Raw genomic sequence first — 279,774 nt, 5'->3', positions numbered from 1 at the left:
GAAACATAATTCCCCATATTGGGGCATCTAAGATGTCATCAAATGACAGTTCTCTCATCCTCGTGTGCTGATGTAGTTCGATAGCAAGCAATGGTTCCCTTCTCTTCCCTCCCTACAAATGCAGGAGAAATAAAAAGAAACATTAGTTCCACTTTCCTGTCTTCATATCTCTACCCTTCCAAATTAATTAGAGGCACACATAAACCTCATCTATGTAAATAATGTTAAAATAAAATAGGGCCCAGCGCGGTAGCCTAGAGGCTAAAGGCCTCGTCTTGCTTGCGCCAGGATCCCATATGAGGCCAGTTCATGTCCTGGCATCCCAGCTTCTCTTCCTGATCCCTGCTTGTGCCCTGGGAAAGCAGTTGAGGACGGCCCAAAGCCTTGGGACCCTGCACCTGCATGGAAGACCCGGAAAAGGCTCCAGGCTCCTAGCTTTGGATCGGCGCAGCTCTGGCTGTTGCAGTCGCTTGGGGAGTGAATCACAGGATGGAAGATCTTCCTCTCTGTCTTTCCTCCTCTCTGTATGTCTGACTTTCCAATAAAATAAAAAAAAATTAAGTAAGGGGCAGGAGTGGTGGTGCGGTGTGTTAAACTACCACTAGTAACTGCACCGCATATTGGAGTGCTTGGTCCAAGTACCAGTGCCCTTGCAGTTCCCATCTAGCTTCCTGCTAATGAACCTAGAAGGCAATTGGTGATAACTCAGCTACTTGGGTCTTTCCCATGTGTGGGGAAATTTCAGACAGACTTCCTGGCTCTTGGCTGCAAGCTGGCTCAGACTGGCTGTTGTGGTCAATTAAGAAAGAGAATTAGCAGATGGAAGATCTTGCTCTCTGTTTCTCCCTCTCTCTTTGTCACTTTGCCTTTCAAATAAATTTTAAAAATCTTTAAATTATTTTTAGTTAGATTTATTGAATATACTGCAGGAGAGCAGCAAGCAAATAGAATAGTTAGAAGCTTAATAGTGCTTCTAAAAAGCTTTTTTAAAAGATTTTTTAATTTATTCTTAAGATTTATTTATTTTTATTGGAAAGACATAGAGAAGGACACACAGAGAGAAAGATCTTCCATCAACTGGTTCACTCCCCGAGTGACTACAAATGGCCATCCGAAGCCGGGAAGCAGCAGCCTCTTCCAGGTCTTCCACACCGGCTCAGGTCCCAAGGCTTTGGGCCATCCTTGACGCTTTCCCAGGCCACAAGCAGGGAGCTGGATGGGAAGTGGGGCAGTCAGGATACAGACTGGTGCCTATATGGGATCCCAGTACATTCAAAGCAAGGATTTAGCAACTAGGCTATCACAATGATTAGTTTTTATTTTTAAGGCCCCTTTATAGAGAGATCTTCCATTCATTTTGCAAATGGCTGTAATGGCCAGAGCTGGGTCAGTCCTGAAGCCAGGAGCCTCATTCATATCTCCAACATGAGTGCTGGGGCCCAAGTACTTGGGTTATCGTCCTCTGTTATTCCCAGACAGATTAGCAGGGAGCTGGATGGGAAGTGGAGCAGTCAGAGCTTTTATGCAGAGCCCATATGGCATGCATCTTAAGCACCTACCATACCATGGCACGGTCCCAAAAGTTTTAAAAATGAATAAACTAGAAATCAAATGAGAGCAGATGTTGTGAAGCAACAGGTTGAGCCACTGCTTCAATGCTGCATCCCGTAGCAGAGTGCTGTGTGAGTCCTGGTCTTCTGCTTCCCAGGCAGCTGCCTGTTCGTGCATCCTGACAGGCAGAGATGACTCAGGTACCTGGGCCCCTGTCACCCACAAGAGAGAACGAATGGGGCTCCCGGTTCCTGACTTCAGCCTGGTTCAGCCCTGGCTCCTGAGAGCATTTGGGAATGTATTTCCTGCCCCTGGGCCTTTGCACTGGCTGTATCAGCCTGGAATCTTCCCCAGGCCCCAACTCAGTATCATTACTGCTCTTCCTTGAAGTCTCAATCAAAAACCATTTTGGTCATGAGTTCTTTCTGATCACCATTTTATTTTCAGAAGCTTCAAAAAGTTCAGTCATTCATTTTTATTTACTTCAAAGAGCAACAGGGCAGGAAGAAGGGAGACAGAGAAAGAGAGGAACAGTAGAGATGGAAAGAAAATGAGCACAAGGAGAACCAAGAGAGAAAGGACAGAGAGCTCTTCCATTTTCTGGTTTACTTCCCAACTTACCCTAACAGCAAGGGCTGAGTCAAGCCACAGACAGGAGCCAGGAGCTCCACCCAGGTCTTCCCCATGGGTGTCAGAGATCCAGTACCCGATCTAGCACCTGCTGCCACTCAAAGCACATGAGCAGTAGGCTGGGGTAGAAGCAGAGGCAGGACTTGACCTCGGGTACTCTAAGCCATGTGGAATGGGGGTATCCCCAGCGGTGATTTTTTAAAAAGATGTATTTAGGATCTGGTGTGATAGCCTAGTGGCTAAAGTCCTTGCCTTGAATGTGCCAGGATCCCATATTGGTGCTGGTTCGTGTCGCGGAAGTCCTGCTTTCCATCCAGCTCCCTGCCTGTGGCTTGGGAAAGCAGTCGAGGACGGCCCAAAGCCTTGGGACCCTGCACCCACGTGGGAGACCTGGAGGAGGTTCCTGGCTCCTGGCTTTGGATCGGTGCAGCTCTGGCCGTTGCAGCCACTTGGGGAGTGAGTCAGAGGACAGAAGATCTTCGTTTCTGTCTTTCCTCCTCTTTGTATATCTGACTTTTCAATAAAAACAAATAATAAAATTAATACATCTTTTAAGAAAAGATATATTTAATCTTCTTAGAAAAGCAGATCTATAGAGACAAGGAGAGAAAAAGATCTTCTATCCACTGAGCTGAAGCCAGGAGCCAGGAGCTCCTGGTCTTCCCACGTGGGTTCAGAGTCCCAAGGACTTGAGCCATCATCTGCTTCTTTTCCAGGCCACAAGGAGGGAGCTGGATGGGAAGTGGAACAGTTGGAACTCAGACCAGTACCCATATGGGTTGCCAGTGCTTGAAGGTGGAGGATTAGCCTGTTGAGCCACAGTGCCAGTTCCCCCAATAGATGATTTAAGCCATTGAGCCATTATAGCCACTCCAATCACCCTTCTAAACAAAAGACTCTTCCCAGATTGTAATCTCCATCCTTCTCAACCCTGCTTTAGGCTTCTCCATGAGTCTTAATACCATTTAATATACAATGTTTCTTGCATATTATTGTATATTGCTTGTTTATTTTCTTCCCCATTCAATAGAATATTAATTCCACGAGAACAGGAACTGTTCCTAGAACAGTTTCAGCTCCTCTGATACTGCGTGGCACTCAATAGAGCTCAGTGAGCAAGAGACAGGTAGCTAGAGAACAGGACCCGATTACTCAGTGACTGTAGGGACCTAAAGGCCAGTTCCTCCTTTGAGAACAAGAAAGGACTTCGCGCACTAACAAGTGCTATTACGTGACTGCATTAAGATCTACTTCTGTGGGGCTGGCCTGTGACGTAGCAAATTAAGCTGCCACCTGCAATGCAGGCATCCCACGTGGGACCGATTTGAGTACTGGCTATTCCACTTTTTAAAAAATATATATTTATTTAATTTTATTACAAAGTCAGATATACACAGAGGAGGAGAGACAGAGAGGAAGATCTTCCGTCTTATGATCCACTCCCCAAGGGACTGCAACGGCTGGCGCTGAGCTGATCTGAAGCCGGGAGCCAGGAAATTCTTCCAGGTCTCCCACGCGGGTGCAGGGTCCCAAGGCTTTGGACCATCCTCGACTGCTTTCCCAGGCCACAGGCAGGGAGCTGGATGGGAAGTGGAGCTGCCGGGATTAGAACCGGTGCCCATATGGGATCCCGGGGAGTTCAAGACGAGGCCTTTAGCCGCTAGGTCACCGTGCTGGGCCCAAAATAAATACATATTAAACACACACACACATGCATCCTCCCCTTTAGAATCAAGAATCCACTTTTGAACCCAATGAGCTTAATAGGCCACCAACTACGTAACGAGCTATTGTCAGGGAACTCAGTCTGGCTGTCTTTCTTTCTTTCTTTTTCTCTCTTTCTTTCTTTCTTTCTTTCTTTCTTTTTCTTTCTTTCTTTTTCTTCCTTCCTTCCTTTCTCCCTCCCTTCCTTCCTTCCTTCCTTCCTTCCTTCCTTCCTTCCTTCCTTCCTTTTTTCACAAAGATTTAACTTTATTTTATTTGGAAGATAGGGAGAGGACCAGAGAGAGCCCCTCCATTAGCTGGACCAAATGCCCACAACAGCCAGGGCAGAGCTAGGCTGAAGCCAGGAGCCTGGAACTCCACCTAGGTCTCTCACCCGGCTGGCAGGAACCCAAGTAAGTTGCTTGAACTATCATTTGCTGCCTCTCAGGATGCTCCCAGGCAGAAAGCTGTATGCAAAATGGAATAACTGGGACTTGAACTCTGCAGTCTGAGGTGGGATGCAACTTGGCTGCTTGTGCCAAATACCAGCCCCTTGCCTTCCTTTCTCTCTCAAGGTTCACTGGCAAGACCTGTGAGGGAGCCTTGCTCTTTTCCAAGTCATCTTTGCATGTCTTGGGCTTTTACAGTTTGTATTCTGACAATGGGAGTGACAGCTGATGCTCCGTCTGTGGTGAGGTGTCCAAACAGAGAAAGTCATTCAATTACTTTGAGCCGTATTGAATTCTTAATTGACACAAATGAGGCAGACAGACAGCTGGAGCTGTGGGGGAGGGACAGGGTGCAGGGGCCCAGCAGAAAGAGAAAGAATAGAATCTAAATTCCAAATGATATTGAAGAGGCTCCCTCGTGAGTCTAGAGTCTTCTAACACCAGAAGGTGAGTTTGACCATAACCTTCTTAGAGCAGGGAGGATCCAGGATGTCTTCGTCAAGAACGAGGCCATAGGTTTCAGCCACTAGTGCCAATGTGGCTGTCCCCATGGCCAACTCTGCCCTTCTCAGCTACTGTCAGGACTCTTCCTTGGTAAAGTCATGGGTTTAAAAACAAGGATATACATTTTTATTTTACTTAAAAGGGAGAATGAGAGATGACAGATGAGACCTCTCACCTATTGGTTTATTCCCCGCAGAAGCTTCCAACACCTGGGACTGGGCCAGGCCAAGGTTGGGAGCCTGGAGCTCCATTGTGGTCCCCCCTGCGAGTGGCCGGGTACTTAGGCCATTGTCTGCAGTGCTCCAGGGTGGGCACTGGCAGAAAGCTAGAATGCGAAGTTGCGTCCCAGCAGCATCTGCCCCTCCTTCTGGGTTTTTCCAGATAACGTTGAAGAAGGAGAAGAAGAACTTTCAAAATTCTTTCTCCTATGAAGGGTTTCTTTTATATACATACATATATAATTTTTGAATTATGTGGTACGATTTCGTATAGACTGGGATTCCTCCCCAAACTCCCACCCCGGACAGATTTTACTAATGGTATAGTCCTTCATAAGGAATCACAATTCCATCTGTCCCTTATTTAAGTGTGCCCTGACATTGCAGGTACAGACAATGTCACGCAGCCCACAGCCCGGCTTATGAAGGACTTCTTTTTTTTTTTTTTTTTAAAGATTTATTCATTTTATTACAGCCAGATATACACAGAGGAGGAGAGACAGAGAGGAAGATCGTCCATCCGATGATTCACTCCCCAAGTGAGCCGCAACGGGCCGATGCGCGCCGATCCGATGCCGGGAACCAGGAACCTCTTCCGGGTCTCCCACGCGGGTGCAGGGTCCCAATGCACTGGGCCGTCCTGGACTGCTCTCCCAGGCCACAAGCAGGGAGCTGGATGGGAAGTGGAGCTGCCGGGATTAGAACCGGCGCCCATATGGGATCCTGGATGTGTGCAAGGCGAGGACTTTAGTCACTAGGCTACCGAGCTGGTGCAAGAAATCTCTTGACAGGGCCCGGTGGCGTGGCCTAGCGGCTAAAAGTCCTCGCCTTGAAAGCCCCGGGATCCCATATGGGCGCCGGTTCTAATCCCGGCAGCTCCACTTCCCATCCAGCTCCCTGCTTGTGGCCTGGGAAAGCAGTTGAGGAAGGCCCAATGCATTGGGACACTGCACCCGCGTGGGAGACCCGGAAGAGGTTCCAGGTTCCCAGCTTCGGATCGGCGCGCACCGGCCCGTTGCAGCTCACTTGGGGAGTGAATCATCGGATGGACGATCTTCCTCTCTGTCTCTCCTCCTCTGTGTATATCTGGCTGTAATAAAATGAATAAATCTTTAAAAAAAAAAAAAAAAAAAAAAGAAATCTCTTGACAACTCTGGAAATTTCTCCTGCCAGTGCTGGGGGGCATTCTGCCTCTCCAGCCCCCTCTGATGGGAGTCTCTGCTCCAGACTCCCCTACTGCCCGGACTCCCCGACTCACACAATGCTTCTCTGTAGCCATGGGAATCGCTCCCATAATTAGCAGTGGCTCCTGCCTGGAACCCAGACAAGCAAATGTTCAAACCTGGCAGCTGAGCCTGGGAAGGAGAGCTGATTAAATCTCTCCCATTGAGAGGCACCTTTGTGATTTGAACCCGACACCTCCAGCTCAGGTCTGTCTGAGAAAAGCTGCCTCACTCCCGCCCTCACAATTGAAGACCCCGATGTCTCAAAGACAACACCTCATCTTACAGGAGCTCCTGGCTTCCTAAGCCAAGCCACTCAGGAAAAGCCTGGGTTCCTTCCCTCTCTCCTGGCCCCTCACCCCTAAACACCACTCTGAATTGGCTCTGATGAAAGCGCTTGCTGGTGCAGGGAGCTGGTTGGTGCAGGGAGGAGTGGTTCGAGAATGAAGATTTCCGAGCACCCCTAAGTACCTGTGCATGTGTATGAGGTCGAAATGGAAGAGCGCAGGAGTGGGCAAGCGATGTCTTTAGAAGTTGTAGTAAAACTGGCTGGAACCCTCAGGCCCAGGAGTGAATGCCCTGGGTAGTATTGCATTCCCGGAAAGCTTGCTCCGGGCGGGGCTGTGCTCTTATCTGGATGTAGCTAGGATTCAGTACCACCTTTCAAACACATGTGGGAGAGACAATATCCATTTTCCTACTGACACGCAGGCAGCCTTTAAAGTTTATCCAGACTTGTTTTAGTTAGCACCATTAAAAAAAAAAAAAAAAAAAAGCCAGACTGGAGAATTATGTCTAACAAAAATAAGGCCATTGTGCGTTTCTAGGTACCTGCGGAAAGGCATTCTCACAGCAGACTGCCCCAGCCCAGGCCCCTCCACAAGCCTTGTGTGCAGGCAGGTTGGCTGTGAACAAAGCAGGTCTGCTTGCCACTGCCTTCACAGCCCCGAACCTCTGCTCTCAGGACAAAAGTCTTCCTTTGCAGTAGTTTCCACACTGCTCTGGGTAAGGGCCATTCACTTCCCTCCAACCTCTTTCTCCTGGGAGACAAAGGCACCTTTGGGCTGAAGTGACACGGGAGAGTCAGAATCACATTTGTTATCGACTTTGCAGCCTTCAGTTTCAGTGAGAGGCTAAATCTGTTCCAAAGACAGGAAGGTAGTCTTTATAACCCCTGGAGCACTTGGCCAATTATGCACCTGCAAATATACCGTGCAAGACATTTCAGGTTCCTAAGCACTTTGAAAACCGATACTTAAACAGTCTCAAGGGATCCTATCACCCACCTCGAATAATAGCTGCTTTGGAATCTGTTATTGGCATCCAAAAGAGTCTTCTGAAGTCATTCTAAAGCCATTTTTATTGTGCATTTTCAAACAAAGACCCTCACCAAAAGAACTTCTGTTACAAAATCGGGGTAGAGAGTCAAACTCATCTCATTGAAGAGTCAATTACCCCGGCAATCTGGTGAAGGGATGGGAAATGAGCGGTGGAGGAGAGGGTTGTGGGAAGGCAGAGAGGCGTGGGGACCGGCTTTTAAAATCCCCTGGGTGGGAAGGGTGTTCCCGCCAACTCCAAGCCCTAACAATGACAACAGAAGGGCCTCTGTGACTTGCTGGCTGTAAACTTTTTATGATTATTAACCAGGGGAAATCTAGAATATGAGGAATTTTAACAATTGGCCTTCAACCACCATGGGTTCTTTCAGAGACACTTGTTTTGGCAGTGTCCCTTCTAAGACTCAGAATTTACCCTGGCTACCTTAGTAGCCTTGGCTGAAAAGCCATGTTTTTACATCTCTCACTTCCAATAAACAGGCAGATGCCCGAAGTGCTGTTTAACTCACCAAAGAAATACATAGGGGAAAAGAAGCAGTTTTCGTCTCATTTTGCCTTGAAGTCATGGCCACCTGTTATGGGATGAGCCTGCCATCTGCTGGTCAAAAGAGAAACAACATCAGAGAAAGAGGTTAAAATGTTTCATGAAGATATATTTATAAGTTGATGGAGGGTTTTTGTAGTTAAAAATCTTTTTTTTTTTTTTTTTAAGATTTACTCATTATGTGAGGAATTACAAAGAGAAGTGAGGGACACACACACACACACACACACACACACACACACACAGATCTTTTGTGTGATTGATCATTCTCCAAATGAACACAGCAACCAGGGCTGGGCCAGGTTGAAGCCAGAAGCCTGCAGCTTCATTTAAGTCTCCCACGTGGGTGGCAGAGGCCCAAGGATATGGGCCACCTTCAGCTTCTTTCACAAGTGCTTCAACAGGGAACTGGACAAAAAGTGAAGCAACCAGGACTCCAATTGGTGCCCATATAAGATGCCAGTGTCTTGGAGAGCAGCTGAATTTGCTGAGCCATTTTGCCAGCCCCCCAAATCTTCATTTTAAAAATATCTTGATATTTGTTTTTTTAAATTTATTCATTTATTAAGTAAAAAGAGAGAAAAGCCTCCACCTGCTGGTTTGCAATCCAGGCCTCCCCCATGGTGGCAGGGACTTAGCTGCTCGGGCCTGCACTGCTGCGTCCCAGGGTGACTATAGGCAAGAAGCTAGGGACATGCGTTGAACTCAGGCATGCTGGCAAGAGTTGTGAGGATCCGGGCATGGCACAGTAGCCTAGTGGCTAAAGTTCTCACCGTACCGGTTCGTGTCCCGGGGGCCCCACTTCCCATCCAGCTCCCTCCCTGCTTGTGGCCTGGGAAAGCAGTCAAGGATGGCTCAAAGCCTTGGGACCCTGTACCTGTGTGAGAGACCCAGAGAGGGCTCCTGGCTTCTGGCTTCAGATCAGCTCAGCTCTGGCTATTGTGGCCACTTGGGAGTGAATCAGTGGATGGAAGATCTTCCTCTCTGTCTCTTTTCTCTGTATATCTGACTTCCCAATAAAAATAAATAAATCTTTTTGAAAAAGAAAGAGATGGGAGGATCCCTCCTGCCAGACCAAACACCCACCCCATCTCCATCCTTATTGCAGTGAAGGAAAGGAAAGTTGGTTAATAGCAGAAGTGACAATAGAAAGTCCCAAGAAATAGGGGCATAATCCTTTTTTGAAAACAGCTAGCAATGTTCTATCTAGGAAGTTCTTTCCCATTCACTCCTGGAAAACAGTTCTTTTTCCTTCTATTCTAATCTTTTCTTTCTTTCTTAAAAAATTTGTTTATTTTTATTTGAAAGGCAGATGTATGGAGAGAAGGAGAAAAGAGGAAGATCTGTCTGTTGGTTCACTCCCCAAGTGCCCACAATAGCTGGAGCTGAGCTCATCTGAAGCCAGAAGCCAAGAGCTTCTTCCAGGTCTCCCACGCGGGTGCAGGGTCCCAAGGCTTTGGGCCGTCCTCGACTGCTTTCCCAGGCCACAAGCAGGGAGCTGGATGGGAAGGGGAGCAGCCAGGATATGAACGGTGCCCTATGGGATCCCGGCGTTTACAAGGTAAGGATTTAGCCACTAGGCTATCACACAGGGCCTGGAAACCAATTCTAATAAAGCAATTCAAATTCAGAGGCCAGTGTGATGGCTCAACTCGCTAATCATCTACCTGTAGGCACAGGATCCCTAATAGGTGCCGGTTCGTGTCCCAGCTGCTGCACTTCCTATCCAGTTCCCTACTTGTGGCCTGGGAAAGTAATGGAGGATGGTTCAAAACCTTGGGATCCTGCACCCCCATGGGAGGCCCTGAGGGAGCCCCTGGTGTGGATTGCCTCAGGTCCAGCTGTTTCAGCCACTTGGGGAGTGAACGCCTCAGAAGGCAAAAGAAGACAGCCCAGCTGCTTGAGCCCCTGCCACTCGTGGGAGACCACGTTCAAGTTCTCCACTCAGCTTTGACTTGTCCCAGCCCTAGCTATTGTAGATGTTCGTTTTCCCCTTTTCTGTCACTTTATCTTAAAAAAAAAAAAAAAAAAGAAAAGAAAAAGTGGGGGCTGGTGCCATTACTTAGTAGGTTAAGCTTCTGCTTACAGGGGCTCGGCGCGTGGCCTAGCAGCGAAAGTCCTCGCCTTGAACGTGCCAGGATACCATACGTGCACTGCTTCAAATCCCAGCAGCCCCACTTCCCATCCAGCTCCCTGCCTGTGGCCTGGGAAAGCAGTTGAGGATGGCACAATGCATTGGGACACTGCACCCGCGTGGGAGACCCGGAAGAGGTTCCAGGTTCCTGGCTTCGGATCGGCGCGCATCGGCCCATTGCGGCTCACTTGGGGAGTGAACCAACAGACGGAAGATCTTCCTCTCTGTCTCTCCTCTCTGTATATCTGACTTTGTAATGAAATAAATAAATATTTAAAAAAAAAAATAAAGCCTCTACTTATGGTGTTGGCATCCCTGTGGGTGCCAGTTTATGTCCAGGCTGCTCCACTTCCGATCCAACTGCTGTTGTGCCTCAAGCAGGCAGTGGAGGGTGGCCCCTGGGCTCCTGCACCCGCATGGGAGGCCTTGGGGAAGCTCCTGGCCAGCCCAGCCCTGTCTGTTGTAACCATTTAGAGATTGACCCATCAGATTAAAAATTTCTTTCTGTCTCTCCTCTCTCTGCAAATTTGCCTTTCTAAATAAATAAATAAATCTTTTTTTAAAATGTAAGATATGAACTTAAGTTCTGCAATACCAAGTTCATTGCTAGCTTGAGCCATCCTCTACTGCCTCGTCTGCGCTCAGAATGGTCATTAGCAGAGAGCTCGAGTCGGGAGTTGGGTGGAGACGTGAGTGTCCCAGTGGGCCATTTCACTGCCAGGCCAAATGCTCACTTCAGAATATTAAAAAAAAAAAAAAAGATAAATAGTTTAGCTGAGCTGATAATTAAATGAGCCAAAGCGTGTGAAGTTCTTATAAAGCACTTTGCATGTGGTAAATCGGAGGAAGAGACAGATTGTTTCTGACAAATACCAAAACCAAATCACAAGTTTTTGCTCCAAAACATGATGTGTTGGGTGAGTGCTCAAGTAGTGTTTGTTGACTGACAAATGAGCAGGTGCCACCACCACTACCATGCGCGGTGTGAGAGATAAATTTGTTCTTCCCGGAACACACAGCTCTACAGACGACCACCAAGAGCAGCACTGTCTCTACTTAGGCTTTCCAGCCTCCTGCATGGTGGGTCAGTGCCCCTGCAAAAGGTACAGGGGGTTAGCTAAGCTCCTCTGTGGGACCCCAAAGTGATTCTGTATGGCTGTGGTCAAGGTCATAGCCAGCAATTGCGTGGACACATGCTTAGGCGGACTAAGGTTCTAAAAGCACACAAATATGCCCATTGTTTTAAAATACCTTTTAAAATATTTAATTGTATCTATTTGAAAGGCAGAGAGTCAGACAGAACTCTTCCCCTGGCTGGTTTACTCCCCAGGTGCCCACAACAGAGCCCCAGCCCAAGGCAGGTCTCCTATGTGGGTGGAAAGGACACAGGACTTTTTGCTTTTTTAAAAATTATTTACTGGGCCCAGCATGATAGCCTAGCAGCTAAATGCTCACCTTGCATGCACCAGCATCCCATATAGGTGCTGGTTCATGTCCTGGCAGCCCCATTCCCCATACAGTTCCCTGCTTGTGCCCTGAGCACGGCCCAATGTCTTGGAACCCTGCACCTGTGTGGGAGACCCAGGGAAGACTTCTGACTTCGTATCAGCGCAGCTCTGGCCATTGTAGCCACCTGGGGAGTGAATCAGCAGATGGAAGATCTTCCTCTCTGACTCTCCTCCTCCTCCCTGTATATCTGACTTTCCAATAAAATAAATAAATCTTAAAAAAAAAAAAGAGTGTGCAGGGCTATGGTAGCCTAATGGCTAAAGTCCTTGCCTTGCACACACTGGGATCCCATGTGGATACCATGTGACTTAATAAAAAAAAAAAATAAGCATTTTTAAAAAGTATCCAATAGCATCTCTACTCTTTTCTCAAATGCACTGAAAGAAAACTGGATTAAAAGCAAAGTGGTTAGAACCCAAATTCTCTGCCATGGGATGTCAGTATGAGAAGCAACAGCTTAACTCATTGTGCCAGAGTACTGGCCCTGGACTCCAATGTTTGGGCCATCACCCGCTTCCTCCCAAGGTGTGCACTGGCTGGAAAGGCAGTGGTAGAGAGAGAGAAAAAAAAGATCTTTCATCCATCCACTGTTCACTCCTGACTTGGCCACAACGGTCAGGGCTAGACCAGGCCAAAACCAAGAGTCTGGAATTCTATGTGGTTTCGCACACGAGTGGCAGAGGTCCAAAAGCTCGGGCCTTCTCCTGCTGCTTTTCCAGGCACTTCAGCAGGGAGCAGGATCGAAAGTGGAGCAGCCGGACTCAAGCAGCACCGCTGTGGGATGCTGGCACTGCAGGCAGCAGCTTCACCAGCTGTGTCACAGTGCTGGCTGCGAGTTGACAACTTTACACCTTGACTCTGTAGCTTCATCTTAGACAACTTGTCAAATATTGAAAGGCGCCAAGAGTCATTGTTGACACTTTGTTGTCAGTTATTTTTAAATAAAAAAAAAATGCCGATAGCATTTATTGACTTACGGATAGATCATCTGAGGAAAACAGAGAGACGCAGAGTTACGCAGACATCTCCCCTGGCTTTGTCTTCCCTGGGCAGTGCTGGAAGGCTCTGGGAACTAAACCCAGGCAGTGACCCAGCCACTTGAGCCATCCCCTGCTGCCTCACTGCACTCAGGATGGTCATTAGCAGAGAGCTCGAGTCGGAAGTCAGGAGTTGGGGTGGGGGGACCCAAACAGGACGTGATGAGTGTCCCAGTTGGCCGTTTCACTTGCGGGCCAAATGCTCACCTCAAAATATTTTTTTTTTTAGTTTTTTTTTTATTCTTTTTTTTTTTTTTTTTTTTTTATTACAGCAAGCTATACACAGAGGAGGAGAGACAGAGAGGAAGACCCTCCATCAGATGACCCACTCCCCAAGTGAGCCGCAACGAGCCGATGCGCGCCGATCTTTTAAAAACTAAATATTTGGGGGCCCGGCGGCATGGCCTAGTGGCTAAAGTCCTCGGCTTGAATGCCCCGGGATCCCATATGGGCGCCGGTTCTAATCCCGACAGCTCCACTTCCCATCCAGCTCCCTGCTTGTGGTCTGGGAAAGCAATCGAGGACGGCCCAATGCATTGGGACCCTGCACCCGCGTGGGAGACCCAGAAAGGTTCCAGGTTCCTGGCTTCGGAACTGCGTGCACCGGCCTGTTGCGGCTCACTTGGGGAGTGAATCATTGGACGGAAGATCTTCCTCTCTGTCTCTCCTCTCTGTATATCTGACTTTGTAATAAAAAATAAATAAATAAATCTTTTAAAAAAATGACTAAATGTTTGAAAAAAAATATTTACTGGAGAAAATGAATAGCTCTTCTCCTTCATTGAATCGTGACTATTTCCCCATGTTCTGAGTAATTTTTCCCAAATAAGAAAGTTTTCGTGTCTTTGTAGTATCACACAGCTGTACTCTGAGAACCTAATTGGTACACATTCAGGGTGGCCAGGGGCAGGGGTTTGACACGTTGCTATGCATATTTTCCCATATTGCAAAACCTGGACTTGAAGCCCAGCTCTGTTTCTGACTCCAGCTTCCTGCTGATTGGCACCCTGGGAAGTACTTGCGGGCGTCTGGGGAGTGAACCAGCAGAAGAAATTTTTTTTTCTCTATATTTTGAAAATTTTCTCTGCCTTTCAAATAAATAAACAAACAAAAAAACCATGATGCTTGGTCAGGTTCTTGCCAAATAAACAACACTGTGGAGGACACCCTGTATCTATTGTGAATTTTCTAACATGGCTTCAGTGACGTGCTGGAGCCAGACAATGCTGGCTTACAGCAGCCAGTCACATGCTGCTCTTCCCAATACAGGTTCATGTTGACACTTTAAAACGGATCATTGTGGGGGTATTTACAGCATCAAATCAGCAAAAGTCTCTCTCTCTGCCTTGACAATTTTTTTTTTAAAGATTTATTCATTTTATTACAGCCAGATATACAGAGAGGAAGAGAGACAGAGAGGAAGATCTTCCGCAATGGGCCGGTGCGCACGGATCCGAAGCCAGGAACCTGGAACCTCTTCCGGGTCTCCCACACGGGTGCAGGGTCCCAATGCATTGGGCCGTCCTCGACTGCTTTCCCAGGCCACAAGCAGGGAGCTGGATGGGAAGTGGAGCTGCCGGGATTAGAACCGGCACCCATATGGGATCCCGGCGTGTTGAAGGCGAGGACTTTAGCCGCTAGGCCACACCACCGGGCCCTGCCTTGACAATTGTTAAACATTTTCCAGCCCCCCACTGGTAAGTTCGTCCAAGTGGCATTTCAGAATCAAAGAGCATGTGCAATTTACACACACTTTCAAGGCTTGTTCCTGCTACTATTGTTACTGCCCTTCAGAAATGTCAAATGCTTCCACCAGCAACTAGCCGAGCAAGGCCTGGCAGAGTGAACTCTCCAACCTGCTTCTAGGGACAGGCCTTGTGGGGCAGTGGGTTGAGTTGCCATGTGTGGTACAAGTATCCTATGTCAGGATAAATTGTGGTTGTTCCATTTCCAATCCTTGCTGACATAACTGGGAAGTTATGTCTAAGTGTTTGGGTCCCTGCCACCCAACTGGGAGACCGACAGAATTTCAGGTTTCTGGGCTTGGTTTGGCCTAGCTCTGATCATTGTAGTCATTTGGGGAGTGAACCAGCAGTCGGAAGAGCAATCTCTCTCCTTCTCCTTTGTCTCTCCCTCTCTCCGTAAACTTTGCCTTTCAAATAAATAAAAGAAAAAAAATTAAGATTTTATTTTTATTGGAAAGGTAGATTTACAGAGAAAAGGAGAGACAGAGGGATCTTCTGCCTGCTGGTTCAGGAAGCTGCCATGCCCAGAGCTGAGTCAATCCAAAGCCAGGAGCCAGGAGTTTCTTCCAGGTTCTCCCATGTGGGTACAGGTCCCAAGGCTTTGGGCCATCCTTGACTGCTTTGCCAGGCCACAGGCAGGGAGCTGTATAATAAGTGGAGAAGGCAGAACATGAACTAGTGCCCATAAGGGATCCTGGCGCTTGGAGAGAGAGGATTAGCTGGTAGAGCCATCACACCAGCCTCCTCATTGATTTCAGTTCTAAAAATCTACAATTTTTATCTGCTGAGGCTCTGGAGGTAGGAAGTGGGTGGGGTGGGCAGGTGACGGTGCCAGGTCCTGGGTTCCTATCACTACATGGGAGACCTGGATGGAGTGCCTGGCTCCTGGCTGCTGCTGAATTCAACCTCTGCTAGTGTAGGTATTTGAGGGATGAGCCAGCAAATGGGGCTCTTTCTCTCTGCATCTCACTGAGTACTGCTCAAATAGAACAACTTTTGAAAAAAAAAAATCAGAAAACAAATATTCATCAATAGGCAAATGGATTCAGCAAATTATGGCCTGGGGCCAGCATTGCAATAGAGCAAGTTAAGCCTCTGTGATGCTGGCATCCCACATCGGAGGGTTGATTTTTCTGACTATCCTGCTTTTGAGCCAGTTAACACAACCAGGAAAGCAGTGGGTGATGAGTGAGGGAGCTCCTGCCACCCATGTGGAAGACCCCCGTCCTGGTTCCTGGCTTCAGCTTGGCATGATCCCAGCGGCTGTAGCCATCTGGGGAATGGAAGATTCTCTCTCCTAAGCTATTCCTCGGTTCTGTAGGGCCTGGCTTAGCTCCAAAAGTTCTAGCTAGTGTTCCTGAAACTCACCTTGCTGAGTTCTTGCGCTCAGCCAGAGCCTACACTTCATTAATTCTTTTATACAAAGACAGTTTGCAGATAAGGGAAATAAAACTTAGAGCGGCTGGGTGACTTGCCGTGGTGTTGAGATTTGACCTCACTCATGTCTTCTGACTGCAGCCCCCTCCCAACCCCCCAGGTGGGACCCTCAACCCCATGCAAAGCTCCTTGACGACAGCAGGACCGGCTTTGCCTAGTTCTGGCCCTGCTGAGTAGATTCTGCAACGCATGGGTAACTTCAGGCCTGTCCAGGTGCAGGCCTCGGGTCCAGCTCAAATATATGTCATCTGCCCCTGGATTTCTCAACTCAACCCACACCCTGGGGGTTTGCCTGTGCAACGGAAGCAGGAAACAGAAACAGAGGAAATTACTTATAAAAAGAAATCTCAGGTTGAGTCACAGGCATGAGTTGGAACTGGAAATCTCCAGGGTCGGGGAAGAGAGAGATCTTAGCAGGAGGGCTCTCTGGGCTCCCCGCAGGGCAAGCCCGTGCCAATGAGGGGACTTCTCTCTAGGCTCTGGATGGGGCTCCCTCTACTACCAACAGGGGTGGAGGGGCAGGACAATGAGAGGGCTGGGCTCTGTGCTCTGGGGGAGAAGGAAGAGGGGCAGCCAACAAGTTTCTATCACTTACCTCCGCGCCGTGCCATGTGCTATGCCACAGCAACCTGCTCCAAAACACCAGAAAGGCAGCACTGCCGTTAACTCCCCTGGGACTGAGGTAGACAGGTTCCATGGCCTGCACAAGACCCACCGGCAAGTGTCCGAATTTAGACTGCACATCACATGTAGTTACGCTTAGCCACTGTCCTGGCAGTGTGTCCTACGTCACACATGCTCTTTGCATGTCACTGGGCAGCTCTGACAGTTGAGGAGAGTGGCAGAGCAGGGGAAGGACTTGCCCAGGGTCATGCGACAGGTTGCCCTTGGGGCTAGGGTGTGAGCCCTGGCTGTTCTCGTTGCCTGCTGCTGCCTTCACATGGGGTAGGAGCCAAGGCACTGCAAAGACTCTGAGGCTGGTGGCCCACGAGGTCCTCCTGCTGGCCCCTCTGGGTCTTTTCTCTCTGTTTGCCTGCCACCTGCAGCTACTGGGGGGTATGGGGGAAAGCGCTCCTTTCAGTTTCTCTCCTGCTACTGTTGAGTCATTTCTTCGAGTTCTCTGAAGTTGGTGGGGACTCCCCCGAGGCATGGAAGCTCCTCTGAAGACCTCAGCTCACAGCAGAGGAACTTTCCAGCAAGGAGGGGGCTGCCGCGTGATGCGGTGGATTCTCCAGGGCTGATGGTGGCCACGCAGAAACTGGAGAACCGTCGGCGGGGCCTTCCTGGCGTGGGCGGAGGTCGGTGTAGACCTTTAAGGTATCCTGACTGTGAGACTGTGAGTCATTGTGAGACGAAACTCAGCCTGGGCTTCCAGGGCTGAGTTGTCGGACATGTGTGAACTTTGGGGCTGCACAGACCTGTGTTCAAACTCTGGCTCAGCCAGCTGCCTGCTGGGAGATTAGAAAAGCTACTTCTGCCTCAGTTTCCTTGTCATAAAATGGAAGTGGCAGCACCTATCTCATGGCATTGCTTTGCATGCTAGTAGTGCCCACACTGCAGCTGGCACCTCCCATTTGAACCAAATGTCCAGGTCAAGGATTTGGCAGGTCCTCTGATGGCCCGGTTTGAGGTAGAGATGGAAATCTACACGTTAGGAGGCTGGCAGTGTTGTTCAGCGGGCTGACCTTCAGCCCTGTGCTACTAGCATCCTACATCCTACATGGGCACATATTCATGTCCTGACCACTCCACTTCTGATTCAGCTGTCTGCTGATGGCCAGGGAAGACAATGGAGGATGGCTCAAGTCCTTGAACTCCTGTACCCATAGGAGAGATCTAGGAAGAAGCTCCGTGCTCCGGCTTCAGATCAGCTCAGATATGGCTGTTGTGCCCAATTACGGAGTGAACCAACAGATGGAAGACCTCTGTCTATCTCTCCTTCTCTCTGTAAAAATCTGCCCTTCACATAAAAAACAATAATAAATACATTTTACAAAAAGACAGAGAAAGAAATCCACATGTTAATCAAGCACTAAATGTTTGGATTCCTAGGTACTTAGGAATCCAGTGTCTTTTCTGTTTTTTCTGAAAGTGCTTGGCTCTGAAATCACCATGGAAAATGATACCCGAGAGGGCAAAAATGCAAGAAACACGGCAGGATTTTGGTGTCTGCCCACCACGGGGAATCTGAGTCTCTGATCCAAAAGAGACACGCAAGGCCACCTAAGCGGGTCCCCACGGGAGCAGGGGAGTCTTCCAAGGCCGTGGTAGGCCACCCACAGGGCCCTGTGCCTGGAGCCTGCTGCCTCTGCCACCATCTGTGGGAGGCTCCCCACCCCATCCCATCCTGCCCAGGCTCCGCCACTGGTTTTCCATGTTGGCCACTGGAGAACAGGATTTTCTGGTAGCAGGATCCTCTATGGAGAACATACCCCCATAGTATAAGCACTTGAGGACCACCTGGCCGGCTGGGGCCGGGGGCTTCCCAGATAGATCCAGCGCATGCGCAGGTCTGGGGTCTTCTCAGCAGCACACGGTGAGGTTTCATGATCCCAGATCTCAAGTTCTGTGCTGCCTCTTAGCTGTGCCCTTGGGCCAGCCACCTCTGCGAGCCTGTTTTGTGGGTGAAATGGGATGAATGGAATCCTGCTCTCGGGAGGATGGAAGGAAATAAAGCCCACGTCAAGACCCCACTGGCGGGAATGGCCGTGGGGCAGCTCCCTGGGAGCAACGTATGAGCCTTAAAGGCCAGAGTGACTGCAAAATGGGGCTGTCTGGGCTGACAGTTTGCACCCCTAGATGGGGTTGCCACTCAAGCAGGAGGGCTGTGCCCAAGCAGGAGGACTCAAAGAGGGCCGTTTCCATCAGACATGCTGGTGACTGGAAAGTATGTTTGGATCCAAGTGAGGTTTTGGCAGGGGTAGCAGGGAGCTAGGTTGATTTGTGAAAGCTAGAGTGAGTTTAATCCATAGCACCCTTAGCCCAAGGGGACCCAAAGGAGCCCTCCCACTCCCACAGGGAAGCTGCTAGTCTTTCTGGCCTACACACCTGGGCCAGCCCTGCAGTGGAGCCACTGCTAGACTCTCAATCCATTATAGCAAGACTGGTTCAACTCTGGCCCTTTCATCTGTCAAGCAGGGCAGGGTGGGCAGAGATGTAGCAGAAGCAGACACTGGTGCATGAGGCTGGGAATCTTCCCGCACTGGCAGGTCCTCGCTCCCTGGGGTCATGCTTGCTCCCACCCGCCTCCCCGGGCTCCCTCCTTGGCCCCATCTCGCTGTGCTGTGCGCACTGGGCCTCCTTCTCAACTCCCGCGCAAGTCTTGTCAAAATGCACATTCCTGGGCTGGGCGCCGCAGCACTGCGGGCTAAGCTGATTCTCAGGAAGCCTGCATCTCCGTCAGTGCCTGGACTTGAGACCCAATCCGTGTCCTATCCAGCTTTCTTGCATGGATAGGCAAAGGATGATGGCCCATGTCCTTGGGTTCCTGTCACCCAGTTGGCAGACTAAGATGGAGTTCCAGGCTTCTGCTCTCAGCCTGGCTCAGCCCTGGCTGTTGTAGGCATTTGGGAAATAAATCAGAAGATCTCTATTTCTCAATCTATTACTAGAAATGGATGAATAAGGGGCCTTGTGCGGTAGCCTAGTGGCTGAATTCCTTGCCTTGTATGTGCCAGGATCCCATATGCACTGTTTCTAATCTCGGCTTCCCTGTTTCCCATCTAGCTCTCTGCTTGTGGCCTGGGAAGGCAGTTGAGGATGGCCCAAGGGTCTTGGGACCCTGCACCCACAAGGGAGACCTGGAAGAAGCTCCAGGCTCCCGGCTTCGGAGTGGTGTTGCTCTGGCTGTTGCGGTCACTTGGGGAGTGATTCAACAGATGAAAGGTCTTCCTTTCTGTCTCTCCTCCTCTCTGTATGTCTGACTTTCCAATAAAGACAAAATAAATCATTTTTTAAAAGAAATGGATGAATGAATAAATCTTTTTTTTAAAAAATGTAGGTTCCTGACACTGGCATGGACACTTAGCACATAAAGCCACCACCTGCAACTTATATGGGTGCTGATTTGTGTCCCCATTGTTCCACTTCCAATCCAGCTCCCTGCTAATGGCATGAGAAAAACACTGGGCATCTGAGTCCCCACCATAGACCCAGCTGTGGACATTTCAGCCATTTGGGGAGTGAACCAGTGAATGAAAATTCTCTCTGTGTTTCTCCCTCCCTTTGTAACTCTTTCAAGTAAATAAATAAATCCTTAACAATAATAAAAAAAATTGCCAATTCCTATGAATCAGTACCCAGGGGTCCCGGAAGCACACATAGAAAGTCGGTCTTCTCACTTCATCAACTTTCTCCTAGCCAATGACCCCAGCACCCCGCCGCACTGCCTGACCAGAGCCACCCCTTCTCCACCTCCACCCAGAGGCCAAACCGCCTCTCCTCTGGTCCAGCCGCTTCCAGTAGCCACCGCCCTGGGCCAGCCTGCTGCCCTCACCACCATGCCTCTACACAGTGGTCACTGATCTTTTAAGTATCTTTTATTTCATTTTATTTGTTTTTTAGAGTATCTGTGAATTTTTAGAAATATTTATTTTTATTCCAAAGTCAGATATACAGAGAGGAGAGACAAGAAGATCTTCTGTCTGATGATTCACTCCCCAAGTGGCTGCAACGACCTGAGCTGAGCTGAGCTGATCTGAAACTAGGAGCCCGGAGCCTCTTCCAGGTCTCCCACATGGGTGCAGGATCCCAAGATATTAGGCCATCCTTGACTGCTTTCCCAGGCCACAAGCAGAGAGCTGGATGGGAAGTAGGGCTGTTGGGATTAGAAACGGCAGCCATATGGGACCCGGGTGTGTTCAAGGAGAGGATTTTAGCTGCTAGGCTACTGTGATAGGTCCTATTTTATTTGTTTTTTTTTAAAAGTTTATCTTCCATCCATTGGTTCACTCCCCAAATGGCCAAAATGGCTGGAGCTGAGCCAATTCAAAGCCAGGAGCCAGGAGATTCTTCTGAGCTTCTCATGTGGGTACAGGGTCCCAAAGCTTTGGGCCGTCCTTGACTGCTTTCCTAGGCCACAAGCAGGGATCTGGATGAGAGGTTTCATCTGCTGGCTCATTTCCCAGAGGGCTGCGATAGCCAGGAGGGGCCAGGCCGAAACCAGGAGCCACGGGCTTCCTCTGGCTCTTCCACATGGTGCAGGCGCCCAAATGCTTTGTGCTATCCTCTGCATCTTTCCCAGGCCATTACAGGAAGTGGATCAGAAGTGGAGCAGCCAGGACTTGGATCCATGGCCAGAGATCCTCGCTTCTGGGCCACCTCCATGGACAGCCTTCGCTAGTCACACAGTCTCACGGACTCGGCATGTCTTACCAGGAGCTGGCCTTGGCGTGTGCATTTTCCATTTCTCCTACTAGGAAGTCTGACCCATGAAAACAATGATCTTGCTCCCTGCCTGGCTCTCCAGGACCTGGGGCAAGGCTGGATAGGGACCAGAAAATACTGGAAGAGGAAAACATCCTTTTTTCTGAGCCTGCCTGCCTGTCTGTAAGACGGGGAACGCAGCACGGGAGCAGCTGCGTCACAGGGTTATCAGGACTGAGACAGGGCCAGTGAAGATGCCATGTGGAATGCCTGCTGCCATCACGGGAGCGCCAGGTTCGAGTCCCCATTTTGCTCCTGATTGGATTCCTGCTAATGCATGTCCTGGCTCAAGTGCTTGGGTCCCTGCCGCCATGTGGGAGATGCGGATGGAGCCCCAGGCCCCTGGTTTCAGTCTGATCCAGTTCTGGATAGTATGGGAATATGAGGAGTGAGTCAGCAGATGGATAATCACGTGTTCTCTCTCTGCCTTTAAAATAAAAGTGAAAGTAAAGAAAAGCTGAAAGAAGAGGAAATGAGATCCACATAACAACTGCAGGCACAGTGCCGGACACTTGGTCACCAGTGTGGTCACTGATACAGCAGGTGACCACAGCTCACATCCGGGATATACTCTTTGAAGATCCGGAAAGGAAGAGCTGGCAGGCTCAAAACACTCAGAGAGGTGGGCATGGGAACCAAGTCCTAGTATCACCACAGTGGACCCCTCTGGCAGGTACATGTGGGTCGGGCCCCTTGCATCCCCACCAATGAAAGTGGCTGGGCTAACTGCCTCTGGCCCATTTCCTATCACTGCCCAAGTCTCTGGCATGCCACAGCAAAGAGAGGGCAAATCCAGCAATGACAAGGGGAGGAAGACAGCTGCTTCGATTCGATTGTTAAGTTTATTAGAAAGGCCATGGACAGATGAACCCTGAGTTACCAGCTGAGGAAGAAATGAGAGAAGCCCCTGGCGCTGGTGGCCTGCCCCTGGCCTCCCGTGAACTCTGTCCCATGGCGAGCAAGACAGACGTCTGCCCTGCAGTGCTGTCCATGTCCTCCCCGGGGCTGCCCCACTTCACGGGCAGCCTGGCAGATGCTGGTGCCTGTGGGTGGGAGCCAGCCAGGCAGAGGGGGCCTCCCTACTAGGGCACCCCCAGGAGAACAGAATGGACCAGGGGCTGACTGGGGCCACAGTGGGCTCTACTGAGCGGTCAGCGGTTGCTGTGTGCAGATGGCTTCTGATGGCCAACTGTGGGGATCCCCCCAAAGTGGCTCTAAGGAGTCCTAGCCACAGAGTGCCCCAGCGTGACTCAGTGCCCCTCACAGGGCTGTGCTGGCTACTGCTGCTGCTCCCAGAAAGGCAAACGGGTCTCGCAGAAACCCATGGTGGCTAACATCGCTGTTTCCTTCCAGGAAGCTCAGAGACTGCGCGGGGAATCTGGTGCAGCCAGCAGTGCCGGGCCCGAGGAGGGTCTGTCCCGGGGAACGAGAAGGCACTTCTCCCACCCTCGCCGGGGTGGCCTGAACTGGCTGCTTCTGGGCCTCTCGGGGGCTCCCCATTGCTCTGGCCCGTTCGCTCGGACCTGCTTCCTCAGGCAAGGAAGCCACTTCCTTGGAGCTAGCACCAGCCTGTGGCTTGGACGCGCTGGGTCCTCACAGGGTGGTGGATGGCAGCTTCCTCACCCGCCGCTGGGCCAGGATGGAGGACTCGATGGGCTTCAGCTGCGGGGTGGGCTTGGAGCTGTTGAGTGCGGAGTACGTGGCTGCCATGGCTGCCTAGGAGGGGAGAGGCGAGAGGTGAGCTCACGAGGCTGGGCGGTCTGGCAGGGAGTGAGGCGAAGTGCAGCCGAGGGCCAGGACAGAGCCTCTCTCCTGCTGTTCCACAGCTTGCCCAGCTGACTGTCGAGCCAAGCATGCTGACACTTGATGGCTGCTGGTCCTGCCTCCGCCGTCAGACTGGAGACTTAACAGGTCAGCAGCTGTATTCTGCAGAGGATGGGGGCCGGTGGGTGCAGCAGTATGCCAGCCCTCACACCTGGAGCGCAGGGCTATCTTCTCTCTGTGGTCCCACCGCACACCTGGCACCTCCCCACCCCACCCTGCCTTGCCCTCCAGTCTGGAGGTGGGGCTATACCTTCACAAGCTGCAGGTCCTGGTGGGACAGCTGGCTTTGGGGGAGCTTGTCTTTCTGTGTGATCCACGGGTGCTGTAGCACCTGCTTGGCTGTGAGGCGCTGGTGGGGGTCCACGTGCAGCATCTTGGACACTAGGTCCTAGGGGTACAGGGGGACAGGGCATGGCATGAGGGCAGCAGGGCCGTTATGTCCCACTTGCCGAACAGCCCCCTGCCTGGCAGTGGCTCTGTGCTGTGCCTCTCTGACCCCAGGCGCCCTGGCCAGGAGCAGCCTGGTGTCTCCCACCACACCAAGTCTGCACAGGGCCGTGGCCAGGATTATGTGGTTCACTGTCTCCCACAGGGCTCAGGTTGGCTACAAGCCACCCAGCTGTGTGAACAGGAGGGTTTCAAAAAGCTTTCAAAAAGCCTGTGGGAAGCACGTGTTAGGAAAAAACTGTGCAAGGAGTTCAGATCTTTAACCCAAAATAAACATGTTTTCATTGCATTTTCCCATGAACTTGCTAAATTTCCCTGGTACAGCAATGACCTGTGGAACATTCTACATGGGGAAACCCTGGGACCAATCCCATCTGCCTCCTGCAGGTGGCGCTTTACCTTGGCGGTATCAGACACAGTGTTCCAGTTACCCCCGCTGAGTGTGAACTTGCCACTGCCAATGCGGCTCAGGATTTCTTCTGGAGTGTCACTGGGTCCATTGGCAAAGGGAGTGTACCTGGAAAAGAACCCACAGGGGCTGTCTGCCCCTTCTGCTTGGGCACCCTTGGTGGATGATTCGGGAGGTACGGCTATGTTTTCCATCTGCAGACCCTCCCAAGGAGGGGCTGGGGCTATGGGCAGGGTGGCCAGGTACTCACCCTGCCAGCATGGTGTACAACAAGATGCCCAGGCTCCAGATGTCGCAGCCTTCATCATAGCCCTGGCGCTTTAGCACCTGGTAGGGAAGCAGGGGAGAGGAACCCGGCTTAGCAGTGGCACCAAAGGGCTGTATTCTCCTCCAAAGCAGCTGGACATGGACCTCAGGTATGGGCTGTATCTTCCCTGTGCACCTGGGTCAAGCCCACCCTTGCACAGGACAGGGGGTGCGAGGCGGTCTTGTACCCCTGGCTTTCACAGTCAAGCAGGCCACACCACTCACCTCAGGCGCCACAAAGTTGGCTGTGTAGCAGGGCGTCATGAGAAGCCCATTTTCAGCCCGCAGCTGCTTGGCAAAGCCGAAATCACAGATGCGTAGGCACTCGGGGTTGCCTGACTCATCCACGTATAGGATGTTGCTGGGCTTGAGGTCCCTGTGCACCACCTAGGAGCGAGGGCCTGGGGTCAGCTCTTAGCACAGCAAGGCCACATGTGCTCCAGGCTGACTGTTGGGAAGGAGGAAGCTCAAAGACAGACCCGCAGCAAGAGGCCAAGATGGGGCCAAGCAGCCTTACATCTGCTGCTGCCACCACCCAATGGAACCCCACGTGGAGGTGTGCAAAAGGCAGCTCAGACTTAGCCCCGCTAAAATCTCGGCATCACAGTCTGACCCAGGCAGTGACTCCATCCTCCCTGTTGCTCAGGGACTGCATCTCGAGGTTCATGCTCAAGTCCCCCGTGCTCACAGTCCTCCATCAATACCCTTGGAATCTCTGTGGCCTTGATGGCTAAACTGTGTGCTGAGAGCCAGGTAAGACGCTGCCGAAGAAGCACACATTTTACACTGAGCACCTGTATGCAGCACCCAGCCCTGGCTCCAAGCTCCTGCCTCCTGCTAATGCAGACCCTGGTGGGCAGGTGGGCACAAGTGACTGCGTTAGGAATTGGGTTCCCAGCACCTATGCGGGACACCTGGATTGAGCTCCCAGTTTCCGGCTACAGTGCTGGCCGAGTCCTGGCTGTCCTCAGCATTTGGGGAGTGAACCAGTAGAGCACAGGGATCTCTGATCTCTGCCTCTCACATAAACCTTCTCTCAGCCCCTTACTGGGCCTTCTGCATTGGCCTCCCTGGTCAGGGTCAACAGAGAACCAGAGCTGTCATCCCAGGAGACTTTCCAAGGCTTCCCTTCCCAAGAGCAATGGTCCTTATGTGACACCCCCACCCCCTTATGATGCTTCCGGGCACACAGCAGGTGTTCAGTCACTCTCTATTGGACAAATGAGTGCACGCTACCACTGAGGCCACGGCAAATGACTTTTCCAGTCCCCATCTCCTTCCTGAGGGGGTTGAGCCACCCCACTTTTCTTTTTCTTAAGATTTATTTACTTTTATTGGAAACTCAGAATCACATAAAGAAGGAAAGACAGAGAGAAAGGTCTTCCATCGGCTGGTTCACTCTCCAAGTGGCCAAAATAAACATGTAATGGCCAGAGCTGAGCCAATCCGAAGCTAGGAGCCAGGAGCTTCTTTCAGGTCTCCCATACAGGTGCAGGGTCCCAAGGCTTTTGGATGTCCTCTACTGCTTTCCCAGGCCACAAGCAGGGAGCTGGAAGGGAAGTGGAGCAGGTGGGACATGAACTGCAACCCACATGGGATCCTAGGCATGTATGGCGAGGACTTTAGGCACTAGGCTATCACGCTGGGTCCCACTCCACTTTTCACTTTTCTCACCTTCCTCCCTATGCGGATCCACTGGCAGTCAGTCCTGTAACCACCAGCTCAATGACACCAACAACTCTCAGGATGCTGAGCTGAGCCCGGAATTTCCCAGAGTTGAGGCTCACACATCTGGTCCCCTAGCTCAGGGCAGCCAGTGGATGTTCCTGAATCTCAAACTTAGCACATCCTAAACTCGTCACGCTCTCGCCCTCCTGCTCCTCTCCCTGAGCTGAGCTAACAGAATCCCCCAGGTCATGTCAAAGACTGTCAAGGGCCGCCTCCCTGTGGGGTAAAGCCTGGGTCCCAGCTCTGTGCAGGCGGCTCAGCCTCCCGTTCCAGCCCATCGCCCCCCACATCCTTACCAGGTGCCAAATGCAGGCTGCTGCATTGTTAGCCCCCTAACCACACTGGCCTTCAGCCTGCCAGTCTGCCTCCAGCCGCTGCACGTGACCTAGCCCAGGGTGTGGCTAAGGGATGTGTGAAGGAGTGAGCACAGTGGAGACACAGGCCTTGCAGCTTGACCTGCTTCCTGAAGCAGCCCTTCCGAGCCAAGCCCAAGCCCTCCAGCAGGTGGTGCTGGTAAAGTGGGCAGCCTGAACCGGCAGTAGGAAGTGAGGTGGAAAAAGGATGACCCTGGGGACCCACCAAGAACCGTGCCCAGCCCTGGAGAAGTCCCTGGTCTCTCCTTCCTAAGGATCCCAGAGCCCAACCCAGGCCCCAGGCAAATGATACTCTTCTCCCTGCAGTGTCCTGGCCATGCTTCCCAGCCCTCAGGGACACTCAGCTTGGGGCTAGAGCTGTGGTATAGCCAGTAAAGCTGCTGCCTGCAATGCTGGCATCCCATATGGGCACTGGTTTGTGTCCTGGCTGATCCACTTCCAATCCAGTTCTTTGCTAATGTAATTGGGAAAGCAGCAGAGGATGGCTTAAGTCCTTGGGCCCCTGAACCCATGTGCAAGACCTGGAAGAAGCTCCTGGATTTAGCCTACCCCAGACCCTGCCCTTGTGGCCATTTGGGGAGTGAACCACCAGGTGCAAGGCCTGTCTCTCTATATATAGCTGTAAATTTCAAATAAATCTTGGGAAAAAAAGACAGAGTGGGGGGAGGACGCTAAGCTTGGGTGAAGACACCCACTCCCCTGCATAGGTGGTTGAGTCCTGGTTTTCATAGTCTACCCAGTTGTGACCTCACTGTGTCTCAACTGGGCTGCCCACTGCACTTGGGTAAGTGGACAGGGAGTCCTGGCCCCACTTGACAGAAGAGGAAGTTGAGGCTCTGAGAAAATGGCTGGCTGGCTCCCAGGGCACCCAGATGGTCACTCCACAGTCCTCCCAGTCTATACCTTGTGGTCTTACCCTGCCCTACTACAACCCAGAGCAGTTCCTGCAGGGAGTCGCACCTCACCCATGCCAGCAGCACAAGAGCGGGACGGGCAGGGGCGGGGAGAGGCACAGCTCAGAAAGGCCCACAGGTGATGCTGAGACCCTACTCGGGTGTGTGTGTCAGGGTGTGCAGAGCACCTCAGTGCCCCCAGCTCTGCAGGCTACAGCAGGTGTGACAGACAAGCAAGGGGCAAAGCCAGGCTCAGCAGGAACAGCTGCACCTGGACTCCAGCTGGCAGCCACCTGGCCCAGTTTGTCCAAAACAGCCAAATCACCAGACCTGGGCAGACCAAGCCCCAAACAGAAACAAAAACCACCCCAGGCCAAATGCAGCCACCGTGTCAAGAAGCTGCTGTCCAGTGGTAACAGGCAGGCAGGTCTGAGTGGGACTCCTGACTTCTGTGTTCCACAGTCACGTGGCCTCAGCTCTACCGTCTGTAACATCAGGCTGACAATAGCACTCCAGTGCCAAGGCTGTAGGGAAGAAGGGGAGCTGTTCCCACAGGACGTAGGAAATGGCCAACCAAAGCCCACCAACAGCTGGATGTTGAGACGCAGTGAATGCTTTGACAGAAGCGCTTAAAAGTAGAAGCTAAGAAGAAAAAGAAAGGCGGGAGTCGGAGTTCAGGGCATGGCCCCTGAGGCATATCAGAAGGAGACTTTGGATAAGTTCCTGAAGCTTCCAGCACCTCAATTCCCTCATTAATGCATGGAGCTGATGGGACCTTCTTCATGGGTTTGCTGGATCAATTAAGTGAGTGAACAGGCATAACAGACAGAGCTGCCAGCAGCAGCAGCAGCCGCCACCGAGGGTGTGTGCTTAGGGCCCTGTGATTAGACCAAAAAAGGTAAGGTTGCTCTGTGTGAATCAAGTGGTTCCAGAGAGAAGATGGAGCCTGGGGCTGCCTCTCCACTGAGCCTTGATTCAGGCCCCTCCTGCCAGCAGAGAGGGAGGCTCGCACCTGGAAAGGCCCCTGTGATAAACAACTCCTGCAAGAGAAGACGAAAAGGGGCAGACAACCCAATTTGTAAAGAGAACAATGGACAAGAGATCTGGGGCGTTTCATAGCAGAGGCTATCCAAACGGCAATAAACATTAGTCATTAGGGAGATGCAAATGAGGAACACAACGAGGGAGCAGGCATTCAGATCAGTGGTTGTGATGTCAGTGTCACACATCCGAGGGCCTGGGTTCGATTCCCTGCTCCACGTCCTGACCTGCATTAGCTTCCTGCTAATGCAGACCCTAGAGGCAGTGGTGATGGTCCAAGGAACTGGGTTTGGGTTCCTAACGTAAGGCTTTGGCTTGGTCCTACGCTGGCTGCCGTAGGCATCTGGGTTATGGACCAGCAGATGGGAACTCTGTTGGTCTTTTTCAGTCTCTCAAAACGAACAAAAACTCACAATAAGATCCTCTCCTGCTCTTCAAGATGGCTATCCTTACAAACCCGTACACCATAAAGTGCTGACCAGCGCTGGAACTCCCCTACGCTTGGGCTAGTAGACGTCATGGTGGAACTGCTCTGGAAAAAACCTGGCAAAATCAGCTGAAAGTGAATGTCTGCATATATGGCAATCCAGCCATTTCACTGCCCAGTGTGCAAGCAACAGGGAAATGAACTTATTGTCACCAAAACACAAAAACTAGAGTGCCACAATTTCTAACAGTAAAACATTGATAACAACCCAATGTCTACAGACAGTAGAATCAACAGGCGCACACACTGTGGTCTGTGCTCGCGGCAGATCCTACAAAGACCATGCCTGAACAGCAACCACGCAACAACCTGAATGGAGTTCAAGGACAACACTGAGCAGCAGAAGCCTAGAAACAAGACAGAATGCTGATATAAAACTCAGAAATGGGCAAAACTTGACCATTACTGGCTTAGGAGGGTCTTGAGGTAACTGGAGGCAGGTTGCTATTGATCTGGAAGCTGGTTTCATGGGGTACTCACTTCTGAAAACTTACTGGCTTGACCACTATGACTTGTACATATCATGCTTACCTGTGACCATTCAATCAAAATGTAACACTGAAGCAATAAGGGGCAGCAAGCATTTGGCCTAGTGGTTGGAATGGCGATAATCCAGGGATGCCCTGGATTTAAAATTCCTCCCTTCAGCTTCTGACTGAAACTTCCCGCTAATGCTGACGATGGTAGGCAGTGGATGATGGTTCAAACAGTTGGGTTCCTGCCATCCACATGGGGGACCTGGACTGAGTTCTGGCTTCAGCCCCAGCCCAGCACTGGCTGTTGCTAGCATTTAGGGACTGAACCAGACAATGGGAATTCTCCCTCCCTCTCTTTTTCTCTCTGACACTCAAAATAGCAACTAAAAGAACAAGAGAACAATAGGACCTGTTTCCAGTATCCCCGGCTTATAGCCTACGGTCTTGGTAGGTGCCAAATCAACCCAGAGAATTCTCTCCAAATATCTCCAAAGTTACTTCTTCGAGGTAAGTGTGGCACACCGAGTGCAGCTGCTGCTGGGAGCACCTGCTTCCCATCTCAGGGTCCCAGCTCTGCTTGTAATCCAGCTCCCTGCTAATGAGCACCCTGGGAGGGTCGAGTGCTTGGACTTGTGCCACCCCCGTGTCAGACCTGGATAGAAAACCTGTCCCACTGTCACTCTACTTTTCAAATAAATACAAAGTAGGGCTGGTATTGTGGTACAGCACATTAAGCTTGTGATACCAGCGCCCCATATCAGAGCATTGCTTTGTGTCCTGGCTGTTCCACTTCCAACCTGGTCCCTGCTAATAAACTTGGGAAAGCAGCAAAACATGTATCAAGTATATGGGTTCCTGCTGCAGGCTTTGGCCTGGCCCAGCTTTGGTTGTTGCAACCATTTCATAAGATCTCTTTGTGTTCCCTCTGTCTCTGTCACTCCACCGCCTTTTTTTTTTTTTTTTTGGAAAGACAATTACAGAAAGAGAGGAGAGACAGATTTTGATCTTCCATCCACTGGTTCACTCCCTAAAAGACTGAAAAAAAAAGGCCAGAGCTGGGCTTATTCAAAGTTTGGAGCTAGGAGCTTTTTCCAGGTCTCCCTTGTGGCCCAAACACCTGGGCCATCCTCTGCAGCTTTCCCAGGCACGTTAGCAGAGAGCTGGATTGGAAGCAGAGCAGCTGGGACTCGAATCAGTACCCATATGTCATGCCAGCTATGCAGGTGGCAGCTTAACCAGCATTTCCACAATATCAGCCCCTGACTCTGCTTTTTAAAAAAAAAAAAAAAGTGCTCCCCATTTCCTCTCAGTAGCCCCTGATATCTGGAAGGAGCTGGGAACACTGCAGGTATAGCTCCCCAACTTTAGGAAGGAGACCGTTTTCTCCAACAACCGTAACAAATGGGTGCCTGTGTTCTAACTGAATGGGTGCACTTCCTGTGAAGGCAGCTCATTGCCCTAGAAGGTTCTTCCTTGCTTGGAGCCTCAGATGATGCGCTGGCAACTCTGGTTCAGCTCTGTTTTCTAAACCCCCTTGGAGTGACTTTAGTTTGCATTCACTTGGGAATAAAGCAGGAAAAGGAAACACACTCACCCTCTGACCTGACAAGCCTGAACATGAGTCTGTCTGTGCTGGCTATTTCCAAAGCCAAAGCCACTTCACACATGACCACTGGTACCCAAACCGAAGCTCTGATTACAAGGTGAAGTTCTTTCTCTCACAATAATGGATCCAGGCAGAGATCCTGGAAGTGCCGAGATGCCTAATGGAGTAAAAGGTGACACCACGTGTGTTAAATACGCTGCCTCAGGAGCTCCACATTTCCGTCCAGGAACAGGGGCTCTGGCCTCATCACTTTCCTTGCTAAGGTGCCTGAGAAAAGAAGCAAAAAATGGCCCAAGTTCTTGGGCTTCTGGTCCCCACATGGGAGATATGGAAGAGGTTCCTGGCTCCAGACTGGCCCAGCTCTGGCTGTTGTAGTCATTTGGAGAGTGAATCAATAAATGGAAGATCTCTCTCTCTCTCTCTGCCTCTCCTTCTCTCTGTAAAATCTGCCTTTCAGATAAAAATCAATAAATCTTCAAAACATAAATAAATAAAATCTCTTTTAAAAAGAGAGAGTGAGAGAGTCAGAGATATAGCAACCTGGGGTGGTACCATGTCTGGTCAGAGATGTTAACGGGTCACGTCCCATCTCTGCCACTTCCTTTCCAATGCATCCAAGATGGTCACTCCGGCACCTCCCCATGGCTCACTGGCCTGCCGGCATTGTGAGCCTGGCACCCCTAACATGGACTCACCCCCTGAGAGTGCAGGTACTCCACAGTCTTGCTGATGGTGTGCAGGACGAAGCTGGCCTCCCGCTCCGAGAAGAACTTCTGTCGCAGGATCTTGTCCAACAGCTCCCCACCCCGCATCAGTTCTGTCACCAGGTACACGTGTTTGCCATCATCATACACCTGTGAACACCTTGCTGTCAGGCCCCTCGGACACCAGCTCTCCCGGCCATGAGCTGAGGTGCGTATGCGGCTCCCTCACCTGTCTGGGCTCCCGTGCTCACAGGACAGGAGGTCGCAGGCACAGTGGCCAGGACAGCTCCCCAGGGATACCTGAGTCTGTGCTCTCATCCTTGGGGTGTGGCCTGACCGAGGGACAAGACCTCCCCTCACCCCAGGAGCACTGAGGGGCGGGTCAGAGGTCAAAGGCCTGGCAGTCTGGAGACATTTCTGGGGAGGCCAGCACCCCAGCACACCCCTAGCCTGGAGCTACTCACATCTTTCAACGTGATGATGTTGGGGTGCTGCCCATACCGCAGAAGGATCTCAATCTCTTCTGAGGGGTCCCGCTTACTCTTGTCAATGACCTGAAGCAAGAGGGGCATGTGAGTGGCAAGGGGGATAGATTCTGTGGGTCCCACCGTGCTAGGCCTACAGGAGGCCTCAGCCACACACTGCTCCCCAGCGTCCCAAGGGTCAGAACGCAACATCCTCCACCCCAGCCCAGCAGCACTGTTGGCTGCGGGCTTACCTTGACGGCATATTCCATGTTGGTGGCCTTGTGGACGCAGCGCTTGCACACGGAGTAGGAACCCACACCAATTGTCTCCTTCACCACATATCCATCGCTAAAAACGAGGTTCTTCCCATGGAGTTGCTGCAAGAGACCAAAGGAGAGGTGAGCCCAGGCTCTAGCCTGACAGGGTTCGTCCCAATATCTGGGGTCTCGGGCCAGTAGAGACGGCCCCGAGGAAGAGCAGGGAGCGTTAGAATAGCGTTGGCCGTGCAACCTTAGACACGAACCTGCCCTACTCTGGGCTCAGTTTTCTACCCTATACAATGAGCACACCTGTCGCCCCTAGTCTGCCTGGGCTACAGTGTGCAGTCAGAGGGCAGAGAGGAGTCAAGGCAGGGATTACAAGACACATACTGAGAGGGGTGTGTTTCTGAGAAGCCTGGGCAGGCCTGAGAGGGACAGAGAAGCCCGAGTGGGCCCCCAGCTCTGCCACCCACTGTGATCTCCCCTCTCTGGGTACCTATCTCATGGGTGCTTGAGACTCTGAGACACATGCAGTGTCCAGGACTACAGGGGCCAGGCATTACTGGTAGCCCCTTCAGCAGGTGTCCCACAGCCCAGGACAGCCCTGGCTCATGGTTTGTTCTCACATCCGCTCAGGTGTGACATTTGTCCTTGGTAGGTGTTTGCTGCCGCTTGGGACACCCACATCTCACAAAGGAGAGCTTGGTGTGTGTCTTGGTTGCTCTGTTTCTGACCCAGCCTCCTGTTGCTGTGCACCCTGGCAGGCAGCAGGTAATGGCTCCAGGACTTGGCTCCCTGCCATTGACATGGCAGACCAGGTGAAGTTCAGCCTGGCCTAGCCCTGGCTGTGGCGGGCATTTGGGGAGTACATGAAGACATCAGTCTGTCTCTCTGACTTTCAACTAAAATAACAACAAATAAATAAAAACAATCAAATGCTGTGAAGTACACAAAAACAAATCAGACATTTCTCCCAGACAAAGGCATCACTGTGTGGATAATACATTCCTTTGTCACTGTCACTTCACACATGAACTCACATAGCCCTCACCATGATGCCACAGAGGTAGGATCTGTCACTGCCTGTCCAAGCCAAGACAGCAGAGCCATGGGGAAAGTCAAGATCTCCCCCACAGCCCCTCGCCCATAAGCTCCAGTCTCCAGGTCCACGCCCCCACCTCTGCACCCTCAATTTGCCATGGAGCAGGGTGAGTGTCAAAACAGGCACCAGTATGAGGACACACAATAGTCTGACCACCTCTTTCTCATCATTAGACAGCCCACTTCTACTCCTGCCCCTGCTCCCTTCCCCCTGGGCACCTGTGGCATGTGCCTAGATCCTGGCTCTGTGCCAGGGCATTCAAATCCTCTTTGTTATCCAATCATCAGGGTCTCCTTGTAAGGCAGGCATTCTGGTCCCCATGGGACAAATAAGGAAAGCAAGAGGTGTGGAGACCTCATGGCTTCCACACTGGCATTGGGGTGTAAGTCAGGCCTGGGCAGCACCAGAGCCCATGTACCCAGCTGGGCTGCTCTGGTTTCTGGACAGAGCAGGACCTTGGGCAGTAGCACCTGCCCCGCTCACCTGTACCACTGAGTGCAGTGGCGCCTGCGTGGCCCGGGACTTGCTGTCATCTTCCATCAGGCCAGTGGCCACAAAGCTGAAGCCACGGAACAGCTGATGAGCACCAGCGCTCGGGGGAATGCCTGGGGAATCTGTAGGGGCAGGAGGGTGGATGTGAGCCTGAGGCCAGGCTCTTGAGCTCACAGCAGCCCAGGAAGCAGGGACTCCGGGGCACCCAGGCCTGTCTCAGTAGCTGCCTAGTCCTGCCCACCCTTGCCAGGGTCCACCTGTGTACTGTGCATTTAAATCAGCCTGGTCCTGCCACGCGAGGAACATGGGACTGCCACCTCCGCCTCCAGCCGCAGCCCAGGTGTGTCCCTGGGCATCCCCCTTCTGCACAACAGCCAGAGGGACAGCTGTGACCAGGATCACATGCTCCCTGCCTTTGCACGCTCCCCTCTGCCCTGGGAAGAAGCCTACTGCTGTCATCTGGCAATCAAGGGCCTCATGATCAGCCTCCTCCCTCCCAGTTCAGGGCTCAGCCAGCCTTGACTCCTAAAAGGGGTTCCTCAAGCCAGTGCCCCTCCTGGTCCCTTCCTGTGCCCTTTCAGCTCTGCCCTTCGCCTTGCCTGACTGCTCCAAGCCCCCAGTCCCACCAGTCTCTGCCACCAACAGCCTGAGCTCCAAGACGCTCTGTCTCATTCCCCATCAGTCCTCCTGGGAGGGACACATGACGGGCCTGGTGCCCATCTGTCAGCTACCTGAACAGAGACTAGGTGGACTGGAGAAGGGCTGAGCTCCCTGTCAACAGAGGTGTGCAAGGTGCAGTGTGAAAATCAGCCCTTCTGCTAAGCACCTCAACCGAAGCCTCCCCAGCATTCTACTCTTCACTCGCCACCCACCTCCTGCCAGAAGTTGGGCCTCACCAAGCTCTCCCCCAGAAGTCTCCTCTCTGCCTTTCTGGGGCAAGCTTAGGGTCTGAGTGGTTCTGTGGCTGTGCCCATGCTCCAGATGAGTACGCTGAGGCCCAGCAGTCAAAATAGCCAAAGTCAGTTCCCACACTTGCCCCTGACCCGTGGGCGCTGTCACCTCTGCCAGGCTGTTCCACCACACGCTACCGCAGGTCACATTCCTTAGCTCTGATGTGACTATAAGCTGGAGCTGCTAGGTCTTCCCAGTGAGCCAGAAGATGCCTGGGGCAGGGGTCCTGACTTGCATTGTAGCCTTCACCACCCACACTGTCCACACCTCACCCAGACACAAAGAGGCTTGCAAAGCTCCTCGGTGGGAGCAAGACAAGGACATGGGCAGACACTCTGCCCTGCCTCCCCACCTGCCCAGGTGCCCCTGGCTCTGTGCTTCCCTCCTGCACCAGCCCCAGACAGACCACTCAGATGTGGGACGCACCCTTGGGCGTGCGGGACGTGAACTCTGTGTCAAAGTAGAAGGTGTCGTCGGGCTGCGCCACGGCCGGCTTGAAGGGCGGTTTGATCTCCCGGCGGTACAGCTTCTGTAGGCGGGTGGGCACTTGCTCAGCATGGCAGGCCACGATCCTCAGTAGCCAGGGCCATGAGAACCTACAGGAGGCCAGCCCCGGGCCTCTCAAGGCCTCTGCTCCCCTTGGCTCCTGCCCCTGAGGCCCCAGCACCCCCAGCCCGAAGCTCTGCATGGCCTGACACTCACGTTCCAGTCAATGGTGGAGTAGAAGACATGCCGTTTGATCTCCTCAGCCCCGTCAGGACCGGAGCCTGAAAGAGACCATGGGAAAAGCCCACGCTGGATGGTCCGACTTCTAGACACCTGGTCTCCCCACTAAGCCGTGCCCTGGGAGTGACCGCAGGGGCCGAAGGGAGGATGGGCTGCACCTGCCAGCCCCGCCCCCTCCCCCGCCCCCGCGAGGCCCGCTTGCCCACTCAGCAGTTTCTACTTTGATGGAACTCCAATGTTGTCATGGAAGAAGGGAGGCCCAGAGAGGCTGGACAACCTGTCCCAAGCTACATGGTGAGGATAAGTACCAGACTGGCTGTGAGATGTACGGAGGCACCTGCCCGCTCCTGACGAGAGCTTCAATTTTGCTCCATGTCTCCTACAGTCCTTTGCAACCACAAGTCAAGTCTGCACTCCACTAGTCCCAAGAACCCTGAATTGGGCTGTACGGGGCTGGTCATGATCCAGGCGACGCCAGGGGCCAAAGCAGCAAACATATTCTAACCACCTAGTGTGTGCCAGGCTGAGCACAGAGGCTCTGGGAATTAACAGGGCCCTGTTGAGATGGGAGGGAGCCTGGATCGTCGCTTCCCACAGAGCTGGGGCTCTAACAGATGCCGTGGTCCCAGTCCCTCCATTCCTAAACAGCATCCAGCATCATGCACTCAACACCCACAGGACTGAAGGGCTGGCTGCAGGGACATGAAACAGAACCAGCTGGACCTGAGCAGGCTGGCTCCCGAACTCAAGCTCTTCCTCTTGTGCCTGAAGCCTTGGCGGGGGTGGGGGTGGGGCTGTGCAGGGGGCCTCTGTCCTTGTACTCAGAGGGAGTGAGGATGACTCAGTTCCTGCCTCCCTTCCTCCTCCCACACACAGGTCAACCCTCACCCCTCCAGCACTCCCTCATGGAGTCAGAGGCACGGTGGCCGGCAGCATTGTCTGCCCACACAAAGGACAAGAGCCCTTTTCAATCCAGATGTGGCCCCGTGGCAGGGCTGCAGCTGCCCCCAGCTCCCCACCTCCCCGCCACCATGGCCCCGCCCCAGCATCCCAGCATACCGAGCCGGTTGGCAGGATTTCGTTTGAACAGGGCTCGCAGGAGGCTCTGCGCTTCTGCGCTCAGAAACTGGGGCATGCCAAGCTTCGCCCTGAAATAGCCCAGAGCACTAACGAGTGTGTGCCCCGCCCCGCAAGCCCATCTCCCCTCCCCAGCTCTGTCCAAGACTCGCTCCAGGCTCAGTCCAGCCACTAACTCACCTCCCAGGGGCATCGGGGCCCCCACCCACAGGCCTCCGGAGATGGGCAGGGACGCCCAGAGAAGGGTCTCATACTTGGGCCCCCAAACCAGGACTTGGGGTTTGGAGGGGGACTCTGAGTGAGTACGGCAGGGGCAGAGCTTACTTGAGAATCAGGGTCATGGTCTCCTTTCGGTCCTTCCCCTGGAAGGGCAGGGAGCCTGTCAGCATCTCGAACTGCAGGGGAAGAGAATCGGCTTAAGTACGGAGTCCTGACTCCCACACCTCGTTGCTCCCTGCCAGCCCAGACCACCAGGAGCAGCACTAGGGAGACGACCCAGAGTGGAGCTCCAGGCACCCCAGCTGGGGCCACACCTGGAAGGAACCTGCAGCAAGATGCAGGCTGAAGCTAGCCAGCATGGCCAGGAAAGCAGAGATATGGAGGGCCGGGGGTCCTGGCTCAGGCTGGGGCCTGGGTGCTCACCATCAGTACCCCATAGGACCACCAGTCGGCGCTGTGGGTATGGCCCTGGCGGTTGACGACCTCAGGAGCCATGTACTCCACCGTCCCACAGAAGGAGTAGGCTTTCTTCTCGTGGTCGATGGCCTCCTTGCTCAGGCCAAAGTCTGCAGCCGGTAAGACAGGGGAAGAAACACCTTTAGAACCCTTGCCCATCACTGTGGCCACCCTAGGCACACACAGGAGGAAGCTGAGGCCCTAGGAAGCGAGGTGACGCACCCCTGGACCTGAGCAGGGTGCGAGGTTCCAGGTATGGGGCCCAGGCTCAGACCCTTGCTGCATACCTGGCACAGCCTCTGTGGGGGAACACGCAGCCCTCACATTGACGAGAGCCGTCAGAAACCCACTCTGTCCTTCCTTGGGAGCCTCCACTCACCTGTGAGTTTGATGTGGCCCTCCTCATCCAGAAGGATGCTGTAACAGAGACGAGGGTCAGGGCCTCAGCTGGGGCCAGCAGGTGGCTTCCAGTGGGTCCAGAGGGCTGTGTGGCAGAGGCCCCAGCCCACAAGAGGTGCTTCCCCAGATCTATTTGATGAACAGGCAGGTAAATGAGTGGGAGAGGGGGAAGATTTGTGTGTGTGATCCTGGCAGTGTCATGCAGGTATGTGGCTTTATTTATTTACTTATTTATTTTTAAGGCAGAGAGAAAGAGAAACAGAGACAGAGGGAGACAGAGACTCGGACACCAAAAGAGGGAGAATGATCTGCGCACTGCGGCATTCCTCAAATGGCCACAACAGCCAAGGTTGGGCCAGGTCAAAGCCAAGAACCAGGAATACTATCTGGGTCTCCCACGTGGCGGCAGGGATCCAACCACCTGAGCCCTCATCTGCTGCCTCTCTCATTAGCAGCAAGCTGGAATCGGGAGAAAAGCCGGGACTCAGACCAGGCACTCCGATTTGAGATTCAGGTCTCCCAAGTGGTGTGCGCCAATGTTCACTTCCACCTCTTTTTCTAATCCTTGAACCACCTGTGTGAGGCAGGTACCACTATGGCTCTGTCTGACCAAAGAGAAACGAGCACTCAGGGAAACTGGGGGATTCCTCAGAGCTACTGAGCAGGAGCAGCCAGGATTCGAATTCAGGTCACCTAACTCTATAGCCAGATGTCATTCCACCTTGCCACCTGCCCAGTAAGGTGGGGATATTAAGAAAAGTTCTTGGGAGGTTGTAGTAAGGAACCACCTTTCACAGTGGCAGCCCAGATGGCATACCATATTGGTGGAAAGGTAGACAGCGCACCTGCATGGAGGGTCCAATGCCAGGGATTAGGCGGCCCCCAAGGAGAGCTGGCTGTGCACCCTGCAACTCCACCCCACCCAATCCTCACGCAGCCCAAGATGGTAGATGCCTCCATGGAGGTGGCCCTGGCAGCTGGCTGTGTACCTCCTAGGGAGATGGGGGGTGGCTGGGAGAAGGGGTCACTCACTTCTCAGGCTTGAGGTCTCTATAAATGATGCCCAGGCTGTGGAGGTGGTCCAGACCCAGTGCGAGCTCAGCCAGGTAAAACTTCACATCCTCCTCCGTGAACATGACCTATGGTATGCATGAGGGGTTTCAGTTGGGCCCTGGGCAGCCAGCAGCCTCCTGGTACCCAGAATCTACCCTTGAAGAGCTCAGGGTCCCATGCCCTCTCCTCCACCCTGCCCCCTGGGCATCAGGGTTTGAAGTAGGACATGACAGATGCCTAAGCCACTCCTGGTCATCAGCCCAAGACTCCAGGGGCTGGGGCCTGCACAGCCATGAACCAAAACAGCAGTCAGTCATGGTCTAAAGGGAATGCGTTCTGGGATAGGCAAGGTACAGAACAGGGAGGCCAGCGTGAGAGAGAGAGGCTGACGCGGACAGGGAGTCCCAGGCGGGACAGGAAGGCCCAGGTAGGGCAATGGAGGCCCTTGTGGGACAGGGAGACCCAGGCAGGGCAGGGAGGCTGGTGTGGGACAGGGAGGCTAGTATGGGACAGGGAGGCTAGTGTAGGACAGGGAGGCCCAGGTGCTACTAGGAGGCCAACACGGGACAGGGAGTGTTCAGGCAGGGAAATGGCGGCAGGGATAGAGAACACACGTGGGGTCTGTTTGCAGAATCATCCTGGGAAGGTTCAACGAGAAACCGCTTAAAGTGCTGACTATGAGAGGCTCAGGATGCTGCGGGGAGGAGGAAGACTTCCCCACGAATATTTTTCTTTTGAATCACATAAAGGTTTTACCTACACAAACACTACAGTAATGTTTAAAAAATGTATTTTTAAAGCTTGTTTCTCTTTGAAATTGGAATTACATTAATGGTCCCATTGTTATGTCATGCTCAAATCCTTATACATCAGTTCAGTATCTGTCAGCTAACAAGTAAAACAGGAAGGCTCCAGTCTCACTTCTTGGTGCATTTGGGGTTCTCCCTGTTGCTCTCAGCCCTGCCCAGGGCAGCCTGGCAGAATGGTGGCACATGGAGGCATATGAGTGATAGGCACCCCTAGTTCCCCCACATCAGGGAGCACTGGATGCAGGGCCTGGTCCCCTTGGTCCACATCAAGAGGATGTGCCAGGGTAGACAATGAGTCCTGGACCACACGCACCCAGCAAGACCTGAGTGGCCCCCCAGCTAGGCCAGTCTGGGCTTGGGGATGGGAAGGCTTGTCATGCCCCCATCCGCTCCATCCCAGGATCCCTGCCCACAGGGGACTGTCATGTCAGCTCACCTCTTTGGAGAGCCGAGTGAAGAGGTCCCCGCCGCGCAGGAAATCCAGAATAAGATAGAGCTTGCCCTCTGTCTGGAAGGCTAGGGAGAGAGGCAGGAGTCACAGGCTACGGGACCTGGCTCTCAGGTCCTGGCTCCTGGGTCTGCAGGTGGGGGCCAGGACCACACAGCGGAGAGGCAGAGCACGAGGCGGGGTGGGTGGGAGTTCAGGGAAGTGCTGCTCTCACCATAGTGCAGCTTCACCACAAACGGATGGTTCACGTCAGCCAGGATGTCCCGCTCCATCTTGGTCCGAACGCGGTCCCGCACTGGCCAGAGCAGAGGGAGTCAGCCAGAGGGTGGACACACGGCACAACAGGCTGAAGCTCCCTGGAGACACTCGGCCTCCACACCCAACCTCCCCTTCTGCTCTGTGCCTGGCTGCTGGGCCTGTTCTCAGCCCCCAGCCCTCAGGGCAGTGCCCACTCTTCTGACCCTGGCCTCCAGTACACCCTGCTGAGGACCATTTAATTCAGCCAGATTAAACACCCTTGTGGCCCTCTGTGCTTCAGTTTTGCAGACCCCCCAACCTCTGCCTCCACATCTTCCCCAGCATCCTCCGTCATCCCCCTCCTCATTTAGCACAAAAAGCCCAGGTCCTAGTGTGGTAACCAATGCGAATGGTTCTTTGGAGAGTTGATGAGGAAGGCAAATTCCCTGAGCCTAAGATTCGGCTCCACAGGTGGCTGGGGACAGGGCGGGGACATCCCCCATATACTTTCAATTTAAAGAAGAGAAGTTGCCAAGGTAATTCTGACCATCAGTTCAAACCACAACTCCTCCAGGAAGTATTCCTTGCCTCCCAAGCCGATGGGAGCCTTCTAGATACTTTAGACTAAGACAAGATTAACTTCAGGCTAACAGTGCTGGGTTTCTCCTTCACACAATGGTTTTGTTTGTTTTCCTTGGCCCTCAGTTAAGAGGCAGAGGGATGAGAGAGAAGCAGAAAGAGAACAACTCCCATTAGCTGGATCCCTCCGCAGTGTCTGTACCAGGAGAGGACTAAGGGGAATTCAGTTCAGGCCGACCATTTGAGTGGCATGAGCCCCACCACACAGCCGCCACCTGCTGCCTCCCAGGATCTGCGTTAGCACAAAGCTGGAGTCGGGAGTGGAGCTGAGCAAGTGCTCCAGTGTGGGGTGTGGGCCTCCTACCTGCTGGGCCCGATGCCCACCCTCTTCAGAACACTTTAGCTTCTATTTTAGTTTAAAAGGGTTTTTTGTTTGTTTGGTTTTTAAGATTTATTTATTTTGGAAAGCCAGATTTACAGAGAGAAGCAGAGACAGAGAGGAAGATCTTCTGTTCATTGCTTCACTCCCCAAGTGACCGCAAAGGCCAGAGCTAAGCTGATACAAAGCCAGGAGTTTCTTCTGGGGTCTGTCTTGTGGATGCAGGGTCCCAAAATTTTGGGCCATCTTCTACTGCTTTCCCAGGCCACAATCAGAGAGCTGGGTGGGAAGTGGAGCAGCTGGGACTTGAACTGGCATCTATATGGGATCCCAAGGCATACAAGGCGAGGATTTAGCTATCACGCTATCGCGTCAGGCCTAGTTTACAAGTTTTTAATGGGGCTTGGCACGATAGCATAGTAGTTAAAGTCCTCGCCTTGCACATGCCAGGGTCCCATACGGCCGCCAGTTCTAATTCCAGTGACTCCGCTTCCCATCCAGCTCCCTGCTTGTGGCCTGGGAAAGCAGTTGAGGACGGCCTAAAGCTTTGGCACCCTGCCCCTGCATGGGAGACCTGGAAGAGCTCCTGGCTTCTGGCTTCGGATTGGCTCAGCTCCAGCCATTGTGGCCGCTTGGGGGGGTGAGCCATCGGACAGGAGATCTTTCTCTCTGTCTCTCCTCCTCTCTGTATATCCGCCTTTCCAATAAAATTAAATAAATCTTTGTTGTTGTTGTTGTTTGGGTTTTTTTAAGATTTATTTTTTTTATTTTGTTACAAAGTCAGATATAGAGAGAGGAGCAGAGACAGAGAGGAAGATCTTCCATCCGATGATTCACTCCCCAAGTGACCACAACGGCCGGTGCTGCGCCGATCCGAAGCTGGGAACCAGGAACCTCTTCCGGGTCTCCCACGCAGGTGCAGGGTCCCAATGCATTAGGCCATCCTCGATTGCTTTCCCAGGCCACAAGTACAGGAAGTGGACCCGCCGGGATTAGAACTGGCGTCCATATGGGATCCTGGGGTGTTCAAGGTGAGGACTTCAGCTGCTAGGCCATGCCGCCAGGCCCAAAAATAAATAAATCTTTAAAAAAAATTTTTAATGTATTTTTAAAAATCTATTTGAAAGGCAGGCCTGGCTCCTGGCTGTAGATCAGCCCAGTTCCAGCAGCCACTTGGACAGTGAGTCAGCGGACAAAAGATCTTCCTCTCTGTCTTTCCTTCTCTCTGTAGATCTGACTTTCCAATAAAAATAAATAAATCCTTTAAAAGAAAAATTTATTTGAAAGGCAGAAAGATACAGACTGATTATCCATCCACTTGTTTATTTTCCAATGCCCGTAACGGCCAAGGCTGGGCCAAGCCAGAACCACAATCCAGGAGCTCCATCCAGGTCTCCTTTCCCACATGGGTACCAGGGACCCACGTACGTGAGCCATCACCTGCTGCCTGCCACGAAGGCAGAATACAAAGCAGGTCCAGGGACGGAATTCAGCCACTTCTACAAGGGATGTGGCTGTCCCGAGCAGCATCTTCAACGCTGCACCAAGTGTCAGTAGCTTCTACTTTGATTGCTGCATTTCCCTCATTAGGCATGGCAGGGAACCCACTGCAGTTAACTGCTCTGGGTCAGTATTTCCTGATCACAACTTGTCCCCAACCCCTCCCCACTTCCTCCTTCCTGCGGTGCTCTTCCTCTACCATTTTTGGTCTAGAGAACTCCTAATTTGCCCTTCATGGCCCAGCTTGCCATGTTCCCTGGTCTCTGAGCCTGTGTCCCCTATAAGGCTGCATTGCCTTCCCAGTCTCCCAGGCTCCTGGGACAGCCACGGCTACATGCCTATTTGTCTTCTCCCACAGAGCCCAAGAGCCTTTCCCAGCAGGAACCTGTCTTTTTATCTTTGTCCTCCTGCTGTGGCTCCGTCACCCGGTCCATGAGGAGACCCAGCTGACACTGACCCGCCAAAGCCAACCTTATCACCCTGCAGAGAACCCTCAAAGACACTCTTGTGGATGACACCTCTTGCAGCCCCGCCACACACCCAGCTTCGGCTCTGATTCTGTCTGGTCAGTTGCTTCACTGGTTCCCAGGCCAAAGGGTCTACAACAACCACCACTAACAGCCCAAGTCCCTGGAATCTTCCTGAGCTGCTGCCACCCATCCCTAGGCCTTGCCTCCAACACCCTCTCTCATCCACCCAGCCACTGCCCAGGCTTCCCCAAGCCCTGCTCTACCCTGAGCTAGGAGGCCAGAACAGTGTCCCTCAGACTTCTGGAAGAACCTGAAGCAGCCTGGTAAACAGTGCACCTGTCTGCCCAGTGTGACTGCCCACAGTCCCAAGTGTCCTGCACTTGACTTACTGTCTTTCTACTGCACCCTCAACCCAGCCATGATCCTTGGCTACAGGTAGGTGGGGGTAGGGTGCCTTTGCCTCCGCTGTCCTAGCAGGTGCTCCTGAACATGGTCCCCACCTGCCATCAGGTTTTCTGCCCAGGGGCTACCCCCACTCACCTTTCAGTGTTGCCTTCTTCAGCACCTTCATGGCATACAGGTGCCCATTGTCAGGCCGGGTGACCTTACGCACCAAGAAGACCTGAAAAGGCAGAGCAGGAGATACAGGGGAGGAGGCTGGGCTCATGGTTCCCCCACTCCAGGTCCCAGGCTGCCTTCAAGTCTCCCTGAGCCCCAGGCTACCTTCTGCTCTCCTGGGATACCAAGGTGAGCTCTCACTTGCCCTCTATCCTCCACTGCCCCCCTCTGCCCACAGAAACGATTAGGGCTGCCCTCTCGGCCTTCGCCTCATGACTCACTTTGCCAAAAGATCCCTGTCCCAAAACCTTGAGGAGCTCGAAGTGGGACGGGTCAGCCTTCTCGGAGCCAGCCTTGACATGGTGCGTGATGGCGATCTCCTTGACGTCACCCTCATCCTAGCGGAGGCAGAGAGCAGGTGAGTGTGGTGGCCCTCCGGCCGTGTGCACTCCCACCACATGGCGCTCCTGACAGTTCCACTCTCCAGGCACATGGACACCCAGCCACGAAGGAGTCAGGCTGGGGAGAACTACTCCTTGGACTTTTTTTTTTAAAGATCTATTTATTTTTATTGGAAACTCAGATTAACAGAGAGGAGAGAAGAAGAGACAGGAAGATCTTCTATGTTCCGGTTTAATCTCAAAATGACCACAATAGCTAGAGCTCAGATGATCCGAAGCCAGGAGCCAGGAGTTTCTTCCTAGTTTCCCACATGAGTGCAGGGTCCCAAGGCTTTGGGCCGTCCTCAACTACTTTCCCAGGCCACAAGCAGGAAGCTGGAAGGAAAGTGGGACAGCTGGGATATGAACCAGCATGGATTTGGGATCCTGGTGCACGCAAGGTGAGGACTTAGCCACCAGGCTGCCACACTGGGCACATTCCTCCGACTTTTGCTGCTCTGATCCAGTCAGGCCCAAAAGGATGCCCAGGCTCTCCTGGCTGAGCTCACCCCAGGCTCTGGCTCAGATGCACAGATCCGCTCTCAGGGGTCATCTCCTCCCGCCCTGCTGTTTTGGTTTGGCCACAGTAGGAAGCAGAGCATGTTCTAATGGGCAGGCTGAGACACACCTTTACTCCTTGTCTAGATGGGACGAGGGGACTGCTGCTTGGACATACCCTTCAACCTGGTCTGCAGCAACAGGAAGTTAAGGCTGGCGACTCCATGCCTCATCTGCCCAACTCTCCATCATAGAAGCCTACTAGAAGTCCCTTGCCAGGTCACTGCTGTTCTAGACCCTTCTCCCCTCCCTAGAATATGTCAGTACTATGCCCAGAGCCCAGAAGTGCCTCTTCACTTCCCCCAGAAGCAGGCCTGGACAGCATCTAGTGACCCAGCAAGACCAGGCCTGGATTAGAGATCCCAAAGCCACCTTAGGTCAACCTGGCTGCCCAGGGATCTTTTCCCAGGACCACAGTCAGGCCACGGCCAGACAGCCAGGCACACTCACCGAGTCCTGTTGGGGGCCGGGGCCAGGGACAGGTGGAGGGGGCTGGCCAATCCTCGGCCGCTGCTTCCTGGGCAGCCAGGGGAGCAGGGCCCAGAGCCGCAGACGGGGCGGCTTGGGATCCTGCTCCATCCGCCCAGCGGGGCCGTGGCACCATGGCAGGAGTAGACAGCGTCTGGGGCTGCCACGGAGGTGGCCGGGCCCAAGGCGGATGTGCAGGGTAAGGGTGTGGGGGCTGGGCCCAGCCCAGCCTGTGGCAGCCAATCACTCAGGGCCTGTGGTTTCCCAGCTACAGGCCTACACCCTCACCACCTTCCCTTCCTCTCTCTTCCCGCCTCCCCAGTGCTGGTGCTGGGAGGGCTACCCTCTGGCCCTATCCTTGCCCTATCCTCCCTGTGGGTCTACAAAGGCAGAGCCCAGAGCCAGCGCAGCTAGTGAGCAGATAGGTGCCCACCAGGCTGAGCAGGTGTCCACCAGGCAGCAGCAGATAAGAGCCAGGCACCAGGCTGAGGCAGGCACCCAAGAGGTGGAGACTGATAAGGATGGGCCGGCAGCAGGCAGGGCAGGCAGGAATCAGCCATGTCCAAGAGGCAGGGATGCCAAATGACGTATACCCAGTGGGCTGAGATGGACGGGGGTGAGGCCCCAACACAGGCGGAGGCAAGAGGGGCAGGCAGAAGTGGACAGAGATGGGGGGTGGGAGGAGTGTGAAAGTGGATGGGGTTGGAAATTCAACAGGCAGGAACAGCCGGAGAGCAGGCGGGAGAGGCAGATGGGGACGGGAACCCAACACGGGGAGGCAGAAGGCCACACGACTCCAGCAGGCGGACAGATGGAAATCCCAACCTGAGAGGCAAAGACAGAGGGAGGCAGAAACCCAACAAGTACCCAACACATGGCATGTCTCCAGCCACGGGAAACAAGTGTTCCTCATGGAGGAGACAGAGCTGGGAGCCTGACAGCAGTGGAGAGAGAGCAGGACAGCCAGAGCCAGCCAGCGAGGCCTCTACTGACCCCCAGCCACCACGGCACAGGTGAGAGCCTAGCACCCACAGCAATTCCTGAAAATGAAGGGGCACAACCCGAGAAGCTGGGGGTGGGTGGGAGAAGGCAGCAGAGCCAGCCCTGACGGTGGTCACTGCCCTGGGGTGTTCTCCCCCTGTCAGGGCCTGAGGAAGGGGTGGGGGCAGGAGGGCAGGACCAAGGGAGCAGCGGAGAGGGCCAACTCCTGAGTAGGCCCGGCAGCGCTGTGGCAGCATTAGCTCTACACCAGACATCCCAGAGGCCATGCTCCCCATTGGGGAACAGGAAACTGAGACCCAGAACAGTGACTCATACCAGTGCAAAGCAAACCAGTGACAGCACCAGCTTGAACCCACGTCCCTCCCCTGGTTACTGCCTTGTTTGGGGTCAGCAGGCCTCAAGTGCCAGGAAGGGGAGAGGGCAGGTAAGTCGGCCAGAGTCACTTCCTGCCCACCCAAGCCCGGTCCCGGGACTTCCCACTCCAGGTCCTGACCCTTGCGGGTAGTCCTCTCTTTAGGAGAGCTTCCCTGACAGGCGGCAACCCCACAGAGCTTCAGGCTCATCCAGCAGCTGAGGCAGGCCAAGGCCTTGAAGCAGTCCCTGCCCACCCCACCCTGAGAGCTGTGCCCCCCCATTCACCCCGCCCACCTGACTGACAATGCTCCCTGGGGACGCAGGCAGTGGCTCAGAAAACCCCAGGGGACAGGGCCACCGCACACCCACTCCACGCCCACAGGGACACGCCGCCCTCTGCTCACCTTTCCGGGACAGGGGCCCAAGTCTCTGTCAGGCCTGGGGAAATCTGCCGGAGTCTGCATGGTGAGGCTCGCACCAGTGGCCACAGGCCCTGTCACTTCTTACTTCTGCTTTTCTTAGCCTTCCTCGCCCAGAAGGCAGGGTCCCTGGCCCCCCTCCTTCTCACTTCCCTCTCCGCAGGGAGGAGCGACAGAAGTTGGGTCAGACTCCCAGGCTGGGGGCAGAGTGGGGAGGGGAGGGGGCCATGGCAGACTCCAAGTCTACTAGCCTAGAGAGGACCCCAGCGACACATCTCCCTGTCTCCTAAGCAAGGGAGACTCAAGACAGAAGTCACAGGGCAGCAAGGTATCCACAAACCCTGGCCTGGCGGTCACTGAGAGAACCTGGGACAGAAGGCAGCTAGAACTCCAGCTCTTCCCCCTGTGGCAATCTTCCATGGCTAGGTCCACCCACAGTGGCAGCTGGGTCCTGCCCCTGCCCAGGCACCCAGGGGAAACCAGCGAGCCTAGGGCTCAGAGACTGAAGGAGAGGAGCAGGTGGCAAGGGTCCAGGGCAGGTGGTGGGCTGGGCCGGCCCCTTCTCATGTCGCCTCACCTCGCCGTGTCAGGTGGATGATGGAAGGCCTTTCCACAGGCATCCCCCGTGTGGAAACAAACGCCCCCACAGACTTCCTTGCCATCACAAGACCTGACAATAATCTGGGGGGCCTGCCTGCCACTGGGGATGGGGAGCCTTGCTGGTGGAGGTGCAGATGCAGAGGCAACCTAGGGAACCCCCAAGTCCCCAGCCCAGAGTGGATTCTTCTCTAAGCCCAGAAAAGTCTTGAAACAATACAGGGATATAACAAGGCAGAAAACAACCCCAGAGCTGCCTCTGCCAGGTGGGGGGACAGCCACCAGCGCACATCCCTTGGTCCCCGCCCTCTCCCCAACCCTCTCCCCCTCCAGTCCGCACCTCCAGATACTTCCTCTTCATTTGCTTCCTCCCATGGGGCAGCTGAGAGAGAAGCCTGGAGCCCCCAGTCCTATCTCTGGGCCAAGCCCAGCTGTCCATCACTGGCCTGTCCCCTTCCCAGTCGGCAGCATCTGCAGAGCCTCCCCCAATCCCTGCTGTTCTGATGTTCCCAAGCACACCTCCCAGAAGTCCCAAGGCAGGTGAGAAGGGGCCTGCAGTATCTGGCATCCCTGGAGGTGGGGGAACGGAGCTGGCCCCAGGTACCGGCCAACACTAGTGAGGAGGGACCCCAAGGCCAGTACCTGCTGTTGGCTGCTATTGCTGGCGCACAGCGTGCCTTCCTTCAGCCTCCGCTCACGTGGGTCCTGCCTGGCTTGGGTTTGGTATGGGGGCCAGGATCCTGTGCTTTGGCTCCAAGGGGAGGTGTCACTCTCTGCTCCCCTTTAGAGTAACAATGGTGGATTCAGAAAGTGACCTGCCCAAAGTCACATGGTTGGAGAGATGGAGCACCGAGAACAACAGCGAGGGCCCCTTGCTTCCAAAGCCTGCACTTGGGAGCACTTCAGACCCACCCTCTCTGCAAGGGCGGCCAGCTGGCCTCCCCTCCACCACCAGCAGGGGCTCCTGCTCTGTCCCAGGCCAAGAACCAGACAGCAGAAGGCACAGACACTAAGGCACACCCTGGCCTTGTCTTCAGTCCACTTTGAAAAAAAAAAAATCATGGTAATAAAATACAGCCTCCTCTGGGCACAGCAGTAGGCATGGCAGAGGCAGCCCCAGCTGGACCAAGGTCTGGGTCAAGGTGGGGATGGTCCCAGGCTGAGGTCGAGAAGGCCTGCCAGAGAGGGGAAACCGACTGCGCCCTGAGCATGAACAGGTGTGGGCAGGTCAAAAGACACCCCAGGTAAAGAAGGACCAGCTGGAGCAAGGCAGCATGCAGCCAGGAATGCAGGCTCAGGATTGAGAGAGGCCTTCTCACCAGCCAATCCCGCCTCTGAGCGTCTGTCTCAGTTTCTCTCTCGGTAAAATAAGGGCTAAATGACACACTCCACCCTCAGCTGGCCACGCCAATGGGTCATGGCGACAAAACGGTATTGCAAACAGAACTGCTCCGGCATTTAGCGAGCAGTCCCCCTGTGAGGTCAGCCCGGTGCAGGCTGAAGAAACAGAACCCAGCGACACGGGAGGGGGGCCCCAGGTACTGGGAGGGAAGGGCTGGCAGCTCCAGGATGTGCCTCCCAACACCTGAGGCTACCCAGGGCTACCCAAAGTCCCCAGTCACATCCTGCCTCAGTTCCGGCCAGGGAAGCGGGAGAGATCCGGGAGGGATCAGGGTTTCATAAACAGGAAGAGAGGAGGGGAGGGGGGGATGCTCGGGTCTCAAAATAGACTTTCAGGCGCTTCAAAGGGGTCGGGCTCCGGAGACAGCGGGGAGGGGCTGGGGGCACCCAGTCCACTCCCAGGAAGGGAGGGGCAGATGGAGCCCCACTGCACCTCAGGGTGCCTGCCAGGTGTGCCCAGGTGCTGAAGGGCTCTGGGACAGTTACCCTAGACTGGCTGGCACATCCCGCTCCCAAAACCCCAGTAGTTCTCTCTGCCTGAAATCAGTAAACAAGCATGAATCACTCACACTGTGCCACGCCTTTGTGCTGCACACACAGGGGCCCTGGGGGGTGGGGGGAGCTCGACTCTGAGGAAAAGAGCTCAAGTTGCTGAGGGCATGACACCTGCTGGAGCTCACAAGGCAAACGAGAAATGGGGCCAGGACTCTGCCCTCGCAACACCTTCCCAACCTTCCTCCACCTGGAAGGTCATTTCTTCCACTCCTTGCCTGGATTCTGCTGCCTAAAGCCCAGCCATATGCCAGCTCCACAGGGAAGGTGGCCCAGGCCCCATGAGACCCCCAGCTGGTCTTCCTCTGGCACACATAGCAGTGACCATCTGTCTGGTCCACACTCAGCCCTGAACTCAAATGCTACCAGCCAAGTTCCTTGGGGGTATGCTTGTCTCCTGCCAATGCTACAAGGGACTGGGCACCAAGAAGGAAGTACAAGGTCTGGCACAGGCTGCAGATGCCCCATGCAGCCTTCCCCCAAAGAGGGGATTTGAGGGCATAAGGTGCCAAGTTCACCTGGGGATCGCCCAGTGCCACCATGGCACACACCAAAAACCTAATTAAGGATAATCTGACCAGCAGCCAGCCCCTTCCACTGCACAACGGTGAGGGCCTGATTGCAGGTTGAGCGCCCCCTGGTGCACTAAGGTCAGAAGTGGACACTGGGGGTCACCAAAACCCACTGCTCCTGGGCAAGCTAGGCTGGCAGGTGTGCTGACTTTGGTTCATCACCCGCCAACCAGGGACCATGGCGCTTAATTATCCTCTCTCTAAAATGCAGACAGTAATCATCTCTACCTCTAAGGGCATAGAGAACTAAACAGAAAGCTCCTGGTGTGGTGCGCGGCACAGGTTGAGCGCTTTTCCTTAAGATGGCATGGAGGAGGCCTGGCGCAGCAGCCTAGGGGCTAAAGTCCTTGCCTTGCATTCGCCAGGATCCCATATGGGCATTGGTTTATGTCCTGGCAGCCCTGTTTCCCATCCAGCTCCCTGCATGAGGCCCGGGAAATCAGTCCAGGATGACCCTAAGGCTTGGGACCCTGCATCCATGTGGGAGACCTGGAAGAAGCTCTTGGCTCCTGGCTTTGGATCAGTTTTGCTCTGGCCATTGTGGCCTCCTGGGGAATGAATCAGTGGACGGAAGATCTTTCTCTCTGTCTCTCCTCCTCTGTGTATAACTGACTTTCCAAAAAAGATAAATAAATCTTAAAAAAGAAAAAAAAAAAAAAAGATGGATGGAGGGCTCTCCTTGCCCCCATTCACCTCCAGCTCTGTCTCCCTGGCTCCACCCAGGAAGCAGACAGAGGCTGAGGAGCCTCCTCTCAGGCCGCAGGGCTGTGAGACACTCCTCTGCCACCCCCACAGTCCCAGCCTCCTGACCTGAACCTCTTGGACCACACGGTGCAGTGAGTTAAGCAGCTACCTGTGGTGCCAGCAGCCCATATCAGAGAGCTGGTTCAAGTCCTGACTATTCTACTTCCAATCCAGCAACTTGCTAATGTGCCTGGGAAAGCAAGGGAGGACAGTCCGAGTGCTTGGGTCCTGCTACCCATGTGGGGGACCTAGAGGGAACTCCCAGCTCCTGGTTTCTACCAGGCCTAGCTTTGACTGTGGCAGGCATTTGGAGAGTGAACCAGCAGATGGATGACATCTCTTTCTCTCTCCAATGTTGTCACTTTGCTTTTCAAATAACAAATATATACATATTTATATATTTAGAAAAATTACCTAAAAAAAAAAAAACACCAAAAGTCTGAGGCCTGGGATGATGGCTCAGTAGCTAAATCCTCGCCTTGTATGTGCCAGGACCCTATATGGGTGACAGTTTGTGTCTGGCTGCTCCACTTCCATTCTAGCTCACTGTGGCCTGGGAAAGCAGTAGAGGACGGCCCAAAGCCTTGGGACTCTGCACCTGTGTGGGAGACCCAGAAGAAGCTCCTGGCTCCTGGCTTCGGATCTGCTCAGCTCCAGCAGTTACGGCCGCTTGGGGAGTGAGTTAGTGGATGAAAGATCTTTTTGTCTCTGTGTAAAATCTGCCTTTCCAATAAAAATAAATAAATCTTAAGAAAAAAATCTGGGGCCAGTGTGGTGGCTAGCTGATAAAGCTACTTCCTGTGACACTGGCAACCCCATATGAGTGCCAGTTCAACTCCTAGATGCTCCTTTTTAAAATTTTTTCCCATTTTTTTAAAGATTTATTTTTATTGCAAAGTCGGATATATACAGAGAGGTGAAGAGACAGAGAGGTGAAGAGACAGAGAGGAAGATCTGTCCGATGATTCATTCCCCAAGTGACCGCAATGGCCGGTGCCATAACAATCTGAAACCCTGAGCCTCCTCCAGGTCTCCCACGTGGGTACAGGGTCCCAAGGCTTTGGGCCTTCCTCAACTGCTTTCCCAGGCTACAAGCAGGGAGTTGGATGGGAAGCGGGGCCACCAAGATTAGAACTGGCACCCATATGGGATCCCAGCGTGTTCAAGTTGAGGACTTTAGCCGCTAGGCCATGGCACCGGGCCCTAATTTTTTCCCCATTTTTTAAAACTATTTTTTTTTATTTATTTGAAAGGCAAAGCTACAGAAAGAGAGAGTCCATCCAATGATTTACTCCCCAAATGGACTCTATGGCTGGAGCTGGACCAGGCCAAAACTAAGAGCCCAGAGTTTCTTCTAGGTCAGGGCCCCAAGCACATGGGCCACCCTCTCTGCTTTTCCAGGCACAGAGAGGTTGACTGGAAGGAAAGCAGCCAGGACTCAAACCAGAGCCCATATGGGATTGCTGCTGACACTGCGGGTAGCAGCTTAACCACCCTGGGCCCAGTCTGCTCCACTTCCGACTCAGGTGTCTGCTAATGTGCCTGGGAAAAGCAGTGGAAGATGCTCCAAATACTTGCAGCCCCGCACCCACGTGGGAGACCCAGGAGATGCTGCCGGCTCCTGACGTCAGACCGGGCCAGTTCTGGTTGTTGTTAGTATTTAGGGAGTGAAACAACAGATGGAAGATCTCTCTGTGTCTCTCCCTCACTCCCTCTGTAACTCTGCCACTCTGCCTTTCAAATAAATAAGTCTTTAAAAAATAGAAACCAACAGAGGAAGGGGTGGGCACTTGCTTCTTTTGCCCTGGCCCAACCTCTCCAGCTGGTCACGTTATCGTAAGAAGCTGAGTCAAGGTAAACACTGGTATCAACCCTAAATCCAACTCAAAGGTCGAGGCAGACCAGCTGAATGCAGGGCCACGCAGGAACTGCAGCTGAGCAATGCCAGGCCTTCCTCTGCCAGCACCAAGGCCGTGTGCCAGGCCATCATGCCCACATTTGTCCTTCACATCACTCCTGTGAGATGGGGCCACTTTCCCCACTCACACGCGAGGAAGCACAGGCCCAAGCCAGGCGTCAGGTTACACAGTGGGGTGGAGCCTGGGACTTGGACCCTGGTCAGCCCCAATGCCAGAGCCCATGCCTTGCCCCTCCATGGCTAGCATCTCCGTAAGTGCACGCCTCCCCCCCAAGGGATTTGGACACATTATCTCCACTCTAGACTTAAGAGCACCCCAGGACAGTGACTGACCTCAGGCCACACACAACATCTGAGGAGCTACAGGAAAGCAAGCACCCTGAGAAGTGGTGTGGATGCCATATCAGCCAGTGGGAAAGGCCACAGGGTTCCCTCCAGCCCAGGAACCTGCTATTTCCAGGTCTGTGGCCTGAGTGTGACCTGTCATTCCCAGGCTGGGTCTTGAGCGCCAACCCAAACCCCTGAGGGAACAACTGAGGCGGCATCCCAGCTCTGGACCCTTCCCAGGCCACAGTCCTGTCACCTCTGACTTCCTTGCCCAGGGCTGCTGCAGCTTCAGGTGGGATTACAGAAAGACAGCTGAGCTGGGCAAAGCAGCAAGAGACCAGGGAACCCCCACACACACACACACCCAGATGGGCACATATATAGGCCTCGTCCCTCCTCTAAGACCATGGACACAGTATCCCCAACCGAAGCCAAGACATGACCTTGGCCCTCACCTTGGATGGCTGAAGTCCAGTTTCTTCCCCCGAGGTCTGGCCATTCTAGAAGAAAAAGGGAGATGAGGAGAGCATTGTCAGAACTTAGCCACATAAAAGGGAGATTCTGCAGGGGGTCACAGTTGGGGGGGACCTCTGGGCAGATCTCCTTCTGCTCTGCATTCACGGAGAGAGCACCACAGCCCCTCAGAGTACCCCCGGGGTCAGCACCTCCTGCACTCTGCCGAGCACACACCTCCTCTTTCAAGACTCAACACCCAGGGAGTGGAAAGGCAAACTGCGGGGCTTCACACAAGTGAACCAACGCAAGAGGCCTATTTTCCCAATCCCTAACACAGTGGTGGAAAGAGACAAAGTCCAGGCGAGGAAGGATGCAGCCCAGGGATAGTGGCCGCCCCCATTTTGTCATACAGAACGACTGCTGTCTCCCTATGCCCCTGCATTCTGTCATGCTGCACGGACGGGGCACATGCAGGCGCACCCATCCCAATACACGGTACATCCCAGGAGGGCAGAGAGGGGCTCCGCATTAACAGCTGCTCTCTTCCAATCCCCTGCCACATGCCAGGCTGGGCGCAGTGCCTCACACCTGTGGCACCATCAATCCTCATGACAGCCCTGCGGGACGGAGGTAGGCTGTGTCCCCACTGGGCAGAGAAGGCAACCGACGCTAGGCTGGACGGGGGTAGAGGGGAGGACACAGATCTAGCGATGCTGATGCAGCTCTCGGAAATGGGAAGTGGTCCCCAAATCAGGTTGTGCTCAAAAATGACCTGCTGAGCAGTCCACGCCCCAGCAGGGTGCACCTGCCGTAGGGAGAGGCAGGTGCTGCAGCGTCCCCTCTGGACAGCCCTGCGTCCCCCAGCCCATAGACTGCAGCCTTAGGTGGGAGCCTTCAGGGACACTAGATCCAAAGTCATCTGTTTTCTGTGTAAGATGAGGTGAACAATCTACTCTACGTGGGCCCCAGGCCACTGCAGGGAGCTGTCCCCACCTGTCCTGGCACAGGGAGGTGGACAGGAGAGTCCCAACAGCTAGGAGGACCCAGCCCGAGGCAGGTCAGGACTTTGAAGCCAGGAGTTGGGTCCACAGGACAGCTGGGGCCTTGGTTGGCAACAGGAGGCACAGCTGTGCTCTGTCTCTTACATAATCTCGCTGCCCCTGGCACAGCTACCCATGCCGCGCCCAGGACATCCTGCCCCCGAGCCACTTTAATGCCCTAATTCTCCCCCAGAGGCAAGTGTTCTGCAGGCCCCTCCACAACACACACACACACCTCTCAACAGAGAACAGATGGGTCCATCAGGGTCCCCCAGGTGAGGAAGGTGGGAGAGGGTAATCTAGATCCCATTTCACTTTGCGTTCTAGACTTTCCCCTAGATGACCACAACAGTTCACCCACTCACCTCCCACCCCAGTCCTCTCCAAATCTACATCTTTACTGATGTCAGATGTTATCATTGTGCTTGATTCCATCATTTGTGCAACAATGGACCAACAGCCTTCTACGAACCAAGCCCCAAACCCATCCATGGCTCCCCATGGCCTGCAGAATAAAGTTCAGCTCCTTAGCAAGTAATCCAACTGTCCAGTCCAGCACAACTGATTGAGGGGATGGGTTCAGGCTGTAGGCTAACATTTTGTTCTGTATTTGTTTGGAGATGTTGACTTCATTTCTCAGGGTTTCAGTTTCCTTATCTGTACAAAAATGTAATGTGCTTCACCAGGTGGCCACAAGAAACAAATGAAACAATACCTATAAAATACAACTGCATGTAACCCACCCTTAAACCATAACCATTACTGCTCTCGGAGGGCCCTACTCGTGAGCTAAACAATCTGAGACAGCACAGACCAGTTCCCAAGCATTGCAAAGTGGCACCCTCTCCCAAGAGAATCCTTCCTGCCTTGTCACTGTGGGGGAACTCCTTGTCGTCTCTGGGGACAGAATTCAAATGCCACGTCCTCTGTCCGTGCCTCCCCACACTGCGCCCAGCACTGAGCACCCTGCAGGTTAACTCACAGAGGGGCCAAGACTTGTCTATCACCCTCTCCTTGGCCTTCATCCAGGGTCCAGCCTGTGGGATATCAAATGAACATTTGACCTAGCAAAGAAAGCAAGGAGGAGCCTGGAGTTGGTCCTAATACTCCCATGTACGAGCTGAGGGTCAGCATTAAGGGACTTACCCAAAGCCCCTCAGCTAGCAGGTGGTAGGTACCCTGACCCAAAGTCACACATACCAGGGGAGGCAGAGGTGCGAGTGTAGAGGCAGTGGCCTGGAGGCCCACCTGAAAGCTGGTGTAGGTATCTGGCAGGAATGGGGGGCCTTGGGCAGAGGACTGGAGAGAGGAGAGCTGCAAAGAGGACCACAGGTGAGCCGCTCACAGCCTGGGTCCAAGGAGCACTGGGCCCTGCACTCCTGGCCTCACTGCCATCACTAAGACCAGGTCGCTGCTCCTGCTTCTGTCAGCTGCCACTCTGACCTTGGACCTGTCATATCCTTTTCACTGGCCTCAGTCGCCTCACTTGGAGCTTGAAGGCAGCTCTGTCCCAAGGATGGTCGCACTCTGCAACAATGCTTGTCACCTAAGTGCTCAGTAAGTGAATGAATGAATCAATCAATGAACAAATGGGGATCATGATGCTGACCTTGCAGAATTTGGAGGGGAAGACCTTGGCTCAAATGCCTGACCAGAGAGGATGAACAAACGGCCTCTCCCTCTTTTTTCAGACAGCAGCACTCCTGAGGGCAACTGCCCAGGACCTCGCTCCCCAGCACCCACCTTCTCAGAGGTCATATATGGGTTCCCACAGACATCCTTTCTTCCTGGGTCAGGCAACACTGGGTAGCAGGTGGAGAAAGCCAGCTTGTGCCCTGCAGGCAGGAAGCAGCTCAAGGAGCCAACTTCAGGGCCCAGCACTGGCAGCTCTGTGTGCTGCCGGAGGCCGAGGGCCAGGTGCCAGGACACCGCCGGCTCTCAGCAGAGGCTGGACGGGGGCCCTGTGGGCTGCAGTGTCTGCCAGCATCCGGAGCTGCATCCTTCCACCTGGGCCGCCTGGACCCAGGCCTTGCTCGTCACAGGGTAAGACACTGGGGTTCCAGGCCTGGCTCTGAAACCGATTCACGGGCCAGTTCTCCCAATGGGAGTCATGACCCCTGCCCTGAGACATCATGAGAATTAAAACAAGGTGACATCAGGCGACGCAGCCCATCACTCTCTCCCTGGCAGGACTGGGCCTGGGGCAAGGCTTCTAGCAGGGCGGGAGAAGGCCCAGGCGGGTTTCTCGCCCACACTTCCACAGGCATTACTCCACCTGCGCCACACCCTGGGCCAGGCCCTGCCTCCCAGCGGCCCATTTTCGGCAACATGGCAGAGAGGACAGGTCAGTCCAGATGCCAGGCTTGTGCCAAATGCCTGGCCAAGCTCCTGACCTGCCTCCTTCCTGGCCGGGAACCGCCAGGGGCACCCGTGACGCCTGTCCCTGCAGGTGAGAACACTGTATCGCTTACAGGTCACCTGGGCTAAGAACAGCGAGGCCCTGTTCTCCCAGTTTCTCTGGTGAGAACAGCCCAGCCAGCACCCTGGCTACCCCCGTGGCTCCTGTTACCCAAACAATAACACCAACTGCCTGGTACCTCCAGGGAGGGGGCAGAGGAGGTGGGGCTTGGGACTCCGGGCTCTGTGCACTCTCAGGCCCAGCAAGTGCAGGCTGGGCCCTAGCCCTGGCCACCAGGACCCCAGAGGTCCAGGCAGCAGAACACTGAGAGCTACACAGCATTTCCCGGGTAGGCTCCTGGCGAAATCACACACAACACACACACACAACCAACCCTCCCCCCAAGCCTGGGAAATCCGCCAGTCCTCGCCTCTCACCGACTTCAGGTGCAACAGTACTCAAAACTGAGATGAATCTCCCATTGAAACCAGGCCCCTGCCTCCAGAATCCCCAAAGGGAAGCAGGAAGTGGGGCCCTGGGCCGGGAAGGGAGCTGCTCTAGTGTCTACCCTCCCCACTGGTGTAGCCCCGTGGGCACAGGGTGTGGGGTGCGAAGTGCCTGGGTCAGGCCCTCCCCTCCTCTGGGGTGCAGAGGTGGGTACCTCTGCCCATGCACCCCAGTCCTAGCTGGGGGACGTGTGGGGGGGCACAGACAGGGCCAGGGACTGCAGAGGGCAGTGCTCCTTAGGGTGAGTCAGCGAGAGAACCTTGGAGCAGTAGTGCAGGGCCAGTAAAACCCTGTGGCAGGGATCCCAGAGCAATTTACTCCAAATTGCGCCTTCAGGTTGGTTACCTAATCCTGCCGCGCCCACCCTCCAGGAGCCTGTGTAGGCCATCCCTTTAAAGGGGCAGCACATTGTGGATGCTGCAGACCTGAGGTCCAGACCCTGATCTCACCCTGTGGTATGGTGGCTGCCCTGGGACAGAGAAAACAGAGGGGACCCAGCCAAGCAGGACATGGAGAGAGGGCCAGGCCCGGAGAAAAGTCACCTTGGCTCCTGGGGTCACATGAGGTCTTCTGGTGGCCCTTTGCATGCCCTCCTGGGATCCCCTAACGGGCCTCAGTAGGAGACAAGAGGAAAGTTTTCAACCTGTAGGCTCAGGGTCTTGACCTTGACCCTGAGATCAAAGCACACAGGAAGACGTGGCCTTTGGTATGCTCAGCACCGGGCACCAGAAAGCTTCCAGGAAGGACAGGAGCTGCTTGTGGGAGAGACTGGGTGGCAGGGGCCAGCTTCACCAGGCCCAGGCCCATTTTACAGAGGGAGGGAGGTGGACCGGAACCAGGTCTCGCCCTCCAGGAATGCTCTTCACCAGGTCTCAGGGCCTTCCAGCTTCTGCTCTCCAGTTCCCTGGGGCTGGGAAACAGGTGTCTTCTGGTTCCAGCCCCAGGGCAAAGGAAAGGGTAGTTCAAAGCCCTACAGGCCCAGTGACATCCCACCTGCAGCGACCACCAGGGGTCCCGAGATACAATCCTTCCAGAGCCAGCCACCAGAAACAGGGAGCTCCAGAGCAAGGCCATGGTGAGAAGTGGGGGCGCCATGTCCCTTGCTTCTTGGTTGAATCCCACCCACCTGGCACCCTAACATTGCTCCTCTGTGCTGATAGCAAAGAGCTCCACTGTTCCCCAAAGATGCCAGGACGGATCCTAGGAGCTTGGGGGTGGCAGGGCCGCACCTCAGTGCCCGCCCTGGGGTCCCCTGTCCCGGAGACGACAGGGAGGTCCCCTGCGCGCGGCGGAACTGTTCCTCGCACACGCATACCCGAGACACAAGGGGGTGGAGCCGGACAGTGGGCAAGAGATCGCAGGGCACTGGCGCGCTCTCGGGCGCCCGCCGGGCTGCAGCGGCGACGCGGGCCGCCCCGCCCCTGTGCGGATCCGGACTCGCCAGCCGCCGGCGCCTGTCCCCCGCCCCGCTCACTCACCTCCGGGTCCAGCGGCACCAGCTCCATGAGCGGCCAGGGCTCCTTGAGCTGGGCGAGCGGCATCGCGCCGCCGCTTGGCCGCCCGCGCTCCTCCGGCAGCCCGGGCTGGGCCGCCTCCCGAGCCCCGGGGGCGGATCCCTGACCCTGAGCCCCCCGAGCGCCCGCGCGCTCCCGAGCCCTCGCGCCCCGGCTGGGCCGCCCGCCCGCCGCCGCTGCCTCCGCCGCCACCGACGCCCGCCGCCCGCCGCCACGGCACTCGCAGTTCGGCTCGCTCCGTCACCCGGCGCCGCCGCGCCCATTGGCTACCTGCGCGGGGGGCGGGGCCGCCAAGCCCCGCCCCAGCCCCCGCGGCGCGGCATTCCCGGCGCGGACCCCAGCCCGCGGCGCGCAGGGCGGGCCGACCCCTCCAAGCCCGGGCCGGGCACGCCGAGGGGGCCCCTCGGGTCTCTTCCTCCCCAGCCGCGTCCTCAACGCCCGGCACTCCGGGAACCCCACTCATCGCCCCTCGGCTCGTGCCGAATGCGCATCCAAAGGTTCCCCTCGTCTTCACCTTCTCTACCCTCCGCCTCACACTGCCGCACCGGGTGTCCCGGGCCTGATCCAGGCCGAGGCTTGAAAGGAGCCTGGGCCCCGCCCCGCTCAGGCTCTCACCTCATCCAAGCTTAGGTGTGCCCCCTACCCTTCCACAAGCTTCTGCCCACCCCGGAAGCCCATAGCGGCGGGTCCAAGTGACCTCAGGCTCCTCCGACCCCCAGTCGCGTTCCCGTCAGGACCCGCTGCGCCCCAGAGACTTGCCCTCCTGCCTTGTGCTGTGCCCCGCCGCCGGGGGGCGCACCTCGACGGCCCTGCAGGTTCCCGGGTTCGGGGATGGGTTGAGGTCCGGGTGCCCCTCAGAGGAGGGCCCCGACCGAACTTCCAGGACCAACCCGCGCTTAGCGGGACTTAGAGTAAAAGGCCTGGGAATGGGATTCCCCTGGGGAGGTTCAGCCTCCTCCCACAGAGATCTTGCGGCGCCGTTTGCTGAAGGTAGGGGGATAGGGGTCGCTGCTTCCCAGGCCAGGGACCGGTGGTTGGAAGCTGCTGGAAGGCGAGGGTGGAGGGGGTTGCAGAACCGGCATCAGAAGCCTTCTAAGAGCCAGTCTGTATTGAGAGAGCCCGCACGGCCACTTAGTTCCCAAACCCAACAGGCTCAGAATGCTGAAGTCATATGCCCTGGGTCATGCAGCACACAGGGCAGGTACACCCCAGAGCTCCAGAAAAGTGGGAACAGGCACGGGGTTTGGGGGTGGACAGCCACTGCCTGAGGTGCCCATGTGCCACAACAGAGTGCCAGCTGGAGTCTTGGTTACTCTCCTTCTGATCCACCTCCCTGCTAATGCGCCTGGGCAGGCAGTGAAAGACAGCCCAAGTGCTTGCTCCTGCCCTGCCTGTGGAAACCTAGGTGGAGTTCCAGGCTCCTGGCTTTGCCTCAGACCTATCTGTTTCAAGCTTTTATTGAAGGGATCAGCAGATGAAAGATATTTTTCTGTCTCTTCTTCCTCTCTGTCTCATGCTCTCTTCCCTACCTTTTACATGAAAAGAATGAAAACTTTCAAAATTGAAAGGAGCCCTGGATTTTTCCTGAATGTACACGCCCCAACATGTCCCACTCTACCAGGAGGGCCCTCAGCTGCTGACTTGAACTGTGGCTTCCAAGTGGAGAGGACTTTGGAACCCAACAAATCTGTGTTTGAATCCTAGCTCCAACTCTTCCTGAACACTGGGAAGCTTCCTTTATATTTCAGTTTCCTCCTCTGTTGCCTGGGAAAGCAGTTGAAGATGGTCCAAAGCCTAGGGACCCTGCGCCCACACGGGAGACCCAGGAGAAAACTCCTGGCTCCTGGCTTTGAATCGGCTCAGCTTGGGCATTGTGGCCATCTGGGGAGTGAACCAGTGGATGGAAGATCTTTCTCTATTTCTCCTACTCTGAGTCTGCCTTTCCCATGAAAATAAGTACATCTAAAAACTAAGAAACACAGGGTGCTCCCTTGCTCTCAATGGGTTTACATTCCTTGGTGCGCCTTTACAGCTGACATTAACCCAGCGTGCCCTATGGACGGAGCCCTGCACCAGCATACACTGTGTACTTCTCATGACATCCTATGCGGCTTGTGCTACGTGACATCCTGTAAATGGTGAGGACACCAAGAGAAGCCAAGTGTCTCATCTCCAAGTCCCTCCAGGATTGCACAGCTACCCAGTGGCAGAGTTGGGAACCCTCAATTGCTGGGGCAGTTTGCTGTGCCCTGATCCCCACTGCCCAGGGTTTGAGTGGTGATATTTCAACATCACGTAAGCTAAACAATTATTTATTCTTGCGGCTGACATTGTCGCACAACCAGTTAAACTGCTACCTGCAATGCTGGCATCCTACATGGGATATCGGTTCAAATCTCGCTCTGTTTCCAATCCAGCTCCCTGCTGATGCACCTGAGATGACCCAAGTACTTGTGTGGGAGACTGGGACCGAGTTTCAGGTTGTTGGTTTTGGACTGGCCCATCCCCAGTCATTCAGATAATAAAACAGCAGATAGATGAGTCTCTCTCTGTGTATCTCTCTGTATTTCCCTCTCTCTCAGAGAAAGAAAGGAGCAAATAAATAGATAAGTCTTTCAAATAAATAAGTCTTTCAAATAAATAAGTCTTTAGTATATGTGCTGAAGCAAACACATAAATAAGTCTTAAAAAAATTGCCCCCTATGGGACTGGCACAGTAGCCTGGTAGCTAAATCCTAGCCTTGCATGTGCCAAATATCCCATATGGATGCCAGTTCGTATCCTAACTGCTCTACTTCCCTTCTGTCTCCCTGCTTGTGGCGTGGGAAGGCAATGGAGGACGGCCCAGGATCTTGGGATCCTGCATTTGTGTGGGAGAACGTGAAGAGGCTCCTGGCTCATGGCTTCGGATCAGCTCAGCTCTGGCTGTTGCGACCACCTGGAGAGTGAACTGTCAGATGGGGGATCTCTCTCTCTCTCCTCTCTGTATATCTGACTTTCCACACTTGATCTTAGGCAAAAGACCGAGAAGCAATTATACCTGACTTTCCAATAAAAGTAAATAAATCTTGAAAAAAATTGTTACCTGAAACTCAAATTTAACTGAATATCATGTATTTACAATTTAAAATTTTATTTACTGAAGAGGTAGAGAAACAGAGATCTGGATCCACAGGCTGGTTCTCCAAATGTTCACCATGGGGGAGGCCGTCAGGACTGGAGCCAGGAGCAGGGCCTACCATCCAGGTCTGCCACATGGGCGGCAGGGCCCCAGCGACCTGAGCTGTCAGTGCTGTTCCCATGGCCTAGACAGGCAGGAAGCTGGAACTGGGAGGACAGTCCAGGCAGCCTGATAGGGCTTGGGGCATCTTACTCCCATCTTAGCCAGGGGTCTGACAGCCACCCCCACACATGATTTGTTTGCTAAATCTACACATCCGACTCGTGGCTGCAAGCTGGGCATGTGGCACCTTGCAGCCTCGTGGGACTGACACGGAGGAAGACATGCCAACACCCAGAGAATGGTAAGGTTGGGTGGCAGTGGTGGGTAGAGGGTGGGTGCAGGGGGTGAGGTCTGCAAACAAGAGTGGCTCTATCTTGAGTCTCCCCTTTCCTGAGAACCCTGACTCTCCTTCCTTTGCCTCTCCTGGGAATCTCGTTTGTCTTACTCAGGACTGTGTCGTTGATGGTTTGAACTTTTTCTGGGTGAGTTCCCTTTCCTGTGGGAGAGGCTGGTGGGCCTGCCCAGGGCCCATGGGGAACCCAGAGCGCACCTAAGTTCTGCCTGGGACATTAGGCAGGTCAAACTGCAACCTACCTCCAGAAGAATTGCTGCAGTCCCTGAGCAGGGAACCATGGAGGCAGGTCACTGCCCACCACATGCCTGTACTCCTGCAGGCTGACTCACACTTTGTGTCCCTCCCTAATCCTCGCCATACTAGCTCTCTGTCAGTCCTGCCACTGGGCTGTGTACTGGAAGCAATTTCTCTCTCTCTGGGCTCAGTTCACCCACACAGTCACATTTCTCACCTCTTGTTCTCCATTCGTATGGCACTGGGCACTTGGCAGTTGTGCTTCTCTGAGTGGTGCTGTCACAGTGTTTGCATGGTGGCTGCTGGCTTTGTCCATGGCTGCTCAGCTGTGAGCTCTGCAGGCAGTGAAGGGGCTCCTTGGCTCATTCTGGTCTCCTGGTCATCTAGCACAGTCTGCACGGGGATGCTCAGAGAGGATACATGGTGCTTCCACCACCACCCAGCTGCCAAATGGTCAGCGTGCGACTCTGAGCCAGGCCCTCTATCCCAGGCTCTGAAGGACTGCCCCCTAAGAGGTGAGTGAGCGCTTGCTGTTAATCATAGTCACACCAGAGAGATGGGGGCAGGTTGTTCTGGGTGTTCCTGGGGGGTTGTGAATGTGACACACATGCCCTGGGGCAGGAGGATAATTTGCACTTGCTGCTCCAGCTTGGTTTCTCAGAGGGGAGGGACTAGTACGTGAGTCTCTGCAGTTGGGGACCCAGGGTGGGGATTTCCCCCCCGCCGGGAGGTTCTTTAGCTGGGATCACCAAGTGCTAGGATGGGCTCTCAGCATTGGCTTGCACAGTATCTGTTTAGTTATCTAAAAGGTAGAGTGGGTGCCAGTGTGGTCACATAGCAAGCTAATTCTCCACCTGTAATACTGGCATCCCATATGGGTGCCACTTCTAGTCCCAGCTGCTCCAATTCCAATCCTGCTTATGGTCTGTGAAAGCAGCAAAAGATGGCTCAAGCCCTTGGGACCATGCACCCACGTGGGAGACCTGGAACCTGGCTCTTGGCTTCAGATCAGCTCAACTCTGGCCATTGTGGCCATTTCGGGGAAATGCACCAGTGGATGGAAGATCTCATTCTCTGTCTCTCCTTCTTCTATCTGAAATATGCCTTTCAAATATAGACACCTACAACAGCCAGGTCTGGAGCAGGCCAGAGCTAGGAGCCAGGAACCATCCAAGTCTCCCACATGGGTGACGGGGCCCTCGCACATGAGTTGTCACTGCTGCCTCCCAGCGGGTGCATGAGCAAGGGGCTGGATCTAAAGCTGAGACTGACTCCATCCCAGGCACTCCACTTAGGATGTGCTGGCCCCAAGTGAATGCTTAACCCTGGGCACCTCAACTGCCTGCTCCAGGGCTCAGGGTTTAAGTCACAATAATCACCACTATACTCTGGGCCAGCCTGCAGCTGAGGCCCTCACAGACCAGAGCTCATCAGATCAACCCAACAGCACCAGGAGATGGAAATTCCTGTCCCCATTTTCCAAATGAGAAAATTGAGTCAAGAAAACCAGGGTGACCCATGGTCAGACAGCTTGAAACTACTGCAGCTGGGTTGAGACCCACTTCTCTGGGACATGAAAGTCAATGTTCTTAAGTCCCTCACCAAGCTAAACCCATATGAAGTTCATGGGTACCCAGGCTGCAGAACCTGGGGAGTGGGGAAGGGACAAGATGGCCCTGGCTGTTGCTTGCCTCCTCTAAGTTGGTAGGATGGTAGCCCTCCTGCAGCTCCCAGCGCCTCCACCCTGTCACTTTGGAGATAGGACCCAGATGACATTACCAGACTGAGCAGGTAAGCCCAAGCCCCAGGCCTGGCTCCTGCTGGGCCCTACCCTGGAATATTTTTTCTCCAGCTCTCTTGCTGTCTGCCTCGCTTCTTCACTTCTCTACTCCACAGAATGACCCTCATGTCTCTAATGTGGTTCCCCCTCAAGTTCAGGTTTTCCACTACCCTGTTTGTGTCCCTGGTGGAACAGAGCTCCACGGGACATGACTTGTCTTCATGTAGCTCTGTCTCCAGGGATACATCTGACATTTGCAGGCCCTCATCACACACGGGAGGCCAGAACCTCATGCACCTGGGCCCGTTCCAGCTGTGTGATGCTGAACATCTCTGTTGACCTCTCTGAGCCTCAGGCCTACAACTGCAAATGAGGAGGTCATTATGAATCCTAGGGGATATTAGGCAGTGAAACAGCTTCCCAGTGCTTGGTACATGCTGGATCTTCAAGAGCAATGCTTCCAAGTTTCTCTTCCCTCCAGATGAAGGTGTGGGATGAGATGAGGCCTGCAGAAACACCCCAGAGGTGATCCGTGAGGCTGAGGCATGCTCTGAGAGAAGGGAGGAACATACGCCCGTGGAACAGAGGACAAGGAGATGAGGCCCAAGGGCTGGCCTCTGTGTTCCTGCTCAAGGAAGTGCCATGCATCTGAGACCAGGAAGGATGCACAATCTTGTCTGCTATTTAGAGAGGACAGGAAGTAGTAACAGAAGTGACAGTTGCAGGAAGAAGTTTATGGGAACTGCTGTTGGTGGGGACAGAAAAGGGAGAAGCTGGTCATTTACAAATCCTGATAAGCACAAGCTATGTGCCAACCATTGTGCCAGGCCCTTGAGTGGACAGAGACAGCCTGTGCCCTCCAGGACAGGAGTGGCAAGTTATCACCTTCAGGCCAGATTCAGCTTAAGCCACTGCAAGCTGAGGATGATTTCTACATTAAAATAGCAGTTAAAGTCAAGGCCAGACGTTGGGCCTAGCAGCTAAGACACTGGTTCCAAGTACTGCATTGGATGCCAAGCTCTGGGTACTGACTCCAGCTTCTGGCTGATGCAAAGCCTGGGGGGCAGTAACAAGGCTCCCCTTTCCCACACGGGAGACCTGACTATGGTCTGAGTCTCAGCCTCAGCCTCAACCTGATGTGAACATGGGTGTATTAACTTGTTCCCAGGTTCCTATCTCACACGAAGACAAGGTTTCTAAGTGTAGACATTTATAACTTACAACACACACAGATAGAAACAGTAAGAGAGAAAACAGACAGCCACATGTGGGCCAGTGGATTGTCCCGAGGGAGAAGCGGTGGGGAGGGAGAAAGGGTCCCTGAGCAGTACCTCTCTCCCATCCCCCACCCCTGGTTTCTTTCATGAAGTGGGGGGCAGTGCCCCTACAGGCATGAAACCACCTGGGAATTTTATGATTCCTCCCCAACTTCCACGTGAAGTCTAACATCCATAGGTGTTTCCCCTAGGTCCCAAATGAAGCAGGTGCATCCTGGAAAAGGGAGTGTTTTGGTGGACAAGTAGGGCATAGCATTACATTGGGGTTTACAGAGGCTTCCAGATCTCGCACAGACCTAAACCCAGCCCAGGCCAACACAGACATAAAAAGTGTGATCCAGCAAAAGGGAATTCTATTTTATTCTATTTTATTTTATTCTATTTTATTAAGATTTTTTTTTATTGGAAAGTGAGATACACAGAGAGAAGGAGAGACAGAGAGGATCTTCTGTCCGTTGATTCACTCCCCAAGCAGATGCAACAGCCAGAGCTGATCTGATCTGAAGCGAAGAGTCTGGAGCGTCTTCTGGATCTCCCACGCGGGTTCAGGGTCCCAAGGCTTTGGGCCATCCTCCACTGCTCTCCCAGGCCACAGGCAGGGAGCTGGATGGGAAGCGGGGCTGCCAGGATTAGAAATGGCGTTCTATGGGATCCCGGTGCGAGCAAGATGAGGACTTTACCTGCTAGGCTACCATGCCAAGGACCCTAACAACTTCGTTTAAAGTTTAACTCAAAGGGAAACTATTTCATGAGATGTGAAAATTATATGAAATTCAGATTTCAGGACCCATAAGAAATAAAGTTATGCTAGAGCCCAGCCGTGCTCTGTTTCCGTCCTTTCTTCAATGGCAGAGTGGCATGGCTACTGCAGAGACCACATGGCCTGCAAAGACCAGAATGTAGGCTTGCTGTCATGGAAGAAAGAAGCTATTGACCCCTGTCCTAGGACAGTGCATTCTTTCTAGGGGAGATAGACCATTGAAAAAGCAGGTAAGCTTATTTTGGGGGTGCTTCAGAGGATAAAGGCAGCTTCTCCTCACACCCCACTTCTCCAGGGCCACCTGCCTTTGCAAGGAAAGAGTTGCACTCTGCTGAGCTGTGACAACAGCAGGACAGCCAGAGTGGCCATTACCTCTAGGCCTACTGCCTCTAGGCCTAGGGGATCCAACATTTTCCCATAAGGAAAAAAAATTACACTCAGTGATTTTCATAGTCTACAGCCGCCAGTTGCCCTTCCCTGGGTCCTGGAGCCACCAACAACCTCTGCAGGGCTACAGCAGAATGTCTGGCTCCCAAGGTCATTGCAACTGGTCCTCTGTGCACCTGTTCCCAGCATGTTCCTCCCCCTTTGGACAGGCTTTCCTGGATTTCCTCCTTGAGGTTCTGAGAAGACATGGCTACGTGTGACTGTCCCCTTTCCCCGTGAGATTTTGAGTCTTTGAGAATGACCTCACTCACCCAGGGCCACACAGCTTGAAATCACTTGTAAAGTCAGAGTGAGAAAAGGGCAATTGTGTTGGCTCGGGAAGCGGCCTTTGGGATTGTCTTAGTGCTGGATGAGAATTGGTGGCCTGAGGTGCAGGTGAGTCAGGTGAGGGTGGTGGCCCGTCTGCCATGTGCAAGAGAGAAAGCGGGCATTGTCTGGAGAACATGCAAAAGCACTTGAAAATGAGTAGGTTTGCTTTTATTCTTCTCACGCCCTGGCAGTTCTGAATAACGTTGGTGATGAGATCATGTTTCAGAGACATCCTTCTGTCGGTCTGAGTGCTAAAATTTGGCTGGGGGAACTGTGAGCTGTTGAGGATATGATGTATACACCTGTGTCAAATTAGTATATTTTTATTGTTGAACCTTTAAAAAATAACATATCCAACACGGAAGCTCACTTGTAGAACTCTCAGTTATGCAATTGGCCCCTGGCACATGGGCTCAGCTACACACACCTTCAGTTTGGGATTCCTAAATGGGTCACAGTCCTTGCTGTCACTAGAGCAACACCTGTGCCTGTAGCCCTGCGTGGAAACAGCAAACCTGGAAGCAGCAAGCACAGTACGATGGTTATAAAGTTGAAGGAGCAAGGGCCCGCGTTACCAGGGAAAGCCGGCCTCCCCTGTGGGTGCTGATCCAAGTTCTGCTTTCTCTCTCTGACCCCGCCCCCTGTCCTGTAACCCCACCTTTCTAATAAATAATTCTTAAAAACAAAAATGGGGGGGCAGGGAACAAAATTAGTTTTTCTTCAGTTCTGTCCTTTGCACCTCATTATTTGAACCTTGATGAATACGTAACCAAAAACTTGATCTATTGCCTTTTACCCTTCTGAACTATAATTAAAAAATATATATTTATTTTAACTGGAAAGAAGATTGACACAGACAGAGAGATGGAAATGTTCACACAAGCAGCAATGGGGACAGGGTGAAGACAGCAGCCAGGCGCTCTACCCCAGTTTCCCATGTGAGTGGCAAGGACCAAGTACTTCAGCCCTTATCTGCTGCTTCTCTGGTGACTTGTCAGGAAGCAGGCTGAACTCAACCCTGGGTACTCTGCCAGGAGAAGCGGGCATCCCAAGCTGAGGTTTGGCCCAATGTACTATGATGCTGGCTCCTGAGATTTTAATTTCTTAGACATTTTTATTAGCATATATATATGTATATGTATGAATTTCAATAAGAGAAAATGTTCATTGTGTTTACTCTCTGGCTGTTAGTAACATCTGGTTTTTTTTTTTTAAGATTTATTTATTTTTATTACAAAGTCAGATATACAGAGAGGAGGAGAGACAGAGAGGAAGATGTTCCGTCCGATGATTAACTCCTAAAGTTAGTGCAACTCCTCAAGGTGATGTGATGTGAAGCCAGGAGGCAGGAACCTCTTCCAGGTCTCCCACGTGGGTGCAGGGTCCCAATGCATTTGGGCCATCCTCGACTGCTTTCCCAGGCCACAAGCAGGGAGCTGGATGGGAAGTGGGGCGGCCGGGATTAGAACCGGCACCCATATGGGATCCCGGGGTGTTCAAAGCGAGGACTTTAGCCGCTAGGCCATGCCACCGGGCCCAGTAATATCTGTTTTATTTCTTGATTATTATCGAAAAAATTTCTCTCATTGGAGGGGCAAAATGTGATCTGCTTTATGTGTCAAATGCCCTAGGTACACCAGTACCTGAAGTCAGAATAGGGCCCACAGACACCACAATCTGCCTGTTGCATTCTAATCATCATTGTGTTACCAAGCACCTGCTTGATGCAAAGCACGGTTTGAAAGGTGTCATCTCATTGTAAATTTGAAGGAAAGGAATGGGGCTCTACTTTAATATATATTAAATCTTTAATATCATATATGTTTAATATACATATATATTTAATATTTTGATGATGTTTACATAGTTGAGAATGATGTATGCCCTTGTAGACCACTGATTAGGCTGGGAAGAGTTGAGGAATGGGGTAAAATGGATGAAACAATTCTATTTTTTTTTTCTTTCTGTATCTGTATCTGGGGGTAGGAGGGAGAGAAGGGGAGAGGACTGTTTCCAGCAGCCCAACCACATCAGTACCTTAAGATGGGGGAACTGACACTTGATGTCTTCTTAGGTTCCCTAGTTAGAGCATGTTTCAAGGGTACAGCTTATGGTAAGGGCCAGCGGGTGCTAGGTGGTCCTTTGTGTGTGTTGGTGGATGTTGCATCCCAATCTGTCCCACACCCAATTCCTGGGTGAACCTGTGGGTGCTGCAGCCTGGACCAGCCTGGCCTATTCCCAACCCCAGTATCCATGAGCGTCAGTGAATTCCATGGTCATGCTCAGTTTGGCTTGTCACCTCCCCCAGTTCTTGGGGGCTCCACTTTTAATTCCAACTTCCTGTTAATGCACACACTGGGAGGTAGCACATGATAGCCCAAGTGCTTGGCTCCTTGCTGCCTAAGCAGGAGGCCCAGAGAGCTTCGTGGTCTCCTGGTTTCAGCCCTGGCTGTTGCTGGCACTTAAGGAGTGGGCATCACATGGTAGATTTCTATCTCTCTGACTTTCAAGTAGGTAAACATAAATAATGACTTTCTAAAAATGGATTTTAAAAGATTATTAAAGACTGAATCACACAGGCCTGAAGCCAGTGAGGCCAAGTCAGGCAAAGATAAGATTCTGTCTTGACTTGGGCCCGGCGTGGCCTAGTGGCTAAAGTCCTCGCCTTGAACACCCCGGGATCCCATATGGGCGCCGGTTCTAATCCCGGCAGCTCCACTTCCCATCCAGCTCCCTGCTTGTGGCCTGGGAAAGCAGTCGAGGACGGCCCAATGCATTGGGACACTGCACCCACGTGGGAGACCTGGAAGAGGTTCCTGGTTCCCGGCATCGGATCGGCGCAGCTGCGGCCGTTGCGGCTCACTTGGGGAGTGAAACATCGGACGGAAGATCTTCCTCTGTCTCTCCTCCTCTCTGTATATCCGGCTTTGCAATAATAATAAAATCTTTAAAAAAAAAAAAAAGATTCTGTCTTTATTTATGATGTTGTTAGTTTATTCTTCAAGATTTTTTTGCAATGCTTTTGACTTTTTAAAAATATTACATTAAAATCTTATTTATCTTAATTAATGTGCTTTTTGAGGCCCCCTTGAATTTCTCACCTCAGACAAGTGCCTGACTAACCTCATCTGAGTGCTGGTCTTGCATGTACAACCCTCACTACAATACCACACAACATGTACCAGTTACCCCCATTTTACAGGCAAAAAAGTAAGGCACAGGGCCTGGCACAATGGCTCATGGCAAAATCCTTGCCTTGCAAGCCGTGATCTCATATGAGCATGGTTTGTATCCCAGCTGCTCTACTTCCTATCCAGCTCCCTACTTATGGCCTGGGAAAACAGACGAAGATGGCCTAAAGTCTTGGAACTCTGCACCCGCATGGAAGACCTGGAAGAGGCTACTGGTTCCTGGCTTTGGATCAGCTCAGCTCTGGCCATTGCAGCCACATGGTGGTAAGTGAACAGTAGATGAAAGATCTCTCTCTCTCTCTGCATTTCCCTCTCTCTATAATCTGCCTTTTCAATAAAAAGTAAAGCTTAAAAAAAAAAAGTGAGGCACAGTAAGTTTGGTCAAGAACATACAGGGAAGACCCAGAAGAAGCTCTTAGTTCCCAGCTTTGGTCTGGCCCAGCTCTGGCACTTGCAACCATTTAGAGAGTGAACCAGTGCATAGAAAACTCTCTCTAATTTAGCATTTCATATAAGCAAACATATCTTTAAAAATGATAAAACAAAACACTTAGTTACTAAGTGAGGGAGCTAGTACACAAATTTCTCTGACTTTAGAACTCATTTTTCAAAGTTTTATTATTTATTATTAGAAAGGAAGATAGCAAGAAAAAGATGGTCCATCGACTCGGTCAATCTCCAAGTGGTTACAACAGCAAAGGAGGAGCCTCTAACTCCATCCAGGTCTTCCATGTGGGTGGCAGGGACCCAGGTACTTGGGTCATCATCCATTGCTTTCCCAAATACATTGGCAGGCAGCTGGAACAGAAGTGGAACAGCTGGGATTTCAACTGGCTCATTTGGGACGCCAGTGTTGTAGGCGACATTTTAGCTAGCTGTGCCATAACGCTGGCCCCTGGAACCCATATTCTTGACCCTACATAACACTTGTTTTGTTTGGTCTAAGTTTGTTCAGTATCTGAAATTACGTTCTGTCAATTTAAAATTAAAATACAGCTTTTCAGTGCCCAGCATAAAGACTCAGTGGCTAAATCTCGCCTTCCATGTATTGGGATCCCATATAGGTACTGGTTTGTGTCCCAGCTCCTCCACTTTATATATACTTTATATATACAGAGAGGAGGGCCCGGCGGCGTGGCCTAGCGGCTAAAGTCCTCGCCTTGAAAGCCCCAGGATCCCATATGGGCGCCGGTTCTAATCCCGGCAGCTCCACTTCCCATCCAGCTCCCTGCTTGTGGCCTGGGAAAGCAGTCGAGGACGGCCCAATGCATTGGGACACTGCACCCGCGTGGGAGACCCGGAAAGAGGTTCCAGGTTCCCGGCTTCGGATCGGCGCGCATCGGCCCGTTGTGGCTCACTTGGGGAGTGAATCATCGGACAGAAGATCTTCCTCTCTGTCTCTCCTCCTCTCTGTATATCTGGCTGTAATAAAATGAATAAATATTTAAAAAAAAAAAACATAATATATACAGAGAGGAGAAGAGACAGAAAGGAAGATCTTCTGTCCGATGATTCACTCCCCAAGTGACCACAATGGCCGGTGTTGCACCAGCCTGAAGACAGGAGCCAGGAACTTTCTCCAGGTCTCCCACGCAGGTGCAAGGTCCCAAGGCTTTGGGCCATCCTCGACTGCTTTCCCAGGCAGGGAGCTGGATGGGAAGTGGGGCGGCCAGGATTAGAACCGTTGCCCATAACAGATCCTGGCGCTTTCAAGGCAAAGACTTCAGCTGCTAGGCCACCACGTCAGGACCCCATTTCTTCTTTAAAAGTATGCACATCAGGTTACGTGGGCTGGGTACTGAGGCCCACATATGAGGTGGGTGTTAGGTTCATGAGCCCCAGGGAGGGGGATCTGGCAGGACTCGAGTCCCCAGGCCCTGGTTCTTGCACCTGCCTGCAAAAGTGAAAAATGGAAAGTGAAAAGTGAAAAAAAAAAGTGAAAAGTGAAAAGTGAAAAAGGCAAAGCAGCAGACACAGACCCTGCTGCAGATGGAGAATATGGCAGCCCAGTTGGTACCATAGCAGAGGAAAGAAAACAGCAAATTGGACAACTACCCCAGCTAACAATGAGAGCAAATATCTGGGTGAATGGAGACTTGAGGTGACTATGGCAGCCAATGGACATTGGAGGGTCGCCTCACACTTGGATAGATGAAAATTGACAGCATTTCAGAACTATCCAAACCACCTGGTCAGAACCCTCAGCACATGCACTACAGCGGGACCCTGTGTTGAGATCGGGTGGCGGCTCCCCATACCTGGGTTCTGGGACATTTGGGAGGCTAGGTATGGCTTCTCCCTTTATCTCTCTCTTTGCCCCAGAGACCAGAAAAAATAGAGAATTTAGGAATAATGATTCTGCCGACTTTTCAAAAACCCTCACTCCTTCCAACCCTGGTTAGCCATGTAATCATCATCAAAAATAAAAATTAAAAAAAAAAGCAAAAAGTTAACATAAATTATAAAAATAAAATATAGAAAAATAAAGAATAAAAGGTATGCCTCTGTGGACCCATATTCCTGCTTTGTAGCCCAAGGTAGGGAGGAGGGCACCTCTTTTAGATGAGCACCCCAATTCCTACCACCTCCTATTGTTTTGACTCTTCACGCATTTCACATAGTACTTCCAGAAGTTCTCTGAAAATGGAACTTAAAAATAAAATTTTTAAGTACAAAACATTTTGAAATCTGTACATTTAAAAAAATTTTTTTATTCAAAAAGCAGAATTACGGAAAGAGATCTTCCATCCATTAGTTTGCTCCACAGATGACATCAGTGAGCCAGGCTGAAGCGGAGAGCCTGGAACGCCAGCCAAGTCTCCCAGGTGGATCACCTTCTGTGGCCTGCTCAGGCACACTGAAAGGAAGCTGGATTGGAAGTAGAGCAGCCAGGGCTCAAACATGCGCCAAAGAAGATGCCAGCACCACGGGAGGCAGCTTAACTGACGGTGTCACACCAAGAGCCTCCACAGTTCTACAACACATCTTCCTGAGTATCCTTTTTATACAATCTCAAAGTTTTTTTTGCACAAAGATGTGGTGTGAGCATTTGACACAGCAATTAAAACAGTACTTAGGATGCCCATGTCCCACATCTGAATACCTGGGTTTAAGTCCCAGGTCTGCTGATGCACACCATGGGAGAAAGCAAGGAATGAACCCTGGATTGAATTCTGGCCTCCTGGCCTTGGCCTGGCCCAACGCTGCTATTGTAGGCATTTGGGGAGTGAACCAGCAAATGGAAAATCTTATTTATTTATTTATTTATTTTACTTAAAGAGTTATGGAAAAAAAAAAAAGAGTTGTGGAAAGAGAAGAAGAGACAGAGATAGATCTTCTATCCACTGGCTGATTCCCAAGATGGCTGCAAATGCCAAAGCTGGGGCAGGCCTAAGCCTAAGCTTCCTCTGGATCTCCTAAAAGGATGTCAGGGGCCCCTCTTCAGCTGCTTCACCAGGCACTTTATGCTATATTAGAAATGGAACAGGCAGGACTTAAACTAGCACCCTTATGTGATACCAGTGTTGCAGGTGGTAGCCTTACCTGCTCTGCCACAACATCAGCTTCCAAGCATACCTTTTAATTCTGTTTTACCATGAACTTTTTGAAACCCTCTCTTATGTCTGTGATTTGCCTGCTCCTGTGAGCATTTGGACTTAGAATCCAAGCTCCAGAGAGGAACAGGCTTGACAGTTCTGACAATTCACACAACAGCTTTGTGACCAAGCTGGGCTCCAAGCCAAGCCTTACATAGCCCCTCTGTGACAAGAGACAATTGTAAGTGACCTTGAATGTGATGGGAGCTCAAAAAAGGAGTTCCCCACTGGATCCCATTTCCTGCTCAGTGGCTCGCACTGATGTGGGGGTGTCTCTGCCACCCTCTCTGTGGCTCTCCCAACGGCCCTGGCAGGTCAGCACTGACAACCCCACGTCACAGGTGCCGGCTGAGACTGCTGCATCAGCTCATGTGGCTTTCCCAACATCTCCTAGCAAGCTTGTGATGTGGCTACCTAACTTCCATTCACTTTTTTTTTTTTAAGGATTGGGTCCCAGGGCCTGCCTGCAAAGTGGGTGCCAGTTTTGTGAGCGCCAGGGGTGGGGGATCCGGCGGGGTTTGGGTCTCATGGCCCATGCCCTAGGACCCATCTACTAGGTGGATGTGGGGTTCGTGAGCCCCAGGGGTAGGGGATCTGGCAATGCTTGGGATGCCTGGCCTGGGTCCTTGGACTCGCCTGCAAGAACATGCCCTGTGTTCCGGTGGCGGAGTTGAGGGAAGGCGTGCAGGAATGGCACCTCACAATGGGAAGGACAAGAAGCAGGAACAGAGCATCAGCCTCGGCCCTCAGGAGGCTGAAGGCGGGAATGTCTTTGGGGTCTGCCATATCTTTGCGTCCTTCAATGACACCTTTGTCCACGTCACTGATCTTTCTGGCAAGGAAGCCACCTGCCACTTGACTGGTGAGATGAAAGCAAGGGTTGATTGAGATGAATTCTAGCCATACGCTGCCATGTTGGCTGCCAGAATGCGGCCCGGAGGTGCCAAGAGCTGGGCATCACTGTCCTCCATGTCAAACTGTGGGCCACAGGAGGAACGAGGACAAACCCCTAGACCTGGAGCCCAGTCAGCTTTTAGAGCCCTTGCCCGCTCAGGGATGAAAATCAGGTGAATTGAGGATGTCATCCCTATCTACAGGAAAGGGGGTCGTTCTGGTTGCCACCTGTAAGGACTCCCCACATTATTTTCTGTGAATTAATGGTCCTCATGAAAAAAAAAATCCTAATTAATGAAAAAGGTGGAGCAGTGGACTCAGGCCCTGTTGTAAAAGGAGAATATGGCAGCTCATTTGGTGCTGTAGCAGAACAGAACTAACTGGACAACTGCTCCGACCAGCAGATGTGGACAGAGAGAGGGTCTGGGGATGAAGCACCGACAGAGACCAGTGATGGTAGAAGTCTCTACTAAGTCTCGCTTTATTGTCCCTTCACCTCTCCTTATATACTCTTCCCACCACATCCTCATTTAGCAGGATATTAGGTACAGATGAGTCCAATTAGTCCAGGTGTTTTTAGCCACGAGCCCAGTTCCTGTTCCTGCCCAGGCTAACGAACACTAATAACTCCTTAGCCCACAACAGACAACTATCTCAAACAAACGATGACAGCAAAAAAATTTTGGTGAATGGAGCCAATGGACATTGAGAGAGTGACATCATTCTTGGATCGGTGAAATAGGCAGATTTCAGAACGATCCAAACCACTAGGACAGAACCCTCGGAATATGTACACATGGAGAGTCTGGGCTGATATGGGGTGGCGGTTCCTCATCCCTGGGTACTGGGACGTGTGGAAAGCTGTGAGTGGTTTCCCCCTTTGTCTCTCCCTTCCCCTAGGAGCAATAAGAAGAAATAGCAAATTTGGAAGCAATGACTTCACCCAATTTTCCCTAAGCCTTGATCCTTCTCACCCTGATCCACCATGTAATCATTATAAAAAAAAATGGACATAACGGCCAGTCTGGGGCCAGTCCAAAGCCAGGAACCTGGATACTCCTCCAGCTCTCCCACGTGGGTAATAGTGTGTGTGGATCTTCCCTGGCTTTCCCAAGGGCATTTGCAAGAGGCTGGCTTAGAAACAGAGTACCCAGGGCACTAACCATTTCTCCAATAAAGGATGTGAGTGACCCAAGTGCAATGTTTAAGCATTTATGTTTAAAGATTTATTTATTTATTTGGAAATCAGAGCTAAAGAAAGAAAAAGAATCTTCCATGTGCTGATTCACTCCCCAGACTGTTAATAACCACAGCTGAGCCAGTCTCAAACTCGGGAATTTCATCCGAGCCTCCCAATGGCTGCTTTCCTAGGCTATGAACAGGGAGCTGGCAGCCAAGACACAGACCTGCGCCCGTATGAGACACTGGCCTTGCAGGCAACGGCTTTATGCGCTATGCCACAGCATCAGCCCCAAGATGCCCTCCCAAATTTGTCTCCAAGTTCCAAGCCATTAGAACTTGTTCTAAACTCCCAACCGTCCCTTTCTGCTCCTCTTTCCCAAAGTTCCCACCCCTACCCCATCCCCACCCACACCACTTTCCCTCAGGAGCATTTCTAGGAATTTCCACGGTCCAGCTGCAGCTGATGCTTTGCCCTCTGCTCTTGTCACAGGCTCCCAAGTACCCAGGCTCGGGGGCAGGGAGGGAATCCAGGAATATTTACATGTAAATATTTTTTTCCTGTGGCAGAGAAAAAAAAAGATGCGAAGGAAGTCCAGCAGCACATGAGGAGTAAGCAGCCAGCAGAGCACCAGATTCAGATCAAGCTGAGCCAGTCCCTGGCTCCAGCCCTTTCTCCGGCCGGGAGGCCCCGGGCAGGCCTCGCCGGGGAGGCCCCTCCAACCGCAGACGGCCATTCCGCGACTTCCTCTGTGGGCTGTCCAGAGTACAGGAAGCCGTTCGCACGGTGTACAGGATAGAATCAAAGTTCTCTGTGGCTGGCAACAATATGGTAAACTTTGTCAGTGGGTATCTTTTTTTTTTTTTTGCTTTTATTAATATCTTAGAACAAATATTTTATACTGGATACCTGTTTATAATTTATAATAAAAATGCCTAGGGCAGGGGCCCTACGGTGTGGCCTAGCGGCTAAAGTCCTCGCCTTGAACTCCCCGGGATCCCGTATAGGCGCTGGTTCTAATCCCGGCAGCTCCACTTCCCATCCAGCTCCCTGCTTGTGGCCTGGGAAAGCAGTTGAGGACGGCCCAATGCATTGGGACCCTGCACCCGTGTGGGAGACCTGGAAGAGGTTCCTGGTTCCTGGCTTCAGATCGACACAGCACCGGCCATTGCATTCACTTGGGGAGTGAATCATCAGACAGAAGATCTTCCTCTCTGTCTCTCCTCCTCTCTGTATATCTGACCTTGTAATAAAAATAAAAATAAATCTTTAAAAAAAATGCCTAGGGCAGACATCGCATGAAGGGTTGAGCTGCCACTGGGGTACTTGCATCATTCCGTATCAGCGCGTCTCTCAGCTACTTGGCTTTGGATCTAGCTTGTTTTTTGTTTGTTTTTGTTTTTCCTCTAATCAAGTCCTTAGGATTGATGGATTTATTTGAAAGGCAGAGTTACAGAGAAAGGGAGGACAAGATAGAGAGATCTTCCATTTTCCGGTTCATCTCCCAAATGGCCACCAAACACTATAGCTGGGGCAGTGTGAAGCCAGGATCTTCCATGTAGATAAGGCGGCCCAATCCTTTGGGTCATCCCATGTTGCTTTCGCAGGTGCATTAGCATGGAGCTGGATTGAAGGTGGAGCAGCAGGGGCCCAGCGTGGTGGCCTAGCAGCTGAAGTCCTTGCTTTGAATGCACCGGGATCCCACATGGGCGTCGGTTGCAATCCAGCTCCCTGCTTGTGGCCTGGGAAAGCAGTCGAGGATGGCCCAAAGCCTTGGGATCCTGCACCCTCATGGGAGACCTGGAGGAAGTTCCTGGCTCCTGGCTTCAGATCAGTGCAGCATTGGCTGTTGCGGTCACTTGGGGAGTGAATCACTAGACGGAAGATCCTTCTCTCTGTTTCTCCTCCTCTCTGTATATCTGATTTTGCACTAGAAATAAAATAAATCTTAAGAAAAAAAAAAGTTGAGCAGCAGGACTTAAACTGTTGGCTATATGGGATGCTGCAGCCACAGGCAGTGGCCTTACCCACTATACTGCCACAGTGCTGGCTCTTCCAGCTTCCTTCAAATCATCCTGGAAGGCAGCAGCAGACGGTCAAGTGCTTAGGTCCCTGTCACCCACTTGAAAGGTGCAGAGTTCAGGCCTGTTGATTTGAGTTTGGCCCAGTCCTGCCTATCTCAGGCATTTAGAGGGTGAATCAGAGGACAGAGGCTCTCTGTTGCTCTTTCAAAATGACATTAAAAAAAATAATAAAACACAGTAAAGATGATCATAAACATGGACATAAACTAAAGATTTTTGGGTGTCCACAGTCTGGGATATTATTATTTGTTAAAGCAGAAAATATTTTCAGAGAACAGAGTGGGGCGGGCAGAAGGGTGACGAGCAGAAATGAAGGCTGCCTGGAGGGAGGGCAGGGTATGATGCCAGGATGCATTCCGGTAGCCTGGAGAACCATGAACCCATCCTTAAAAAATGAAGCATATCTGAGAGGTTTTCAAAAAGATTGTTTACAAATGGCTGTCCTGGGGCTGGTGTTGCTAGAGAGGGCCAAGCCACTAACTTCAACGCCCTCCTCGCTTACGGGCAGGCTAAGCAGCAGCAGGTGACCTAAGTGCTTGGGCCCTGTGCCCCTACGGAAGACCAGAGGAAGGAGATTCCGAGCTTGGGTCTGGCCCAGTCCCGGCCCACGAGGCCTTTCGGGGAGTAAGCCAGCAGATGAAGACCTCTCCGTCTCTTTGTCTCTCCTCTCTCTCTCTGTTGATTTGCCTTTCAAATAAATAAATAAATCTTTAACATAAAATACATGGGAATTAGGAAAAAAACCACTTTGCACAGACCTCAAATTTGGTACTAAAATAAACCTTCTAAGTCCATTTGCTATCAACTTTTTGAAGTATCCCTGCATAGTGACATAATAAACTCCACAATACAAACTGAGAGGAAACAGCAAGTTGCAGAACAATATATGTAGCAGGATCTTTTTAAATGAGTATATATGAGTATTTATAAATTCTGTGAAGTATGATAACAAACACAAAAGTTTACACAGATACCCATCACGAGTTATGTAAGCAATGATGAAGCTTTTCATTCTTTCTATTTACATTTCTATAAAGCCTTACTTTAAAAAAGATATTTATTTTCTTTAAGGATTCAATCATTGAGTTTTTTAAAAAAAAAAAAAAAAAGTTAATTTGTTTTTATTGGGAAGGCAGATTTACAGAGAGGAGGAGAGACAGAAAGATCTTCCATCCGGTGGTTCACTCCCCAAGTACCTGCAACACCAGAGCTGAGCCAGTCCAAAGCCAGGAACCAGGAGCTTCCTCCAGGTCTCCCACAGGGTTGCAGGGTCCCAAGGCTTTGGGCCATCCTCCACTGCTTTCCCAGGCCACAAGCAGGGAACTGAAAGGGAAGTGGAGCAGCCAGAACACAAACCAGTGCCAATATGGGACATTGGCATTTGCAAGGTAAGGATTTAGTCAGTCAGTGAGCCATCGTGCTGGACCCTATTTCTTTTATTTGAAAGGCAGTTACAGAAAGAGAAGAGAGAGCGAGAGATCTTCCTTCTGCTGATACACTCCATCTGCTGGTACATCTGCAGTGGCAGAGCTGAGCCAGCTGGGCTTCTTCTCAGTCTCTCACATGAGTGCCAGGGCCCAAGCACCTGGGCCATCCTTTGTTACATTCCTAATCTAATATCAGTGAGCTGTATCAGAGAACTTGTGTCCACATGGGGATTCCAGCGTCACAGGCAGAGGCTCAACCCGTTAAGCCATGGTGTCATCAACCCCCACCCTCACGCCATTCTTAATTTACTTGTTTTAAAAAAGATTTATTTATTTTTATTGGAAAGGCAGATATACAGCCAAGTGGAGACAGAGAGGAAGATCTTCTGTCTGATGGATCACTACCCAAGTGACCACAACGGCTGGAGCTGAGCCAATCCGAAGCCAGGAACCTGGAGTTCTTCTGGGTCTCTTATGTGGGTACAGGGTCCCAAGGCTTTAGGCTGTTCTCAACTGCTTTCCCAAGTCACAAGCAGGGAGCTAAATGGGAAGTGGAACAGCTGGGATTAGAACCGGCGCCCATATGGGATCCCAGTGTGTGCAAGACGAGGACTTTAACCACTGCGTTAATGGGCCCAGCACGATAGCGTAATGGTTAAGGTCCATGGATGCAGGTCCACGGATGCATCCATGTGGGAGACCCAGAAAGAAGTTCCTGGTGGGGCCCGGTGTGGCCTAGCGGCTAAAGTCCTCGCCTTGAAAGCCCCGGGATCCCATATAGGCGCTGGTTCTAATCCCGGCAGCTCCACTTCCCATCCAGCTTCCTGCTTGTGCCCTGGGAAAGCAGTCGAGGACGGTCCAAAGCCTTGGGACCCTGCACCCGTGTGGGAGACCTGGAAGAGGTTCCTGGTTTCCGGCATCGGATTGGCACAGCACCGGCCATTGCATTCACTTGGGGAGTGAATCATCGGACGGAAGATCTTCCTCTCTGTCTCTCCTCCTCTCTGTATATCCGGTTTTCCAATAAAAATGAATAAATCTAAAAAAAAAAAAGAAGTTCCTGGCTCCTGGCTTTGTATCGGCACAGCACCGTCCGTTGCGGCAACTTGGAGAGTAAATCATCTGACGGAAGATCTTCCACTCTGTCTCTTCTCCTCTCTGTATATCTGCCTTTCCAATAAAATAAATAAATCTTAAAAAAAAAAAAAGAATGGCTCAGCTACAGCTGTTGCAGTCATAAAAAAAAAAACACTACGTTATCGTGCTGGGCCCCATTCTTAATTTTTAAAAAGAGGATTCATAGGTTGGCACTGTGGTACAGCAGTTTAAGTCAATGCCAGTCCCAATCCTGACTGCTCCACTTCTGAGCCAACTCCCTAACAGGCCTGGGAAAGCAGTAGCAGATGGTCCAAGTATTGGGGCTCCTGCTACCTATGTGGGAGACCAAGAGGGAGTTCTGGTCTTCCGGCTTAGGCCTGGTCTGGTCTTGGCTGCTGTGGCCAGTGGAGGAGACACTTCTGCCTTCCTCTCAGTGTAATTCTGCCTTGTTTTAAATAAATGTCTTTTTAAAAAGATGCATAAAAAACAACGTTATAAAACATTAAGAGAAAAACAAGCAGGGTTTGGCAGTATACACAGACCTGTGACTGTGCAGTGGCAGGCAGAAGGTAAAGATTTGAGACACTGGGCCCGGTGTGGTAGCCTAGCATCTAAAGTTATTGCCTTGCACACCCAGGATCCTGTATGGGCGCTGGTTCGTGTCCCAGTGGCCTTGCTTCCCATCCAGCATCCTACCTGCAGCATGAGAAAGCAGCGGAGAATGGCCCAAAGCCTTGGGACCCTACACTCACATGGAAGATCCAGAAGAGGCTCCGGCTTCGCATTGGCTCAGCTCTGGCCATTGTGGCAGCTTGGACAGTGAATCATCGGACAGAAGATCTTCCTCTCTATATATCTAACTTTCCAATAAAAAAAAAAATCTTAAAATAAATAAATCTTTAAAAAAAAAAAAAAAAAAAGGATTCCAGAGATTGCACCAGCCCAGTGCCTGAGCACTGGAGCTCTCACCGGCCATGGGGTTCCCAGGAAGGACTGAACGATCTCACCCCGCCTTCTCACCCCTGGTCCTCAGCTGCCATGGGGATCCCTCTAGCATCTCCGTCAAGGAGAGGAAGGTGTGCCAGTGCCACAAATGGCCGTGGGGCTGAAAATCTTTCCACTAGCTGCTGGCAGCCTGCAGGCTTCCCTTCACCCCTCATCCTGTTGGCACTAATGAGGGAGGAAGGATTCTGAGGGACCACGGGACTTTGTCAGGGTATGAAGGGTGACAGACCCAAGTCCCCAATCATTTAGGGACCATATCTGGAAGGTTCCTGGCATGTGGGGGAGACACAGGGGCAGAGGGCCCCAAGCACTTGGGCCACCTTCTGCTGCTTAATCTGTGTACATATAGGATGCTGGCATTGCAGTCAGCAGCTTAACCCACTCTGCCACATACGGCTTTCATGTGGGCACCTAAGCACTTGAACCCAGACTGAGTTTCCAGATGGAGTCCCAGGACTTCCTTCCTGGCTGGTTCCAAGAACACAGTCCACAAAGTGGGCACCAAAATGGGTCCAGCTCCAGCCAGTCTTGGCCCTCTGGGACCAGTCCACTGCTGGCCGCCTCACCCTCATGCGTCCTGCGGGGCTCCCTACTTCTGCATAGTGCCCACTTCCATTACTCAACCCAGCCACTGGACAGGTCCACCCGAGGCCAGTTCCCAGCAAGCCGCGCCCCCTGCACGTGCCTGCGCCTGCTCCCGCACTGGGAGGGTGCGTGTGACAGTGGCCATCTCCGGGGAAGATGCAGCCATGACAGGGGAAGGCCGAGGCCTGTCTTCCCGAGGTGGATCAGGCCCGGTGTGGAGCGGGAAGCGTCGTTTGGTCTGGGCTCGGCGGGCTCCGTGCCGGCCTGGTGCCAGGCAGGTGGCCAGCGCGGGACTCACGGCTCACCTCAGGAGGGGTCGTGGGGGGCGCGCGGGGCGCGCGGAGCCGAGACCTGCCCGACGTGAGGCCAGGAGTCCGAGGCCTAGCGGCTTGCGTGCAGGAGAGCCTCGGGGAGCGTCCCTTCGCAGAGCCGGCGGCTTTCCGGGTCCGGTGGTGCCGTGCCCTGACCTGGAGAGCAGTGCCCGCAGGCCCTACCGGCGCGGCGCGCCTCTTCCGTGCGCCTCCCCGGGTGGCGCAGAGCTCAGCCCGGCACCGCCCCCGTGCGGCCGGCGGGAGAGTCCGGAGGGACCCACCCCGGCGCATAACCCAGGTTCGGGCTTGCCTGAGGGAGTTGGGGTTGCCATGGAGACGCTGAGGGTGTGCTGCCCCACGCAGGACCACGTGGAACCGGCATTTGGCCACAGAATCCAGCTCAGTCCTCACCTGTAGTTGACCATCTTCCCAGCCCAAGCAGAAAGGCTTCCAGCAGTCAGCAGCTTGTGCTAAGCCCCTGCTGTGTCATAAGGCAGCATCCTCTGAACAAGGCATACAAGGCATAAAATCAGCAGGGGTGAGCCAAATGACCAGAGCTTTCTGTTTCTGCTTCCCAAATAAATACATTTTTTAAGAATTAAAACATCAGTAGCCAAAACCCACTCGTGTTTGTGGCTCAGGAATCTATCCGGGAACATTTTAAAATGTATTCATTTACTTGAAAGAGTTAACTGAGAAAGAGATTTTGTATTTGCTGATTCACTCCCCAAACGGCCACAATGGCCAGAGGTGGGCTGGTGCAAAACCAAGAGACAGGAGCTTCCCCTGGGTCTCCCACATGGGTGCAGGGACTCACGCTCTTGAATTATTCTCTGCTGCCTTCACAGCTGCGTTAACAGGGAGCTGCACTGGGAGTGGAGCAGCCGGGGACTCCTACTGTAGGCAGCAGGTTCGTACACAGCCACAATGCCAGCCCCAGTGTAAGTACATTTAGTGAGGGCAACATGCTTTGCCAGACACGATGCTGAATTGTCACCATAGTCCTTTTAGCAGGCTCTATTATTCCCGTCTAACAGATGGGCAAACTGAAATTTCAAAAAGGTCCAGGAACGTGGCAAAAAGTCACATAAGCTAGTGAAGGATTCAATTTATTTTTTTTTTTAAATTTATTTTTTATAACATGTACATAGTTGATCAGGGTGGGAGTTGTCAAGAATTAGGGGTAAGTGGGTGAGACTATTATTTCCATATTTTCTTTTTCTTCCTCCTATATTGGTGGGGTGGGAGGAGATAAGGGGAGAAGCCACATCCAACCTCCCAACCGCCTCAGTATCCAGGGATGGGGAATGGCCACCTGACATTAGGATGTGGAACATGTTCTGAGGGTTCTATTCTCATGGTTTCAGTAGTGCTGACATGCTGCCAATCTCACAGATCCAAGGAAGAAGAAACCCTTCCAAGGTCCATGTAGAGTTTCCATTCATTTAGAAATTAGGACTGAATTTCTTTATTTTTTTAAGATTTTTTTTTTTAAATTGGAAAGTCAGATTTACAGAGAGAAGGAGAGACAGAGAGAAAGATCTTCCGTCTTCTGGCTCACTCCCCAAGTGGCTGCAATGGCTGGAGCTGAGTTGATCCAAAGCCAGGAATCTGGAGCTGCTTCTGGGTGTCCCACGCAGATGCAGGGTCCCAAGGCTTTGGGCCATCCTCCACTGCTTTCCCAGGTCTCAAGCAGGGAGCTGGATGGGAAGTGGAGCTGCTGGGATTAGAACCAACGCCCATATGGGATCCTGACAGATGCAAGACAAGGACTTTAGCTACTAGGCTACCACACTGGGCCCAGATCTGGATTCCTAAACCCTGGCTTTTGCCAACTGCTGGGGTCTGTGTGATGGGTGTGGAAGACAGGAAGGTGTGAAGAGCATTGTTCCTTTGTGGCAGGGGCCATCTCTACTGTGTACTGGAATGCACATTGGCCAGAAGCTGTAATTGGAAGAGGAGCTGTGTCTGAACCCAGACATTCTGCGGGATGCAGACATCTGCTCTGCTGCCCCGAACACCTGCCCCTATTCCCCATGCTTGAGCCCCATCATGCTGTGGCTGCAGTCTGCCCTTAGTACCAAGGAAACAGTTACCCTGAAGAGGGAAAGACCCAGATTATTTGGGCTCTAGAGCTAATGCAGTCAAAACAAAAACAGAAAATTAGATGTAATCTATTTAATTTAACAAACTAGAAAATTACTGGCCCTTTGGGTACTGTGGTTATTCAGGTTCCATGTCCCTAATCTCTTCTGGGGCCGTCTAGTCGCAGCCCTGACCACAACCTGGTTCCTCGGCCCATTTAGGATCGCTTGTCTTCTCTGCACCCACAGGGACTCGTGGGGGGTGCGGGGACCTGCCGCTGAGATTTTGAGGGTTTCTCAGTCCATCCCTTGGTCTGGGATCTGTTGATCATCCTGCAAATCCCCCTCACCTTTCTCCTGCGCGGAGTGCTTCCTTTTTAATTCACCACAGCATCTTGGTGGAGCACCTGCTGAAGTGGTTTATGTTTGGGGGGAGGAAAGAGGCTGTAGAAAGTGATACTTTCGTTTTCTTTTTCTTTTTTTTATGATTTATTTATTTGAAAAGAAGAATTATAGAGAGTGGATTAGGCAAAAAGAGAGAGATCTTCCTTTCACTGACTGTTTCACTCTCCGAATGGCCACCATGGCTAGAGCTGGGCTGCTCAGAAGCCAGGAGCCTGGCGCTTCATCCAGATCTCTCATACATGTGCAAGGGCCTGAGCACTTGGGCCAACCTCTGTTGCTTTCCCAGGCACATTAGTAGGGATCTGGATGAGAAGTAGAACAGCCAGGATTTAAACCAGCACCCATATGAGATGTAGGCACTGCAAGTGGCACATTAACTGGCTGTGCCACAGTGTAGGCCCTGAAGTGACAATTTGAGACCTTGTAGACATGCAGCCTTCTTCATTCTACCTTCCCCCTTAATAACTTGGCCTGGGTGTAGACTATGTGAGAAAGTCTCAGAACAGCATCTGGCATGCAGTTAGTGAAATTATTGTTACTGTAAACAGTTCCAGGTGGAGATTATTTTTCTTCTTGTCCTTGCTGAGAAGTGCAAAGGCGTTCTGGCCCTGGGGCTGTGATGGGAGCCCAGCGGCTGCCGAACGGTAGCGGCAGGATCTTCTCTGGGCTCTGACCTTCCAGAACGGCTGCCGTGTTGGGATCAGGGTTTATCTGTCATGCTGAGCACAGGGAGACACTTTTCCCACGGAAACGCCTGTCCTATTCAAGGGGGCTTTTGAAAACTGGTTTTTGTTTTTTGGGTTTTTTAAAAGATTTATTTGTATTTGAAAGGCAGCATTAAAAGAGAGAGACAGAGAGTTCTTCCATCCACTGGTTCATTCCCCAGAGGGCCACAGTAGCTGGAGCTAAGCCAATCTAAAGCCAGGAGCTTAATCTGAGTCTCCCACGTGGGTTCAGGGACCCAAGTCCTTAGCCAATCTTCCGTTGTTTTCCCAGACACAATAGCAGGGAGCTGGATCAGAAGTGGAGCAGCTTGACCTCAAAACGATTCCTGCATGGGATGTGGGGGCTACATGCAGAGGCTTAGCTTATCACACCACAGCCCCAGTCCCAATTTTTAAGAAATGTGTATTTTGGGGCCCGGCGGCGTGGCCTAGCAGCTAAAGTCCTCGCCTTGAAAGCCTCGGGATCCCATATGGGTGCCGGTTCTAATCCCGGCTGCTCCACCTCCCATCCAGCTTCCTGCTTGTGGCCTGGGAAAGCAGTGGAGGACGGCCCAAAGCCTTGGGACCCTGCACCCGCGTGGGAGACCTGGAAGAGGTTCCTGGCTCCTGGCTTCAGATTGGCTCAGCTCCAGCCATTGTAATCACTTGGGGAGTGAACCAGCGAATGGAAGATCTTCCTCTCTGTCTCTCCTGCTCTCTGTATATCTGGCTGTCCAATAAAAAAAATAAATAAATCTTTTTTTAAAAAAAGAAGTAAGAAATGTGTATTTTTAGTTCACCCATTGTATACATGTTTATGGAGTAGGACGTGGTGTTTATACCGTGCAGTGAGTAAATTGGGGTAATTAGCCTATACATCACAACACAATGTTTTTCACTTCTCTGTGGTAAGAACATTCCAAATACTCTCTTCTAGGGCCCAGCAGCGTGGCCTAATGGCTAAAGTCCTCGTCTTGAAAGCCCCGGGATCCCATATGGGCGCCGGTTCTAATCCCGGCAGCTCCACTTCCCATCCAGCTTCCTGCTTGTGGCCTGGGAAAGCAGTCGAGGACGGCCCAATGCATTGGGACCCTGCACCCGCGTGGGAGACCTGGAAGAGGTTCCTGGTTCCCGGCTTCAGATCGGCGCGCACCAGCCATTGCATTCACTTGGGGAGTGAATCATCGGATGGAAGATCTTCCTCTCTGTCTCTCCTCCTCTCTGTATATCTGACTCTGTAATAAAATAAATAAATCTTTAAAAAAAAATACTCTCTTCTAGCTGTTTTGAACTATATCATACATTGTTATTTAAATTTTAAAAATGTATTTAGAAGATTGATAAAGAGGTCTTCCATTAGCTGGTTCATTCCTCAAAAACTTGCAACAGCCAGGAAGGGATCTGATCAAAGCCAGGAGCCAGAAACTTCCTCTGGGCCTCCTGGGTGGGTGTCCAGGATTCAAGTGCGTAGGCTGTCATTGGCTGTCGCCCAGAGGTGTGCATTCACAGGAAGCTGGAGGAACACAGCATCACATTGTTGGCCCTGCATACCTTGCTTCCTGTGCGGCAGGATTTGGTCGCCTGTCCTGCTGTACGTCTGACTCACAGACCAACCTCTCCTCATCCCTACCCCACCTTTCAGCTCTGGTGACCGCTATCCACTCTCCACTTCTGTGAGATCCACTTTTTAAGGCTTCACAGAGTAGTAATATACAGCATTTGGCTCTCTGCATCTGCTTTTAATTCACATACAATATGCTCCAGATCCATCTATGTAGCCACACATAGATTTTTTTTTTAAAAAAGATTAATTTGTTTTAATTGGAAAGGTAGAGAGAGACGGAGAGACAGAGATAAAGATCTTCCATCCGCTGGTTCACTCTACAAATGGCCACAACGTCTGGAACTGAGCCAATCTGAAGCCAGGAGCTTCTTTCAGGTCCCCTACGTGGGAGCAGGGTCCCAAGGCTTTGGGCTGTCCTCCACTGCTTTCCCAGTCCACGAGCAGGGAGCTGGATGGGAAGTGGAGCAGCCGGGACACAAATCGGCACCCATATGGCATCCCAATGCTTGCAAAGGAAGGATTAGCCAACTGGACCACCGCGCTGGGCCCAGGAGTTAATTATTTTTAAAGGCTGAAGGGTGTTCCATTAGGTCACTGTACCACAGTCTCTTTGAAGGCCAGTGGTAGTACAGTAGTCAGGCAGGGCAGAGAATTCTTCAACAGGTTTCATCTCCTTCATGTTCCTCTCCTGCAGTGGGAGAGCTGGATCATCTGGCACATCTAGTTTTAGTGTCTCCAAGAACTCCAGAATGTTTTCCACAATGAAGTAGTAATTTACATTCCTACCAACAGTGTGGGACACCTGCTCTTTCTCCTTATCTTCACCAGCATTTGTTACATTTTTGTCTTTTTAAAAAAGACTCTCATATTTGTTTATTTTTGTTTGTGTGAGAGAGAGAGAGGCAGAAAGATAGAGAGCCTCCATTTTCTGGGCACTTCCCAAATGCCTACACCAGGCTGAAGCCAGCAGCCCAGTGCTGCCAGGGCAGAGCAGGATGCTGGCCAGAGGCAGACAGAGGGAGTCTGTGACGAGTCTTCCGGGCCTTATCTCCTCAGGAATGTCTGGAATTGCCCCCACAGGAACCACTCTGGCCTTGTCTCAGCCCACCACGTACCCTTGTTTACCACAGTTTACATGCATGCACAAACCGAGGCGCTGCTGCCTGCTGCCATCCCCAGCCCCTAGGAGGTATAAAAGCCCAGTACTGTATACCCTATGCAGCCATTTCCCTCACACAGTCACTTGCCATGTGGAAGTCATCCCAGGGCTGTCTACCTCCAGGGAGCCATCCATCAGACGCTCTCCCCTGATTAAGAAAACCCGTTGCCCGAACTAAAAGCCTCTCTTTCCTCCTTTCTCAGGGGCCTCTGAACCTAACACCCAGCACTCAGTCAGGATTCCCCAAATGGGGGGCAGGGACCCAAGACTGGAGCCATCACCTGCTGCCTCCCAGGGTGTGCACTAGCAGGAAATGGGGATTGGAAGTTGTGCAGGGCTTGAATATAGGCACCTGAATATGGAATACAGGCACTCCAAGCAAGCACCTTTTCCCTTCTTCCTCCCTTCCCCCCTCTTACCTTCCCTCCCTTCCTTTCTCCCTCCCTCTCTCATTTCTTTCTCTCTTTTCTTTCTCTTTCTCTTTTACTTTCTAGCTTTATTTATTTTACTTGAAAGTCAGAATTACAGGGCCCTGCATGACAGCCTAGTGGCTAAAGTCCTCACCTTGCATATGTCAAGATCCCATATGGGCACTGGTTTGTATCCTGGCTGCTCCACCTCCCTTCCAGCTCCCTGATTGTGGCCTGGGAAAGAGACAGAGGACAGTCCAAGGACTCAGTCCCTGTGCAGGAGACCCAGAAGAAGCTCCTGGCTCCTGGCTTTGGATCAACTCAACTCCACTGTTGTGGCTACTTGGGAAGTGAAACAGCAGATGGAAGATCTTTCTCTCTGTCTTTCCTTCTCTCTGTAAATCTGACTTTTCAATAAAAATAAATAGATTTTTTAAAAAAGAAAGGAAATCAGAGTTACAGAGAGACAAAGAGATCTCCCGTCTGCTTATTCACTCCCCAAATAATTACCATGGCTAGAGCTGAGCTGATCCGAATCTTGGAGCTTGGGTCTTCTTTCGGGTCTCCCACGTGGGTCCAGGGGCCCAAACACTTGGGAGAGCCTCTGCTCCTCTCCTAGGCCATAAACAGGGAGCTAGATCAGAAGCTGGATCGGAAGTGGAACAGTCAGAATGTGAACTGACACCATATGGTGTACTGGTACCATATGTGACGCCACTGCACTGGACCCATCCATCCTTCCTTCCTTCCTTCCTTCCTTCCTCTCGTTCTTTCTATCCTTCTTCTTTTTCTTTCTTTCTTTTTTCTTTTCTCCAGATTTTTTCTTAATTGGAAAGGCAGATTGACAGAGATGAGAGACAGAGAGAAAGACCTTCTCTCTGCTAGTACACTCCCCAAATGGCGGCAACAGCAGAGTTGAGTTAATCCAAAGCCAGGAGCCAGAGGCTTCTTCAGGTCTCCCCACAGGTGCAGGGTCCCAAGGCTTTGGGCCGTCCTTGATTGCTTTCCCAAGTCCAAGCAGGGAGCTGGATGGAAGTGGAGCAGTCTGGAAACGAACTGGCACCAATATGGAATCCCAATTCTTGCAAGGCGATGATTTAGGAATCGAGCCTTTGCACTGGACTCTGTTTTGTTGTCTTTCCTTTTTTATGATAATCATTCTAACTACAAATAGAGGATATCTCACTGTCATTTTGATTTGCATTTCCCTGATGTTTAGTGATGTTGGGCATTTTAAAATATATTCCTGTTTAAAACCTGTATGTCTTTGGAGAATGTCCGTTCAGGTCTTTTGTCCATTTAAAAAAAAAAAAGATGATTATTTATTTGAAAGACAAGACCAAAAAATAATGAAATAAAAATGAAATAAAATTTGCTCATGTTCTGGCTCCTCCACTTCTGATTCAGCTCCCTATAAATGGCTTGGGAAAGCAGTGCAAGTCCTTGACCGCCTGTCACGCATTTGGGAGACCCAGATGGAGCTGTGCTTGCCAGCATGTGCAGCAGATTGGTTCAGTCTGTCCCACATCCCCTTCAGCTCTCGTACATGTCAATAGGTGTTGAAGCCTAGTTCAACCCAACCAGCCCCAGTATCTAGCCACACTAATGCTGGCGGGTGCCCACTCCTGTCTAACCAGGCTCACCCCAAGCCCTGGTTCTCATGCTCACCAGTCGGAGTTGCAGCCCATTAGAGAGGAGCCCAGTTTCTTCGCTGGGCCCACTCCCGTCCTGGATCTTACATTCTCCAGGTGGTTCTGCAATCTAGCTGGACAAGATTTGCCCACAGTGTCAGCATTTGCCAGCTGATGTTGCAGCAAAGCCCAACCAGCCTTCATTTACTCTTGCTCATGCACGTACCAGTGGGTAAAGTCGCTTAGTCCAGCTTGGCTCTCCCCTAACCCACTTCACGTGCAGGTCAACAGGTGCTGTAGCCCTGCCTGGCCTAGTCAGTTCCCAGTCCCGATTCTCACACTCATCAGTGAGAACGGTGGCCCAGCAGGAGGAGCCCCCTGCAGCCTCCCTACCAGGCTTGTACCCCCCTGCCTAGGTCTCACATGTGCTGGTAGGTGCCATGGCCCAGATTGGCATGGCCTGCCTCACATTGGCATTTGCTGACATGTGCTGTAGCTTAGTCTGCACTGGTCTGCCCCCAGTTCTAGCTTATGCTGGTGGGTGCTACAGCCTAGCCCAGCCCAACAAGCCCCCAGTCCAGTGCCTAATGTGAACTGGCTAGTGTTGTGACCTGACTTGGCCTGTCCTGTATCCTGTCCTGGTTCTCAGATCTACCAGTGGGTGCTATGAACTGGCCCAGCCTGACCTTCCCCCAGACTTGACCCCCACATATGCCAGCGGGCACCATAACCTAGCCTAGTCTTTGTTGCTCCTAGCTTTGGTTCTTCTGTTCACCTACAGGAACTGCATTTTGATAAAGAATTTCCCAAGCTCCTCTATCGGATCACCTCCCAGTGGCATATCTCGCACACGCTAGTGGGTCCTTTGCCCAGATTTAGCCCACCTCTTGTTCTGGCAGGAACAATGGCCTTGCCCAAATGGCCCACACCCATTCTGGTTCTTATTGTTGGGTGCTACAGCTCAGCCATACCTGGTCCATGCCCAGACATAGCTCTCATGTGGTTCAGTGGGTGCCGAGACCTAGCCCAGCCTGTCCTACACCCTCCCTGGCTCTCATGAGCATCAGCCGGTGCTGGAGTCTAGCTCAATCTAGCATACCCCAGACCCAGTTCACACCAATGCCAAGGGACACTGCAGTCATGTCCAGCCCAGATTGCTGCCCCAATTATGACTCTTATACTCACTCTCAGAATATGGGAACTGATACAGTGGGAACTACGACCCAGCTGGGATGTCTCCTTAGTTTCCCAACCAGGCCTGTTTCCAGTCACAGATCGTGTGTGTGCCGGTGGTTGCTCTGACCCAGCTCAGCATAGCCCATCCCCTATCTTGACCTTTGTCATCAGATGCTGCAGTCTAGCCTATCCTGACCTGCCCCAAGTCCCTAACTCTTACTGGCGGGTGCTACAGCCTAGCCATGCCCAGGCTGTTCCCATCCCTGGTTCATGCAAACCAGTAGGTGTGCTAACCTAGCCCGATATGACCCGCACTCCAGCCTGGCTCCTGCACATGTCAGAGAGCTAAGGCTGACCCGACCCTGCCTGGTTCATACCCCTTCCAGAGCCAATCCATACACTTGCTGACAAGTGGCTTTACTTTGCCTGGCCTGATCAGTACTCAGGCCTGAATCACATGCTCACCAGTGGGACCTATGTCCCATCAGAGGAGTTTCCCAAGTTCCCCCACCAGGCCTATTCTCAGACACAGATCCCACATGTGCTGGCAGGTGCTAGGCACTTACCCAGCATATTCTGCCCCCTCTGTTCCAGTCTTTGTATGAACTGGTGGTCATCCCATTCCACACCCTGTTCTTGAGAGCACCTGCGGTTGCTACAGCCTGGATCAGCCCAGCCTATTCCCCACCCCAGTACCCATGAGTGTTGAAGGATTCCATGGTCATGCCTAGCTCAACCTATCACTATCCCAGCTCTTTATAAAAATAAATCATTTTTAAAAAGGATTTATTTAACTGGAAAGGCAGATTTACAGAGAAAAGGAGAAAGGAGAGAGAGAGAGGAAGACCTTGCATCTGCTGGTTCACTCCCCAAGTTGTCACAATAGCCGGAGCTGAGCTGACCTGAATCCAGCAGCTTCTTCTGGATCTCCCACGTGGGTGCAGGATCCTAAGGCCTTGGACCATCCTCTACTGCTTTCCCAGGCCACAAGCGGGGAGCTGGAAGAGAGCGGCCAGGATATGAACTGGTGCCCATATGGGATCTCTGTGCATACAAGGCAAGGATTTTAGCCACTAAGCTACCGCACCGAGCCTTATCCTAAGCTCTTAAACTAACCAACGGAAATCCCAGTTCCACAAGGGTTCCATATATCCCCCATAGAATCTGCCCCCAGTCCTGGTTCTCTCATGTGCTGGTTAGTGTCATGGCCCAATTTAACATTGCCTATCCCTTGTTCCGACTCTCACTGGCGGGTATTATGATCTAGCCCTGCCAGGTAGGTCCTCAGCCCTAGCTTTAGTGTGTACCAGTGAGTGGTTGGCTGTGACCCATGCTAACTGGCCCAACTCAGGTCTCCCACATGGGCTGGTGCATCACTCTGATTCATAAAAGTCCTACAGCTTCTCCCCTCCAAACCACTCGGTCTCAGCCCCCTTGTTTACCTGCAAGTACAGGGACCTTGTCAGCGGGAGTTCCTTAGAAGTCATTCCTCATCTACAATATACTCTTTCAGCAGTACTCCCTCCCCCACATCTTTTTGCCCTTTTCGCTTTTGCCCATTTGGCCCTCCTTGCCCCAATCCACAGTCCCTGCGCCCAAGAGCACATGCGTTCCCCAGCCCGGCCTTCCAAAGCCCAGTCATCTGGTGGGATGGTATGCTGGCCTGGAGCTCTGCCTGCCCACTAGGGTCCCAAATTCCTGGCACTTGTGCTGGTCTGGGACCTTACCCCTCCACACACCCAAGATCCAGGCCCATTCAAAGTTCCCCATACCAGGCATACCAGGCCAGCATGCTAACTTAGGGCTCTTCCCTCCCCTGCACTCACCCCACCCAGCACCAACCATGTCAGGAAATCCCCAGGCTTGCTCTGTCTGCCTGAACATGAGTCCCAGGTCCCTGCATGCCTCCGCTGGGGCCATCCTCCAGGCTCCCTGCAAGACTGCACTCCCAGGCCTCCATCAGCATGCCGCCCCCTCCCAGGGGCAGATCAGTACAAAAGGCTGCGGGCTGCCCTCTGGGCGTGCCAGCACCAGCGAGTCTTGAACTAAGCAATCCAATATAGGATGTGGGTGTCCCAAGAAGTTTAACCCACTGCACCATATTCTGAAAATTATGATTATTTGAATTTTTGTTACTGTGTTTTCTGAAAAAAAAATTTTGTTGTTGTTGTTTATTCATTTATATTTACTTGTCAGGCAGAGTGACAGATGTCTTCTGTCCATTGGGTCACTCTCCCAATGCCCACACTAGCCAGGGATGAATGAGGCTGAAGTCAGGAGCCAGGAGTTCCATAAAGGCCTCTCACTTGGACGGCAAAAACCCAAATACTTGAACCGTCATCTGCTGCCTCCCTGATGCACATTTCAGAAAGCTGTGTCAGAAGCAGTGTAGCTGAGCCACCAGGCATTCCAGTAAGGAATGTGGGCATTTCAAACAACAGCTTAACAGACTGCACTGCAGCACCCACCCCTGCTTAAAAAAAAAAAAAATTCATTTGAAAGGGAGAGATCTTCTATCTGCTGGTTCATTCACCAAATGGCCTCAAGGGTGCCTAGGCTGCAGCGGGGAAATCTGGAACTCCATCCAGTTCTCCCTTGGGGGGTAGAGGGGGCAGGGGGCAAGTACTGGCCACTGCTTTCCTAGGTGCATCAGCAGGGAACTCAATCGAGAAAAGAGCAGCTGGAACTCGAACTGGGGCTCCTGTGGGATGTTGGGGCTGCACACACAGCTTAACCCATTAAGCCACAAGGCCAACTCCAAAATTCTTCAACTTTTAATTGTTGATTTCGCTCTGGAAGGTCCATTAGTGAAATGATGCATTTCCTAGATCGGCCCCTAATTATCATTACCCCTCCTTTGTGTCACCTGTGTTCTATTTTCTAGAAGATTTCTCCAAACTTATCTTCCAACCCTTCTGTATGTGCTGAGCTGGGTCTGGGGGCTGGCCAGGTTGGGATAGGTCATAGCAACCTGCCAATTCACATGAAGGCCAGGCCAGGGTGGGTCGCAGCACCTGCCCACTGAGTGCTGAGATTGGTGGCAGGACATGGCAGGCTGGGGCACTGCACCTGCTGGCATGAGTCAGACCTGGGGCTGGGAGTGGGCCTAGTTGGGGTTGCCCCATCTAGACCAAAACACCCACTGATGTGCATGAGGACTGTGCCTGTGGTGGGCTAGGCTGGGCTGGGTCGGGCCGCAGTACCCTCGGGTTCACCTGAGAGATGGGCTGGAGGTGGTATGTGAGTTAGCTGGTGCAGCTGACAGACCAAACCTGATCCTGCACTGGCTGGTGCACACAAGAGTCAAGTCTGAGGACTCTCCAGGTGAAGTTCCTTCCTTCTTTTCTTTCTTTCTTTTCTTCCTTCCTTCCTTCTCCTGTCTTTCTTTTTTAAATTTTATTTGTTTGATTATCTGAAACCCAGAATTATAGAGAAAAGAATCTCTGCTTGTTCACTCCCTAAGTGGCCAAAACGGCCACAGCTGAGCTGATCTGAAGCCAGGAGCCAAGAGCTTCTTCTGGGTCTCCCACGCAGGTGCAGATTTCCAAGCCTCTGGGCCATCCTCAACTGTTCTCTCAAACCACAAGCAGGGAGCTGGATGGGAAGTGGAATAGCCGGGACACTAACCAGAGCCCAAATGAGATCCTGGCGTGTGCAAGGTGAGGAGTTTAGCCACTAGGCTATTGTGCCAGGCCTCATAGGCAAAGTTTCACAGGGAACTTCCCAAGTAGGCCATTGGACTCAGACCCATCTCAGGGAAAATCACAGAATGTATGGTCTAATCTTGGAGTGCAAGAATCAGACCTGTGTCTCCTCAGCAGCTGATGCCCATGCAATGAAGAACATACCCAAGGCCCGGCATGATAGTGTAGTGGGTAAAGTCCTCACCTTGCATGTGCCGGGATCCCGTGTGGGCACTGGTTCCAATCCTGGCGACCCCACTTCCCATCCAGTTCTGCTGTGGACTAAGGAGTTGATTAGCGCTAGTTGGGCTGGGGGCGGGGGGAACAGGAACTGGGCTTGTGGCTAAAAATACCTGGACTAATTGGACTCATCTGTATCCAATATCCTGCTAAATGAGTATGTGGGGGGAAGAGTATATAAGGAGAGGTGAAGGGACAATAAAGTGAGACTATGCAGAGACTTCCACCATCACTGGTCTCCTGTCGCCACTCTCTGTCCACGTTGCTGGCTCTACTGGTCGGAGCACAGTTCACTTCCTGTGGCCCGGGAAAGCAGTAGAAGATGGCCCAGAGCCTTGGGATCCAAACCCATGTGGGAGACCTGGAAGAAACTCCTGGCTCCTGGCTTTGTATTGGTTCAGCTCCAGCCATTGCAGCCACTTGGGGAGTAAACCATCAGATGGAAGATTTTCATCTTCCTCACTGTCTCTCCTCTTTTGTGTATATCTGCCTTTTCAATAAAAATGAATAAATCTTAAAAAAAAAAAAGGAATATACCCAGATGCACATGAAAACATCTCAGCTAAGCCTACAGAAGATGTCAAATACCTCATCAGAAGATGGAAAGCAGAACAGGTTGGACAACTCCCCTGGTCAGGCCTTGCAGCAAATGTCTGGGTTTGTGGATGCCCTGAAGTAGAAAGATTTTCTCAACCCTGATGCAATGGACCGACAACATCACAGAACTATCAAGACCACTCGAGCAGCACCCTTGGAACACTGTCCCTCACATCGCGGACTCTAAGGTATCATCAAATGGCCATCTTCATCCCTGGGTGCTCTGCAGCTTCTTCTCAATTGCCCTGCTGACAAAGGAGGAAGGAAAAAAAAAAAAAAGAAACATTTATCCTAATCACCTGCTTCCAAATCTTGACCCTTCTCATCCTAATCAGAGGCCAAATGGGCATGCATCCCCCTCAACTATGTAAATACTAAAAATAAAACAACTTTTAAAAAAAGATTTATTTTTATTGCAAAGTCAGATATACAGAGAGGAGGAGAGACAGAGAGGAAGATCTTCCATCCGATGATTCACTCCCCAAGTGACCGCTACAGCCGCAGCTGCGCTGATCCAAAGCCAGGAGCCAGGAACCTCCTCCAGGTCTCCCACATGGGTGCAGGGTTCCAAGGCTTTGGGCCATCCTCGACTGCTTTCCCAGCAGGGAGCTGGATAGGAAGTAGAGCTGCCGGGATTAGAACCGGCGCCCATATGGGATCCCGTGCGTTCAAGGCGAGGACTTTAGCCGCTGGGCCACCGTGCCAGGCCCTATAAAACAATTTAAAAAAACAAATTAAAAAAATGATTTATTTTAAAAGCAGAGTAATAGAAGGAGAGACAGAGGTCTTCCATCTGTTTGTTCACTCCCCATGTGGCCTCAAAGGCCAGGGCTGGGCCAAACGGATCCCAGGCACTTGGGCCTTCTTCCTCTGCTTTCAGGGCCCGTTAGCAAGGAGCTGGATTAGAATCTGGGATGCAGTGTCACATGGCAGCTGAATCCACTGTGCCACAGTCTGGCCTCCCATGGATTTTTTTTTTTTTTTAATTCCAAAGTTTTTCTTTTGATGGTGTTTGCTTGTTTTTCGAAAAGAATGTTCTGTTCTTCCGAGAGAAGTCTGGTATCTCTCTGAAGATCTTAATGGCAGGTACTTCCTCTTGGCCTGGTCAGATTTCCTTTGAAATTTGTCCTGCTCTGCTGCCTAGAGAGCAGAGGCAGCTTCCTGGGGGCAAAGTTGTGCAACAGTGTTAGGGCCAGCTAGGAGGCAGCAACTCCTGGTCTGTGACCCACGGGCTCACTCATCCCCCGATGTGGGGGCAGGGTGTCCCTCCCTTGGTTGTGCTGTGGCCTCCACTCCTGTGACCTTCTCCCTGGAATAAACCTTGAGCCTTCTCCTGGGATTGGGGAGGCACCCTGGGGAAGCTTATAGTTTTGATTCCAGCCTCCGATGCCTCTGTTTGATTTCATGCTCTCACATTCCCACTTAGGAGGTGCTTGAACCACTGGGAAAGGCTGGGGAAAGGTGGACTGGATCTCCGTTCCTTCTATGTTCTGCTGATGGATGGTTTTCCTGGGTTTCCATCAAACTCGTCCCATCCCCGTATCTCTGGTACAGCTTCAAGATGCTGGGCCATTGTAGCCCCGTGCCCACATGGCTGCATTCTCATCTTCATGAGTCGATTTCTACTGGAGTTTCAGGAGGGAGTGAAATTCAGTGTGCCGGTTCAATCTGCCATCATTTCTATGTATAAAAAATTATTTTTATTTGAAAGGTAGATTTTATATAGAGAAAAGTCTTCCATCCATTGGCTTACTCCCTAGCTGTCCTCAATGGCCAGAGCCGAGCTGATCTAAAGTGAGGAGGCAGGAGCTTCTTCTTCTAGGTCTACCACACAGGTGCAGGGTCCCAAGGCTTTGGGTCATCCTCTACTGCTTTTCAGGCCACAAGCAGGGAGCTGGATGGGAAATGGAGCAGTCAGGACACAACCCAGCACCGTTATGGGATCCCAGTGTTAATGAGTAGAGGATTAGCTAGCTATGCCACAGTGCCAACCCCCAATCTGCCACAATTTCACAGCTTTCATTCTTACTGTAGCCAACAAGTCAGTGAGTGATTACAGCCTGAGGGAGCTGCGAGGCCAGCATATGAGTACAGAAACACAGGCAGGCAGCTCAGAGAGGGATACTGCAGATTTGTGCCTGCCTTCTCTCTCTCTCTCTCTCTCTTTCAAATTATTTAAGGCACAGAGTTAGAGAAAGATGGAAATATCTTCCATCCACTGGTTCATGCCCCAAACGACTGCACCGGCCAGGGCTGGACCAGGCTGAAGCCGGAGCTTTTTCCTGGTATCCTGTGTCATTTCAGGGTCCCAAGGGCTTGGGCCATTTTCCACTGTCTTCCTACACTATAAACAGGGGGCTGGATTGGAAGTGTGATAGCCTGGGCTTAAACTGGGATGTTGGTATTGCAGGCAGTGATTTAACCTACTAGGGTTAGCCTCCAGATTTGTGTCTTCTGGCACAAATGGATGGAGCAGGAACAAGTGTAGAGTCTGGAGGAGTGAGGAAGCCACCGTGGGTGATGAGGCAGGTTAGAAAAACAAGGGCTATAAAGCTGAGGGAGCCATCTAGGATGTGGAGGGACTGGGCCTCCCAAGGGGCAGCTCATGACTGTTGTGTCCCCTCATGTGTGCTGCCTAAGCACTTGACATGGTTCCTTGCCACCACGCACTTAGTGTTAAATGTTTGTCAAACACAAAAGGTGGAGAGAGGGAATGGTGTTGTAGCACAGCAAGCTAAGCCTCCGTCTGCGGCATCAGCAGATTCAAATCCTGGCTGCTCCACTCTGATCCAGCTCCCTAGTAAGGCACCTGGGAAGGCAGCTGAGGATGGCTCGATGGGAATCAGGGAAGCCTTCCTGGAGCAGAATGGTCTCAAATATGGAGAGCTGAGAAGGAAATGGCAAGGAATTTATTTCTATTTATTTGAAAGGTAGTGAGGGACAGACTTCTGCTGGCTAACTATTCAAGCCTTCTTCCTTTTTAAAAATATTCTTTTTAATATTGTTTACATAATTGAGAGAGATAGGCCCGGCATAGTAGCTTAGTGGCTAAAGTCCACATCTTGCATGCCGTGATCCCATATGGGCGCCTGTTCGTATCCCAGACGCCCCGCTTCCCATCCAGTTCCCTGCTCGTGGCCTGGGAAAGCAGTGAAGGATGGCCCAAAGCCTTGGCACCCTGCACCCACATGGGAGACCCAGAGGGGGCGCCTGGCTCCTGGCTCGGATCAGCACAACTCTGGCCATTACAACCACTTGAGATCTTCCTCTCTGTATCTTCTCCTCTCTGTATATTGGACTTTGCAATAAAAACAAATAAATCTTTAAAAAAAATAATTGAAAGAGGGCCTGGCGCCATGGCCTAGTGGCTAAAGTCCTCGCCTTGAACACCATGATCCCATATGGGTACCAGTTCTACTCCCAGCTGTTCCACTTCCCATCCAGCTCCCTGCTTGTGACTTGGGAAAGCAGTTGAGGACGGCCCAAAGCCTTGGAACCCTGCGCCCATGTGGGAGACCTGGAAGAGGTTCCTGGCTCCTGGCTTTGGATCAGCGCAGCTGCGGCTGTAGCAGTCACTTGGGGAGTGAATCATCGGATGGAAGATCTTCCTCTCTGTCTCTCCTCCTCTCTGTATATATGACTTTGCAATACAAATAAAATAAATATTTTTTTAAAATAATTGAGAGAGATGCACGCCCTTGTGGACCCTCTGATTAGAGTTAGAAGGTTCAGGTATGGAGGAAGGTAGATGGGACAAATGTTTTGTTTTTTTTTTCTCTTGTGGCCACAGAGGAGGAGGGAGATGGGGCTGCTATAAAATACAAAGCACCGGGAAGGCATGATAGCATAATGGTTAAGGTCCTCGCCTTGAATGCGCTGGGATCCCATTTGGGCGCTGGTTCTAATCCCAGCAGCTCCACTTCCCATCCAGCTCCCTGCTTGTGGCCTGGGAAAGCAGTCAAGGATGATCCAGAGCATTGGGACCCTGCGCCCACATTGGAGACCCGGAAAGAAGTTCCTGGCTCCTGGCTTCAGATTGGCGCAGCACCAGCTGTTGCGGCCACTTGGGGAGTGAATCATCGGACAGAAGATCTTTCTCTGTGTCTCTCCTCCTCCGTACATCTGCCTTTTCAATAAAAATAAATCTTAGAAAAAAAAAGCACCATGACAACTTAGAGACCCTGATGTGGGGGAAAATATTCCAAGGGTGTTGCTTGAGTGGTTTTGATAGTTCTGAGAAATTGATGGTTTCATTGATCCCGGGTTGAGAAAATGGTTCCAAGTTCTACTGGTTGACAAAGTTCACCTTGGCTGACAAAGCCCAGCCTGGTCTGCTAATAGCCCAGGCTCTCACACTCACCAGTGGGAACTGCAGCCCAGCAGGCGAGTCCCCAGAGTTCCCCTACCAGGCCTATTCCCAGCGCGGGTGGGTCAAACACTTCTAACAGACAGAGCTGGGCCAGGCCAGGGGCAGGAGCAAGGGACTCCATCTGGGTCTCCCAGGCGGATGGCAGGGACCCAACTACCTGAGCCATCACTGCTTCCTCCCAGAGTGTGCACTAGGAGGATGCTGGGGTCTGCTTCCCCTGCTGCTCCACCTTGTGGGTACACTAATCAGCATCTAGGATTTGGGGGGTTGGGCAAGGACCTGCGAGTGGGCCCATGGTGAAAGGGTAAAGCAACAGAGGATCAACCCTCCTCAAGACATGATGCCCGACTGGGTGCAGCGTCACTGCCCTGCTGTCGCACCTGCCAGCCTGGCTTCCAGACCACAAAGGCAAACCTGTCTCTTGGCCCCATCTATTCCCATGCTCTTGACCTTCATGCCAGTCTCTCTCTGGAGGAAGAAGAACCGTTTGCCCCACTTCTGCTCCTGCAGGAAGCCCTCTGGATTGCATGTGTGTGTCTGTATGTATGAGCTGGGCACTTTCACAGGCCAATCATCCCTTTGCCTTTGATCATGCCACCCCCCCAACATTTTTAAAAAGTTTTTTTTTTAAAGATTTATTTTTTACTGGAAAGTGAGATATACAGAGAGGAGAAGAGACAGAGAAGAAGATCTTCTGTCTGCTGGTTCACTCCCCAAGTGGCAGCAATGGTAGAGCTGAGCTGATCTGAAGCCAGGAGCCATGAGCTTCTTCCACGTCTCCCCACATGGAAGCAGAGTTCCAAGGTTTTGGGCCATCCTCAACTTCATCTCAGGCCACAAGCACAGAGCTTGATGGGACACGGGGCTGCCGGGACACGAACTCAAACCCACATGGGATCCCAGTGCATGCAAGGACTTTAGCCACTAAGCTACTGTATTGGGCCCAAAAGATTTATTTATAATTGAAAGGCAGAGTTACAGAAGCAAGGAGAGGCAGAGAGAGAAAAGAGAGAGTCTTTCATTTGCTGCTTCACTCCCCAAGTGGCCGCACAGCCAGTGCTGAGCTGATCTGCAGCTAGGAGCCAGGAGCTTCTATTGGGTCTCCAACGAAGGGGCAGGGGCCCAGGGACTTGATCCATTCTCCACTGCTCTCCCAGGCCATAAGCAATGAGTAGGATCTGAAGTGGAGCATCTGGGACTCAAAGCAGGACTTGAACCAGCATGCCCATATGGGATGCTGGTGTAACAGAATAGAGGATTAGTGTGCTGCGCCACCATGTCGGCCTCTGAAACCCACATTTTAAAGAGGAGGGGAAACTGAGGCTCAAAGAGGTGAAATACCTTCCCACAATCATAGGGCCAAGCAGAGGGGTTCACTCTAGGTGTGCCTCCTCACGGCTCCCCAAAGCCAGTCAAGCAGACACTGCTGAGGAGGACAAGTCCCTGGTGCCTAGCTAGCCTGGTACCTGGCACAGAGGAGCTAGTAGTTATGATGATAAAAGCATGAGTCAATGAGGTAACACATAGAAGAAGGGCATTTGGCCCAGAGGTGAAGCCACTTTGAAGATTTATTTAATTTTTTTTATTACAAAGTCAGATATACAGAGAGGAGAGACAGAAAGGAAGATCTTCTGCCCGATGATTCACTCCCCAAGAGGCCACCACGGCCGGTACTGCGCCGATCCAAAGCCGGGAACCAGGAACCTCTTCCGGGTCTCTCACACGGGTGCAGGGTTCCAAAGCTTTGGGCCGTCCTCCACTGCTTTCCCAGGCCACAAGCAGGGAGCTGGATGGGAAGTGGAGCTGCCGGGATTAGAACCGGCGCCCATATGGGATTCCGGGGCGTTCAAGGCGAGGACTTTAGCCATTAGGCCACGCCGCTGGGCCCAGGGTGAAGCCACTTTGGGATTCTGGCATCCTGCGTGCCTGGCCCTGCACCTGCTCGCTGCTTGTCCCTGCTATACACCGTGGGAGGCAGCAGGTGATGGCTCAGTTGCTGGGACTCCTCTTACCATCTGTCCCTCTCTAACTCTGCCTTCCTTCCTTTCTTCTTTTCATCTCTTTCTTTTAAGATTCATTTACCTATTTTTAATTAGAAAGGCAGATCAGATTTATGGAGAGAAGCAGAGACAAAGGTCTTTTTATCTGCTGTTTACCCCAAGCGGCCACAGTGGTCAGAGTTGAGCTAATCTGAAACCAGGAGTCAGGCGCTTCCTCCCAATCCCCCATGCAGGTGCAGTGTTCCAAGTCTTGGGATTGTCCTCTACTGCCTTCCCAGACCACAAGCAGGGAACTGGATGGGAAGTGGAGCAGCTGGGACAATGAACCAGCACCCCTATGGGATCAATGAGTCATTGCGCCAGGCCCCCTAACTTTGCCTTTCAAATGCATTTGAAAAAGACACAGAGAGGAAGATTGATCCTGTATCTTCTGGTTCTTTCCGTAAGTGGCTGCATGCTTCAAAGCCTGGAGCCAAACGCCTCTTCAGGGTTTCCCATCATGGGTCCAGAAGCACATGGGTGGTAAGGCAGAGAACTGGCCCCTCACTGCCAGTTCTGCCAGTCTCCCTGGTCTCCACATTCCTTCCTTTCAGCCTTCCAGACAACTGTCTCTTGAAAGCACCTGCTGATCACCCCTCTGGGGCTCTTTGTGGCTTGTTGCAACAGAAGCCAGCACACAAAGCTTTCCAGCTGCTGGCTTTCCACGGGTCCTTTCTTCCCTTCTCTCTCACCATCACCTGCCAGGCTTGCGTGTCCCAAGTATCAGCATTATAATCCTTCCCTTAGCTGCCTTTGAGGAGCAAGGCTCCCACCAGGAGAAAGCACAACCTGAACCAAGTCACCACCAACTCTCTCACGGCCCAGGGAGCAGCACACCTGTGACCTGGCTGCCAGCTCTGTGCTCTGGCTCAGACCCAGAGTCAGAATTTTTGGAGATAGGGCACAGCTCTCTGATTTCTAGATTTAGGAACCGGGTATTGCTGTAAGCCACTGCTGGGGATACGTCATCCTGCATCAGAGTACCAGTTAGAGTCCTGGCTATGCCACACCTCCGACTTAGCCTCCCACAAGTGAACCTGGAAGGCATTGCGTTGTGGCTTAAACCCTTGAGTCGATGCCATTCACATGGGAGACCTGGAAGGAGTGCCAGGCTCCTGGTTTCAGCTTGGCCCAACCCTGGCCACTGCTGGCATTTGGAGAGTGAACCCCTGGATAGAAGCTGGATATTCTCTCTGCCTTTCAGATACATCGTAGAAAAGAGGAAGAAGGAGAATAAAGAACGAAGAACAAAGAAGGAAAAGGAGAAGAAGAAAGGAAAAAGCTTTTATAGAGGATGAGATGACTTTACCTTCTTCAGCAACCCTTAAGACTAGGGCCCAGCATGGTGGCCTAGTAGTTTAAGTCCTCGCCTTGCATGCACTGGGGTCCCATATGGGCACCGGTTCTAATCCTGGCATCCCTGCTTCCCATCCAGCTCCCTGCTTGTGGCCTGGGAAAGCAGCTGAGGACGGCCCAAAGCCTTGGGACCCTGTACCCACATGGGAGACCTGGAGGAAGTTCCTGGCTCCTGGCTTTGGATCAGTGCAGCACCAGCCATGGCGGTCACTTGGGGAATGAATCAATAGACAGAAGATCTTCCTCTCTGTCTCTCCTCCTTCCTATGTATCTGACTTTGTAATAAAAATCAAAAAAATAAATCTTAAAAAAAAAAAAGCTAATGGTACTGGTTTTGATCCTAATCTGGTATCTAAAGGCGAGGCTTCTAGAAGGCCTGTGCACCCACTGCAGAAGCTCGTGCCAGTCCCCACCATTACGGGAATGAACCAGTGAATAGAAGATTCGTCTGTCTCGCTCTGAGTAACTGACTTTCAATAAACCTTTAAAAATAAGTTAATCAAGATGAGGCCTTTGGTAGTGATGGATTGGGCTAGATCGTGAAGGTGGGGCGCCGTGACTGGATTGGGGTGGCCTTTTTTTCCACCCTGTTTCACAGGCCTGGACCACAGGCTCGCGCAGGGGGTCCAGCCACTCCTCCAGCGGCTGCTCCGGGCCAGGCCAGCAGGCTCTGCTCATGCCCGAGGCAGCCTGCAGTTTCCTCAAGCTTTCTCCCCAGGTGCAGTTAAGGTGAGAACCCGCACTGTGCACGTGCCGCCAGCTCTGGTGAGGATGGAAAAGGGGCAGCACCACCTCCAGGTCACCCAGCTGCCTCAGCAGCCCCAGAGAAGACAATGAACTCGGACCCTGTGACTGTGAGCTGCAACCCACTTTCCTTTGTAAGGAAACTCAAAGTCTTTGGCTGCAATGAGAGGCTCACGCCATGTTGAACACACGTTGGGCTTTCATGGTGGGATTGTTCTTTGCAGAATAAAATATGGCACCCAGCGCCTCATGACTGACTTGGTCAGTTAGCATACAGCACATGGCCTTGGCTTCTGCAGTACTCAAGGGAACCCATCACACCTGTGCTATCCCACAAACACCTGCGGCTACCAAGCCCTTGAGATGGTACTGGTGCTACTGATGAACTCAAATTTTTATTTTTATTTAATTCACTAAAACATAGCAAAAGATTTTCTGTTAAACGTAACTTCATTTGTGTGCATATGGGGAGGGGGGAAACCTACATTTTACTTCATTGCATTCCTTAAGAAATTGTGTTTTGAGCAATGGGTTAAGTCATCACCTGGGATGCCAACATCCTTTTTGGGCACTGGTTCAAGCACTGGCTGTCCACTTCCGATCCATCTCCCTGCTATTGAGCCTGGGAAGGCAGTGGAAGGTGATCTAAAAGTAATTGGGTCCCTGTCACCACAAGAGAGAGCTAGATGGAATTCCAGGCTCATAGCTTTGGCCTGGTCAAGCCCTAGACATTGTGACCATTTGGACAGTAAGCCATTAGATCAAAGTGTTCCATCTCTAACTCTACCTTTCAAAAATAATTCAATCCTTTCAAGAGAACATATTGTTTTAGAGTTGAGATATGCTGTGGTTATAAAATAAACACTAAAAATACAAACAAAAAGCCCAAAAGAATAAATAATAAATTATGAAGACTACGGGAGAAAAATAACGGGAAATGCACTGATATTTTCATGTTGATTTCGGGGCTGGTGCTGTGGTACCGCTGTTTAAAACACTGCCTGCACACCAGCATCCCGTGTGAATACTGCTGAGAGTGGCTGCTCCCAATCTGATCTGGCTCTCTGCTAATGTGCCTGGGAAAGCAATGGAAAAGTGCAGGTGCTTTCCTGCCAGCCATGTTAGACACACACAGAGCATTCGGGCTCCTGGCCTCACCCTGGCCCAGTACTGGCTATTATGGATGGAACATCTCTCTTCCTTCCTCTTCCTTTCAAACAAAGTGAAACTAATATATAAAAAAGATAAAATCAGAATATTGGCTCCAGGCAAAGACTGTGTGAGATGACTGTGCGGGACAGAAACACTGGTGTCCTGTTCAGCAGGTGTTTGATGAAGTTGAGGACAGAGTGGGAGAACTGATGGAAGATCCTGACACCGAGGGCTTTGGCGGAGGAGGGGAGCAAGGCAAGGTGTGGTAGCTCCTGGGAGAGTAGGCAGGAACCCTCCAGGAGGGAGGATGGAGCTAAGTGAGATGCCCTGAGGTGGCTGTGCTCTCAGAGGGGCCCAGAGAAACGCACCTACACACCGAATCCCAGCTTGGGCCTTAGATGGAGAGGCTGTTCCCCGTAGTAGGTGGGGGACAGGTGAGTGGGCACAGCACTGCGGGCTGCTAGGAGAAGAGCTCGTGGGAAGATGCCACGACTTCGTGCTGGGGACACTTGGGAAATCACAGGTGACAATGTAGACGTGGTGGGGGGAGTAGAAGTCTGGTCTGGTCCTTGTTGTCACAGCCATTTGGGTAAAGAACCCAATAAGTGAAAGATTCTCTCTCTTTCTGTCTCCATCCTACTTCCCTACTCTGCCTTTCAAACAAGTCTTAAAAGCCTTGGGGCCTCAAAATGATGGCTCAATGGCTACATCCTCACCTTGTATGCGCCGGAATCTCACATGGGTACAGGTTTGCATCCTGGCTGCTCTACTTCCCATCTAGTTAGTACCTGCTGGTAGCCTGGGAAAGCAGCAGAAGATGGCCCAATGCCTTGAGATTGTGCACCTGTGTGGGAGACCTAGAAGAAGCTCCTGGCTCCTGGATTTGGCTCAGCTCTGATCGTTGTAGCCATTTAGAGTGGACCAGTGGATGGAAGATCTTTTACCCTGTCTCTCCTCTCCATAAATCTTATCTGTCTTTTCAGTGTCTTTCCAGGTTAAACACAGCTATCATTTACAGCGCTGTGAAAAAGGCTTAAGGAGCTCCTGTATCAAGGCAGGTGTAATAACTCAACTGGCTAATCCGCCCCTTAGAAGCACTAGCATCCCATACGGTCTCTGGTTCATGTCCCAGATGCTCCACTTCACTTCCAGCTCCCTGATTGTAGCCTGGGAAAACAGTGTAGGATGGCCCAAGTCTTGGGACCCTGCACCCGTTTAGGAGACACAGAAGAAGCTTCTGGCTCCTGGCTTTGGATCATCTCAGCTCCGGCCATTGTGGCCATTGGGGACTGAACCAGCAGATGGAAGATCTTTGTCTCTCCTTCTCTGTGTAAATTTGTCCAATAATTTTTTTTTTTTTTACAAATTTTTGGCCCCCCTGCACCTACCTGGCCTCTGGCAGCAGCCTGGCCCACCCTGGCCACTGCTGCCATCAGGGGACTGAAACAGCAGTTGGGAGATCTCCCTCTCTCTAGTTCTTTCAAATGAATAAACAAATCTCTAAAAATACAAAATCCTGAATATAAACGTATCAGTGGTACCTAAGATAAATTTTATGTTAAAGGAAAACATGTGCCCTAAGTTCTGTATAGCCAAAGGGTGAGGAGACAATGAATGATGGGTCACTGGAGTTTGTTGTACAAGACTATCCATGCCAGGCCCAGTGTGCTATCTTAGCAGCTAAAGTCCTCGCCTTGCACATATGGGCACCGGTTCTAATCCTGGTGGCCCCACTTCCCATCCAGCTCCCTGCTGGTGGCTTGGGAAAGCAGTTGAGGATAGCCCAAAGCCTTGGGACCCTGCACCCACATGGGAAACCCTGAGGGGGCTCCAGGCTCCTGGTTTCAGATCAGTTCAGCTCTGGTCATTGTAGCAGCTTGGGGAGTGAATCAGTGGACGGAAGATCTTCCTTTCTGTCCCTTTTCCTCTCTGTATAACTAATTTTCCAATAAAAATTTAAAAAGAGAAAAAAAAGATGTAAATTTCTAAAAGAAAAAAAAAAAGACTATCCATGCCTAAAAGTAGCCAGAGTTTCTGTTTTATTTTTTTTTACCTGGAAACATCTCCTGATCCTAGAGTTTGGGGCAGGAAGTATATAGATAGGACAAATCTAGTATATTCCATCATAACATATAACAAGGAATTTAACAAATACTAGGTTGGTATCAAAAGGACTGAGGAGCCAATTTGAATGAGGCCTGATTGTCCAAAAGTAAGGAGGCTTTGACCATCAGATAAGTTTAATAACTGAACTGAACTGAAACCCATGAATTGCTTTAGCGATGACTAAAAACAAACAAAACTACTGGTCCCCTCTGAAGGATGCTACTAAACCCAACACTGTTTTAAAACGTCTCATCTACTTGAAAGGCACAGAGCAGGGGAGGAGAGGACGAATGAGAGAGAGACTCCTCCATCACTGCCTCACTCCCCAAAGGCCCACATGGATACGGCCGAGCCACGCTGAACCGGGGAGCCTGGGACTCCATCCGGGTCTCCCACCTGGGTGGCAATCACCAGGTACTTGAGCCATCACCTGCTGCTTCCTAGGATGTATTAGCAGACAGGTCAATCACCAATGGAATAGCCAGGACTTGAACCAGGAACGTGGATAAGGAATAGGAAGTGGGTGCTCCCATGTGGCCACTCAGTTCGTTGTTCTAAAACATCTGCCTACCAACACTTCATTTTATTAACTGGTGAAACGAGATTTGGGCATCTATACTCTTTTTCCAATAAGAACTATAAATTGGAAACCAAATAAAGAAGGGATTGTCTGGAGGTGAATTTTATGAAAAACCTTTGCCTGGATTTCAATTTTTTGTATCAAGATATACCTTTTGGGCCTGGTGTAGTAGTCTAATGGCTAAAGTCCTCCCCTTATACATGCCAGGATCCAACATGGGCTCCGGTTCATGTCCTGCGTGCTCCACTTCCCGTCCAGCTCCCTGCTTGTGGCCTGGAAAAGCAGTCAAAGATGGCCCAAGGCCTTGGACCCTGCACCCATGTGAGAGACCCAGGAGAATTCTTCGAAGCAGCTCAGCTTTGGCTGTTGTGGCCACTTGGAGAGTGAATCAGCAGATGGGAGATCTTCCTCTCTCTCTCTTCTCCTCTCTGTATATCTGACTTTGAAATAAAAATAAATAAATCTTTAAAAAAAAAAAGATGTACCTTTTAGATTCATTTCCCACCCTTATCTCTAAAATTACAGTGTCATCACAGGGTTAGAATATCACCATTTTAGAGTTACTGATGAGTTAATGGGTCAGGAAGGGCGCATTGTGACTACTAAGTGACCAACAGGTGCGATGGTGAGGTTTTCTCACCAAAGGGCCAGAATTCAGCCCCACTACCACACCAGATCTAGAGAGCAATTCATACAACATGTGAAGTCAGGAGAAACCCACTAAAATGATACTCCAGGATTGAGGGGAAAATGTGGGTTCTATCTTACCATCTCACAATTTTTTTCAAATTTAAACTATCCTGAAATAAAATGTTTAGAAATCTGGGCCCAGCGCCGTGGCCTAATGGCTAAAGTCCTCGCCTTAAATGCACCGGGATTCCATATGGGCGCCGGTTCTAATCCTGGCAGCTCCACTTCCCATCCAGCTCCCTGTTTGTGGCCTGGGAAAGCAGCTGAGGAAGGTCCAAAGCTTTGGGACCCTGCACCCGCGTGGGAGACCTGGACGAGGTTCCTGGTTCCCGGCTTCAGATCGGCGCAGCACCGGCCATTGCGGCTCACTTGGGGAGTGAATCATTGGACGGAAGATCTTCCTCTCTGTCTCTCCTCCTCTCTGTATATCTGACTTTGTAATAAAAATAAAAATAAATCTTAAAAAAAAAAAGAAATCTCACAGTTTCAGTTGCAGAGTAGAAAATATTTTGAGATGTGTTGCCCAGGCTGGTGACTCATTAACAATGATGCAGTGTATGTTTCAAAGACACAAAGACAGTCCATTTCAAATGCGCTCACCACAAAAAGAAGTGTTTGGCGTGCTTCAGATGTTAACCCTTGAACCAATCCATTAATATCAGGCTGTCTCCCATATATATATATATATAATCATTTGTCAACTTTACAATTTAAAAACAAACTCAGTAAACACATTACTTTAAAAAAAAAAGTGAGTCTGGGCCCGGCGGCATGGCCTAATGGCTAAAGTCCTCGCCTTGAAAGCCCAGGGATCCCATATGGGCGACAGTTCTAATCCCGGCAGCTCTACTTCCCATCCAGCTCCCTGCTTGTGGCCTGGGAAAGCAGTGGAGGACGGCCCAATGTATTGGAACCCTGCACCCGCGTGGGAGACCTGGAAGAGGTTCCAGGTTTCTGGCTTTGGATCAGCGCGCATCGGCCCATTGCGGCTCACCTGGGGAGTGAAACATCGGACGGAAGATCTTCCTCTCTGTCTCTCCTCCTCTCTGTATATCCGGCTTTCCAATAACAATAAAAAAAAATCTAAAAAAAAAAAAAAGAAAAAAGTGAGTCACTCGAGGTGAACCAACAGATGCAGGATTTCCGTCACTTCCCTTTTCTGTAACCCTGCCTTTCAAAAAAATTTTTTTAAAGTTCCTTTTTCATTACCATGACATATAGGATTTCTGTGCCTCAGCAATAAAATTACAATTCAATTTGAAAATGAGTAAAGAATTTTATTAGGAAGGCAGACTTAGCAGGAGAGACAGATATCTGCCATCCACTGGTCCACTCCCCAGATGGCCACAGCAGAGTTGGGCAGTCTGAAGCCAGGAGCCAGCAGCCTTTTTTTGGGGGCGGGGCCGTCTCCCACATGGGTGCAGGGGTCCAAGCACTTGAGCCATGTTTCTCTGCTTTTCCAGACACATTGGCAGAGCTGGATCGGAAGGAGGACTTGAACCAGTTTTCACATGGGATGCTGGCATAACAGATGCTGATTTAACTGGTTGTTAAATTTAACCAGTCCCTGAATAATTTTTTAAAAGTATATAAAGAGCTAACAAAAATAGGAAAAGCTGCTCACTAATATAGTCAGTGGGGGAAATGCAAATCAAAACCACAACAAAACGTCATTTCACATCTATGAGGGACGCCCGTAACTTGAAACAAATGTGTAAGTGTTGACAAAGGCACAAAGAAGTGGAACTGGTCATAGATTACTGGTAGGAATACAGGAGCTGGCGCTGAGGTGCAGGGGATTGAGCCACTAGGTCCCCCACCCTGTATGAGTGCTGGTTCAAGTCCTGGCTTCTGTGCTTTCAATTCAGCTTGCTGCTAATACGCCTGGGAGATAAGTGATGGCTCAAGGACTTGAGTCCTTGCCAACCTTGTGCGAGACCTGGATGGAATCCCAGGCTGTTGGCTTCAGCCTGGCGCTGCCCTGGCTGCTGTGGGCATCTGGGGAACAAACCGGTGGAAGACTCATCACTCCGCTGTTCAAGTAAATCTTTAAATCCAAATGCTCCATTCATTCTGCTTTAAAGACAACCAAAATAGGGCCAGTGTGATGGCTCAACTGGCTAAACCTCCACCTCCATGCACAGCCTCCCCATCCCAAATAGGTGCTAGTTCATGTCCTGGCTGCTGCACTTCCCACCCAGCTCCTTGCCTGTGGCATGGGAAATAGCAGAGGATGTCCCAGAGCCTCAGGACCCTGCACCCATGTGAGAGACTCAGAAGCAGCTCCTCGCTCTGGATTGGCTCAACTCTGGCTATTGTGGCCATCTGGGCAGTGAACCAGTGGAGTGATCTTTGTCTCTGTCTCACCTTCTCTGTGTAAAGTTTCCATGTGACGGAATACTGCTTGTCAATTAAAGGAATGAAATACATGCTACAAGAGGGATGAACCCTGAAACTACGATGCTGAATCAAAGAACCTCCATAAGATCATGAGAGTTTGAGTCCACTCAATGAAACGCCAGAACAAGCAGATCCATATATAAAAGAAGTAGCTGTTCCCTAGAGCTGGAGGCAGCAGCAGCGGGAGGTGATGGCTATGCGGCTTTTTGGGGGGTGACTTTATTCTGGGTTGACAGTGGTGACTATGGTACAGCACTGTAAATGTATGAACTCCCAACAAACTGTGTGTCTTAAAATTTGACTTTCAGTTAAATCCTTTCACAAGCAGACAAAAGTGATGCTCGGCAGCAAAGTACTCTGGTCAAGTCGAGCCTGGCCTGTGAAAGCCAGGATCCAAGTACACACGTTGAGGCTGTCCAGCCAATAGTTTCCTCCCTCTCAGTGACCATCCTCACATGGTGAGCCCATTCACTCTGGTTCCATCCTCTTTGCTGGGGTTGGCTTTGGAGCAGACAGACCCGCACAATTTAGTGTGGACTATTTGTAAGAAAAATAAAGAACCATCCTGCTGCTGGATGTCTGAAGAGGCAGCCGGTCAACATGTTGAGGAATGCAGACAGGAGGGTCCACTGTGGCCTTCGGCCCCACCCAACCTCCTCCGGACTTGTCTTTGGAGCTGAGGCCTGTGAACCCATTAGGGTTTGTTTTTAAAACTTAATACACATAGCATCTTAATTCAGGTTACTGGGTATAGGGCTGAGAAGGGTCCACTTTACATTATCCACATCCAAACTTTGGCACTGGGCAAGCTGTAATGCCTGCTTGGGGCAAAGCCCTTTCTACGTTTTCATTTATGGCATCATTTTATGCCTGGACACACTCACGGTCTAGTTAACCACATCAGTACGTACAAAGGACTTCCAGAAAGTGTGTGGCGGGGACCTGGTGTTGTGGTATAACAGGTTAGGCTGCCACATTCTATATAGGAACAGGCTGCTCCATTTCTGATCCACTTCTCTGCCAATAGCCTGGGAAAGTCATGTCCATGCACCATATGAGATTCAGATGAAACCTCCCAGTGTGACCCAGCCCTGGTGATTACAGCCATTTGGGGAGCTAAATAGCAGATAACCCTGCCTTTCAAATAAATTAAATCTTAAAAATAGTTCCTGGGAAAGTAAAGTTAAAAGATGAGTCGATTCTCATGCAAAAAAAAATTGAAAATCTGGGCCCGGTGGCGTGGCCTAGTGGCTAAAGTCCTCACCTTGAACGCCCCGGGATCCCATATGGCCACCGGTTCTAATCCCGGCAGCTCCACTTCCCATCCAGCTCCCTGCTTGTGGCCTGGAAAAGCAGTTGAGGACGGCCCAAAGTTTTGGGACCCTGCACCGTGTGCGAGACCGGGAAGAGGTTCCTGGTTCCGTTGCGCTCACTTGGGAAGATCTTCCTGTCTCTCTTCCTCTCTGTATATCTGACTTTGTAATAAAAAATCAGTAAATCTTAAAAAAAAAAAAAAAAATTGAAAATCACGCAATCTTTTTTGAAGACCCCTTGCATTTCCTACAAGCTTACTGAAACTCATGCTGTTATTTTTGTTGCTCATGTTCATTTCTAATCACGTGTTTGTATGACATTCCATCCTAACCAGTCACAACTCCAATCCTCTCAACTACCCTATGAAGGCAATACCATGTCATAGGACCCCAAGACGAGCTGAAGCCTATGGCTCAACAGTACTGATCAAGAACCTCAACTGCAGCCTTCCTGTCACCCCAAACCAGCCCAAGTGCCAAGGAAGTAACTGGAAACTACTAAACTAGGGGTTTGAATCCTTTGTTGTTCATTAGAGCCAAAACCTCAAATGTCTTCACCTGTTTCCTCATCCACCTTATGGGTCTAGCACCTGTAGCATACAATTGTCTTGGAACTTCAGGAGACTACTACATGAAAACCCTTATTCCAGACGGCCTGATAGCTCTACCTTTGACGAAGAAATACCATGGTCTCCAATACAGCTGGGCAGTCTGAAAGCAAACTCGGACTACGAGCAAGGCCAAGTTTATTCAAAGTTCTGAAATCATGCCGAGTGCAGAAAACTTCACCAGCCTGAGCTGAGCCCAGGGAAGACAGGGTACCTCCTCCCAACCTCGGGTGTTGTCAGTGGCTCCTCACCAGCTACCCACAACACAGGCTGTGGAAAAAAGCTGCACCTAAAGCACACCTCCGGGACTTCGGGCCAGGAAAGGAACTGCTGCTCCCAGCTTATCCTTGCAACACTTCCAGTTCCCCCATCCATCGCTGTGGAAGTCAGGACCACGGGTGAGGGAAGGTGTGTTCACCTGTCCCCAGAGCCAGACAAGCAGGTTCTCTTTGTGGGAAAAGAGCAGAGGCACCAATCCAAGCCAAACTGTATCCAGCTTTATTAAAGATTCTTTTCATAAACAATCATGGTATTTCAGGCAGGACACGGGCAGACAGTCGTGAACAGTATACAACCACTTTCAACTCCCTCCTCAATGGACTACCAAAATCAGAAAGCCACTATAAAACCCAATGAAGTCTTCATTTGATGCTCTGAAAAGGGGAAGTTTAGAGTGAGGGTTGACATTTCACATTTAGCATGTTGTTTAACAACTTGTCACAAGCCGACCCTGACTTTCGGGAAATGAAAATGGCATTATGCTCAATCAGAAGATCCACAATCTAGAAAAGGAACCGTTGCGCTTTTGAGGGACACCATCTCAGTGGGGCCTCCTTCAAGTCCAGATTGCCTGTCATGCTGGTAACAAATTTTTGGGGTCAGGTCCCAACAGGTCTCTGGGTGTAAGGGAGTTAAGTCTATGCTGAAGGCAGACAGGAAGGAGGAAGAAGACATAAAACCCAATTTAGATTTTCCATGCCACAGGTTGTGTGCCCTGGTGGCTGTATGCCAAAGACAGGGAATCCCCTCCTGCAAGCCAGGAGGAAGCCGCTCCAAACTACAAGGGGAGGGTGTTTTCCCCCCACACCAACCCAGCTTCGGGCACCTTCCATGAGTGACCTATGCCCCTTCCCCCCAAACAACAATGAAGTGTTCTGTGTGCTAACAACATAGCTTAAAAAAAAAAAGTAAAACAAAATTCTGCATTTTTATAAAACTTGATAAAAAATAGTATTTCAAACTGTACAGTCACCAGAAGTACACAGTTATCAAAAATGCACACACTTCACTTGGCATCTCCAGCACCTTCGGTTTTCTGTGCCTAGAAGGGAAAACAGAATAATGCAATGTGTATATTTTAAAACAACTTCACATACCACCTACAGCACCACTTAGCTTCCAGGACTAGACACAAGTCTCAGGTCAGCACTTCCTTTGAGAATAGCTCACTAGGTTAACTGCTAATCCACTACTCTCCAGCAAGCCTGCCAAATGGGAGTAGGCAACAACACCAAGTTCATGTTCCCTCTGGACAGAATAGTGTCTTCTAGAGGATGGTGGAGACCAACAATCCAGGATTTAACAGGAAATCACAGTAAGCTCAGCAGCAAAACACAGAACCATTTTGGGGAACACACGTGACAGAACTCAAGCCTCAAGTGTACCTGGTCTGTTTTGGCATCTCCATTTTCTGCAGGGTTATTCCCGTCCTTGCCAGCATCGGCTTTTCCCTTTTTCCCTTTGGGTACCTTCTCTCCCTTCTAAAGGAAGGAAAGAAAAATGTTTTTCTTCATTTCATTGTACCAGAACACAGTTAAAAGATCTGCACAAGGCAGTAATGTTTACTGGAAGCAAAGCAGACACAAATCTTTCTCCATTTAAAAGAGGCGAACTGAGCCAAACCAGGCTAGGCACTTGCCTTGCGGTGCAGCAGGTCAAGCCACTGCCTGTTGCAGCCATGTGGGGAGTCATACAGTGGATGAAGAGCTTATCTCTGTTGTTCTGCCTTCTAAATAAATAAATTCTAAAACCAATCACCCTCGGACAAACTGTCCATGATTTGTGGTGATCTCCAGCATACACAAGTGGCATTTTATATTCAAAAGCAGAAGTTCCTGTGGTGCAAGCTCCTTACTAGGCAACCAAGGACAGGCGAGCAGGGAACTCCTAACGTCCCTTCACAGGGCCACAGGCCAACGACAGCCGCCGGCCTGGGACATACCCAACCCCACACGAGCCCCACTTACTTTTGCAGGAGCCTTTTTAGGCTTGGGTTCTGGCTTTGGAGGAGCTGGTTTCTTTTTTAAACATGGAAAGAGGAAGAGAACGTTAATACAACGAGCAAATCAAAGTACCTGACCCACAGCCACACCCCATCACCCAAGCAGAGAAGTTCTGTCTACTTCCCCAGTTTACGGCCGACTTCTGAGATTGCCACTCAGGAACCCAAGTACCTCACCATGGCCCTCCCTGCAGCCACCGCCATCAGCATTTCTGCAGCAATCAAGTTCACATGGGCCGGAGCCCAGGGTAGATCTTCCAGAACCAGCCAGTAACACCCACCCTCGGGCCACCCAGCAGCTGCTCTGTGGGGCTGCCCGGGGCCAGGGAACGGAAGGGGCACACACTTACAGCAGACAACCTGGCCGATCTTCTCTGTGGCTATTGGGGATGGGAGAGAAAACAGGACAGGTACATGACTCAGAACAGAAACGCTGGCACGAACCTGCTCTAGGTTGGAGAAGGGGAAGAGAGTTTTATATGAACTTGGATCTAGGGGCAGGTAGGTTTTCACCCTTGGTTTTTCCCAGCCCGTGGTTTGGGACAGTGCCTGGAAGAGTCAAAACTTACTTCGTCCTTCACCTTTGCCTTATCTCCTTTAGCATCCCCTTCGGCCTACAAAAAACGAAACAAAAAAAGGCATCTTTGAGCCACTCCCGAGGCGGGCACACACGCAACTTCCCCAGGTCGTGCCCGGCCTCGGGGCCACCGGCGCGCCAGGAAGCAGCAACAGCTGCAGATGGCGCAAGCCGAGCCCTCCGGGGGCGGGGCCGGCCGTTGCCATGGCAGCCGTCGAAGGCGGGAGAGCGGCGCGCGCGGCCGAGGACACCCGTGGGCGGCGGCAGCGCGCGCCTCGTGCGCGGGGGGCGGGCCGTGGGCGGGGCCTGCGGAGGCCCCGCCCCTCGCGGCGGCGGTTTTTTGGCGGCAGCGCGTTCCCCCGCCCGCCAACCCCGAGCGCCGCCTTCCCGCCCTTTCGGGTTTGAATCGCCCGCCCGCGGGGAGGGAGAGGGAATGGGGTCTGGCGGTGGGGGGCGGGGAGGGGGCAGAGAGACCGGGGAGGCCGCGCGACGAGCCCGAGGGGAGCGGGATAAACAGCCGCCAACATGGCTCCTCCCGCCGCTCCTCCAATATGGCCTCTGGCGCCCGCGGGCAGGCGAGCCGCGCAGGGCGAAGCCGCGGCCGCCCACGCCGCCTCGGGCCCCCGCGCCTGCCGGGCGGCGTCCGCTTGGGCCCGGCGCCGACTCCCGCGCCCCGCGCCGGGGCGGCGGCGGCCAGCGGTGGCGGAGGCCCAGCGCCCGGGGCCCTCGCGCCACGTACCTTTCTCTTGGGCATGGTGGTGGCGGCGGCGGCGGCGGGACGTGGGCGCTGGGACGCGGCGGCGCGCGGGCTTGGGTCGGTCCGGGGGTCGTCCTCGCCTCTTCTTCACACTGCTCGGGCTCCGGGGGGTTTATAAAGTTTTTATAGCGCTGGGAGCCCCGGACCGGTTAGAACCGGATTTCACCTCCCGCCGCCGCTCATTGGCCCAGCTGGGGTCACGTGGGCGGGGTTTAAACTCACCTCCTCTGGAGGGAGTGAGGAGGGGGGGCTGGGAGAGGGCGCGCGGGCCGGCGGCGCGCCCAGGGGTGGGGGCGCTGCGGGGGCAGCGTGCGAGGAGGGCGCTCGGGGAGGAGGGGGCGCGGGCTCGGCTCCCGCCAAGACCTGCCTTGTGCAAACTACCAAGTTCCTTCCACCTTATGCAACCGAGATTGTGCACTCCTCGGAGCCGAGAGACATTCGGGGCGCATCTCGGCGGCTTTCCTTCCTGCTCCCTCTGGGGGCCCCTGGAGAGGGCTTTGCAAAGCTTGGCGGCGCCGGCCCACTCCGCGGGAAGCGGGAGGGAGCGCGCCGCCCGAGGCACCGGGCTGCAGCGGCCAGGGCCGGGGAAGAGAGCGGGGACGCCAAGCTGGCGCAGCCAGACGTGCGTCCTCTCGAGCTGCCACTCTGGGAAAGCTCTCGGTGCTCCTTCACCTGCGAGGCGATCCATTCGGCGTCGGGTGGGCTTCGCAGGGGAGCCTTTTCACACCGAGGTGCCTTCCGGGTGCTGTGGGGCAGGTAGGAGCTGTCCTTTCAGCACCGGTTGCTCAGCCACCTCCCCAAACGCTAATGAGGCCCCCCAAGGCCTGCTGGGTGATTTCCCTAGGGCTCTGTGTTCTTGAACCCCAGGATCCCGCCAAAGAATGACGGCAGCGCCCGCCAAGGCCTCTCAGAGTCCCCTCCCCCTAAGCTCTGTACCCAGCTCAGGGCCCTCGAGCCCAGCTGCCCCCACACGACACGGTGGCCACCAAGCCTGGGCACTGCAGACACAGCTGGTGAAATCCCTCCTACTGCCCAGCTGGCTTCCTTTCATTTGGGCGAGGACACGGGTGTTGTGATGGGTCCTGAGCTGGCCAAACGCACATCAAGAACGGCCAGGTAATAGCGGCAGCAAAACAAACCTCACGTCTAAGAATCTTAAACCTTCTATTTAGAGGGCCAGGAGAACACAAGATAAATGTCCCCAAAAGGGGCAGCGGCTTACAGGTGGGGAAATACAGTTCCCACCTGGTTTGCACAAATCATACCAATGGGGAACAAATCAAGTACTCCGCGGTCCCTAATGCTGGACAGCAGTGGTCTCAATGCTTCTCCTTTCTTCTCCCAGTGTCTCCTGGGGGAGTCCCTCCCTACTGCACCCTCTACCTTTCCCAGCATACAGGGCCTCAGGCCAGAGGTAACAGTTCCATTCGGGGAGAGCCAGCCACAGAAAGGAGACAGGACCTGACAGCCCCGCTTACGGGAGGGGGGGCAGATCCAGCCCCTCATTCCTGCCTTAATTGTAGGGTTCCGTATTATAGTCACATAATTCATGCCTCCCTAATTAAGGCTGTCAACAGCCCCATTGTAAAGCTGGAAAATGTACAGCACCTGCTCTCCGGGACTCCAGTGCCAGGGATTGGTGCTGGGAGTGCCAGGTGTGTAGGGGGCTTGCCAAAGGATGAGTTGATTGGCTCTTCAATCGCAGTTTTGCATTCATGCTTGTTTCAAGAAGCAGGACAATGGCCAAGGGACGTCTAGCGCCAGGTAACCAGGCACAGGAACCGAAGGATGGACTCTGCTTTGGGAAGTTAGGGGTCTGAAAAGTCCACCCTAACATGGCTTAGGAGCCTTCGCCTTTCCCCTGGAGGAACAACATGCAGAAAGGAAAATGGCCAGACTGTGCAGCAGCACGGGACAGGCATCCCGGGCTGGAGGCTGCAGGCTGCAGGCTGCTGCTCGGGGCACCTGGGGCAGCCGGCTTGCAAGGGCACTAATCCTCTCCGCAGCAACGCCTGGCAGGGGGAGGCAAGCGAAGGGCACACCCTCCCTTGACTCTGGCCTCTTCTTCCTGCTGGGCAGCCTTGGCCTTCACCAGCAGAGGGCCTGGAACCAGCTTTGCCATGCTGAGAATAAATCATCATGGGGCCTTCTGAGGCAGCCAGGTCAAAGAGCTGAGTGAAAGCTTGAAGACTGGACCCTGAGAGGACAGGAAACACAACCCGCGCGGGGTCCTGCTCGGTCCTGATATGCCACCGAGAAGCACGCCTGTGCTGGGTTAGCTTCACCAGGGCCCACAGGCCCTTCTGTTAGCCTGTAGCCATGGAGGGGGCTGTTCCCACTGGGAGTGGAGCCTGGCCCTGTGCCCTGCGAGAGGAGGAGAAAAGCTTGTGTGGGCTGAGTCGACAATAGGTAATTGGATTGTAATCACCCGGCTGGCTTCCGCGCGCCATTGGGGGCGCTGAGCCTTTCAGTGAGCAATCAGTACTGCATGGGGTAGGGGGGAGAGATTCAATAGCAAATCCCAGGTGGAGAGCCAAGGGGGAGGAGCAGCAGATGGGCAAATTTTCTCTCAGTCGCTCCTGCCCCTTTCTTCCTTGCCCAAATAACGCTGGCTGCCTCTACGCTATTTACCAGCAGATCCAAGGTAAAGCCAAATCTTTTGTGCACATCAGGTGGAAAGGCTGAGATGGATGGGTTAAGGGTTAAGATTGGCAGGGTGTTCTCTTCCCTCAATCCCGTTTGTTGGAGGATGTGCTGGTGCCAGGAAAGTGTGTCCAGGAGCACGGGGAGCAGGAGCAGAGGTGGAAGGGACAGGCAGTCAATGAGTTTGGGGCACCTTGCTTGCCAAACCTATTGGTGACCACAGCTGGGTTTACTGGCTTTGGAGAAATGACTCGTCTTCAGCCCTTCCCAGGGGCCGTGATGGCAGGTAGTCCAAAGAAGTCTGTGGCCAGCTGAGCTGGCCTTGGATGCTCCTCTGCCAGGCAGAAGGAAGACATTTCTTCCTCAGAAAGGAGGTACTTTTCACCAAAAAAAGAAAGGGGAGTGGGTCCCTGGAGGCAGAGGGCAGGACAAAGTGGCGGGCAGCCAGCCTCACTCAGGCGGATGTAGTGCCTAGACCTGCCAGCCAGTCAGCCCGCTTGAGTTCCAAGGCCTGCAGGAAGCCTTGGACTCGCTCTTCCCTTCTGGCCGAGAGTTTGTGCAAGCATGTCCGTCGGAGCTGGGCGTCCCCACTGGCCTGGAGCCCCTCTCGCAGCAGCTGCTGCGACACTGCAGCCTGGTCCCTCTCCAGCTGGTGCCTCCTCCGCTCTTCTGCGTACATGTCTCGGGCCTTCTGCTGGAGAAAAGGGGGAGACCGGGGGCGGGGAGATGACTTTTAGGTGTGGGTGGAGCTGGGAAGGTGGGGGTGGGGTACAGAACGGGCCAAGTGGAGTAGAACAGTGCAGACTCTGTAGCCAATTTGGAACGCTGGGGAGTAGGTATGCAGTGGGTGGTGTCCTTGTTGGACAGGCAGGCAAGTGGCTGCTAGGAGTCCATCTTGATTATTTTGTGTGGTGGCATCTCTGTTCCTTAAAATTCTTATCAGGCTTGTATTTGGAAAGGAACCAGGTAAATAAGGGTGTGACTTTTGACTCCCCCACCAACTAGCTTTGTGGCTTTGACCAAATCTGCTCCTAACCTCATTTCTTCATTTGTAAAGTGGGGGTTGTGCCTACTTTGAAGGATGATTTTTAAGGATTAGAGATAATATATGTAAAATCCTCTCTAGCATTAGCAGGCTCTCAGACCGCAACAGCCATCTGACATGCTGTTATTGCCGACTGTCTGCTGCAAGGTCCTGTTGCTGTCTGGGGCACTGTTCCTCCATCACCTGCCTGGTCTCCCAGGCTCTGAGGGCTCCTGGTCCCCCAGTCCCTACTCTACTGTCCAGGATTCGGGCTCATTTGCCTCTGGATGGAGACCAGTCTGACTCTTGTGACACACAAGCCTTCCAGGAACATCTGGGGAAGCAGGTTTCATTCTCTAAAGCCACTTACTTTATTCTGTCTAACAGGCTAGGTGTTAGTCTCCACAGTCCCCTTTTTCTGTTAGAAAATAACCCCAGGGGCCAGCACTGTGGCATAGCGTTTAAAGCCACCACCTGCAACACCAACACCCCATATGAGCACCAGCTGGAGTTCTAGCTTCTCCACTTCTGATCCAGCTTCCTGCTAATGTGCCTGGGAAGGCAGCAAAGAATGGCCCAAGTCCTTGGGCTCCTGCTTTAGTCTGGCCCAGCCTTGGCTACTGAAGCCATGTGATGAGCAAACCAGCAAATGGTACCTGCCTTTCAAACAAATAAGTCATTTTTAAAAAAATGCAAAGAAAGGCTGGGAAGCACAACAGAACCTGTGGGCTCCTGGAACCAGCACTGACATCAAGTGGAGATGGCACACCCTGGTAGCACTTTTCACCAACAGGATGGGAACTGTGCTCTTCCTCTGATACTCTAGGGGGGCCCTGTACATGTGAACCTCTCAATCCATGGCCCAAGTGGTCCTGGGGGAGGTGCAGTAACGATGTTCCTGGCACAAGAGACGGGACAGTCTCTTTGGAATGGAATCAGGGCTTTACTAATGCTCCCTCTTCCTGCCATGCCTTCTGAGTAACTGTTTTCCCATAGATGGCCAACTCGTGGCACTGTGTGTACAGGTCTGTCCTAATGAGCCTGTACGCACTTTGACTGCTCTGCTCTCCTTTCTAGACTACCTCACATGTGCACAGACGTTGGTCAGCTGTCTCACTTGACCTTCACAATGGAGTCATGAGATACTTTCTACCTGCTGCACCTAGACATGCAGGCCCAGAGAAGTGGCTTGCTGAAGTCTCTCACTGCATGAGAGCAAATGAAAACTCTGGAAACCGCCCCCTCCAGGCTCCTGAGTGCTCCTAGGCATTCAAAGGTGCCTCTCGTCGCCACCGGGATGAGTAACACAGGGAGCTTGAGCAGTTGCTGCTAGGGCTTCCATCTTGGTGGAAGGGCTTCTCTCTGTCCTTGCTCATGGAGAACCCCACGTCCCACACTCAGCCATCCAGATGCTTACACAGCCATGTACACAAAGGTCACGGTTCAAGATAGAATGGAAATAAATGGAGGCAACAGGAAGGGCCAGGCAGGTTCAGAGGAGATAGCAACCGTGGCTGGTGGAGGTCAAGGAGGACCTCATGGATAGCTGGTCTTCAACCAGTGGGAAGGAACCAGACAGGGTACACGGAGCAAGAGTATATTTACAGTGAGAGTTAACAGGCAAGAGAACAAAACTGAGGAGCTTGCTCAGTCAGTGTAAGCTTGCCTGGCATACTGAGGTTTGAACACTTTCTTTTCAGATGATACCCTTGGGCCTGGCACAGTAACCTAGTGACTAAAGTCTTACTTTGCATCCACCAGGAACCCATATAGGCTCCAGTTAATGTCCCAGCTGCTCCATTTCCCATACATCTCCCTGCTTTTAGCCTGGGAGAGCAGTCGAGGACCGCCCAAAGCTTTGGGACCCTACACCCACATGGAGACCCAGAAGAAGCTCCTGGTTCCTGGCTTCAGATTGGCTCAGCTCTGGGCATTGCACACACTTGGGAGTGAATCAGCAGATGTGTCTCTTCTCTGTATATCTGACTTTCCAATAAAAAGAAATAAATCTTTAAGGAAAAAAAATATACCCTCATTTCTTTCAGGCTATTTTTTTTTTTTAAAGATTTATTTATTTCATTACAGAGTCAGATATACAGAGAGGAGGAGAGACAGAGAGGAAGACCTACCGTCCGATGATTCACTCCCCAAGTGAGCCGCAACGGCCGGTGCGCGCCGATCCGAAGCCGGGAACCTGGAACCTCCTCCAGGTCTCCCACACGGGTGCAGGGTCCCAATGTATTGGGCCGTCCTCGACTGCCCTCCCAGGCCACAAGCAGGGAGCTGGATGGGAAGTGGAGCTGCCGGGACTAGAACCGGCGCCCATATGGGATCCCGGGGTGTTCAAGGCGAGGACTTTAGCCGTTAGGCCATGCCACCGGGCCCCAGGCTATTTTTTTTAATCAGTATTTTTTTATTTGAAAGGCAGAGTTAACAGAGAGGAGAGACAGACATCTTCTATCTGCCGCTTTACTCCCAAATGGCTGCAACAGCTAGGCCTGAGCAACGTAGAAGCCAGAAGCCAGGAGCTTCCCTTGGGTCTCCAACATGGGTTCAGGGGCCCAAGGACTTGGGCCAACTTCTGCTGCTTTCTCAGCCATTACCAGGAGCGGGACTGGAAGTGGAACAACTGGGACTCAACCCAGCATCTTTAATCTGCAAAATGGGGGTAGACCTTGTGGCACAGCAAGTTAAGCTGTTGCTTGTGATGTCAGCATCCCACACCCCACATCGGAGCACCCAGGTAATCTGCCTGGGAAGGCAGCAGAACATGGCCCACATATTTGGGCCCTTGACACCCATTTGAGACACCACATGGGAGTTTCCAGCTCCTGGCTTTGGCCTGAGCCAGACTTAGCTGTTTCTGCTATTTGAGGAGTGAACCAGGGGATGTAAGATCTCTCTCCTTTCCCTCCCTCCTTCCGTTGCTTTGTCTTTCAGATAAGTAACAAATAAATAAATGTTTAATCTGCAAAATAGAATAACAGTTCCCACCTCTCTGTGTTGTTGAAGAAATGAGAGGATGAATGCCAGCCTAGTACTCAGGCATTAGCTGCTGCTAGTCTTCTACCACCACTATGTGTGACCAGGGCTAAGTTCTGGCAAGAAAAGGATGGGGCCATCTAGATATCAAGGCTCAAGGGAGGAAAGGCAGAGAACTGGCTAAAGGCACTGTGACACTGTGTTTCTTCCAGATGGTGGCCTCTGAGGAAGAACCAGCCACACAGGCCATGGCCAAGGCAAGCCGGGCCCAGGCAGGGAATGAGCAGCTCATACGCAGGGAATGTCCATCCAGGACTGCTAGGAGAGCTCCTTAAAACTTCATGCCCCAGCCTCCCTATCCTGCAGGCTAGGACACTGAGGACATCACGGGAAGGGACTTGTCCGATCTCCACAACTGGCTGACACTCCCTTTGCTGCTTCAGGAAGGCGGGCCCTTCAGAGGCTGATGAAACTGTCTCCTGTGCCCATGGAGGTACCGTGCCCTGCAGGGTGACCTGAGTCTAGATGCTTGTCCAGCTGCCACGGAGCCTGGGTTCACTTTCACAATCTCAGAGATGCTCTAAATTCTTCTCATGCAGTCAACCGTGGAACAGGCAAGCTACAGAAGTCCCAAAGTGCAACTTCGCTCCTCCTGATCATGCGCTTCCTCTGCTCTCCCTGTGTAATTAATGCACAATCGAGGAGACTGAGGGCATTCCATCCCTCTTTAGTGGCTTTTGGTGCAGTCCTTGAGCAATCTTGGTGCAAGGGCTCCGGGAAGCTCGCTTTGAGCAATGTGGCTGTCACCTGCCTCAGGGTCTCATGTTTCAGCTATGGTCAGAATCACTGGCCCTCCAGTACTTAAATCATTAGGTCCTTCTTGGGGGCTCCCTGGGAGATACTGTAGGCACCGAGATTCAGAACATCTGGTCACCAATGAGAAGTCCTTCCCAAAGCCACAGCCAACAGGCCCAGGTCAGCAGCATAGAGACTTTGTAGAGGGCTGCCCTAAGGCAGGCAGAGTGCCTTCTGCAGGAAACATGGTGTTCTGAAGTCCCTGGAGCTTCCCTGCCCGGGGCCCTGTACTGGGCATGGGGTGACCACTGTGCTGCTTGTGCACGATTCTCCTGAAGGCAGGAGAAGTCAGGTGAAGGCCCAGAGACACACACACATACAGGGGACAGTTTTACCACTATCCTCTGACAATGAACTTTGCTCTAGGCAAAATTCTCTCTTTTTTTTTTAAAAGATTTATTCATTTTATTACAGCCAGATATACACAGAGGAGGAGAGACAGAGAGGAAGATCTTCCGTCCGATAATTCACTCCCCAAGTGAGCCACAACAGGCCGGTGCGTGCCAATCCGAAGCCGGGAACCTGGAACCTCTTCCGGGTCTCCCACGTGGGTGCAGTGTTCCAATGCATTGGGCCGTCCTCAACTGCTTTCCCAGACCACAAGCAGGGATCTGGATGGGAAGTGGAGCTGCCGGGATTAGAACCGGCGCCCATATGGGATCCCGGGGCATTCAAGGCGAGGACTTTAGCCGCTAGGCCACGCCGCCGGGCCCTAGGCAAAATTCTCAGTGCTTGGATGTGTTAGCTTACTCGTCCTTCTCACAAACCTTTCAGGCAGGTACCTTTGTCAATTCTACAGCCCTCTTATTGTATTGCATTGATGAGGAACATGCAGGCTTAAGCAATGATCCAGTTAGTCAAAGTGCCATGATTCAAACTCAGGAAGGTCAGGTAAGACAGCAGCTGACCTGTCTGGTTTGACTGTGACAGGTCCCTGCTTTGTGAAATCACCTGGGAACTTACGCATAGAGACATGTTCTACACATCTTCATCTGTGAGCTCCCAGGAGCCCCTACCCATGCAACCTGTCACCGAGGACCAGACATTCTGCACTGCTGCCCTGGCCTGATTGCCTATCTGTCCTTCCTCCCTACTAACAAAAGCTGTCTGTGGGCCAGCTGGCAGCCTAGTGACTAAAGTCCTCACTTTGCACATGCCAGGATCCCAGTGGGTGCCAGTTCATATCCTGCCTGCTCCTCTTCCCATCCAGCTCCCTGCTTGTGGCCTGGGAAAGCAGTCCGGGACGGCCCAAAGCCTTGGGACCCTGCACCCACATGGGAGAATCAGAAGAAGCTCCTGGCTTCTGGTTTTGAATCAGCTCAGCTCTGGCCATTGAGGCCACTTAGGCAGTGAACCAGCAGATGGAAGATCTTTCTCTCTGTCTCTACTCTCTGCAAATCTGACTCTCCAATTAAAACAAAAAAAATCTATAAAAAAAAAAAACAAAACCTGTCTGTACCATAGGCAAGATCTCACATGCTAGCCTCTTCACACAGGTTGTGTGGCTACCTGGGCACTGCTGTGGTCCATTCAGACATCAAGGACTCAGCCCTAAAAAGTGGTAGCTGACCCCCAGCTTTACTTAGCATCCCCTAGCCAGTTCTAGGTCACAGCCTGGCTCCCTGTTCTCTGCTTCATCCTTTCTTTCAGATGGCAGGTACACACTGCGCTGAAGCAATGGGATAACAGCACAGACATGGAGGTGGCAAGAGCAAGGGGAAGAGAACAAGGAACTTCAAAGAGGTTGGTGTGGTTACGATGTATGCCTGAGGCCAGCCTGTGAAGGATGTGGTTAGTCAGCACTGGCCCCTCTGCACTTCTCCAAGGCGTTAAGATGTTTAAGCACAGTTTCAAGATCCTGGGTAGAGAAAGCCAACTTGGGAAGCACAACTGGAGAAGGCTTAAGGACAGTCAGGATGTCTCTTAAAACTTGTTTCTGGGCCCGGCACATTGGCTCAATGGCTAAGTTTTTCAAGTGCTAGGATCCCATATGAGCACTGGTTAGTGTCCGGCCTACTCCACTTCCCATCGAGCTCCCTGCTTGTGGCCTGGGAAAGCAGTAGAGAGTGGCTCAAAGCTGTGGGACCCTGTGCCCATGTAGTAGGCCCGGAAGAAGCTCCTTGTTCCTGGCTTCAGATCAACTCAGCTCTGGCCACTGCAGCCATTTGGGGAGTAAGCTAGCAGATGGAAGATCTTTCTTTCTATATTTCCTTCTCTTTGTATATCTGCCTTTCCAATAAAAACAAACAAACTTTGGTTTCCTTGTTGTAAAAATTGGGCCAACAAAAACACAATCTATGTAAGGGATGCCTGGCATGCGGTCAGAGTTCAACAGTGTTTGTAGTTATGATCAGAACACAACATGGGATGCTTAACATTTGTCCTCAGTCACGATCCACTCCCACCCAACTGCCCAGGCCACAACCTGTATGTCTTGTTTTGAGTACACAAAAATTTGTAGCTACTTGCTCTACCCTACAAGAAACGGAAGTTTCAAAATCACATTGCCAACTTTACCATTAGCAATAAGCCCCTTAAGTAATGGTGATATCCGCTTTCCCGTTTGTGTTACCCTTAGAATAGATTCCACTACGTATGTCAGAGAATTGCGTTCAGGCAGCTCGCACAGGAGGACTGTCACCTTGACACAGTCCCACTTGCTTTTGTTGTAACATGCATTTTTGTCCTCATCATCAGTCCTCCCCTCCCCCTGCTGCACCCCTAACTTGAAGCCCATCCTCCTTAGCTCTGGCTGCAGCAGCAGTTTGATCTCTTGTTCCCTGAAAATTCTGAGTGAATTTTGAAGAATTCAAATGCGATCCTTCCCCTTGGACCCCGGAGCGGTAGCCTAGCGGCTAAAGTCCTCGCCTTGAATGCGCCAGAATCCCATATGGTCAGCAGTTCTAATCCTGGCAGCCCCGCTTCCCATCCAGCTCCCTGCTTGTGGCCTGGGAAGGCAGTGGAGAACGGCCCAATGCCTTGGGACCCTGCACCCACGTGGGAAGAGGTTCCTGGTTCCCGGCTTTGGATCGGCGCAGCACCGGCCGTTGCGGCTCACTTGGGGAGTGAAACATCGGACGGAAGATCTTTCTCTCTGTCTCTCCTCCTCTCTGTATATCTGACTTTGTAATAAAAAAAATAAATCTTAAAAACAAAACCAAACAAACAAAAAACAATCCTTCGCCCGTTACCCTGGCCTAGGACGTCCTGAATGGCTGGGCCTGACTCTCCTTTCAGTCTCACAGTATGCCCACAGCATACCCGTCTCCTTCAGGTCCAGTGTCCTGTTTTTCTGTTCTTCCAAGACCCAAACTTTATAGCCTGACATCCTTTGACTCACTTTACTGCTTTCTAGCACATCACCTGTGAGTTCTTCACTGTCTTACTACAATCCCAAGTTATCTTACACATTTGGTTCCTGGTTTATATTGTTGTCTCTTGAACTAAGAAGACGAGCTCCATGAAGACAGAGATCCTGACCAGCTGATTCTCCTCTACCGAACACAGTGCCTTCCTCATTCCAGGAACTCAAGGAATATTTAGTGATGACAAAAGTTGAGATAATTCCTCTAACCATTAGGAGTTCTGAAACGACAATAAAGTCAACTGAACAGCCAAATTAGAGAGATCAGAATATCCACACACAAGAGCACAGGCACCAAGCTCGTCGGGCACTCTCTGTACATGTGTTTGTTTTTGAGACACTGGAAGGCATGAACTCAACCCAGGTCGCCACAAGAGTGACAGGGATCCAAGGCTTTGAGACATCACTGCTGCCTCCCAGGGTCAGCACGATCTTGAATCAGGAGGCACCTAGGCACTGCAGTATAGCGTACAGGCATGACAACCTGCTCTCATAACCACAATTCTAACATCCTAATTAACTGGTTTCTTTACTACATAGAAAAGGAAGGAGGAGGGATACTGTTAAGATTGGCCATTGCCAGCAGTAGCAAGTGAAAAAGAACAAAGAAAACTATACAAAGAATCCCAAAGCCAGAAATCTTGATACAGATCTATCTTACTAGAACATCACCGTACAAAGGTGCTTAAAGTTATCAATATCATTATTGGAATATAATTATAATCATCATCACCATCAGAAGTGTCTGGTATATAGTTAAGTGTTGATGAATTCTGTGTAAGAAAGATCTCAGAAAGTTTTCCATCAGAAAAGGGTAAAGATGGCTTCAGTTCTCAGAGGGACCTTGGGTCATGTGACACAACCTGCTCTGCAGTCCTCCTTCAGTGGATAAGTGAGACAGACAAGCCCTGACTTACATCACTGTCTCCGCCTGGGCATCCGCATTAACAGGCCCAAGTGGTGCCAGCTTTGAATTCAGGATTCTACTTCCTAGTTCTGCTTGAGACAGTGATAGACCCTCTGCACCTCTTTTTCCGTATCTAAAAAGTGAGCATACCAAACCTATTCTTTATCACACCAAGTGCCATGGTGGACGTTCAGTGTTACCTCCGACTTACCACTGCCATTATTAGGAAGCTATGGTGACTGCCTCGTAATGAAACCTGTCCTCAAGATTTGGTGACCAAACTACAAAGTACAAGAGCAGGTATTTGGCTTGGTAATTAAGATGCCAATGGTCCATTTCAGAGTGCCTGGGTTTGATTCCTGGCTGTGGCTCCTGACTTTGTGTATCATGGCGGCAAGCAGAGACGGCTCAAATAATTGAGTTCTTGCTGCTCACATGGGAGATACGGATGGTTTTCTTACAAGATTTGAGGAGTTTTGTCTCTCTCTTTCTCTCTGCCTCTCAAATAAATAAAGAAAAAAAGATGAAAGTAAAACATCAAGTCTTGGTACACACATTTTTCATTTTTAATCCCTTTTGGAAGTAGCTTGGCTTTGGTAAAATATATATTTAATGTTCATCTACTTGAAGGACAGTGATCTTCCATTTGCTGGTTCACTTCCCTAGATGCCAACAATAGCTGGGGTTGGGCCAGGCAAAAACCAGGAGCTTCGAACTCCCTTCTTGGTGGCAGGGATCCAAGCATGTGAATCATTATCATCACTCCCCAAATAAGCATCAGCAGGAAGCTGGATCAGAAGCAGAGCAGTTTGGACTCCAACTGGCACCGATACGTGATGTCGGTATTCCAAGTGGCAGCTTAATTTGCTGTGCCGTAACACATGCTTTGCTTTCATATGGTCTCACCATTGCATCTTTTATTAGGCCAATGTCTTCAAGAAACAATGGCCAGGCTCGGCAGCGTGGCCTAGTGGCTAAGGTCCTTGCCTTGATCCCATATGGCCGCTGGTTCTAATCCCGGCAGCTCCACTTCCTCTCTATCTCTCTCCTCCTCTCAGTATATCTGACTTTGTAATAAAAATAAAATAAATCTTAAAAAAAAAAAAAAAGAAAAGAAACAATGGCCAATCTCTTTGATAAGCCTTTTTTTGTGTCTTTAAGATAGTAAAGATTTGCATCTTGAACCCCACTTGACTTCATCCTACACTTTAACTAAATCATTTCTCTACTATTTACTCATTCATACAGGAAGTCACTAATAACACTTAATTCTCCTTGGGTTCGTAGAAACACTGAATGAGATCCTGTGGGTAAAGTGTACACAGTGTGGCTAGCAAGCACCCAGTGGCTGGCCGCTGTTATTGTCATCAACATGCTTATTTAGGAAGTGATGGGTATACACTAACGTCATCAATCAGTGCTCATCTTTGCTTCCATCCTATTTAGTTAGGCCAGCCCTGAATTCTTACCTGAAGCATGCTATGGTTCATCTGGAACTGTAGGATGGCTTCACAGAGGTTCCAAAATGTGTATTCTGGCCACAGAACAGGCTGGAATACCAGGCAGGAGTGGGAAGTCTGGGAAAGATAAGGGAGAAAGTATTGTTTAGCAACACTTTGCTGGGTCACAAGACTGGTCAGTCCTCCCCAGAAGGAACAGACTGAATAGGACTCGGAAACCCAGGCGTTTGACAACACAGCACTATGAGCTGCAGCTTCTGCTTGGGGCCAACCCTGATTTGTTCATTAATGGGGGAGAACTTATCCGAGGCAGTTAAATCACCAATGTAACACAGTAGTTAATGGCAGGGGTGCTAGAGCCAGACTGCCTGTTTTAAATGCTGGCCTCACCACTTATCTTCTGTTTGAGTGGATAACCTCTATAGGCCTGTAACCTCTATAGGCCTATTTCCTCAAGGGTAAAACTAGGTAATAATACTGAATTTTAAATGAGATAATACAGGATGAAGCTTCAGAATAGTCACTAGTGGAATAATTTCTAGAACATTCATGACAGCCATTGCTGGATGGTTTAAAGTGAGTCAGGAATTCAGAGCTTCACTGTGTGTACCATTAGTTGTCATACGATTTACACAGCTTCCACCAAGGTCCCTGGCATTTTCTCTGGAACAAATTTCTTCTTCAAAGTTAACAGTCATTCAAATATTTGAAGACTGGATTAGAGCTACCTGCTTTCTCTTCCCCAGGTTATAATGCTGATGAAGATTTGTCTTTGCCAGCTTACTCTGAGCTGGGACAAGACAGCTGGGACCTTCTCTAACTTCATTCCTGCCACATTTCCTCTGAGGTGCTACCCTCTCCAGGCCACTATACTCCGGCCAAGTCTTGCTGTTTAGGATGGCTCCTCCCATTAACTCACTATTTACAAGTGAATCCTTCTAAGGCTTGGTGCAGACGTGACTGAGCAGCAGAGTGGCTCCAGGACCCTGAAGGGCCCACCATACTTCCTCTAATGTGGTCACAAACTGACAGCATCTTCAGTGGCAAACTCTTAGGTCACTTTTTAAGGTTGTGGTCCATTAGCATCTCTCTGGCCCTATTATGTCAGCTCTTAGCAGCTGATTCTCTCCCCAACGTATTCTTGAACGACTTCCCCAGGGGCCAACTTGAACAGGAATAGTCATTTTCAGGCAAAAGTACACTGAATCATATGGACTTACTGGGGACTGCTTATGCAGAGGGAAATGAGCTAAGGCTACAGCCAAGGGCTAAGAAGAGAGTCTGCACACAGTCTACCTGGATGGACCACGCTGCACAGTCATGGACCTGCATCTGAAGGGGACAGACTGCAAGGCCAGCTTGTTTGGAGGTCCTAGGGTACCTGAATGGTCCCTAAGACAGGTGTCTCGTTCCTTGAACATGGGACACAACCTTTCCTGACAGCAGGACAGCCCTGATGTTCTCTCTGAGCTGGACACACTGCACTTCAGACATCAAGAACCACACGTGTTTGCAAATGCAGACACAGATGAAGGGCAGCAAATGTTACCAGGCAAGGCCTGGAGGTGACTTCTTTAGATTTCAGCTCCCCTCTCTCATGGCCTGTTTCTCTGGTCCCAGGATGGCTGGGAGTGAAAATGGAACACTCTACACCACCCTGTGGATGCAGTTGTATTTGTCTACCCAAGAGAAGCAGAACAGTGTTAGAAATTACTTACCTGCCAGAGCAGGAAGTCACTTAGCCGTACTTCCCCAGAAGTCCGGATCAAGATGTCAGGAGGAGGTGAGTGGCTGGTATAAAGGCACTTATCAAGAAGAGACTCGGAGACATCACTAGGTGTGCAGGAGGAGACAAAGACAAGAACATATCTCCTGTAGTATTCCCAAGGTGAACTTCGTATATAGATGCCTTAGCAGATATTATGTGATACACAGAAAATCCTCAAAAAATGTAAACTAAACTAACATTATTTTTCTTATTTTTTCTTTATTTGAAAGGCAGAATTAACAGAGAGAGGAGAAAAGACAACTTTCCATCTGCTGGTTTACTTCCCAAATGGACACAATGACCAGGGCCAGGCCAGGCTGAAGCGAGGAGCCCAGAATTTCCTTCAGGTCTCACTCCAGGGTACAGGGGCCCAAGCATCTGGCCACCTTCTGTTGCTTTCCCAGGCTATTAGCAGAGAGCTGGATTGAAATGGAGCAGCCAGCACTGTAATTCGCACCGACAGGAGATGCTGGTGTTGCAGGTAGAGGATTAGCTTATATACCCTTACAGTTGTGATGATTTAAAAAAAAATGTGTTGGAGGGCTCAGCATGGTAGCATAGTGGCTAAGGTTCTCATGATGCATGTGCCAGGATCCCATATGAGTGCCAGTTCGTATCCCGGTGGCCCTGCTTCCCATCTAGCTCCCTGCTTGTGGCCTGGGAAAGCAGTCAAGGACGGCCCAAAGCCTTGGGACCCTATACCTGTATGGTAGATCCAGAAGACGCTCCTGGCTCCTAGCTTCGGAGCGCCTCAGCTCCAGCCATTGTGTCCACCTGGGGAGTGTACCAGCAGACAGAAGATCTTTCTCTCTTTAAATCTAACTTTCCAATAAAAAAAAAAATAAGTTTTAAAAAATATATTTATTTATTTGAAAGGCAGGGTGACCATGGAGAGGAAGAGCTAAATGGAGAGTTAGAGATATACAGAGATAGAGAGATCTTTCAACTGCTGTCCAACACCTGCAATAACCGCCAGGCAAGATCAAACCCAGGAGCCAGGAGCTGCTTCCGGGTCTCCAATGGGGGGTACAGGTCCCAAGGCTTTTTTTTTTAAAGATTTATTTATTTTATTGGAAAGGCAGATGTAAAGAAATGAGGAGAGACAGAGAGGAAGATCTTCCATCTGATGATTCACTCCCCAAGTGGCTGCAACGGCCAGTGCTGCACCGATCCGAAGCCAGGAACGAGGAAGTTCTTTCCAGGTCTCTCACACAGGCACAGGGTCCCAAGGCTTTGGGCCGTCCTCAACTGCTTTCCCAGGCCACAAGCAGGGAGCTGGATGGGAAGTGGAGCTGCTGGGATTAGAACCGGTGCCCATATGGCATCCCGGCATGTTCAAGGCGAGGACTTTAACCATTACCCTATTTTGCCGGGCCCAGGTCCCAAGGTTTTGAGCCATCCTCCACTGCCTTTCCAGGCCATAAACAGGGAGCTAGAAGGGAAGTGAAACAGCTGGGAGATAAACTGATGCCCATAAAGTATCCCAGCATTTGCAAGGTGAGGATTTAGTCACTGATCCATCGTGTTGGACCCCCACACAAAATCATTTTAAGCCTTAAATAAATTATATAATCTAAAAATCTCCAGTGCAAAAAGTCCACACTACTCAGTGTTTCATATAAACAGCAAAATAATCAGCTTTCCTCGTTTGACAAGAGCTACTTGCCCAGGTACACACTCAGAAAGGACACAGAACTGAGAAAAACTGGCAACTGGCAGCACTGACCTGAAATAAAACGCCCCTGATGCCGGACAGGCAGCATTTACAACGCTGGTTCCTGCTGGCTCCCAGAACCCAGCCTGCCTGCCCGACCAAGTGCCCACAAACAGAGTTTAGACTCTCCAACTGATTAAGAGCTGACTCTTGCGAGGAGCCCAGAAGACACTTCCTGGTAGGAACAAGCTTCTGGGCGCATGGTCAAGGAAGCAGAAAAATCTGGGCCATGTTCAAAACCAGACGACAAGTGTTAGCTGTGTTCCTTTGGGGAAGGCACTTCATATATCAGATACTTTTTTCAAATCATAGAAAGAAATCTATTTTCTACATCACCACAGGAAATTGGTATTCACTGATGACTGTGGGCTCTGTGGGCAGGCTTGTCCTGGCACCATGGTCTTCTTTCGCTAAGGTGCGTGAAACCCTATATAGTCCACATAATTTCTCAGTTCTCAGATGTTTGAAAAGAGTCCATTTGTCCTAACTGCACTATAGGTTATCCTGAGGGACAAATCAAATGAAATAACAAATTTGATGAGAGAATATTTAATCTCGTGGCTAAGATTTGCGGTAATGGGGCTGGTACTATGGTATATAGTAAATTAAGCCTCCACTTGTGGTGCCAGTGTCCCATACAGGTGCCAGCTTGAATCCTGGCTGCTCTGCTTCCAATCTAACTCCCTTCTGGTGTGCCTGCTTGAGCAGCAGAGGAAGGCCCAAGTGCTTGGACCCACTGACCCATTTGGGAGACCAAGAGGAATTTCCTGGCTCCCGGCTTTGGTTTAGCCGAGTCACAGTCATTGAGGTAGTGACAAGCAGAAGGAAGATCTCTGTCTCGCCTCTTTACCACTAAACAGATAAATCTTTTAAACACACACACACACACCTCCAGATGCGGAGCCTGAGTATATAATCCAAATCGTAGACAAGAATGAAGTTCAAAGAATTCAGTCCCACTATTGATAAACCTGGAAACAGTCTACCTACTCAACAAACAGAAGCATGCTAAGCAAATTAAGACAAGATGAATTCTATCTGTATTAAAAAGAATCACCCCAAAACGGAACACAGGAAAAAGCCCAATACAGGGTATAGACTGTTCACAGTGTGATTTTATCTCTTATTTTAAAAGGATGACTCTGGGAGTGTGCATCGTGGCACTGTGGGTTAAGAAGCTGATAGGGATGTCCCAAGTCATATCGGTGTGCTGAGCAGCAAGTTCCACTACCACTTGAAGCCAGCTTTTTGCTAACTAGAGCAACATGAGAGACAGCAAATCATGGTTCAAGCATCGGGGTCCCTAACACCCACGTGGGAAAAGAAGACAGAATTCCTGGCTCCTGGATAAGATTTGGCCCAGTCCTGGCAGCTGCGGGCATTTGGGGATTAAATCAGCAGAGGAATGCTCTCTCTCCCTCTCTCTGACTTTGCCACACTCCCAACTACACCTGATCCATTTCTGGTCAGGAGCAGCGGTGGGCATGCCTCCCCCAGGACTATGGAAGTCAGACCATGGGTCATGGGTGTATGAATTAGGCTGTGAGCTGTTGAGGGCAATCCCTCAGGAATATTCATCTGTTTTTCCCTCTCTTTCAGCACAAGACCTCAATGGCACAGAGCCAAAATACATGTTTATATAAATGAATGAATAAAATCATTAGGGCCCGGCGGCGTGGCCTAGTGGCTAAAGTCCTCGCCTTGAACTAATTAGGTTGATCTTTCCCATCAGGTAGTGATAATGTGTATGTTTGAGTTCTAGATTGCTTCAAAGTATATTAGCAAAGACTTTTTTGAAAACTTCTCACATTTAAAAAATACATATTTAATTCTGAAATCTGCTTTCAATGACTTTTTTTAAGATTTATTTATTTTTATTGCAAAGTCAGATATACAGAGAGGAGGAGAGACAGAAAGATCTTCTGTTCGTTGATTCACTCCCCAAGTGACTGCAGTGGCCGGTGCTGTGCCGATCCGAAGCCAGGATTAATTAATTGAATTAACTGAACATAGACAGACATGATGAACTGGAGGGAAACACTTAAAATAAGTGTTAGCAGGGTGTTGCTGAGGTTGGGATCCTGGAAAGTTTATATTTTTCATTTTTATATATGTTTTATTTTGTAAATTTTATAAATTTCCTCTAATAAATATGTATGACTTTTATATGCATAAAATTATGTGCCACTGGGGGAGGTTGTTTTTTTTCTTTAATTAGAATTTCTGTCTGGGATGAGTAGAAAATGTTCTGGAAATAGATGGTGCTACTGCTTATATTTGTACTCATACAATGCCTCTGAACTGTACACGACAAATTATTATACCAATACAATCTATGTATGAGTCCCTGCTTTTGATTCTTATGGGTATATACCTAGGAATAAAATTACAGAATTAAAGAAACAGTAAAGTCTATATTCTGTATATTTCACCACAATTGTTTTAAAAATCTGGAAGGATACGGGTATAAGTATTCAACAAGATAATGGCTTCTTCCTAAGAAATTACGTATGTTAGAAAACGGCCAACCTCAAGTAAAATCAGATAGAAACCTGTAGTGAAGCTACAGCAGAGCCTCTGGGAGGCGCTTCAGCAACAAGGAGGATCCTACACCAGTGAATGGCCTGGGGGTGGGGAGCGTGGGGGTGGGGAGCGTGGGGGTGGGGAGCGTGGGGGCAGAACACGTGAGGGTATTGCAAGTACCATTTTGGAAAGGAAGAAATGCACCTTGGATAACAGCATAGCATGTTTCTATAGCATTTCACTTTGCTAGTGAAGACGGCCAAATACACTGATGAGAAACACGGACTTTCAATGAAGTAGGCGTCACGTGCGGGAACCCAGGCTATTCCACTATGCAGCAGTTAGGATGCCCACCTCCACACACAGCAGTAACTGAGCTTGCTACTACCTCCAGCTCCTGACACCAGCTTCCTACCAATGCAGACCCTGCGAGGTAGTGAGCATGGCGAAGCAGCCAGGTTCCTGCCACCATGGGACAGATCCACACTGAGTTCTTGATTGCTTCACTCATTCTAACAAGGCATGTAATAGTTACTACCGAATATGACAACTGAGAGTAAGAAGATAAACTCTTGGCCTAGCACCTAGGTCATAGGACCTAATAACTGTCACTGGTGTTTATTTTTATTCTTTCTTGTTCATGTCACCTTTCCATTGAGGCAGCCAGTATTACAGAGGAGAGCTCAGCCACTGGAGCCAGGCTGAACTACCGGCGCCAGGCTTTGCAGAAACTCACACAAATCACTTTTCTTCTGCATCTCAGTATTCTCATCTGAAAGGTGGAGATCATGGGTGGGTGTTCCAACCCAGCTTCACAGTAATGGGAGGTGGCAAAGGCTGGTTCTGGCACTTGGGTCGCTGACACTCACATGAAAGATTGACTCAGTTTGGGTTCTGGTTCCTGGCTTTGGCTTGCACCAACCATTGCTACTGTGGCCATTTGGGAAGTAAAGCATGGCAGTAGGTGGAAAAATCACTCTCTCTCTCTCTCTTACTCTACCTATCTTTTTGTCTTTCAAATAAATGAAACAAACAAGCATTCATAAAAAATAAAATTGGGATTAAAAGAAGTGTCTACCTTATACGATCTAAGAATTAAACATATAAAATACTAAGTAAATTTATGGCACTGAGTAAATCCTTAGTAAATATTAACAACTAATATTATTATCATCATCACTATTATGTTGTAAGAAATATATTCTCAGGGCCCGGCAGCATGGCCTAGTGGCTAAAGTCCTCGCCTTGAACGCCCCGGGATCCCATATGGGCGCCAGTTCTAATCCCGGCAGCTCCACTTCCCATCCAGCTCCCTGCTTGTGGCCTGGGAAAGCAGTCGAGGACGGCCCAAGGACTTGGGACCCTGCACCCGCGTGGGAGACCTGGAAGAGGTTCCTGGTTCCCGGCTTCGGATCGGCGCAGCACCGGCCCATTGTCGCTCACTTGGGGAGTGAAACATCGGATGGAAGATCTTCCTCTCTGTCTCTCCTCCTCTCTGTATATCCGGCTTTCTAATAAGAATAATAAAATCTTTAAAAAAAAAAAAAAAAGAAATATATTCTTACAGGGGCCCAAATTACCTATTTAAGGTAATTCAACAGAAGAGAGTTTATTAACTATCTTTCAGATTCAACCTAATTTCTTCCATAATTCCAGACTCAGAGCCATTTATGAATTTGATTAAAAATACAAATGGAATTGCCTGGCACGATAGTGTAGTGGTTAAAGTCCTCACTGTGCACACGCCGGGATCCCACATGGTTGCCAGTTCTGGTCCCGGTGGCCCTGCTTCCCATCCAGCTCCCTGCTTGTGGCCTGGGAAAGCAGTCAAGGACAGCCCAAAGCCTTGGGGCCCTGCACCCATGTGGGAGACCTGGAGGAGTTCCTGGCTCCTGGCTTCAGATTGGTTCAGCTCCAGCCATTGCAGTCACTTGGGGAGTGAACCATCAGATGGAAGATCTTCCTCTCTGCCTCTCCTCCTCTCTGTGTATCTGACTGCAATAAAAATACATAAATCTTAAAAAAAAAAAACCACAAGTGGAAGAGAGAAAATGATATCAAAAAGAAAAAAAAAAAAAAGAAAGTAAGTAAGTTAGTTAGTTAGTTAGTTAGTTAGTTCTAGCTATCAGAGGAGGACAGCATGGGTCCAGAGTAGTAGCCTAGTGGCTAAAATCCTCGCCTTGCAAAGCACCGGGATCCCATATGGGTGCCAGTTCGTATCCTGGCTGCTCCACTTTCCTTCCAGCTTCCTGCTTGTGGCCTGGGAAAGCAGTGGGAGCCTTGGGACCTTGAACCCATGTGGGAGACCCGCAAGAAGCTCCTGGCTTTGGATCAGCTTAGCTCTGCCTGTTGCAGCCACTTGGGGAGTGAATAAATCTTTAAAAAAAAATTTTTTTTTACTTAAAAGGCAGAGTTCCAGAGTTAAAGGGAGAAACAAAGGCAGAGAATCTTCAGTCCACTGGATCACTTCCCAAAGAGCCACAACAGCTGGGCTAAGCCTGGCAGAAGCCAAGAAGCCACAACTCCACTCCCGTGGGGTCTCCTGCACAGCTGAAGGGGCCCAAGCATGTGGGCCATTTTCCAGTGCTCATGTGCGATGCTGGTGTCCCAGGAAGCAGCTGAATCTGCTGTGCCACAACACTGGCCCCAACATTACCCATCTTAACTGGGCCCCTAGTGCCCATGAGGTCGAACCAGACAAAGAGCCGGGGACCTAGCCCTGGCCTTGCCTATGCCTGGCTGTGGCAGCCTTCTGAACAAACAAATAAATAATCTACACATTAAAAAAGTTTTTCTTCTTATTCCATTTGCAATGAAAGGAGGAGAAATAGAAACAGATCTTCTATCTACTGGTTCACTCCCTAAATGGCTACCAAAGCCAGAGCAGAGCTGATCCAAAGCCAGGAGCCAGGAGCTTCCTCTGAGTCTCCCATGTGGATGCAGGGGCCCAACGATTTGAGCCATCCTCTGTCGCTATCCCAGGCCATACACAGGGGACTGGATCAGAAGTGGAACAGGTAGGACATGAACTAGTGTTCATGGCATGCTGGCACTTGCAGGAGAAGGATTAGCCTATACTTACCACCATCGGCCTGAGACATTTATTTTTTTATTTTATTTTATTTTTTTTTAAAGATTTTATTATTATTGGAAAGCCGGATATACAGAGATGAGGAGAGACAGAGAGGAAGATCTTCCTTCCAATGATTCACTCCCCAAGTGAGCCGCAACGGTCGGTGCTGCGCCGATCCAAAGCCAGGAACCAGGAACCTCTTCCGGGTCTCCCACGCGGGTGCAGGGTTCCAAAGCTTTGGGCCGTCCTCAACTGCCCTCCCAGGCCACAAGCAGGGAGCTGGATGGGAAGTGGAGCTGCCGGGATTAGAACTGGCGCCCATATGGGATCCCGGGTCCTTCAAGGCGAGGACTTTAGCCACTAGGCCATGCTGCCGGGCCCTGAGACATTTATTTTTGATCAACTTTTTCAGGTCAACTGAATTATACTTAGGAAGGAATCAAAATTCCAAGATTCCATATAACATATGTTAAGGACAAGAATTCTGGGACCACAGAGCTCTTCTGAGTCTCAGCTCTGGCATTTGACAGCAGAATAATCTGAGTCAAGTTACTTCAATGTTGAGCTCAGACTGCTCCCGTATAAAATGAACAAAGGCCCTGTATCATTGATGTGAGGTTAATGACTTCATGGAACACAGCACATGACACAATGTCTGCTCTATTGCTGCTATTACTACTTCACTGTTGGCTACGAGAATTTGCTGTCTAACTGGAGCTCATATGGAATCCCCATGCTCGCAATTAGTCAGGCCCTGATTTATTTTCATTTCAGAGAGACAGAGAGAGCTCAGTGCTTCTATCACTGCTCACTCCCCAAATCCCTGCAAAAGGACGGACCAGGCTGGTCTGAAGCTGGGAGCCAGGACTGTAATCCAGGTCTCCGCACGATTGGCAGAACCCAATTATAATGAGTTATTTCCTGCTGCTTCCTAGAGAACTATCAGCAGGAAGCTACATCTGCAGCAGATCCAAGACTTGAACCCAGGCCCTCCAATATGGGAAGCAGACACGCCAACTAGCAATGTTAGCTGCCAAGCCAAGTTTACTCCTAAACTTAATTTTTTAAAAAAGTATCCTATTGGGCCCGGCGGCGTGGCCTAGCGGTTAAAGTCCTCGCCTTGAAAGCCCCGAGATCCCATATGGGCGCCGGTTCTAATCCCGGCAGCTCCACTTCCCATCCAGCTCCCTGCTTGTGGCCTGGGAAAGCAGTTGAGGACGGCCCAATGCATTGGGACCCTGCACCCGCGTGGGAGACCCGGAAGAGGTTCCTGGTTCCCGGCATCGGTTCAGCGCGTACCGGCCCGTTGTGGCTCACTTGGGGAGTGAAACATCGGATGGAAGATCTTCCTCTCTGTCTCTCCTCCTCTGTGTATATCTGGCTGTAATAAAATGAATAAATCTTTAAAAACAAACAAACAAAAAAAAAAAAAAACAAAAAAGTATCCTATTATTTGTTAGGTAATTTTATTACTGAATGTTCCATAACTAGTAACTTGAGAATGAGTAACTAGGTTCTAAAGTCCCGTCTAGGGGGTAGCACAATGGCTTAATTGGTTAATCCTCCACAATCAAGCACCAGCATCCTAAACAGGTGTTGCCAGTCAATGTCCTCACTGTGCTCCCACTCAGCTCCTTGCTTGTGGCCTGGGAGAGCAGTAGAGGGCAGTCCAAAGCCTTGGGACCCTGCACCAGCATGGGAGACCCAGGAGAAGTTCCTGCTTCTGGATTGGCTCAGCTCTGGCTGTTGTGGCCATTTGGGGAAATGAAACAATGGATGGAAGATCTTTCTCTCCGTAAATCTGCCTTTCCAGTGAAACTAAATATTTAAATACATTAAAAAATAAAGTCTATGCTACCCTTAATGATCAGAAGTCTACTACATTACTAAGGATTGACAAATTTCCTTGATACTGTAATGTTGCTGGAATTGTAACAAGAGTCCTGAAACATTGCAACCTCAGCAAAATATCTTCCTGAAGAAACTGCTTTTGAAAATGCTCCACTTTCTATCTAGCTCCCTGCTACTGGCCTGAGAAAGCAGCAGAGAATTGACCTGGGCCCCTGTACTCACTTGCAGACCCAGAAGAACTCCTGGCTCCTAGCTTCAGACTGGCCCAGCTCTGAACACTGTAGCCATTTGGGAGTGAATCAGCGGAAGATCTCTGACTCTCTTTCTCTTAGTATGTCTGACTTCCTAGCATAAAATAAGGTGTTTTTTTTTTTTCAGTTAAACAAAAAACACTGCCAAGGGGCCCAAAGCGCTTCATTTTTTATCGAGTGACAGAGCCTTGCTGCCTGACTTGCTGTTTCTCTGGGGTTACCTGGCATATAGTAGACTCAAATTCTGAAGGAGCCTGCAGTTAGTCAATCCTCACCTCTGCATTTGGGGAATCGTCCTACATCTTTCCACACACACCCTCTGACCACGGGGGACAAGGCCCAGGTGGGTTGCAGGGTCTGTCCATGCCCTTCTCCCTACCAGTTACCACGTGCAATAACTGCGAGTACCTTGGCTCCAGCAGGCCCTGCTCCACTCCCCAGGCCATCTCTCGCACAGCATTACTGATCTCGTGACGGGATGTGTATGCAAAGCACACGTTGAGGAAACACCTGAGGAGGTAAAAGCACAATAATTTACCAATGGGGTTGGGAACTGGCACCCAAAGTCACTGCTTACAGAGCACTTCCTTCTGAAAGAATAAGCTCACAGCACCTGTCAACCACACAGCCTCCTGAAAGGTTAGAGTACAAGGGCTCAGTGTTTTCCATGTTTCCTTGGAGTAAACATGGCATTAGTTTTACAAGACAAGGACTCAGTGGCCCTCAGCACCTCCACCCTCTCACCTTCCACTGCTGGTTTTCTGAGCATTTGAATCTACTGTAACAGCGGCAAAAGGGGGAATAGGAAAGGAATCCAGTGTGAAATAAATCCACTGCCACATATTCCACTCCAAAGCCATAATGATGCAGCTTATTGAACTCTAGTCTCCTCTGCAGCTCTAAGACCTCACAGGGTCATTCTATCCTGAGGTCAAAGGAATAAAACAGAGAAATAACTTCTCGGGGCCAGTGGTGTGGCCATCACCTGTAGCGCCAGCATCCCATATGGGTTTCGGTTCCTGTCCTGCCCCTCCACTTCCGAAAGCAACAGAGGATGGCCTAAGTCCCTGGGCCCCTACACCCATGTAGTAGACCTGGATCAAACTCCTGGTCCTGGGTTTGGACTGCTAAACCAGCAAATGAAAGATCTTGCTCTCTCTGTAATTCTGTTTATAATAAAATCATTTTTAAAATTTGAGACTACTAGACTAGACTGCAGCTCCCACTGGTTTGCGTGAGGGCCGAGTATGAAATGGATAGATCAGGCTGGACTACAACACCCATTAGTTCATGTGAAAGACAGGGCTGGAAACAGAACTGATCCAGCAATTGCAACAACCAGCATATGCATAAGATGACTGGGGCAATGGACGGTGCCGGACCCTGTACTGGCAAGCACACACAAGAATCAGGTCTGGGATCACCTCAGACAAAGTTTCTTTGGAGATCCCTCCAAGTGAACTGCTGATCTCAGAACTCCAACCATGAAAAGACTATGTCAGCCAGTGGATTCCGAATAGATTTCATCGTGACTGGAACAGCGAGATTGGCAGCAATTCAGAACTGTTGAACTATCAAAACTGCTTGAGCAGGACCCTGGGAGCGTGCCTCACATCGGGGACCCGGGATGGGAAAGAAACTGGGTGGGGCTTTTTCCTTTGTTTCTCCTCTGACCCCAGATACAGGGAAAAAATGATATTAGTGTGGAAACAATGTTATTACCCACTTTCCTGTAGCCCTTGACCCTTTTTACCCTAATCAACTAAGTAAGATGATTTAAAATAATAATAATAATAATTTTAGAAACTGCCAAAAATTTTTGTTTAATTTCATTGGAAAGGCATGTTTACAGAGAGGGAAAGATCTTCCATCTCCTGGTTTACTCCTCAATTGGTCACAACAGCTGGAGCTAAGCTGATCAAAAGCCAGGAGCCAGGAGCCTCTTCCAGGTCTGCCATGCAGGTACAGGGTCCCAAGACTTTGGGCCATCCTCTTCTGCTTTCCCAGGCCACAAACAGGAGCTAGATGGGAAGCAGGACAGCCAGGACACGAACTGGTGCCCATATGGGGATGTTGGTGCTTGGAGAAAGAGGATTAGCCAGCTGGACCATTGCACTGGCCTGCAAATTTAAAATCTTCAATAATAATAATAACAATTTCTTGAAGGATCTGTTTTCTGAGAGCTGCTGCATTCCCATCCCATCTCTTGTCGAGTTAAAAATATACACAGAGTGTAAACATACCTGAAAGCAAGGATGGATGCATAAAGGAAGGAGGGGATAAGAAACTAAGTACCTGGTAAGTGTACACACCCCAGACATGGTACTACAGAGGATCCCTGCACGCGCATGTGCAAGGGAGTACAAGTACCCCAAAGGACTCCCTCACTGCCCCGCACTACATAGACCAGGGACGACAAGGCAGGATGTTACCCTAAAGCCCACTAGGTTAAAAACTGACAAGGGTCCCTCAGGGCTTACTTATTGTAGTTCTTAGTGGCCCGTACGGCTTGCGCAATGAGCTCCTGGAGATCCAAGGGCAGCAGATGCAGGTCCCCCAGAACCCGGATACACACTCCGTGCTTTTCCAGCTTCTCCCTGAAGCAGAAAAGAAGGCAGAGTCGGGGCAGACCACCTGCGGGGCTGCAGAGGCACTGACCTCGCCATGATCAACCACCAGAGTGGGCGTGCCTCCCTGGGTGAGACACCTCCATGTGGGTTTTTTCACTGTGTCCCCTCAGTTATTCTGAACAGAGTTTACTGTGGCACCAAGTTTCGGACAGAACAGTTAGGCACCAGGTGAGGTCACATGTCACCAAGTGCTGGCTCAGGATTGAAACCTACATCAGATCCAAGAATCTGAACTCTGAACCACACTTTACATTCCCTCCTGGGGCCTAACGGCAGGGTGCTTTTTCTGTGATGCTTACTCCATTTTGAGAAATGAGTAAATTCCCGGGTGGGATCTGTGGGCGACTGTGTCATGTTCTGGTGAAACGTGATCCCAGTGACAGCCCACAGGAATGGGTCTCAGTGCTTTCCCTGCACCCACACCATGTATCCTCACATCGACCTTCATGATAATGGCTGTGACTACATTTTTACAAACGAGGAAACAGGCAGAGGGAGGGAAGTTAGACAATTTTTCAGTCAGCTGGTGAATGGAAAATAAGGACTTGAGCCCAGAGACGGTGGCTCCAGAGCCTGTCCTTTCTTTGACCTCGACATTACACTGCTTTCCAACTGGGACCCCCAAGCTGACAGTGAGAATGCAAAGCACTAAACTGCTCTCCGACCAACTTCTCTCCCTTAGGAACACTAGGGTGAAACGGAACACTTTGCACTGGGAAGACAGGAGTTTTGCCACAGGAAGCCTACCGTGGAATGGGGATGTCAGGGACCTTCTGGAGCACCTCGGCCCAGACTCACAGACCACATCCACATCCACTATCCTCTATGAATTTTAGCCACACACCTTCCAGGGTCATGACACAAGACTGCATCACCAGCAGAGACAGTATAGGCACATATATGGTCGAATCAAAGCAAAATTTGAAGAACGTCATGATGAACTACAACTGTTCTTTTCACTACTAACCCAATAGCGTGACCGTCACAGCTCTGGTGCCACACATTCTGACTGCCTCAGAGTGCAGGGGAGTAAACAACAACTCACCCCTGGAGGACCAGGTGCGCACCTGCCTCAGCATGTGTGCCTCACCTTTGCTGCACTTTACTTCCCCTCTTTTGAAAACTGAGCTAATACTATCCTCCTCATGGGATAATGTGACTATTAAACAAGCGTACACAGCAATTATTTTAAAAAGGGAAGATTATGGGCTGGTGTTGTGGTAAAGCTGCTACTTGTGACACCAGCAGCCCACACAGGCACCAGTTCAAGCTGTTGCTAACTCTGCTTCCGATGCAGCTCTCTGTTAACGGCTTGGGAAACATAATGGACATGTCCCAAGTGTTTGGACTGCTACCAGCCATGTGGGAGACCTGGATGAAGTTTCTGATTTCTGGATTCAACCAGGCCCTGCCCCAGCTGTTGCGGCCATCTGGAGAGTAAACCAACAGATGGAAGATTATTCTTTCTCTATCACTCTCTGCAACCTTTCTAAGATAAACAATAAATCTTAAAAAAAAAAAAAAAAAGCAGGACTAGTTACAGTAATAAAGAGTTGGAATACTTGGGAACTTGGGATATGCCCCTCAAGCCTCCATCTCTAGCCCCTTGGCTGTAAACTCCTTGTCCAACAGGTGCACCAAGGAGATGTCTTTGGTCCACAGTCTCCCATCTCAACCATCCCAATATGGAGAATCTGACTAACTCCACTATCCCATCCCACACATGGCCAGAAATGACAGAACCAGCTGCCCAGCAAGTTGGGCTGGGTCCATCACCAATACAGCTCTAGAATGTTCTCTTCATAGTCCTGGCACAGGCAGGAGCTAGGCAAACAAGAGCTGTAATTAAGACTTGGGGCAGTGCTGGAAGGTGAAGCAAATAATTTCTACTGAACTTCTCCTTTGCTTCTTTCTGGTTTTCTTCCCTAAGTCAATGCCAAATTCAGCCACAGCTAAGAGTGGCACTGACTTGTTACCCATCACCCTTTCCCTCGGGAAGACAATGCAGAGGTGTAGAGTACCTCTGGGGATCACATGCACCAACAAAACGACATCCTCACGTTGCTTTCACTCTCCTAGACCCAGGGCCACGCTCACTGGTTCTGGGCAGGAATGTGATGGGAACTGGGCCAACCAAAGAACTGAGTGCATTTGGGACTGCTCTCTCGAGGCAGGGGAAGCTGGCTGCAGACGAAGGAGAAAGCACCTAATCTTCCAATCCCTAGTCCCAGTTGTACTTGAGGCTGACTGTACATGCTTTGAATTTTGTGGAAAACTTCAGTGTCCTCAAAAAGAGATCCCCCCTTTGAAAGAAAGAGAAAGGCAGAAAGACAGATTAGCTTGCATTTGTGGTATCAGCCAGCTAAGAGATCTAACACTGAAAATTTAGAGACCCTTAAGTAAGCCTCAGACATCAGGCTTGGGAGGATGAGGCACGTGTTGATAAGAACAGGTGTGGGATAAGTGAGAAGGCTGGAGGTGATGTGAAGACAGTCTCTCCTCTCATAGCATCTTACTGTTCTTCCATCAAGCGGCTGAACTTCTGCCGGGCCAGATCCATGAGTCCGTCTACCTCACTCTTGGAGCGTTTGAAGTTCTCAATGCTGAATGCGTAGACCGTCACCTCTAGGACGCCCAGGTTCAAGCACCAGCGCAGAGTCTACGAGGGGAGAAGGCAAGGAGCTAGGATACAAGCAGGAGGGGGAGGATAATTCAGCAATGCTTCAGCCCTGACTCAAAGTTAGACTTCTGACAGAGTCTGTTCCTCTCCAATCCAACCTGGGTAAGCCAGGGTAACTTAAGTGCTTATGTCAGGATAATGGACCAGATAAGTAGAAAGATACCATGTAAGAAACAGAAATGTGATCCTACCATTATGCTGAAGCTGATTTTATTGACTGGGAAGAACACTTCACAAAGAGCCACATCCTAGTCTCTGGCTTCATCCTATGTGGCCAGAGGCAAATTACAAAATCTCTTTGGGCTCTAGGCTCCTTTTCTGTGAAACGGGATCACAATGGCTTTCTCAAGGGGCTAATGAACCACAGAAAAACACATGGAACCATCCTGATCCTGACAGACTTAGAGGCGGATGTGTTAACAGAATAAAAGCAACAGCAGGGTAACTGTATATAGCATTTATCAATCTGTAAAAGGTTTTCATACACATTATTTTATTTGAACCTTAAAATAACCGCTCCAAAATGTCATTATTTTTGTGCCTAATGCATAAAAAATAGATTCAGAGAGCTGAGGAAACACCAAAAATCTACAAAACTACTACAAAATTTCACTATATAACATTGTATAACAGACAAAATTAATCTATCTTTACAGAAACCAAAACAGCAGTTGTCTAAAAAAAGAAAGAAGTGGTAAGTGGTAACAGTAACTGGAAAAGGGAATCAAAGGAACTTTCTCAAGAAATGGGTCTACATGGATAGGGGTCATGGCTTCTTCACTGGTATGGGTGATGAGAGGTGGGGAACTCTATTCTGCCAATGGGTCTACATGGATAGGGGTCATGGCTTCTTCACTGGTATGGGTGATGAGAGGTGGGGAACTCTATTCTGCCAATGGGTCTACATGGATAGGGGTCATGGCTTCTTCACTGGTATGGGTGATGAGAGGTGGGGAACTCTATTCTGCCAATGGCCATGTGGATATTTCCTTCTTTTTTTTTAAGATTTATTTATTTTTATTGGAAAGTCAGATATACCGGGAGGAGAGACAGAGAGAAAGATCTTCCATTTCCTGATTGACTCCCCAAGCGGTTGCAACAGTTGGAGCTGAGCAGATCTGAAGCCAGGAGCCTGGAGCTTCTTCCGGGTCTCCCATGTGTGTGCAGAGTCCCAGGCCACAGGCAGGGAACTGGATGGGAAACAAGCTGCTGCGACATGAACTGGCGCCCATATAGGATTCTAGGCACATGCAAGGTGAGGACTAGGCTACTATGCCAGGCCCAGGATCTTCGCTTCTGATCTATTTCTTACTGAAGTGCCTGGAAAGGTGGTGGATAATGGCTCTAGTGCTTAGGCCCTTGCCACCCACACGCCGACCAGATGGAGGTCATGGTTCAGGGCTTCACCCTGGCCCAGTCCCATGCTGAAACGCTTGGGGAGTACGGCGCAAACAGAAGATAAGTTTGTCCTTCTTTCTCGCTTCCTCTCCCTCTGACACTCTACATTTCAAATAAATATCTTAATCCTTAACAGACACGCACGCAAGTAACCTTAGGAAAATTCTGGAGAACATGAAACCTGTGGGCACCACAGAGCATATTCCTGATCCTCTTAGTTTCATAAAGATTGTCATCTACCACTGAAATTCAGTGTATTCTGACTAAAACCCAAAAGTGCTTATGACTTTCTTATAGAGTAACATCCCAAATTACTCTATAACTGAGGAGTCTATGCTGTCAGAGATTCCTCAGCCTTGGGAAAGCAGGATGGGCAGTCATATCTAAGAATAATCCTAAACCTGTATTTATAGTGCGGCAGTGAAACAGATCAGTGCAGCTCCCCGTGATTATGCACTCAACAGTGACAAGAACACAGGTAGAAAGGCCATATCTCAACACAGAAATAAAGTCTCAGGTCAACCTAAGGTTATTTGAATACATGAATGTATTTTATACATGCTAAAACAGAACATATTATAAGAATTGAATGCAACTTAGACTATAAACTGCTGACTAAGATGATAAAAAGAAGTAATTATGTTCCTATCTCTAATATTTTGTTGCCTTCAAAATTTCACTGGATGACTAATTTTTTGCTAAAGCTATTCTGAGACACATAACTAGCAAGCAAGTAATAAAACACAGAACATTTTCAGATCACAGCAAACTTAGGGTGCACTGTGCCAGCCGTCATACAATGTTGTGCACATTGCTCGCCCTGGGCTCTGCCACCCAACCTACCTCAGCCAGTTTGTTGAAGCCTTGTGAGTGGCCCTCCTGTCGCTCCACCTGGCACTTCTTGGCATATCGGCGGTTCCCATCCATTATGAATGCAATGTGTTTGGGCATCGGGCCTGCCTGTGGAATAAGAAAATGAAGGAACAGATCTCATATCTTTGGTGATAGGAGGAACACTAGCCCCAAACTGATAGGTTTGGACTATATGACAAAATTCTTTGGGGCCAGTACAGTGGCTTATCAAGCTAATCGTCTGCCTACAACACCAGCACTCAATATGGGTGCTGGTTCTAGTCCTTGCTGCTACACTTCTGATCCAACTCCCTGCTGATGGCCTGGGAAAGCAGCAGGAAAGTGGTTCAAGCCTTTGGGCCCTGCACCCACTTAGGAGACCCTGGTTTTGGATCAGCTCAGCTCTGAGCATTGGGGCCATCTGAATCAGAGGATGGAAGATCTCTATCTCTCTATCTCTCTCTATAACTCTTTCAAGTTAAATAAAAAAATTTTTTTAAAGGAAACAAAATCTTGAAGAAGGGAATTGCGTATTTCCTATTTTTAAATATTTATTCCTAATTGAAAGGCAGAGTTGCAGAGAGAAGGAAAGATGGTGGCATCTGATATGAGTTTGAGTTCTAGTTATTGCATTCCAAGCTAGCTCTCTGCTAATTCACCTGGGAAAGGAGAGGATGGCTTAAGTGCGCGGACCCTTGCCACCATCTGGACTGAACCAGCCCCAGCCAGTTGAGGAGTAAACTGGAGGATGGAAGGTCTCATTCACTCTCTTTCTTCTTCCCTCTCTGTAACTGTGCCTTTCAAAAAAAAAAGTAATATGGTCCTTACCACCACAGTGGTTTCCTTCAACCTTAACCAGAAGGCAAAGGAAGGTGCCGCTAGGTTTTGTTAGGCAGTATGGGCGTCTTCCACACAAAAGGTGCCCCTGTTCCCCAGATCTGATGACTGCTGTCATCCAAGGATCAGGGCTCGATATGCCTCAGCTCTTCAGACCACCAGGACTTTCATGAAAACCCAGTTATCAGGAACTGTATCAAAGCAAGCAAAACTCACCTGGCTGAGAGCAGTGAGCAAAAGTGGACTCCTTGGCCTACCCTCCCTCCTCGGCTGCTTCCCAGCTGCTCTCCAACACCTGCTGCTGCCGTCCCCATACAAGCTTCCCAACAACATCAACGACAGAGAGCTGTGGTTCCGTGAAGAAACTGTATTTTCTGGCTCTGTGTGTGTGTGTGTAGCCGTATATGTATGTAAGTTGGGAAGCTGATGAGGTTTAATTCATAAATTCACTACTAACTGCTACTTGATCATCTGTGGCTGAAAAACACAAGCAAGCTGCCTGGATTCCAGCGGCAGGCAGGGGACGCCACATCACTAGCAGGAGGCTGAGGAAAAGCAAGGAAGGTCTAAGGAACAGGGTGGTCAGTCTCCAACTGGCTGAAGGATAATTAACAAGTGTCATTCACTGTGTTTATATGCAATGTTTCCACTCAATCCCAACAGCTGCAGGGCTGTAAAAGTCACATGATTCATAAATGAGACATCAGGACTTTTCTCAGGTCTGTCCACCTGTAGGGTCCACTCTCTTCCATGTTCTGCTGTACTGCCACATTAGAGGTTAGTACTCCACCTGAATGCAGAGCAGATAGGAAACCTGAGTCCCAGGCTAGGGACTCTGGGTTTCATGCCCCAGCGTGGGCTCCTAAGTCTCACTTCTTGCTAACAGACTTCACAGGCAACAGAAATGGCTCAACTAACTGGCTTCTGCTACACGGGACATCTGAACTGGGTTTCTGACTCTTGGCTTTAGCAGTCCAGTCCTGGCCATTGCAGGCACTAGGGGGAGTGAAGCAGCAGATGGAAGCGTGCGCTTTCTCTCAAATATTATATTAAAACACTAAAAATAAATGTTTTTTTTAAAGATTTATTCATTTTATTACAGCCAGATATACACAGAGGAGGAGAGACAGAGAGGAAGATCCTCCATCCGATGACTCACTCCCCAAGTGAGCCACAACGGGCTGGTGCGCGCCAATCTGAAGCCGGGAACCTGGAACCTCTTCTGGGTCTCCCACGCGGGTGCAGGGTCCCAATGCATTGGGCCGTCCTCAACTGCTTTCCCAGGCCACAAGCAGGGAGCTGGATGGGAAGTGGAGCTGCCGGGATTAGAACCGGCGCCCATATGGGATCTCGGGGCTTTCAAGGCGAGGACTTTAGCCGCTAGGCCACGCCGCCGGGCCCAAAATAAATGTTTTTTAAAAAAAAATTCCAGAGAACAGGGCCCAGCGGTGTGGCCTAGCGGCTAAAGTCCTCGCCTTGAACATGCCGGGATCCCATATGGGCGCCGGTTCTAATCCCAGCAGCTCCACTTCCCATCCAGCTCCCTGCTTGTGGCCTGGGAAAGCAGTTGAGGACGGCCCAATGCATTGGGACCCTGCACCCACCTGGGCGACCTGGAAGAGGTTCCTGGTTCCCGGCTTCGGATCGGCGCAGCACCGGCCGCTGCGGCTCACTTGGGCAGTAAATCAGACGGAAGATCTTCCTCTCTGTCTCTCCTCCTCTCTGTATATTTGACTTTGTAATGAAAATAAATAAAAATCTTAAAAAAAAATTCCAGAGAACAGTAAGTAGTAGGAACAATGGATCAAAGTCCAAAGAAACAAACTTCAATTCTGTACAGATACATCTAATCGTGAATGCTGACCAATGCTCTTGGGAGGCCCTGGGCTTCCTCAAGATGTCACCAGGACAACAGCCGGTCAGGAACAGTCATATGAAATCACCCCGCAGTGCTGAGGCACTCTGAATCCTTTGCTAAATTCCACGTCACAGGTGCTGGTACACGGGCTTTCCGAGTGACCGGGGCCACAGCTCACCTTTAGGATATTGGCACAGAACCGCTCCCAAAGCGACAGCTCTCCTTCCTTGATCCACGACATCGTTTCTGCCGGATCAAAAAGATCAGCTCAGGAACTGGAGACACACGTCAGGTAAACTGGGATAAACCAGAAGGGAGATGAAGCGGTCACCAGGGCTTGCCGGACTGCGGGAAGCCACGAGCTGGACAAGCTGTTACGTAGACCCGCAGACTCCCTTTCTTCGGGTCACCCACTTTCCTGAACCTCGTCCCCATTGCCTTTCTCTAAATATCTGCATTCATTGCTCCATCGGCTTCCTGCCTAGGTCTCGACTGTCCCCAGCGTCCTCCTCCATCTTCCCCAGATTCACGTCCCACTCTGCGATCCCACTCGCCCACTAACCTCACACTTCAGCGGTCTTGTCACTTTCTATTCCTTCAGTCACCCCGGGAGAATTCTAGCCATTTCCACCCTGCCGGGTCACCTCCCTCTCCTCTAGTTCACCCCTTCAATCCCTCACCACCTGATCCGCCGCGCAGGGCGTCCTCCAACAGATCCCGCGGGCTGATACTTCCTCACGACGTGGCGCTCAAGGAACACGTCATCGCAGCGCGCTGGGCCAATGGGCGGTGGAGATAGTGGGAGGAGCGACGTGCGCTCTGTGCGCGGAAGGGGCGTAGCAAAGCGGGGGCCACGTGACGGAGGCGGGGCTCTAGGCCACGTGCTGTGGAAGGCGGGGTGGAGGCCGGCCCGGGGCAACAGGGACTCGGTACGGATTAAGGACATTTGGCCTCGGAGCTGGGGGTGCTTCCAGGTTCCTAACGGCCTTCTGAAGAGAAATGTGTAAAGCTGCGTTCTGCAGCCGGGCACAGCCCTCAGTAGAAGTCGTGGTACAAGCCTTAAAACCGTACGTTTCGTGTTTTATTTAGTTTGGGAAGCGCTTTGTAGCCCCACTGAATCCTACCAGAGCAGTGAATTTCCATCCATTTTGTATGACGTAAGGGCACCCCGATTTCATGGTTTTCATGATTCTTGAAACCCGCCTAGATCCAGCTAGGAAGTTTTGCAGAAGGTAGATCGTTAAGACACAAAAGGTCTGGACCCACCTTATTTTTTTAATTTTGGGGAACTGAGTCACAGAATTGGTAGTTCAACAGGAAAAAAAAAACATTTTAAAAGAACCTGATAACTAGTGTTAAACATAAAGCAACTTGGTGATCCCGTATTTGTTCTGAGCATTCCAGGGGTCCTCTTCCTCTAGTACCTTAATTAAAGAAAGCTCTAGAAACATAGCCTACCCATTTAGTCCTAACCTTTCCCATCCTTGTGGCTGTGCAACTGGGGAGGGAGTTTCAGCCCAAGACATGAAATTTCCCAAGACTGTTTCTTGCCGCCCAGAGATAGTTTGTCACAACCTCCCTGGAGTTGACGGATGCATCTTCCTACCCTTGCTCTAGTCCTGTTGCCAGGGCTGGAGAATTTAATCCAGTTTCCTTGTGTCCTTGCACTTTGTGTTAATACTTGGTTTGCCTCCAATTAAGTTTTATCCGTTTTAAATCCTCCTTCCCCTAGGGGGAGATGAATGTTTAAAAACTCAGTGTTCATTAGAAGGGCTAGCAAAACTTTGGCTCAAAAGACAATGTAGTCTGAAGCCAGTGAATCGGCTCTGGCCTCAACTTCCCCAGCTCCAGATTCCCATTCCTTGGGGGTGCTGCAGGGGTTAATTAATTAAGATTTGTAAAAGGCTTTGAGGAGTAGGGGACTATTATTAGGGTCTCATGCCCCAAGCCCTGGCCCCATCCTTTCATCCCAGCCAGTGGCACAGGCAACCCCATTCTTATGCATGCCAAGCCCCTAATCCCCTCTTGAATGTGGCAGCTTCCAAGCAAAGGACAAGAGCCTTCAGGAGAAACCAAAATCCACCATAATGAGCTACTAAGAGGACTGAACTTCCAAGATTCCTTAACAAAGTGGCTGAACAGAAAAACCTAATGGTTCCTCTGTGACTTCTGAGTCCAAATCCCAGAAGGTGGGAATCGCGGGAGGAAAGCGCCCTAAACAATTGACAAGGAGATGACAGTTTAGGTACCAATAAGTCTTGATTTATTCAATGTTATTTTCCCAGGGAAAGGAGAAGGGGTGGGGAAGTCAGTATATGTGTTACAAGGTGATTAGAAAATTGAAAGTACAGCAAAAATCATCCAGTACAGAAAAAAAAAAATCAACCTTCAAATACGCGAACCCCAGGGATGGGGTCCCCCAAGCCCAGGAAGCTTAGTCTCCTGCAAGTTAGTAATGAGGAGACCTTGAAACGATACAAGCTTTCCTACCCTCCCTCCCCATAAATTCAAGATTTCACACAAAGCTTTGGTTTCTAGCAGTAAACATGGAGTTACATTCGTCCGTCTCCTATCAAATAATCTTGTGGCCACTTTGACATAAGTTTCCTGCACCTGCATAAAAGTTCCTGAGTTGGAAATACATTCATTCATAGTTCCCTTCTTGGTCTCCAAACCCCACTTTCTGCACAGAAGGTCCCCGGTTGCTTCTCTTTTTTAGGATACAAATGAAGTAGGCTTGATTCACCCAAAGACATCAGTGCCTTAAATTTTTGGCATGTGAATCACACATAAGGAAACGGCCTTGACTCAGGTGGTTGGGAACGAGGGATTTTCTTTAGGATTTTGGCGAATCCTTTAGGGGTGTGGAGACACCCCCAAGAATTTGTGTTAAATGTGTAGGGTTTCCTTTTGTGGGTGGAGGAATGGAGAAGAGGGGAAGAGTAGGCATCACATTTTAAGGATAGAAGATCCAAAATAGGATAGAGGTGGGGGAAACACAAAAGCAAAGATGGCTTGAGACCCCCTTGTGTGTTAGATCCTCTGGCTTGGTGCAGAACCTTCTGTCAAAGCCGCTTTGGCTACTTTTCTCTCAATACAAAAAGAAGTTTGTAAACAATACAACCCCAAAAGAACATGGAGAAAGACCAACACATTATATTTACACAAAACTAGGCCACCTAGCAATCAGCAACTCAGAGACTCACTGAAGTCCTACCAAGCCCAAATAACTAAAGGGGGGCAACATGTGGGGGAGACAGGAACCCGGGATCAGACACACACAATCCAATGCACCCTATTGCATTTGTCCCGTTTCAACAGTGAGGTAGGCTTGTGGTGATCTCTCAGCATGTAAACGAAACCCCCTTTTTCTCCTTTAGTTACCAATAGTTATCTACTGACATAGGGCAGGACACTGGCTCCGGTTGCCACAGAGGCCCTACCTTATATCCCTGGAAGCCAAGAATTTGGGAAGGTTAAGGGTTTTCAGTCCTGGCAGGACAGCATAGAATGAGAACAGGGCTTTTGGTTTTCAAATTCATCCTTATCAACTCTTTTCTTTTTGTTACACACATGCATGGACACATGTGCACACACACTCTGTTGTGTGCCTGACCTAATCTGCCGAAGGATGGATTTGGTATATAAAGCCAAGACCTGCGGTGCTAGGATCTGGTAAGCCCAACCATGGCTTCCTCTGTGGGCTTTCCACCCTGCTCAACCTCTGTTCTCTACACCACCTTTTCCTGTTCAGACTAATTTCCAATCTTCCAGAAGGAGGAGATCAAGCCCCCGGGGCAACCCAATTAACATCCCAGGAAGTATTTTCAAGGTGGAGGGGCTCAAGAGGACACTATGGCAAACAAGCCAGCTCTAATTGGCAAAATGAGGTAGTTCAACAGGCTGTGCACTCCAAATAGTTGCTCTCTGTGATGATAAAAAAAAAACAATAAAAACTCTTCCTGCTGTGCAGACCCGGAGCTGCTGCGGACTTATCCCTGAGATTGCTCATGTACCTGAGAACACAGTGCAGGAAGGAGGGCCTTAGATTAAAATATACAAAAATACAAAACCAGAATATTTATATTAAGAAAAAAAAGTTAAAATGCACAAGATACGTCGTTCGCACAGTTAGTGCAGTTGGCATCGTGGAGAAAGTGGGACCCAAGGTACAGTTTACCCAGGGGAGCAAATAAATTAATCACATTGGCCCAGAACAGGGTGAGGGTCTGCAGCTGTTCCCCTCATTACCACACCCCTGCTTTTTTGTTTTGTTTTGGGTGGGCAGGTCATCACAACCCACTACTTGGATTATGAATTAACAAGATATGGAAAAACTCTGCCTTACCCCCAAGAGGCCCCACAGAAGGCAGAGGCTTGTGGGACAGGTCCCATAATCTGATCCCACAGCCAATTTTTGCACCCTGGAGAGGAAAGTATTCTTCCATATCCTTCCTTGAGAGGAAAATAACTTCCCCATTTAGGCTGCTTCCTGAAGCGGGAGGTTTTGGAGGAGGAGCCCCAGATAAAGCAAGCAAGTTATAGGGTGATATCCCACCCCAAAGCCCGTTACTTGCATTTGGATACAACATGGTTGGAATTCCTTTGCCTCACTCCTTCCTCCCACCAAGAGGGAAAAAGGGGTGATGCTGTGAATCCCAGCCTGAGGTTCATGGCAGTGTCAGCTACCCCCAACCCACCCTATCCCCACTTTCTCCACTCTGCATTTGATGCCTGCTCTTTGAAACTTCCTGCTAGCAGGACAGCCCCCACCCACTGGGGCTCAATTCTGGGCCTCAGGGAGCAGGGCAGGGCTGTGGATCTCTTCTTCATCCTCCCGGAAGTAGGCTGGCTTTCCCTGGGAGCTGGGGGTCTGCTGGGCCTTCAGGGGACACGAGGCTACCATATGGCTGATGCTCTGGCAGAAGTGGCATTTCTTGGGTTGGGGTGGCAGCTTGCATTCCTTGGCATGATGGTCTAGGCCTCCACAGTTGTAGCACCTAGTACAGAGCAAGTTGACAAAAGTGGTAAGACAATGAGTGAGGCCTTCTCAGAGACAGATTCCCTTTACAAAAGGAGGAATGATTGGCTGCTCTCTATGAAGCCAACTGCAGCCTCTACTCTGAAGGCCCTTAACTTCAATACACCAGTCATGTGGATAGCCAGTGAAGAAGCGAGAAACCAAGCAAATTGGCACAGCAATGTAAGATGCTAGTTTGAATGCTCACATCTCATATAGGATGCGCCAGTTTTTGAGTCGTGACTATTCCACTTCCAATCCAGCTCCCTGCGTAGGAAACCAGTGGATGATCTCCCAGCCACCCTCGCAGGCTGCTGGCCTGTCCTCACCTGTCTCCTTTAGATCTGCGCTTCTGTAGGTTCTTCCCCTTTGGCCGCCTCTCACTCCCAATGCAGAACACTCCCCCGGGCCCAGTGACGCGGATGGATTCCAGGCCCTTGGCAGACTTCTTGAAGGTGAACTCCACTGCTTCCCCCTCTTTCAGGCTCCGGAAGCCCTCCATGTGCAGCTTACTCTGACGAAGGAACACAACACAGATTTTTAACATTAACGCCCATGGTTGCATCAAAAACCAGAGATGCAGGTGTCATGGCCCAGCAGATAATGGGACACTTGGGACATTTGCATCTCATTGTGTATTCCCAGGCATCTGGGCGGCAGTGGATGATGGTACAGTACTTGGGCCCCAGATAGTTTCTGACTCCAGAATTTGGCCCATACCACACCTGGCCACTGTGGACATGCTTTTGAATTAACCAGTAGAAGTTCTCTCGCTTTGAAATAAATAAGTAAAACCAGGAGCACATTGCAATTGTTGTACACTTAATTGGAAAGGTATGGCCACTCTCCATTTTATGAATAAGGAAACTATGAATCAAAAAGTCACCCTTAACAAGGAGGCAAATGGAATAAGTTTATTTTAGCATACACACACACACACAATTCAATTTCATGTACAAATCAGCTCTCCGGGCCCGGCATGATAACGTAGTGGTCAAAGTCCTTGCTTTGCACGCGCCAGGATCTCATATGGGCACAGATTCTAATCCTGGAAGCCCCGCTTCCCATCCAGCTTCCTGCTTGTTCCCTGGGAAAGCAGTCAAGGATGGCCCAAAGCCTTGGGGCCCTGCACCGGCGTGGGAGACCCGGAGGAAGCTCCTGATCAGCACAGTACTGGCCGTTGCAGTCACTTTGGGAGTGAATCATCGGACGGAAGATCTTCCTCCCTGCCTCTCCTCCTGTCTGTATATCTGCCTTTCCAATAAAAATAAATAAATCTTAAAAAAAAAAAAAAAAAAAAAAAAACACAAAAAACAAATACAAATCAGATCTCTAAGATTTCCAGTGAAGGGCAGCCATTTCTGCTGGTGGTTTTGGTTGTGTCCCTGCTATCAAAAGACACCCAGATTCAGCTCCTAGCTCCCAGCAACCCAAAGCCAGAGCCAAGAATTTGAGTCTCCCACACAAGTGGCAGGGATCAAAGGACAACCCCGCTCCCCCAGTTGTTCTCTGCTGTTTTGCAAGTGCTTCAGCAGGGAGCTGGATTGGAATCAGGGGGTCCAGATGGTGCCGACATGGGACAGTGTCATAAGCAGCACTTGGGAGCACTCCGCTACTTAGGAGGAATGCCCGTTTGAGCCCCAGCTAATTCTCCTGATCCAGCTTCCTGTTAATGTACCTATGAAGGCAGCAGGAAGTGACCCAATACCTGGGGCATGAACCAATGAATAAAAGCCCTCTCTCCCCACTACTTTGTTTTGAACATTACCTGTTCACCTAATGCCTTAGTTTTTATACTATCCTCAAGGTACAAAATGAGGACTTTTGATCTAACGGTTAAGATTCCGGCCTGTCCTATGAGAGTGATTTGGTTCAGAACCTTCCCTTTCAGCTCCTTACTCCAGACTGCTCCAAATGCATCCTTGGGAGGTCTGTGGCAAGGGCTGCCATCCATGGGCGAGACCTTGATAACTTTTTCTGCATTTCCCAACTTTAGCTCAGTTGGAACCAACGCAAGCCATGGCAGACATTTGGGGAAGTGAATCAGTGGGCAGAAGCTCTCTGCGTTGCAAATAGTCTTTTAAAATAAACTTTAAGATACAAGGGTGATGTCACCCCACTGACTGCAGGGGTTGAGTGCATATTTGGCTAGCTGGGAGGATGTGTCTTTCCTCCCTCGCCACTCCATGTGTCCCCTAGTGGCTGAGTGATTGGGCAAAGAGAACAACCATCCCCGCTGGAGAAGGATGGACCAGTCCTGGGAGGACGTAGGGTAGTGCAGCTTCTAAGACTCCAGACACATCTAAATGAGGTGCTGCATGTGTTAATCTGCATTTTCTTAAGATTTATTTTATTTTGGGCCTGGTGGCATGGCCTCGTGGCTAAAGTCCTCACCTTGAATGCACCGGAATCCCATATGGGTGCCAGTTCTAATCCCAGCAGCTCCACTTCCCATCCAGCTCCCTGCTTGTGGCCTGGGAAAGCAGTTGAGGACGGCCCAAAGCTTTGGGACCCTGCACCCGTGTGGGAGACCTGGAGGAGGTTCCTGTCTCCTGGCTCCAGATTGGCACAGCACCGGCCGTTGCAGCCACTTGGGGAGTGAATCATCGGATGGAAGATCTTCCCCTATCTCTCCTCCTCTCTGTATATCTGACTTTGTAATAAAAATAGATAAATCTTTTTTAAAAAAGTGTTTTTACTAGAAAGTCAAATATACAGAGAGAAGGAGAGACAGAGAAGAAGATCTTCTGTCCGCTGATACACTTTCAAGTGGCTGCAACGGCTGGAGCTGAGACAATCTAAAGCCAGAAGCCAGAAGCCAGAAGCCAGGAACTTCTCCCAGCAGCTGGATGGAAAGCAGGGCGCTGGAATTAGAACCGGTGCCCAAATGGGGATCATGGTGTATGCAAAGCGAAGATTTTAGCCACTAGGCTACTGCACCTTGCCCAATCTGCCTTTCTTTTTTTTTAAAAAATAATAAATTTTAAAAAGCACCCCAAACCTAACATTGATATAACAAAAAAATCTAAATGGAGGGACATTCTACAAACCAGGCCTGGCTACATGTCAATTGTTAAAGTCATGAAACACAGTTGATGGCAAGCTCCTGAAAACAGCCTCCTTGAGAAAATTTGCCTGTGAAAATGTAAACGTATAGAGACTAAATTCCTGGATTCTACATATGGACTAAGATTATGTGAGAGAAACACAGATGGTACAGTGACAAAGGTGCTTATTGTCTCCAACTGGTGACTGAGAAGAAAATAAAGCAATCAATATATACAGAGATAAAGGAAATGGGGAAATGCTAACTGGTGAATCTAGGTTAAAGGCTATCTGAAATCTACTCTGTAACCTTTGGCCACATCTGATATTATACCAAAATAATGTCACTAGAAGTTCAAAGATAAAGACAAAGACAGCACAATTCAAGCAGATGTGGAAAACAGAATGGAAAGTCATGGGCCAGTGTGGTGTTGTAGCAAGCTAATGCTTTACCTGCAACATGGTCATCCCATATGGGTGCCAGTTCTAGTTTGGGCTGCTCCATTTCTAGTCCAGCTCTCTACTAATAGCCTGGGAAAGCAGCAGAAGGTGGCCCAAAGCCTTGGGCCCCTACACCCACCTGGGAGACCTGGAGGAAGCTCCTGGGTTCCAGTTTTGGACCCCACCTAGCTCTGGCTATTGCAGGCATTTGGGGAGTGAACCAGCAGATGGAAGCTCTTGCGCATGCTAACTCTGATGTTCAAGTAAAAAAAGGTCATTGAAAGAGCCCACATTATACAGGGAAACCAACGCAACAAATGCTGAGAAAGCAGCTATGCAGAAACAAAGCCAGATTCCTTCACTTCGTCCCATGCACATGGAACACACATTTCAGAGGAATTAAATACGTAACTGATAAGTGAACTATGAAAGCCAAGACAACTTGACTGATGGAATCATAAAGATGATAATCATATATCTGTCAGAAAAAAGAATCAAACAGAAATAGGTGATTGCAGGAAAATGCTAACATGAGATATTTACTGACCTTTTTGTTGGTTTAAAAAAAAAAAAAGCAAGCAAGCTTAGGGATTGATTGTGTAGTCAGGATGCTGGTCTTGTGTCATGCCTATGGCTCTGGGTCCCCTATCAACTTCCTGCTGATGCAATCCTGGGAGGTGGGGGAGATGGCTCAAGCGGCTGGGTTCTGGTTCCCCATGGGGAAGCCTCTAGCCCTGGCCCAGAGAGCTGCAAGTATTTGGCCAGTAAATCAGCAGATGGGAAGTTGTCACTTTCTAACAAATGATATCCAAAAAATTAGAAATAAGTTGCTAGTTTGGGAGAGCAATTGCTGAATAAAACAGGATACATTTAAAGTAATACACATTAAAAAAAAGTCCCCATTTTATTTTTAGCTACATTTTGGTACCTAGAGTAACACCTGGCAGGTTTTTGGAGGAACTAATGAACAAGAGATAGATGTTTATAATTATTTCACTTGGGAAGGTAATTAAATAATATTGCTGGATTGGGAGGGGAAGGAGAAAAACTTGAAATATAGCAGTAGCCTTCTGAAAAAGGCAAGGTGATTCATTCAGGTATTTAAATGACAAACTCCATCAGAAGGACCCAGAGTTCACAGCTCGCTGCAGCCAGGCTACTCGCAGAGGCAACACACAGTAGAAGAGGCAGCATCGCCCAGACCCTCCCAGAGAAGACCTTATAACAACCTCACTCATCTTTAACAAAACTTCTGAAACGGGTCAAATGCGGCAAGCAGCATCCTTGGGCCTGCAGTGGTGAAAATGGTGGCCTCCCAGCTCCATCTCCAATCCCCCTTCCTGCAAATGTAAACCCCGGGAGGCAGCAGATAACTCCTTGGGTCTCTGCTCCGCCCACACTGGATCTCCAGAGGGAGTTCCAGGCTCTTGGCTCCAGTCTGGTCCAGCCCTGAGGGCTGCAACCATTTGGAAAGTGAGCTAGGAGAAACTGTTTCTCTCTTTCAAAAAATCTTAAAACATTAAATTACAAAAGAACTGTCACTCTACATAAAAACATTTTAAATCATTGGTCCTCTTGGTAACTGGCTATGGCCTGGGGTTGGTCACTCACCTACGGGTCCCAGAGAAGAGATCCTACAGATCTTGCCGACCCCGCATGGAAAGACCAAGGCTTCACCTAGTGCTTCACATTATTATTATCTATAACTGCCTATCATAGCAACACCCCAAAACAGAAAATCTGCAAGTGTTACGGGACTCCTTTTCTTGGCTTTTATGCCCAAAGACACATGTAGGGATGTGAAGCCCAAGCCCCCTGCGGCCCCAGTTGGATAGAGGAAAGAGTAAACTCTGAATCCACAACCTTGGAACTGGGACAAGTCTGTGTTGGGGAGTTAGACCCAAAACCTTGTGAGCCTGCTGCTTAGCTTCATCCTTTTGCCCAGAGACACTCTCAGTTCTAGGCAGAATCCAGCAGACAAGTAGTTAAGGGTTGCATGGGAAGGCCTGTTCTCCCTTCTTCGTTTCTCTATAAAATGGAGTAAATACTAATTTTATGGTAGTGCTCTGAGGTTTTTTATTCATGGAAAGTAGTTAACACTTCACCTTCCACACATAAATCCTTAGTGAGCCGCAATTATCAACCTCTTCAAATTGGATGGGGGGCGGGGTAGCTGGGACCCACGTGTCAAGGAGACTGGAAATTAACTCAAGTTTTATCTGGAGACAGTTGTGGCAACTCGGTCCCTCTCTGTACCAGTTGACTCGCTGGGACTCTACTGGGCTTGCGGTGGTGAGCAAGAAGACAATGCAACTGGCACAGCCAACGTGCAATGGACTCGGGTCCTTGCAGGTCACTGCATCCCTGGAGGGCAAGGTCTGCAGAAGACACAAAGAGCAGTGCACCCCTGGCAGGCCAAGATTTGAGCTGGTGGTCTCCAGGGTGGCTCCCTGCCCCCTCCTGGTCCCTTTCCTAAAACACATAGTTTGAATTCCTCTCTTATCAGATAGGTAATCAGCGTGCAGCCCCAGAGCCAGGCTTCCAGGGCCTGCATGTGAAAGGAGCCTGAAATTCTTGTACCACCCCCAGCCACACACAAAGCATGGCCCGCCCCTCTCCCTATCCTCTCCAAAAAGAAAGGGCCTTAGGGGGAGGGGCATGGCCCAAGCTCCCCCAATGGAGCCCAGCCCCAGGAGACAAAGGGTTGACACTGGTTGGTTCTGGTGGTCAAATTCCTGGAGTTCCAAGGCTGCAGAGCCCCCTGGCAGTCCTGTCCCCTCCCCCACAGTCTACAAGATCCATTCCTTCCTCTCCATGTTGGGGTTATGGTCATGGAAAGAGAAGTGGATGCAGCATCTCCTGCCGGGTCACTGCTGGTGGGCTGCCAAAGACCTCTTCGGCCACCCTGGTTCCTTCAGTCTGGCCTAATCACCACCCCACATGGCCTGAAAGGAACTAAAAGGGACCCCCTTTACAAGATGCCTTCAGTCTAGAGAAGCCTGGATTATTTATTCTGATGAGTTATTTTAAAAGGGAAAGAGGAAGAGGCTGGTGGAGGCGTGCAACCTACACAGGCCCCCCAGTCTGGGTACAGGGGTGATGGCAGGGAAGGAATGGCTCTGGTTAAAGTACATATAGGTCGCTGTCTCCTAGTTAACACCTCATAACTACCTACATTCTGCCCTTCCCCCATCAAATACCCTATCCCAGCACCAGGCGATGGCTTAGACATGGAAGGAGCAAGGTCCCTTGGTAAATGTGGAGGAAAAAAAAAAGGAAAAGGGCATAGGAACCCAAGTTTCCTTAAATGGACTGAGAAAGCTGGCCAGGTTCTGGTCCCTGTGTGGCACCAGGTGCCAACACTGCCCACCTGACCCAGGTCGCTCCTTCCCACAGCTTCACAGCTGGGGTCCCAGAGGTTAATGCTGGGGCACCTGGTCACTCTGCTACCCCCAGAGCCATTCCAGTCACCTAACCCAGGCACATCTCCACCCCGGGTGCTAGGTTCAGCAATGCAAATGTTTTGTTCCTCTCCAAATGCACAGCACGGCTCCACACTTTTCCATAGGTCCTAACTCTTGACCTTCACATCAGACCTGTGTGTGGCACATGTCATGCTGACCTCCAGATTAAGGACATGGTGTGGCGGCAGTGGTTAATAAGCATCTAACCAGTGCTAAAGGAGCTGCAAAGAACTGGGCTGATAACCAGCTAGAATCCTTACCAGATTTTCATTCCAGAGGTTAGGGTTTGCTAGAGGCCAGGAAACCAACCAGTTTTCCCAGAAGCAATTTCTTTGAAGGAGTGGTATGTGTGTGAAGGAGGGTGGAAGAAGTGATGTCCTATTAATAGGGGCCTACAGTAATGGCCAATGGCCAGCTTTGCCTCTGCTAAACAACCGGCGTTCCCCACCAGATGGCGCTGCTCATCAGCGCCTGGCCAGGAGGCACTCTGAACCAATGTTTTGGCAATTTCATAGCTCCTTAGGCAGGGGGAGGGCGTCTACTTTCGGCTCCCACCTACTCCTCCCAGGAAGGAGTATGAACGAAGGCTTAAGAATGAAAGTTTTCTGGAGTTTAGTTTCTTGTTAAGCAACTCCAACCTCAAATACTGTTAACCCTGCAAGCTGGTGCTAGGAACTTTCTAGAAAGTAGTCTTTCCCAACATTCCTCTGAGCTCCCAGGCTACAGATAGAAACTCCCTCTTTCCTGCAGAAGGGAATGGTATTTTTACCTCGGGCAGTTGCTCCCCAACACAGGACTCCCACAAGGTCACTGTGTATTTGCAGCTTTGGGGAGGATGTGACCTGGAAGCAGTTGTTTTCAGCAAAGGACCCCAAGAGTCCACTCCCCCTCCGGGCCCCGTACCTCTCCACCAACTTTCTGAACAATCAAGGGCTTTTGCTTTTGACCTGCTCACAGCAAACCTGAGACTCTGCCTAGCACATACACAGCACAGACTCTCAAGTCGCCATGTGTTGAGCAGGTCTGTATTCTAGCCATCCCAGAAAGAGCAGCTAACAGTTAGCAGCCTTCCCCATCCCCAGTCTTTTTCCCCAGGGAAGACCTTACTGTGTAAGGGAACTCCTGACTCCACCAAGCTCCTCAGATTCCCCTATGTTTTCCATATCCATCCATTCAGCCTACCACATACATCCTAGAAAATATGCCAGCCAGACAACAAAAAGTGGCTCTTTCCAAATAGCTTTTGCAGCTGACAGAGTAGAGAAGGGTACATGCCAACACCCCCATACTAGACACCCTGTCACTTCCACCAAAACAAAAAACAAGAGGCACCAGCGATCTGAGCAATTTCTTAGTGTTGAACATGGTTTTCTTGCGGCCAGCATCGTGATGTAACGTAGCAAGTCTAGCTTGCTACCTTGCAATGCCGCCATCCCACCAACAGTGCTGGCTCAAATATTTCAAGCCTCTATCCCCGTGTGGGAGACCTGGATGAAGCTCTCCCACCTCCAGGATTGGCTCAGAGCTGGCTGTTGTAGTCATTGGAGGAATGAACCAGTGGGTGGGAGATAGCTGTTTCTTCTCCGCTGTAATTCTTTCCAATAAATAAATATTTAAAATCTTTTTTCCCTCCTAATCCAACATGGTCCCTTGACCAAATTGGGGCTTATTTTTCTTTTGCCTCCCTCTAAGCAAAAAAGATTTCTGAGCAGCTTCAGGAAGGCAAGACATTGTTACTTGGAAATATCTCCAGATCTCAGGGCACTGGGGATGTGGCCAGGGAAGGTCTAAATGGCCTCTGGGAATATCAGCAACTTTCCTGCATGCCTTCCAGGGGGGATTTGGCAATTCTCCCAACAGTCCTGAGGCAGACAAATTCCAATGTGAGGGTTTGCAATTGGCCACCATATGGATTCTTAAGATCCCTCGCCTCACAGAAATTTCTAGATCTGAAGACCTGTGGCTGAGTAAATGGGGTCTTCCAGGGAGGTGGGGGCTACAAAGAAAGGCTAATGAAGAATTCAGGGGCACACGCCCTTGTGATTTTTAATCCTCCACTTCCTCTTTCCTGGCAGAGAGGGAGCCCCTGGCCCTCAGCCCCCCAGCAGATGCTCAGGACCTGACCCTCCTACTGTCCACACGACCACAAGTTGACAAAGGTTTCTCACTATCCCTTTCAGGCAGGAAGGGTTCTTGGGGACACTCCTGAATCTACTCAATTCCTCCACCATTAGAGTTCCCTAGAGTTGGGAGGTGGGGTCTGAGGAGCACGCCCAAGTGGCCTCCCTATCACAAAGCCTGGGGACCGGCACCAATCGCTGCCCTCTTCCACTAGAGCTGGGACTCAGGGACATGTATCCCAGCTCAGCAGACACCTGTAACTTCGGAAACACCCTAGGGCCCCTTCCCTGACCCCTAAGCTGTCCTGCAGCCATGTGCAGCCTCCCCATCCTCAGCTGACGGCCCTTGGTTTTCTTCACACCACCCAGGACTCTTCCAACTGCTGGGGACGCTCACAGGCAGGGTGGGCACAGGCACAGCCCTCCTCCCAGAGCTTGTTGATCACCTGATGATAAAGGGCCACATTCCTCGAAGCCTTTGGGTGGGGATGAATCCATCCTGGACTCATTTTATTCCAGTCTTCCCATATTTGGGAAGCTGTCTGGCCCAGATCTCCAGACCAGCAGAGATTTTAATCTCTTTGTGATCAGATAAATGGGAGAGTAGGGGAGCCTGGCCACCCTGCAGAGGAGGGCCATTCAAAGCTGGTTCCTGTAATAAAGTGATTTAATAGATCTAAAGAGACCAATTCCCTCCTTTCTCCCACAATTACTTCCTGTGGGTTATCATTCACATATGTAAATTAGGCAAGGAGCAGAGCAGAGCCAACTGCCTCCACCTAGCTTTCACATGGAGGGGCAGGAGTAGCAGCTGAGGGCCCCGTGGCAGGTCCTCTGGGCCCCTGTTCCAGAAGCCCCAGAGACCCCCTTAGTAATGGCTGGGTCCTCCCTCTCCCCCATCTTCAGTCTTCCTGGTCCCCCTACCCCATCTCCCCATGGCGGGCTGTGAGACTTCCCTGCAGCCTCTGACCAGTCCACCCAGCATCTCCCCTCCCCACCCCTCCCCCTCCAGAATGCCATCCCTCAGGCTCCAACCCTTAATCCCCACATCCTCCTTTCCCCTCCCCCACGGCTCCTACAGCCAACCTCCCCGAAGTAACCCCTCCCTGCCCGGCTTGGGTGTCAAGCCACAGGGCCTGGGATTAGCAATTTCTTCTTTTCCAGGTCCAGCCCCAAGCCTCCCAAAGTGGAAGGAGCACATAGGCCAGACTTCCTCCAGTGGTTGTTAGAGGTAGTTGATGGCCCGGCATTCCCAGAGCGCCTCTAGGATACTCAGAAGGGGGACGCCGGGCCGACCTGAAGTCTAGGGTTCCTTCTGCGGGGCCAGGAATGTGAGGAGAGCAATCAATGGCTGTCTGGGGCCATAAATGCCAAACAGGGCCAGAGGCCGGCCAGCCTCCCTCCAGGGCCAGCCCGCGACACTGAATTTCACCCCCCACCGTGCCGCCCTTCTTTAACTGAGAACTTGGGGGTTGCGACTGCCCCAACGCCGCTCGGCATGGCCTAGCAACGTAGGGTCAGGACTCCTTAGGGCTTCCTTCCTGCTTGGAAATGGACAAACTGCCTCAGCCCTGGGTTGCACGGAGCTCTCCAAGCCAAGATATCCAGGTCCCGGTGGATCCTCAAGGAATCCGATAAATCTCGCCTGGCCGCAAAGCCCCCGAGTTTTGGGTGACCACCTGCTTTCACCAGAGGACGCGGCCGACTTAGCCTTACGCCCTTGCGTCCGGCCGCCAGTCCCGCATGCAATCCCGCCCGCCCAGCAGCTCCACTCAGTGTTTAAAAGCGCTGGGCGCACTGCCCCCTGCATGTGCTTCCCCGGCCGGCCTGCTCGCCCTCCCCCCACCGGCAGGCACAATACAACCTTAGTTTCTGCCACATGGGGTCACCTCCCTGCCCCCTGCCCTCTTCCCAGGGGAAAGAGGTAATAGACACGTGGTAAGCCGGAGGGGTTCCCGGAAGGGGGTGAAGGGGGGCGGTGCCGAGAACCAGGGTTGCGCCTCCCCTGTGGTCCGATAGCAGTTAAGCGGGACTCAGAACTGGGGTGTTTGGCAAAGACGGGGGCGCCGAAATGAGCGTTTGGTGCCCTTCCACCCACGGCTGAGCCGGCCCTCCCACCTTTGGCTATGCGCTCCCATGCCCTTCCCCTTCCCTTGATAAAGTTAGCAGAATCGGTCTCACCTGGTGCACAAAGACGTCCACCGGGGGGTCGAGCGCGACCCCTGCGCGGGCGGTCATGGACAGGAAGCCGAACCCCATGCGCACGTTGAACCACTTACAGATGCCGGCCCCGTGCAGCAGCTGCGGCTCGTCCGCCGCACGGGCCGCGTCCTCCGGCGCCTCCTCGGGCGCCTTCTCCGCCGCCTTGGTGCAGCCACCTGGACATGGGGGAGGCCAGGCGCTCAGCTTGGGGAGTGGGGGAAAGTGAGGGGGCTCAGGGATCGGGCCGGGACGCCCGAGTGTCAAGCCTGCGGCTGGACATCCAGCACAGGGTAGCTACCCAGCAGCGGGCGATTAGAAACTGTCCCAGGCGCCCCCCGCACTCCCCAGGCTCACGCCAAAGCCAGCGGTGCCCCTAAAGTTTTGTTCCTCTGCCCACGATGCGCTGCCCGGGGACTCCCGGCGTGAGAGGCCCCTCCTCTCCTCCCCCGCCCCTGTGGACCGGGCGCGCACGCCCCTGGGACACCAGGGTCCCTCACTCCCCGAGACGGCCCTGTGAAGCATGAGGCCGCAGACTTGGGGTCTCTTCGAGCAGCCGTGGGACGGGGGCAAGACACTTCCACCACCTCCCTTCGACTTGGGTCCTGGGCGCCCCTGCACCTTTAGGTGGCCCCGCTAAGTCCCGAGCTCGAACCTGCAAACTGCTGGTTGGACACGGAGCCCATGATCGTCGGCAGAGCCCGCGGCCCCGGGCCCCTGGTCGGGCGGCTGCTGGCCCCAGAGAAGTCCGGAGGCAAAGGGGTGGTTCGAAGAAGAAGCAGCTACATCTTCCCCCGCACAATAGCGGTGGGAGGGCCCACGGCTTTTCAAAGGCTCCCAAATTCTAAAAGACAATGACCCAACCCCCCGCGGGCAGCCCCCTCCCCTCCCCGGCCTCTCCCTTCCCCTCCCTTCCCCTCCCGCTCCTGCTCAGGCCCTCCCCCACCGCTCCGGTCTCTGACACCTCTGGGGTGTCCCTTCTCAGAACCGGGAGGTGTGACACCCCCTGCACACACGGGCACATCTGGAGATGGGGGTCGCGGACCCTGCAAGTGTTGGAGACCCAGAAATGTGGGATCCTGCACTTGAAGGACTCAGTGGGGGTCCCCAAAGCTGATACAGGTGTGGGGGACCTGGGGAGGGTACTTTTGGAACCATGTGACTGCACACACACACACACACACACACACACACTCTCCCACACCACCCCCACCCCCCGCGCAGATAATTATACATTCCAGAGAGTTAGGGGAGGGAGGTGTGAGCCTGGCAGCGCTGGCCAATCAGAAACACAAACCACCTGTCAAGGGAGAAATGGATGAGCCCTCCCCCTCCCGCAGCCCCCAGCGCCCCTCCCCCCTTCCCCTCCGGCCTCCGCGCTGACCCGGCTGCTCGGCGCTGACCCGCTCTCACCCCCCACCCCCGAGTGCTTAGATAGACCTGAAGTTCTGGACACCAGGATGCCTGAGGTGGGGGTGAGGGGGGAAGAGGCCGGAGACCCCGCAGCGCCGACCTCCCATCCCTACTTGGGCGCTGCCTCCTAATCAGTGCCAGAGTTCCCGACTCTGTTTTCGGGATCTCCCCGCCAAAGAGGGAACACACTTGTAATCGATTTTGTGTAAATATCCCTTCCTTCCAAATGTGCGGCTAGAGTTGGCCCAGGTAGAGCCGAGGACCCACGGGGGCTGCAAGCATGTCCCCCTCTAGCCAGTGCCTTCTCGTGCTGCCCCCACCCCCATGTCACCCCGGCCAGTGCCGGACAGGGGCCGAGTGGACGCTGGGTGGAGGCGCTGCCTCCTGGACTCCTGACTCTCAGGGGTCACTGGACTCTCCTCGTTTCGGCCTCCAGGCTCAAGGGCGCTCTCCTGCCTTGGTGGGGTTGGTAGAGCAGTAACACTGAACGGGGGTGGTCTCCATTTGGAGAGGGATCTTCCCCTCCTAGGAGATAAAGAGGGTTGGCCAGGGGGGTAGCTACTGCCCTGGTCGGAGATGGACAATGGCCCGGGGCTCAGTGCACGGCCCTGGCCCTGCCCCTTCACTTCCGGTGCTCAGTTCAAACTGGACAATGCCAGCTCCGGCCAGTTCCCCGCCCCCACTGCTACAACCCATTTAAAGGGACAGAGTCTGCTTTCGGGGGCATCCGCTTGCTGTGGATGTAGTCTTCCCTCAAGTGTGCCGCACCTCCCAGGTTTCTTCCGTTGCAGCGCATGGGTACATGTGAGAGAAGCAGAGATAGGAGTGGGGGGTAGGGAACGGGGAGAGTGGGGTGTGGGGCAGAGTCAGGGACCGGAGAGGGCATTTCCTTCTCCCCCTAGGAGCGTTTCACTCCAAAAAGCTGAAAAGTGAGTTCCAGGTTCGGGCAACAGGACCCAGGGGGGGATATATAATGGACAACAGTGGCCCTTTTGGTACTCAACGTAAAAAATACATTTCATTTACGAGTATCATCAGCAGTGTCCCACTCCCAATTAGGAAGTACTAATTAATTTCTGAAGCGTTCTCTGGAGTTCAGCCACTTACGTTTACATCAAGATAGTCGCCACTTAAAAGTCTCACTTCACGGTTAGTAACGCCCTTAAGATACAGATGCAGGAACAGGTGGCTGAAGTCTGGCAGAAGAAAAGCGAGGGGAAAAGGAATTGGAGGCGCCGGCTCGGCGTGGTCCGCTCTCCGTGAAGTTCGCTCGCAAGGCTGGCGCAAGCAGTTGCCCTGTCCAGGGTGCTGAGACGCCGCAGCTCTGTCCACGGTGCTGAACGAGGCGCACGTAGCTCCCAGTCCCCAGCTTTGAGAATGCTTCCTGACTTTCCAGAAAACCTCACTCTCCTCGACCTCCCCATTCACACCGACTCACTGAACCCAAAAGAAAGCACTTTCAGTAGGATACGACTCCGTGAGAGGGGTGTGGCTCGCTCAAAATCCCCTTCATCAGGAGGCCGTTGAAGGTGATAAAAGAGGAAGACATGTTTTTGTTTCAAAGAAGACCAGAAAAAACTAATTTTTGTTTTCAAATTATTTCCCCAGTTTTTCACACCTCATAGGAACACCAGGGCTGAGTTAGATGACACATGTCTGCATATTATCTCTGCTGGTTTCAGCTCTGTGACCTAATGCAATGTGTCCTAGACCTGGATATGCCTCAATTTTCTCTGTGACTGGTGAGGAAAAGGAGGATAGTTAGCTCTCAGAGATATCCAGAGAATGAAGTTCTTTTTTTTAAGATTTATTTATTTTTATTGCAAAGTCAGATATACAAAGAGGAGGAGCAACAGAGAGGAAGATCTTCTATCTGATGATTCACTCCCCAAGTGGCCACAATGGCCAGTGATGTGTTGATCTGAAGCCAGGAACCAGGAGCTTCTTCCAGGACTCCCACATGGATGCAGTGTCCCAAGGCTTTGGGTCATCCTTGACTGCTTTCCCAGGCCACAAGCAGGGAGCTAGATGGGAAGCAGGGCTGCTGGGATTAGAACTGGTGCCCATATGGGATCCAGTTTGCAAGGTGAGGACTTTAGCCGCTAGGCCACTGCACTGGGCCCAGAGAATGAAGTTCTATTATGTGGGCAAACATTTTGAAGTAACACTTGACATGTAGTTAGTTCTTAATAACATGAAATACTATTGTTGTGGTTATGATGATGATGATGATGACTGATGGGCACTTGCTTGCCTGCTCTCAATCATTTTCTCCCAGGCTATTCATATGTTTTTCATTTTGGCATGTTCCCCCAACACCTTCTGCAGTAAGCATGGCCCATCACAAGAGTTTCCTAAGTAGGTTTTATTGAAATAATGAACATTATTAAAACAGTCAAAGCACTTATTCTAGGTGCCTCTTTCAAATCCATTCCCCCAGAAACTCCAGCGGGGTTCATGGTCCCAATAAGTCACCTTTGTGGAGGCAGAGGATACTTCAGGAAGGAACACCTCTCTCCCACAGTAATTAATTCCTCAAATTCAGTAAGTTTTTTCCATGTGCGAGGTGAGGTTACCTGACCAAACCTTTCTCTCTTGGGTCTCCATCCCAGTGGAAACTTCACAGGCACCTACTGTGACCAAGTTTAGTGGAGAGGTTAAATAAGCAATATGCACTAAATAGTATGGTGATAAAACAGCAGCAGCAAAATAAAACAAATATCCACTGCCTTCCAAAAAGATATAGTCTAGGAAAGAGAACAGATAGTTAAGCATTGACAGTTTCTTGTGATTCTGAGAGAAATAACACCTGGGTGAGAGCTCTTTAACTAAGACAAGTGTGTCTGTAGCCACACAAAGAACATTCCCCACTTTAGATACTTTCCTAAGTACCTTTTCTGTAGGTTCACACCTTCATCAGAATAAAAGCTTGGAGAGGTCTCAGTCATAATTCATGCAATAGCTAACAAATATTTATCCAGTACTTCCTTGGTGGCAGGCCTTGTTCTAGGTATTAAGAATGTACCAATGGGTCCAGTGTGGAGGCCTAGCAGCTAAAGTCCTCACCTTGAATGCCCAGGATCCGATATGGGTTCCAGTTCATGTTCCAGCTGCTCCACTTCCCTTCCAGCTCCCTGCTTATGGCCTGGGAAAGCAGTTGAAGACGGCCCAAAGCCTTGGGACACTGCACCCATGTGGGAGTCCTGGAAGAAGCTCCTGGCTCCTGGCTTCGGATCAGCTTAGCTCGGCCTTTGCAGTCATTTGGGGAGTGAATCGTCAGACAAAAGATCTTCCTCTCTGTCTCTCCTCCTCTCTGTATATCCATCTTTTCAATTAAAAAAAAAATACTAATAGTAATAAATCTTAAAAAATAAAAATAAATAAATTTTTTAAAAAGAATGTATCAATGAATGATACAAAAATATTTGCCTTATGGGATGCATATTTTTGGTAGATAATAATAATAGCAGCTATTATTTACAAAAAAACCCCACAGGATTCTGTCCCAGCACAATAGCCTAGTGGCTAAATCCTCACCTTGTTTCCGGAGAGATCCCTTATATGTGCTGGTTCATGCCTCAGCTTCTCCACTTCCCATCTAGCTCCCTGTTTATGACCTGGGAAAGCAGTAGGGACCTACACCCACTTGGGAAACCTGGAAGAAGCTCCTGGCTCCTGGCTTCGAATTGGCTCAGCTCTGGCCATTGTAGTCACTTGGGGAGTGAACTAGTAGATGGAAGATGTTTGTCTCTCATTCTCCTAAATCTGACTTCCCAATAACAATAATAAGAAATCTTTAAAGCTACGTTTCTTGTTAAAAAAGGAAAAAGAACACAGGATTCTTCTTAGTTCCTTCAACCTTAAAGTCAAGCTATTAATCCCCACTTGCTAGGAGAGGAAAGTAAAGCTTAATCAGTAGAACTGGCCTAGTGTTGTTCAACTGGTACACAGCTGGAGCCGATTGGAACACGCATACTTCCACCTGCCTAGTATATCATCATCATGAATGGCGCTGTCCTGTCTCATCAATAAGATGAAGATATGTTCAGGCAGGGAAAAAGGCTGTGAAGAGAAATTATTTGTGTAATACAATCAGTACTTATAGGATCCAGGCTTGTGATTCCTAACAAATATTTATTGAACATATACCACAATGCAGTTGACACTGTTTGAAACACTGAAGGAACCTGAGTGAACAAAGCACAACATGTGTGCCTCCAGGGGCTGGTGTTGTAGCACAGTGGGTTAAGCCACTGCTTGGAACGCTCCCATGCCATATCGGAATGCTTCCGAGTAAGTCCACCTTCACTCTTTTAAATAGTTACTTATTTCTTTTAAAGCTTAGGTGACATAGAAAAAGAGATAAAGATGAAGAGTTTCCATCCACTGGGTCAGTCAAGTGGCTACAGCAACTTGGGTTGCACCAGGCCAAAACTGGCAGTCTGAAATTCCATTTGGGTCTCCCATGTGGGTAATAGGGGCTGAAGCATTTGGGTCATTTTCCATTGCTTTCACAGTCCTATTATCCAGGGGCTGGATAAGAAGCAAAAATAGCTGGGATTTGGGCTCGGCAGTGTGGCCTAGTGGCTAAGGTCCTCGCCTTGATCCCATATGGCCGCTGGTTCTAATCCCGGCAGCTCCACTTCCTCTCTATCTCTCCTCCTCTCAGTATATCTGACTTTGTAATAAAAATAAAATAAATCTAAAAAAAAAAAAAATGGCTGGGATTTGAACCAGCTCTCAATATGGGATGCTAGCATCACAACCAGTGATTTAGCCCACTATGACACAACACTGGTATCCCCAACATCCACTTTTGCTCCATCTTGCTGCTAATGTGCCTGGGAAATAGCAAAAGATGGCCGAAGTACTTGGGTTTCTATCACACTCCCCCATACCTCTCTGTCAGCCCTTCTTTCAAATAAACAAATGCATGCCCTCATGGAGCTTATAATCTAGATGAGAGAGATACTGAACAAATTATTATGTTGTATATAGGATTCCAGCCTGATGGCATGCTGTGTATTTTTTTGTTGTTGGTGGTGGTGTTCTGTGGCCTCAGGCAAGACTTCCAGTTTTGCCCTTGAGGGGCAAAAGGAAAGCATTGGATTAGTTGTTATACAAATGTTTCCTCCAGTTCCGACATTCTCAGGTAATATGATATGTATGTGTGTGTGTCCGCATGTGTGTGTGTGGGGGGGTGCACATTCCTAATGATATGGAGGAACCATCTGCTTTCGCACTTTGCTGTCATCCTCATTCCACCCCGGGGACAAGGGCTCCCCCATCAGGCAGCATTGTGCACCTCTCACCTCTCAGGCCTGTTGAACTGGCGGGAGGACAAGCCCAGGGAGTCCTCCTGCTTCTTTCAGGCTGCTCCTCATGCTGGCCTTGCTTCACGGAGCAGGACGCCAGGCACTTGCTTTCACCAATAATGGCTTCATTAGATTGAAAGGAGACGAGGGTGACCTCAGTGAAATAGACTTCCTGACCCCAGCTGACCTCTGACCCTCACCCTGACAGCCTCTAAATCTTTTCCTTCTGACACATCCCCCACAAGATATAAACAGGAGGGGGAAATGATGCTCCTGCCCTAGCCCCCTGGACGGGGATGGTAGCTCTCAGGTATTCTCTAGCCAAGACGCCCACAGCACCCAACTGTAACTTCCCTCATGGCTGTTGATTCTTTCAGGGATCCTGGTCTGGGAGTCACACCCATCCACTCACCTGGTGATTGTTGGCACCGGATGGTCGTCGTGCACCACTGAGGCAGGAGGCAGGAATGCCGTCATTTCCCAGTGCCCCTGAAGCCTGGATTTTCACCTCTCTCCTTCCATTCTGCAGGCGCTCTGGCTTGGGTGCTGACCGGAAAACAGGCCTGTGCTATGCGCTTGGTGTGTATTGTCCTTCTCCGTCCTAAACCACCTAGTGTGACATGGTTTCCCTGGAGAAGCAGCAGGGACTCACTAGAGGTGAAACACTTGCTTCAGGGGACAGACCACCAGGAGTGGCCCTAGGTCTAGAATAGTCCTAGAATACTTCTTCGTTACTTTTTAAAAAATAAGTAATTAATGCATGCAGTTTAAAAAAAAAATCAATCAGTATTGAAAGATTTATAATGAATAGCAACCCTCCGCTGAGCTCCCCACCCTCTCCACTCCCTCCAGGCAGCCGCTGTATGAGACCTTTCTTCTGCGGCATATCCTCATTTCTAAATAATATGCATGGATGTCTATTCTTTGATTTATCGATTTTAGGTGTTATCTATTGATTTCCTGTTATGGGGGAGGAGGACTTACCTCTCTTACAGACCCACCTCCACCTTCCCCTACAGGACAGTTAAATCAGCATTTCCAATGAATCTGATAAGTCGTGCCTATATTGTCATGAGAATAGACACTTTTGTATTGCCAAGGAGTGTAGGAGGAGGACATTTCTTTTCTTACACGTTTTTCTTTTCCCTGAATTGTCCATTCCCCCTTTGTTGTGCTATTTGTACTGGAAGTAGCCTAGGTTCTTCCCCAAGCTTCCATTGCATTGTCTTGTCCACTAAGCCTGGACTTCCCTCGGCACCTCTTCCCGCAGGCCCTGCCTGCCTCCTCATTGCCCTCCGGGCTTCCTTCCCAGTGGTCAGCGTGGGGCTTCCTCCCGTGGCCTTTCAGGTCAGAGCCAATGACTTCTGGGATGTGTCATTGTCTTTCTTGGTCTCCTGTTACACAGCACATCCTCAAATGAATACCCAAGAAACAGCGTCTGGGAAGGAGGTGTTCTGGCCCACATGAGCCTGAGAAGATGGTCATTTTATTCCCATTAGTGGATGCTGTCAAAGTCACGCTCTGAACCACGCTTCTCAGCACCCCCTTAGCCAAGGGAAGGCATTCCACTAGCCTTGAGGACTTTGAAGTTGGACATGTCCTTTCTTTTTTTTTTTTTTAAGATTTATTTATTTTTATTACAAAGTCAGATATACAGAGAGGAGGAGAGACAGAGAGGAAGATCTTCCGTCGATGATTCACTCCCCAAGTGAGCCGCAACAGCCGGTGCGCGCCGATCCGAAGCCGGGAACCAGGAACCTCTTCCGGGTCTCCCACAGGGTTGCAGTGTCCCAATGCATTGGGCCGTCCTCAACTGCTTTCCCAGGCCACAAGCAGGGAGCTGGATGGGAAGTGGAGCTGCCGGGATTAGAACCGGCGTCCATATGGGATCCCGGGGCGTTCAAGGCGAGGACTTTAGCCGCTAAGCCACGCCGCCGGGCCCGGACATGTCCTTTCTTGACTCTGTAGCTGTGATCCATCCAAGATGAATGGCAGAACAAGAGTGGCAGTAGCTGACCCTTTCTGAAAGCTCAGCAGATGCTAGGCACTGTGGCACACGCGTCACATAGGTTATCTCACTGAATCCTCCTAAGAAGCTTCCGAGGTAGGACAGGTTACCATTCCCATTTTACAGTGAGCCACAGGGGCTATGTGGCATGAGCAGAGTTCCAGCCCTGCGGATTGGCTCCAGAGGCAGCATTCAGACCCAGTCCTCTACGTGCCTTCCCCTAGAGGAGCCTGAGCAGGGAGCAACTTCACACTTTGTCTCCCTTTCATCCACTGTGGGAGCGAAGCCCCCTTATGCCAATCCCCTAAGTTACTAACAAGAACTAGAACCCCACATTTCTGGCTCCCTGATAGACTCCTTTCAACCGAGGAAACATGAGTTCCAATTCATATTTCCCAAAGCAGGAAGAAAATGAGCGGAGACGTCAGATGCACCACAAACAAATGTGTTGGATGGCTGTTGTGGGAAGCTCCACAGAAGAAGTGGCATTGAGCTAGACCTTGTGCAGGATTTGGAGAGCCAGGGAGGGTGGGAGAAAAAGAAAAGGCTTAACAGGGAACAGGCTGAGGGGTGATTTGGTTCGCATGTCATCAAGTCCTCCACGTCCCTGGAAATATGTCAAGAGAGACTTGACCACCATTCGTTGGTTCAGTCTTTGATGATACACTCTCAGAGACTGAGTAGTGCAGTAAGAGAAACGAGGTTCCAATGCCAGCTTTGTCCCTAACTCACAGTGTGGCCCCGAGCAGATCGCTGGTTCAATGTGCCTTCATGTCCCTCCTACTAAATGGGAGTGTGGTGGAAGAATCTCAAAGTTCTCTTGCTACTCCCCGCTATTCTGAGGTTTATAGACAGAGGCTAAGACAGGTGAGGAAGTGGCCCTGACGTCCCTCCCATAGAACGAGAAAGGGGACATGACATCCGTTTGCTTTGACTATGGCCTGGAACCAACCCCTCCAGCTGTCCTGTGAAAGAGGTACTGGCCTCCTCACCCAGTACAAAAAGAAAGTGAGGCTTAGTATTTGAGAAACTTCTTTAAGTTTCCCCAGCAAGTAACAGCCTCAGAGTAACAGGGCTGACATGCAGCTGAAGAGATTATCAAGTGGCAAACACAATCCTGAGGTCTCTGTTTGCTCCCGTAACCCCCAACAACCTCCCGCTATGGGAGTGATGGCCCCCACCACCGAGGCAGGGAAACAGAACCCAAAGCTCACACAGCTGGTCCAGGACCACTTTGACAGGGACCCACCAGCCACGTGGACCCCTGCTACAGTGTGGGCCACTACCCACCAGGCTATGCTGTATCTCGGTGCTAACACCTATGACAACACAAACCTCCTGGAGTGAGGGCATTCAGTGCTGGGCACTGGATCCCTGTGGTTGTGGTGGGGGAAGGGTGAGGGAAAGACAGAAGCACCAGTCTGTCAAACAAAAGCATGAGGTGCTGGGAACAGGAAGCCCTGGTTCTCCACCTGCTAAAGCAGTTCTGGGGGTTGGGCGGGGGGAGCGGTGTTGTGGCCTAGCAAATAAAATCCTTGCCTTGAACATGCCGGGATCCCATATGGGCACTAGTTCTAATCCTGGCAGCCCTGCTTCCCATCCAGCTCCCTGCTTGTGGCCTGGCAAAGCAGTCGAGGACAGCCCAAAGCCTTGGGACCCTGCACCCATGTGGGAGACCCGGAAGAAGCTCCTGGTTCCTGGCTTCAGATTGGCTTGGTTCCAGCCATTGCGCCTGCTTGGGGAGTGAAGCATCGGACTTATCTTCCCCTCTGTCTCTCCTCCTCTCTACATATCTGAATTTCCATTAAAAATAAATAAATCTTAAGAAAAAAAAAAAAGTCGGGCTCGGCAGCGTGGCCTAGTGGCTAAGGTCCTCGCCTTGATCCCATATGGCCGCTGGTTCTAATCCCGGCAGTTCCACTTCCTGTCTATCTCTCCTCCTCTCAGTATATCTGACTTTGTAATAAAAATAAAATAAATCTTTAAAAAAAAAAGAAAAAGAAAGAAAAAAATAAGTTCTGTGGGTGAAGGGATAATGAACATACCAGGACCCTTAGTTCCAAGACCTCTGAGCCACAGGGGACCTTGCAGGTCAACTGGATTGTCTCACACTCCAACCTCGGTATCAACCGTTTTCCAGATCAACTTGCACATTTCCAGCAACAGGAAGCCTATTACACCTTCACACCCTGGTCATCCATTGAGAGGTGGAATAGTTAGAAAGTTCTTCCATTGAATGGAATCTGACCTTTGTAGCTGTCATGCACTGGGGGGCCTTGGCCCGTGCCCCCTTCCACTTCTGTGGAGACTCTGGGTTTGTCTGCTTTCTATTCAAACTCCAGTTCCATCCTTCCCCAGTTGCACAACCTCACACAAGTTGTTTTTAGAGGCATGAATGTTCCACTGTTCCTCTTGGAGTTAGGACAGGTCTTTGCCCCCCGTCCCTTCCTTCCCACCTGGTGCTGTTAGTCCTGTGCGCTCCTCGTTTCACTCCCATCCCAGCCTACCCTGGGGCCTCTGACATATGTGCTTTTTTCTGGACCTTCCCCTGTGATTCCTCCTGTGCCTGAAGGACCATTGCCCTTACTCGCTCTTTGCTGGTCACCACCATCACTACATGTAGCTGTCTAACGCTCCTTTCCCACAATCTTTTTTTTACTTTATTTTATTTATTTATTTAATTGAAAGACAGAGTTATAGAGAGGGGCCTGGAGAGAGAGAGAGAGAGAGAGAATCTTCCATCTGCTGGTTCACTCCTCAAATAACCTGGGCTGGATTGGTCCAAAGCCAGGAGCCAGGAACTTCTTCCAGGTCTTTCATAGAGGTGTACTTAGGCCATCCTCCACTGTTTGCCAGAAGGGAACTGAATCAGAAATGGGATAGCTGGGACTCAAAGTAGTGCCCATTTGGAAAGCCAGCATTGAGGTGACAGGCTAACCTGCTACAATCAGCCCCACTTAGGTTCTTCGAATGCCCTCTGCTTCCAGGACAGAGCACCTGCCTCACTGCATCACATCTGTGGATTTGTCTTTCTCTCCCACTGGCAAGCCAAACGTGAACTTCACAAGCCAGGGATCTGCTTATCTATAACAAACAGCACAAAGCTTGGTGTAGGCTAGTGGCTCATTAAACATATATTTGTTGAATGAATAAGGTCCTACAGTTAATAACAGCCAAAGTAAGAATGTAGAATTTGTTTCCAAGAGTTCTTTGAGGTCTAACCTAATTCCTCCCCTTATACCCACTGTCAGCCCTTCACCCATGGAATGCCTTAGAGTCTCGAGTGTTGATCTGGAAGGGACTTTAGAACACATCTGATTCAACTCCTTCACTTCGTGGATATGAAAACTAAGATCAGTAGAGGTCAAGTGGCTCACCCAAGGCCACCTGGCCAACAACAGCCAAATTTCCCAACAATCACCGCCAGCTTGGGGTTTTTTTCAAACAGCACACGAAGGAGCTCACAGTCTCCCGGGTTTTGTTGAGGGTGGGGTGATAGTAAATAATCCACCCAGGCTCCCCAGTTCCCTCAAAGTCCTGATACCCCAAATCCTATTCTAAAAACATTCCATCAGGATGGGATGCAGGTGTGTATGTGTGGAGCCAAGGATGCAGACATGAAATGAACCCCACTCCACAGTTGCAGGGTCCCTTGAGACTCCCACCCTGGCAACACCACTCCTCCTGCCCCTGCAACTGACCTTTAGGGCCAGAGATCAATAACCTGGACTTTGGTTCCAGGCCCCTGTGCCCCCCAGTGACCACAGGCTGCTCAGAGAGACCTACAGGTCTCAGGGTCATTAAGCACCTGTCACTCTTCCAACTCCCTTGGACACAGCTGGGGGAGGGGCCAGGGAGAGCACCCCAAGCAGACACAGGTTCTCCCCATCCTCATCCTCTCTTTTTCTTTCCTTTTTTTTTTTTTAATATTTATTTATTCCATCACAAAGTCAATTATACAGAGAGGAGAGACAGAGAGGAAGATCTTCCGTCTGATGATTCACTCCCCAAGTGAGCCGCAACAGGCCGGTGCTGTGTCGATCCGAAGCCGGGAACCAGGAGCCTCTTCTGGGTCTCCCACGCGGGTGCAGTGTCCCAATGCATTGGGCTGTCCTCCACTGCTTTCCCAGGCCACAAGCAGGGAGCTGGATGGGAAGTGGAGCTGCCGGGGATACGAACCGGCGCCCATATGGGATCCCGGGGCGTTCAAGGCGAGGACTTTAGCCGCTAGGCCACGCCGCCGGGCCCATCCTCTCTTTTTCCTTGACCCCCCAGCATCATCTCTCCCTTTTCACCCTCAGCCAAGGAAGGTTCCCCTGAGCTCTCTGCCCCCTCCCATGTCCTCAAACTGCCCTCACGGTTCCTCACTAAGCTCTGCCTTTCTCTCAGCCCCACCTCCCCTCCCACCGCAGCCACATTGGGGAAACAGGGGGCCTTGTTCTCTTCTAGTCAAGGCAGCCATGCAGACTTCCTCTCCTCCCAACCCGGATCTCATCCCAGGCAACTTCCGGCCCCCTGCTCTGCTGCACTCCGAGAAGTGCCCTGTTTTAGGAAATACTTTCCTTGTCCAGTCACCCCAATGCCCTTCCTTCCCCCACCTCCAACCATACGCCCCAGCCGATCACTTCTGATTGATTAATTATCCAGGAGAAGGGAGAGGATCGATGGTGGAAGCTGGGCCTATTCTCATTCAAAGCTAAAGGTCCAGGAAGGCAGTATTAACCGGGAACAGGGTGGGGTGGTGGTTGCTATGGAGCTTGGGCTATGGTGGTCTCCAGAGTGGGGAGGACAGGATGACTGGGGAAAGGGAAAAGGCTATGGAGCCTGGAAGGACAGTGGTGGTGCAGTTGACAGAGGAATGCAAGCAGGATGGGGGACCCCCAAGACTCGCCAACAGATAGGAAATGTACCATTCATCAGCATACTCATCAGAGGTCCAAGGTCCCAGTACCTCCAATGTCCGGCAGGGGGCACTCATTCTCCACATGACCCTTCCCTCATTTATCCTAACCAAGTTCCTTTGTTTATTCATTTGAAAAATCTTGTCTGAGTGCCACTGTGTGCCAGTCGTTGTGCACCAGACACTGAGCCACAAACTGGAAAAACACAGGCAAGACAAATGCACGAAGTTCTAGCCTCGTGCTGTTCGCAGGGTGTCGTCACAGGAGATGAGCAGAATGATTTAATGTGAGGGAAAGGGGCTTTCACAAAGCCCTGGGCTGGGCCTTAAAGGTCCACCTCTCGACGCGGTGAAATGTGAGAAAGAGGTGGAGCTGCGTTAAGGGGGAGTTTCAGGGAGAGGGAACAATTTGCAAAAACCCTGAGGCAGAAGAGATGGAGGGGAGGGGGCTTTCCTAGGAGGAGAGACGCTTAAAAAGCCAGATTCCATTCGAAGGTGGCCCATCATTTAACCCTTTCCGTTGTAGGGTGCTCGGGCACACCCCACCCCCACTCCGCCCAACACACACACACAGATCTGGGTAGCCCACTCTCCCAAGGCTCAGATTCCTGGGCAATCACTGTTGTCTTAACAGCTGCTCCCAACAGTTCCCTCTGCTTGTTTTTAGGAGAAATGGCTGGGGGTTGGGGGTGGAGAGCCGGCAGGTTGCTAAGACCTTGCTAGAGTAACCAGCCCCAAAACTGTTTTCCAGAAGTGAATGAAACCCAGAGGAAGGTTTAATCTTCAAGGTTCCTAGGAAGAGTTAAGTAACGGGCACACAGGAGGTACTTTAACTGCAGCTGGAAATTTGACATGAATGCAGCGAGAGGCTCAACTGTTAAAAAGCTACACCCAGCATGATGGCTCCATGGTTAAATCTTCGCTTTGCATCCAACAGGATCCCATATGGGTGCCAGAAACTGTCCTAGATGCTCCGCTTCCCATCCAGCTGCCTGTTTGCTGCCTGAAAAACACTAGAGGGTGACCCAAAGCCTTGGGACCCTGCACCTGTGTGGGAAACCAAGAAGTAGCTCCTGGCTCCTGGCTTCAGATCAATTCAGCTCTGGCTATTATGGCCTCTTGGGAAGTAAACCAGTAAGTAAACCAGTAGATGGAAGATCTTTGTCTCGCCATCTCTTTGTAAATTTGCTGTTCCAATAAAAAAAAAAAATCTTGAGAAACAAACAAAACGTACATAGGAGAGTTGATGTAGTGGTGTAGCACACCAAGACTCCACCTGTGGAGACGGCATCTCGTATGGGTGCTGGTTCATGTCCCAGTTTCTCCACTTCCAATCCAGCTCTTTGCTCTGAAGGCCGCAAAGGAGGGCCCAAGGCCTTGGACCTTGCACCCATGTGGGAGTCCTGGAAAGAAGCTCCAGCCCTCTGGCTTTGGATTGAGTTGGCTCTGGCTGTAGCAACCATTTGGGAAGTAAACCAGCAGGTAAAATACTTCTTTATGTCTCTTTTTCTCTCTCGATAAAATCTTGCCTTTCCAATAAAAATAAATAAATTTTTAAAAAAGCAACATAGGGAACAGGCATTTGGTGGCATTTGGTGTAACAATTGAAGATGTTCCTGCAACCCCTTCACCCCATGTCACACAGTATTGATTCAAGCCCTGGCTCTGCTGAAAGCTGCAGCTCCGCATCAGATGCGCACTCCGAGAGGCAGTGGGGATGCGGCATGCACCAAGATCCCTGCACCCACATGGCAGACCTGCATTGAAGTTTGGGCTTCTGGCCCAAAATTTGAGGAGTGAAGCAGCATATTGAAGATATGTCTTTGTTTCTCCTTTACTATTTAAAAAATATTTCTTTCTTTCTTTCTTTTTTTTTTTTTTTTTGAAAGTCAATTGCACAGAGAGACAGAGCTTCTATCCACTTAGCCCACTGAGCCTATCCAAAGCCAGAAGCCAGGAGATTCCTCCAGGTCTCCCACATGCATGAGAGGCTCAAGGACTTGAGCCATCCTTTGCTGCTTTTCCAGACTACAAGCAGGAAGTTGGAGAGGAAGTGGAACATCTGGGTCTTAAACCAGTGCCAGTACAGGATGCCAGGACTGCAGGCAGTGATTAAACTGGCTATACCACACTGCTGGCCTCTATTCTTAAGGAGGACAGCATGCCCAGCGTGTGATGTGCCCACGTGGCCTCCACACCTAAATGGTTCCTGACCCCTTCCTCTCCTTCTGATCCATGTCTACTGCCCCTGTGCTGCACTGGGTGGGTAGCCAAGGGGCGGGAGCCCACTGGTTTCCATGGAGAAGTGTGGGGAAGGTTACAGTGAAATAAAACTGTGTCTGCCGACTCCTCTTGAGTGGGGCTCCCCCAGAAGTCTCTGTTATTTCAGCTCCAGGGGCCGTGTATGTGGGTACTGCTATCCACTCATGTCCAGCAGCCCTGAGGGAGCTTGGCAGCTTTGATGCCAACTTTACAAGTGTGTGTTCATTGACAAGTGAGGCACAGGTGCACACTCAGACACAGATTAAGAGGGAGACCTCCTGAGTTGCTCTGGTGTTTTGAGCTGGCCAGGGGACTGGGGTGCAATGTGCAGGTAAGAATGATTTGAGTGACGTGATGTCTTGGGCTAGATGAGAATCTGAGAGAGGGACTTAGCTGCCACGGCCCCGGGTGACACTAATCCCCCGGAGCCTCATGAAAGAACCTTGGAACCGAAACTTGGAGATCCACAGCACATCTAACAGTGGAGCCAGCACCTTCTGCTCTGTGAACCCTTGGACTCTCTGCTTATCAAAGAAAGATAAGACTTTACTTTCCAACTTCTATAATGCTGGACCAAGGGAATAATTAATAGTGGAATGGCTTGTTGAAAGAAGATTATTTATGGGGCATCACTGTGGTGCAGAGCATTAGCTGCTGCTTGGGGTCCTCGTGGCTCTTGTCAGAGCACTGTTCAAGTCCAAGCCACTCGGCTTCAGCTGTGGCTCCCTGTTGATGCTCCTGGGTAGGAACAAAGGATGGGCCAAGCTCCCTGCTACCCAAGCAGGAGGCCAGGAGGGGGCTCCTGGTTCTTGTCTGTCACCTGATCCAGCTCTGGCTGTTGTAGCATTGGAGAATGAACCAGAGGCAGAAGTTCTGTCTCCCTCCCCCCACAGCCCCACCATAGCTCCATCTTTCAAATATATAATCTTTCAGGAAAAAAGCATTTATGTAGGTTTTATTTATTTGTGTATTTATTTATTCTTTTTTAGGGTTTATTTTACTTTTTATTGCAAAGTCAGATATATACAGAAAGGAGAGACAGAGAGAAATAACTTCTGTCTGATGATTAACTCCCCAAGTGACCACAACGGCCGGTACTGCGCCTATCCAAAGCCAGGAGCCCAGAGCCTCTTCCGAGTCTCCCACGTGGATGCAGGGTCCCAAGGCCTTGGGCCTTTGTTTACTGCTTTCCCCGGTCACAGGCTGGGATCTGAATGGGAAGTGGGGCTGCTGTGATTAGAACTAGTGGCCAAATGGTATCCCGGTGCGTGTGAGGTTAGGACTTTAGCCACTAGGCTATTGCACTGGGCCCATTTATTCATTGTTATTGGGAAGGAGGATTTATAGAGAGAAGGAGAGACAAAGAGAAAGATTCTCCACCTGCTGGTCCACCTCCCAAATGGCCACAATGGTCCAAGCTGCGCAAGTCCAAAACCAGGAGACAGGAGCTTCCTGTAAGTCCTTGGGCCCTCCTCCACTGCTTTCCGGGGCCACAAGCAAGGAGCTAGAAGGGAAGTGGAACAGCCGGGACATGAACTGGCACCCATACGGGATTCTGGTGTTTACAAGGTGAGGATTTAGCCATTAAGCCAGAATGGCAGGCCCAGTTTCATGTATTACCTTACTTGTTTGGGAAGTAGAGTCTCTCTCTCTCTCTCTCTCTCTCTCTCTCTCTCTCTCTCTCTCTCCCCCTCTCAGAGCTGCCACCTGCTGGTTCGCTCCTCCCAGTGTTCCTAATGGCCTGGGCAGGGCTGAATTCCCTGTAGCTGCTGGGAACCATCGCTGCTGCCTCTTGGGCTTTGTCGTAAGGCAAGTGCTCTGCACGGAATGAGGACGTCTTCACGTGCTCTCCCCCAGCAAAGCTGTCTGTAAAATCTGTTAGGCTTGCAGTAGTTTCATGTTTATAGAAAGCTTGCAGGAAGAATTAAAAAGGATTCCTATGTGTATTTTCTGAGATTGTGCAAGTCTAAGTGTTCACTTCATTTGTGCTCACTTTCTCTGAGAGAAACGATAGTGTGTCGCAGTGGATTCTTGGCTTTTTCCCGAAGTAGTTTGGGGTGTCCCTTCAGAAAACTAAGGACATTCCCAAGCACACAAGTGACACGTCAGGACATAGAGTCATCTGCAGACAGCAATACACCCTTGCCGCGTGTCCTACCAAGACTGGGACGACGTCCTTTCTTGCCAGACTCAGACCTCTCCCTCCTTTCCATTTGTGAATTTATTTCTGTTTCATTTGGAACCATTCCCTTGGTTTTTATCTTTTCTGACCTTCCTGTTTTAAAAGCACTAAGCCAATTGTGTAGAATGTCCTTCAGTTTGAATCTGCCTGATGCTCCCTCTTAATTTGATTCCTGTTATGCCCTCTGGCAGCAGACTGCTGGCATGATGCAGCCAGCACCTCAGATCAGGAGAGGCAGGGTGTCACTGTGGGCCACGGTGGCTGATGCTCAGCCTGCCTCGCTCGGCTCAGGTGGTATCTGTCCGCACTTTCCACTGTACAGAAGCTATTTCCCCTGGTGTGTGTGTGTTTTAATACATTTTTTAAAAAAGATTTATTTATTTGCCTTTTATTTGAAAGGCAAATTTACAGAAAGAGAGAGAAAAGGAGAGACAGAGAGAGACAATAGACAAATTGGTTAGAGCTGGGCTGGGCTGAAACCAAAAGCCAGGAGCCTCTTCCGGGTCTCCTACATGGGTACAGGGTCCCAAGGCCTTGGGTCATCCTCCGTTATTTTCGCGGGCAGGGAGCTGGAAGGGAAGTGAGGCTGCCGGGACCTGAACTGGCACCTGTACAAGATGCTGACATTGGCAGCAGTCTTTTTGACTTGTTATGCCACAACCTCTGTCCCCAAACTGATTTTCTTAAAATTAACCTTGGGCCTTAGAAAGAACTGAGCAGGGACACAGAGAGTGCTTTCTGTCTTTGCAGCCCAGGCAGCGTAAGAGTGAGCGTGATGCCTCCCTCCTGGGGCACTTCTAAGGATGCCACTCCAGGAGGGAACAGGGCTTTGCTTTGGGCCTGGTACGTGGCAAGGGACCACTGCAGTCATTGAAGGAGGCAATGGCATGAGATGCCCGGTGTTAGGAATCAGCAATGCACCTGGCGCACAACCAACTTGCAATCAACAGTGGGCACTGTCCTCAGGTACTGGACAAACACACCAACTGTTTAGAAGCCTCTGCCCGTCTCAGAGAAACCGGGGCTGAGGGGTTTCCAAAGTGGCCTGGGGTAGTGAGCAGGAGGCAGAGGTGGACAAGAAAGTCCAGACAGAGCTGTAGCTGGACACAACCCAGGAGCCCCGGAAAGAGATCATAAGGAGGTGGCTACCCTATGGCGGCTGGCAGGAAACTCCCAATCTGTTAGGAGACAAAGAGCCATCCCTGTGCGGCCTCTTAGTCTCCCTGGGAGATGCGGACTCAACCACTGGGGGGCGCCAGTCAGATGGGGGAGACACAGCCCTCACTTCCGGAGAGCGACTCCCTGACTTTGCCAGTAAACACTTTTGTCCTCTTCTCTTTTCTCTCTTACTTTCCCTGCTGAACCCAGTGCCCCGTCTGTGCAGGAGCCCTGTGACCTTGCACCGGACTGCCCCTGGGCGTTCCTGGGAACAAATGGTGACGACAGTGAGCTTTGGCTTCACAGTGGCTGCCAACGCATCCTCAGAAGTTCCTCTAGAGGTGACACCTTCCTCTCGCCACCTGCAGGCCCCCCACTCGGAACACTGCCCAGCCTGGTGAGCACCCACAGCTACCATGACAGCTTGCTTGAAGGGAACCACGAGACGGGCATGGAGTCATTCTGTCTGAGGAAGCCAAGGTCCGAAGGGGAAAGGGACCAGTTCTGCTGGGCGTGCCCTGGTCCCGGCAAGCCCTGGGTGACATGTAGGGTCCACGGACTCTAAAGACAAACAGCAGTGACATGGCTAGCAAGTCTCTGGCCCGGGAGACCGTCTAGGGAGACACTGAACAAACTCTTTTCTTCCCTCTGAGAGCAAGATAATGACAGAATGAAGCCACTACCCAGGGGTCCCAGTTCTAACTCCTGGTCATCGCTTGACCATGAGTCTCCAGAACCTAGCATTTTCTTTGTTTTTTTTTCTTAAGATTTATTTTATTTTTATTGGAAAGTCAGGTATGCAGAGAAGAAGAGAGACAGAGAGGAAGATCTTCCTTCTGCTGATTCACTCCTCAGGTGAGCTCAACAGCCGGAGACGAGCTGATAAGAAACCAGGAGCCAGCAGTCTCTTCTGGGTCTCCCACATGGGTGTAGGCTTTGGGTTGTCCTTGACTGCTTTCCCAGGCCACAAGCAGAGAGCTGAATGGGAAGAGGGGCTGCTAGGATTAGGGCCGGCACACATCTGTGATGCTGAGCTATGCAAAGCAAGGACTTTAGCAGCTAGGCTACCGCGCTGGGCCCCAAACCTACCATTTTCCAAAAGGGCTCTGAAGACTTCATGGAGTGCTCTGAAAACCCAATACAGGGCCTGGCACGGTGGCCTAGCAATTGAAGTCCTCGCCTTGAAAGCCCCGGGATCCCACATGGGCGCCGGTTCTAATCCCAGCTGCTCTACTTCCCATCCAACTCCCTGCTTGTGGCCTGGGAAAGCAGTCGAGAATGGTCCGGTGCTTTGGGACCCTGCACCCGCGTGGGAGACCCGGAAGAGGTTCCTGGTTCCTGGCTTCGGATCGGCACGCACTGCCCGTTGCGGCTCACTTGGGGAGTGAATCATCGGACGGAAGATCTTCCTCTCTGTCTCTCCTCCTCTGTATATCCGGCTTTCCAATAATAATAAATCTTTAAAAAAAAATGGGGCCCCTACCACCCACATGGGAGCCCCAGAAGAAACTCCTGGCTTTGGCCTGGCTTAGCACTGGCCGTTGTGGCCATTTGAAGGAGGGAATCAGTGTATGAAAGTATTCCCCATGAGGGCACTGATTTGAGTCCCATTCAACTCTCTGTAATGTGCTTGGGAAACAATAGAAAATGACCCGACTGCTTGGACTCCTGCACTCATATGGGAGACTCCAAAGTAGCTCCTGGTTCCTGACTTTGGCCTGGCTCTGCCCTGGCTGTTGTGGCCATTTTGCGAGTGACCAGTAGTGGATGGAAAATCCCTCTTCTCCTCCTCTTCCTTCACCTCAACTTCTCTGTAATTCTACTTCTCAAGTAAATTTAAAAGATAAGAATAATAATAATTGAAGGGCTTGGCACTGTAGCCCAACAGCTAAAACCTTGCACGTTCTGGGATCTTGTATGGTCGCCGGTTCTAATCCCGGAGACCCCACTTCCCATCCAGCTCCCTGCTTGTGACCTGAGAAAGCAGTCGAGGACGGCCCAGAATCTTGGGACCCTGTACCTGCGTGAGAGACCCAAAAGAAGCTCTGGGTTCCTGGCTTCGGATTGGCTCAGCTCCAGTCATTGCAGCTGCCAAGGGAGTGAATCAACAGATGGAAGGTCTTCCTCTCTGTCTCTCCCTCTCTCTGTATATCTGGGTTTCCAATAAAAAGGAAATAAATCTTTAAAAAAATAAAAAAGGAAAAGAAGGATTATATATGCATGCTCTTTATGGAAGACATTGCTATGTTCAGGAAGTTTGAGTGAGTTTGTTGAGAATTTTCCCCTTGGAAAGATGGTAGATTTCATAATGTCTTTTCTCCAGTCAGCTTATATATTTTCCAGATGCCCACAGCAGCCAAATCTGGGCCAGACTAAAGCCAGAAGTTCCATCTGCATCTCCTTTGTAAATGGCAGTAGTCCAAATATTTGGGCCATCACCTATTGCCTCTCAGATGCCATTTGCAGGAAATTGAACCATAGCAGAGAAGCTGAGACTCAGATCAGCACTTTGATATGAGATGTGGACTTGTCTTTGTGCCAGAACACGCACCCCAGACCCTAGAATAAAATCTGTGCCTGGTGCAGTGGCTCAGTGGCTCATCTTGCATGCACGAAGATCCATATGAGGGAGTGAGCCAGTGAATGGAAGATCTTTCTCTCTGTCTCTCCTCTCCATAAATCTGATCTACCTTTCCAATAAAAAATGAATATATCTTTTAAAAAAAAGAGTCCCACACTGTAATTCTGCCTTCCAAATACATAAAATAAATAAATCCAATGAAGTATGCTGTCTGATTGTCTGTAGCAATCTCCTAATGATGAGCATCCAGCTGGACTTTATTTTTTTAAAAGATTTATTTATTTTTCCTGGAAAGTCAGATATACAGGGAGGAGGAGAGGCAGAGAGAAAGATTTTCAGTCCACTGATTCACTCCGCAAGTGGCTGCAATGGCCGGAGCTGCATCAATCCAAAACCTAGAGCCAGGAGCTTCTTCCCGGTCTTCCACGTGGGTGCAGGGTCCCAAAGCTTTGGGCTACCCTCTGCTGCTTTCCCAGGCCACAAGCAGGGAGCTGGATGGGAAGTGGAGCCGCTGGGACACGAATCGGCGTCCTTATGGGATCTTGGTGTGTACAAAATAAGGAGTTTAGCCACTAGGCTGTCGCGCCGGGCCCCAGGTGGACTTTAATGCTTCCCTGTCCAACACCAGGCTGGAAAGGCCTTCTATCCACATGGTAAGCAGTGTTGCATATCACTAGATGGATATTGGGGTGAGCATAGCTTAGCGGTTGGGATGTCCATTTGATGTGGTTCTTGATTCCAGTTTCTTGATAATGTGGACCCTGGGAGGCAGCAGGTATGGCGTGTGTAATTGAGTCCCTGCCACGCAAACAGGAGAATTAGATGAAGTTTCCTGACTCCTTGCTTTGGCTCCACCACACAGTCCTGGCTGTTGAGGGCATTTTGGGAGTGAACTGATAGATGGAAGCACTCTCTCTCTCTCTCTCTCTAATAACTTTTAAAGTAGAATTGGCATCGTGGAATAACAGGTTAAGCCACTACATAGACTGTTGGAATCCCATATGGGTGTCAGTTCAAGTCCCTGCTGTTCCACTTCCAATGTAGCTTCCTACTAATAGAAGCGATACAAGACGGCCCAGGTGCCCTGCTCCCCACATGAGGGGTCTGGACAGAGTCCCAGGCTCCTGGCTTTGGACTGGTTCAGCCCTGGCTGTTGTGGCCCTTTTGGGGGAATGAACCAATGGATAGAAGATCTCTGTCTCTCTCTGTCACTCTCTGTCTCTCTCTCATGTCTTCCTCTCTGTAACTCCACTTTCCAAACAAATACACGAAATTATTAAAAAGGAATAAAAAGTATGTTAGTGCTATTGCATTTGAATGCCTGCATGGTGACCCTGCTCATCTCTTATCCTCTTGAAATGGCTGAGACGAGAGGATGGCAGGGATGGCCCAGAGACCTTTGGAGGATGCACTTGCAGATTGCACACAGGAGGAAGGGAAGGGCACAGGTGGGTGTAAGGCCCATGCAGATGTCTTTAGATCTCTTTTGCAATTGCAAGAGCTGGTGCCCTATCTCAGCATCTCTTCTTTGCCCTGGGTGTGAAGCCATGGCCAACCTGTTGCCTCTGACAGACTAACGGCTGGACTATTGGAGAGATAAGCAAGTGGGTGTCAGGCAGTGGGAGGGAGGTGTCAACCACAGAACAGAGAAGTGAGAACACCTCCGAGCCACACCTTTAGACCTGTCCTTGGAGTCACACCCCACACAGCTGCTTCCCTTCTGAGCCCCTGGGGACCCAGGTCCCCATCTGAGTCCACCTGGACTCCTCACCTGGAGCTCTGCCACAGTGCTATGTGGCAGAGCTCCTGGACCAGTGCCCTGGAGCTGCTGGCCCTCAGGTGCAGCCTGGGGTTGGAGTAACCGTGGTTACTATGGGATGAAAAAGTCTTGGGCCCTTCCAGGACGAAATGGGGCTTCTGGACCGTGGTTCTGCAACCTTCCTTTCTTATTGCAATGAGTGAGCCAACCCAACCTCTACTTTGCCCCCCAAACCTCTAATCCCTGACCTTTGTTTCAGCAGCGTGCAGGCAGCCTTCTGACAGCTGGACTGTACACTTCAAAGTCTGGGTCATGTTTCTGTGGGCTGCTGTCCCAGAAACAAGTCCAGTGCCTGGTACGCAGCTTCCAATCAATAAATATGCCAGTGGGGACCAGCATTTGGCACAGTAGTTAGAACGCTACTTGGACACCTGGCTCCCCTGTCAACCAGCTAGCTCCAATTCCTGATCCGCTTTTCATTCCGGCTTTCCCCTGATGCACACCCTGGGATGTAGCTGGTGATGGCTCCAGGACTTGGGTAACTGCCACCCATGTGGGTAGTGTGGCCTGAAGCCTGGCTTTGGATTGGCCCAGTCTTCCCTGGTACAGGCATGTGGAGAGTAAGCCAGTATGTGGAAGACCTCTCTGTTTCTGTCCCTGTCTTTCTCTGCATTTCAAATAACTGATATAAAAAAAATTTTTTAAAAATATATGTGAGTGGCTAGCGTTGTGCTGTAGTAGGTTAAGCCTCCGCCTGTGGTGTCAGGATCCCATTTGGGTGCCAGTTCAGGTCCTGGTTGCTCTACTTCTGATCCAGCTCCCTGCTGATGCACCCGGGAGAGCAGCAGAGGATGGCCCAAGTGCTTGAGATTCTGCCACCCAGAATGAAGTTCACTCGGATGAAGTCCCTGCCTTCTACCTGGCCCAGACTAGAGGACATAGAGATAGAAAATCTCTCTTTCATTCTGTAAGTGTGTATGTGTTTGTATGTATGTGTATATTTGTATAAATATACACATACAACTATCTTTAAGAAAAATACATATTTTAGTTTTTAAAAAGGATTTATTTTTTATTGGAAAGGCAGTTAGAGAGAAGGTGTAACAGAAATATCTTCCATCCACTGGTTCACTCCCCAAGTGACTGCAACAGCCAGAGCTGCGCCGATCCGAAGCCAGGAGCCTGGAGATTCTTCTGGGTCTCCCACTTGGGTGCAGGGTCCCAAGATTTTGGGCCATCCTCAACTACTTTCCCAGGCCACAAGCAGGGAGCTAGATGGGAAATGGAGCAGCTGGAATACAAACCAGCACTCATTTGGGATCCTGGTGAATGTGTTAAAGGTTTAGCCACTAGGCTATTGCACTGGGCCCATACGATACATCTTTTAAAAAATATAGATATGTGTGAGTGAATGAATACATGAACAAGTAAAGAGATGAGTGACAAGTTCAGCCGAGGAAGAAACAAGCCCAGAGGCTGAGTGGCTCACTGAGGTTCCACCCAGCAGTGGCGGAAGCCTGCAAGCTGATGCTCTTCCACGCTCTGCACACTGACGCCGTACAAGGGGACCTTTCCAGTCTTAGGTGAACATGGCAAAATCCTGGGGGCCAGCAAGGTGGCGTAGTAGGTTTAGCCTCCACCTGTAGTGCTGGCATCCTGTGTGGATACGAGCTTGAGTGCTGGCTGATCCACTTCAATCCAGCTCCCTGTTTATGGTCTAGGAAAGCAGCAGGAGGACAGCTGAAGTCCTTGGACCCCTGCACCCATGGAGGGAGATCTGGTTTCAGATCTGGCCGTTGGTGCTGTTCTGGGGATGGAAGCAACAGATGAATCTCCTCTCTATCTCCCTCTCAAATAAAAAAAAAGCTTTTTTTAAAAAATAGAACAAATCTTTACAAGAGAAAGCCCTTAGTCCACTTCTAGGGCAGTGCCGGAGGAGCGTGTGAACTGTGTGTGCCTCTGTGATGAAACGCTACACAGCCAGGAAGAAGAGGAGGCAGAGGTGTAAGCTCACGGCGTAAAATGGCAGCTGCAGTGGACGAGTGGATAGAAAAAAGCTGCAGAACAATGTGCATGGATGGAAACATCTTTCTTGTAGAGATTTATTTGTTTTTATTGGAAAGTTAGATATACAGAGAGAAAGATCTTCTGTCCGCTGATTCACTCCCCAAGTGACCACAACGGCTGGAACTGAGCCAATCTGAAGCCAGGAGCCAGGGGCTTCCTGTAGGTCTCCCACCTGGGTGCAGGGTCCCAAGGCTTTGGGCCATCCTTGACTGCTTTGCCAGGCCACAAGCAGGCAGCTGGATGGGAAGCGGGACTGCCAGGATTAGAACCAGTATCCATATGAGATCCTGGGTGTGCAAGGCAAGGACTTTAGCCACTAGGCTACCATGCTGGGGCTGGTACATCTTTTTAACATTTTTTGTCATGTGCCTGTTTCTTTTTAAAATGTTTAAAATTTATGTATGTATGTAAATATGTATTTGCTTATTTATTTATTTATTTATTTAATACCTGCTTCTTGATTCATAGAAAACTACCTCGGAGCATAAATGCTGCACAGTTCACACTGACCACCGGAGGAACTAACAAGGGAGGAGTTTTGGCCTTCCCCCCTTACGCTCTGCTGTTTTAAATGTTAGCCACTCGTGTGCATTTTTTTTGTATTTGACAAAAGGAAGCAGGAAGCAGGTGCTCAGTGAGTCCTGGGGACCTGACACCTCTGCAGGTCCCTCCTCACTAGGGCCCCCACCCACTGCCCGTTCATCCTGGAGGCAACTGCCCTGCTTTCCTTCCTCAGCACTTGCCAGTCTGCTTGAGTTACCAAGGAGTTAGAAGGCTGTGATGTCCCCCCTGAGCCACCTGCTGGGGGACAAGGTGGCAGCATAGTCAGGCACAGAGGCTGACCAAACAGGGCACCTGGCAGGGCCCTGGGAGACGATGACAAGAAGGGGTGTGGCAGTAGAGGCTGTCTCACGGAGGGGCAGCTTGAGGCCTGTGTCCTCCGTCCACTTCCCAGGCCAGCTCCTGGCCACGCCAAGGACTCTGTACGTTGGAGGCCTGGAAGTGTCCAAGACTCCTTCCGTTTTTGTCTCACCCCGGAGAGCTGCAGACTTTTCTAGGAGCAAGGGGCAACGTGTGATGCTAGGAAAAGTGGTGGTGGGCGGGAGGCAGAGCGGCAGGTGTGTGAATACCTTGTGGAAGTGTGGGGCTCTCCCAGGCACCAAGTGACCGTTATGACCCTGTGGTTCCAGTCAGGCTGCAGAGGAGGCAGGCTCATGGACCAGGGGTCTAGGGGGGTTGTAGCTTGGAAGGATGGAGTTTGGTGACCTGCAGCTGCTGCAAGGGGTGCTGAGGAGGTATGGCAGAGGGGGGTACTGAGTAGGGTTGTCTGGGCATGACAGAGCAGAAGAAAGAGGGGGAGGGGCAGATGGCACTGACCTTGGCAAGAAATGGCAAGAGTCTGACATTTGGCACTAGAGAGCTCTTGGCTCCTTACCTGTGTGACTCTGGGTGAGTTGCTTACTCTGAGTTTCTGTAGCTCGTGAGAACAATAAACCCAAGCACACAGGCTTAGGGTGAAGATTAAATGGGATAAAGCATGTGATGGCCTAGCACAGGGCCAGGTTCACGGAGAGTCAGCTGTCCGCAGAGACATTGGCTGTTGACCAACCCATGGGCTCTCCCAGCCCCAGCCCTGTGGCTTCCTCGTCCATTTTGGATGTGTGTAACACAGGGTTCTTGGTTGTGAGCTCTAGGAGTCATTTCAGGAGCATATAAGCAGAGGGATGACTTACTGAGAAGATGTTGGGGAAGCTGAAAGAAGGCCTGGGAAGGCTGCAGGACCAGTCTTGGATCAAGGGACTCTGGTGGCAGGCAGGATCACAGCCCTAAAACTGACCCTGGGACGACTCAGGCCTCCTCTATTGTATGTGGCACCACAGCATTCACAGAGTTGAGCTCGTCCTACCTGCCACCCCTCATCCCCCAGCTTCTTGTCCACGGTCTGGCTGGGGACATCTGATTGGTTTAGAGAGTGTGTACCTACACCTTGTGCTTAGGATGGAGCTGGAATTAAGCATTTGGCCATTTTGACTTTTAGAGTCTTGCTTTCTGCCTCATGGTGGGAGGGCAGGTGTGTGTTGGGGGCTGGACATACAAAAACACTTGACAAATGTCTACATGAGAAACGAAAATAAGCAGACAGTGGCCCTTGTTCTTGAGATGTTCATGTGTAGGGATCAGTTATGTGGGAAATCGTGGTAGGAAGTGATTGGGGGCAACAGCTGAAGTGAGGGGTGGAGACATGGTGTCACAGCCCCCTTGCACCTGGGGGATAGTCTAAGGTGCCCTTGGGTGTTCCAGGCCACCTGGGTGGCATGACTGGCATGGATCTGGAAGGCTCACAAGGGCTGTGTCACTGAACACACTGGATAGGGAGTATGTCACATGGGGCCTGACTCAGACACATGAAAATTTGGGTGAGGCCCCTGGGGTGATGCACCTTCTCAGATAGGAATGGCAAAGCTGCTCCTCTCCAAGAAGGCTGCTGGCTGGCCTTTGCGTGTACAGTCCTGCCTTCCACCTGCTCTGGGTGTCTTTGAATTACCTTTGCCTTCTTGGGGCCTCAGCTTGCCTTCTGGAGGGGAGTGTAGAATTTTCCCAGATCGGAGGCTGGCACTTGGCTGAGTGATTAAGGGACCACTTGGACACCAGTGTTCCACATCACAGTGCAGTGGCTTGAGCCTGGCTCTGTTTCTGATCCAGCTTCCTGCTGATCACCTGTGCACTCTGGGAGCAAGCAAGTGATGGCTCAAGTTCCTGCCTGCCCCCCTGTGGGAGACCAAAATGGAGTTCTTGGCTCCTGGCTTCAGCCTGGCTAAGCCCTGGATGTTGGAGCCATTTGGGGCATAAATCAGCAGATACAAGACTATCCATCTCTGTCGTTCCAACAAAACGAAGATCAATACATAAAAATGAGGATTTCCTAAGACGAGGTGCTGAGATGGACCAAGGTGGAGGAGGGTGTTGTATCCTGGAGACCAGACCCTGCTCTGTTCTCCTCCGTAGCCTCTGCTGCCTGTCACGGTCAATGTGCTGTCACCACTGTCTCAGCTATGTCCCCATTCCCAGGACCCCAGCGTCTCGGAGTCCACTCTGCCTCCTTCTTGTTCTGCGTTACGTGTTCTCTGAGAATGGAGGGAGGACAGCATATACACACAACCCCTTCACACACACACACACACACACACACACACACACACTCAGATACACACACAACCCCTTCACACACACACACAACCCTTTCACACACAGACAACCCCTTCACACACACATACAACCCCCTTCACACACGCATACTCACCCACATACACTCATTCACACTCACTCACTCACCCTTACATACACTCACTCGTACTCACACACTCATTCTTGCACTCTCACAAACACACTCACAGACCTTCTAGATCCTTAGAGCACCACAACCAGAAATCCAGTAAGCCGTCTGTGGAGTCACCCCCGCAGGTGGAGGCGGGGTGAGGTGCTCCCTCCTGTCAGTCTCACAGGACGCCCAGGCTGGCCCCCCTCTTCCTATCTGAGGTGGCTTCAAATGCAGCGCCTTCCTGGCACCTCTCACAGTCCCTGGGGTCCCAGGCACAGGCGGTACTGCCCGCTTACCACCCAGCTAAACCTCAGCGGCAGAAATGAGTGCTACAGAGCCAGGTGCAGGGCCTCTCGTTGGGGGGGGGGGGGTTGTCTATTGTGAGACCTGAGGCAGGGCTGAGGGGTGAAGGAGGACAGGTTTGGAGGGCTGAGATGCTGGAGGGACAGGTGGGGTGTGAGAGGGCATTGGGCTTAAGAAGGGAAGGGGCGGGGGCTGAGGTGTCCCCTGGGCTGTGTGGACTCTGATGGAACACATCAGAGAAGCAGGTGACCAGCGTACTGAGAGCCGAGTGCTTGAGGCATGGTCTTGTCAGGGTGGTGGGTGCACTTGGGTACACCTGTCTCACTCGGTCATGGTCCCTGGTGGGGGAGCTGCGCAGAGGGCAGTCGGAGCCACAGGACATGGTGAGGGGACATGGTGAGCAGCCTCTGGGTGGCCAAGCCCAAGGCCTCCCTCAGTATGGGGGTGAGTCAGGGGTCATATCTCACGTCTCTGTGTCCCTGTGGAGTCTGGAATGTTCCCTCGGGTCTTCCTTCTCTCTGGCCAGCTCTGCTTCTCACCTCTGACTGGTTTGTCTCCACAAACCCCCTTTCTACTCTTGCCAGGAGAGTGTTACTGGCTTGCAAATGCAGCCTCAAGGAAATACTGACACATTAACTGTTCCAACCCTGCAATTTTGCATCCAGGGAAACTGAGGCCAGGGGGAGACACAAGCAGCTCAGTCAGCTCTCCTGATTGGAGGACCTCACAGCTTACCTGTGCTTCACCTGCCTTCCCAGCAGGCAATGGGGACAGCAAGAGAGAATTAGCTGCACAACTGACCAAGGCCGTGGGAGACACAGGGGACTCCCTGTCCCCCAGCCTGGACTTCCAGCTCTGCCAAGGCGACCAGGTAGGGTGGGGCTCCTGCCTCCCTCTGCTCATGGTAGGAGGGGTGGGGAATGTGTGAGGGGGCTTCGGAGCTGAGGGTGGGGTGGGAGTAGAGAAGAGGCTAGGACTAGATGCTAGTCTAGCTATAGGGAGAGATAAAGTCCTTGTGGGGGAACACACGCGGACAAGGGAAGGGGAATCCATTTGAGCGACAGATGTGGGGTTGGATGAAACCAAACAAGCAATGGAACCGCAGAGTCCTGGCCATGGGCTGTGGGTCATGACTCTCCTGGCCCCTACCTTCCAGGTCCCCTCAGCCTGCAGGCCACTTGCAGATACAGCGGATGCTCATGGCTGTCTGTGTTCCTTGCCACTGGGATCGGCCAGGTCTGCCCTGCTCGCCTGCCCCAACAGCCTAGACGTATACATGTGCACGCTGCAGCCAGCACCCCGGGACACACTCTCACAGGAACTCAGAGAGGAGCCCTTAAGCATGAGTAAGCCCAGGACCCGGAGCTGCTCTGCCCCTTGGTGGTGGCTGGAGGTGGGGGGCACTGTTAAGTTTTGGCATGGGAAGGGGAGGAGCAGAGTGTCACAGGGAATTGCCGAGTCTCACACACCTGTTACTGTCACAGTTTGCTCTGGGATTGTGGCCTGAAGTGCAAGGGGTTTTCAGGATGGCGAGACCTGCACAGAGCAAGTGGGCCATGGCATGGGAGCTGGTGCAGGTCCAGCCAAAGCCTCCGGGTTGGCAATGGCCTTTTGTTTGGCAGAACTTCTTGCAATAATGGGAATATTCTATCCTTGTGCTGCCTGGACATCATTTAAACATTTGGATTTTTTTCCCAATTAATTTAAATTTTGTTATGCTTATTTTATTTAAAAGGCACAAAGAGGGACAGGCAGAAATTTTCCATCTGCTACTTTGTTCTCCAAATGCCTGCAACAGCTGAAGCTGGGCCATGCAGAAGCTGGGAACCCGGGAAGACCCAGTTTGGGTCTTCCAAGCACTTACAGCATCCCCTGCTGCCTCCCAAGGTGGGCATTAGCAGGAATCAGAAGCAGAGTCAGGACTGGGACCCAGACACTGGCATCTTTTAGGTACTTTAAATGTGGCTAATGAGGTAGGGGTCTGGCCCTATAGTTGAGATGTGAGTACCCCTTAGGTGCCTGGAACCAGTGTCTGGCTTGAGTACTAATTCCACATCTGATCCAGTTCTCTGCTAATGCAGACCCTGGGAAGCCAGCAGCTAGTGGTTCAACTACTTGGGCCACTGCCACTCAGCTTAGGGATCTCAGTCGATTTCCTGGCTCCTAGTTTCAGCCTGGACCAGCTCTGGCTCTTGTGAACATAAAAAGAGTAAACCAAGGGATGGAAGAACTGTCTTTCTCTCTCTGCCTTTCTAATGAAAATTATTTTAATGAGACTGGGAACTGATGTTCCTTTTTTTTTTGTTTTAATGTATGCCAATTCAGCCACATGCTCAGCCCCTGTCATTTTGGACACAGCTGGCCAGATGTCATCCCCCTGCGATCACCTATGGTCCAGGACACTTGTATCTGTGTCTCCAGCTGCAACCTCTTCCTCAGACTCCAAGCCAATCTGCCCGGTTGCCCACTTGGCCTTCCTGCTTGGAGACCTGCCTTTGCTCCCTGGGCACTACCCAAGTGTTGGGAGTACCCTTCACTTGCAAGTGCAATTGCAGAGCAGAAACAACTGGGCAGACAGGCATGTGCGATGGCCAGGCTGCCTAGCAGACTGAAACCCAAGCTGGACAGCACTGATGGAGGACAGTCTCTACCCCCCATCTATGGGGTTCTGACCTTCTCCTCTTTCCTGCTCAGAGCACCAGGCATGGGGGCCACAGGCCAGTTCCACGGATGACAGGAAGCTCACAGCCAAGTACCCATCACGCAGCGACGAGACGGGAAGCTGGCTGGGAAAAGCTGGCTTGGGCCCCACTTGTCTGTCCTTTCCTCCTCTTTACAGCCCTTCTCCAATCCCCTGGCTGAAGAGGAAGTGCCCTAGCCCCGTTTCCACCCCTGTCACCAAGCAGCTCCCATTCTGTCTCCCCCAGTTCTACCCTGGGCACCCACTGCTCCTGCCCCCACCTTGCCTACTCCCCTGTGGGGCTCAGCCTTCTGTCCATGGCCGCTACCTCTTCATGGTGCCTCAAGACACCAGCTATCATCCCATGCCAGTGCCTAGCTTGCTGATGATGGCCAATGAACCTGGGCACCACAGCGCACAGCAGGGAACCCTGTCTCCTTGCCTGGGAGTTTTTCAAACCTCTGGTCGAGCTCGACCCTCCAGGTCCCCCAATCCAGGCTCCAGAGCAAATGTGCTGACCTACTGCCCAAGGTTGGAGCATGCTGGTGTGACTTCTCTGGCCAAGCGGCTCCCTCTGAGCTCCCGGGCAGGCACTGCAGCCCTGCCTTACCCGCTGAAGAAAGAGAATGGCAAGATCTTGTACCAGTGCAACGTGTGCAACAAGAGCTTTGGGCAGCTCTCCAACCTCAAGGTACCTGCTCCCCAGACCCTGTGACCCCCACAGCATCCTTCAGTGCCCATTGCCACCCCACCACCCTGTTTCTAACATCAAGGATCTTGGCATGAGAAAACACTAGTGGGAAGCAACCTTGGGCTACTATGGGGGAAGAGACCTAGGACAAGAGGACTACCAAAGTCCTCTCCACTCTGTAGGCCTGCCTAGCATGTCATCTCATGCCTTTATTTATTTTAAGGATTTACTTTTATAAAATAAAGATTTATTATTTTTTTTCTGGTAAGTCAGATATACAGGGAGGAGGAGAGGCAGAAAGGAAGATCTTCCATCCGATGATTCACTCCCCAAGTGATCGCAATGGCAGGTTCTGCGCTGATCCAAAGCCAGGAGCCCGGAACCTCCTCCGGTCTCCCACGCGGGTGCAGGGTCCCAATGCATTGGACTGTCCTCCACTGCTTTCCCAGGCCACAAGCAGGGAGCTGGATGGGAAGCGGGACCGCCAGGATTAGAACCGGCGTCCATATGGGATCCTGGCGTGTTCAAGGCAAGGACTTCAGCCACTAGGCCACTGTATTGGGCCCAGGGATTTACCTAGTTATTTACTTATTTATTTATTTGAAAAGCAAAGAGAGAATCTTCCATTGACTGGTTCACTCCACAAATTGCTACAACTGAGACAGAGCCAGAACGAAGCCAGGAGCCAAGAACTCCTAGTCTCCCACATGGGTGGCAGGGACCCAGGCTTTGAGCCATTATCTGTTGTGTCCTAGATGCATTCGTAGGGATCTGGGTTAGAAATGAAGTAGCTGGGACTTGAGCTAGCACTCTGATGTGGGATGTGGGCATCCCGAGTGGTGGTTTGACCTGAGACACCCCCATGCCTGCACCAAGTGATTGCCTCATTTAAATCCAGAATGCAGAAACTGAGGCTCCTGAAGGCAGGGTTTGTCCAAGTTCATATTGATGCAATGGTGTACAGTTAGGCTTTGATTTCAGTTCTTTACCCTCTAGTGCAGAGCTCTCGCCTGGGCAACCATCCCTTCTGGATTCCCAGTTGGCCTCATTATTATCCTAAAGACCAGATGGGCGATGGGCAGATTTTGGTGAGTCTAGACCCAACAGACCTAACAAGCAGCCTTTTTTCAAGTGGGATCCCCACAGTCAGCACCAGTGCTGTTGGGTGTCATTGTCCCGATTGCCCAGCAGGGGCCGCCAGAAGGCCCACTGCTGTATGTTAGCCAAAAAGGGGAAGCTGTGCAAGCAGGCACCTGCTGAGGCTGAGGGAAAGCAGTGGCTGTTGGGGAGCTGCTTGACTGGATTCTCTAAGTCAGGTGTACTCTCTCTCTTCTTAAAATTTATTATTTTTTTTTAGAAAGGCAGATTTAGCTTTGCACAGTGGCAGTATCGTAGCCAGTGAGGTTTATCCAAGGCGTGATTGCTAATTGAAAACTTTTCCCAATGCCCCGCCGTGACAACTTGAAATATAGTTGGCATTGGCTAAAAAAAAAAAAAAGACAGATTTACAGAGAGAAGAAGGATAGAAATATTCTCCATCCACTTGTTCACTCTGCAAATGTCTGCAACAGTCAGAGCTGAGCAGTGACCGCAATAGCCGGAACTGCACTGATCCAAAGCCAGGAGCCAGGAGCTTCTTTCAGGTATCCCATGCAGATGCAGGGTCCCAAAGGCTTGGGCCATCCTCGACTGCTTTCCCAGGCCACAAGCAGGGAGCTGGATGGGAAGTGGAGCTGCCGGGATTAGAACCGGCGCCCATATGGGATCCCGGGGCTTTCAAGGCGAGGACTTTAGCCGCTAGGCCACGCCACCGGGCCCAAGAACTTTTATTTATGTGTTTGAAATGTATCGCAACATACACATATGCACACATTCACACATATCCTCCATCTGTTGGTTCACTCTCCAAATTCTGATAAGAGCTGGGGCTGGACCAGGCCAAAGGCAGGGACCAAGATCCCCCTGGATCTCTCACATGGGTGGAAGGAACTCAAGCACTTGGGTCATCACATGCTGCCCATCAGGTGCATGAGCAGGGTGGATATGGAATATGGATATGCCAGCATCCCAGGAGTCAGCTTACCTCCATGCACCACCGCATCCACCCTGGGTGCTGTTCTTAAACTCTGCTGAGTTTCAAACCACCTGCTGAGCTAGTGAGACCCAGCCCTGGCAACTTGGATTCAGCAGGTCAGGAGTGGGGCCTGGCCATCTGCATTTCTGAATGTCCCAAAGTGAGCTGATGCTGCCAGCCACAGGTCACTCTGAGTAGCCCTACTCCAGGGTGTAGTTGAGGCACCCCTTCCCTGGCTATCTCCCCCTGCAGGGCATAGAAGGAGGAGGGGCAGCCTGGGGGAGGTAATGAAGCAAGTTAATTGAGAGGCTAGGATGTCCTCCGGGGGTCCTGTACTCTGGGCAGCTGGCCACTTTTCTCCCACACTTGGTGCAGGTTCACCTGAGGGTGCACAGCGGGGAACGTCCATTCCAGTGTGTCCTGTGCCTCAAGAGCTTCACCCAGCTCGCCCACCTGCAGAAGCACCACCTGGTGCACACAGGAGAGCGGCCCCACCAGTGTCCGGTGAGATACTACTCCCCCCTCACCTGTAACCTTGGTCCCCGGAGGGATGCACCTGTGGCCTCCCCTCCCCAGCCCCATGGAGCAAGGGGAGACAGAAAAGGTGGGGGCTGGGCAGCTCAAGTTGGAGGCGGTGGGGGCTATGAAAGTGGCCTCTAAGTCTGGAAGCGGATCTGAGGTTGTCCCCAGCACCTGGAGGAGGACCTGCACATGTGCAGGGAGAACAAACACTTTGGTAGGGGATCCTGGAGGAGGCATACCTCCCAGAATTGGGGGAGTTAAGGCCTTACTGTGTGCAAGTACTCCAGCACGAAAGTGTGCGATCAGTGTCACCAGCTCCCTCCTTCCTGGGGCCTGGCCACATCCCCTGGGAGGTAAGAAGAAAAGCGGTGGTCTCCACTAAAGCTGCAGTTCACTCCCAATGGCTCTTACGTGGTCATCTCATCCCAAAGTCATCCAAGGGCCTGAGAGACGAGGTGTTAATCTTCTTGGGTTAGTAGGGAGACAAGAAGTTACATAATACACGGTCATGGTCACCCAGGGAGTAAAGGAAAGACCCTGACCTGGGTCTGCCTGGCTGTGATGCCCCAGATGGAGGGCCCCTGGCAGAAATCACTGTGGAAAGTCTCCTGGCCTGCACTGATGGGGAGCTGGGGTGGTGGGGGTGTGCTTCCACAATGGGGAGCGGGGCAGAGATCCCCAGCCAGCCCTGCTGATGCCACTGCCCATTCCCTGGCAGATGTGCTACAAACGCTTCAGCAGCTCCAGCAACCTCAAGGCCCACCTGCGCCTGCACATGGGGGTTCTGCCTTCCCAGTGCAGCATCCGGCCCGGTCCCTGCAGCCAACACAGTCGCCTGAAGCTGCCCCGGCCACTGCGTGTCCCACGGGCCCATACCCCCCTGACACGGGCCTCCATGGCCTGCCGGCCCAGGGGTACCATGGAACTTTAGATCTGGTGCCCATGTCATCGGAAAAGCAGACGGGCTGGTATGTGGTCAGGATGTCCTCTGCATCTCCAAGAAGGCAAGGGCAGTCAATGTGAGCCCTGGGACCAGGACAGCCTTGGAACGGGGTGGCGGGGATGGGGAGCAAGAGATTAAAAGGTTTTCTCAAAGGCTTAGTGGGTTTCCTGCGCTTCAACACTGGGCATTGGAGGAGCCAAGTGTATTCCTAAACTCTAATAACCTGCTTGGGGTGTGAGGTGGCACCTTGCAACATCCTGCAGAGGCTTGAGCAGCTGGTGGGTGAGCCAGGACGGAGGGTCTGGTCCCATCTAGGTCACAGACAGCGAGCAGAACCCAAACCCTGCCTAAGGGAGGTGGCTCAGGCCCCTACCGCATGCCGGGGCAGCCCAACCGAGGGAGCTCCACTTCATCCCCTGCTTCTGTGTGACCCAGACCAGCGCATCTCTCTCCTTCCTGTCTCTAACACTTAGCTGGGTGTGGCTCTGTTCTCTGCCACCCACTCACAGCTCCTAGGCAGCCACCATGCCCCGAGGTCAGGCAGGGGAAGCCAGGAAGAACATACAAGATGTCGGCGTCATTCATGACCCGGAAACATGACGCTCCCTCCGTGTCAAGAGCATCGCTTCAGAGGGCCTGGGTGGGGCAGAGTCTGGGGGTCATCTTCCCTGAAGTCTCAGGGGGTCCCCTCTAACACGCGTGGGTCAGACAATGCCGCGTCAAGGGGAAGCTAGAGGCCTAGATTATAAGCACAATAAATGACACTTATTCAATAAGGGCGTGTTCAGACACAGGGTGCTCCCGCGCAGGGGGTGGCGACCCAGCGACTTCCAGCAGGTGGCAGCTCCTGCCCCGCCCACCTTTCCTCCACGCCCTCCACGCGGAGCGAGACTGAAAGTGAGGCGCATTCTGCAGCTCTGGGCTACGGCGGGGTCGGCTTTGCTCCGCTCCTCTCCCCTAGTATCCATGGTCCAGGGTCCAAGTGCAGGCCCTGCACGTTTTTGGAGCCTCGCAGGACACCAGACCCTCCGATCAGGTCCCGCCCCGATCGGGGAGGCCCCGCCCCCGAGCCCAGGGCCCCGCCCCCAAACCCTGGATCCCGCCCCGAGCCCTGGGCTCCGCTCCCAATCCCTGGGGCCGCCCACTGCTGGGGAGGGGAACCCCTGACCGAGCCCCGCCCCCAAGCCCTGGGCCCCGCCTTTTAGCCCCGCCCCCGAATCCGGGCCCCGCCCTCAAACCCAGGCCCCGCCCCCGAGCCCTGGGCTCCGCTCCCAATCCCTGGGGCCGCCCACTGCTGGGGAGGGGAGACCCTCGGCTGAGCCCCGCTCCCAAGTCCTGGACCCCGCCTTTGAGCCACCCCCAAGTCCTGGCCCCGCCTCTGAGTCCTGGGCCCCGCCCACAGCTCCGCCCCGAGCCTGGGGCCCCGCCCACGAGCCCCGGGCCCCACCCAGAGCCTTGGACCCCGCCCCTGAGTCTGGGCCCCGCCCCCGAGCCCAGGATCCCGCCCCTTACTCTAGGGCCCGCCCCCCAGCCCTGGGTCCCGCCCTCGAGCCCTGGGCCGCGCCCTGAACCCTTTGCCCCACCCCTGAGTCTAGGCCTCGCCCCGGGCCCCGCCCCTGAGTCTGGGTCCCAAACCCGCACCCTGGGCCCCGCCCCCGAGCCCTGGGCCCGCCCACTGCTGGGGAGGGGAGCCCCTCGGCCGAGCCCCGCCCCGACCCCCCCTGCGCCCCTTGGGGGTTCTTTCTGCGCCGCCAGGCAGGTGCACCTCCCGACTTCCAGCGCTCCGCATGCTCCGGGAGTCTGCTGGAACCTGAAAAAGCAGCGTGGCCAGGACGGCAGTCCCGAGCCATGGTCCCGCGATCGGTAGCGACCGCGGTTCCTGGGGCACTGCAGCATCTGTGTCGGGTCCCCGGCACGCGCCGCGGGGGGCGGGCCCTATTTGTTCAGGGGAAGGGAGGGCCGGAGGAGGCGTCTCCCCGGGGTGCAGCGGATCCAGGTGGGCCCCGCACCCAGGTGTCCCTGGCCTTACCCTCGCCATGGCCGAGCGGCGCGGGGGCCTCGGGGCCCGTCTGGCTCGCCTCCTGGCTGGACTAGGGGCCCGGAGGGGGCGCAGGGGGAAGGTGACCTCGGAGGAGGCCAGATCCCAGAATCGGTGAGGGAAGAGGGTCCGAGGCTGGGAGGGGAGTGTGTGTCTTGGATGGGACTGTGTGTCTTTGGGCGCTGGGTTCTGGTCAAGCGTCAGGGCCACTTGGGTTAACTCTCGAAGCCAGGTGGACGCCAGCAGACAGCGATGTCCCTTGGGAGACATCCGGACGACTGGGCCTCGGGCCTGCTGGTCTTGGCGTCCCCCGGTGGTGTGTGGCAGATCTCCCCTCTCCCCTCCTGCATCCTGCATTTGCTGGGCAGCTACCCAGAGGGTCCTCCGGGACCAAAGAAGTCTTCTCGACTTGCTTGGCGGTTTACCTGGAATTATGTCCTGTGGTCCACGCAGCAGCAGCACTAAAAAGTAAAATCCTGCGTGATTCTGACCCGGAAGTGGAGGATCAGAGAGGTGACACCACCTGTTCAAAGTCACACAGTTGGGATGCCCACGTCAGCAGAGGCGCTGTTGGCTTGGGGTCATTGCCTGCCCAGGTGCCCCAGTGCCAGGGCTGGGCTGGCACACTTCTCACCACCCCGGGCGAGCAGTGACGTCAGCGTGGAAAGAAAACCCCTGAGTAGAGTGGCTGGGAGAGGCATGGCAGGAAGCCCAGCGGCCCAAGAGCACACAGGCCCGTTGCCCTCCGACCCGATGCGCCGGTACTCCGTGTTTGTGTGTCTATGCAGTTACCTGGCAATTTGTTCCGATCTTATCACCACACAGCTGTCTTCAGCATGCCCTGGGAGGGGTGGGGCATGGGGTGGGCAGCTTGAGGGAAGGTGCTTGCACTGCTGCCAGCTCACCCTGTGTCTGGAAGCCTGGGTGCCCTGGGGTGCCCACACCCTGCCAATGCCCTGCCCGCCCCCACCTCCGTCTTTACCCTGTCTGGCAGAAACCTGCCCTGTAGGCCCAGCTCCGCCCCTCCTGCTCCCCACTCACAGCCTGTGTCAGGTACAGGTGAATCAGGGGAGGGGCTACAGAGCCAGCGTGAGGACACAGGTCACGCCTGTGTTTTGCTTCTGTTCTTAGCAGCTGTGGGAACAGTCCCTGCTGACCACCTGGGGACATGGCCCCATGGTGTTTGCAATAGTGTGATGTCCAGCCAACTCTAGGAGTGGACGGTCCTGGTGCTCTCATGAGCTGTGTAAATCCAAGCAAGTCACTTTGCCTCTCTGGGCCTCGATGTCTTTGAGAGATGGGAGCACTGCTAGCCACCTGCTAGGCCTGTGGTGAAGCTTCGGGGTGATCCTGTAGGCACGACACTCGGCTACACCTCGGGAAGGAGGCCTCAGCAGATGCTGATCTTCAGCAATGTCCCGTCTCTGTTCTGTCCAAGACAAGTCCTGCCCCAGTGTTTAGCAGATTTATAAAGATAGTTGCTTTCACCTACTTCAAGAGCAGAGCGAAAAAGAGAGGGGGACAAAGAGAAAATGAAGAGAAAGATGGTCCATCCACTGGTTCAGCCTCAAATGCCTGTCACATGCAGGCCTAGACCAGGTCAAAGCCAGGCCTCCCACACAAGTGGCAGGAGCCCCAGTACTTGAGCCATCGTCTGCTGCCTCCTAGGAGACTTTAACGAAAACTGGAGGGAAAGCAGAAGAGTTGTTAGTTGAACCAGGCACTCCCAACAGCAGCTTAAACTACTCCACCACTACCCCAAGGCACAGTCCTCTTCTCTGATCCCAGGCCGTGTGTTGTCCTTTCTCTCCCATTGGGGTTGGAGTGGGCAACAGGAGGTGGGGGTACAGAGAGCAGACGGTAGAGCCCTTCCCAAGGGTTCAGGAGCTCACCCTGCAGGTCCTAGAGAAGGGGGTGTGACCACTGGGCCAGTCCAGGGCTGATGGTGCTGGGACACAGGGGGTTCTGCATTCCTTTTCATATGCTTTTTCCTCAGGCCCTGGGGTGGCCAGAGCTGCCCTGACCTGGCCCAAGGCCAGGGCAGCACCACTGACGTCAGTCTCAAGGTAGGGAAGAACCATGGCGGCCGGGAGGAGTAGGGTGGAGAGGGAGGCAGGGGATGGCAAACGGGGGTGCGGGGAGGGGTTGCAGCAGCTCCAAGGGAACCTCAGCCTACATATCAGACTGCCAGAGGTCCAGCCACTCACAGGTTCAGCTATATTAAAGCAGCATTACAGTCCTAGGAGCATTACGTAACATGAAAGATTGTTTTAGTGCCTTGCTGAATTCTAAGGCTTATTTATTTTAAAGATCCATATATGTTTTGGATTGGCACAACTAGAGACAGAGAGAGAGAGAGAATCTTCCATTTGCTTTGCTCCCCAAATGGCCTCAATGGCCACAGCTGGGCCAAGTGGAAGCAGGAGCCTGGAACCCCATCGGGGCCTCTCATGTGGGTGGCAACTCCTCGGGCCATCGTCTTCCTTCCTTCCTTTGAAAGGTGGAGTAGAACCCTGCTCAATGGTTCAGCGGTGAAATCCTCTCATTGTAACACACCAGGATCCCATATGGGCACAGGTTTGAGTCCCGGCTACTCCACTTCCCATCCAGCTCCCTACTTGTGGCCTGGTAAAGCTGTCTAAGACAACACAAAGCCTTGGGACCCTGCACCTGCGTGGGAGACTCAGAGAAAGCTCCTGGCTCCTGGCTTCAGATTGGCTTAGCTCCAGCCATTGTGACCGTTTGGGGAGTGAACCAGTAAATGGAACATCTTTCTATTTGACTCTCCTCTCTGTAAATCTGCCTTTCTTAAATAAATAAATCTTTAAAAAAAAAAAAAAGGAAAAGAAAGAGAAGAAAAAAGAAAGGCAGAGAAGAGAGACAGAGGGAGGAAGCAAGACAGAGAGAGAAAAAGATCTCCCACCTGCTGATTTACTCCCCAGATGACTGAAATACCTGGGTTTGGAACACTTGGACCATCCTCCACGGATTTCCCAGGTGTATTAGCAGAGAGCTGGAGCAGCCAGGACTTGAGCCAGCACTCCTATAGAACACGGGCAGTGGCTTAACATGCTGGTCCACAACACCGCCCCGCCCCCTTTCCCTTCTTTAGTTTGGCTCCCCCACATCTGTGTGGCTCCTTCTCTTCCCAACATGCCCCCAGGGATGACACTGGGTCAGAGACGTAACCTTCCCCCATCCACACCGGGACATGAGCCGTGATGTTGGCCACGACAAGGCGTTCTCCAGGCTGGCTCTCACATTGGCCCAGTGTCTGTCCAACGTTTCCTGGACTACCCAGTGTGTGCAGGGCGCTCTATGCAAGTCCTCTCATCCAGGCCACTCCGCACACCCAGGTGCCCATTTCACATTCAGGGAGAATGTGACGCCAGGCAGCTGGGGGCAGAACTGAGGAACAAGCTTGGCTCAGCTCAGCCTGACCCCCCGTGACGCGTCTACCCTCCTACATCTCAGCCCCTAGGGAACAAGACCAGCCTCTGGTTCACAGATGAGGGGGTCCAGGGCTCCTGCTTGGAGGAATCTGGACCCCAGCCTTGTCCCCTCTGTTGATGGAGACACAAGCCTGACCCTGATAGGGTTTCAGGCCAGTGTCCACAGGAGTCTGGCATCCAGAGCCCGCTGCCCTCATCTTCACAGCCAGGAGGAACCCAGGGAAGGGAAGAGCAGAGACAGGGGTCAGGTGCTGCTCCTGGGCAAAGGACACCTCTTCCCTGGCTCATCTCCATGCCCCACAATCTTCTGCCAGCTGTGCTGTGGGAATCTTATGCTGGAAGGCCCAGGAAGGAGGCATGTGCACATAGTTTGAGGCAGCTGGTGTCAAAGGGTTAGAGATGGGATAGGTGTTACAGCAGAGAGTGTGAAAGCATCCACTGTGATACCAGCAACTCATATCAGTTCAAGTCCCTGCTGCTCTGTTTCTGATCCAGCTCCCTGCCAATACACCTGGGAAGGCAGAGAAAATGGACCAAGTGCTTGCATCCCTGCCAAACTATGTTGGGTACCCCATCCAGTTCTGACTTCAGCTTTGCCCGGCCCTGGCTATTGTAGCCATTTGAAGAATGAATAAGTGGATTTAAGATCTCTCTCCCTTTCTACCTTTCAAATAATGAATAAATAAAATAAATTTAAAAAGCCAGAGGCCTGGGACCCAACCACAGCCTGAAGGGAGCCATGGCTCTTTGGAAGGCCTGGCCAGGCCCTGGTGTCTCTTGGTCCCAGAGGCAACTTGGGCCTGAGGGTTGGGGGTTTCCTCTGCCTTGTGATCTCAGTCAGGTCATTGTCCTCTCTGGGCCTCCTAGAATCCTGCACCTTCGGCCAGCTCTGGTGGCCCTGGCAGCCTCTCCCCGGGGCAGCTCTGCTGTGCTGTCCCTGTGCCAAGGCAGGTGACCAAGGATGTCCAGGGTGTCCCAAGAACAGTGGGCAGTGCTGTCATTGTGTCCTTCCTCCCCTTGATATCTGCCTCTACTTCCCACAGGCCCAAGCCCGCAGCTGCTCGGAGTGGGACTTGCAGACAGGGAGCCACAATGGTTTCCGGCTTTGGAAGCAGCAGCACATCTGCTTGGGGGAGACTGAGCCCGTGGGACGCCTCTCAAGGCCAGCTGTGGGCAGCGCCTCTGACCTGGCCAGCTGGGCTTCCCTGCAGCCTGAAAGAGCAGAGCCCATTGAAGCCCAGCACCCCTCGCACCCAGGACCTACCCTGGAATCACTGGAACAGGGAACCCCAGGTTGCCACGGACAGCATCCCCGGCACGCAGCTGCAGAAGTCCCTCTGACGAAGCTAGTCAGTGACCAGCAAGGCGCACCCCTGCTGCCCCGCCCAATGTCCTTCCCCGGGGCAGTAGGGGCAAAGGGCGATCCCAGCCCCGCGGGGCCAGCCCCACCAGGGCCAGCCCAGGCCCCATGCACCCGAACCTCTGCCAGGAGGACCCGCTACCGCATCACCATCACCTTGCAGGGGTGTGAGCAGGCACCTGGGGAGGCGGGGGAGGAACCGGCCCAACCAGCTCCCCACCCCTGCGGCTCTGAGGAATCCAGGGGCTGGCAGGAGCCTTCCCAGGGGCCCCGCCCCATCACGGGGTGCCCGACCGATCCGCCCTGGCGGACAGGGGTGAGAGCCGGACCGCATCAGGGGAACACGGCCCAGCGGCACGAGCTACCGGTCGTCCCAACACTTGAGTCCCCACACAGACGGTGAGTAGGGCTGGTGCCCATGGGGGTGATGACAGGAAGGTAGGTTGTCCTGGCTGTCCTCTCTCGTCTTGTTCTTGGGGCAAGAGCCTACCCTGCCACTTTTCCACCTCACGCCTGCTCTGACTCTGCCTTCCTTTCTGTCCCTCACGCACAGGCCTGCTTGGCTGCTGCCTACCGGAAAGGACCACATACTGTTGTGGATAGAGGGTGGAAAGGGGTCACCTTCTTCTCAGCCTCCCTCGCCACTCACCAGTTACATTTAGGGAGTGGTGGAACCAGCCTGGGAACAGACTCCCTGCCAAGTGCTGGGACTCCTGAGGCAAGTTACTTAACCTCTCTGGGCTGTGGACTGCTGACTGTTTGGGGACCGAAGACGAGGAAGGAAGAGGTGGTTCCAGACGCATGCTTTGAACTCCTGAGAGCTGGCTGCCAACATAGCAGGGATGCCTATTAATTATGCCCCGGTGCCAGGGGTAATTACTGACCCGGCTATGTGCTGGTGGCCCAGGGAACAGGCTCCACATTTCTAGGCTTGGGCTTTTCTTTGTGCTTTATGTTGACCTGCCTGAGTCTGCCTGATGGGCTCAGAGGTGGACAGTTGGTGGGTTTTCCAAAATGAGAACTCCAGGAAGGGGTCTATGAAGGGCCAATGATGACAGGTGGTGACTGCCAGCAGTCTGTTTCCAAATGTCATTTAAAAAACAATTATTTGTTTATTTGAAAGATTTACAGAGAGAGATATGAAGTGAGACAGAGATCTTTTATCTGCTGGTTGACTCCCCAAATGGCCCCAATTAACGGAGTTAAGGCCAGGCTAAAACCAAGAGCCTGAAACTCCAACAAGGTTTCCTACGGGATAGCAGGGGTCCAAGCATTGGCTGCTGGCAGGTGCATTAGACAGGAGGTGGGGTAGGCGGTATATAGATTGGAAGTGGAGCAGTCAGGACTCAAACTGGAACCCACATGGAATTGTGGCGTTGCAGACAGTAGCTTCATCTGCTATACCACAGTGCCAGCCCTTTCAAGCATGATTTTATGTAATCCTTACAACAGCTGCATGGAGTGGGAACTCCATCCCCCACCTTCTCACCTAATGATAGTAAAGAAGCTAAGACTCAGAAATGTTCCAGGATTTGTAAAAAAAAAAAAAAAAAAAAAAAAAAAAAAATCACCCAGAGTGTAAAGGGATGGGATTTGGCTGTAGGTTCGGTCACCCCGGAGCCTAAGTTCTGCCCATCCGACTCCTGCATCCTGCTTGCTCTGGGGACTTGGGCTTTCCTGTGACCCTGAGGGAGGTGGACTTGACCGCAAAGGCAGAGGTACCAATGACATCCTCTGGGCCAGAGCCTGGGCTGGCCCAGGGACTGGCAGGAGTGCCCCAAGACTGGGAAAAGCACTGGCGAGAGGCAGGCCTGGAGCCGGGGTGAGACAGATGGTTAGCTAAGGGGGTCCTAGGCTTGGTCGTGGCTCCTCGTGGCTATTTTGGGCCCAGGTGGTTAATGACAGCCTCGGGCGGGGATCAGGAAGTGCTGGCTTACAACAGGAGGAGGGAGGTGTCCCCGGACACCATCCTACTGCATTCCCTCTGGGCCAGGCCTGACGATTGTCGGGAGGAGGTGGTCACACTGGGGCTGCTGGTGCAGAAGCGTGAGACAGGTGTGTGTCCGGGCACACGTGTCCATGTTCAGGTGTGGGTCAGTGCCCCGGGAAGGGGGAGCCTGTGGCTGCAAGATGTGTGTGTGTCCTCAGCTGCATGTTTCTGTGTGTATGTATTGGCTCGTGTGTCTGTGTGTTTCCGTGTCTGCGTGACTTCGGTTCTGTGTGGGTCGGTGCCTGTGTGACGCAGGCTGTGGGCCTGTGGACTGGTTTGGCCTAGTTTAGGGGTGACTCACTGCTAAGCGGAGAGAATCCAGGACTTGTTGGGTTAGACAAGACTCTTTCCCACACTCCCCTATCCCCTCCCCAGCCTCTCCCTGCTCAGCCCCACGCCTCATTTAGAGGTCACAGGCTACTGTGCCAGCAAATCCGCTGGGGATGAGAGGGCCCAGAGAAGAGAGGCCTGCCAGAGTGGGCCCTTCTGCTGGCCCAGGAGGCAGCTAGGTCCTTGAGGGGGTCTATTTCCAGAGCAAGGACAAACAGGGTAGCCAATGGGAAGCAGACACCAGCGTGGGTTGACTGTCCAGGAATGGGGCAGATCAAACGTCAGGTGGTGACCTCCCTGTCCCTAGAGGTATGCAAGCCGAAGCCAGTGACCACATGCTTGTGGAATGGGTGACTGGCAGGGGTGTTGTCCAGGGGTTGGGCTGGGTTGAGAAAAGGCATTGATTTTTCAGATGGCTGTGAGGGCATTCATGGCATCTGCTCTGGTTACCAGTGGCAGCTTCTGCTGCATGATTGGGGCCTTCCACATGCCCTTCCTAGTTTTATGTCTGCATCCTTGACCTCTGGACTCCTGGGGAATGAACTTCGTGAGAAAGTTGGCTTTGGATGAGCCTAACTGGAGATTACTTAGTATATCACCTGACACAAGTAGCACTGAATGAATAAATGAGTGCATGAATGAATGATTTTGAAGCAGGCTTGGCTGCTCCCAGCAGCATCAGGTATGGAAAGGAGGATGGGCTCTGGGGGACAAGAGGGGAGTGCTCAGTAAGGGGGTGGAGGAGGTCCCACGAGGACTGGGACTCTGGGGAGAGCTAGAAGCCAGATTGTGGTGCTGCCCGGGCCCTGCTCTGGCCCGGGCAAAGGAGTTGGGGGGTGGGTCCCTGGAAGCCCCTACCTTTCCCTCACACAAGGCTTTTCCAAAGCTCCCAAGACCTGTCCCTATTGCTTTTCACCAGTCGCTCCGGAGTCGGGACAGGCTTCGCTGGGCCTCAGCCCCTTTCATCTCTGCCCCTCATAAAATCTGAGTCACAGCTGGGGCCACAGGGCGGGTCAAAGTCCTGGTTTCCACCAGCTTCTCCCAGAGAAGGAGGAAAGCGGGGGAGGGGAGCCACGCAGTGGGGCCCGGAGCTGGCTCAGCTGCCGTCTATGGGAGCTGCCTGATGGGAGAGGGACACAGCCTACAGGCCGGGTGACCCTGAGCCGGGAGAAGCAGGCTGACCTGACAACACAGCCGTCAGTGCAGCTTGGGAGTTGGGGGGTTGGCACCAGCAGCCCCCCTAGGAGATGGGACCCAGCCAGTGCCCCTGTGTGAGGCTTGCTCTAGAGGTGAAGCACTTGGAGTCCAAGTCGGCACTCTGCCACTGTGTGACTCTAGGCAAATCTCTTAACCTCTCTGACTCTCAGTAAACAAATCTGGTCTACAAAATGGGAATGTTGTTTGGCAATTTCTTCATCATTCATTCTTTATGAGGTCTGAAATTCAAGGGACTCTTCTGAGGCGTCACCCCAAGGTCACCCAGGACAATGAATGCAAAAGCGTTTCGCAAGGTGTCTGGGGCAAGGTGAGCCCCTGAGCCAAGGACTGTTGTTGTTGTGGTTGCCTTGGAAATGGAGGATTGAGCGGTCTTGGACAGGTGTTTTTGTCCCTCACTTAGCAAAGGTGAGACCAAGGGAGGGTCACAGAAAAAATAAGGGAGGCCCCACCCTACAAACTGGGAGGCTGAGCTGAGCAGTACTGAACTGGGCTAGGGAGCGGCCAGCTGTGCCCCAGCCTCGGGGTGGGAGATGCCAGGCCATGGATCCCAGACATGTGAACTTACTTTAGCCTGGCAGCCTAGGACCTATCAACCTCCTCCCTGACCCTGTTTCTTCATCTGTTTGGTGGCCAAGAAGGAAGCTGAGGAAGGGGACACTCTGAAAGGCCAGAGTGCCGAGGCCTGGGGGGCTCCTCTGGGACACGCCCTCTGCCCCTAGCATGCTATGTTGCTCCTGCCCGCACGTGCTCAGTGTCCCTTGAGGCACTAGGATGATTTTTTTTTAAAAGATTGATTTTATTTTTATTACTAAGTCAGTTATACAGAGAGGAAGATTTTCCATCCGTTGATTCACTCCCCAGGCGACCGCAACGGCCGAAGCTGCACCAATCTGAAGCCAGAATCTTCTTCCTGGTCTCCCAAGTGGGTGCAGGGTCCCAAGGCTTTGGGCCGTCCTCCATTGCTTTCCCAGGTCACATGCCAGGGAGCTGGATGGGAAGTGAGGCTGATGGGACGCAAACCGGCACCCATATGAGATCCTGGAGCATGCAAAGTGAGGACCTTAGCTGCTAGGCTACCACACCAGACCTGCCAGGGAGCTTTTGAGCCGGCATCTTAGTTGATAAAGCCAGTATCCATCCTTCTCTCTTTCCAGAGACCCTGCAGGCACAGGGTCATAGGGCTCCAGTTTTGTGGCTGGGGACCCTAACACTCAAATGGACAGCTATCCTCTCAAGGTCACCCAGCAGGTGGATGGCAGGTTCAGAGGGAGCCCAGCTGTGTGGGAAGCCAAAGCCCAGGGCTCCTTAAATTCCCTTTCAAGGAGCCTGTGTGTGACAGGGAACAGGGAATGATACCTGCCCAGTTCAGAGTTCCTGGACAACTTGACTCAGGGCTCCTCGGTCAGAGGCCTAGGACAGTGGGCTCCCTGTCCACTCTCTCCCTTCTTTTTCCTTCCAGGCTCGGGCCTTGGCTTCAGAGCAGGGAGCAGGTTGGGGAGGGGATGGTGCTTTCCAATGAGTCAAGTCGAAACTAAAATATACCCATTTCACAGATGAAGCAGTTGAAGCCATCTAGTCTCACAGCGGGGCAGGGCAGGGATAAATAGGTTTTCCATCCCCGACTTCTGTCTTCTTGTTGGCATCCTCTGCAGGGAGCTGGACCACAACAAGACGAGGACACCTCAGGACTGCGTGCCGGGGCCCAACATGGAGGAGGCAGGGGGGTCCCCAGCCCAGACTGAAACCCGAGTGGTCAGTGCCACCTTGACCTGGTGGCAGCGGTCCCCTGGCCAAGAAGAGATCAGACATCGTTTCCATAAGGTGTCTCTGGTGTCCGGGGCCAGCAGGAATGCGCCCCAGGAGGAGCTGTTGGCATACAGCCACCGTCGGGAAGAAGTGAACGGCTTTGCTACCCGGGACGAGGAGAGCTCAAGTGAGCCGGGCCCACGGGAAGCAGCCGGCTCGAGAAACTTCCAGAGCCATGGGCCTATCTTTTCCAGGAAGTACATACCGCCCCCCAAGGAGAAAAGGCCAAGTGGGCGGTCGCAGGAGGCTGTGGACCAGAACGACAGCAGCCCCCCGACTTCCAGGCCTGAGTCCTCAAGCTCGGGGACCACAGCCAGAAATGTGGAACTCTTGGTGCCCCTGCCTGGGCCCCGGGAGCCCAGTCCCCACCCCACGGGCGGCCTCTCCAACGGGAGCTCCCGGAACCTGCGGGTGATGCGCACGGTGCGGGCCACCACGGTGGTGGGAGGCTCCGTGGACCGCCGGGTGAGCAGCACTGTGACCGTGGGGCCCTCGCTGTCTGCCGAGACCCTGCAGAGGGGCCGCCATGTGGCCCGCGCTTTCCGCACAGTGGTGGTAAATCCCACGCCAGAGGGTGGCCCTAGCCGCAGCCAGGCCCTGGAGCTGCTCAATACCCTGATGCCTGTCAGCCGCCTCCCCAGACCCACAGCTGCCGCACCCAAGAGCCCAGGCCTGGGTGGCACAGGGAGGAGAGGCAGCCCAGCAACTGCACCCTCTCCACAGAACCAGGACGTGCCTATAGTCCAACTGGGACCAGAGCAGGGCAGAGCCCCGGATGCTGAGACCCATGAGTGTCTCACGGTGCTGGGAACCTCCAGCCCGACTCAGCTCCCTGTGCAGGCTTCTGGCCACATCCCGGTTCCTTCCTCTCCCAGGCTCCAGACCCAAAGCCCCTCTTCGAGCCTGGTTCACTCTCCAGAGCAGCCTGTGGTGCCCACTCAGCCCGGGGTCCAGCTCTCTCCCCATGCTTTGCCACCTATGAACACAGAAGTGTCCACCGATGCCCCTGTAGCCGCCGTCCCACCCACAGTGAGGAGTGAGATCATCATTATCCCTGGACAACATCTTGCCCCGTCCTTGGCAGGAAGCAAGGCTGTGCCCAGCCCAGGATGTCCTTCTCCCTCTTCCCCAATTGCTCCGGATGCCACAGAGGTCCCCAGCCCCTCCCTCCCTCAGGAGTCCCAGGACGCCACAGAGGTCCCTAGCCTCACCCTCTCTCAGGAGTCCCAGGACACTGCAGAGGTCCCCAGCCCCTCCCTCCCTCGGGAGTCCCAGGACGCCACAGAGGTCCCTAGCTTCACCCTCTCTCAGGAGTCCCAGGACACTGCAGAGGTCCCCAGCCCCTCCCTCCCTCGGGAGTCCCAGGACGCCACAGAGGTCCCTAGCCTCACCCTCTCTCAGGAGTCCCAGGACACTGTAGAGGTCCCCAGCCCCTCCCTCCCTCGGGAGTCCCAGGACGCCACAGAGGTCCCTAGCCTCACCCTCTCTCAGGAGTCCCAGGACACTGCAGAGGTCCCCAGCCCCTCCCTCCCTTGGGAGTCCCAGGACGCCACAGAGGTCCCTAGCCTCACCCTCCCTCCGGAGCAGCAGGTCGCCCAGGGTCCTGGGACTCCTGCTGACCCAGCCCCCAGCCAGAAAGAGATGCTACAGGATGTTCCCGACACCTCATCCCCCAAACCCAGCAAGGTGGTTGGGGGTCCCAGTGGGCAGGAGGAGAGTGTGCAAGATGTTGCAGGCAGCCCTGCCTCCTCCCTCACCAAGGAAGAGACCGAAGTGGACCCAGCAGCCTCTACTACTCCTCGTCCCCAGCAGGATAAGGCTGGCCTGGGCTCTGAAGGGAGCCCCCTCCCATCTCCCACAGCAAAAGAGGTTGTCCAGGACTCCGGTGTTTCCGCGGCACCATTTCCCACCCACACAGAAGCTGTGCAAGACCCTGTTGCTCCCCTTGCCCCATCTTCCTCTGTGGACAAGGTGACACCCAGCCCAGGTGACACCCCTGGTCCAGTGCCAGTGGAAGCAGAGGTCAGTGTGGAATCCCAGCCTGTCCCCGATTCTATCGATGGCAAGCCGCCGCTGGAGCTGTTGAGGGAGGAGGAGGAGTTGGCCTTGGCTGCAGACCTGGAGATTTTCCTGGACACCTTGCGGAGCATGGAGCCCCCCGAGATCCTCCGCACCCACCGGCTGCCCCGAGCCCCCCGCGCCTCCTACCTTGCCATGTATGCCACGCTCCCTGCCATCGAAGAGGACCAGCCTGGGCCCTGGGTGCTGGCCCCCAGTCCACAGCAGGTGCCGGTGCTGGAGAAGGACCAGCAAGAGGAAGCGAAAGAGGAGGAGGAGGAACCCGAGAACCCCTACCTGAGTGACGACGAGAAGCTGCAGCTCAAACAGGAAAAAGCCAAGCCTGGACCTTCATGGGACCTGCGACCCTCCAGGCCCAGCCAGGGCTCCTGTTCGCCTCTGGAGATGATGAAAAAGCATGTAGCAGGTGCCAAGGGCCCCCAGCCTGAGCTGGGGCCAGAAGCTCAGGCCAACAGCAGGCGTACCTCCCGGCTCGGCGGCAGCCTTCTCTTTGGCAATCTGATGCCTGCTGCCAAGGAGACCACAACCCCAGAACCACTAGGCACCAAACTATCCGCTCTGCCACCCCATGAGGCACCAGGGGTCAGAAAGGTGCTGGGACAGTTACCTCTGCTCTGTAGTGAAAGTCTGTCGGCAGAGAAGACCTCACCTACCCAGGACCCCCAGGGGTGGGTGAGTGATGCCTCCGATGGGCAACTGGGCAGGCAGTGGGGGCTCCATGGGCTTGGGGTTGGGAAGTGAGAGGTAATCAAGGGTCTCTGGAGGCAGGAGGGCGTGGTCTCAAGTCAGCACCCCAGAAGCTGCAGATGGGGCTGCTGGACACCCAGTTTCTTCGCAGTAAAGGCCAGCAGGGAGGGCCGGGATCCCTGGAATAGCAGATTGCAGGGAGGCTGTAAGGAGGCGACACCATAAGGCTTCTTGTGGCTCCTTTGTTCTAGAGTCCAGCGCTGAAGACCCAGGGCAAGCTGAACACTAGGCCTGGGAAGGTAGGGGCCTGGGGTAAGTGGGCAGGGCTGGTGGTGGAGGGCTTGGGGATGGGCTCTGAAGCCCCCGGTGGCTATGCCTTCTCAGGTGATCCTCTTCTCCGAGCCCAGCTGTCAGGGTGACAGCACAGAGGTTTGGGAAGACATTGCTGACGCTTCTGGCTGGGCCCCTGTGGCCTCCATCAGGGTGATTCGAGGCTGGTGAGTGAGGTGTGCCCAGTGGGGGCCCTGGCTGTGCAGAGGGCAGCAGGGTGCAGCCGGGCCAACCTGGCAGTGACCATACCAGCTCACTGGAGATATAGCCAACCCCTGTGACTCTGGGGTCTCTTTGCCCACAGCTGGGTGCTATACGAAGAGCCAGAGTTCCGGGGTCGAAAACTGGTCTTACCTGAAGGTGACATGGAGCTCAGGGGCCCGGAGCCAGCATGGAGCACCCATGGCATTGGCTCACTAAGGAGGGTAGTCCAGGTGAGTGGGCTGGAGTGGGGGCTGGGGGTCGCTCTGGCCCCTCTTGGGCCCCAACCCTGAGAGAGAACATGCCCTTCAAGATAGGGAGAGATTACAAGAGGCAGACCCCAGTGCCACAGGCAGACCCCAGAGACACGGACACTTCAGGCATTTGGTGCCAGATGCTCGGGAATGTCTATTGCATGCCAGGCACTGTGCCAGGTGCTGGGTGGGCGGACCCCTGCAGGATGTACAGTCAGCTCGAGTAAGGGCTGGTTTGAAGCAGAAAGTCATATAACCAGATTGGGGATTTACAAGCATCCCGCTGGCTGCCGGAAGGAGAAAGGGCCTGGGAACAAGGGAGGGACAGGACGGGCAGCCCAGGGGCATGTCTGAGGGAGGGGCCTGTGGTGTGAAAAGTCAACATTGTCATTTCCTATTTGTAAAGTCGGAGTACTCTGTTCACAGGACACATTCCTAAGCTATGAAAATTGAATGCAGCAAAGCTAGCCGGGCACTAGGGTGATCCCAAAGAAAGGGCTAGGCGACACTGAAGGTGTTTTTGCTTGTTTGGGAACATTTTGCTTGGTTTATCTATTTACCTGGAAGGTGTTGAAAGAGGTCAGACAAAACTTCTATTTGCTGGTTCGCTTTCCAAATGCCTACTGCAGCTGGGGCTGGCTGAAGCCAGGAGCTAGAAACTCCATCCTTGTCTCCCACACAAGTGGCAGGAACCCAACTACTTGAGCCAGCAACATGCCTCCCCGGGTCCTCAGTGGCAGGAAGCTGGAGTCAGCCAGAGACGGGAGTCGAACCCAGGCCCACTGACATGCGATGTGAATGTCTTAGCCGCTAGGTCATGTGTTTTGTTTCCACGAAAGCGCAGCTAACAGCCCAGGGCTGTTGTTGCGTGTGTGAGTTGCCGAGCCTTCCCTAGGACAACAGCCCAGGCGAGGGATTGATGTTCTCAAATTCACAGACATGCTTGAGCACTATGTAATGTGAGCTTTTCACAGTAAATTCAACTGCATGTGGGAGGTGATGAGATACAAGAGCAAAACAAAGGCTTTGAAGTCGGCTGGTCCTGGGTTCATTGGACTCCATGCCCATGGGGTACCTCCCGTGTGCCAGGCACATGGGAGGGCTGGGTTGCAACAGTGAACATATTTACCCAGCTCTGATCTTGGCCCTGGGCAGGTTGCTGATCCTCCCCCGAGCCGAGCCTCCCTTGCCTGTGAATGGACTTGGAAAACGAAATGAGAGGGAATAGGACATGACCTTGACACAGTGCCTTCCACTCAGTAACACTTCCTAAACATGTGATGAAGAAGTGAAAATGACCCCAGAACCCCTAGAGGGCAGAGAGGATCTGCTGAATGGACAGAGGGTCAACCTAAATGGAGGGTCAATGTGGGACCTCGGGAAGCAGGTGTCCACCTTGCCCAGTCCTCCAACAGTCTAGAAGGCAGGCTACCAAAAGCCAGGGAACGGCCTGCCGCTGCCTGGCAGGTTCTCTTGGGAACTGTGGCCTCAGATCCGCACAGCCCAGCAAGGGACCATCAAGGACTGCAGTTTTGGGCTTGCGTGGCTGAGCTAGCAGGGCGCACTCTAGTTACCCCCTGGTTTCTGGGGGGGACAATCACAAAGGTTTTCCAGACTGACCCTGGGAGCAGGCATGGGGCTGGTATAGATTTCTGTCCCCTCCTTCCACAGGATTACCGCACCCCAGAGATCAGCCTCTTCTCTGAGGAGGGCTTCAAGGGGGAGCAAGTGAAGCTAACGGAGGCTCTGAAGGACACCCAGGGCTTGGAGCAGCCCCTGCAGGTGGCATCTGCTACTGTCTCCGCAGGACTGTGAGTGAGGCCATGCTGGATTCCCTTCATTTCCACTCACTGTGCTGGGCGCTGGGGACAGGTGGCAGGGCACACTGCCCACCTCCAAGTGGGCTCTGGGTACGGTATCGATGGGGACAGGCAAGAAGAAAGCAAAGTCCCAGGGTCAGGGGATGGACGGAGGTGTCACAGAAGACTCCTAGGTGTAGAGTCCACTGAGCCTGGCAGAGTGGGCCAAGAATCTACTGTAGGAGGGCCGGCGTGTCTCTTATTGTATCCTGATGCTCAAATACAGGGCCTGGCCCGTATGTGATACCTCTACATATTTGTTCCTTTAATGAATGGGGAGAAGAGTAAGAAACAGAGGTGAGGCAGATACACTTTTAAAATTATATTTATTCTGGGCCCGGCGGCGTGGCCTAGCGGCTAAAGTCCTCGCCTTGAAAGCCCCGGGATCCCACATGGGCGCTGGTTCTAATCCTGACAGCTCCACTTCCCATCCAGCTCCCTGCTTGTGGTCTGGGAAAGCAGTGGAGGACGGCCCAAAGCTTTGGGACCCTGCACCCGCGTGGGAGACCTGGAAGAGGTTCCTGGTTCCCGGCTTTGGTTCGGCGCGCAGCGGCCGTTGTGGCTTACTTGGGGAGTGAATCATCGGATGGAAGATATTCCTCTCTGTCTCTCCTCCTCTGTGTATATCCGGCTTTCCAATAAAAATGAATAAATCTTTAAAAAAAATATATATATATATATATATATGTATTCTTATTAGAAATGCAGATTTACATAGAGAGGGCAAGAGAAAACACTTCCATCTCCTGGTTTACTCCCCAAAGGGCCGTATCCAAAGTCAGGAGCCAGGAGCTTCTTCTGGGTCTCCCACATGAGTACAAGGTCCCAAGACTTTGAGCTGTCCTCAACCTTCTCAGGCCACAAGTGGGGAACTGGATGGAAAGTGGAGCAGATGGGACATGAAGTGGTGCCCATATGGTATCCCAGCACCTGCAAGGCGAGGAGTTAGCCATTGAGCCATCACAGTAGACTACTTTAAAACTCCAGTCTGGCCAGTGGAGAGGTGGGAGACCCTGATACAAGGGGCAGAATCACAAGGTTTCCTTGTATGATCAGGCTATAGTGTGAGGCCAACAGGGAATTACTGTGTTTTATGTATGTATCTGTGTAAGACAGAACCACGGAGCCAGAGGGAGAGCTTCCACTTGCTGGTTCACTCCCCAGGGCTGCACCAGGCTGAAAAGCCAGAAGCACAATCGAGGTCTCCCATGTGGGTGGCAGGGACCCAAGTTCTTGAACCATCATCTGTGCTTCCCAGGGTGTGCACAAGCAGGAAGCTGCGTGGTCAGGACTTGGATCAGCACTCTGATTGTGGGCTACAAGTGTCCCAGGTGGCGGCTCAACCTGCTGTCCCCACCTCCCTCCCCCTACTGCTGGGGTTTTTAAGTAGATATATGCATTAGAGGGATCTTCTGGCTGCTGTGTAATATGGGAAAAGGCCAGGCCAGAGGGACAGAGGTGCACATGAGATGGTTACCAAAAGAGATCCCTCCAGGGCCCCCTACCAGGATGGGGGTCTCCTCCCAAAATCTCCTCCTCCCCTCCAATCCTTTCTTCCTGCCCTCCAAGCACTGTCTTTCGGGGGTCCGGGATACAGTGACCTCATTGCATTCCCCTAGGTGGCTGCTGTACCCCAAGCCTTTTTTTGAAGATACCCCTTATGTCCTGGAGCCCGGCGAGTACCCCACTTTGGAGGCCTGGGGTGCATCTGACCCAGGCGTGGGCTCGCTGAAGCCTGTAAGACTGGTAAGAGCTGGACACAGCCACAGATCCGAGGGTGTGGGCTCTGCCTCTGGTCCCCCACAAGGGCCCAGGGGAAGGAGGGGAGGGAAAAGACTAGGGATGGGACTGGAGGAGGGGAGGGGTGGGATCGGGGAGAGGACGTGAAGTCAACTCTTGTGGAGTGTCAGGATGGAGAAAACCCCAGATCTGCCAGCAGATCTGCCAGCAGCTCTGTCTCCTCTGCAGGGCTGCCCAAGCGTGGAGAGGCCGGAGGAGCCCAAGGTAAGGAAGGATGTGGGCTTCAGGGTCAAGGAGGGCGGGGAGGAAGGAGGCAAGGGTGAGTGGAGGGGTGGCTATTCTGCCTGGGACTGAGAGACCAGAGAGAGGGCAGGTGGAGGTCAGAAGCTGGTGGGCTCAGTGGGAATCAGCACCTGTTGTCTGTGGACCAGGCTAGAGGTCAGAGACGGGTATTGGGTAAGGGATGGTGTCTGTAAACGAAACAAAACAAAAAAAGAAGGGATGGTGTCTGTGCACTCAGAGCTCAGGAAGCTGAGCAGGACAGATAGTGGGCTGGCAGCCTGTGCCCGGCTCCGGATGAGGCCCACCACCTGACCCCAGTCCCCCCTCCAGCTGTGCCATAAGAGGCCCACCCACACGACCCCTGTCCACCCTCCAGCTGTGCCATATGAGGCCCACGCACACGACCCCTCCCTCCTTCCCCCCAGGCCGTGGTGTACGAAGCCCCTGGGTTTCAGGGCCGGAGCTGGGAAGTGAGCAGAGACATCTACAACCTTCAGCAGCCAGAGGACGACCAAAGCCCCCAGCTGGCCTCTGTGGGATCCCTGCGCATTCTTGGGGGCTGGTGAGGGTCTCAGAACGCCCCATTCTATCTCTTTGCCCCCACTGTCCTGTACCCTAAGGGATGGGAAGACACCCCAAGCTGCCTGGGGAGGTCAGCTGTCTGACCCTTCCTGGGCTTCCTGCCACTGAGTGTTGTCTGTCCACCCTCCCTCCTCCCCCAGCTGGGTGGGCTACGAGAAGGAGGGCTTCAGGGGCCACCAGTATCTGCTGGAAGAGGGAGAGTACGCCGACTGGTCACACTGGGGAGGCTATGATGCGCTGCTGACCTCCCTACGGGTCATCCGGACAGTAAGCAAGGGCGATTGAGCCATTCCTCCGTCTCTGGCTGCTTCACCTCTGGCAGCCTAACCCCCACCCCACCACGCTCAGCACAGCTTCTGAACGGGAAAGGTGGCACCTCTTCGCAAGGTGTATCATTCTTCCCACGAAGTGCTCCCTGAGGCCTGCCAGACCGCCACCCCCACCCCTACCCTTCCCCAGTCCCCACCCCTGAATCCCTGGGGTGGTCTGCATCCTGACTGTGTGGGCACTCCTGGAGACACTTGACTGTCCCTGCGGGCCAGGACTTCGGGGATCCAGCCGTGGTGCTGTTTGAGGCCATGGACTTCCAGGGGCACGGTGTGGAGGTGAGCACCGCCTTGCCGGATGTAGAGCTAAAGCGACATGGCCCCCGCACGCAGGCCATTCACGTACTCAGCGGCGTGTGAGTGACCTGGTTTCGCGCAGCAGGGAGGGCCTGGGCCGGCCAGGGACGGCTCCGGGAGGGGCGCCCATTGCCCCTGCCTGGCTGATTCGTGTCCCGACCTGTGCAGGTGGGTGGCCTATGAGGCGGTGGGCTTCTCCGGGGAGCAGTACGTGCTGGAGAAGGGCGTGTATCGCAACTGCAACGACTGGGGCGCGGGCAACAGCGCTCTCGCCTCTCTCCAGCCGGTGCTGCAGGTGCGTACTACAGCGGGGTGGGGTGGGGGGGATGTGGCCTCGGAGGGAGCGAGGCTTGGAGTCCCCGAGGGGCTGGGCCTCCTGGAAGCAAAGTAACCTGGACACTGTAGGACCCGTGGAGGGCTGACGATAGGTCCCGGCCCCATCCTTAAGTCTCTGAACTTTCGTCTCTCCCCTCAGGTCGGGGAACACGACCTGCACTTTGTCTCCAAGGTAAGGAGGGTGCTCCGCAGGGGCCGCCCCTGTCTCCCAGCCCACCGCCTCCCTTCACTTTCATCCCCTCCGCTCTGTGTCCACCAGATCCAGCTCTTCTCCAGCCCTGGCTTTCTGGGCGACCATATCTCCCTTGAGGAGGACCAGACCTCTCTGCCTGCATCCTTCCAGCCCCAGTCCTGCCGTGTGCACGGCGGCAGGTGAGGATGCCCTGGGGAGGGAAGGTGAGATGTGCACACCTGCCTGGGGCTGGACTCGGCTTGGGACTTTATTTCAGAGGATTTCCTGCCTTCGGCTTCCTGTTCTGTCTTGAGTCACTCAATTTGAAAGTAAACAAAGTACACTTCTCATGGGAAATGGAAAAGGTAGATGGTAGAAGACAACAATATTTCAAAAATAAAGTTCACAGGAAAATATAACAATAAATTTATGTTTTTATAGATTTATTTATTTGAAAGTCGAGAGAGAGAGAGACAGATCTTGTATCTTCTGGTTCAGTCCCCATTTGGGCCGAAGTCAGGAATTTCATCCAAGTCTCATTTATGGGTGCAGGGGGCCCAAGCATTTGGGCCAACTTCCACTGCTTTCCCATGCTGCCAGCAGTAAGCTATCTGAAGTGGAACAGCCAAGACCTGAACTGGCACACCAGGGATAGTTTCATCTGTAGTGCCACAGTGCTGGCCCTGAGATAAGTTTCTTTTGGTGGAAAAACTTTCACACTCGGCCAAAAGGCCGAGAAGCAGTGGTAGAAAAACTTTCAAACACACGAATAGCTTTTTTCTGTTGTCTATTTTATTTCCTTTTAGAAACATTTTCCATGTTTTCTTTTTCTTTTTAAGATATATTCATTTATTTGAAAGAGTGACAGAGGGGAAAAAGATAATAAAGAGAGCTATCTTCCACTCACTGGTTTACTCCTCAGATGGGCATAAGGGCCAGTGGTAGACCAGGCCAGAACCAGGAGCCAGGAGCTTCATTGGGATCTCCCATGTGGCTGGCAGGGACCCTGACAGTAGGGCCCTCCTCCGGTGCCTTTCCCAGGAGATTAGCAGGGAGCTGGATCTGAAGCTGAGAAGCTGAGATGAGAACCAGTGCCCATATGCGATGCCAGCACCACAGGCAGAGGCTTAGCGTGTTGCACCGTGGTGTCAGCCTCCATGAATAGTTGTTTAAATAATACATATTTCTTAAAGACCTCTCATATTCAAAATCCCAATTGAATCCCAATTTTCTTTGAACTATCTTCTGTTTTTTTTAAAGCAAGTAATTTAAATCTCTGACCTAACAACCGTTCGTTGGAGAACACTGCCATATATATCTCTAACGTATTAGAGTCATTGCCATAGCTAGCATAAGTCACGATAATTTGTTAAAATTACCATGCACCGACTCCCTGTTCTAATTTCTCCCACTATCTCAAAAATGCCTCTGTTGAATTCATTTTCTTGGAATTTGTGCGTGTATTTAAAGTAATTTCGGTATTTGAAAGACAGAGATCTCCCACCTATTGATTCACTCACCCAAATGCTGCCAAGACCTTATTGGGCTGGCCTGGAACCAGGAGCCCAGAGCTCCCTGCAGGTCTCCTCTGAGGGAGTCAGGAACCCAGAGCTCCCTGCAGGTCTCCTCTGAGGGTGTCAGGAGCCCAGAGACCCCTGCAGGTCTCCTCTGAGGGTGTCAGGAACCCAGGGATTTGAGTCCTGTGCTGCTTCCCAGGATGCACATCAGCCGGAAGCTGGAATCAGGATGGAGTCAGGCCTCGAACCCGGGCACTCCAATGTGGGGTGCAAACCATATGCGTCATCCAGGTGCCTGGGCTTCTTCCGGACATCCGGTTTTCTGCTAGTGCTCCTGGGGGCAGCAGGTGGTGGTCCAAGCGCCTGGGTCCTCGCTATCCACAGGTGGTTCTGGCTTGGCCTTGATCCAGTCCTGGCTGTCACAGCATTTGTAGAGTGAGCCAGTGGATGAAAGATCTCTCTTTCTCCCCCTCATTCTCTATCACTCTCTCTGAAAACAAAGCAAAACCACCACCAACAACAAAAATCCTTATAAGTATGGGAAATAAATAAATAAAATAGAAGCCACTGTGTTGCATACTTGGAAAAGGTGAACTTCGTGGCACGTAAATTTTGTCGTAAGTTTTGAGAGAAAGCCTACTGGGCCCAGCTCAACAGCCCATAGCTAAATCCTCACTTTGCAACCACTGAAATCCCATTTGTGTACCAGTTAGTGCCCTGGCTGCTCCACTTCCCACCCAGCTACCTACTTGTGGCCTGGGAAAGCAGTGGAAGATGGGCCAAACTTTTGGGACCCTGCATTCTCATGGGAGACCCAGAAGAAGCCCCTGACTCCTGGCTTCAAATCAGTTTAGCATTGGCCATTGCAGCCATTTGGGCAGTGAACCAGTTAGACAAAAAGATCTCTCTCTCTCTCTCTCTCTCTGTGTCTCCTTCTCTGTGAATATCTGGTTTTCCAATAAAAATAAATTAATAATAAAAAAGAAAGCATACTATAAACCTTGTACTTCACTTCTATTAGACATCACTTTTTAAAAAAGATTTATTTTTATTTTTATTGAAAAGTGAGATATACAGAGAGAAAGATCTTCCGTCTGATGATTCACTCCCCAAGTGGCCGCAACGGCCGGAACTAAGGGAGCTGAATAGGAGGTGAAGCAGCCAGGACTAGGACCGGCATCCACATGCAATGCCAGTATAGGCAGCAGCTTAACCCGTGTGTTACAACTCTGACCCCTAGAAATCACTTCCTAGCCTGGAAGAGCTCTCCCTTGTCCTTGTATTTCACTGTATCATGCTCTGCTTTTCTCTGTTTGCTCAACCAAGCCTCTACTGAAGGACAGTGAGCTGCTTGTACTCCGTGGCTCTGGCCAAGTGTGTGGTCAGGTCATGAGCAGTCCTGCCCTGTGTTGCTGCATGCTTGCCAAGGGTACTCCTGTCCAGCAACTCTCCCCCATCTCTTTCCCAGCTGGATCCTGTTTGACGAGAAGGACTTCCAGGGGGACCAGCATGTTCTTTCAGAGGGCGAGTTCCCCACCCTCACGGCCATGGGCTGCCTGAGCTCCACCGTGCTGGGCTCCCTCCGGAAGGTGCCCCTGGTGAGTATCCATGCCACCTGGGTGAGGCCTGCCCGTTGAGGGAGGGGATGAAGTAAGGCTGCTTCCCACTGCCCAGTGGGCTGGAGGACTGGATCCAATCTTTCTCAGAATCGACCCAGGCACCTGTAACCCAGAGCCTTCAAAGCCAGCATGGCAGTTACTAGTTATCTGTGAGGATCAGCCTGGCACTGGCCTCATCCTGTTTCCTCCCTGTCCCCAGCACTTCTCGGAGCCTTCCATCTTCCTCTACGGCCTCGAGTGCTTTGAGGGGAAGGAGATCGAGCTCAACAGGGAGGTGCGGAGCCTGCAGGCCGAGGGCTTCAACGACCACGTGCTGTCCGTGCGCATCCGGGGTGGCGTGTGAGTGCATTGTGGGGAAGCGCATGTCGGGACTGGTGAGAGGGTGGGGGGATGGTGATCCAGGGTCCCCAGCGCTCTCCTCCAAGCCTGGAAAGAGGGAGAGATGCAGATGGAGAGGTGTACACAGCCTGTGAGTCCTCTCAGAACCCACTTTGCCCTGCAAGCCGCAAATCTACTTCCCAGCCTCCCTCTCCCCACTGGGATCCCAACCGCTGGGCAGAGTGAAGAGGAGGTGGAAACCATGCTGACCCTGGTGCCTTCCACCATCTGTCTGTGTGTCTCTGTCATGTCCGTCTCTGTATCTCTGGCACCTGCTGGATCCAGCTGGGTACTGTGTGAGCACAGCGACTTCCGGGGCCACCAGTGGCTGGTGGGCAGCTGTGAGATCACCAACTGGCTGACCTACAGTGGCACGCAGAGGGTGGGCTCTCTATACCCCATCAAGCAGGTAGGTAGCCCATCCTGTTGGGCGGGTCCAGGTACATCTGTCTGTGGTTTTGTGTGTTCCCGACGTTCAACATTCTGTACTTTTGTCAGTTTGTTTGCCACATAGTTGTTCCTCTTTTTCTTTTTTAAAGATGTAGATATTTATTTGAAAGGCAGAATGGCAGAGTGAGTGGGGGTTGAGAAGAAGAGAGAGGAAGAAGCAGAGACAAAGAGAGAAAGTTTACTCCCCAGATGGTTACAACAGCCAGGGCTGAGCCAAGCTGAAGCCAGGAGCCAGGAGCTTCATCCAGGTCTCCCACAGGGGTGCAGGGACCCAAGCACTCTGGCCTTCTTTCACTGCCTTCCCAGGCCCATTGGCAGGGAGCCGGATGGGAAGCAAAGCAGCAGGGACTTGACCTGGCACTCATAAAGGTTGCTGGGGTCGCAGGCTGTGGTTCAACTCACTGTGCCACAGTGTCAGCCCCTTGCTGCTTATCTTGAACTGTTACCTATTTATCCTTTTCTCCAAATCAATCCACCTTTTTTAAAAGATTTATTTATTTTTATTGGGAAGGCAGATATACAGATAGGAGGAGAGACAGAGAGGAAGATCTGTCCCTTGACTCACTCCCCAAGCAGTCTTAATGGCTGGAGCTGCGCTGATCCACAGCCAAGAGCCCAGAGTTTCTAGGTTTCCCACACAGGTGCAGGGTCCCAAGGCTTTGGGCCATCCTCCTCTGCTTTCCCAGGCTACAAGCAGGGAGCTAGATGGGAAGTGGTGCCACTTGGATTAGAATCTGTGCCCATATGGGATCCGGGAGTGTGCCAGGTGAGGACTTTAGCTGCTAGGCCATCACACCAGGCCCCCTCAATCCACTTTTGTTTGTGTGGTTCTTGTCCTAGAGAGCATATCCACAAAATCATGAGTATCCCAGGCATATCTGATTTTTAATTGATAGCAGAATGAATACATGGCCATTAGCCTTTCAAAAATAGGGGTATTCTGTTAGGATAGGAAATTATACCACGTCCCTCTTCTTGGCTTTGTGAAACCCTGTGCTTGCACATGTGTCCTCCATGTCTGCACCTGCCGTGTGGACATCACTGGCCTTCTTGTGCTCGTGTGTGGTGGAGCTGTGTTTGGGCTCTGTGTGTGTGTGAGTGTGGGTATGTATGCCCTTCCGAGGGCTTCCTTGTCCTTGTGATGTTGTATGTACACTGGAAGTGCTCCTGTGTGTGTGTGTGTGTGTGTGTGTGTGTGTGTGTACGCCTACGAAGGCCTTTCTGAGGGCTTCCTCTCCTTACCATGTCATGTGTGCTCTGGAGGGGACCTTGTGTGTGTGACTGTGTGAGTGTGTGTGAGTGTTTGCACCTGCTTGAGCCTGTGTCTGGGACACCCCTCAGAGGGCTTGTGTGTTTGAGGGTATCTGCACAGACCTCAATTCCCAACATCTCACATCAGATTTCTTTGTTGAAAGAAATTGTGGAGATTGTCTCCAACCCTCCCATCTTACAGATGGGGAAACCAGGCCCAGAGAAATGGACAAACGTTTTGCTCTGCAGCTTTGGGCAAGTACCATGCCTCCATGGACCTCTGTTTCTTCATCTTTAAAATGAGGGTGCCATGTGCCCGGGGCTGCAGGGAGAGCGAGGATACACCTGGGAACAGTGCTTGGGTGGCACACACTCAGCTTAGCCACAACTGTCACAGCTCCATCTGAGCCCCCAGCTGAGTCAGGGCCATTGAGAACAGCCCAAGGGCCTGGCTGGGGCTGTGATTCTGTCTGTGTGTACCTGTCTGCATTCCCCCACACCCCCTAGTGGCAGATGTCAGTGCCTGTGCATTGGCGAGGATGTGTGAGTTTGGATGGTCACTCGTGTGTAGGTGTGTGTGAGTTGGCACCTTGCATGAGCTTCTGTGCCGTGGCTGTCTCTGTTGGCCAACCCTACCCGGAGCCTGTGGCTGCTTTTGCACACAGAACCATGTGTGTGCATGTGTGCTGCACACATGTGTGGACTGTGCATGTATGTGCTGTGTGTGGCATGCATATGCATTGCTGTACTATGCATGTGTGCCGTACATATGTGCTGTGTGCCGTACATATGTCTCTGTATTTGTTTTGTGTTCTATACATGCATGTTGCTTTGTTGTGTGCTGTGTGTTGCTGTATGTGTCGTGTGTGCTGTGCGTGTGTTTTGTGTGCATTGTGGGCTGTCAATGTGTGCCATACATGTGTGCTGTAGTGTGCTGTGCGTGTGGCCTCAGGATGCATAAGCAAAGAAGGGATGCTTGCGAGGCATCAAGGGTAGTTTGGGGTCAGGAAAGAGGGCACCAGAAGCTGGTACTGGAGAACCCTGGGTGAGGGTAGAGGGAGTACGGCCCTGCTGGGGATCCCTGACTCTCAGTGTCTCCCCACTCCCAGCGCCGGGCTTACTTCCGCCTGTGGAACGCAGCACTGGGAGGATTCCTGGCAGTGCCAGACCACGTGGAAGACATGAAGGCAGGCCGTGTGGTGGTTTCCAATTCCCGAACTGGAGGCAGCTGCGTTTGGTACTATGAGGATGGGCTGCTCAAGAACCAGGTACTATGCTTGCTTCGGCAGCAGATATACTAAAACAAACCAGGTACTGATTTTGGGACTGGGACCAGGAGCCCTGGGCCCTAGGTATGTGCAAGCCTGCTTTGGTGAGGTCCACTCAGTCGGAGGCAGAGACATGTGCTGTGCCACCAGGGCCCTGGGTTGGGGAGCATGTGGGATGTACCCCAGGGCAAGCCTGCCCTGCTCCCAGACACAGCCTACACAGCCAGGATCTACACGGGTGCCTCGGAGGCACCTCTGCACTTGGCTGTAGACAAGGATAGATTCTCTCAGTGGACCTGGGCATTGCTGTCCACCAGGCTGTCTTCTAGGGGCTGGGAGGGCAGCAGCGAGAAGACGGAACTGACCTCTGCCGTCCTCAGCTTAGTGGGACAGAGAGAGACAACCTGAGTGAGTGAAGGATCCTAGTAGCTCCGATGATGAGAAGTGCAACGGAGGAGAGAGAAGGGTGATGAGAGTGGCTGCGTGCCAGGTGCTCCCTTATGCTCCCAAGCGAATGCCTTTCATGACGCTCAGACACTTCCCCTCTTTGCAGGTGGGAAAACTGGAGCACAGGAGGTTAAGTAGTTTGCTGAAGGTCCTGCAACCTGTAAGGCTGTGGCAGCTCTAATGCTAAAGCCTTTGGAAGTTAATCTGAGAGGTTTCCTGGAGGAGACCTCCTATTTATGTCTTTTTACCTTGAATCTCACCTAACCCTGTAAAATCCAGCACTGGAAGCCTCACTTCCCTAGGAGACTCTGTCTTAAGGTGTCTGGGTCAGGGTGGAGCCCCAGTGGGGAGGGACAAGACCTAATGACCTCCTGGGCCACAGGTGGCCCCTACTATGAGCCTGCAGGTGATCGGGACTCCCAGCCCAGGCTCCAAAGTGGTGCTGTGGTCAGAGAGCCGCATGCCACGGCAGACCTGGAGCATAAGTGATGGGGGCCACATCTGCAGCCAGATGTTTGAAGGGCGAGTCCTGGATGTGAAAGGTAATGCAGGTGGGGGAGGGGGCTAAGGGCATGGCCCCCTCCTTGGTGCCCCCATCTCTCTGAGCATCTCTTCATCTGCCCCTACCCCACAGGTGGCCGGGGCTATGACCGGGACCACGTGGTGCTGTGGGAACCAACCAAGGAAAGGACCTCCCAGACCTGGACACTGCATATTCTTTGAGCCTCTCTTCTCCCCTAGCCTGAGATCGGATGTGGGGGAAGAAGGGCAGGAAGGTTTTCTGGGATGAAATGTTTTTATAGAATTTTTGTTGGAAAATAAGCTATTTTGTAATATGCTGTCCAGTCTCTTTGTCTCCATGCATCTGGGTGTTTGAGGGCCAGGCCGGCCACATGTTCACTTTCCTGCACCTGCTTCTTTTGCTTCTGGGTTGAGGCGCAGGTGTAAGAGCTCTCTTTGCCACCAGGAGGAGCCATGGGACCAGGTTGCTGGGGAGTGTACCGTTTGGGAAGGTTGCGTTTTTCTCACCACCTGCTCCAAGCCTAGTCTGTGCTGGGCTGTGGAGGCACAAAAAGGAACCAGGCCTGCAAGATCCCACCCTCAAGGGTACCCACCACGAGGGTAATCTAATCGATGACAGGGAACAGCTGTGATGGCGAGGGCCAGGCCAGGGGTGGCCAAGAAAGACAGCCAAGGGAGCAGACAGTTCTGGAGGGATACCCAGTGTGATGGGGGTACAGCAGATGCACCTGGGAGAAGGGCGAGAGCTGCACCTCTCAGCCTGCAGGGCGTGGCCATGGGACTCCTCCCCACTTACCCAACCCAGTCCTCAAGGGAGCTAGATCAGGGGTCTGGGCCTAAACCTGGCTGGGGGTGGGGCAGGTGTACATCAAGGACCCTGGGCCTCTGGCTAGGGTCCTCGAGGATACGCCAGGGATAAGGCCCATGTGGGCAGCTGTGGGTTCTCTTCCCTCCCCCACACAGACACCCCCACTCCAGGGCAGAGGGGTTAGGGCAGCTGCTGGCGCTTCCGGCCTTCCCTGCGTGCGAGAAGGGAGGTAGGAGGCAAAAAATTGCCTCTTCTTGATCCTCCTCCAGCCCCCAGGGGTGGAGGGTTAGGGCAGGCAGGGGAACACCCAGAGACTGGAATGTGGGCATGCTTGGGATGGGGGACTTCCCTGAGTCTATCCTTCTGAGGATACCTAGGATGTGGGGCTGTCTGGTTGTGGGGGTGCTGAGTTTGAAGGGGCAGGGAGACTGACTCTGGGGCACCATATCCACGCACCCAAGGACAAGTTGAACAAAAGCAACCTACAGGGGCCGTGAGGGTGGCAGGTTCCAGGCCCTGGACTGGCAAGGTGATTCTCAGAGGAGGAGCCCTCTGATGGGGTTCTGTGAGGGTTGGGGCATCTTGGTGCCACCTTTGCTGCTGATGGGGGCATGGGAAGGCCCTGGGGTACTGCTTCCACTCTGGCTATGGGGTTCTGCCAGGAGCAATGAAAGGACCACACACAGATACACAACAAGCGCTTTATTGATCTCCCATGCATGGTGCTCAGGTCCACACCCTGGGTGGGGGGGTCTCACACATGGGCTTCTCTGCAGGATGAGGTGGGGAGGGAGGGGTGGATTCTCTGTAGAGTGTATGCAGCTGCTGTCTCGGGGAGGGGGACGGTTCCCAGCTGGGATGGAGGCAGGGGGCTCAGAGGCGGTGGGCCAGGTGGAGGAGAGCGACGATCAGGAGGAAAAGGAAAGTGCCGTGCACCATGCTGGCGCTGCTGGGCTGGGAGGCCTGGCCCGAGCCCTGGGAGCCCTGGTTCGTCTCCTGAGAGGCATGGTTCGAGTTCTGGGAGGCTGAGGAGGCCTGTTTCGAGTCCTGGTCTCCGAAGACTCCAGTTTGCATCTGCAAGAGAAGCAGGGGCAGCTCAGGGGAGGGGTATTTCAACCCCCAACCTGTTAGACACCTGGGCCTCCTCCCAGCCTGATGCAAGCCTCTGCAGTCCCTCCACAGTCCCCTGTCCCCATCTTCTGCTTCACACAATGGACCACAGAGTGAGCTGGAGGGACCCTGGCCCTTGATCTTGACCTTAAATGGCATGGTCGCCACATCTTCTGAAATGGGGAAGAGCCCGTCACAGTTGTGGGGCTCAAAAATGACAGGCTGGGTGGGCAGGCACCTGGTGGGGTGTGAGTGGGTGGATAGGGACCCGGCTGTCCCTGCTGCCGTGGGGTCCTGCTCATGCTGGGCACCGGGGAAGCCTCGTGGCTGCCTCCCCTTCTTGCCAGGTCATTGACTGTGAGACCCCTGCCGCTCCTTTGCCTACGTGGACACTGGGGCATTTATGCAGCAGGCCTGGGCGGGGTGGAGTGCTGCCACCTTCAGAAGCAGAGCAAGTGCCACTTGGACATTTCCTGGGTTCTCCCCTCCCTGCCCCCACCACCTAGGACAGTCTCCCTGGCTCCCTGTGGGGTTGGCGCCATCTTTACAGGCCCATGACTTCCCAAGCTTCTTGGTTCCCCAGCACCTCTTGGGTGCCTCAGTGTGCCCGGTACCCTGTGTCCTCCACTGTGGACACAGGGTCCTGGCCACGGGCGGCCCTGGAACAACTTAGCCCCGGGTGGGAGGCCTGGAAGGCTGGGCAGTCAAGCCTCCTGCATCCAGGGACCCTTGCAGGTGCCAGCTGCCTCTACTCCCCTGGAGAAGGCCTGGTGTTGGGGTGGGGTTGAGGATGGGGTTCTGGGGTCGGGGGAGAGGGATACCCTGGGAACCTGCCTCTCTGCCCTCCCCTGCTGTCCTGGACTATCCTGGCTGTGGTGCCAGGGTTTCTGGGGATTCTCCTACCTGAGCCATCACCAGGAAGCTGACGGTGAGCAGGACAGGGAGGAAGCGGCACATCTTGAGGGGGTCTTGGAGGTTCCTTCAGGGGCTGCGTTCAGAGAGGAACTGGGAGCTTCTGCGTGCCTCTTTGAGCTTGGCTGCTTTTGAACCTGGAGGCAGGACGGGCACTTGGGCGGGCAGGAGGGTGGGTTGGGGAGGAAGGAGGGCCTAAAACAGGAAAGGGTGTCGCTTCCTTCCTATCAGTGAGTGGAGGCCTGGCAGATGAGTTCTAGAGAGGAAGGTAGATCTTAGAGCGGAGGGGGGGTGGTGCAGGGGACTGGGAAGAATTGGGCCTACCCAAGAGCTGGGCAACTGTGCGGTGGACTGGGAATCCTGCATCAGGGCACTGAATCTTGGTTTATTCACTCAGCAACTTGGAGTCTTCAGACCAGAAATGCACCTGTCTGACCTGGAGCAAAAGAGCTCTGGGAGGGTTAAATGCAGCAAAAACCCCTTTCAAAGAGCTACCTGTGACACCTCAAGCTTCACAGGAGTTGAAAGTTTGGAGTTTTGCTGTTACTTAGTTTTGAAGAAGCTGAGGAATGGAGGAGGAGCTGAAGTTGAGTTTAGGTTCCATGTAGGTTTTTTTTTTCTTAAGATTTATTTATTTTTATTTGAAAGGCAGATATACAGAGAAGAGGAGAGACAGAAAGGAAGAACTTATGTCCAGTGATTCACTCCCCAAGTGGATACCACAGCTGGAGCTGAGCTGATCCAAAGCCAGGAGCCTGGAGATTCTTTAGGGTCTTCCACATGGGTGCAGGGTCCCAAGGCCTTGGGCCGTCCTCAACTGCTTTCTCAGACCACAGGCAGGGAGCTGGATGGGAAGTGGAGCAGCCGGGATACGAACTGGCACCCCAGGATTCCATATGGTCACTAGGTCGTGTCCTGGCTGCTCCACTTCCCGTCCAGCTCCCTGCTTGTGGCCTGGGAAAGCAGAAGACAGCTCAAGTCCTTGGGACCCTACACTCACATGGGAGACCTGGAAGAGCTCCTGGCTCCTGGCTTTGGATCAGCTCAGCTCTGGCCAGTGTGGACACCTGGTCAGTGAACTAGCGGACAGAATATTTTTCTCTCTGTAAAGCTGACTTTCCAAGAATATTGAAAATGTGAAGGAGAAGAAAGAAGAAAGAAAAGAAACAGCGAGCTCAAAGACAATCCGCCTGCCTGCCTGAGATAAAAAGCAGCCGAGCCAAACCCAAAGAGCCAGCCTTCTATCAAAGACCTCACAGGTGATATCTTAGCCCTGGGCAGCGGCATGCCTTCACCCAGGATGATAACTCATTGGTGGTCCAGATTAGTCTCAGGCCTGCAGGCTCTTGCTGTGTCCCCAGAGGCCCTGGAGCTGAGTCCTGGGCCCTGAGGGGAGCCCCCTCAAGGTGCCTGCCACCCCCTGGGCTGGTCTCTCTGGCTTGCTGCCTGGAGTCTGCACCTACTATCATCCTGCAAGATTCTTTCAGCTTGCCTTGCCAGTGGTCTGAGGCTGGGAGGCCTGGTCGTTCCCACTGACAGGCTGCTCCTGGTTTCCAGGTTTCTCCTTTCTTTCCTTTATTTATTTATTTTATTACAAAGTCAGATATATATAGAGGAGGAGAGACAGAGAGGAAGACGGTTCACTCCTCAAGTGACTGCAACGGGCCAGTGCTGCACTGATCCGAAGCCAGGAGCCAGGAACCTCTTCCAGGCCTCCCACATGGGTGCAGGGTCCCAAGGCTTTGGGCCATGCTCAACTGCCTTCCCAGGCCACAAGCAGGGAGCAGGATGGGAAGTGGTGCTGCCAGGATTAGAACTGCTGCCCATATGGGATTCTGGCGCATTCAAGGTGAGGACTTTAGCTGCTAGGCCATGCCACCGGGCCCCAGGTTTCTCCTTTCGAGTAGACAGAAACGGATTCTTTCTGAAAGTTCTTAAGACCTTGTGTTTTGTGGTTTGGGCAAGAAAGCTAGCAGATGAGTTGTTTGTGTGAATGTAGGACAGGTGGGAGGGGCGTTCACCAGGGAACAGTGGGCAGCTGAAGTGCAGTGGATGGGGACTGGGGGGAGGGGTGGGTGGCAAGGACACCTGCTGGCTCCCTGGGGGCCTCCACCTAATCCCTTTACTCCCGCAGTGATGCCAGGCAGGAGGGTTAAAAGATTTCATTCAATTCATGAAGCTGAAGCTTAAATGTTTTAAAATTTTGTTTAAAGATTTATTTATTTGAAAGGCAGTTTCAGAGAAAGGCAGAGAAAGAGAAAGAAATCTCGCATCCACTGGTTCAGTCTCCATGGTCATCACAGCCAGGGCTGGACCAGGCCAAAGCCAGGAGCCAAGAGCTTCTTCCAGGTCTTCCGCAAGGTGCAGAGGCCCAAGCACTTGGACCATCCTCTGCCGCTTTCCCAGGTGCATTAGCAGAGAGTTGGACTGGAAATGGAGCAGCCAGGACTTGAACCAGCACCCAAGCGAGGTACTGGCGTTAATAGGTGGTGACTTCATCTGTTGTACCACAATGCTGTCCAGTCCCCGACCCTGTATTACTTTTTTAGTTTACCTATTTGAAGGGTCAGCACTATGGTGCAGTGGGTTATGCCTGCAGTGTAGATATACCATATGGGCACCAGTTCAAATCCTGTCTGCTCCACCTCTGATCCAGTTCCCTGCTGATGCAGCTAGGAAAGCAGCAAGAACGGTCCAAGTGCTTGGGCCCCTGCACCCATGTGGGAGACCTGAATAAAGTTCCTGGCTCCTGGATTTGGCCTGGCCCAGCCCCAGCCATTGCAGCTATTTGAAGAGTAAACCAGCAGATGAAAAATCTAACTTTGCCGCTCAAATAAATAAATATATATGTTTTTAACATTCACATGTTTGAGAAAAAGGAAAAGAGAGAAAAGTCTTGGGCCCAGTACAGTAGCCTAGCGGCTAAGGTCCTCACCTTGCATGTGCCAGGATCCCATATGGGTGCCAGTTCTAATCCCAGCAGCTCCACTTCCCATCCAGCTCCCTGCTTGTGGCCTGGGAAGGCAGTTGAGGACGGCCCAAAGCCTTGGACCTCGTGCCTGAGGGGGAGACCTGGAGGAGGTTCTAGGCTCCTGGCTTCGGATCGGCACAGCTCTGGTCATTGTGGCCGCTTGGGGAGTGAATCAATGGACAGAAGACCTCTCTACCTCTCCTCTCTACACATATGACATTCCAATTAAAACACATCTTTTTTAAAAAGTCTCAGCTTCTCTCTCATTCTCCAGGTGCCTGTAACAGGCAGGAGCTGGGAACTTAATTCAGGCTCCCCAGGTGGATGGCAGGATGCCAACTCTTTGCTGTGTTCCAAGGTTGGCATCAGTGGGCAGCTGGAGTCAGGAGCCATGCCTGGAAGTCCACTGCAGGCACTCGCATCTTCCCTGCAAGGCCACCCTTGGGCGCCAATGTTAAGTGGTTTGCCCAGGGTCAGACTCAGTGGATCAGACCCCACTTGAACAGGAATTCAGCTATACCCGAAGCCGCAGCCGGGCACGTAATGTCTGGGGCTGCTGTTTTGTGCTTCACTGGTTACCCTGGCCGGTAGCTTGTTGCTTAGCCCTGCCCTTGCAACTCTCCCCACCAACTCTATTTTGAGCCTCATTTGCATGTTAGTTGGTAAAGGGAAATCCCACTTTGCTTACCCCGTGCCTAGGAAGAGCCTGGGTGGGCCCCAGAGACCTGTAGCGCTTGGCTGACATCAGCTCAAACGACAAAAAGTAGTGAGAGTGGAGGTTGATCGGAGAAAGCCAGGAAGTGGAGAGAGGGAAGTGGGAGGGCCCCATGCCCCTTGCCCTTTCTGTCCCTTCACCTGGGGTATCTCCTGACCCATGAGAAGTTCTCAGCTACCTGGGTGTTTGGGAGACTTGGGGCACTCATGAAAGCTGTGGCACCCAACATGGCTCAGTCATGCCAGGTGGTCACCTCGCCCCTTGGCAAGGGGTGGTGGGCTGGGCCCAGGGTCCAGCAGGTGGCCATTTTTTTGGTGCTAAAGGTGCATGTGACAATACTCAGATGTCAGGCTTAAGTGTTGGTATGTGCTTCTTTTTTTTTTTTTTTAAGATTTATTTATTTTTATTGAAAAGGCAGATTTACAGAGAGAGGAAGAGACAGAGATAGACCCTGTTGGTTCACTTGCCAAATGGTTGTAACAGCCAGAGTTGAGTCAATCTGAAGCCAGGAGTCAGGAGCCAGGAGCTTCTTCCGGATCTCCCACACAGATGAAGGGATTTCAAGGTTTTGGGTCATCTTCCACTGCGTTCCCAGGTCACAAGCAGGATACTGGAAGGGAAGCGGAGCAGCTGGACCACAAACCTGCACTCATATGGGGTCCTGGAATTTGAAGAGGGAAGGATCAGCTCATTGAGCCATTGCATCCTGCCCACACGCTTTCTTTCAAACCCCCAAAATTTCATTTTCACTTCCTGAGATTCGACTGTATGTGAAGAGAGCTGCTGGGGCAGGCACCTAAGGGTGATGGAGGGTTTTTCTTCTTTCTTTCCTTTCTTTTTTCATTAATTAACTTACTTGAAAGGCACATCTGTTGGTTCATGCTCCCAAATTCCTACAACAGCTGGGGCTTGGCCAGCCTAAAGCCAAAAGACAGGACCTTAAGTTGGGTCTCGCACACAGGCAGCAGGGACCCAAGCACTTGAGCCATCACTTGCAGCCTCCCAGGGTATGTGGAAAAACAGGAATCTGGAATGGGAAGTGAAGATAGTCCTAGGCATGCAAATGAAGAATTTGGGCATCCTAAGTGGTGCCTTAACACCTGCACTGGGGCCCGGCGGCGTGGCCTAGCGGCTAAAGTCCTCGCCTTGAACGCCCAGGGATCCCATGTGGGCGACAGTTCTAATCCCGGCTGCTCCACTTCCCATCCAGCTCCCTGCTTGTGGCCTGGGAAAGCAGTCGAGGACAGTCCAATGCATTGGGACACTGCACCCGCGTGAGAGACCCGGAAGAGGTTCCGGGTTCCCGGCTTCGGACTGGCACGCACTGGCCGTTGTGGCTCACTTGGGGAATTGAATCATCAGATGGAAGCTCTTCCTCTCTGTCTCTCCTCCTCTCTGTATATCTGACTTTGTAATAAAATAAATAAATCTTTCAAAAAAAAAAAAAAACAAAACACCTGGGCCCGGCGGCGTGGCCTAGTGGCTAAAGTCCTCGCCTTGAACGCTCCAGGATCCCATATGGGCGCTGGTTCTAATCCCGGCAGCTCCACTTCCCATCCAGCTCCCTGCTTGTGGCCTGGGAAAGCAGTCGAGGACGGCCCAATGCATTGGGACCCTGCACCCGTGTGGGAGACCCAGAAGAGGTTCCTGGTTCCCGGCTTCAGATTGGCGCGCACCAGCCCGTTGCGGCTCATTTGGGGAGTGAATCATCGGATGGAAGATCTTCCTCTCTGTCTCTCCTCCTCTCTGTATATCTGACTTTGTAATAAAAATAAATCTTTAAAAAAAAAAAAACACCTGCACCAAATGCCCATCTGATCGAAGGTTCTTAAAGGGTCTTTAGGACTTGGTGCATGGAAGGATATCTGGAGTCTTAATTCTTTTTTTGTTTTGTCTTGTTTTTTCAAGAATTATTTATTTTGATTGGAAAGTCAGATATACACAGAGGAGAGACAGAGAGGAAGATCTTCTCTCTGATGATTTACTCCCCAAGTGACTGCAACGGCCGGTGCGCGCCAATCTGAAGCCAGGAGCCAGGAACCTCTTCCAGGTCTCCCTCGCAGGTACAGGGTCTCAAGGCTTTGGATCATCCTCGACTGCTCTCCTAGGCCACCAGTAGGGAGCTGGATGGGAAGTGGAGCTGCTGGAATTAGAAACAGCGCCCACATGGGATCCCAATGGGTTCAGGGCAAGGACTTTAGCCCCTAGGCCACGCCACCAGGCCTGTCTTTATTCTTTTTAAAAGGATTTGTTTATTTATTTGAAAGGCAGTGTGACAGAGAAAAAACAGATGTCCCTTCCCAGATGGCCACAACGGCCAGGGCTGGACCAGGAACTCCATGTAGGTCTCTCCTGGGAATGGAAGACTCAGATGCCTGGCCCATCATCTCTGCCTTCCCAGGCACACATCAGCAGGAAGTTGGGGAAGAAGCAGAGTAGTGGGTGTTGAACTGGCATTCCAAGTTGGTGTGTGTGTGTCCCAAATGGCAGATCACTGCACCACAACACCTCTGCCTCCCACCTTTGCTTCTTCCACGGCCCTCCGAGCAGTTTGGTTCTGTTTTCATGACATTTGGATAAACAGACTCCTGACCAAAAAGCCAAGAGAGCCCTGTGATGGGAAAAGCGAGGGCCCAAGGAGGGTCAGGTGAGCAGCCAGGATGCTGGGGCTGCAAACAGGGAGCTCCCGCTTCTTGTGCCTTGTTGTCTACCTGCTCTGAACCTGGACTAACAAACCAGGAAGACCCAGCCCATGTCCCTAAACCCTCTTGGGAGATGAAGAGCAAGTGTCTCCTCTGGGGCATTCCAGGTCCAGTATCATTCATATCCTGGATACCCAACTTCTCTTCTCCACACCCAAGCATGCCATGTCCTAACCCTCGGCCACACCTAGCTGGCATCTCCCCAGGTGCCCAAGGAAAGTCCTGCCCCAAGCCCCTCATCTGGGAAACTCTTCTTTACTCTTCAAGATTCATCCCATTGGGGCCCAGCGGCGTGGCCTAGCAGCTAAAGTCCTCACCTTGCATGTGCCAGGATCCCATATGGGCGCCGGTTTTAATCCCAGCAGCCCCGCTTCCCATCCAGCTCCCTGCTTGTGGCTGGGAAGGTGGTTGAGGACGGCCCAAAGCCTTGGGACCCTGCACCCATGTGGGAGACCTGGAGGAGGTTCCTGGCTCCTGGTTTCAGATCGGCTCAGCTCCGACCGTTGCAGTCACTTGGGGAGTGAATCGTTGGACAGAAGATCTTCCTCTCTGTCTCTCCTCCTCTTTGTACATTTAACTTTACAAAAAAAAAAAAATTTCATCCCAGAAGCTCCTCCTCGGAGAAACTTTCCTGCCCCCAGGAAACCCCCTAGAAGATACAAGGGCTGTCCCTCAGCATGCCCACACGCCCTTCTGTTGACCTCTACTCCGCAGCTTGTGTCTGCTAAGAACACAGTCTGGTTCTGGCAGAGGGTGGATTTGGTCACCCTGGGATCCCAGCACAGCACAAAACATGGGATAGGGGCCACTGTTGTGGTGCAGTGTGTGAAGCTGCTGTCTACAACATCATTACCCTGTATGAGTCCTGGTTAGAATCCTGGCTGCTCTGCTTCCAATCCAGCTGCCTGCTAATGTGCTCGGAAGACCCAGGTGGGCTCCTCTAGCTTTGCCCTGGACCACCTCTGGCTGTTGGAGTGGCCACTTAGGGAATGAACCAGCAAATGGACGATCTTTCTTTCTGTATCTCCCTCTGTGTGTGTGTGTGTGTGTGTGTGTGTAATACTATCTTTCAAATAAGCAAATAAATCTTGAAAAAAAAAAACATGCACAGCATGTCAGGAACCACAGAAATGAGTGAACACAGGTGTCACCGCCATCTCCAAGGCTCCTGTGACTGTACTGACTCACTCAGATATTTATTATGGACCACATTTTTTGCCTAAAGTTTTATTTATTTATTTGGAAGTCAAAGTTGCAGAGAGAGAGGGAGGCAGAGAGAGAGAGAGAAAGCTTCCATCTGTTGGCTCACTTCCCAAATGGCTGCATTGCCCAGAGTTGGGCCAGTCAAAGCCAGGAGCCAGCAGCCAGGAGCTTCTTCCAAGTCTCCCTCTGGGCCCAACCATTGCTCTTCCCAAGCCATTAGCAGGGAGCTTGATTGGAAGTGGAGCAGCCAGGGCAAGGACTAGCATCCATATTGGATGTCGGCATTGTAAATGTTGGTTCTATCTGCTATGACACATCACCAGTCCCAGCAGATTGCATACTGAAGAGTTATCATACAGGAAAGAATTAAGGATCATCATTTGGGATCACTTTCATCCAAAAAGTGCCATTTTGGAAGGAACAGCTCAGACAGTGAGTGAAGCTGTCTGTAAGTTTAGGAACCAAGGGGTAAAGAAACATAGTTCAAGACGTAGTATAAGAATGGGGAACCCAGCAGCTGGCATTGTGGCGTATGGATGCTGGTTCAAGTCCTGGCTGATCCCCTTCTGATCCAGCTGCCGATCTTACCACTCCAATCACGATGAAATCTCTCCGGAATCCATCAGCTGGCACAGTCCACTTAGAGTCTCCGTTTGCCCAGGTATTCACTTCCCACTCTTGGCTGGAGTAGTTGATTGATTTGTTCTGTCCTCCGTCCTCTATTATGGTACCAGGTGTCCTCTGCAGGCTCCAGTGAACTGTCAAATCCTCCATTTGCATCTGGATATTTGTCCACTGCTCCATCTAAGCCACTGAGGAGGCCCAGCTCTGACACATGCATTTTATGGTCAGACCATGGAATCTGCAATTTCCCCCATAGTTGGAGTTCTGAGTCCAGTGGTTCAGTAGGGGGGGGATTCCCAAAGAAACTTCAGTCTGACCCAAAAATATCTTCAGGTCTCTCCCCTCCAAACCACCAGGTCTCAGTTCCCTCACTTATCTGCAAGTACAGTGACCCTGTCTGCTGGAGTCCAGCTCCAGCCCAGTTCGGAGCTTGGGAAGGGTGCGTGGAGTCGGCGATAAAGAAAGACACAGACACTGACACTTGGTGCATTCTCACAACAGCCCAAGAAAAAACTGTCCTTTTTATTTACTCAGACACCTCATAAGCTTTTGCAGAAGCAACTAATTGTTCTATTTTTTACTTCAAGACTAAGGGGCATGTACAGACATTCGGTCATTCGTCTGTACTTCAGGGCTAAGCAGGTGCGTCTAAAGATAATTCTTTAAAATACTGTATTCATATTCTTCAAAGCAAGCCATTATTCATTCTTCAACAGTAACCATGGAGCGACAGTCAGGACTCCAAGGCCAAGGCACATGCGATTACCTGCTGATCAGTAGTGCCTTCCCACCACATTTCTATTTCTACAATTTGCCCATTATTTAATGGGAAAATAGGTTACAAGGGAAAAAATGTAAAATCTAAAAGCAAAAGTTTCAAATGTTAAATCCCCCTACAACTATAGACTCTACAACCCCACAATGAAACAACAATCAAAAGCATCCTTAATTCCTCTAGATAAAAATTATAAAAGCGGCTAAAACAGTTGCATTTTCTATGCTCAAAAAATTGCAAAGACAGGCTAGCCTTTGAGATAATAATAACTATATTTATTGCCATAGCAGTTTCAGCTCTCACTCCCATCACTTGCATTGAAATTTAGGATATTTTCAAGCCCCCTTCCAGAAGGAGTGCTACATGTCTGGACCAAATTCTGAGGCAATGGTTAAGTACTCAATAAGGTGTCCAAAAATGGCATGGGCTTAATAGTACTCCTGTGCGCGGTTAAAGGCCCACTCACCAAGACATTATCAATAACATTAACTCTCAAGCTCACGTTGGTGGCAAAAGCCATCTCACAGGGGCAAACAATGCCTCAATAGATTACAGAATTCTTCGTGGGGTGCTTGAGTGTCCAGGCAAAAAGGTGGTGAGACTGCGTCATGGTGGTTAGAGAGAAATCTGCTGGGCCCTGCCAAACAGCTGGAAGCTCCCCCGGGCCCTGCCGAGCAGGGGAGCTGTTCTCTTCACACCTTTGTGCCATCCACACCTACTGCACAGACCCCAGCACCTGTCGCTGGGTGTCTCTCAGGATTCATTCCTTGCCTACACATACTGTGGCCTTATCCATGGATGTCCCTAGGCAGTAATCCCATACCCTCAAGACCTCAGAGCTCGGAGCTTGCTGCCGGGTAGCCAGCGGATGGAGCCTGGCGCCAGTTGGCACTCTTGCTACCCACAAGCCCAGGACCCTCTCCTTGCCTAGCAGCATTGCATGGGGAGCTAGGATCCCTAGCAGGAAGCCTGGGCTGACATGGTACCCTCAGCCACAGTCATGTGGCAGGAGGACCCAGACACCCATGCTGTGCCACTGCTAAGACTTACCTGGACTCCCAATAAATACTTTCTTAAAATGTGGGAGTAATGTGAGAGAGGGAAGGACCTGTGAGAGAAGGAAGGACCTGTTCCAGGAGTGGTCAGAAGAGGCAACACCAAGGAGGAGCTTGTGTGGAGGCCTGCTGAGCTGGCCGGGCACAGTCATGTCCAGCATCTCAGGCCACCAACTTGTGCCATTTTCAGTGCTCCCTCAAGACTGTCCTGGGTCTAGCACAATCCCACCTGGGACAGACGCATGGGAGGTGCCTGTTCAGTGATGCCAGGAAGGCCAGTGGAGTTGGAGGGCGGCAGGGGTGCCCTGGCTGAGGCGTCCAGCCACAGCAGTGAGACTCCCAGCTGCATCTTCGTTCCCTGCTCCTTCCGTCTACCCATCGCTTTGCTCCTGTGCTCATTCCCTCTTCCCCTGTTTACTGACACCTGCTCTGTGTCAGGTAAGAAGAATGAGGGAGGGTCCCTTCCCCTGAGGAGCTCTGCATCCAGAGAAGCCCACAGAGTAATAATCAGAAAGCTGAGTAAGAGATGCTCAAGTGGGGGGGGACGTTTACCGTGACAGTCACCCTCTTGCTTGGGATGTGCCTGTGTTCCACATCCAAGTGCCTGGGCTTGAGTCTGCATTGTTTCCCACTCTAGCCTTCCTGCTCTGTACACCCTGGGAGGCAGCAGTGAGTGGTTCCAGCAGGACTTGGGCACCTGTCACCCACATGGGAGGTCTGGATGGGGCTCCTGGCTTTGGCTCAGCGGTTGCAGGCCATTTGAGGAGGGAGCCAGTTGATAGGTGACTGCTCTGTCAAAGAAAATAAGCCAAAAGATTTGGAAAAGAGCAATTACAAGGGCAGCAGGGCCAGCAGAGTGCAGTTTAGCTGGGGAGAGTGGGGGAGAGGGATTGCCCTGGAGTTGATTTTGTGGCAACAGTGGGCCCTGATGTGGCTCTTGAAGGATTGAGTAAGATTTTCCCAAGGGTCTGAGGCAAGGGAGCCTGTTGCCATTGGGAGGAGAAGACCAGAAGTTGGGGAAGAGTGTGACAGTTTCTGGAGCATGAGAAGGAGAGTGGGCAGGACTCCAAATATGAGGCTCCAAATACCATGCTAATGGGGAGATGATGAGGCCTCATCTAAGGTGGAGGTGATGAGGGCGCAGAGGCGGCTGGGGGAGGGGAGGAGGAGACAGACTTGCAAGCTGAAGGAATCTCTGGCTCTTGGTTGTTTACCTTTCCGCAGAGCTGCCAGGATCCAGTAAACTGACCCCTAGAGACCCAGCCCATCATGACGATTATGGCAGGAAATGTTTTATGAAAACTTCCTCTTCCTACTTCGCAAGTTCTAAGTAAACTAAACAACACGCAAGGGCACTTGAGGGACTACTGACACCCAAGTGCCCACTCTGAACTAGTCGGCCTCATGTGGCTCTGTTGCCTGGATTGCAACCCAATGTTTAAAAAGGCTTATTTACTTTTATTTGAAAGGCAGATTTACAGAGAGAAGGACAAAGAGAAAGATCTTTCATCTGCTGGTTCACTCCCTAAATAGCCACAACAGCCAGAGCTGAGCTGTGGAGCTCAGAGCCAGGAGCCTCTTCTGGGTTTTCCACATGGGTGCAGGGTCTTAAGGCCTTGGTCCATCCTCTGCTGCTTTGCAAGGCCTCAAGCAGGGAGCTGGGCTGGAAGTGGGGCAGCCAGGACTTGATCCATATGGGATGTAGAAGCTTAGTCTACAATGCCACGGCACCAGCCTCAATTGGTAAAGCCTTAACTTTTCTTTTTTTATTGGAAAGTCAGGTATACAGAGGAGGAGAGACAGAGAGGAAGATCCTTCATCTGTTGATTCACTCCCCAAGCAGCCAGAAGTGTGCTGATCCGAAGCCAGGACCCGCATGCACTCCCACACGGGAGGAGAGGAGCTTGGGGAACTCCTCTGTCAAGATGCAGTCTCTGCAGGTGAGTACAAGAACTGAGGCTCACACACACCAGTGGGTTCTTTGTCCAGCCTGACTTGGCCTGCCTCCTGTGTTGGCAAGAGGCCTTGCCCAATTGGCCCATACCCATTCCGGCTCGGGTGCTACAGCCCTCTCCACATTGGCTTATCCCAAACCCAACTTTCATATGACTCAGTAGGAGACCTAGCCCAGTCTATCTTACATCTACTCTTACAAGCACTGGTGGATGCTAGAGCCTAGTCCAGTCTGGCTTACCCAGACCCATTACACATCCATGCCAAGGGATGCTACAGCCATGTCCAGTCCAGATCGCCACTCCCGGTGTCCTTTTAGCTTCCTGATCAGGTCTGCTTCCAGCCACAGATCTTCTACACGCCAGTGGTTGCTCAGACCCAGCCCAGCATAGCCCATCTTCTGGCTTGGCCTTTGCCTTCACATGCTGCAGCCTAGCCTAGCCTGTCCACTCCCCAGGATCAACTCTTGCTGGTGGGTGTTGCAGCCTGACTCTGCCCAGCTTGCATTCATCCCTTGGCTTTCATGCAAACTGGTAGGTGTCGGGAGCACTGCACGTGTGTGCCCTAAGATGGCGCTGAGGCCTCTCCTCCTCTCGGAGCTTGGCGGTACACAGGTTTCAGGAAGTGCCTTCGACTGGCCCGTAGCTGCATGCTTAGCACGTGTGCTACGCGTGATCAGAGCTATGATTGGCGTGCCTGCCGCGTGCATCAGTGACCTTTAAGCTGATTAGACTAGGATTGTATTTAGCGGTGGGGGTTCCAGGAAGAAACGGGACAGCACGGGACAGGACAGGAAGATGGGGATGGAGAAGGACGGACGGACGGACGGACTAAGACGGAGGACAGGGTACGACTGGGACGGACGGACGGACAGAAGAAGACTAGGGGCGACAAGGAGATTGGGGAATGAAGCAGAGACAAACGGGAGGAAAAGGGAGAAGTCAAGTCTACTGGCTGGGAAACGGACTGGTTGGAAAAATAAAGTGCCTCAGGAAACAGAGCCTGGAGTGTCGGGTGAATTCTTCTGAGGGACGGAAGACCCCGACAGGTAGGTGTATTAGCCTAGGCTGACATGGCCCACATCCTATCCTGGCTGCTATGCATGCCAGTGTGCTGCTGTTTGGCCTGGCCCTGCCTGGTTTGCCACCCCAGAACCAACCCACATACCTGCTGAGATGTGGAGCTACTTTGCCCACCTGACCAACACCCAATCCTGATTCACAGGCTTACCAGTGGGAGTTACAATCCACCAGAGGAGTGGTCTAAGATCCCTCACCAGGCCAACTCCCAGACCCAAATCTCATGCATGTCAGTGGGTGTTGGCCCTTACCTGGCATAGTCTACCCCTCAGACTAGGCCTTTGTGTGTGCTGGTGGATGTTGCAGCCTAGCCAGCCCCACCCCAATTCTTGGAAGTGCACCTGCAGGTGCATCCATTACCACCCTCAGCTTTTGAGCAAACCAGATTGATAACGCAGTCTCACATGGGTGAGCCCACATATTCCCCTCAGAATCTGCCCCCAGACCTAGTGTGGTCTAGGTTCTCTAGTGTGCTGGTTAGTGTTATGGCCAGCCTGACATGACCCATCCCCTGCTCTGACACTGGTGGGCACTGTGGTCCAGCCCTGCCAGCTAAGCTCCCCAGCCCTTAGCTTTCATATGCACTAGTGGGCAGTGGTCGATGCTAACCAGCCTAGCTCTGGTCTCCCACATGCATTGGTCTGACCCAGAAAGATCCTTCAGTTTCCCTCCTTGATATCTTTGGGTCTCAGCCCCCTTGCTTACCTGCAAGTACAGTGGCCCTGTAGGCATTAGTTCCCTAGAAGTCATTCCTCACCTGAAACATACTCCCAGTGTTTCCTACTCTCACGCGTTCGATACTCCCTTCCCTGATCAATCCACAGCCCCTGTGCGGAGGAGCACACCACATCCAGTCCTTCAGCACACGCACCGGCCTGGGTCCCCACCCCTGCACCCACCTGAGACCCAAGCTCAGTGCACAGCTCACCAGCATGCCAGCTTGGGGCCCTAACACCCCTTTCCTCCCTCCCCACTCTCCCAGCTCTCTCGCCGGACTCAAATGCATGCGCGAGTTACCAGCCCAGATCCGCTCCACCAGCCACTAGCCCGAGTCCCCAGAGGCTGTGTAGGTGCCAGCAGAAGGAAGGCGCTTCTAAACCTTAATTTTACAACGGAAGCTCAGGGATGCAGGTAGGAAGTGCCTATTCCAGCTCTTCCACAAAGGAACTAAAATTTGGGCATCCCTTCAGGGTGTCATCTAATCGTGAGGTTAGCAGAAACCACCGATTCAAGAAACGTTGGAGGGCCCGGTGGCGTGGCCTAGCGGCTAAAGTCCTCGCCTTGAACGCCCCAGGATCCCATATGGGCGTTGGTTCTAATCCTGGTAGCTCCACTTCCCATCCAGCTCCCTGCTTGTGGCCTGGGAAAGCAGTTGAGGACGGCCCAAGGTCTTGGGACTCTGCACCCGCGTGAGAGACCTGGAAGAGGTTCCTGGCTCCTGGCTTTGGATTGGCACAGCATCGGCCGTTACAGTCACTTGGGGAGTGAATCATCAGACGGAAGATCTTCCTCTCTGTATATCCGACTTTGTAATAAAATAAATAAATCTTAAAAAAAAAAAAAGAAAAAGAAACGTTTGAAGCACCTGCTTCTTTGATTTCACGTTCAAAACAGCACCCCCCCCATCAGTTGGGGAAAGGACATTCAGAAGGAATTCCCGTCAGGACCAAAATTCAGTCTGCCAGAGGCATGGTCGACATCACATATTCGGGTTGGCGGCTTCCAGCAGTTTTTTCTTTTAAAGATTTATTCATTTTTATTACAGCCAGATATACACAGAAGAGGAGAGACAGAGAGGAAGATCTTCCATCCGATGATTCACTCCCCAAGTGAGTGAGCCGCAAGGGGCCGATGCGCGCCAATCCGAAGATGATTCCCCCAAGTTAGCTGCAACGGCTGGTGCGCGCCGATCCGAAGCCGGGAACCTCTTCCGGGTCTCCCACGCGGGTGCAGGGTCCCAATGCATTGTGGCTGTCCTCGACTGCTTTCCCAGGTCACAAGCAGGGAGCTGGATGGGAAGTGGATGGGAAGTGGAGCTGCCGGGATTAGAACCGGCGCCCATATGGGATCCCGGGGCGTTCAAGGCGAGGACTTTAGCCGCTAGGTAGGCCACGCCGCCGGGCCCAACTTCCAGCAGTTCTACTAACCGGCTACCAGGTTGTTCCTATGCGGCTATCTCCCGGCCGGTTCCAACACCCTTTCCGCAGAGGCGCGGCTGCCCAGGGCGGTGCATCCTGGGATTTGGAGATCAGGACGGTCCAATAGCGTTTGAGCACGAGCGAAAAACCCGCCTCCGCTGCCTGCCGGCTGCTCAGAGGCTCCGTCGAAGTAGCCAATGAAAAGTGCGTGGTACCTGGTCGCCATGGAAACCGTGTGACAACAAGATGGCGGCGCCGCGGGACGGCTCTTCGGCCTTGCTTGGTGAGTCCCGACCCAAGGCCTTTCTACCTTTGGAGGCCCCAAGCTGACAGGAGTTCTCGCCGGGAGAGCTCCTAGGGCTTTGGAGCTCCGCGGGCCTGCCTCACTCCTCCCCAAGCAGGTGTCACGGGAGCGGGTTGGGTTCCGTTTACCACGACAACGTGCGAAAGATGGAGGAGGGATGGCCGTTTCCCGGGGAGATTGGGGAATGAAGGCGAAAGACCACCGGCTCATTGTCCGTCCTGCACGGTGAAAAGTTATGTACACGAAGTGTCGAGGCGTGGAACACAGCTTGACCCTGAGAACCCGGGTCTGCAGGGAAAGGCAACCCCAGCTGTAGGGTTCAGCGCCTGACAGCCCTTAGATTCCATCCTCAGGACGTCCCAAGCTTGGGTAGGAGTAAACACAGCTGTGTCCTCGGGAGTCCCCGGGCTGACAGGGAGATCCTACGTTTGCTCCCGGGGCCTGCTGGAACCCACGCGGAGGTTTTTCTAGACCTAGGTGTTGGAGTGAGGCTGGAGGTGGGTCAAGCAGGTGGCAGCCGTGGTGACATGTGTCAGCCCCAGAGAAGGGCAGTTGTTGGCCGACCGTGGGCATGGAAAGGAAGAGCTAAGTGTGAGGGGCACTGTAGGGGAACCAGGAGCAAAGAAGTGCATTCTGTGGTTGGACTGTGGGGTGCGGTTGAGAAGAGTGAAGTTCCTTCTAGAAAAACATTTTTTTTCAGCAGCTGTATTGAGATAGAAGGCAGATATTCCAGCCTTCACCCCGCTGCTGTGTAAATTTCAGTCATGGTCTGTACAGTGCCTCCTTTGTATCGTCTAGATATGGGCTTCTTAATCTTGTAATTGTTCCCTCAGCAAGGCGGTTAACAGCTACAGTCAGGTGTCACAGTTGGGTATTTTAGCTGAGGACAGGCCATATATATGTTGGTGGTCCCATAATATGGTAATGGAGCTGAACAAGTCCTACCACCTAGTGACCTCATGGCCGTGGTGACATCACAGGGCACCCCTTCCTCCTGTGTTAGTGGTGATGCTGGGATTAGCAGATCTATGCTGAATACACATGAAAGTAGCAGAAGCGTGCTGATGGATGTGATAGCAAGTGGTAATGTTAGTGGCTTGCTGTAGAGTGTACTTGTACTTGCTACATTTTAAAAAAAGATTTTATTTATCTTTATTTTTTTTAAGATTTATTTTTATTACAAAGTCAGATATACAGAGAGGAGGAGAGACAGAGAGAAAGATCTTCCATCCAATGATTCAGTCCCCAAGTGACCGCCACAGCCGGTGCTGCACCGACCCCAAGCCAGGAGCCAGGAACCTCCTCCGGGTCTTCCACGCGGGTGCAGGGTCCCAAAGCCTTGGGCCGTCCTCAATTGCTTTCCCAGGCCGCAAGCAAGGAGCAGGATGGGAAGTGGAGCTGCCAGGATTAGAACCGGCGCCCATATGGGATCCTGGCGCGTTTAAGGCGAGGACTTTAGCCGCTAGGTAGGCCACGCCGCCGGGCCCAGGTCTTTATTACAAAGTCAGATATACAGAGAGGAGGAGAGACAGAGAGGAAGATCTTCCATCCGATGATTCACTCCCCATGTGACCGCAACAGCCGGTGCTGTGCTGATCCGGAAGCCGGGAACCAGGAACGTCTTCCGGGTCTCCCATGCGGGTGCAGGGTCCCAATGCATTGGGCCGTCCTCGACTGCTGTCCCAGGCCACAAGCAGGGAGCTGGATGGGAAGTGGAGCTTCCGGGATTAGAACCGGCGCCCAATGGGATCCCAGCGTGTTCAAGGCGAGGACTTTAGCTTCTAGGCCATGCCGCTGGGCCTGACTTACTACATTTTTAAACACTTACTTATTTTTATTTGAAAGGCAAATTTTTACTAAAGGAAAGACACACAGAGATCATCCATCTGTTGACGGCCAAATGACCACAACGACCAGAGCTGAGCTGATCCAAATGTGGGAGCCAGGAACTTCTTCCCAGCCTTCCATATAGGGGCAGGGCCCCAAGGACTTAGGCCATACTTCGCTGCTTTTCCAGGTCACGAGCAGGAAGCTGGATGGGAAATGAAGCAGCCCGGATACAAACTTGTGCCCATGTGGGATTCTGGTGCTAGCAGGCTGAGGATTAGTCAAACAAGCCACTGTGTTGTTGTTGTCTTATTATATCTGAAAAGTTAGCTGCGAAACAGTGGAAGGCGAGTCCTTCCAGAATGATCCAGAGGAAGGCATTGTGGAGGGAGGTGACGGCTCTACCTATGTTGTTTCTCAGAAGCCCTCCAGTAGGACCATGAGGTATATGACGGGGTGTTGACTACTCTCACCCTGCAGGGGCCTTGGCAAGTGGGTGTGTTTGTTTTTATAATAGATTTATTTTATTCTTGATGATATTTACATTGTTGAGAAGGATGGATGCCCATGTGGATCACCAATTAGGGTGGGAAGGATCGAAGTATGGGGGAAGGTGGATGAGACAACTGCCTCCAATCTTCCTGTTCTTCCTGTGTCAGAGAGGAGGGGCGAGGGGGGAGAAGACAGCTCCCAGCAAGCAGCCTGGCCTCACCACTACCAGAGGATGTGGGACAGCCACTTGAAGTCCTTCGGGTCCCTGGTGTGGAGCCTGTTCTGAGGGTACTGTTTAAGTGGTTTTGATAGTTCTGAGATGGTGTTGACTTCATTGTTCCAAGTTTGAGGAAATCCCTCCAAGGTCCTTTGGCTGACATAATCTCCCTTAGAGTCTCCATTTGCCCAAATACATTCTATCAAAGCCTAGCTGAGAGAGCTCTCCAGTTTGTTCTACCCTCCATAGTACTAGACGTCCTCTGCAGGCCTCATTGATCTGCCATGTCCCCGATGTGCATCTGAGCATGCCGTCTACTGCACAGGCTTTGGCCGCCGAGAAGACCCAATTCCAACACATGCAATCCACAGTCAGACCACAGATCCTGTTAATTTTTCTTGTGGTTGGAGTTCTGAGTCCAGTGGTCCAGTCTGGGGAGTCCTCAAAGAAACATCACTAGAGGCCTGGCTATGTGTGCAACCAGTGCAGGGTCTGGCTCATTCCATCACCCACATCAGCCTACACACACACTGGTGGTTGCAGTTGCCTGATCAGTTCTGTCTCCAGCCCCATCTCATACACAAACCAATGGTCGCTGTGGCCCAGCTTAACCCTGCCCACCACACACTTGGCCCTCACACACACCAGTGGGAACTGCAGCCTAGTTGGAGTGACCCACCCCCAAAACCCCACCAGGCCTGCCCCCAGCCTTGGTTGGTACATATGCCAGTATGTGCAACAGACTGGTCCAGTCAGTCCTGCATCCCATTTGGTTCTTGTATATATCGGTGGATGCTGAAGATTAGCTTAGCCTGACTGACCCCACTGTCCAGCTGACTTACGCTGGTGTGTGCTACTGCTTGTCTAGCCAGGCCTACTCCCAGTCCTTATTCTCATGCTCACTGGTGGGAGCTCCAGTTCATCAAAGGCACACCTACAGTTTCCCTCCTTGCACTTTCCAGGTGGTACTGCTACCTAGCCTGACAGAACTTGCTCCCAGTCCCAGCGCTTGCCAGCTGATGCTGCAGCGAAACCTGACCAGCCTGCATTTACTCTTGCTCATGCATGTACCAGTGTATATGGTCACTTAGCCCAGTCTAGCTCTTCCCCTAATCCAGCTTACATACAGGTCAATGGGTTTTGTAGCCCTACCCAGCCTGGTCCACCTGAAGTCCCAACTCTCATGCTCACCAGTGGGAGCAGTGACCCAGCAGGGAAGCCTTTGTAACCTCCCTACTGGGCTCATCCCCCTCCTCCTAGGTCTTGTGTGTGCTGTAGTTGCTGCAGCCCGGTCTGGCATGGCCTGCCTCATCTCAGCACTTGCTGGAGGGTTCTGCAGCCTGGATTGGTCTGGTCTCCCAGTTCTAGCTCATGCTGGCAGGTGCTACAGCCTAGGAGAGATAGAAAGAGGGAGAGGTCTTCCATCACTGGTTCACACCCCAGATGGTTGCAGTGGTTGGAGCTGTGCCAATTTGAAGCCAGTATCCAGGAGCTTTTTCTAGGTCTTCCATATGAGTGTAAGGGCCCAAGACTTTTGGCCATCCTCTGCTACTTTCCCAGGCCATAAGCAGGGAATTGGAAGGGAAGTGGAATAGCAGGAATTTGAAACTGCACCCACATGGGATGCTGTTGCCACATGTAAAAGCCTAGCCCCACTAAACATGGCTTAAAAAAAAAGTTTTACCTTAAAAAAAGGTAAAACTTTTTTTTACAAAGATAAATATTGAAACTAGCTTGGTGTCATGATAGGCTAACCTTCCACATGTAGTGCCGCTGTTCCCTGTGGCACTGGCTCATGACCTAGTTGTTCGTCTTCCAATCCAGCTTCTTGCTTATGGCTTGGGAAATAGCAAAGAATGTTTCAAGTCCTTGGATCCCTGCGCCCCACAGGGAGACCTGTGGAAAGTTCCTGGATCCTAGACTTAAATTAGCCTAGTTTTGGTCGCTGTGGCCATTTGGGGAGCAAACCAACAGGTGACAGATCAGTCTCTCTGTCTCCCTCTTTCTCCTCTCTTATCACTCCATCCTTCAAATAAAAACATATTTGTCTTAAAATTTTTTTTTGATTCTGGCACTGTAGCCTGGCTGCTAAAGTCTTCACCTTGCATATGCCAGGATCCCAGATTGGCTCTGGTTCTAATCCTGGTGGCCCCACTTCCCATCTAGCTCCCTGTTTGTGGCCTGGAAAAGCAGTCGAGGATGGGCCAAAACCTTGGGACCCTGCACCCGTATGGGAGACCTGGAAGAGGCTCTAGGCCCCTGGCTTCGGATCACCGCAGCTTTGGCCATTGTGGTCACTTGGGGTGTGAATCAATGGACGGAAGATCTCTCTGTCTCTCCTCCTCTTTGTATATCTGCCTTTATAATAAATTTTTTTAAAATTTTATTTTGACAATCTTGACATAATTAGGGTAAAAAGGTTCAAGCTCTACAAGAAAATGGGAAAGACAGTTCCGTATTGTTTCCTTAATAAACCTGATGTAAAAGCAAATTTTAAAGGAGAAGCCCCGTCCAGACTCCCACCCACCCCAGTTCCCAGATGTGTGGCACGCTCCGAGGGTCTTGCCCAAGTGGTTCCGATAATTCAACAGTTCTGCATTGCTGCCCATCTCGTCACTCCAAGCACATTGCAGTTGCTGAAGAGTGCCCTGGTCGACACAGTCTATCATAGCGTCTCCGTTTGCCCAGTTTTTCCATTAGCAACATATAGCTGAGGTGGCTGGTTGACTTGTTCCGTCTTGTCTTTTGATGGATAACGTTCTGAGTCCGAAAGTTCGATTGGGGGGATCCCTAATGGAACTTTGTCTGAGGTATTCCCAGACCAGGTTTTTGTATGTGCTGGCAAGTGTAGGGCCCGCCATAGTCCATCACCCCAATCAGCTGGTGGTTGTAGTCACTGGGTTGGTGCTGCTTCCATCCCTGTCCTCCTCTGGAACCGATGGGTGTTTGCGGTCCAGCCTGGTTCTGCCCAGCGCATACTCGGCTCTCACACAAACCAGTGGGAATTGCAGCCTAGCCGGAGTGACGCACAATAACCCCAACCAGGCCCGCCCCCTAACCTGGTTTGCCTGTTTGTGTGGCATACTAATCCAGTCTGACCCACCTTCCCTTGTGCGCTCATAGATGTCAATGGTTTTTTTTTTTTTTTTTAAAGATTTATTTTATTTTCATTACAAATTCAGATATACTGAGAGGAGGAGAGATAGAGAGGAAGTGGAGCTGCCGGGATTAGAACCAGCGGCCATATGGGATCAAGGCGAGGACCTTAGCCACTAGGCCACGCTGCCAAGCCCGTCAATGTGTTTTTAACCTTGTTCCATCTAACCAGCTCAACTATCCAGCCTTCACAGAAGTTGTTGGGTGTCTGTCTAGCCACCCCAGTCCCTGTCCTAGTTTTCGTGCCCTCCCATGGGGAGTGGCAGCCCAAGAGGGAGGAGCCCACTATTTCCTCTCAGGCCATTCCCACTCCCAGATTATGCACTCTCTAGGTGGTTCTGTGGTTTAACTTGACTGAACTAGCCCCCAGTGCCAGCCTCTGCCAGCCTCTGCTGTGGCCAAGCCCCAACAACCCTCACCCACTCTGTTTGTGGGATGCACCAGTAGGAATAATCAGCCCAGCTTGGTTTTTCCCTGATCTGGTCCGCATGGGCACACAGGTGCAGTAGCCCTGCCTAGTCTGGTCTACCACTATCCTGGTTCCTGCTCTCCAGTGGGGGTTGCTGTTCAGCAAGGGACCACCCCTCATTCCCCTGCCGGTTCGGCCCCCTCCCTTCCTCGTTGTCGCATGTGCTGGCTGGGTGCTGCGGTCACATCTGGCTCCCTGCTTGTGGCCTGGAAAAGCAGTCGAGGATGGGCCAAAACCTTGGGACCCTGCACCTGCATGGGAGACCTGGAAGAGGCTCTAGGCCCCTGGCTTCGGATCACCGCAGCTTTGGCCATTGTGGTCACTTGGGGTGTGAATCAATGGATGGAAGATCTTGTCTCTGTCTCTCCTCCTCTTTGTATATCTGCCTTTATAATAAAAATTTTTTAAATAAAAAAATTATTTATTTTGTTTCAAAGACAGATTTACAGAGTAAAGGAGAGACGGAGAGGGGGATCTTCTAGTTTACTGGGTCACTCTAAATGACCGTAACAGATGAGTTGGGCCAGGTCAAATACAAAGGATCCTGGAACTCCCACTGGGTCTCCCATGTCAGTGGCCTGGCCAGAGCACTTGGTCATCCTCTGCTGCCTTCCCAGGTGGATCACGGGGAGCTGGGTTGGAAGTAGAGCAGCTGGGACTTGAACCAGTACTCCGCCATGGGATGCCTCTGTCTTAAGTGTCAGCTTAAACTGCTGTTCCACTATTGCCAGCTGCTTATAAACAATTTAGAGTTTTAAATTATACAGGATGATGTGCCAGGTCGTACACAAATGCTGCATTTCACGGAAGTAACTTGAACATCCACAGATTTTTCTATCCTTAGTAGGTTCTAGAACCAATTCCACCCATGTATCGCAAAGGACAGTATGAAGTGTCCAGAATGGGCAAATGTGTAAAGGTAGAAAATAGACTAGTGGCAGCTGGAGGCTAGCTGGTAAATGGGAGGTGACAGGAAAAGGAACCATGGTAACGGTGACTAAATACCTTGAGCCCACCAAAGCCCAACATATACACTTTCACAGGGTGGAGTAAGTGCGAATTCTCTCTCAGTAAAGTTGCTCGTTGGAAAGATCTCTAGCCATCCACTGCATGTCTCCATTTACACAGCTTTCTGGATTTAAGATGACGACAGGGATGGAAGTGGTAGTGTGTCCAGGCTGGGGTAGTGGACAGGTGGTTCAGCACAGTTCTGCATGGGCAGTGTGGTGCTTACGTCACTCCACCTATGTGGTCAAACAGCGTAGAACTATCCCCACAGACTTTACAAAAAAAAAAGAAAACAAAGTCTGTTTCCTGATTTTGATCTTTTGTTAAGCTGACATCGATTGTGAACATCGGGGCCAGTACTGTGGCTCAGTGAGCCGAGTCTCCCTGAGGTGTCATCATCCTGTATGGGCACCAGTTTGAGTGCTAGCTCCTCCAGTTCCATCCTAGCTAGCTTCCATCTGCTGTTCCCCTCCTGCCAAATGTCCGCAGTGGCTGGAGGTGGGCTGCTCAGAAGCCAGTGCTGTACCCAAGTGAGGTGATACAGAGGAGCGCTGTGCACTGATAGGATTTTAAAGGCCAACGGCCTGGCGAAGGCTGAATTGGGTACTCCCCACCTCCAAGCACTAGAAACCCTTATGGGTGTCAATTCTGTCTCTCCTTATCTCTGTAAGTATGCCTTTCCAATTAAAAAAAAAAAAAAGAAAGAAAGAAAAAAAAAGATTTGGAAGTCCTTTATTGCCTGTGTGAAGAGGGAGTCTCATATCCCAAAGACCTCTTGACCCTGAACCACGGAACAGCAGGGTTTATAAAGGTAAAAACTGCAAACCAAGAGGGCTCAGGGGGACTGAGCTAATGTGGAACTACCTTAAGGATAAGCCATTTCTTTTATTATTATTATTATGTAGATTTGTTTTTATTAGAAAGTCAAAAATACAGAGAGAAGGAGAGACAGAGAGAAAGGTATTCTGCTGATTCACTCCTCACGTGGCCACAATGGCTGGAACTGAGCAGATTCAAAGCCAGAAGCCCAGAGCTTCTTCCAGGTCTCCCATGCAGGTGCAGGGTCCCAAGGCTTTGGGCTGTCCTTGACTGCTTTCCCAGGCTACAAGCAGGGAGCTGGATGGGAAGCGGGGCTGCCGGGACACGCACTGGTGCCCATATGGGATCCCAGCACAAGCAAGGCGAGGACTTTAGGCACTAGACTACTGTGCCAGACCCCACTTTTTTTTTTTTTTTTGAAGATTTATATATTTTTATTGGAAAAGTACTTTCACAGAGAGAAGAGAGACAGAAAGATCTTTCATCTGCTGGCTTACTTCCCAAGTGGCTGCAATGACCAGGAGCTGATCCAGTCTGAAGTGAGGAGCCAGAAACAACTTCTGGGTCTCCTATTTGGGTGCAGGGTCCCAAGGACTTAGGCAGTTCCCCTTTGCTTTCCCAGGCCACAAGCAGAGAGCTGGATTTGAAATGGAACTAGTGCCCATATGGGATACCGGCCCATGCAAGGCAAGGACTTAGCCACTGAGCATCACATGCTGGGCCCAGAGATAAAACAGTTTCTAACTCCGAAGCCTTTGTTACTGTATCAAGTGAAACTCAGTTTTCTTCTAGTCATGCTAGAACAGCCTAGCTAGGGGTTCTAGCATTCTTGCTAAGCAGGATGTGGTTTTCTCAGTGGGTTTCAGTATCACGGGTTGGAGTGGTGGTGGGTAACCTTGCCTAAGATGGAGCCCAGCTCGACATCATGTCGCTCATGTCGGGTCTGTTCTTTCGCCAGGAGCTTCTTCTGGTCTCCTGCGTGGGTGCCGGAGCCCGAACACTTAGGCCATCTTCAGGTGCCCTCTCATGCCATTAGCAAGACACTGGGTCAGCAGCGGGGCGTTCAGGACTACAATAGTTTCTCTGCTGTGGGAAGCTGGTGTCACAGCTGGTACAATTGTCACAGCAGTGCTTCATGTGTTGCACCACAGTGGAGTCCCAGTAATTTTAAACAGAAAGCTGAAATGGAGCAAAAGCACTGCAAGTTGAGAGGACAGAAAGTCTAGCCAGTGGCAGGAAGTGGGTAAGGAAAAGGGAGACTGCTCCAGGTGTTCCAGGCAGGGTGAGCCATGTGGGTGTGTGGTGTGGCCAGCAGTGGCACTGGCTCAGGTGAGGGAAGAGGTCAAGAGACAGGGACAGGAATCAGATCACCCTTATTAATTAGGCTCAACTTTTTTTTCTAGGATGAGAGGGAACCACTGGGAGATTTCATGTAGAGAAGTAATATGTAGGCTTTGCGTGGGATTGATTATTTATTTGTTTGTTTGTTTGAAAGAGAGAGAGAGATCGTTTACCCACTAATTCACTTTCCAAATGGCTGCAACAGTCAGGGCTGGACCAGGCTGAAACTGGAAGCGTCATACACGTCTCCCATATGTGTAGAGGGGCCCAAGTGCTTGAACTATCCTCCATGGCTTTCCCAGGAAGCTAGATCCAAAGCGGAGCACTCAGGACTCAAGCCGGTGCACATAAGGCATGTCAACACTGCAGGCAGTAACTTAACATGCTACTCCATGGTGCTGGCCCTGAGCCCTTGGCTACTGCTTTACTAGCCAGATGACTGCAACAGCCGGGGCTGGGCGAGGGCAGAAGCCAGGAGCCAGGGACTCCATCTAGATCTGCTTTGTGGGTGGCAGGAACTCAGTTACTCGACCCCACTGCCGCCTCCCAGCTTTGTGCTAGCAGGAAGCTGACATCGGCCAGAGCTGGGAACCCATCCCAGGTACTCCAGAGTGCGACATGGGCACCCTAACCACTGCACGGATGCCCACTCCAGCTTCACGTCTTCCCATGTGTCTGACAGCACACGTAGACACAGGAGGGGAGCCCCGAGGGGCTGTCCTGCTTGGTCTTACAAACCACATGCTTGTACAGGCAGTGCTGGGCTTGGGATGGGGGGGCATATCTGAGGAGAGGGGTGTGAGAGAAGAGGGCAGTGGGCCTGGTCTTTGCCTCTGGCATGAGGGATGGTGAGCCCCTTGTGGGCAGCACAGCGTGCCCTGCTAGGCAGCTGCAGGGCTTTGGCTACTGATGTGCCTTCTGCGCTCTGGAAGGAGGGAGAGATGGCAGGCCAGCCTGTCAGAGCGCCTCTGTGTGCTAACACCAGAACCCCCATCACAACCACAGCCCACCGTTATAAAGATAGATGGATTTATTAATTTATTTGAAAGGCAGAGCATCAGAGAGAGAAACACTTGCTGGTTCACTCCTCCAAAGCTTGCAGCAACCAGACCTAGGCCAGGTCAAAGCCAGGAGCTGGGAGCTCCAACCAGATCTCCCACATAAGTGGCATCAACTCCTTGGGCCGTCCCCTGCTGCCTGCTCGGAGTAGCTGGGACTTCAGAGCCCAAAACCTCCTTACCCCTGTTAAAAAGTACTTTAAATGATTTTGTGATTTAAAAAAAAAAGATTGATTTATTTGAGAGAGAGAGCAAGAGTAAGAGAGAGAGGGAGATCTTCCCTTAGCTGGTGCATTGCCCAGATGGCCACAGCAATTGGGACTGAGCCAGGAGCCTCCTCCAGGTCTCCCGTGCAGGTGGGAGAAGCCCAGGCACCCAGGCCATTCTCTACCACTCCTCCCGGGCCACCAGTGGGGGGCAGCTGAGTCAGAACCAGAGCAACCAGAACACAAACTGGCAGCCACATGGATACCTACTACCTCCATATCACATGAGCCATCTCTTGATTGGCTCTGAGGGTTGGGGGTTCTGGTTAGAGGGGAGAAGCCTGGGCTTGGTGGCCTCAACTGGCTGAAAGATGCATAAAAGCCCCATCCCCTGTGTGGGAAGCCCCAGACCTCTGCACCATCTCTGGACCCCAACCTCACCTCCACAACCCTTTGGGGTCAGGGCTGAGAGGCCAATGCTGAAGGAGCAGGCAGACCTCAGAACTCTGAAGACACCTTTGCTGAGCCATGGCAGGAGACTAGGGCCAGGGCTGCTTGCACAGAGCCCCCTCTTGGGAAGAAGAACCAGGAATGAGAAGGGTCCAGGCAGCAGCCCTGGGCATCCGGCCCGTGTGGGCACTCAGGGGTCCCCCATCTGTCTCTCCCCTTAGGGAGTTCCTGACAGAATCTCGCGGGAGAGCTATGAGCTCACCTTTGGCCTCCCTGAGCAAGACCCGGAAAGTACCGCTGCAGTTGGAGCCTGGGCATCCCGGGTAGGACGCGTCTGTGGCCGGGAAGGATGACCCCTAGCGTCCTGGGGGCTACCAGGAGGGCTCTGTGATCTGACCTCCTGCAGCCCCGTGCAGCTTGGAAGGCCCGGGTCCTGGGGGTAGGCAGCACCTGCTTAGGAAGCCCTAATTCTGCAGAGGCTGCCCTTTATACCTTTCCTTGCAAATCATTCTTGAACCTCTCCTTCCCTCTTGCTCTTCTGAGTACCACTGGAGTCCTTCTGGGCCCAAGGAGACTCCCACCATTCCCGAGCAGAGTTAGGGCTGTGAATCCTGTAGTTTTCCCCAGCCCTGCCCCTCTTCCAAGTTGGACGTACAAGGCCTGTCCTTCAGCTCCCCCAGGCTGGGGATGTGGGGGTGGGGACAGTGTGGAGGTTCCCCAGGAGGCAGAGGCCCAGCCTCCTTTTAGAACCCCTTTCCTGGTGGCGTAACACATTTCTTCCTCCTTCCTGCCTGGAATCCTAGGAGGCGTGGGGTAAGAATCTACGGAGACGGTAAGTATGATCCTGCCCTTGTGTCCTGCCCACCTCTCACCTGCCTGGGGCCCCCTGATGGGGCAGATGAGGAGAGAGAGCCTGAGGAAGGCACTGAACCCCCAAGGCCTGCCCTTCACTCCCTGGAGCCTCAGTCTGGGAGGCCCCGCAGCCTTAGCAGAGAGGTCTTCATTAACATTTGAACCCTTGACCCATGGCAGGTCTTACTGAAAGGGGCCCAGCAGCTATGTAGGGGGATCATGCGCCCACCCTGCACAGAGGGGGATCATGAACCCACCTGCACAGAGATGTGGACCCCTGCCTCCTCTAGCCCACTGCAGCCTCTTTTCTCCATAGCCCTGTCCTCACATTGCAGGCCTGGTCTCTGCATGTCCAGGGCTTGGATCCCAGCTGCACCTGCTGTCCTCTGGCACTGCCATGGGCCCCTCATTCTCCTGGCAGCTGGACTGGGAGAACTCCAAGGAGAGGCCCTTTTCGCTTGGATCCTTGCTCCTGGCCTCGGTGTCTTCTCCCCGCCTGCCCCGGGGTACCGTGGATAGCCAGACTGCTTGCTCTTGGCCGCAGCGTCCTCTGGGCCTTGTCCCAGGGCTCTGACCCAGCTGTCCCTGTCTGCAGAAGACGAGGATGTGCTAAATGATGGCAATGGCTCAGAAGAAAGGATCTCTGTCCCTTCCTGCTATGGTGGCATAGGCGCCCCTGTGGGTAGGCCAGGTGAGAGCAAAAGCCTCGCGGGGATTGGCTCCTGGCAGCAGAAGTCCCGAACCCCATGCCCCACAAAGAGGGCCAAGGTCCTGAGAGGCCTGGCCCTCTGCCCACCTGCTGGGGTCTGAGGCAGCCGCTCCCCTTCCTGGCTGACCTTGACCTCTTCCTGGTACTGTCCAGACTGGCATAAGCCTCACCTTTAGTCCAAGAAGTGTGCCAAGCCACAGGCAGCCTGCAGCCAAAGCCTCTGGCATTCCCATCAGGGATGATGGTCACTGGGTCAGGGTCCAGTGCCCAAAAGGAGGGAAGGGCCTATGGGACCAGCTCAACCTCTGGCCATCTGTTTCCTGTGTGGCAGGGCCTGGAAATGCCCAAGGCCCCCTGAGGAGCTCTCTTAGCCTGGCCTATGCCATCTGCAAAGGACTGAGGCAACACCGAGCTTGTGGGGGTGCCTACTGTAGGATGGGGCTAATCAGGATGGCTTCCCGGAGGAGGATTCCTCAGGTCTGGGAAAGGGGGGCTGCCTCCAGCACCTGTACCGTCCTGGCCCTGCCCTCGCAGAGCCCCTGCAGCTCTGGGCCACCACGTGCATCCTCCTCTGTCTCCACCTGCCTCCACACCCGGTGCCACGGTTCCTGAGGTTTCTCTCCATTGAGACACTTGTGACTCAACTGACCTGAACAGGGGCCAGCACTGTGGCAGAGCAAGTAAACCAGCCACTTGCAGCACTGTCATCCTGTACAGGGACGGTTCGTGTCCCAGTGTCTTGGCTGTTCCACTTCTGATCCAGCTCCCTGCTAGTGTGCCTGGGAAAACAGTGGAGGATGGCTCAAGTCCTTGAGCCCCTGCATCCATGAGGGAGACCTGAAAGAAGCTGCTGGCTCCGGGCTTAGGATCACCTCGGCTAAAGCCATTGTAGCCATTGGGGAGTGAAGCAGCACATAGAAGATTTTTCTCTCTTTCTCTTCTTCTCTCTGTAGACCTTTTAAATAAAAATTAAATCTTTTGAAAATTTTTAAAAAGAGAGAGTGGAAAAAGAAAAGGAAGGCTGGCCTGAAGAGCCTGGCTGTCGCTCTTCCTTGGGGCCTTGGGAGGCATGGCCTTGACTGTCCGGGAGACGGCCCCGGCTCTCAGCCCTCCCCCCACCACGCCACTGGCCCTGACCGTGGAGTTCCTGCCACACATGCGGAAAGGGCAGGGTGGGTGGCCTGCTTCTTCTTCCCATCTCCTGTTTCTTTTCCCAAACATTTTTATTATTTGTTTATTTATTTTTTTTGTGTGAGAGGTGTCAGGACACATGCTATCTTTTTTTTTAAAAGATTTATTTATTTTTATTACAAAGTCAGATATACAGAGAGGAGGAGAGACAGAGAGGAAGATCTTCCGTCCAATGATTCACTCCCCAAGTGGCCACAACGGCTGGAGCTGAGCCAATCTGAAGCCAGGAGCCAGGAGCTTCTTCTGAGTCTCCCACATGGGTGCAGGGTACCCAAGCTTTGGGCCATCCTCAACTGCATTCCCAGCAGCTCCACTTCCCATCCAGCTCCCTGCTTGTGGCCTGGGAAGCAGTTGAGGATGGCCCAAAGCCTTGGGACTGCACCGCGTGGGAGACCTGAAGGAAGTTCCTGGTTCCTGGCTTCGGATCGGCGCAGCACCAGCCATTGGGCTTACTTGGGGAATGAATCATTGGACAGAAGATCTTCCTCTCTGTCTCTCCTCCTCTCTGTATATCTGACTTTCCAATAAAAAATAAAATAAATCTTTAAACAAAAAAAGACTCCGAGCCAGCCATGCAGCAGGGCATCCCACCTTGTTCTCCAGGCTGTGCTGCTTTCTGCATAGCAGAGCCTAGATGTTGGTTGGTTGATGTAGGGTTGGTTTAGACTGAAGGTGGCCTTTCTGGCAACATTTAAGGGCAAAGTGACCAATGTGTCACACAGCTGACTGGTCACAGGACTGAGCTCAGTACCTCTGATTCCTGAAGTGGGCATGTGCGAAGGTCTGGGAGCTGACCCCAGTGGAGTTGGGCACGGCCTCTGTGGTGGGAGTGTTGCCCCTGTCCAGGGATCCTGGGCACCCGCACCTCCAACCTGGGTCCCTGAGACTCTGTCTGCTCGGCAGGCTCTATTTCCCAGGACTCTGAGGTGATGACCAGGATGGCCAAGAAGGTGTGGGACCTGGAACTGCTTGTGAAGGCCCAGACAGATGAGCTGCTGACCAAGGTGAGACCCCCGGTGGGAGGGGCCGGGTGAGCTCAGTGGCCCAGTGTCATGGCCTAGCGTGGCCTGGGACAGCCAGCTCCCTGTGACTGTGCAGACAGACTGGGGGGCTTCTCCCCAACGGACCTTGGCCCTGGTTTGTAGGGAAGGGAGTTTGAGGCAGTACCTGGTGGGTGTGGGTGGCACTTTTCAGGAGCAGTAGCTGGGCCCTGGTGTTGGCAGAGCCTGGCTTTTGTGCTCCCCAGCGCCTCCCACAGGCATGTCTGCATCTTCCCGTCTGGAAGGCGGCTGGGGAAGCGCCAGGCCTTGCGCTCACCCTAGGCCTCACTGCTGTAGGATCAGAAGATTCTGGCCCTGGAGGACTTGGTGAAGACCCTCCAGGAGCATCAGGGTAAGCGGCCCTGGGAGGGAGGGGGGAAAGGAAGGGGAGGCGGGGCTTCCCTTGGACCTGGGCTCCTGGAGGGTGGGTGGTGACATGTGGGTTTTAGGGCCCCGAGTGGATCCAGCTGACTCCCTGGTGGGTGCAGAGAGAGCTGTGGTCGTCAAGTCCCCCAGGTGTGGGTGCACTGCCTAAAGCATGGAGGAGGCCCAGCCCCAAGGGTTGCAGAGTGCTGCTCACTGGGCTGGGGGAGAGGACAGAGAGAGGGGTCCTGTGGATGGCCTCCAGATGACCCTCAGGGCCGAGGTGACCTGGAAGCCTCCATGCTGGGGCAGCCAGACCCCATCCTCTTCTCCCCCTCCCCTGCCAAGGTGAGGTTTCGCAGCAGCGGCAGCAGGAGCTGGAGATGATGTGCGAGCAGCTGCAGCGGCAGATTGGGGAGATGGAGGTGAAGGCAGCCTGGCCAGCAGTCCCGGCTCCAGCCGTCTGCCCCTGGGAACCAGCCGGGGTCTACTTCTCTGGGCCCCTCCCTACCCTGCCCTGTGTTTTCTACCCAGGATTTCCACTGAGGTCTCCAGGGCGACCTCGATAGCTCTGAGCATGTGCCTCACCACTGGGCTGACTGCTGAGCCCGTGCCGTGGCCACTGCAGCCTGGCTCTAACCCATATGCGGTCTCGGTTGAGCCCTTCTCCCCTCCAGCCACGGGCCGTGCTTCTGGTGCTTGGACCACATCCGCTGTTTCCCAGCTTAGGACTTAGGCCTGTTGATGTTCCCTCTGCCTGAAACATGTTTCCTGCCTGCCCCTGGCGAGTTTTCGCTCCGCCCGAGCCATGTCCTGCCGGCAGACGGGGTCCCTGCCCTGTGCTTTCTTAGTGTCTCCCTCTAGGGCAGAGTCCCTTTTGGCACCCAGGACCTGGTGTGGACTGATCCAAGCCTCCCTCTGTCTCTGCATGGGGTGTCTTCCTCCCATTCACGCTCTCAATTCAGCCCGTGAAGCTTGCACCAGACAGGCCAGGAACAAGGGAGGGTCCCAGGCACACATGCTTCCCTGGCATTCTCACCTACCCTGGCAGGAGCCAGCCTTCCTCGCCCTGCACAGAGTGGGTTCCTAAAAGCCCGAAGTGTCAGGTGCAGCTGGGAACACCTGTCATGCTGGGTTTGTGGGTTAACTCAGCTTTCCATTCCCACCGGGGCTCCTCGGAGGTGCTGCAGTCCGTGGGGGAGGGTATCACTGGCACTCACACATCACTGATGGCCTGATTGACTTACAGGTGCTGGTGACAGGCACCCTGGAGCACCCATCCTAGTGCCTGGCCCCAGGTCTGAATGAAAAAGACCTACTCCACATCCTCACAGGGCTGGTAGTCTGGAGGGCAGAGGCAGACACAGATGGCACCCTAAAATAATCCAGTGGGTGACACACTTGACATGAATTGGCGGGGGCAAAGAATCCAGGCCTCCCCTGTCGTCACATAAACTTGGCTGGTTGTAGCTGATGGGCATGGGCAGCAGGAGCCCAGAAGCCAGAAGGGCCACATTATGTGGAACTCGCTGCCCAGGGCGTGAGTGGGTTCTGTCGGGAAAGAAGGGGATGCCACGGGACATGTCGGAGGAGTGATGTGACGGAAGCAGCACCCTGCTGTGTGAGTGGGGGGAGAAGCCCAGGAGCAGGACACAGTGGCCGTGGTTTTAGCCGGGAGGTAGCAGACGGGGTGAAAGGGATGGCTTGGAGGCTGCTGTGGAGATGGCAGCCTGTGGGCCGTCAGGGTGTGGTGGCAGAGGGGGGAGTGGATCCTGGGTGATGCCTGGGGACAGGAGTGCCACTGACAGATGGGAGGACCAGCCAGTGGGAGTGAGGGGTGGTGTGGGGGTGGGGAACCATGGCTGTTGAGTGTGAGTTACTCATTACCCATCAAAGTCTAGAAGGCCGGAGATGGGAGCATGGATGTCAGGGCTGGGATCTGCATTCGTCAGAACTGTGGGCTCCGGCTCAGTGGGTGAAGCTGCTGTTGGTGATGCCAACATCCCGCATCAGAGCACTGGTTCAAGTCCTGGCTGTTCCACTTCTGACCCAGCTTCCTGTGAATGCAGTGGAAGGTGACCCAAGCACTGGGACCCCTGCCACCCATGGTGGGCAACCCCATTGGAGTTCCAGGCTCCTGGCTGCAGCCTGGCCCAGTCCTGGCTATAGTAGCCATTTAAGGAAGCAAACCAGCATATGGGAGATCTTTACTGTCACTCTGCCTGTCAAATAAATCTCTTACACACACACACACACACACTCACGGAGAGGAGTAGACAGTGTGGAGCCCCTGAAACCTTCCGATGTCAGCAGAAGTGGGGAAGCAGCTGAGATGGCCAAGCAGCAGCCAGGGTGGGAGGAAACCCAGCAGTTGTTAAAAGAGATGAGGCTAGAGATGTGGCCACTGGGTGTGGCAACAGGTGGGTAGTTGGTGGCTGCACTGTGAGCAGTTTTCAGTGAGTGTGGGGATGGCGTGGGCTGAGGGAAGGAGGGGAGAGAAGAGAGTAGCCTTGGGAAGTCAGGAAGTATGACTATTAGAAGCCCTGCTGTGGCAGAGGGCAGTGAGACCAGGCCCTGGGGAGGCTGGCACGTGGCAGGCAGTACCCTCAGGCCACAGAGCCAGGGTGGCCCTGCCTCCTCCTACTCAGGTCATTCCCACGCAGTTGTCCAGGGCTCTCCTGCCAGGTGATGCACAGATACCTGACATGAACTAGCTGCTGTCTTCTGAGGCTCGCCCAGGCCACAGGCAGGAAGTGGCCCTGGACCCTCAGAATGACCCTGTGTTCAGTCCACTCCAGGGCCCAGGTCGGGGTGGAGCTGAGGCCGCTTGCTCCCCAGCAAGGGACCGAGCCGAAGGTGATCATAGTTCGCCTCCATTTCCCCCACAGCGGTTCCTCAGTGACTATGGGCTGCACTGGGTGGGTGAGCCCATGGACCAAGAGGACTCTGAAGCTGACATGGAGGACGGCGGGAAGGACTGGATGACAGCCAAGAAGTTCTGGAAGCCAGGTAGAGGGCCTGCTCCCAGCTTCCTTAGGGTGGGAGAGGTTTTAGTGGGGGAGGATATGCTACCTATTTCCCATAGCTCTCTAGAGGCCTGGCCTCCCAGCATGCCTGGCACAGGAAAGACTCGTTTGTCTCCTGTGCTGACCACCCAGCCAGCCAGCTGGTTCCCTCCTGGTCTTGCCTTGGATGTGCCTTGCTGTTCTGCAAAGGCCCCAGAGGCCAGGCGACAAGACTTCAGGATTGTGTTTGCCTGGACTCTAGTCCTCAAATCCCCCTCTCCCCCCAGGCCAAAGCTGTTGCCCTTACCCAACAGCCTGTCTGCTATTCCCAGGGGTGGGCTGCTGCCTCGGCTCCCTTCCTGGGCTGTCATGGCTGGGGCTGTCAGTATTGGGGGTTCAGTGTGCCCCTCACCCTGCTGGCCATCTGTGAAACGGGGTGGTGCTGACTGCCCGCAAGGCTCCTTTCTGGCTCCGGCATCAGGCAGGCCTGGTCTCCAGCCCCACTCCTCCACCTGTTCCCTGTGTGCTGGGCAAGCGACACCTGTGCCCTAAGTTGCACATTCGGCCTCAGTGAAGTTAGTGTGTGCTCTGCCCCACCGGTGTTGCAAAGGCTGAGCTGAGCACAGGGCGCCTTGGAGCAGGTGCCAGTGCTGCTTCCCCAGCCCATGCAGACGCGTCACAGGGACCTGCTCAGCACAGAGCTGGGTTGCAGACCACGTGTTGAGGCCCAGGCTTTGGCCGGGGCCTCCTAACTGTCAGACACACAGCCCACCCCACCTCACTGCCTTGTTCTAAAAGACTTCACTCCTCATTTGGGGAACATCAGTGGCTTTCAAAGCACTTTTCATAAACAGCTTCAGTGTGGGTCAGAAATTTTTACATTTTACAGATGGGCAAACTGAGGCATGCAAGCAGTCTAAAGACTTGTGGCTGACTGCAAGCCCACCTGGAAGTGGTACCCAGTTGGGCAGGGAAGCGACAAGACTCAGTGTCAGAGGGTGCACCACCGGGTAGAGCACAAGCTAGGGGGGTTGGGATGTGTGGCCTTGAGGACTGTACGTGAGGCAAGGATGGGAGAGGTCTGGGACAGTGCAGGGAGTGTGGCTTTGGGAAGACGCTGAATAGCCAGGAGGTGCAGGATGCCTCCCCCCAACCACCACCAGGCCTCCTGACTGAAGCCAGAGCTGGTGTTAGCCATGGCTGGAACTTTCCCGGCCAGGGGAAGGGCTAAGCAAACAGCTGGGTGCTGTGCACTTGTCCTGACCGTGGGGACCTCCCCTCTGCTTTGGGGAGGGCTCAAACAGGCCTTCGTTTTCTGGATCTGGTTCACAGCCTGCAGCTTGCCCCCTATCCCCTACCCACACCACACAGCTCCTCTGCCTGGCTGCCTCCATCTGACTGCTTGATTTCCAGTGTGGGGAAGGGCCTTACGTTGGGACCTCCTGCTAGCAAATGACACGTTGTGTTTCCTGTGCGTTTTTTCTTCCTGAGACTTCCCCAAAGCGGTACCCCACACACCAGCCTGCCCCCACCCTGGGGACCCTAAGTGCTGGCCCCCGTGACTCTCCCCTGGCAGGCACCCCTCCCCAGGGGCTCTGAGCCAGAGGCCCATGGTGGGGTGGGGGAAGCCAGAGATTCTGCCTTGGACCAGAGGCGGGGATGATTTGAATGTTCTGGAGTGTGGGACTCCCCGGTTTGGGGAGGAACATCTAGGGGGCCCATGAAGGGGAAGCCGGATGAGGGACTAGGCCTCAGGCCATGTCAGCCCACACTCTGATCAGCGCGCTGTGCCTCTTGGGCGCCTACCCTGGGCCAGGCCTGGCCATCAGCCCCATGTTGAGGGAGTGCCCAGTGTGGTGTACTGTGGCAGGCAGGAAGCAAGAACATGTGGCGTGGGCCCAGGGCTCCAGGAGCACAGCCTAGCGGGAGAGACTTGTGGCCAGGTCTCACAGACATGGTGAGGGTGGGCGAGAGCCGGGTGATGAGTAATAGGTGGTGGTGGCAACTGCCACCACAGGCTGCCAGGCACTTCCTCTAAGCCTTACCGCAGCCTGGCAGGCAGGGCCTGGTGGCCTGCCTCACTCCCAGAAGAGGAAGTAAGGCCCGTGGAGGTGCCCTTGCCTAATCTCCACTTGGGAAGTGGGAACACAGGAGGCTGTGGGCAGCTCAGGCTGGGCCCAGGAGCGCTGGCCTGATCCGCTCACCTCCCTGCTTCTCTCAGCAGCCTTGGTGCACCTTCCAGAGAAAGGGACCCAAGGGCTTGGCATCCTAAAATTCAACGCTGAGGGCTGCCAGCAGTGTCAGGCCTGAGGATGAGTTACCAGCCAGGGCGGGTTGCCTCATGAGGCCTCTGCCCCCCTCCTGCTCCTTGGTACTGGTGCGTGGGTATCTGCCCATTTCACAGACAGGAAAACTAGGGCCCAGACAGGAAGTGCCTTCCTACCCCACCCCATCCCTCCTTTAGCTCAGGCCCAGAGCTGGAACCTGCCTTCTGACCTTCCTCACCCCGTGTGCCCACCTCCTCACTGTCTGTCCATCCCTCCAGCACAGGATTGGGGTCGGTCCTCTGGTGGACTTCCTGCTTCCCAGGGGCTTGCCGTGGGCTGGTTGTACTGGACTCCTCCTGTTGGCAGCTTAGCCAGGGTCTGCCAGGAACTGCAATTCCTCCTTCCCTGGCCTTGGGTCTCCCCTCCCCTCCACTGTGCCCTGCACCCACCCAGCTGGCTGAGAGCAGCAGGGCCAGCTCTCCTCATTTGTTGGCTCTCTCCCCCAGCTGGCCAGCTCCTGTCCATCTGGGCGTTGGGAGCCCTGGCCTAGGAGTCAGTGCCACTGTGTGCTGCCCTGCCCTTGCTGTGGCCAGGAAGAGAAGCAGGGCAGGCACAACGCAGGAGATGCCCTGACTGCTCGCTGCTGTTCTTAGGCTCTTCTGTCTGTTCTGAGTTGCTGGAGGCTCAGGGAAAAGATGCTGGGCTGCCTGTTCCTGAGCTCTCCCAGGAACAGGCAGCATGTCCTGTGAGCTTTCTCTGGGGGTATCTGACTCTCTGGGGGACCCCCCGGGGAGGATCAAGGAAAGCCCCTTGGACAGCCAGACACAGGAGGGCAGAGGCAGCCAGCTGGGGCCAACCAACCGTCTCAGAGAGCAGCTGCGGAGCTAACAGGAAACAGTAGCCTGCACCTGCAGCCTGTCCCTGCCCCCCTGGCACAGACTGTGCCCGCCCCCTGGCACAGGGCCCTGCTGTGGGGAAGAGACTTGGGTCCCCAGAGCCTGGTCCCATATCTTGCTGTAGGCTGGTAGTCCTGGTGATAAACAGCTTCCAAGAAGGCCCAGAGAGAGGTTTTGGGTAGGGACAACCTATCTGGGGCCAAGTTCCCCCAGCAGCTCGTGCCACAGGCCCCGGCTGGTCTGGGTCCTCACCTAGCTCTAGCACCCATCACTGTCACGCATCGCTGTCACACACGCACGCCATCACATTCCGTTTTGCTTCTGCTAAGCCCCAGATTGAGTTTTTAGCAGAGGAAGCGAAAGCTTTATTAGCCTCTCAAAAGGGTCTGTGCCCAGCGGACACCCCCCTTTCCTGCTCTGTCCAGCAGCTGCTTCAGTATCCTAAGAGCCTCTGACTTCTGACCCGTAGCCACCTCCTATGGGCACTGCAGCAGGTTGGGGTCTACCCTGGCTCCCTCCCTAGTCCAGATTCACCTGCCCTAGGGGGAGCCATTTTGCATATCTCCTGTTGTACCACGTGGAAATAGCTTCCCTCCCCTGGGCTTTGGGCACTTGTTCTGCTCATACATGCTCACCTCCTTAGAGTCTCAGCTGCCTGGCCCTGGAGACCAAAGCAGCCCTTCTAGGACAGAGTGCTAAGGCACCAAGCACTGAGTGGCCTGCTTCAGGTCACACAGAGAGAAGAGGAAGAGCTGGGTCTGACCCAGAGCTGGGCTCAAATGCTGCTTCTACCACATCCTGCCATGTGGTCCCAAGCATGCCGTATTCCTCCGGCCTCCACTTCCTCATCTGAGAGAAGTGGATGTTGATAGCCCCTGCTGTGAGATTGGGGGTGTCAAACACCCCGCACTGAGCAGGTGCCGAAGGCACGATTATATGACTACCCTCACCCTCATGTGGCCCCTCGGGAGAAAGGCCACCATTCAGTGTGGGGCAGGATGCATCCACGAAGCTGTGGCGAGGCTCACACTGCCTCTCCTTTTTGCCAGGGGACTCAGTGGTGCCCCCTGAGGTGGACTTTGACAGGCTTCTGGCCAGTCTGCAGGACCTCAGTGAGCTGGTGACAGAGGGGGAAATGCAGGTGACCCCAGTGCCTGGTGGAGCACGGCTCAATGCCCTTGAGCCCATCCCACTGAAAATATACCGGAATGGCATCGTGATGTTCGACGGGCCCTTTCGGCCTTTCTACGACCCCTCGACTCAGGTAGGAGCTGGGGTGGGGAACGCCCATCCTCCACGGGGCCACCATGACCTGAGTGAATACAAGGGACTATGCCCAGAACCCAGGGCAAGTAGCCACGGGGTCCCCCACCCCCAGGTCCTGACCACCCCAACTTCCATCTTCTCCCTGCAGCGCTGCCTCCGAGACATCCTGGATGGCTTCTTCCCCTCAGAGCTCCAAAGACTGTACCCTGATGGGGTTCCCTTTAAGGTGACCACCCCTCCCTGCCTGGGCTTGGAAGGGCCTGGGTACCAACAGCTTCCTCAAGCATCAGGCATTCTGATGGGTGAGCCTGAGACCAGGCTGCCAAGGGAGGTGGTGCCCTCTGCTGGCGCTCAGGAGGAAGGCTCAGCTTGGTCCTGGGACCTCCTGCTAGACACCTCGCTAGCCTGGGGTTCCTGAGGAGTCTGTGCCAGTGGCCTGCATCCTCCAGAACTTCTGAAGCCGTATAGCCAGAGTAGGAAATTGCCTGAGCCATGGGCACAGAACAGGGGGTTGCATGCTGGGCTCCACAGGCCTGAGCTGGATCCTGACTGAGGCAGGTTGTGTCTAAGGCCGAGGGTGCACCATGGAGCTCCTGGGGCAGTGTGCCCACCAGAGTGGTGGGTGATTTCCGTGGCGAGGCGTGAAGCGGTGCGTGCTGCCACTGTGCAGCAAGCAGCATGAGTCATGGCTGGGGGCGTTTGTGACGCCTGCCAGAGAAGGACCTGAGAGCTAGCTGCATGCTGATGGGGCAGGGTGGGAAGAGGTGCGGGGCCAGGGTCTGCCGTGCAGGGACCATGATCTCTTCCCTTGGGGGGGAGGCCTCTGGCAAGGTTCCTGAGGGGGGTGTCAGGGCTGTTTTCCCCTGGCACAGGTGAAGGGTAATAGCGGAAGGAGGGTTGGGCCCAGGATGTGGCTCTCCTCCCCTCTTAAGGCCACCGTTGTGTCACCTATATGGTGGGTCTTGTGTCACACTATCCCCAGGTCTGTGGGGGCAGGGTGCCTCTAGGCAGGCCAGGGAGGAGGCTGAGGAAAGGACCCTGGGCTGAAGAGCTGGGCCAACCTCTGGCGCCCTCTTCCGGCCAGGTGAGCGACCTGCGCAATCAGGTCTACCTGGAGAACGGGCTGGACCCATTCCCAGGGGAGGGCCGTGTGGTGGGCTGGCAGAAGATGCGCAAGGCCTCGGACAGAGCAGAGAAGCAGCAAGGTGAGCTGAGCCAGGGGCTGGGGGCTGTGTGGGAACAGCTTCAGGTAGCTGCTGTCTCCTCCACTCGCAGTCCCTCCCTGGCCCAGCAGGCTCCACGATGACTGCCGAGAAGTTCCTGAACAAGCTCCCCAAGTTTGTGATCCGGCAAGGAGAGGTGGTGGACATCCGGGGCCCTATCAGGGACACTCTGCAGGTGAGGCCCTTCACCATCTCAGAGCCTAGCCAAGAGGCCAGGCCATCCCCTGCAGCCATCGGCACAGTCCTGGGGCCGCTTCCCTGGTTCCTCCCGGAGTTTCCCCTTCTCCACTCCCCATCCTGTTTCTCTTCCCAGGCCTCCATTTGTGAAAGATGCAAACCTCAGTTGCTCGGGGCTGCCCTACCTTCTGTACCCCCAATGCCTAAGCCCAGCCCTGCAGCCGCCTGCCTCCCTGCTCTACACTGCCCCAGGTGGCACTGCCCCGATTGCTCCAGGCCTGCCACCTGCACCTCCCTGGCAGCTGTCCTCGCGCTGGCACCTAGGGCCTGGCCCACACCACTGGACCCTCCCCCATCGCCTCTATGCTTTCCTCCCTCCCAGTCTGATCTGCTTCTGGCTTCAGCCACGAGAGCTCCTGGCTGTTTCCCAGATGTATCACGTCCTCTAGGAAGCTGCCCCCCCACCCCCGCCCATCCGAGGACTGTCCTCAGCCTTCCCCGGGGAAGGCTTCCTTGGCTCCAGGCTAGGTTGGGTCAACACCTGTGTGGGGCTGTCTTCCCACCACGTGGAGGGGCCTGATTGGGGCCTCCTCTCCCCTTAGGTGTCAGGCAGAGTACCTGCTTCCCCTTTGCCTGTTCCCTGCGAGGGTTGGGGCCATGGCTAAAGTGGGACCTGGGCCTCTTTGGTGCCTTCCAGAGCTGCTGCCCGCTGCCGGCTCAAGTCCAGGAGATCATAGTGGAGACACCTGCCTTGGCCGCTGAACGGGAGAGGTGAGGGCAGGGCAGAAAGGTGAGGCCGTGGCGGTTAGGTCCCCCAAGAGCTGACACTTCTGTGCTCTCAGGAGCCACGAGTCCCCTGATGCTCCTGCGCCCCCGCTTTCCATGCTGCGTGTCAAGTCTGAGAACGGGGAACAAGCCTTCCGACTCATGATGCGGCCCGAGGACACCATGGGTGATGTGCGCGCCCTGCTGGCGCAGGCCAGGTGGGCTGCGGGCATGACTGGTAGCCCCCAAGTACTAGGGCCCCACGGCTCCACCTGACCAGCCCCGCCCACTCCCCAGGGCCACGGATGCCACCACCTTCGAGATCTTCAGCACATTTCCGCCCACCATCTACCAGGACGACACACTCACGCTGCGGGCCGCTGGCCTGGTGCCCAACGCCACACTGCTTTTGCGGGGACGCAGGGCCCCGCTAGCCAGCGCCAGCGGCTTCAGTCCCAGTCCTGGCCCCCACCCCCAATAAAGCGCACGCTCCCGAGGCTGGCGGCTCTGCAAGGCTCAGTCCTGGCGCGGCTCAGTCCGGGGTGGAGGAAGGCTGGGGAGGGGGCGGTGCTGATCCTGCAGGCAGTAACCCGAGCCCCAGCTGGCGGGCCTGGCTGCTGTGTCTTTGTCCTCCAAGTTCCTCTTTCTCCCACGGAAAGCAGCGAGGGTGAGTGAAGGGAGGAGGGTGTGGCCGGCAGGGACAACAGCAAGGACCCTGGGCACCCACGGCTGCGATCCACAGCTGCGGGGCTCCCTTCCTTTGCCCCACGCGCAAAGCACTGTCACAGCTGTACCCATATCCCCCAAATGGCAGAACTGCAGCTGTGCACCCACTCCCACAACACCCACACCCAGCCATCCTGCTTCATCCCAGGCACAGCCGCACACCCTGATGGGCATCTGCATGGCAGTGACAGGGACCCCACCACACTCTAGGGTGGCCCACCAGGGTGTGTATGTGTGCGCCAGGCAAGCATCTAGTAACAGCCACAGGTGCAGCTTGACTGGTCCCCATGGCCCAGCCTCTCCCAGGGCAGGACCCGCAAGCACACAGACACAGAGCCGCTATTAGGGGGCATTTAATTCTCCAGGGTGCTCCCGGGAAAGGGACTGTGGGGCCTTTGGCAGAGCCCTGGCTGAGGGAACCAGCAGAGGTGCCCCGTCAGTGCCAGGCAGGCAGGTGGCGGCCCCAAGGACTGACTAGAACAGCCAGCACTGGGACTGTTGCTTAAGACAGTTTCTGAGACAGCCTTGGAGCAGGGAAGAGAGGCCAGGGTAAGGGAGAGGGACTCCAAGGCCAAAAGGTTAGGAATGTCAGACAGCTTGGTCACACGGTCCTCGGAGCCAGGTGAGGGCTGTGGGGAGGACATGAGGACCAAGTCCGGGGGAGCCTCAGGCCAGCTTCAGGAACTCTTGCAGCGTGTTCTGCTCCACAGCCTCCACAAAGAGCTCGTAGTCCTGGAGGCAGGGGACAAGTATGTGGTCACCCAAGGAACCCCAGTGCTGTGTCCCTCCAGGCAGCAGTCCTGCCCCAACACTCCTCACCCCCAATCCCCTGACCCATACCCCAGTGCTGTGTCCCTCCAGGCAGCAGTCCTGCCCCAACACTCCTCACCCCCAATCCCCTGACCCATACCCCACAATACTGGTCCCCATTGACAATCTGCGGTGGGGTGGCCTTGGGGTTGCCCGCCAGGGCCCGCATCTCGTCCCGCAGGGCGTTGTCCTGGGAGATGTCCACTAGCTGGTACTGGATGCGCTTTCCGTCCAGGACACGAGTCACCTCGCTCTGCTGGGACTTGATCTGGGCAGAGGGTAGGAGAGTGGGCAGGAGGAACAAGCCTGTGACCAGGAGCTTGGGTCTCTGCCCCCCAGGGGGTGGGTGACATCAAGTTGAGGTGGTTTCAGGGTAAAAGAGACAGGCTGGAGGAGCTGGAGGAGCTGGGGGAGCCAGGAATTCAGGGAGTGGGGCGGCAGGCAGACCTGGCAGGCCTGGGTTGAGAGTAGGAAAGGACCTCCATCGCCACGGGTACGGGTGGGTTAAGGACGAGGTCAGGGTCAGCTTGCTAGCGGGGTACAGAGAATTGGTCTCAGTGTTGGGGGATGGGCGTGGGAGGTTCCGGCTGCTGAGAACCCAGCATGTCCCAGGAAGGGGCTGAGGCTGGGGCCGTGGACCTGGTGGTCCCTGGAGGCCGGGCTCTGCGGCTCGTCACTGCCCCCGTCCCGGGGAAGGCTTCCAGACGCCTGGGGACCCCAGCGCCGGCCGTGTGCGGGCGCGCACTCACTTCGCGGGAGCCGGTGACCGACGTGCTGTAGACGCGCAGGCCGCTCATGCTGCAGGCGGACGGCCGGACAGGCAGGATCGGGAGGCGGCGGCGGCGGCAGCTGCACGGCCGAGACGACGCGGGCGCGCTCGGGAGCGGTTTCCTTCCTGCTCCGCCCGCGAGTCACCACGCTCGGGACCAATGGGTGGCGCGGGCGGGCGGAGGGGCGGCGCCTGCGCGGCCCAGCCCCGCGCCGAGGCCCCCTTCCCCCACGGTGGCCAGGCGCGGCAGGACCCTAGTCGCACACGGCAGCCGCGCCACCACCCGCTCCACTCCGTGCTCTCCCCTGATCTGGTGCCCAGAGAGGGGCTTGCACACCCCCACACCCCGCCCCAGCCACCTGGTTTGATGCAGCAGCCACCTCCTCCCGCCCAGCGGTACCAGGACCAGTGTCTTGATAATAGGGTTCACTGTGGCACTTTGGGAGCCTTGCGCTATTTGAAAACCCCAAGTTCCCAAACAAGGTGCCTAGCTGCAAGGCACCGTCCTCACGATGGGAGGCTTAGCTGAGGTGGCCCTTGCCAAGGGGTTTTCCTTAACTTCCTCTTCACTAAGGTGAGAAGGGAGCCCCACCTTGAGGAAGCTGCCAAGAGCAAGGTAAGAAGCTGAGCGCTCCACAAGGCCGGCCAGAGGCTGGGCTGGGGTGGCCCTTGCTGAGCACCTGCAACTAGGCTTGGGGCAGCCCCCACTCAGCCTGGTTCATTGCTGCACATGGCAACCCAAAATGCCACTTTGAGCAGGCACCAAGAGGCTGGCCCAGCATCAGAGACAGCCTCACCAAAGCCCCTCCACATCCGGGGCCCAGT

The 279,774-nt window shown here is 52.3% G+C and overlaps 9 protein-coding genes and 1 non-coding gene across 18 annotated transcripts; 5 read left to right on the top strand and 5 right to left on the bottom strand.

Annotated features, from left to right (window-relative positions):
* Positions 1 to 22,269: 22,269 nt before the first annotated feature.
* On the bottom strand, positions 22,270 to 59,397 carry RPS6KA1 (ribosomal protein S6 kinase A1). 3 transcript variants are annotated; one of them, XM_004592217.2, is made up of 22 exons: positions 59,155 to 59,397; positions 53,731 to 53,775; positions 44,205 to 44,321; positions 43,906 to 43,987; positions 40,415 to 40,495; positions 40,189 to 40,268; positions 38,923 to 39,029; positions 37,871 to 37,908; positions 37,459 to 37,601; positions 37,141 to 37,211; positions 36,799 to 36,887; positions 35,716 to 35,780; positions 35,440 to 35,542; positions 34,054 to 34,184; positions 32,460 to 32,585; positions 32,206 to 32,295; positions 31,733 to 31,891; positions 24,658 to 24,819; positions 24,377 to 24,453; positions 24,117 to 24,234; positions 23,521 to 23,658; positions 22,270 to 23,162 (listed from the first exon to the last, which is right to left on the bottom strand). In XM_004592217.2, the coding sequence occupies exons 1-22, from the start codon at positions 59,215 to 59,217 to the stop codon at positions 23,040 to 23,042; spliced, it is 2,208 nt and encodes a 735-aa protein (XP_004592274.1). In that variant the 5' UTR covers positions 59,218 to 59,397; the 3' UTR covers positions 22,270 to 23,039. The 3 variants fall into 3 exon arrangements, with proteins under 3 accessions (XP_004592274.1, XP_012784459.1, XP_004592273.1); XM_012929005.2 differs by lacking the exons at positions 53,731 to 53,775; positions 59,155 to 59,397 and adding an exon at positions 47,150 to 47,238; XM_004592216.3 differs by lacking the exons at positions 53,731 to 53,775; positions 59,155 to 59,397 and adding an exon at positions 45,372 to 45,567.
* Positions 59,398 to 114,431: 55,034 nt separating this feature from the next.
* HMGN2 (high mobility group nucleosomal binding domain 2) lies at positions 114,432 to 117,747 on the bottom strand. Its single transcript, XM_004592220.2, has 6 exons — positions 117,554 to 117,747; positions 116,807 to 116,851; positions 116,588 to 116,617; positions 116,203 to 116,253; positions 115,621 to 115,716; positions 114,432 to 115,277 (listed from the first exon to the last, which is right to left on the bottom strand). The coding sequence occupies exons 1-6, from the start codon at positions 117,566 to 117,568 to the stop codon at positions 115,242 to 115,244; spliced, it is 273 nt and encodes a 90-aa protein (XP_004592277.1). The 5' UTR covers positions 117,569 to 117,747; the 3' UTR covers positions 114,432 to 115,241.
* A 2,675-nt stretch (positions 117,748 to 120,422) lies between these two features.
* DHDDS (dehydrodolichyl diphosphate synthase subunit) lies at positions 120,423 to 153,004 on the bottom strand. 7 transcript variants are annotated; one of them, XM_058677237.1, is made up of 9 exons: positions 152,925 to 153,004; positions 152,420 to 152,538; positions 149,538 to 149,654; positions 147,133 to 147,275; positions 144,467 to 144,583; positions 142,395 to 142,496; positions 132,525 to 132,639; positions 130,816 to 130,923; positions 120,423 to 120,908 (listed from the first exon to the last, which is right to left on the bottom strand). In XM_058677237.1, the coding sequence occupies exons 2-9, from the start codon at positions 152,480 to 152,482 to the stop codon at positions 120,669 to 120,671; spliced, it is 1,005 nt and encodes a 334-aa protein (XP_058533220.1). In that variant the 5' UTR covers positions 152,483 to 152,538; positions 152,925 to 153,004; the 3' UTR covers positions 120,423 to 120,668. The 7 variants fall into 7 exon arrangements, with proteins under 7 accessions (XP_058533220.1, XP_036350287.2, XP_058533212.1 ...); XM_036494394.2 differs by having other exon boundaries at positions 152,420 to 152,487; positions 152,922 to 152,987; XM_058677229.1 differs by having other exon boundaries at positions 152,922 to 152,980.
* Positions 153,005 to 156,910: 3,906 nt separating this feature from the next.
* Positions 156,911 to 169,354, bottom strand: LIN28A (lin-28 homolog A). Its single transcript, XM_004592225.2, has 4 exons — positions 169,186 to 169,354; positions 168,513 to 168,709; positions 157,591 to 157,775; positions 156,911 to 157,241 (listed from the first exon to the last, which is right to left on the bottom strand). The coding sequence occupies exons 1-4, from the start codon at positions 169,214 to 169,216 to the stop codon at positions 157,025 to 157,027; spliced, it is 630 nt and encodes a 209-aa protein (XP_004592282.1). The 5' UTR covers positions 169,217 to 169,354; the 3' UTR covers positions 156,911 to 157,024.
* A 29,242-nt stretch (positions 169,355 to 198,596) lies between these two features.
* On the top strand, positions 198,597 to 205,342 carry ZNF683 (zinc finger protein 683; the record flags this gene model as incomplete). The annotated part of the gene is given in 6 exon segments (XM_036494551.2): positions 198,597 to 198,668; positions 198,954 to 199,143; positions 200,492 to 201,168; positions 203,618 to 203,746; positions 204,483 to 204,666; positions 204,669 to 205,342. Coding segments are annotated over 6 exon segments (1,371 nt in total), but the record flags the coding sequence as incomplete, so codon positions are not given.
* Positions 202,538 to 202,675, top strand: LOC118758631 (U4 spliceosomal RNA). Its single transcript, XR_004995737.1, has one exon. It is a non-coding gene; the product is annotated as a U4 spliceosomal RNA (small nuclear RNA).
* A 1,283-nt stretch (positions 205,343 to 206,625) lies between the features above and the next one.
* LOC131479557 (collagen alpha-1(I) chain-like) lies at positions 206,626 to 211,981 on the top strand. Its single transcript, XM_058660808.1, has 3 exons — positions 206,626 to 206,859; positions 208,742 to 208,811; positions 211,241 to 211,981. The coding sequence occupies exons 1-3, from the start codon at positions 206,744 to 206,746 to the stop codon at positions 211,958 to 211,960; spliced, it is 906 nt and encodes a 301-aa protein (XP_058516791.1). The 5' UTR covers positions 206,626 to 206,743; the 3' UTR covers positions 211,961 to 211,981.
* A 4,768-nt stretch (positions 211,982 to 216,749) lies between these two features.
* CRYBG2 (crystallin beta-gamma domain containing 2) lies at positions 216,750 to 233,806 on the top strand. The gene is made up of 20 exons (XM_058677219.1): positions 216,750 to 218,098; positions 218,144 to 219,652; positions 219,919 to 219,966; positions 220,052 to 220,164; positions 220,302 to 220,431; positions 222,124 to 222,263; positions 223,931 to 224,057; positions 224,280 to 224,315; positions 224,759 to 224,895; positions 225,056 to 225,182; positions 225,458 to 225,597; positions 225,707 to 225,833; positions 226,014 to 226,046; positions 226,134 to 226,246; positions 229,032 to 229,161; positions 229,382 to 229,521; positions 229,846 to 229,969; positions 232,371 to 232,529; positions 233,359 to 233,518; positions 233,611 to 233,806. Exons 1-20 carry the CDS (start codon positions 216,803 to 216,805, stop codon positions 233,697 to 233,699), a joined length of 4,878 nt encoding a protein of 1,625 aa, XP_058533202.1. The 5' UTR covers positions 216,750 to 216,802; the 3' UTR covers positions 233,700 to 233,806.
* Positions 233,807 to 251,680: 17,874 nt separating this feature from the next.
* On the top strand, positions 251,681 to 277,125 carry UBXN11 (UBX domain protein 11). Its single transcript, XM_004592364.3, has 15 exons — positions 251,681 to 251,826; positions 263,112 to 263,213; positions 263,694 to 263,722; positions 264,338 to 264,433; positions 266,546 to 266,646; positions 266,980 to 267,034; positions 267,394 to 267,470; positions 269,934 to 270,054; positions 274,263 to 274,477; positions 274,628 to 274,705; positions 275,564 to 275,684; positions 275,774 to 275,877; positions 276,577 to 276,650; positions 276,722 to 276,862; positions 276,942 to 277,125. Exons 2-15 carry the CDS (start codon positions 263,143 to 263,145, stop codon positions 277,123 to 277,125), a joined length of 1,467 nt encoding a protein of 488 aa, XP_004592421.2. The 5' UTR covers positions 251,681 to 251,826; positions 263,112 to 263,142.
* A 583-nt stretch (positions 277,126 to 277,708) lies between these two features.
* On the bottom strand, positions 277,709 to 279,172 carry SH3BGRL3 (SH3 domain binding glutamate rich protein like 3). Its single transcript, XM_058677212.1, has 3 exons — positions 278,930 to 279,172; positions 278,281 to 278,448; positions 277,709 to 278,102 (listed from the first exon to the last, which is right to left on the bottom strand). The coding sequence occupies exons 1-3, from the start codon at positions 278,975 to 278,977 to the stop codon at positions 278,037 to 278,039; spliced, it is 282 nt and encodes a 93-aa protein (XP_058533195.1). The 5' UTR covers positions 278,978 to 279,172; the 3' UTR covers positions 277,709 to 278,036.
* Between the last annotated feature and the right edge of the window lie 602 nt (positions 279,173 to 279,774).

Source organism: Ochotona princeps, chromosome 2 (genome assembly GCF_030435755.1).
Source record: "Ochotona princeps isolate mOchPri1 chromosome 2, mOchPri1.hap1, whole genome shotgun sequence".
Taxonomy (NCBI): Eukaryota; Metazoa; Chordata; class Mammalia; order Lagomorpha; family Ochotonidae; genus Ochotona; species Ochotona princeps.
Note: the sequence above shows the minus strand (reverse complement) of the source record. Positions and strands in the feature narration are given on the sequence as shown.

Excerpts from the sequence above, each read along its gene's own strand:
- RPS6KA1 (XM_004592216.3), bottom strand. The coding sequence starts at position 45,500 with ATGGAGCAGGATCCCAAGCCGCCCCGTCTGCGGCTCTGGGCCCTGCTC. Across the intron at positions 39,030-40,188 it reads TCACTCGGCTCTCCAAAGAG|GTCATGTTCACGGAGGAGGA; the intron begins GTGAGCTGACAT and ends TGCATACCATAG. Across the intron at positions 24,235-24,376 it reads TTGTACACCATGCTGGCAGG|GTACACTCCCTTTGCCAATG; the intron begins GTGAGTACCTGG and ends GTTCTTTTCCAG.
- HMGN2 (XM_004592220.2), bottom strand. Across the intron at positions 116,618-116,806 it reads AGGCAAAGGTGAAGGACGAA|CCACAGAGAAGATCGGCCAG; the intron begins GTAAGTTTTGAC and ends CATCCCCAATAG. Across the intron at positions 115,717-116,202 it reads CTAAAAAGGCTCCTGCAAAA|AAGGGAGAGAAGGTACCCAA; the intron begins GTAAGTGGGGCT and ends TCCTTCCTTTAG.
- DHDDS (XM_058677237.1), bottom strand. The coding sequence starts at position 152,482 with ATGTCGTGGATCAAGGAAGGAGAGCTGTCGCTTTGGGAGCGGTTCTGT. Across the intron at positions 149,655-152,419 it reads TCTGTGCCAATATCCTAAAG|GCAGGCCCGATGCCCAAACA; the intron begins GTGAGCTGTGGC and ends CTTATTCCACAG. Across the intron at positions 132,640-142,394 it reads CAGGGCCTGCTGGAGCCAAG|TGATGTCTCCGAGTCTCTTC; the intron begins GTACTCGCAGTT and ends CTGCACACCTAG.
- LIN28A (XM_004592225.2), bottom strand. The coding sequence starts at position 169,216 with ATGGGCTCCGTGTCCAACCAGCAGTTTGCAG. Across the intron at positions 168,710-169,185 it reads GTCCAACCAGCAGTTTGCAG|GTGGCTGCACCAAGGCGGCG; the intron begins GTTCGAGCTCGG and ends CCCCATGTCCAG. Across the intron at positions 157,776-168,512 it reads TGGACGTCTTTGTGCACCAG|AGTAAGCTGCACATGGAGGG; the intron begins GTGAGACCGATT and ends TTCCTTCGTCAG.
- LOC131479557 (XM_058660808.1), top strand. The coding sequence starts at position 206,744 with ATGGCCGAGCGGCGCGGGGGCCTCGGGGCCCGTCTGGCTCGCCTCCTG. Across the intron at positions 206,860-208,741 it reads GAGGCCAGATCCCAGAATCG|GCCCTGGGGTGGCCAGAGCT; the intron begins GTGAGGGAAGAG and ends CTTTTTCCTCAG. Across the intron at positions 208,812-211,240 it reads CCACTGACGTCAGTCTCAAG|GCCCAAGCCCGCAGCTGCTC; the intron begins GTAGGGAAGAAC and ends TACTTCCCACAG.
- CRYBG2 (XM_058677219.1), top strand. The coding sequence starts at position 216,803 with ATGGAGGAGGCAGGGGGGTCCCCAGCCCAGACTGAAACCCGAGTGGTC. Across the intron at positions 219,653-219,918 it reads CCCAGGACCCCCAGGGGTGG|AGTCCAGCGCTGAAGACCCA; the intron begins GTGAGTGATGCC and ends CCTTTGTTCTAG. Across the intron at positions 224,896-225,055 it reads CTGCGCATTCTTGGGGGCTG|CTGGGTGGGCTACGAGAAGG; the intron begins GTGAGGGTCTCA and ends CTCCTCCCCCAG.
- UBXN11 (XM_004592364.3), top strand. The coding sequence starts at position 263,143 with ATGAGCTCACCTTTGGCCTCCCTGAGCAAGACCCGGAAAGTACCGCTG. Across the intron at positions 263,214-263,693 it reads TTGGAGCCTGGGCATCCCGG|GAGGCGTGGGGTAAGAATCT; the intron begins GTAGGACGCGTC and ends CTGGAATCCTAG. Across the intron at positions 264,434-266,545 it reads CGCCCCTGTGGGTAGGCCAG|GCTCTATTTCCCAGGACTCT; the intron begins GTGAGAGCAAAA and ends TCTGCTCGGCAG.
- SH3BGRL3 (XM_058677212.1), bottom strand. The coding sequence starts at position 278,977 with ATGAGCGGCCTGCGCGTCTACAGCACGTCGGTCACCGGCTCCCGCGAA. Across the intron at positions 278,449-278,929 it reads CGGTCACCGGCTCCCGCGAA|ATCAAGTCCCAGCAGAGCGA; the intron begins GTGAGTGCGCGC and ends CCCTCTGCCCAG. Across the intron at positions 278,103-278,280 it reads ATGGGGACCAGTATTGTGGG|GACTACGAGCTCTTTGTGGA; the intron begins GTATGGGTCAGG and ends CCCTGCCTCCAG.